Source organism: Chiloscyllium punctatum, chromosome 17, assembly GCF_047496795.1.
Source record: "Chiloscyllium punctatum isolate Juve2018m chromosome 17, sChiPun1.3, whole genome shotgun sequence".
NCBI lineage: Eukaryota > Metazoa > Chordata > Chondrichthyes > Orectolobiformes > Hemiscylliidae > Chiloscyllium > Chiloscyllium punctatum.
Genome location: NC_092755.1, coordinates 62269739 through 62499332, shown reverse-complemented (window position 1 = coordinate 62499332; position 229594 = coordinate 62269739). Strand labels below are relative to the sequence as shown.

The window sequence follows — 229594 nt, the reverse complement described above, 5'->3', positions numbered from 1 at the left end:
TTCCATACCCGTCCTATAATGTGGTGACCAGAACCATTCACAATAATCCAAATGCAGCCACACCAAAGTTTGGTACAGCTGCAGCATGACCTCATGGCTCCAAAACTCAATCTCTCTACCATTAAAAGCTAACACACCATATGTCTTCTTAACTACCTCATCTAGCTAGGTGACCATTTTCAGGGACACCGAAATCTCTCTACACATCTACATAACTAATACTTCAGCTAGCTAATTTCTGATCCAAACTCTAAATCACCCTCAATCCCATGCCTCCATATTTTGTGCAATAGCCTACTTATTAAACACCTTATTGAAATCCATATATACCACATCAACCACTTTACCCTCATCCACCTGTTTGGTCACCTTCTCAAAGAACTCAAGAAGGTTTGTGAGGCATGACCTATCCTTCACAAAACCATGTTGACTATCTCTAATCAACTTATTCTTCTCTAGATGATTATAAACCCTATCTCTTATAAATCTTTCCTACACTTTACCCACAATTGAAGTAAGGCCCACTGGTCTATAATTACCAGGGTTGAATCTTCTCCCCTTTTTGAACAAGGGAACAACATTTGCTATCCTCCCATATTCTGGCACTATTCTTGTAGACAATGACAACATAAAGATCAAAGCCAAAGGCTCGGCAATCTCCTCCCTGGCTTCCCAGAGAATCCTAGGATAAATTCTATCCAGCCCAGGGGACTTATCTATTTTTACACTTTCCTGAACTGCTATCACCTCCTCCTTGTGAACCTCAATCCCATCTAGACTAGTATCCTGTACCTTGGTATTCTCCTCGACAAATTCTAGTGTGAATACTGACGAAAGATATTCATTTAGCATTTTCCCTTATCTCCTCTGACTTCATGCACAACTTCCTACTACTATCTTTGATTGGCCCAAATCTTACTCTTGTCATTCTTTAATTCCTGATATACCTATAGAAAGCCTTAGGGCTTTCCTTGATCCTATCTGCTAACAACTTCTTATGTCTCCTTCTGGCTCTTCTTAGCTCTCTCTTTAGGTATTTCCTAGCTGAGTTATAACTCTTAAGCTCCTTACATGAGCCATCACATGTCATCCGAACGTAAGCCGTCTTCTTCCTCTTGACAAGAGAATTAGCATTTCATCTTTCCATTTGGCATCTTGGAATCCACCAAACTCAACAAGTGGAGCTTGAATAAATAAGTTTTTCTAATTCCCAAGACTTTCTAGTGTTATTAAAGGTTTCACAGCTTCTTTCCAAAATAAATATTGTGTACCTTGTCTTATTGGAAAGTGATGAAAATTAGGTGGCATGGATTCTGTTGATTTAAAAATCCAAAACAGGTTTATTGACAATTCAACATGCAACTTGCATTTTTTAAATTCACTCATGGGATGTGAGTGTCACTGGCTGGCCAACGTTGTTGCTTGTCCCTATGTACCCCAGAGGAGGTGGTGGCAAGCTGCCTTCTTGGACTGCTGCAGTCCATCTGCCCTTAGGTATAGTGACAGTGAAGGAATGATGATATATTTCCAAGTCAGATTGGTGAGTGGTTTGGAGGGGAACTTGCAGGTGGTGGTGTTCCAATGTATCTGCTGCACTTGTCTTTCTAGATGGAAGTGGTCTTGCGTTTGGAAGGTGCTGCATCTTTGATGAATTTCTGCAGTGCATCTTCTAGATAGTACACACTGCTGCAACTGAGCGTCGATGGTGGAGGGAGTAGATGCTTATGGATGTGATGCCAATCAAATGGACTGCTTTTTTCTGGATTGAGTCAAGCTCCTTGAGTGTTGTTGAAGCTGCACCTTTCCAGGGAAGTGGGGAGTTTCCCATCACAATCCTGACCTTGTCTTCAATCACAAAGTGTATCTAATATGTCCTTTGGATTTGGTTAAATGTAGTTAAGTGAAGACTTGACAACAGCCCAAATATGGACATTTATTAAGTAGCAATAAGAAAAATGGAAAAAAAAGGGAAAAAAAGCAATAAGTCTCACGCCCTTCTGCCTTTCAGGGACTCCTCAGTCAACAGCTGGTCTGGAGACTTAGGTTCGCTCCTGGCACCATTTATGATCCTGGTTCGATCCCGTTGAAGTCCAACAACTCGGAACAAAACAATCTCTCCTGTGCAGTGTAACAAATAACAAGTACAGAAAAACAAGTTGAATGTGAGTTGCCCAGTGCAGGAGTTAATCAAAGTCATGCAACAATTCTAAACAACTATATAACTTGTGTCTAGATTGTGGACAGGTTTTATGGCGTCAGGAGGTGAGTTACTTGCTGCAGTATTCCTAGTTAGGTTTATGGTCAATGGTAACCCCCAAGTTGTTGTGGGGATTCAGTGATGATAGCAATGTTGAATGTTAACAGAGATGGTCATTGACTAGCGTTTGTGTGGTGCAAATGTTGCTTGCCACTTGTCAGCTGAACACTGGATTTGGTCTAGATCTTGTTGCATTTGAATACGGACATATAACCATCTATGCATCCAGACTCTAGCATATTTCAGTTAAACTGCAAGGAAATAAGATAGATGGTTTCTTTCCGTTCATTGGCTCGTTAGCGCATCCAGCTCTTAAAACAATATCAAAGTGGATTCTGGGTGATTCAGTATGAAGAGGGGAGGAGGCATGAGAGATTTGAGAAGTTATGGAAAGTTCATGGTGCTATGGAGAAGGAATGCAGTAGCTTAATTCTGAGCAAATAAATTTAGGAAGGATGTGAAGACATAACATACACTACAGAAAAGATTTAAAAGAAGGTTTCCAGGGTTGAAGAACAGCAGTTATGAAGATCGAGAAGTTAACACTGTTTTCCTTGGAAACTCAGCAAGGTCAGGAAGGAGAGATCACATTCCTTAGTGTGAGGCACAACCTGAGCAAGTATATATCTTTGGGATTTTGGAGCAGTGTAGGAATTCATTGCACAGGGAAGAGGTACTTTTTGCTTGCTTTTGTGGTCCATAGTTTGTAAAGTCTTTTTACAGGCTAAATTAAAGCTGAGGAACAGGGACCCAGCACAAAGTGTGACATCACAGGAGAACTATGTGTTCATCAGTTTGTAATTGCTGCTAATTTTTAGATTATATATGTATATATATATTCCCTACAGTGTGGAAACAAGCCATTTGGCCCAACAAGTCCACGCTAACCTTCCAAAGAATAACCCACCCAGACCCATTCCCCTACATTTTCCCCTGACCAATGGATCCAACACTATGGGCAATTTAGCCTGGCCAATTCATCTGATCTGCACATCTTTGGATTGTGGGAGGAAACTGGAGCACCCAGATGAAACCCATGCAGACATGGGGAGAACATGCAAACTCCACACAGACAGTGGCCCAAGGCAGGAATCAAACCAGGGTCCCTAGTGTTGTGACGCAGCAGTGCTAACCACTGAGCCACCATGCTGCCCAATTGATTATTAGAAAGTTACTTTCAGAATAAAGGCAAATAAGATAAATATTTTATGGTTTAAAAACTAAAGGAACAGTATTTAAAAAAATAAAAATTAAGTAAATAAACTAGAGATAGAATGTATTGTGCCTGGCTGGTGGAGGGAGCAGGTGGACCCCATTATGGTTCATAAAGACCACATCTGTAGCAAGAGTTGGTTACGTGAAAAACTCTGGCTCAGAGTTGATGGGCTAGAGTCTGAGCTTCAAACACAGGGCTACATCATGGTGAGGGAAAGTTATCTGGATGCTGTGTTTTAGCAGGTTGTCACAACCCTTAGATTAACTATCTCTAATTCAGTCAGGGATAGGAGGGTGTGTCTATGAGTGAGGCATATAGAGGGCTCCAGGAGATGTGCTGTAGGAGCCTTAGCCCTTGAGCTTGGCATCAGGTTTGAGATTTTCACTCCATGTGGATGACAGCAGGACTGTAGGGAGGTGAGCAAACTTATAATAGCTCCGTGGTCCTGATACCATTCAAAACGGTGCAAAAAAGAAAAATGACGTTGTAATCAGGGATGGCATAGTCAGGGCAATAGAGACCAGAATCTGTGGCCAGGATCAAGAGTCTTGAAGGCTGTGCTGCCTGCCAGTTCAGGGCATCTCAACTGGGCTACAAAAGAACTTGGTGTGGGAGGGGAAAGGTCCAGTTATTGTGGCTAGGTAGGTACCAACAATATAGATAGAACAAGGAAAGAAATTCTGCTGAGGAAATATGAGGATCTAGAGGTTAAATTGAATTAAATCTCCGCATGGTGGCTCAGTGGTTAGTACTGCTGCCTCACAGCACTAGGGACCCGAGTTTAATTCTAGTCTTGGGCAATTGTCTGTGTGGAATTTGCACATCCACACGGTGTCTGCGTGGGTTTCCTCTGGATGCTCCAGTTTCCTCCCACAATCCAAAGATGTGCAGGTTAGGTGATTTGGTCAAGCTAAATTGCTTATAGTGTTCAGGGATGTATAGGTTAGGTGCATTAGTCATGGGTAAATAGTCAGGGAATGGGTCTGGGTGGGTTATTCTTCTGAGGGTTGGTGTGGACTTGTTGGGCCTAATGGCCTGTTTCCACACTGTAGGGATTCTATGATTAAAAAGCAGAACCAAAAAGGTAATAATCTAGATTACTACCCAAGCCATGAGCTAGTGGCATAGAGTCAATAAAGAGGTAAACATGTGATTCAAAGATTGGCGTGTAAGAAATAGGTTTGAATTCCTGGGACACTGGCACCAGTACTGGGGATGGAGGGAGCTGTTCCGATGGGACAGGCAACAACTGAATCATGCTGGGACCAGAGTGTTGCTGAATTGGACAACAAGGGCTGTAGACAGGGCTTTTAAACTAAGCAGCAGGGGCAAGGGTGAGTTCAGTTCAATGAAAAATTTGCAAATCAAAGGCCAAGAAGGAGGTAGGCTTACGGGTCAGTGATGGGGCTGATTGTTACCTGAAAATAAAAAAGGGATAGAAGTGCGAATGTCATATTGCACCAAGGAATTACACCAAGAAAAAAATCAAATACATAATTTCAGAATTGTATACCATCTGCCTATTTCTCACTTAGATTAGAGTGGTGCTGGAAAAGCACAGCAGGCCAGGCAACATCTGAGGAGCAGGAAAATCAATGTCTTGGGTAAAAGGCCTTCATCAGGAATTGGTGTCTTGGGCAAAAGTTCTTTCCCGATGAAGGGCTTTTGCCTGAGACGTCGATTTTCCTGCTCTTCGGATGCTGCCTGGCCTGCTGTGCTTTTCCAGCACCACTCTAATCTAGACTCTAGATTTCCAGCATCTGCAGTCCTCACTTTTGCCTATTTCTCACTTAGACAGACCAAATCCTGTTGAAGAGTCTGTTGATCCTTCTCACAGCTCACGGTTCCACCTTTTGTTAACCTGTCCACATCTCTGGAGGAGGATGGAAGTTGAAATCAGGTCCTGCTTTCATGCCCACATGTCTGTCCTTGGCATGCTGCAGTGTTCCAGTGATCACAGCGCAAACTGGACGACAACATCTCATCTTCAGACTAGGTGCGTTACTGGACCTGATATTGAGTTCAACACCTTTAAATTGTGAACCTAGTCTTCCTTTTCTTTTAGCTTTTTATCATGTCCGCCCCCCACCGCCCCCACCAATCCCAGTTACTGCCTACTCTTTCCAGTCTGGCAGTTAGCCATACATTGTCATTCTCTCAGTCTGATCACTTTTAGCTGAACTACCAACATCTTTTCTCCACCAGCACCCCACACCCACTACCTCTACCCTCCCCTCCAAGCTATAGCATAAAGGCTGTCCACTCCACACTTCACTTCAGCTTTGGTGAAGAGTCATCTCGGCTCGAAATGTTAGCTTGCTCTCTTTCCATGGATGCTGCCTGACCCACTGTGATCTCCAGCATTTATTGATTTCAGTTCCTCTGACTCAGAGATAGGGAATCTACCATTGGAGGCTAAAAAAAATGTGGAGCTAGAAAAGGAAAGTCGACCTGTCGGGGGGTCAAGACCATCACCTGGTATTTTTAACTTTATCAACCCCAATCCAATACACGCACCTGCGGGTTGACAGGAGGCGGGGCAGGAGGCGCCAGGGGGCGGGGCGGGGCGGCGCTCAGCCAATAGGAATGGCGGAACCCGTGGAAGCACGTGGTCTCCCGTGCCGTTGAGGTGGTGAACGAGGCGCGGGTGGAGTGTGCGCGCGCGCGTGTGCCGTTATTTGCCGCGAGATGTCTGTCGACCTGCACGAGTGGTCGGGCCCGCTGGCCCTGCACGAAGTGGAGGAGAAACCGGGCCAGCCGCTGCACGTCAGCTATGGCGCGGTGGAGATCGATGCGCTGGGCAAAGTGCTGACTCCGACGCAGGTAACCGGACGTGGTGGGAGTCCGGGCGGCGTTGGCGCAGAGCTCCGCTCGTTCGGGGTGGGAGCAGCTTCTGGAAGTTACTGTTGAGGGAGGGAGGGTCGGTCAGGGTGACTGCAGGCCTCACCGGGGGGATGGGGGGGGGGAAGGAGAGAGAGAGAGATCTGACCGCTATGTGCAGAGAGAGCTTCTCTCTCACACTCGGCTGCAGTTAAAACCGCATTTGTGTGTCTTTGTTAACAAAAGGCGGGTGTTTGACGGTCAGCTGGTTGAGTTTCCCAGCACAGTTGGCCGCAGTACAAACTGCGTATGTTTTGCTGCAGCTGTCTGCCATCTTGCAGCCTGTCCCCTTCCCCGCTGCGTGAGGGGGCGGCGGAGAGGAAAATCCATGCGTTATTTCTCGGCTCGTGGATCTGCCGCATGACTTTTATAAGCTTGCAATTATTGGTCATTCGTAAGAGTGGAAGTTGGGTCAGAATTCACTCTTAATTCTCCCTGACCCAGCACAAGTTCAGAGACTGTTACCCTGAACGAGAATGATTTGGGGATTCCGGTGTTGGGCTGTGGTGTACAAAGTTTTTTTTAAAAAAAAAATCTCTTGCAAGGATGCCTGCCTTGAAGAAGTTTTCCTCCTCTCTCTACAAGAATCTCAGGGAGTCCCTCTCCCACTGCAACTCCCAGGTCATTTCCTTTGCCCTGAAGCTCTTCAACCATGTCGTGAAACAAACTCGCTACCACAGCCTACCTGCCTATCTTCTTTTCCACCTATCCACCCCTCCCTGACCTATCACCTTCATCTCCTCTCCCACTCACCCATTGTACTCTATGCTACTTTCTCCCCACCCCCACCCCCACCCTCCTCTAGCTTATCTCTCCACGCTTCAGGCTCACTGCCTTTATTCCTGATGAAGGGCTTTTGCCCGAAACATCGATTTTTCGAAGCTACCTGGATGCTGCCTGAACTGCTGTGCTCTTCCAGCACCACCAATCCAGAACCAGGTTATGGTCCAACAGGTTTAATTGGAAGTGCTAGCTTTCAGAGTGCTGTTCCTTCAACATGTGGTTGTGCTGATGAAGGAGCAGTGCTTCGACAGCTAGTGCTTCCAGTTAAACCTGTTGGACTATAACCTGGTGCTGTGATTGTTTTTTTTTCAAAACCCTGAACGAGAATGGCGATGTAACATTTCCATTCAATAGTATCAAACCAGCTTTTTAAAAAAAAATTCTGACCACACTTATTTAGAGCTAAAACAATGTGCTTCCAAGGCCTTTACATTAGATCATGACAACTGCTAATGATTTAGGTTGTTTGGCCACCCATAACAAATCCTGTAACTGTACAATGTTCCCCATTTTTTTTGATTACTGAATTTTCTTGTCCATTATAAGGTCTTGCATTTTAATAAGGCAAACCACGGGAGGACTTTCTCAGTTAATAGTTGGGGCCCTAAGATGTGTTGCTGAACAAAAACCTAGGGGTGTAGGTGCATAGTTCCATAGTTCACTGAAAGTAGTGTCACAGACTGGATCGTGAAGGTGTCTGGCATGTTTGCCTTTGGCCAGACCATTGAATATAGCAGTGGAAAAGCACAGCTGGTCAGGCTGCATTGGAGGTGCAGGAGAGTTGACATTTTGAGCATAAGCTGTTCAGGACAATATAACAACTGGGATGCTGTTACAGTTGCACAGGACATTGGTGAGGTCACTTACAAAACTGTACATTTCTGGTTACCCTTCTAAAAGTAAGATATTAGATTTGAGATGGTGCAGAAAAGATTTACAAAGAAGTTGATGGGACTGGAGGATTTGAGTTACAGGGAGAGGCTGAATAGGCTGGAGCATTGGGAGGCTGAGGGGTGACCTTTAAAAGGTTTATAAAATCATAAGTGGCATAGATAGGGTGACTATCCAAGGGCTTTTTACCCAATGTGGGGAAGTCCACAACTAGAGGGCAGAGGGGGAAAATAAAAGGACCTGAGGAGTAACTTAGTCATGTAGGCAACTGTCTATGTATGGAACCAGCTGCCAGAGGAAGTAGTGGATGTGGGTGCTTTTGTAATATTTCAAAGGTATCCGGACAGTCTATTAACAGATGGGTTTAGAGGGATATGGGCAAAATGCTGGCAAATGGAACTAGGTCAGATTAGGATCTCTGGTTGGCGTGGACGAGTTGGACCAAAGGGTCTGTTTCCATGTTGTATGATGCTAAAATATGCATCCATTCAATGTGCTAATCTAATTTCTTGTGCAAATAATTCTACAACGAGTTCAAAGACTTCCTTTTAAATAACATGAGTCGAAGTCTAATGTAAGTTTACTTTTTCAGTACTTTTGTATGTCTGATCATAAGTGCATTTAAATTGTTCTTGGCAGGTACAGAACCGTCCAGTCAGCATTAACTGGTCTGGATGTGATCCAGCCAAGCTTTACACTCTGATTTTAACTGACCCAGATGCTCCGAGCAGGAAAGCACCAAAGTTTAGGTAGGTAGCAAAGGGACATTCTTGATCATTATTCTTTGCCTACAGTGAAAGGGTTGAGGGTGAAACATTTTCATAATTCATCTCTTTTTAGTGTGAAAAGTTTCACTCCTTATTTGTGTATTGAATTACTAAAATAGATTGAATTTAAGTGTGAGTCATTTGGTCACTTAAATAAAATAACGTTCCAGTGGACATATTGTTTGCAAGATGTTCAGAAGAATTAAGGACATCTGTCAGCGGATCAGTGTAAATAAGGTGATAACCTTTGTGGAATGTGTGGCAGTACTTCTTTCTCCAGCTGGGGGCTGGAGGCGTGTATATTTTGCAATTGGATGTCAGAAACAAATTATGGTTATATAGAAGACTCTTAAAACTCATTCAGTAGGAAAAGAACTTGAACTTAACAAGTTGAGTGGCATATGCATGTAATAGAACAATCCTGATACATTTTCATGTATACCAAACTGAGCAGATTAGAATTTGAAGCTCTGTTCCTCTCGTCTTGACTGTTCTGGAATATGAATGTCTCACTAACCTTACAGGCTAGGAGAAAACCAAGGCTAAAAGTGACATAGCAAGGAAGTTGAAAGATGCTCATGTGAGTGAGAGAAAACATTCTTTTGTAAATTACATTCACTAACTTGAAGGGTTCAAGGGATACAGACAGGAGGGAAGCTAGCAGAAAGATTAACTCTGGTCTGATTTGAATGAACACCAGCTTATCATGGATTGAATGTTTGTATGTTCCTGGAAGCTCAAAATCTGCGAATGTTATGAATTTACTTTCCATTCTAGGAATGAAAGATGATTTAAATCGGCATTTTGCAGGATAATGCTACTGGGCGTGTTGGCTGAGCAAGGTTACCTCATGACGTTTTCCACACCGTTTAGATGAATCTTGTTATGTATGAGCCAAAGCAATTGACCATCTGGCCTGCTTGATCTAGGGTTTCCACTTTGTGCATGCAGCTTAATTAGTCAAGTGTATCCAACCTGTTGATGAGTTTCTCTTCCTCTGCAAACTTTTTTGCCATTTTATTGCTGCTGATCTGATTAAGGACGTGGTTTTTTTTTTTTGCAATTTTAATCCCATATTCTGTATAAAGACAGCTTGTTTGCAGCAATAAGGGGAATAGTCTGAGAGCTATTGGGGGTAAGAGCTGGCACTGCTACTCTATCAATGGTTTTAGAACCTTAGCACAAGCCTGGCTTGTAGTGTAGTGTTGTAGTGTAACATTGATGCCATTGATAAATTAAATGTAATAACTTAAACTCTTCCAGACAGTTTAGCTTTACATTCCAAACTACCACAGAGTACGATATCTGGGATGAACAGAGGCGCTTACAGGTTGAGCCCATCAGGGATTCCCTGAGCTGTCTCCTATAGTATTAACTATATGTATTCCCTGAGCTGTCTCCTATAGTATTAACACTCCTATAGTATTAACTATATGTATTTGCTTATAAAGGAATGGGGTATTTTCACTTTTCTCCAGCTTGCTTCTCGCTATTGGCTCCAGAGCAGTTTATTTTATATAAATTACTACGTTAAGGCTTGGATTACATGTAACAGCTATCACTTATAAGGAGAACAAATTGAAGTGCTTATTAGAAATGCATTGTACAGTCTAACCTTGTGTTGTGTAAGGATTCACTTCACTTCTAATATTTGAAAGTAGCAGTGGAATATTTTAGGGAGCAGGTTGCCTACTGTATGTGTACTTTTTTGAATAGAAATGACCTGATCTTCTAACTTGTAGTTGTCAGACTGTAAACTTGCTGTCTGAGCTGGTAGATTTGTTCTCAGACATTTCGTCATCATGCTAGGTAACGTCATCAATGAGCCTCCAGTGAAGCTCTGTCCTGCTTGCTATTTTTCTCAGTTTGTTGTGATGATCTCTGTTTCTGAGAGTTTGGTAAATGGGGTCCAAACCTGTTTGTTAATGGAGTTCCAGTTTGAATGCCAGGCCCATACGTGCCTTTGTTTAGCCTGTCCCAGGATGGATGTATTGTCTCATTTGAACTGGTGTCCCTCTTCATCTGTACTAGTGATAGTTGGTCATGTCTTTTGGTAGCTAGTTGGTACTCACGTATCCTGGTGGCTAGCCTCCTGCCTATCTGTCCATTATAATGTTTGTTGCAGAGTATTTTGCATATGATGGTCATTCTGCTGGTTGTTCTTAGTGTTGTTTAAATGCATCAGTACCTATTTCAGTGTGGTGGTAGGTTTGGTTACCATAATGCTTAGGGGCTGGAGTAGTCCGGCTGTCATCTTGGATGTCTTTGTCTGGTAGTGTGGCGAGGGTCTCTGGGCATGTGGTGTTGTTTATGTCTGTTCTGCAGGACTATCTGAACTGCACTTATCAGTTGCCTGTTGTCCCTGAATACATTGTATTGGTGTTTTTCCTCTACTTGTAGTTCCTGGGTTGCTTGTTTTTAAATGTCCTGATGCATCTCAGTTTGTGATTGGATGATTGCTCCTGTAGTTGAGTATCTGGTCAGTGTGTTGCTTTCCTGTAAAAGCTGGTCTGCAGCTCTCCATTGGCTTTTCATTCTACTGTGACATCCAGGAAGGAGTCTGTTACTGTCTTCCTCTTTGGCAAACTTTATACCAGTAAGGATGTTGTTTGTGTTTCTTCTAACTTGTTGTGTTTCATGATGACAAAGGTGTCATCCACGTAGAGGACCCAAAGCTTGGACTGGATCATGGGGAGGACTGTTCGTTGTAACCTCTGCGTGACTGCTTCTGCCAGAAGTCCTGATATTAGTGAATACAGACGTCCTGTTGATTTTTATTTGTAGATCTTGTCACTTGAAGGTAAAGTGGGTTGTGAGGCACAAGTCTACTATTTGAGGATGCTGTCAGGTGTTTGTGTCCTTAGTTCGTCTAGCAGTGAGGCTAGTGTTCCTTTGGCTAGGGTGATGTTTATTGCTGTGAATAGGGCTGTCACATCAAAGGAAATCATGATCTCATCATCCTCTATCTTGGTGCCTTTGGTAAGGAATTCCTGGGTTGAGTGGCTTGAGTAGTCTTCTAGGTGTTTCAGTTTGTGTTGCAGTTTCTTTATTAATCTGTATGCAAGTATACTGGGAAGTGAGACTATGGGTCTGTGGGCAGGGTGGTGGGGGTACTTGTTTATGTACCTTTTGACAATCCGTAGAAACTGGATATGTTGGATCATTAAAGTTTCATTCTTTTGGAGGTCTGTTTTAATTTAGCCCGTCTTGTGTAGTTTCCTCAGGGGTACTGTAATGTGGCTTTTTTTAGCTGTGGATTTGGGTCTGTTGCCACCTGTTGATAGGTATCAGTATCTACACATGTTTGCTTTTGCAATGTATTGTGCTGGTCACGTGCTGTTTGTAAGCAGCTAGGATTATGATTTTTCTATCTTGACTCCTTCCAGGGCTTTCCTTTCCATTGTGTAGGTGTTCCCTCCTTTCTTTCTGCTTAATGTTTTTGCTACTGTCTGTCTGGCCTGCTGGATTTCTCCTGTACGTCCTGTCTTTCAGGGTGCATTCCAGTACTGCTAGGAAGTCCTTTTTTTTTAATCCATGTCCTTGTGGTTATGTGCTCTCCACACCCACTTATTGTTTGTTGTACTTTCTACAGTAGATCTTGAAATGTAAAGAAACTGACATGGTTCCCAAACAATTAAACTTGTTCTTTTGTTTTTAGGGAGTGGCACCATTTCATTTTAATCAACATGAAAGGAAATGACATGAAAAGTGGAGAGATTCAGTCTGACTATGTTGGCTCAGGTCCTCCTAAAGGAACTGGTGAGTCCATTCATTTGTCAATATAATTTAATGAGCTACGTTCATTGGTATTGACATCTTGTTGCAAATTTGTCTAAGTATTCCCAAACTTTCTGCAATGCACTGCACCCGACAACAAACTTTTTTTTGTCCTTCAAGTGGAAGAAAAATTAAATTTAGTGTGCTACTTCCCCAGACTCCAAATAATTTTAGTGAGTTTGGAAGAGATTTGTAGCTCGGGTTGAGGTTCTAGGAGTAGGTTTGCTCACTGAGCTGGCAGGTAGGTTTTCAGATGTTTTGTCACTGTACTAGTAACTTCATCAGTGGGACTCCAGATGGTGGTCTGGCCGGCTTTCTATTTGTTTAGGTTTCCTTGGCTTGGTGATATCACTTGCTGTGATGTCACTTCCTGTCCTTCCTCCGTAAAAGTGTTTGTTGATAGTTCTGGTTGCAATGCCATGCTTCTAGGAATTCTTGTGCATTTTTCTGTTTGCCTTGTTCTAGGATGGATGTGGTGCCCTTCCTCATCTGTATGTAAGGATACTGAGTAGGTAATGTCTTTTTGTGGCTAGTGGATGTTAATATGTCCTGGTTTTGTCTTTGTCCATGGGGAATTTCAAACCACTAGTATCCTCTCATACAGATGAGGAAGGGCACCACTTTGACTGGGACAACACATCCATCCTCGGACAAGCCAAACAGAGACACTCAAGAATTCTTTAGCATTCCAGTTAGATTGCCATGCTTCTATTAACAAACATAGTAAATGGGATCCAAGTCAATCACCCACACCCCCTGAAAATAAACAGGAGATGATGACAGCCCAAGGAAACCTCAACACCAGTAGAAAGCAGGCCATACCACCAGTGCTTCATCTGGATGCTCACTCATGTTACCTAGTATGGTGACAAAATGTCTGAAAAAGAACCTTCCACCTCAGTGAGCAAACTTGCATCCAAATTTTCTTGGAGCATGGATCTAAAGATAGCTCTAACAATTCACTGCATCTTGAACTGAAGTCTCTTTATTTGACTGGACATTCAATTAATAACTTGCAATTCTTTAAAACACTTAAGTTATCCACGGAAACTTGAAAGTAACATAGTACTGAGCTATGTATAGAGAGTGTAAAAACATGTTGGCAATCCTGAGGGAGGATAATGAGATGGAGAGCTGTAGGACAATATTCCAGCCTAGGCATGTAACATTGGGCTGCCAATAAAGATGGAGTAGTTAAAATGGGAGTGTCATAGTCAGACTTAGCATGATGACTAATTCAAAATTCAACTAGTCCCACCTGCCTGTGCTTGGCCATGGCTCTCCAAACACTACTTATTCATTTAAGTGTCTCTACTATTTTGGAAGTTCATTCAAAAGAAAAACACTTTTGGGAAAAAAAATACCCTTCACCTACTTAAATATTTTTTCTTTTCTTCATAATATACACCCTATTCTAGAAATCTCCCACCATTCCCCTTTATCTATACGTCTCATGACCTTACAGACATCTAAAAGTCACCTCAATCTTCTATGCTCCAGTGAGAGGGAAAAAAAAATCCCATTCTATCTAGCCTCCCTTTATAACTGGAATCTTTTTGCAAATAATATCCTGGTAAATCTGTCCTGAATCGTGGGTTAATAATGTCACTTGTATAACACCAGAACAGGATACTGTACTGCAGAAGAGGCCTCACCACCATTCTGTACAAGCATAACTTATCCATGCACCTGAGTAAAGGATTTTGATATCTCCTGGAGGAAATTTATAGACCTAGGGAAGGGCAAGGCCAAGGACTGATTTGGAAACCAAGGTTGTAAAGTTTTAAAATCAAAGGATGGAGGGGGTCTAATACAGATCAGTAAGCTTGGGTGATTGGTAAATTGGATTTGGTAGGGAGTTGAGACATGGATAGTGATTTGGATGATCTTGTATTTATAGAGGATAGATCAGTAAGAAGAACATTGGAATAATAAATGAGGCTTTTGGATTTCAGCATGTGAGAAACACCTGTTGCAACAAACTGGTTCTCAATTCATTTCATTTGTGTGCTTTTTTTTTCCCCTTGTAACCCTGAATGTTTATTCCTTGGTATATATCAAATTTTTAATTTCCTTTTGAAACCCTTGATTAAACCAGCCTCCAGTAAACTCTTGGGCAATATATTTTAGACAATAGCCACTCACCACATTAACTTTTTTTTATTGCTCAGTTTGTTAGCTTAAATCTGTGCCTCTTTTATTGTTGACCCTTGTGTTTGGGAATGTTTCTCTCCACATTAGAGTGGTGCTGGAAAAGTACAGCAGATCAGGCAGCATCAGAGAGCAGGAAAATCTGTTTGTGACAAAAGCCCTTCATCAGGATGCTGCCTGACCTGCTGTGCTTTTCCAGCACCACTCTAATTTTGACTCTGATCTGCAGTACACACTTTCCCCTAAACATTTTGTCTAGTCTGGAGAGGCACTTCATTATGTTCCATTACTTCTATCAGCTTTTTCCCCCTCGGCCTTCTGTAAAGAAAATTTCGACCTAACTTATCCAAGCTTGAAATTTTCTATCCCTGGAACCATTCTTGCAAATTTTTTCTGAAGTTAAAGTGGACAAAGCTGGTCTTAGAGCTTCTGACTTCACACCCTAGCTATCACTGTCATGACAAGTTTGTGAACTTAATCTTCCTTTTGGAAATAGGGATAAAGTTTGGAGTGGGTACTAAGTGAATAGCTTTTAAGCTTTAGTAGTTTCCTTTTAAATTAGCTAACTGGTTATGCCACAAGTGATTAATAATTTAGGTATCAATACAAGAGGTTCTCAAATATTATGCTTAAAGATGTTGAAGGGGCAGCAAATGCATGAGAAGTAGGATGGAGGGGCAGGGACAAATCTGAGGAACATCTGAGGAAAGAGTGCAGGTGAAGGAATTAGTGGGAGGCAGTTTTCATCCACATCATTATCTCTATCAACAATGTCAAAGTCTGTAGACAGAATGAGCAGGGCAATTTAATTTGGTCACAGCCATAAGAGCAGTTTCTGTACTCTGCCAAGGACAGAAATTGGATGGCATCATGGTCAAAGTGACTTGGGAAAACCGGTTAGTAAGATCAGCAATTTACAAAGGTGATAGGTTGTATTTTGGAATAAAGTGTGAATATAGATTTGGAGTGAGGTAGAAACTATGTAACAGGCATTAAAGTTTCATTCTTCTGTTTTTAGAAGGAATAGGAAGTGGGTGGCATGGACAAGTTTGTTTTTAAAATTCATTCACTGGCTGGTCAGCATTTTTTTCACTATCTCTAGTTGCCCTTTAAAGTGGTGGTGTTGAGCTGCTGCAGTCCACAAGCTGTGTTGACCTACATTTTTAAGGAGTGGATTCTCCTTTTTATTGACCAATTGGCAGTGAAGGAACAGCAATGTACTTTCAAATCAATGGTGAGTGGTTTGGAGAGAAGCTAAGCAGACCTGCCAGCACCTGGAGCCAAAGTTACAGTTTTGCAATTTAACACTAAAAGTCACATTGGACTTTTCAGGCTAGGTCAAGGGAAGTATTAGAAAGCTGGACGAAGTGGACTGTAGAAGGGAGAAATGCAGCTGATTGTAGTGAGTAAAATTAAGACCAAACTCAATATTCTTGTAGCTTTTGGGTGGGGTTTAGGGCAAGGTGAAGACTAGTTTTTTTTGTCACAAGTTATCTTTGTATTTTAGGATGATTCTGTATAGCAGGTTGTAGCAGATGATCTTTGAGTCAGGTAGTGTCTTATCTCAGCCAGATATTGGTCTTGGCCCAATAGATATTGAAGAGCACAAATTAAGCAACAGAATGAAGAAGAAAATATACTGAAAAATACAAAAATCATGGACCTGCCAGTCATACAAAACCTAATCATCCTGTAAATTTTGATTGCAAACCTCCACATGGATTAGTTTTAGGCAGTGTCCATGATGAGAATTTTCAAGTTTTGAAAATCAGGATATAGCTGTCCAGTTTATCTTTTAACATTGAATGTCCAAACCTTGGGCAATCGTAATTGTACTAGCAACTACCCCTTTCACTTCTAGCCTTCATCAACTTGAGACAGTAACTTGCACTCATATCTCAACCAAGCAATGACAGAAGCTATTAAATCCAAAGATAAATCTATGGAACAGATGCTTGAAAAACATATGAATCAATAGTGAGCTAGTTTCAGGTGTACTGAACCCATTTGAAGGGGCTATAACATCTAAGTAGCAAGTACTGTTGGTGTCAATGTTTTATTTACACAAATGATAGAGGACATTTTCTGGTCACACTGGTCTCAAGTCTAACTATTGCAGTATGCTATTCACATAGGCACTTACAGGTACAGGTTGTTTTGATATAATGTGACAGTTGCAACCTCACTAGAAAAGAGTGAGAAAATAACACACTTTCCATTGAGCAGAAAGTTTGCATTATCCAAACAATCCACAATTTTTCAGTAACATTAAACACCTACCAGGACAACCTGTAGTGGCACTAGAAACCCTTGTAGATAATAAATGGAAAAATTATGACAAGGTTAGACTACCTAATTTGGAGCTGGCTCTGCTGTTACCTATTGGTATTGACGTGTATATTGGCTTGTTGCTGCCATTGTGAATTAGTCAAACTTCATGGATCCATCCTGATTCTAGCCAATAAATTTCCTGTGGACCGTGGGAACAACAATCATTCTTGCATGGAATTAACTATACTGTTTACTTTTTTCTACTTTGATCTTTTGTTTTTGCAAGTTTCTTTAACAAAGTTTACTTTAGGTCTTCACCGCTATGTCTGGCTAGTCTACGAACAACCTGGGGTGCTGACATGTGATGAGCAGTGTTTGACCAACCGTTCAGGTGATAAGCGTGGAACATTCAAAACCGTAGCATTCCGCAAGAAGTACAGTATGGGTGCACCAGTTGCTGGGACGTGCTACCAGGCTGAATGGGATAACTATGTACCAAAACTATATGAACAACTGTCTGGAAAATAAGTATAAATTCTTGATACTTCTAGAAAAATGGATTGTCAAAAAAGTGACCAGATTGGGTGTACAGAGCCTGAAAACTAGTATTATTGATGCTCTATATTCCTTAATAAATATCCACTTTAAAGTTTGCATTTGTTTCTTCTTTAAGTTAAAGTCAAAGTACAGCTCCTAGTTTAATTTGTTGCAGACATAAAACCTAAGGCACAAACAATGTTCATCCTTGTTTAAGGATGCAAATTTAGAAAATGACTAAAGTATACATTATTTCCTTCAAGATATTATCCTGAAGTAGGTTTGAGACTTGCTACTTCAACTAAGTATCAAAGTTTAAATGATTTGAGCAAGAGATATTCACAGCTGTCACTAGTACAACAAACAAATCTGCAAAGTGTATTATTAACTGATTTATGGTCAACACATTGAACTTAGCAGTTTGTTTTTTTTTTGAAGTCCGCAGTAGATAATGACTGCACTAAATGCATTTTTGGCTGCATTTAAGATTGTAACTAGTTTGTGGCTTTTTTTTTTCTTCCCCCCCCCCCCCCCCTTGTAAATGATACTACCTATATTGAAATATTCTCTTCAATAAAGTCGTAGAAAGTCATTTTGTCTGTTCAGTATTAACCATGACCCAAACTGCAAGATGAGTTAAACTGAAAGCTCATGACAAAAGGCTAAATATACCAATTCTCATCAAACTCACTAAGTTGTTAATGATCTGCAGACTCTACACACCTTCAGGGGAAGATTTGAAAATCCAGTATATTTCATCTACACAATCTTTCCAGTAGTTCAAAATTAAAATCAGTATGACTACCATGAATTTTCAGTTAAAGGCTCAAGATTTGAGAGTGCAAACTTCTAATTTTGAAGAAATTAAAAAGAGTTAAGACAGAAATAATCTAGTTAGCCACTGAATTACTGCTCTTAAACCAAGTTCAGCATACATCTGCCCCTCCTTATCAAAATACATGTTTTTGATGGAGATGAACCAAGAAAAACTGCAGCCACATAATCCAGATTTACAGGAGCAGTGATTACAGGGTAGAAACAGTAATTTGATTCTTAATGTAAAATTGGGAATAAGTGGAAACTTTGAGGTGACAAAGATGACTTGGGGGAAGTTATATAAAACAATGGTTATCTTGGTGTAGTTGCTTTCGCATTCAAGCAAAGTGGTTTAGGAAAATAAAGTGCCTCAAGACTCAAACTCAAGGTTTGAGGTGTATAATATTAAGAAACTACCTTTCAGTAATTGAGTTTTCAGTGGCAACAGTGCAACTGCAGGCATAGGTAAAGTTCTTTTTGTTTGGAAGTGTAGTCTGCACATGTTATGTTGATTAATGGATTAAGAAAAAACAATTTCTGGTATCAGCTACAACAGCAATGGCTTGTACCCAACTGTTATTTTAAATTTCATTATTAGTGTTCAATTTATTAAATTGTGCTTTTTATTTGAAGACATTTAGTGACAAATGCATCATAAAAATTAAATAAACTTTTTGCATGGAAAAAAAAAGTTGTTGGGAATGTTTCAATATGTCCTGTTCTGGGATCCACAAATTATTAAAATGTGCACTTTGGGAAGAATTTAATTGATTTACTAATTGATTGGAGAGACTGCTGCAAAATTATTCTAATTTGAATAATTTTGCATAAGCAGCTGTTAAACTCAAATACTTGAAGGCCTTTTAGGCTGTAAAAGATTCTCATTCAGCATTTTTGAAACTACATCCAAAAGGAAAAATATGACTGCTGATTAAGATACAAACTGTGAAAATAACACTCAACACAGCATGGTGAGCATTTTTATTTACAAATATGATTAAAAGCTTATGTCTGCCTGGACAGTCATGCTATTTTACCTGAAAAAACTGGAGTGCATGCAATAATAAAGCAACGTACTGGTTTGTTTTGTAAGAAAATACACAGCTTGGAGTATGAGTAAGCAACATTTATGGTCTAGACAGAAAATTCTATTAGAAGATCCCACTTACAGCCAGGTTTACCTCAGACTGAACAAAAATTATTATAAAATTAATTTGAGGAACCATTAAAATACTTTATGAAAATAAGTAAAAGCTCTCCTGAATTCCATCTATACAATATATGTGATAGTGCCTTGGCCCTATTGTGCTACTTGGGTCCCAGGATTCACATACAGTATGCACATCTGCCACAGCAGAAAATGATTTTTTTTACATATATGATTAACACTGGACTAGGAAACCCTTGCCAGCATTGCTTTTTAAAACTCTATTTCCCAGAAGCACTTTGTATGATTGACATGTACATCAAATCTTTAGTATCAAATTATTCAATCTTAATAAAATTTCCTGATGAATAAATACCAAAAGAAAGCTAGCAGCGAGTTAAGATAAGGCTGCAGATATAACATTTGTCTTTCTGCACAGATTTACAAATTAGTTGTAATGCATGATCATAAGCGATGTACATCCTGCTTTCCAATTTCACAAAAAGGTATGATTGCACATATATCAATACTGTCTCATTTTAAAAGATGACCAACAAATGGTCAGCGTTCTTGTTAACATTAACAATGGGGCCCTGATAAGGAAATTAAGGACTGTACAGGCACTAGTCCAGAGGTGATGTCTGCCCTCAAGAAGTGAGCCCAGGATTAGAATCTGGGCAAGGTTATGGCAATGTTTTTCATCTATAGTCTTCCTTGGGATAGTCTAATGTAAGCAAATTTCCAAACCCAAGTCTGAGGCTTTCCATATCAAAGCTTTCAGCTTCCCGTCCTTGTCTTTCTAATAAATTTCGTATTCTCTCAGTGCGTTCTTTCTGAAGTGCGGCCAGTTCCTCTTCAATCTTAAACAAAAACAAAGAAACAATGGGGAATTAGCTCGGAAAATTGTCCAGCAACATTTTTCGTGCTGTGATATGCAGTACTGCTAGAAACATTGATTCAGCTTGGATTCTGAAAATGCAAAGTAACTGCACCTTTTCCTGTGGTATATCATTCAAATAGCATTTCCAGCCTGGTACTTTCTAGCAATAAAATTAACTATGCATTAATTCTTTTAACGTTGCTAAAAGGAAGCAAATAGAATCTTTTCATCTTGCATTCAGCAGAACTTGGAGTCCAGAAACAGACTTGAAAAAAAAAGTTATTTCATACTGTGAAAAAAAAAAGAGGGTGCTGATTGATTACATCTTCATGCCAGTGATGACCCAGTTGAAAAAGTTAACCTTAATTCTGATCTTAATTCTCAAACTAGACAAGTAGATTCTGATTGGTAAGATGTTGTCATAGGGATGTGGCAAGGATTGGCAGGTGCCATAACCCCCACATGAAAGTCCTGTGTATGCATATTCCGTTTTGCCTACATGAGATAAAGATCCTGTGCTTTCATATCTAGCTCTGAGCATATAGAAATGCATAAAACTGTTATGCAACTCGTGACACAGTCTGGATCATTTAATGAATGATTCCTAATAACAGAATCACACCTAAATGGTGAATAAAGCTCAGTCCTGCCAGTATGGGGGATAATTAAGCAGGATCAACATGCTACGCACTGCAAATGGGCAATAGGATGCGCCATTTAATATGGTTTGCCAGTTGTTGGGACATCCATCATACCTGGTGTCACACCTGCACTGAAACACATCACTTTACCTAGTTGTCTAGTGGGAAGAACATTTTTTTTTTGCCTCGATAGTAGTATCCTGTCCTGTTATTGGAAGATACCACTTTGGACTTACTGCATTGTAACAGTTCATGAAAGCTAGCTTCACCTGTCGAAACTTTTGAGACATCTCCCTCAATCAGGAGACCTGGGTTCAAATCGCACCTGCTTCATGAACTGCATCACAAGACTCCTAAAATAGGTTGATTAACATATTCTAGAATATTTCCTCTAGTTCTGCTTCTTTCTATCCCCCATTTTAATGTTTCAAAAACAAAACAGGCACTTTCTTTAAAGATTCCTACATTTTTAACTAATCAAGATAATGTGCAAATTCAGATTAGTAATCTGTAGGTGGGATTGTAATTCAATTAGCTAATCATTTGCCTAAATAATTGCATTGCAAAAGGTTCTTTGCACGAAGAGCTGATCTATTACAGATGTAGGTGTTTAACAAATTACACATTTTTAGCTTTGAGCATGAACTCAAAATTGACAAAATGCTTCAGTCTGCAACATAATAATTTGAAATGTACAAGATATCCCCATTTCAAAAGCCCTAAAAATATTTTCAACATATAGTCTACCCAAGTCAATTTTCCTTTCAACCACAACATGCTATATTTAAATTAGTAGTCTGCCTCAGATTTTCATCCGACAAATGGAGGATTCACTTTTACACTTAACATAGAAATCAACCCACTTCTGTGGGGATTGTTTTTAGCAGTTTAAAGATTGACTTATATAGGAGAAAGTGATGACTGTAGATGTTGGAGATCAGAGTCGAAGAGTGTAGCGCTGGATACTCAGGGCAATTTAGCATGGCCAATCCACCTAACCTGCACATCTTTGGACACAGGGTAGATGTGCAAACTCCAAAGATAGTTGCCCCAGGTAGAATTGACTACAGGTCCCTGGCACTGTGAGGCAGCATTGCTCACCCGAGTTCACTGTGCTGCCTTCATATATACTTCACATATTGTCATAATACTAGCCTCAATGGTCAAGTGAAGGTCCCATTGCCTTTCAATATTACATCTTTATGGTTCAGCCTCAACAAGGTGCGATTATTCCCAGTGCAAACTGGACTCAAGCTAAATTTTGCTGGATCCTTGTGGTCAACGCGCAATTTCATAAACATACATGGATTACGAACATTAAAACATCAAGATGGTTAATCATGGTTAACAGAAGATCCAAGCATGGCATTCAAAATGCTGTGCCAGATTTCTACACACAGTGGAAACTTGGATGATCTTGTGATGTTGAGTGTAAACAAAATTATTTCCTATTTTATGAGGTGAAATGATATCACAGGTTTCCACATTTTACAGAAGTTTTTGAGAAAATACACCAACTACTGCAGATGCAGTTTTAAATTGAACTGACCTTTTGTTCAAGACGTGCTCTACGCATTGACACCAACTGCTCAAGTTTTTGGAACTCTCTCTCATGCTGTGCTTCAGTCTGCATCTTAATTTTACTCTGGTAGGCATTGAGTAGCTCCATTTCTTGCTGAAGTTGATGTTTCAGACCTTGGCACTCTGCTTCCTGAGCCTCATCTAGCCGCAGCTAAAATTTAAAAAATATTATCAATTCAATTGCACTCATCCAGAAAATTTGATCACAATACCTCAAAAGAAAGAATAGATATCATCGGGGTGTAATCAATTCTTATTTTATTTTGGAGTAGTTTTCGACTGTGAAGGTAACTAAAGTTCATGAAATCACGGAGTTATGACTGAGGAAACCAAAACATGACAATTGCATCAACATTAAACAAACATTTTAAATAAATTAATAGATATTAAAGCACTTGACTTGGTTTTCTTCCCCATCTCTTATGATCTGCAAGAATGACTTGGATCACCCAATTCTTAACCATTTAAATAAACAACCTTGCTCCCAACTTCTGTTCTGCATTCCAATAAAGCTCAATGTAGGCTGAAGGAATAAGACATTATTTTCAGAGTGGACATTTTCCCCTTTTCAACCTATCACTTATACCTATTTTTCATCTTGGCCACCATTAGCACTTTTTGATCTTTTGCTGTAGACACCCTAAATCTGTCCCAATCACTCTTTGGCCCTTTGTATATTGCATAAAAAGCATTTTCCAATCCCTTTCGGTTCTGGAGAGTCGTATTGGACACAAACCTTTCACGCGTTTCTCTACAGATGCTGTAGACCTGCAGAGTTTTGATAGCACTTTGTTTTATTTCAGATTTCCAGCATTCAGTGTTTTGCTTCAAAGTATTTAATACATACTTTCTCCAAGTCAAAGTTGCAGCTAAAGATACTTGCATGGTTCCAGTTATGCCCATCTTGTGAGTTAAATGAAACAGTCCCTGTTCTACTTGGCCCCATAACACTTCCTTCAACACATTCATGGCGTTGTTGGTGCTGCTTCCTGCTTCGTTCCAGAATCAGAAAAAAATCAGTTTTCCTTCCAATTTATTTCCTTCTCTTTTCACCACATGGTGCATTTCAGATTCCTTTCTTCCCTTACTCAACTTTAGAGTTGCTACTTCTGGGTATAGGCAATACACCAATATCCACAGTTATCTTAACTACACATACTCACACCCTGCCTCCTGCAAGGATTCCATTCCATTCTGCCAGTTTATCTGTCACATTTGTTTCCACCAAGATGACTGATATGTTCTCCTTTTCCCTCTACTGAGGATTTCCCCCACTGGGGTTGACAAGGTCTTCAACTATCTCTGACCCATCTCCCACATGTCTGCTCTGACTCCTTCCCATCTCTCGAAGGATAATAGGTTTCATTATATTCTCTTCCCACCCTACTAGGCTCCACATTCAAAGGATATCACCAAAATCATCTCGCCCTTCATACTTCGCATTCTGTAGGGACTGTTGCCTAGAAAAGGTGGTGATGGCAGCCATTCGACCCCTCGAGTATTTCATGGCTGACCCTCAATCTCACTGCCGTTTTTCTGCTTTCTCTGCATATCCCTTGATGCCTAAAATCTAAACATTTCTCTCTTTCTTGAATATATCAGTGACATGGCGTCCATAGCCTTCTGTGGTAGAGAATTCCGCTGGTTCACTATTCTTTGAAAAGAGATTTTCTCATCTTAGTCCGAAAATGGTGTCCCCTGTATCCAAGTCTCCCTTGAGACTGTCTCTTCTGGTTCTAGATTCCTTGGTCAGGGAGAAGATCTTCCCTGCATCTAATTTGTTCAACCCATTTGGAATTTTATGTACGTTTCAATCAGATTCCCTCCCAACCTTCTAAACTCTAGCAAATACAGGCCCACCTGAACCAATCTCTCCTCTTAAGTCAGTCCTGTCATCCCAGCAATCAGCTTAGTATATCTTTGTTACACTCCCTCGAAGGCAAGTGCATCATTTTTTATGTTAGGGAGACCAAAACTGCACACCTACTCCAGGTGCAGACTCACCATGGCCCTGTATAACTGCAGTAAGAAATCCCTACATCTGAACTCAAATCCTCTTGCAATCCAACATACCATTTGTCACCTTAATTGTTTATGCCAGCTGCCTGTCTTACTTTCATTGTACATCCACACTTTCTAGTCTATTACCATTAGATAATATCCTTTGTTTTTCAAATTGAAGAGGGTAACTTCATATTTAGCCATATTGTTCTGAACTGGTCATCTGTTCCCTCTGCATTACTGCTAACTCTTGCTCTCACTCTTCATGTCCTCTTCCTAGGCAATTGCAGAACATGCAATACTTGCCCATTCACCCCTCTCTTCTCTGTGTAGGACCCCAAATATGTTCCAAATGAAGTTGTGTTTTACTTGCACCTCTTTCAATCTAGTCTATTGTATTTGCAACCAACATGGTCTTCTTTACAGACTTGGTGACCGTTTCATGGAACATTTGCACTCCATCTGAAGGAACAACTTGGACCTTACAGTTGCTTGTCATTTCAATAAACTGCCTTTTTCCTATGCTAACATTTCCAATGGATCTACCACAGCGTTCCAATCAAAATTGGAATATGTAGGAACAACACATTTTTGCTGAGGTACTTTATAGCCTCTAGGACTCAACATGGAGATCCACAACTTGAGCATGACCTGACCTGACCTCAGTTTATTTTACACCCCCCCTACCAAACCCCCAACTGCATCCTGTTGACTTTGCTTTCAGCAGAGTGGACTTGCATTCTCTTGCTCACATTTTCATTTATATCCATTTTACATTCTGATCTCTCCTTTATCACCAGTAGTATCCCTTTTAATCTGGGCACCCTCAATCGGTTTTCCTTTCTCTTCCTACCCCTCTGTCTGCAGCATAAACCATTTTCTAGCCATTTCCAGGTCTGAAAAGTCATATTAGACACAAAACATGAACAATTTTATTCTTCACAGATGCTGCCAGACCTGTTGAGTTTCCCCAAATTGTTTTTTTTTTATTTCTATTACCAACACCCCGAGTATTTTGCTTTTATTCTAAAACACACTGCCTCCTTTTATATAAAAGGAATAATAATAGAAAAGATCATACTTTATGTAACTTTACAAATGGTTTATGACCCTACTTAGAATTGAACCAAACAACATATTACTTCCCAATCTCTATGACTCGAAGTGCAAAATGCAATAGTCAGAGGATTTCAAAAGAAATCCTAAAATGAGTTGTTAGTACATTAGCAAAGGTCAGTATTCCCAAAATATGCACAGAAATTTTAGCTTAAGATATGATAAGTATTAATTTACAAATTACATGTGCAATATTAAGCAACACCACGAAACAGAATGATGTTACAAGAAATCTCTTCCATAAACACAATTCATATTAATTATGGTCTACATCTGTCCCTATCACAGCTGATTTAGAGAAAGGTCCTTTCTTTAAACAATAAAAGATATACAAAGAAAGTTTTAACTTGGATCACAAGCACAATCCAAATGTTCTTAATCCTAGTAACTTTGCTTTTAATGAGTTTCGACAGCTACAAATTTTGTGGAAAGATCTTTCTCGTGCCGTTCTGAAAAATTTCAAATCTACGTTCAGAATGTTAGGGTACCCAAGGTAGTTGTACAAATATAGGCATTTCAAGTAGAGAATCTAATATTTAATATTTAATAAATTAACTATCTTGGAATCTGGGGATTACAAGAACATAAGAATGTTAGAAATACAATAGGAGTGGAACTTTCCCCTCTCGAGTTTGCCCTGCTATTCTACAAGATCATTGCCAATGTGTCCTAGGGCTCAACTCACCTTTCATATCAGTTCCTCACTACCCTCTACTCCCTGATATTTCAATAAATCTATCCACCATTCTCTTGAAATACTTATAAAGATCTCACATTTCAAGTATGAAGATGCATGAACAATCATGGAAAAGTTGCTATGTTGTAATATTTCATGCTTTCCACTTTATGGTAAAAGCATAATCAAACTTCAGTTTTCCACAGGAAAAAAGAACATATGAAAATACCAATTTTCAATTCATCTTTAGTCTAAAACAATTCAAAGATTTCATTGCACATTTTGATACAAAAGTGCCATTTCTAGGAGATGGCAAAATGTAGTGAAATCAACATTAAATTGGCCACTCATTAGTTGCCATGGTATACTAGAATATTAACTATTGATTGCAGAGTTTCAACTGGACCAACTGGAACAGCATACACAAAGGCAAAGAACATTAAAAGGGTCATCTACCAATGTGCTCCACTGAAATTGACATTTTAAGATGGAGCCAGAAATCACTTGACTGCTACTGCTGAACCAAGGCAAACCTGAGAACAAGGTAGCATGTGGGAGATATTGAGGTGAAATGAATTGTTTGAAGTCTTCTTCAGATTCATTTAAGTGCAATAAATCAAACTAAAAGCATCAGACTAAGGGTAAAGATTCTAAACAATTCTTGAAATACAAAACAATCTTGCCTTAGGAAACATCAACGGTCTTTAAATAAAAAAAGATACACTTCAGTATCCAGAGTTAATATATTACATACCGCCTGTGAGGCCATCATCTCATTGATACTTTGTTCATACTGTTCTGCCAAAATGGCTAATTTCCTTGTCTGTTCCTCTTTAAGTGCTTTCAGGACCATTTTGTGGTCACTTTTTGGAGTTACCTCCAGCTGGTGGTTCCTCAGTGCTTTGTACTGTTTTGTTTGGACTTTACATGTGTCTTGGAACTGCTTCTTTATCTGTAGCTCCATGGCCTGCATAAAAGTGTAAGCAAAATCAGAGTCACAATGAGAAATAATTTGAACTTTGGCTGTTGAAAAATAACATGATACATCACTATATGTTCAAGTAAAATTGTGTATTACAAGCAGACAACTGTTTTGAATAGAAATTAGTTTTTCAAAATTTCACAAGTCTTTAAATAATTCAGAGCCAGAGCTTAATGATAAAAGATTATTTAGCCTCCAAGACAATAGCAGAAAAACAAAATTAAAGTTGCAAATCTAAAAGCAACAAAATAATTAATCTTAAAATCATATCTTAAAAACCTGACTATAAAATAGGCATTGTAACAAAAAATATGAATTAACAGCATGAAGAGATATAAACAAATATATATTTGGGGCATTTGAGTTTGGCAAGCAGAAGGAAAATTAGGAGATGGATCATAAATTATCCAGATTAAGTAATAAGAAAGGATCCAAGTTCAGTAAATCAGAAATGTAGAATCAGTCTATGTACAGAATGTAAAATGAGAATAACGCTAGTAAATTTAGCTTATAGGCAAGCCCCTCAACTAATGAAGGGTTTTTGCCCAAAAAGTTGATTCTCCTATTCCTTGAATGCTGCCTGATCTGCTGCGTTTTTCCAGCATCACACACTCAACTGTCTCAACTAAGCCCAAGACCTTCAAAATATTATACAATTTTTGGGCTGACTTTACTCTTCATATATGACTGGCCAAACCAAACTGTAACAATCACTTCGAGGACGAGTTCATAAAACCGCATGACTTTTTAAAAATTAAGTGGGGAACAGGTTATGTCACAGACACATTGTAGAATGAGACACGGTTAATCAGGACTCCTATGATAAAGAGTTTGAGGAAAGAAATGATAATGTAACAACATTTCATGTTTAGCTTGACAATGATGTAGCCCAAGGACATTATTTTTAAACAAAGCAAATTATAGATATGAGAAGTGAATGGCTAAAGTAGAATGGGAAATTAGATAAAAGCAAAGTAGATAAAGCAATGGAGATTATTTAAAGAAATAATTCTTATCACTCACTGAACATGTAGCCCCTTGAAGAATAAAGAACCCATTGGAATAACACGTGTGACAGACAAAGGAACAGTAATATACAAGCATGAAAACATTAATTCTTTTGTTGCTGAAGTTGTAAAATTACAGCCACTTAAACATTTTGGTTGTATAGTGGAGCGAGCACCATTAATTCATTCTATCTGAAGACTCAGATATTTCACGACATGCAGAGTTTGGAAAGTGACACTTCATACCTTTAGGCTCTTTGGCTGTTGTCGGAGTTCCAGGACATGTTTTCTGTGTAGTTCCCGCTCTCGGCGGGTATTATACTCTGTTTGATTCTCCAGTTCAGTCTGATGCTGTAAACGGATTAAATCAATCCTAAGTTTTTGCAACATATTAAGCTGTCGGAATTCCAGTTCTTGTGTGGACTCATCATGACGAATTAACATGGCATGTTCCATCTCCTTTTGAGTTTGCTTCTTATTCACTTCCTGTTAGACAGTCATTAAATACTTTTTATTGCAAACATATTTGATTAATTCAAAAAAGGTTCAGCGGCTAAACATTGTTCTTAAGTTAAATAATCTTTAGTCTTTAAAAAAATCAAACTCATTTGATAATGAATTTAATTTAATACTTGTCACCAGCACAAAAAATACATTTGCTTTAATCATTCGAGACATTAAAAATTGAGATTCTGAATAATGGGCTACGAAGTTAATTTCTGAGCATGCAACATAAATAGGGACAGCCATTGTGATACAGAAGGCCATTAAACCCAATGGACTACCTTACAGAGAGCCAACATGTACTCAGAGTCATAGAAGAGATATACAGCACGGAAACAGACCCTTCAGTCCAACTTGACCATGCTGACCAGATATTCAGATAATCTAGTCCCATTTGCCACTACCTGGCCAATATCCCTCAACCTTTCCTATTCATATACCCATCCAAATGCCTTGTAAATGCTATAATTGTACCAGTACCCACCAATTCCTCTGGCAGTTCATTCCATACACACGTCACCTTCTGCGTGAAAAAGTTGCCCCTTAGGTCCCTATTAAATCTTTCCCCCCTCACAATTGTCATTCTATTCCCAAGGTAAAAACAAGGACTGCAGTTGCTGGAAACCAGATTCTAGATTAGAGTGATGCTGGAAAAGCACAGCAGTTCAGGCAGCATCCGAGGAGCAGGAAAATCAACGTTTTGGGCAAAAGCCTTTCATCAGAAATAGAGCTTTACAGTTTTTGATGTTTGAGACAGTGTTGAAATACTGTTTGTTGAGTATGAGTTCTCCTGAGAATATAGTCAAGGAGGGGTCCTTTGCAATTCTGAGAGAGTGCAACCCTCAGCTGAGGCAGGGTTGACTGTAGAGAGGTTAGGTGCCGGCGCATTGCTGCGAGCGTAGAGCAGAGGATGTTGAAGGAGAACCATTGCTGGTGTTTTTGGATCTAGTCTGTACTGTTTGTCTTGTTCAGATCCGAACCCTGCTGTTTTAAAGATGGTCCGGAGTCCATGTGGGATGAGTTGGTTATGGAGGCAGATACTATGGAAGCAAATGTGGCTGTGGTAGTGAGTCTGTTTCAGAACATGGTTGAAGAGCTTCAGGGCAGAGGAAATAACCTGGGAGTTGCTGTGGGAGAGGGAGTCCCTGAGATTCTTGTAGAGAGGAGGAAAACTTCAAGGCAAGCATCCTTGCATGTATGGAATCTAATCTAAATCTGTGCACTTCTGTTCAACCTCCTTGCAAGAGGATTCACAGTAGGTTTAAAATCAACTAGGTAAAAACAAGGACGGCAGATGCTGGAAACCAGATTCTAGATTAGAATGGTGCTGGAAAAGCACAGCAGTTCAGCCAGCATCCGAGGAGCAGGAAAACCGACGTTTCGGGCAAAAGCCCTTCATCAGGAATAGAGGATAAAGGGCTTTTGCCCGAAACATCGATTTTCCTGCTCCTCTGATGATGCCTGAACTGCTGAGCTTTTCCAACACCACTCTAATCTAGAATCATTCTATTCCAAAGCCTTAAGTTTATTTTACTCAAGTATCTATTCAGTTTCCTTTTGAAATTATTCATCATCTGCATGCCCAACACTATCACAGCAGCAAGTTCCAGGTCATCACCACTTGATATATTTTAAAACCGTACATGCTCACATAAACTAGGCACCTCCTGACCAAAATATTATACATACTCCTTCATCCTTGTACCATCAGCCAACTTACTTTGTCTCAACACTGGGCGGCACAGTGGCTCAGTGGTTAGCATTGATGCCTCACAGTGTTCCAGGTTCAATTCCAGCCTCCAGCGACTGTCTGTGTGGTTTCCTCTGGGTGCTCCAGTTCCCTCCCACAGTCCAAAGATGTGCAAGTCAGGTGGATTGGCCATGGTAAATTGCCTGTAGTGTTAGGTGCATTAGTCAGAGGGAAATGGGTCTGGGTGGGTTACTCTTCGGAGGGTTGGTGTGGACTTGTTGGGCCGAAGGGCCTGTTTCAACATGTATGGAATCTAATCTAAATCTGTGCACTTCTGTTCAACCTCCTTTGCTCTAAAGAGAATTGCGCAATCTAATGTTGTATCGAAAATTTAACCACACAAATCATTCTGGTAAGCCCCCTTTGCATACAAGAAAACCTTCCTGATTGACCGCCTACAGAAATGGCTGACCTGCCTTAGTTGCGACCTTTGTTATAATCCCCACTGATGGTAACATTGCACAAATCATATTCCAGAGTAAAACCTAGCTTGATAGCTTCCATGTTTATTGTCGTACTTATAACATGAGGGTGTCAATGCTCTTTAACAAAACAGCACATGTAATTTTGTTTTATGTAACAAAAAAAGTTATGTATATATGCTGCTCCCATATTTAAATGGATGCTATTAAATGAAGTTTAGGATAAAGAAATCTTGCCTGCTGACAAACATTTACCTCACGTAGATGCTCTTGTTCCAAATTATGTCGTATAATCATCAATTTGCGCTTAAGCTCACGACAATTTCGATCGTACTGCAATCGTTGGCGGCCAAGAAGTTGAGATTCCTCTTCTGCCTGCGTGTGTTGAAGGTTTTCTTTATGTCTAGATAACCTTTCTTGCTTTTCCTTCTTCGGCGTACTGTGATCTTCATTCATCTCCTATACAGGCGATACAAATTGAGAGTCCTAATTCATTTCTGTGAATCACTTCATTAATATGTTGTTGTACTGAAGACCCAATGCCTCTACAAAAGTATTTCATTTGCAGCATTTTGACTCCGGGGGTGGGGTGGGTGGGGGGAATAAAATGCAAGAGGGGAGAGGAGGGAAAGGGAAAAAAAGAACTGGAGGAGATGGGAGGGGAAAAAAAGGAGCTGGAGGGGGTGGGAGAGAAAGAGCTAATGTTTCATGTCTATGACTTTTCATTAGTTTTGAGCAAAGGTCAGAGACATGTTTCTTGATGCTGGCAGACCTGAATATTTCTAGTATTTTCACAAAATACTAACAGCCAGCCAGTTCAGTTGTGCACAAGTGGTGATCAACATCCCATCTGTAATTGAAGACTGCCCCTCAGTTCTTCATTACCTCTTTAATCTTTTCTTTACAAAGTTTATACTGGCGCTTTTGGTTTTCTAGGAAGGTGGTCAGTTCCTTTTTCTGTTGTGCTGTAATTTGCTGTTGGATTTTCTTCTCATCTTGTGCTGCTACCTTCATCTGAAAAGAACCAAAACAAAACTATTTAGTTGCAGAGAAGAGACTTCAGCATTTAAACCAGTCATAGGTAGACTATGCTGAAGAATTTCTCATTGGTTTTCCAATGTGAATGAACAATTATTTGTGGCCCATATAAAATTAAGAAAAGAATTTAAGCTGCTGTCAGACTTTTCCATAATTGCGATGTGCTCAGTTAAACAGCACTATGGAATATGCAAAGAAACAAGGGCATACCATTTCTTCAGTATGTCTAACAGTCTCTTTAAAATCATAAATAATAACTGAGTATGGAGTATTGCTATTTTTGTATTTTAAATTAGCTTTTTAATTGGGTTTTCGAGCATAGAACTTTGGTATTGCTGATGGGAAAGTAAATTTTGTTAAAGCTTCTCACATTTTGACCCACTGAAGAGCATCCCATCCAGACCCAGAACAATCCTAAATTGGTTGCTAGCATAATTCTTCACACATTTAGATTACTCAACAAAGACTGTTGCATTGCAGACTCTCAGTTATGGTGGAGGAAACTCTGTTCCATGTTTTTCAGGAGTAAGCTGATTGGGTACAGTGAGCAAAGTTAACTGAAGGGATATTCTGTTTGATTTGATCTGCTAGTCTTTGGAAGACACAGCCTATATACTTGGCATCACACCAGCGTCAAAATTCAAAGCACGACTCGTGTGATAACAGTATCCTGCTTGTGGTGAACACCACTTGCGTTGCTACTGTATTACGGAAGCATGAGACACCTAGCTTCACCTATTCCTCAAACTTTTAAGATGAATTATCTTCAGGATAATCTGAGATAGGCTGGGCACTTTTCAGATCAAGAGTGATTATCTTTGTGCTTTTCTTGAGTTCATGTAATATACCACAAGAATTAATATAATGTGTATCCCAATAGATAACAAAATGGCATTGATGTGTTCTACAATAGCATCAAATTTACAGTTAACAAATGGCTTAGCCTCAACTTATGAGATTGGCAATAAGGCTGATTTTAATGCTCTTCAATCTGTAGGGATCCCAGTGTGTACCATGACTAGTGAAAGTATGTTTTTAATTTGATAAATGGATAAAGTACCAGAAAAGACAGTGTGCTCAGTTGACTGGCAAAATCTTGACCAAAAGTTGGAAATCCAAATGCAAGGCAATAAGTTTTACAATAGATACACTGTTATCACTCAGTGGAGGACCAAGGTGTACCAAACGAGAAAGTGTACCAAACTGAAGGAGGACTAACGATACTGAATAGTAATACGTTAACAGGTAACATAAGTGAATGTAAACGTCCTTCTTGCAAACATTAAAAGGCAGTCAAAAGGAAGGGTGTGCCGATTCACAAAAAAAAATGTAGTGAAAGAGGATCCTCTCCTTTCCTGAGGTGTTATAAAGTAGTAGAAAACTGTTCTGGATGTAGGTTTGCTCTCTGAGCTGGAAGGTTAGTTTTCAGACATTTTGTCACCATAATAGGTAACATCTTCAGTGAGCATCCAAATGAAGCCCTGGTGGTGGAGCCCGCTTTCATTTACATGTTTGAGTTTCCTAGGGTTGGTAGTGTCATTTCCTGTGGTGACATCATTTTCTATGGTGATTCATTTCCTGTTCTTTTTCTCAGGGGATGGTAAATGGGATCCAAGTCAATGTCTTTGTTGATATAGTGCTGGTTGCTTCTAGGAATTCTCGTGAGTGTCTGAACGCCTCGTCCTAGGACGGATGTGTTTTCCCAGTCAAAGTTGTGTCCGTCCTTGTCCATATATAAAGGATACTAGTGAGAATGGATCATGTCGTTTTGTGGCTAGTTGATGTTCATGTATCCTGGTGGCTAGTTTTCTGCCTTTTTGTCCAATGTAGAGTACGTACAGATGAGGAAGGACACCACTTCGACTGAGAGAACACATCAATCCTAGGACAAGCCAAACCGAGACGCGCACGAGAAATCCTAGAAGCATGGCATTCCAATCACAACTCTATCAACAAACACATTGACTTGGATCCCATTTACCATTCAGGAATTCTTGTTTTGGAAGCTTGGAAGTCGTCATTTTCGCATGAGGTGTGGTGTTTACTTGGAGTGTGACATCCTTTTAGAAAAAGATATTCAGGTGATGATTTAAGCTTGGTCCTCACACAGCAAGCCAGAGTTGCAAACAGAAGACTAAAGAAAGCATTAGGTTGTTTCCCTTACTTACAATGGCAAACTGTTTAAATCCTGGCCCACCTGGAGATAAAGAGCATCTTATTAGTGGTCTTCATCTAATGCAGCTGAAAGAATAGACCAACTCTGTACTGTCTTTTTAGGGCTTTAGAAGTTTGACTCATGGCTGTAAAAACAAAAAGACACTAAACCAGCCAATTTATTGCCCTGTATTTCATTTCTGAATGGTTATTAGGTAAAAATGTAATAAATTTCTCCTTCCACCTAGTTATTTTCCTCCATGTGTATCTTACTTTCTCGTTATAATTTGTCTTAGATGTGCTTCTGACTGAGAGACTTATTCCTCCTCCTCTAATACTGGAGTATCTGGCTGTGTTATAAATAACATATCAATTAAAGTCCTCCCTAACTAAACTTAACTGATAGCCAGAAAGTAAACTAATCCATTAGCCAGAAAATTAACTGCATCTTTCATTTTGACATTTGACTGCTCAACCCTACAGTTTGGAGGATGAATTAAATATGGTCTTCAACGTTGACAGATATAGTATAAACAACATTGAACCAGCAAGTGACTGTCATCTGTTTTGCAAAGTTGAAATAAACACGTGTATCTGCATTCACTTTGTTAGCAAATAACAGGACCAAATATAAATTTACGTATGTGCCAGTATTAAGTGTGCCATACTGAGCGCACAACTGACAATCAATTTGATTGTCCAACTAATTCTTAGTACGCACAGGATTATACAGCAAATCTAGTACAATTAGAGTCATATGCAACTTTGGACAGTGTTTTGAGTTTTGCAGTATGGACGAGTTGGGTGCAGTTAGTACATTGTTACAAACAGTACGTCCCTTTAACTTTTGGAAGTACCTTTGTACCATTTGCAGTAGGTGTGCTATTTAATTGAAAATCCACACAGCCCTTCAGTAATTTTCAATGAAAAGGTGCTAACCGCATTCATCCGGACCATGCTAACAAAACTCAACAGTACAGAAGAAATTACTTATGCGCCAGACATGCTGAGTTTCTTCAGCAATTTCGGTTTTTGTTTCAAGGTGAGCTATTATCTAGTTCATCCTTCAGTGCAATTCCTTGACAAAAGAAGCATCCTGCCCGATTTAAAACTCCGTCTGGAAATCTGATCAGTTATTATCCAACTGGTGCTTTTGCCAATTGCAACATGACGACCACAGTCTACTTGCCAATGAACATGCTCTTCTCAAATTAGAAATTTTGGTTCAGCTTCACAATGGTATCCTTGCAACTATCATGAAGAATGCAAATGAAAAACCTTGGTAAAAATTTCTTTTTCTAGCAATATTCAAGTTCTGCACTAGAAATTTAAATTCAAATGTTAGACAGTTGTACAAGTTAACCACAAGAAACTGTATTGTACATTAAATTTTTTGCTCTTTCAACATAACATACAAAAGCAATGGGGAAAGCATTGTTCTTCAGTTCTGTTAACAAGATTGACCATAGATTTATGGAACATAACAGATGGAGTTTGCAGTTGTCTCAATGTTTACATAGCTCTAATCACTTCCTCCTATTCCCTCCAAGCCTAAAATCAGCCACTCTGACATACCTCTTTTTCCATTGATATTTGATGTTTTTTCGCCAGCTTCTCCAGTTCAATAGATGCATTGTTACATTGAGTCTCTACTTCTTTCTCCAACTTTAGACGATGTTCATCCATCTCAGCCTTCAACTTATTCTCTAAAGCCATCAGCTGCTTCTGGTGCTGTCTTCGCATCCGCTTGTAGCCCGACATCTGTTCACGTAACTCGTTTTCCTGTTCATGCTCATGGATCTGTCTTGTAACCTAGTGCCAAAAATAAAGTGAGATGGCCAATTACCTTTAAGAATTGAAGAAATTAGTAAAAAGCATTTTCTTAGAATCTAAAAAAAACCTGTAAAAATAATTGCTAGCTTCTTCTGCAAACTTATCAAAATGCACATGGATGTTTCATCTCTGTCTATCTCTGGGAAAGCCACAGAAATCAGGATGTCCTTGATGTGCATGAAATGTACTTGGATATGTACTAATCTACCAGGTCACTCATCAAATTTGAATGAAGGGATCAAGGCCACCCACTCATTTCAACTATTCTGCATCACTGCAATCCACTAAGTTTGAGGAGAGATAAACTTTTTAAGTTCTTTTATATAGACATTAGAGTTTCACCTCGTGAACTAAAGTTCAGACTAAATCATTTTGACTGAAGAGGAGAGAGACTGTTTCAAGGATTACCTTGAAGGTCAGCACAGAAGAATCCTTACTTCCCTTAAATGTCAAACATTTAAAATTAGTGCAACTGTACAAACCAATGATATAGCTAAGATAAAAATGTCAAGTTTAGTGGCTGCCTCTTCAAGCTCAAACATTTGCACAATAATCTATTATTTAGTAAATCATTGTCAAGGCACCACTAATTTAAAATGAAAATCAGCATTATTAAACACATTATTCATTGACTATGCAAACAGATGATTTGACACTGATTTCCAACACAAGGCCAAAAACCTTGCTGTCACATTCGTTCTATATTCCAGATAGAACTCACATGACCTTTTGCTAAACAAGAAACAAAAATGCATCCTGTTGAAGAAATGATATTTGCTCCTTAAAAACAAGGCTGCATTTCCAATGGTAAGAGTTATATCTATTAAAAGAATTTAAAAATATTCATGGCTCAGAACAAACTAAAATTCCACACACATTTGCTCAATACAAATTCTAACTAATATTCTGCTAAGGACTGGTATCACATTTTGGTTCCCAAGCGAGTGGCGCTCATAACTCTATGATTTGACAAACACAATTTTCAGTTTGCTAACTCAGACATTAAAAAGTTTTCTGCCACAATAACTTGCGTACCTAGGTTAACATGTGCACAAGCAGAGGGTCACCCCCAATGTTAAACAGAAATTAAGGCGCAAACAAATATCTCCAGTATTGTTTAAATTGTATTTAACCTATCCTTCTAATCAATGTGCTCAGGAGATGTTATTGCACACCTCTGTATTGTTTATTCAGCCAGAGGATATTAATTGCCCAATTTGACTCATCAGCAGTTTTTGTGCTTGATTTGCCCTAAGAACACACTGACTGATTAAATAGAAATGCCAAAGTTTGTTTCAAACTATGAGAAAACAACCTGCCAATTTGGCACATATACACATCCATCCTCTCACATAGCTCTGGAGGAAACTGTCACAAGGATCGAAGCTTTCTGGTGTCATATTGCAATGTCAGATACATCAACCACTACAGCTATATCATTGGTGGGCGGCACGGTGGTTAGCACTGCTGCCTCACAGCGCCTGAGATCCGGGTTCAATTCCTGCCTCAGGCGACTGACTGTGTGGAGTTTGCACGTTCTCCCCGTGTCTGCGTGGGTTTCCTCCGGGTGCTCCGGTTTCCTCCCACAGTCCAAAGATGTGCAGGCCAGGTGAATTGGCCATGCTAAATTGCCCATAGTGTTAGGTAAGGGGTAAATGTAGATGTAGGGGTATGGGTGGGTTACGCTTCGGCGGGGCGGTGTGGACTTGTTGGGCCGAAGGGCCTGTTTCCACACTAAGTAATCTAATCTAATCACCCTAGATTAATTAGTAAATCAGCTCAATGCTGTTTTGTGGAAGATAGCTACAAAAAATTGTGGTCAAACTTGCTAAATTGCAAGTTAAACTACCTTAGGCCACAGGGTGGCACCAACCTCCAGCTTTATCACTAAACCCAACTTTATATATCTCTATATGCATTGTGTTTCCCATTCATTTACAACACAAGGTGAGCTCATGCATCTTGAATACTAATCTTATGCTACATTTTAAAATTACTGAGTGTTACCATTGATCAGAAACTGAACTGGATCAGCCATGTAAATACTGTGACTAGAGAGCAGGTCAGAGCCTGGATCCCTTAGCACTTCCGGACTCCACAAAATCTGTTCACTATCTGCAAATCAGTAGTATAACAAATGCAAAGGACAAATGCAGCTCCAACAATACAAGCAGCTTGACATCATCCAGAACAAGCAAATCAGTTGATTGGAACACCATGCCCCACTTTAAACATTCATTCCATCCTACACCATAGCACCGTGGCTGCAGTATGTACCATTGATGTGCTGTAGAAATTTATAAAGGATCCTTCAACAACAGTTTCCAAACCCCACAACATCTACCATCTAGAATGGTAAGGACAGCAGAAGCATTAGAACATTGTCACTGGCAAGTTCTTTCCAAGTTGTACTCCTCCTGACATTGGTACTGTATTACTATTCCTTCACTGTTACTGGACCAAAATCCTGAAACTCCCTACAAGAAATAATGTGGACATACCAATGTTGGACAGAGGTAGACAAGGTCAGAAGTCACACAACACCAGGTTATGGTTCAACAGGCTTATTTGAAATAACAAGCTTTCGGACCGCTGCTCCTTCGTCAGGTGGAGCCATTCCACTTAAAGTGGTAGTGCTCCAACAGCTTGCAATTTCAAATAAACCTGTTGATCTATAATCTTGTGTCGGGTGACTTGTGGACACAGTTCAAAGAAGGCAGCTCACCACTGCAATGAAGGGCAAATAGGGATGAATAAATGCTGTCCCCACCAGCAACACCCATAGCTCAACTTTTTTTCATGCAACAGGTAGGACATTAGTTTGGAAAATTAGGGGAAAAAAAACACGAGAGTTTTAAAAGTGCAGTCACCATTGCATAGGAAATGCTGTATTAGTTTAAAAATAAGTATATAAAACTTGCTCTGGCAGTTAAGCACTAGTTTTTTTGTAATCTTACTACTTATCCCTTATCACTAAAAGTTGCATGCAAATTGTGCACCTCGATATTCATTATGGTAAAATCAAGCCTAGTTAATTAAAAGCAAGCAAAGCAGGAGTTGAAAAGCAATCACATTTAAATAAAACAGAAAAGACTCCAAAGAGATTTTAACAAGGTGCATTTTGAAGAGGCAGTCCCATTTGAAACAGATTGGCATGAACTTTATTTTCTGTAGTATTAGACTTGACTGCTGCTCAGAATAAATGGAGTTCAAATCAGTCTGAATGGAGAACCAAATTGAATTTCCTTTCGTAGATGAATTTTAACTAGCTCAACTAGAGTGATGCTAAGGTGAACTTCCTATGACTATAAAAATATAAGTTTGTCCTCATGTTTCAAGAATAAATTGACATATTCTTCAAGGACAGCAATCTTGAAGAACTCAACTGACAGAATGTCGTCCTCAGCAAAATTCTACCCATCCTCAAACTTCAAATAAAATTTGTATGGAATTGCTTTGTAGTTCTGGTCTATAACTTTGGTAGATGAGCACCTGCAAAACTCCTGACCCAAGATTTGGAATTTAAACTATTTTGAGGAAGTGCACTATTCACTATACCTTTGTACTATAAAGAGGAAGTTAAAAGTGAAACTAAAAATGTATATCTAAGAGCAAAAGATTGTATTTATTTTCAGGTTATCACTATAATGTGCATCTTATATGGAAGTGTACTGTATAATGCAATGTCTGAAAATCTAACAGCACAGTTGAAAAAAATTGGGTCAATAGTTGTGGGAGCTAATTCTGTCCTCATACACACGTTCGCTAATAGGGTTAAGCCTACTGGATAAAAATTTTCCCATTATATGTCTGATAAAACAGTATCATTTATAAACTCTGCTAGTCAATCCAACCAGTAGACAAGCAAATAGAAAATAAATAGTGAGGTTGATAATATTAGAACAATGGGGAGACTCAGTACTTAAAGTCAACGATATGCAATCCCAAGAATATATGGATGAAGAACCAAAAAATTGTTTTAAAACCTGGTGAAGCCAAAAAGCTTCCTAGCACACAAAAGGGAAAGATTGATCTCTGTATCACACAACTTCTAAAAGCTTGCTGTGGTAAAATCCCTTATCATGAAATTGAAACATCAATTGGTCATTTTATTTCTTTGGTGGATTGTAGGCAGAATAATAATGCTCAGTCGCTAATTCTGCGATAATGGTCTCTGCAGGGCTTTAACATTTGGCAGTGTAAAAAGGAAAAATCCATCAATTCCAAAGTGCTGCCATCATGAAGAGTCTGGATTTCTAACAAAGTGGCAACATATTTCAATCTGCTGTGGAAGACTTCAACATTACAGGGACCGAGGTAGATCAAATGCTCAGTTCACACATTTTACAATGATCAGCTGAACTGCTTTAACATGATTAAATTGAAATTAACCTCTTCTAAAGCACCATTTCCTTAATTCAACAGCATATTTAAAAATCACAACCATTAAATGCTTCAACAGCAGTGAATAGAAGGTGCAATACCATTCCTGAAACAAACTAAGTTTTAAAACTTTTGCTTAATAAATAGTTCAAAAATCAGAATCAGATGCATCATGGTATATACAAACATTAGCATTAAAAACAATGAACAGATTGGATTACCCTTTTACTTCGTGTTGAATGGCTAAAATGTATTAATTTTAAAAAGATACACACTAACATGGCTTGCAAACATCATAGGAGCTCTGAAAAAGAGATCCTGTAAATTAAACTTCTTTTCAAAAATTCACAAGGTTGAGAGGATCACAGTGGTCTCCAAACTAAAATCCTGTTTATCAAGGTCCTGAAGTAAAATTTGTTTCAACTATTTATTTAAACAAATAAAATATGTTACTGCAATCTCAGAGTACAATAAACTACACATTGTTAAAGCTTACAACTATGACCTAGAATACCATTTTCTAAAAATTAGCACTGTAGGGCTTCACTTCGACATAGAATGGACATTGATACAAAACATGCCTACATTAAAATACTGTCTCTTTGCTGTCAGGCTCACATTAATTCCATTAGATACAGCCATCTCACTGCTTCCACAAATTATCCATTCGAGATTAAATTAAGTCTCTCTAACCATGAATTCACAAAACATTTTCAATGTCTAAAATGTTGAAAAGCTTCTACGTTTAAGCATTTTAAAATATTTCCATAAAGAAAAACCTCTTAGGACTTTGATTAAATATGTATTACAATTAGTGAATGAAGGAAAAATATGCTTTGACTTAAGTTAAATGTGATTAACAGCCTAAGCATTCACTGGAAGAAACTAAAAAAAAATTTGTTTTGTATGCTTACCAGAGATGCTGTTCTGATTGTAGCAAAATGCTCTCGGTTCTTAAGCAGAGAGGCCTGACTATGAAGAGATGCTGTAGGCCGCAGATCAGGCCTGATGTCTTTCTGGCCTGCTTCATCCCTTATGAATACATGGTCCTGCTGAAATGGGATATAACAATACAATGTCAAACTGTGTGCTTTCTCTACTGGATAGCTTTGTATTTCCTCGACTTTTCTGCAAGAACTATATGAAATGCATAGTTAGCTGTACCAGTCACTGCAGCTGAATAGTGAGATGAATAACCAACACATTGCAGGAGAGGAGTCAGCTGATCAGTAGTGGGATGCTTCTTGAATCACAGGCAGACCTTCAGCAGCACATTTTTTTTGCAACACTTACAAGCTGATTGTTGGGGGAAAATCTACTTGAACTAATATTTTTAATGTTTGATCAACTTTTTCACATCAAAAAACTGAAAATGTGTAATTTCTCAAATGTTGCTTTAGCTTTCTATTTAAATATGCAAAATAGCTGACTTTCAAACAACTAGCTTTTAATTTTAAATTGTATACCTACAATTATCTGCGTCCAAAATACTAAAGAACATATTATAGTGCTGCTGCACCTCGCTACATTTACTACAACACTCCTTGAAATATTTAATACAACCATAATAAAAGTAAATAAAACTATGAACATTTACTTCAGTAGGAAAGCCTTCTGGTACAAAGGAAATATTTCCCTAAACATACAAGAGGGCCTTAATATAAAAAGGTTTGCTGAAATTTTTAAAATTCTAACATGGTAAAAGCCACAATTAGGTTGAAATTAAATGACCCGACGCACAAATTTATGCTTTGTTTCTAAAACAGTGAATCCAGCCTGATTTCCAATTTGGGGTATAAAACGGCAGCAATTACATAAGCTTGTCAGAATGTCGACATAGTTCAGAATAGTTTTACATAATTGAATTTACAAATTTTAATTCCATAATTATAGCTATTGAATGTATTTGAAAGTAAAATGATACACTTCATATCTGAAGCGACTCCTGTAAAGCAAACTAATTCCGTTAAATTTGGCATTAATTATTAAGATATATATTTCCTTCAAAAAGGGAAGCAGTGACTTAAATGATGGTTATGTCACTGGATGAGTAATCCAGAACCTCAGGCTAATGGGATCATGGGTTCAAATCCCACCACGGCAGACAGTGAAATTTGAATACAGTAAAATCTGAAATTTAAAAAGCTGAATGGCAATTTAATCATTATTAATTGTCGTACAAACCATGGAAATCTGCTATCCTTGTTTGGCTACTGACAGGCAGCAGTGTAGTGGACACTTAACTGTCCTCTGGCCAAGAAATGCTGGTCTGACCAGCAATGCACGACGAACAACTGAACAAATAAAATGTATCACTGCTACTTGAAGATATGGGAATTCCAGAAATGAATATTATGGGAAAGCTAATAATCTTGAAAATGAACATTTTAATTAAAAATCAGCAGCTGGATTCATTTCTGATCATTTAATGTGATATCATGTCATTTAATGTGATGGCATTGAGGTGCTTCACTACGGTTTTGTGAAATTAAGAAAAAAGTCACCCCATGCTGCCTATTGTTACAGGTTGATTGGAAAAGATCTAAAAAAAAAGGTGCAAGAGTGGGACTTACGCCTACACCAGCTCCTATATAGATTTTAGAAGTTTCAGAATGTTTTGTCAAATGATAGTAACATTATACGTCCTTGTTTTTAATCAACGTTTGGAGTTCTGAAATTCTTGCTGTGAACTCTAAAACTCTTGGTATCAAAGTTTCTTTTTGTACATAGACAACTGAATATACTTTCCTGTATAACTATTGTGATGTCTGTGTTAAAAAAAAACTATTGATTTGAGAGTTTGGAAATGAATTAGTGGTATTTCGATTTTGGTCTGCGTGCATGAGGGGGTTTAACAATTAACCTCAATACTTCTGGACCCATGACTTTTCCCACCTTGAGTGGGAAGCTCTCAAGGTGATAATGGAAATTTGTATTGGGGAAGTTTTGCATGTGGATAGATTAAATACTGAGGAGCATGAACTTGTTTTCAGTTTAGAATAAACAGCTGATTTTTTTGCTTAAGGGAAAATCCTTAAGCTTGGGAATCTTATTTCAGTTTGCAGAGGTCTTGGTAGAAGTTGAATCTATGAAACAATTTCCCAAGAAAGAAGATAGTTTGGAACTGTGAGGAAATGACTTACCTCAGTGTATAGATTAATGTTTGAAAGTTCCAGACCAGAAGTAGTGCTTGGTTGGAACACCAAAGGAATTATTCAAAGTTGTAATCTGAGTTCAGTTGTGTGAATAATCAAGCAAAAAGCTAATAAATTCTCAAGACTGGGAATTCAAACAACAGTTAATTTAAACACATAGGATGCAATCAAGAAGGGCATTCGCTTTGGTGTGCTAGTACTTAATGTGATGCTGTTAGAATAGATCAGATGCTATTTTAGAGTGTTTAGAAAACCTTTCAAATTGTATTGTATGTAGATAGCTAACTTTATCTTTTTTCTTGTGCATAATAAACATCTGTTAAAACCAGTATTGCATTCTTGCATTTTAGCAAAAGAACACCTTGTTAAATGTAAAACAACTCTTATCAAGTTAGATTGCAATCCAGTAATGCTATCAGCTCAAACAATAACACTAAATACTTTTAAGTATCAGGTAATCAATTTTCATCTTAGAAAGGTATTTCAACAAAAGTGAAAGGCATTTCACAAACATCATTTAATTCTTCACCACAGCACATCATTCATCTCAATTTTTTTTAAGCTTTATTGCAATCTTCCTGTGGATTGAGAATGGACTTTGGACTAATTACAAGTCACTAACTTGAATGAAGGAACTGAAGAATAAAAAAAATAAGAAAAGCTCGTGAGTCCACTAAACCCTAATTCTAATTAATCATATGCACGTGAAATAAACAGTTCTTAAGAACAGATGCATAACACCATCCTTCTCAAATTAGTGGGCAGATTTTCCAGTCTGGGGGCAATAAACAAACTGGGTAAAATTTATGTCCACTTTGAAAAGCTCTTTCTTGGGATTTCCTGCTGGGTGCCAAACATAAACTTGCCAATCAGTGCAATTTTACCAGTTTTCAAAAAAAAAATTTATTGACATATTCCATGCTGGACTCTTACACCACTGTATCTGCTGAGTTTCTGAAGAGATCTTATACCAAAGAGTGCTTATACCAAAGCTTTAGTAAACAATTGTGCTCAGGGATTAAAATCCATATGAATTTAGAAAACTAGACAGTGGATGATGGTGTTTTGCTGATCTGAGGTTACTTCCAAACAATTAATTGTCTTCTAGATTTCCACGAAGTTTCACTTGTCTAAATGTTTCTGGTAATAATTTAACAATTTTATGCAGCGCAGAACACTTTAATGAGATAAATTTTTCAGACTATATTGAAAACTTACCTTCTTGTGGATGACGGAGACATTGGATTGCATGGTGTTATCACCATCATGCATCATTGCGATCTCTGAACTATCATCAAAGACTTCATGCAGACTGTTAACACTGCTATTCTGGCTGCCTGTGCTGATCGACATACTGGGAATGGATTGGTTACTTCCCAGGCTATCTACTTTACTACCTAATCCTGCACCATGCTCACTGTCCTGCAAGATAGAGGAAAGCAATGTTAGTACAGGTCAACATGCATTAGTGGTATCATGCATATGAAAATCACATGTAGTGAACAGTATTTCTCACATTGCACCGAAGTTAAAAAGACCACTAATTAGTAAACGAAATAGGGTTATACAGTTAGAGCACTAAGCAGAACCCTGATGCCCAAGATCCCAGCAGAGGCATGGGAAAGAGTATTCACAATAGTCACAGAACTTAAAATACTGCAAGAGACTGTAATCCAAGTTTTTAAATCAGACGCCTCGGTGACAAGTGACAGAAGACAGACTCAATATCTTGCAACATTATAAAAAACAAGATTGGGCATCATCAATAAGGGGAAGGCGACAAATAATTTTTAAACAATTTGCTGAATGGGTCCCACAGTTTATTTATCTTAAATGGTACTGTTCACCATTAGCAGAGCAGCAAATTTTGGAAAGTTACCTTTGTTTTATGCAATCCAAAATGCTCTACAGGTACAATTTAAGACTAAAAGTAGTCAAAGGTAACAAATAATACACATTACTGACAACTGTTCAACTGTTAACAAGCGGGTTAAAAAGTAAAATTCTCTCAAATATAGGAACAGGAATCCCATCTTAATACCAGATGAGTAGTTCTCAGCTAGGATGGTGGTAAATCTACTTTTGGCCTTAGCATTCAGAGTGAGGGAGCGTAAAACGTTTAAAAAAAGGCTAAGTGTACATTTCTGATCAAGTTACTGGAAAAGAGCTACGTGGATTTCAGATACAGATATTTTGAGCCAGGTTCAACAGAATTATTCCCACAGGAGAAACCAAGGATGGACAACCCAGGTAGAGCTACAGCTTAGAAGTGCCCCTTTGGGAGGTTGACAGAAGAAAGAAGTGGTAGCAAGACACTTCAAAATCACTGTTGTTAACTAGTTACGATCAGGTAAGCTGAAATGGCATTCATATAGCTAATTTTGAATTAGTGAACATTTATTGTAGAATCTTACAATATAAACCAGAAAATACAGTAAAACAATTAGAAAGTGTCCTGTCTTGTCAGTATTTGAAAAAAAAAATACACAGCAGAGACACTTGAGAGTTGTGTTCAATCAACATTTCCAAGATGCAAAGGAAATGTTCAAGCATTGGAGTTATTGTACAGAGGGCCACCAAGCTGAAATCTTTTATCAGTCTGTTAAGAAAGTTTTAAAACTCGAAACAATGCCCCTCAGAAACAAAGTTAACATCCTTAAGTCTGGGAAAGACAAATCTAAAATATTATTTGAAGATGAATTACAATTAGAACAACTGATTCAATTAGGAAACAAAGTTAGATTGCTACAACCAACTTGCTCACAAATGATAAATTAGAACTTACCCCTTGAAGCAAAGAACTCCAGAATCAGTTACTAATTAATGGATGTTGCAATAGGGAAGAAATGGGCCTGATGGCATTTTATTGGGTGGATGAATTAAAACGGACCAACTGGCTTTTCACATCCATAATTATCTTCTGATTACATAAGCAGATGTTTAGCTGTATAATTTCTATAAAACTATTTCAGATTGGTCTAAGTCATTGAGAAAGAAATAAGCAACTTTGAATTCAGGCACAAAAACTGCTTTGGAAATTATGTTTGAAGAGATGGTTCCAAAAAATTTGCAATGCATCAATAATTGTTCAATTTTGTTGAACTAAAGAAATCTGACCCCTCCCCTAACACTTGATGGTCTTTTGATACTGTAAATTTCACTTGAATAAAAGGTCTGATCCAATAGGTACCCATATTTGCCCAAGTAAATACTCTTCCTTTGTTCGTCTAAAGCTGATTTGATCAACTGTGAACAATGCAGTTGAGCCTGATAACATTTCTCAGGTATCCACAAACATGGATCTAGCTTGAAGTAGCTAAAAACACATCAGATGCTGAAATTATGCCTAGATTTCCTGCACTAAAAATGGTGTAAAATAATTCAACTACCTCTACTATCTTCTCAGCTAAAGTTCCAAATGAAACTGATTCATTCTTGACATATGTAGTTTGTTACTGCAACAAACAGTGAATTACTAACAAAGCTATCAGGAATATACAAACATGACACCCTTTGCTTCCATTATTAGGCTAATTCGCATTTTACAAAATTCTATGTTAAACATAAGATGCTACATTTTGGTGTGGCCAAATTAAGACAGGACTTATACACTTAATGGTAAGGTCTTGGGGAGTGTTGCTGAACGAAGGGACCTTGAACTGCAGATTAATAGCTCCTTGAAAGTGGAATCATAGATAGACAGGACAGTTGTGGTAGCAGCATTTGGTCACTTCCCTTTAATAGGAGTTAGGAGGTCTTGCTGCAGTTGGACAGGACACTGGTTAGGCCACTTTTGAAGTACTGCATTTAATTTTGATCTCCTTGCTAATAGGAAGGACGTTGTGAAAATTGAAAGGGTTCAGAAAAGATTTACAAGGACGTTGCCAGGGATGGAGGGTTTGAGCTATCAGGAGAAGCTGAATCGGCTGGGACTGTTTTCCCTGGAGTGTCGGAGGCTGAGGAGTGACCTTATAGATTTGTAAAATCATGAGGGGCTTGGATTGAGTAAATAGATACGGTCTTTTCCTTGGGTTTGGGGGGGGGGGGCGGAGGTGAAGAATCCAAAACCAGATGGCAGAAGTTTAGGATGAGACACAAAAGATTTAAAAGGGACCCAAGGGGGAGCTTTTTCCACACAGGATGGTCATGTGTGGAATGAGATGCCAGAGGAAGAAGTGGCAACGGCTTCTGAATGGGTCAATGAACAGGTAGGGGTTAGAGGCATATAGGCAAAATGCTGGCAAATGGGACAAGATTAATTTAGGGTATCTGGTTGCCACAGACGAGTTGTACTGAAGGGTCTATTTCCGAGCTGTACATCACTGACTCTATAACTTCATACACGCACCCAATACTTTAGACTGTTATAAATAAAGAGCTCAAGTTTAACAGTTCCTTTTATAATCAGTACCATGAACTTTGAAACATTGATAATGCTGTCAAAGAACCCCCAAGGTAATTTAGCGGACAAAATGCACTTGAAGAGTGCAGCGATAAACCATACAAGTCAGAAAGTCTCAACTCTTTTCGTGTATACAGATGTCAAAAATAGATAACCCCATCTGATGTCCTCCATAAATATTTCTTCAATTCAGTAGCTTGAGTTACATATGAGGAATTGCTATTTGAATTAGAAACCAGAAGGTGATGATAAAATTAAAGCAACAATAACTTCGGGGGGGGGGGGGGGGGGAGAAAACCTTTTCACACTCACTTAGGTTTTAATCTATTACTTAAACCACTTAATTCATCTTACCTCCTCTTCCTCTTGTGATTCAGTCGTTGGTCCATTACGAGTTTCTTGAAAAAGAATTTTTTTCATTTTTCTATACTGAAGATTATCCAGCTCTCGTACCGCATCTTTTGTTCTTGCAATAAGGTCACAAAGAACTCTTTGCGGATGCTCCCGGCGAACAAAATCATGCTAAGGTAAACATAGTAAATTATCAACATCCAAAAGGCTAACCAATAGCTTTGCATACAGTACTATCTACAATATATCCAGGATGTAAGTGAGCACAATAAAATAGCTTCTTTTTAATGTCATTTAGTAATAAAGATCAGTTTGAAGCAAACATCACTGCAGCATAAATAATAACACTATTGTCATTCTTACACCAAAGTAATCTTAGTGTAGCTAAGCAACTGAACACAACTTCAATGTTTGGAGCAGGATCTTTATTTGTTCTGCTTTCCTGAGATAATGGTCCTCAAAACTATATGATAATTTTTTAAAATATGTACTTTCCAGCCAGTGTTAAGTAAAAATTATCCAGTCAGACTGTTACTAGAATATTTGTAGACGCATGTGGGTTATTTGCAGGCATTGCTCAAGTGGATGACTGGAAACCAACCTATGCTACAAATGGACCAATCCATTCTCTCTCATTAATAACATAAGCCAGAATATTAACTTCAAATGGAAAATGTACATTCCTCGAATAGGAGACAAAACTTCATTGGCCCATTAGCATTGAAGGATATTCTTAACATTCACGACTTATATTCTTTCCAGCACCAAGTCAGATCAGCTTCTATATACTTAATTCCAAAGGAGCTACTTGTGGTTGGAGAGAGTAAATCAACTATTTTGGTAGTTGGTAGCATGTGAACAAAACGTATGGCAATACAGATTTTGAATCAAGTCAAATTCTGCTCACCAAAATGAGAATCAGAGTTAGCATAAAGAAACCAAATTTGCCTGTGAAAAGACAACTGTTGCAAATTAATTATAGATGACGACATTAGGACCACCAAATAGTACTTCCTCACAGCAAATGGAGTTGACTTCCAAGTTGGGTTATGGAGTGAAACTTTCAGCTATTTAAGAAAATTGAATTTTGTTGGATGAATTATGAATGGCCAACTGAGTTCCATTTATAGAACATAGAACAGTACAGCACAGTTTGACCCTCAATGTTGTGTGGGATGCAATTAAATGCTAAACCATGCAATCAAATGGTATGGGGTGCAAAAATGATACTATTGATTGCATAGTTAATTGTGTATTAAAAATAATGAATGGAAACATTCTAGTCTGGTTGCATCTATGGAGATGGAAACAGTTAACCCTATAAGTCAATAACTTTAAACGATCAACTCTTCCTGTATAGTTGCCATCAGACCCAAAGTTAGATTTTAGAACCCATTGCACTTTACTTTTATATGTATCCACTGGAATGCTTTAACTTCTCTAGTACACAATAAATGGGTGTGTATATATTACATACAATTATTTTGTATCAAACCTTTTTCTCATACATTCAGCATTTTACTGTCCATTTACCAGTTCCATTTTAGGATTTGGAATCAATTTTTCACAGGAAGGAACTTTAGAATAATTACCTTGAATTAGACCTTTCCAATCTGATGTTTCAGACCATAAAGTCATGAGTTCAAAAGGCAGGAATGGCTGCTGCAGGGCTCCAGCCAAATTATTAGAGTTATATTTTCTTTAATAGGACCCAATTCTCAGATTCATTCCCCTCACCCCCATCCTGCTTTCAGTTGTAAGGGCTCATGACTATTTTGAAGCCTCAAAATGGTGGCACGGAGAAAATAATTGAGAAGTATTGCTTTTAAACACTGCATTTTTATACTAAATCACAGAAGTCAATAAAACACACTGGATAAAGCATAATGAAAATACTTATGGCATCAAGGAAGATGATAATTTCAAAGACAACAATTTGATTATTAAAAAAAAAATCAAGCTGACAAACCCAATGTCACCCTGTGAATTGATTTCAGAATTTAGCTTTCATCCATGAGTCGGGATTGAGGCACTCAACAACAGGGCAAAAACAAGATGCTATGAAGTAACTTTTCACAGATTCAGAAACTTTGGAAGGTTAGTTGTGCATTTTGTTTTACTTAAAGATGAACTGGCAATATGGGAAAACTAACATTCATTTAATTTGCATTATACAAGTAGTGAGTTCGTTTAAGGGGATCAGTTAACTCAGTTGGCTGGACAGTTGATTTGCAATGTAAACAGTATAGGTTCAACCCCTGCATCAGCTGAGTTTGGCATGAAGGACACTCCTTCCCAACCTGTCCTTGCACCGGAGGTATGACGACCCTTGAGATTAACCATTAACTGTCACTTTCCAATGAGAACACAACCATATAGTCCATTAAGACTACGGCAACTTTATCTTTAGGGGTATTGATTAAAATCAGAATACTTTTTCTATTTTCTTATTTGCTGCCTGAGAAATGTAGTGGTGAAATCTCCACAATAGAATGGAAAGTCTGCAAAATGTTCAGTGGCACAAGAGAAATAACTCATTCGAACATTTTATTCCCTTATAATGCAAGCTTGCGTTTTATAAGTTTTTCATTGACTGGCATTGTATGGCATTTCAGCCAATATACGAACATAGAAACAGCTCAACTAGATCATGCCACAACAAAAGGTATCTACCTGATATGGAAAATTGCTCAGTTATGTCTTGTGTACAAGCAGCAGGCCAATTCCAATCCAGCCACTGATCACTATCAATCCATTACTGAAGTGCTGGTAGAGGTCGTCAGTGCTGTGAAGCAGTACGGGCCTATCCACAATCTGCTCACTGGTGTTGTTTGGGTTCTGCCAGGGCACTCAGCTCCTGACCTCATACAGCCTTCCTCAAAACATGGACAAAAAGAATTGAACTTCAGTGATGACAAAGCCACACTTGACTGAGCGTAACATCAAGGAACCCTAGCAAAACTTGAATCAATGGGTTTTATGGAAAAATGCTCCACTGGGTTCAACCTGGTGCTCAAAAGGAAGATGGTTGCGGCAGTACAAGGTCAGTTGTCATTTCAGCTCGAGGAATCTCTCAGCATAGAATCGGAGGCTGAACTTGGCCGTTTAGCTGCTTCACCAATGGTCTGCCTTCCAAAAGGCCAGACAATTGCAGATGATTGCACAATGTTGAGCAATGCCATTTGCGACAACTCAGATACAGAGACACAGTCCACATCCAAATGCAGACCTGAACAATACCTAGGCTTCAGCTGACAAATGGAAAATAACATTCAGGCCATACCCATCTCTAACAACAAAAAAAAATCTATCTATTGCCTCTCAACATTCAGCAGAATTATGGAATCTGCCATGAAAAACACCTCTGACGATTGACTAGAAACTGAATTGAACTAGCTATATAAATACCTTGGCAGCAACGGCAGATCAGTGCTTGGGAATCCTACAATAAGCAACTCATCTCCTGACTCTCAAAAGCCTGTCCAAAACTTACAAGGCACATGATGGATGACAGGAGCTCCAACAACACAAACACAGGATAAAGAAGCCCATCTGATTAGCACCATGTTCACAAACATTCACTCCCTCAGCCACCATATAGTAGCAGAAATATACTACAGAAATTCAGCAAAACTTCTTACAAAGTATCTTCCAAACTCACAACCCACAAAGACAAGGCAAGCAATTACATTAGAAACACTAGCACCTGCAAGTTTCTCTTAAACCACCACCAATCATTTGGAAATATGTTGTCGCTCTCTCACTGTCACAGGGTCAAAACCTTAGAACCTCAGCATTGTGGGTGCACTTACAGCAAACAGCAGCAATTCTGAGGTAGCTTACCACATTCTCTAGGTAAACTGGGGACGGGCAATAAATGCTAGCCCAGCTGGCAAAGCACACACCCCTGAAGAAAGAAAGAACATTTATGTTTAAAGGATGGTTTGAGACTCTGCTCATTGTTGACATAACTCTGCATGACCCTCAATTGCTCATCTGGTCTTCCCCTAATTCCATCTATACTGCTGAGATCAGCTGCTTCCTATAACCAAATAAATTCCCCCAGCCACACCACTCAAAAGTCAATGAATAGAACATAGAACATGTTGGAGGGGGACTTAACATCTTTGACAGGCCTCTTTGATATGAGCATCCTGCAATGAACAAAAATGGAGATTCTATCACTTACAAATCATCCAGAGGTGTGGACAAGAGTACTGCTAACATTGTGTGATTGCTTCCTAATGTGGGAGGTGAAAGGCTTTTTGAATAATGACAGGTCAGTCAGCCAAACACTCAGAATTTTCTAATTTCCCATAAGGTACAGTGTAAAGCATTTAAAGGTACAAATTAAATCAAGAACAATTAGCATGGACTTATTGTCAGATTTGCAATAATTTTTTGAAGAGTTAACCTTTGATGTCGTCTACATGCACTTTTGCAAGGCTTTTGACCAAGTCTGTAGTATCTACACCTAAGTTGAATTCAAAATTGGTAAGTGAAAGAAATCAGAGAGTAATGTTCAATAGAAGTTTCTGTGATTAGAAAGCTGTTTCCAGTTGCATCCACAGAGCTCAGCACTCAAGAGTGTATATAGTTCTATACAAAGCTTCAGTTTCCATATTAAAAGAATGACACAACTGGCATTGGAGGCAGTCCAGCTGAAGATTGTACCACGAGAGCAGGCTAAGAAATCAGGCTTCAACTCCCTGGTGTTTAAAAGAATTAGGAGCCATCTTGTCAAAACATACATGATTCCGAGAAAGCTTGACATGGTGTACACAGAGATTGTTTCCCCTAGCTGGGGAATCAAGAACACAGCACACAGCTTCAGATATGAACGCGTCCCCATACAGGGGTGTGTTAAAATTAATGTTAATGTTAAAGATCTGACATGTGAATTTTTCCTTGTACTTATAAACAAACAGTTATTTTATCTTGTCCAGTATTGTGTTCTGATTTGCGCACAAAACGACTTGCACACAAACTCAATGGAATCAATTTGTAATTGGGAGGCAGCCTACAAGGATAAGGAATTTATGGAAAAACATGAGTTGCACAACAGCTAGAGTACTGTGCACAATTCTGGTCACCTCATTACAGGAAAATTATTATATTGGAAAGGAAAAAACGTTTACAAGAATGGTGTCAGGAGTGAAGAATTTTAGCCAAGAGGAAAAATCAGGTAACCTGAGGTTCTCTGTGGGACAGCAACAGAATGTGTTTAAGCTGTATAAAATTATGTGGGGTTGAAAAAAGTAGATATCAAGATGTCAATAATCAGAGCACACAGATTTTAAAAAAAAAGGTGTCAAAAGGATTAGGGAGGTGTTAAGGAGAGTTATTTTTCTCCCAAAATGCTGTGCTGTTCACGATCTGAGAAAGGTGTTGGGAATAGTAACCCTCAGGGTTTTGAAGTAAAGGATCTCTGACTGCTAAATCTACAGAGCTACTGACCTCAGGCTGGAAAGTGGAATTAAATCAGCAGACACAGATGTGTTCGACTAAATGGTCTCCTTCCAAACAAGATTTCCATGTTTCAATGTTAACTCAGACATTGAAACATTGTAAAGTGAGGACAGCTTAAAATCTGTTAGCTGCCCTTTGAGGAACTAGTTTAATTAAATAGACGATAAGCTAATTGTAATATAAAAAGTACATCCTTCTTAAATAGATAAACTGATCTAGTCTTCAAAGCAACTAATCACAGCAAATGATCTGAAACCTTCCTTCCATTAACATTCACAGCATGCCACCACTATGCAGAAAAGGAGAAATTTTACAATTAGGTACGTTAAAAGTTGAAAATTTTAAATTTATCTTTGTGTAAAATGTCTTCAAACACTAATACTTTATGAAATACAATAATCAAAAGAAACTACCAATATGATTCAGAATTCAAGAGGTTACTTAGCACTACTTTGTTCACATGGTAACACCTCAATCTACAATTTTTGTTCAGCAGTTCACAAGGAACCAACTTTACTCTGAAACTCTAAATTTCCCAAAATGGAAGTACTTAAACTCAAGTCCAAATGCATTGTCAAGGTTGCAGTGCTGGAAAAAGACAGGAGGTCAGGCAGCATCTGTTGAGCAGCAGAATTAACTCTCTTGCCTGAAATGTCGATTCTCCCATTCCTCAGATGCTGCCTGACCCGCTGTGCTTTTCAAGCACCCCACTCTTGACTTTGATCAATCCAGCATCTGCAGTCCTCACTTTATCCAAATGCATTGTTTCTTATTAAAACCTCAACTCTCCCATTCTGCTTTCCTTGTACTAAAATAACATGAAATGCCTGTAAACTATTAAAATACAACATTTCTATTTAAGATTAACCTTTGGGAGATTACCAGTTTAAAAACTGATCACAAATTGACACAGGAAAAGGCTGACCAAGTCAAACTGTACAATGATTTCATTAGGTATTTCAAGAAATGAATGGGTGACACTGCAGCCAAGAATAGAATACTTTAGCCTTTAATGCTATTAGAGTATGGAGAGATTATACCAATTTCAAAAAAGATATAGCGTCAGCCAAAGTGCACCATAAATCTGAGAAATGGACTGCACTGGAGTACAAAAAGCACTGAAAGTAGAATATCTTTCGACAAGTGCAATGTAGTTGTCATTTTTCATGTAAAAAGAAATACATAATTTATTAGACAGTTACTTTGGTATCAGAAATAATGAACTTAATTGAATCACAAGTGCTTCAAAATGAGATGCTTTCAACTTTTCAAAGAACATCTACAGTATTTACCACATATTTTAGCTTAGTCTTGTAAGCCTTTAAATAATCCAGTTGAATAAACAGCAATAACTGCTGCTATGCTTAAGTTTATCTTGGAAAGCAATCTACATTATTGCATTGTTTTCAGAACATGAACGAACATCAAGTAGTAACCAGTCACTACATAGAATCCTAGTCTACAGAATTAACAAGTCAAAGGCAGAACCTAATTTTGTTTTTAAAATGGTGATTATATCGGTCCTTAACATAGCAAAAGTATCCTATACTCAAATAATCGATTGATAGATCTACATTAAGTTATTAAGCAAACTCAATATTTAAAAAAGTTTGATTGAACACTGGCACGACTCAAATACCACAACTGGTGAATCATCCAGATGCAGTGTACAATTGAGATTCAAATTCTTTATGCCAAAATTAATGATCAACTAATTGAATTTTTTTAAAACTAATTTTCAGTAATTGAAATCAAACAGAATTGAGAATAATTGATCAGCACGACAAAGTATTGAACTTCTTACCCGCAAAAGCTCTAATGATGTTGGTCGATCCTGTGGAATCTTCTGCAGGCAGTAATCCACAAAACTTCTAAAAAATTGAGACCTACCAAATAAAAATCCAAAAGATAGAAGCATTAACAGACATTTTCTGCAATGTCTTCCTGAAATCTTTGAAATGGACTACTGCTTTCAGGATTCATTCAACAGCACAATTATACTGACCTGTCAGATTCAAAATCACAATCATTTTCAAAATTTCTTTATCATGTAAAATATCAGCTAATCAAAACTGTAAAACTCTGAAGTGATAATCAGAGATGAACAAACATTATTTTGTAGCAGACACTGAAGAAAGATAGAAGATCTGAGCTCATCAGACAACTTATCTGAATTTCAGAAGTGAAATCTAAACCAATTGCAAACATTTAAATATTCCAATATCATGTTAATTGCTAGTTTTATGAATAAACAGGTGACTTGATAATTCCATCAATAAAAACTTACCACTCATTTGACTGAAGTGTTGGAGATTCATTCTGGGCAATGTGATATAAGGCACTCATTGCGTTCATGTTGAACAAAGGTGGCTTGCGTTCAGCTAAGAAAAAGACAATAGTAAGTGCATGTTCAGAAGTTGCTCTATATCCACACCAGCCAGTAATAAACCCATATGGATAAGAACTGTTGTCATAGAGAGTAATCCTATTCTAAGATCACCTGTTCAACCTCGTAAAGATCTTTTCAATGGTAAACATATAAAGGGGAAAAGGCTTATTAAGCGTATACAAATTTTCAAATACTGGTATCAAATTAAGCCACTAATTCGGTTCTGTAAACATGGCTAAATTTTACTTCAATGTATTGTGCAATCATGTTATCGAAAGAGAAAATAGCAAAATGCATTTTTCAAGATTTACAACAGTTTGTAAAAAGACATCTTAAGCCCCAAATTATTAAAAGTAACTGCTTGAGAAATTGCTGAAAGCAAATTAGAGCTTGGAGTACACTGACAAAAAGATGATAGGGGACAATTCTACTGAAGTATTTGGAGGAAAAAAAGTTGCTAATATCTGTCCAGCAATGAAGTGTCTAGTTACTGCTTCGAAAACAAGTAGTACTTTTCTTATCCATAGCAGGTAGATAGAAAGTTTTGTTCCTCTTATGTGCACTAAAAAATAGACTGCCTGCAATATGAACAAAATCAAATTTTAAATATTGGCCATCTCTACACAAAACTGCAATGGTTCAAGGTAGCCATCTCCTGCTAATTTCTCATGGAAAACTTCCTCCCTCCCCAACACTATAGCCAGAGTAAAATTCATTGAATCAGAGTAATCCAGGGAAGACGTACAAAATACCAAATGACACTAACTCCATACCTCAGCTGTACTACAAGTAGACAAACTACCCAATTTGCAAGGTTGAAATAGGCTTTTGCCAGAGGTAATGATATGTCTGGTTAGCAGCAATATTAAAAAAAAAGTCAGACACATGCATAAGTCTCTCCCTGTCAATTGGTATGTCTTCTGCTGCACATCGTTGGGATGGCACATAATTGGATTCCTTGTTGCTCCAGGATAAAGCTTCAGAGAAATTCTGAGGTGTTGGGCTTCTCGACATGCAATGGAGTGGCAACTAGTACTTGGAAATACCCAAATGATCATGAATCAAGCTGCAAACTCTGGACAACTAGTCCATTGCCAAGTCGGCATGAGTTTAAAGCTCATGGGAGAAAGCCTTAGCCAAATCAAAAATCAAGTGGATCTTAAATGACTAATGCTTAAAGAAGTCATCTTTCCAGACACACTTGCAGCCAAATTGGTAGCAAATCCAATGGAGGCTGAGAGGAGTACTATAATAATTGGCATGTTCAAGGCCTTCAGTGGACATTGCTCCTTGAAGTGGACATTGTGTTAGTTCTCTGCAGCAGAACAACCACAATGGAAGAGACAACAGTTAGAAATAATAAGTCCAACTTGATTGATTTTGAAAACCGGTGCTGGGGGCAGTCTCAAATTGACTTTCGCAGTCCACTAGTCAGTTACCATCCACCTCGAGTTAGCAGCCTGAATTAGCAAAGTGCTGGCAGACCAGAGTACTTGCTTCACTGATTAATTGGGACTGGAGTGGTCTGCTCAACCTCTGTCTATTGGTTATCTTATCTGGCAAGCTGAAAGATTCCAGCTCTCTGAAAGGGCAATTTGGAACATCAGTACCATGTGCAGAGGACAGTGACAGGATGGAGCTGGGCTAAAAAGCTCATAGGATAGCAATGATCGATGGGGTCCTTGATGGATTGATCTGTGAACACTGTTCTCCCATGAGATGTCACTCAGCCAATGTGGCAGGGGCTGAATTTAGAGGACATGTGCAAAATGTTCAGAATATGCTTCCTCTATTGCATCTAAACTTGAACAGGAGTAGAAGACAGTGATTGCTATCAATGATGCAACACTGTGCTCCACTGTGGAGCACGAAAGACCAGTTCTACAAGGAGCTTGACATCACATGCAGAATTCATGACAAAACATTTCAACGTACTCTGAAACCCAGAAATGGATGCGGACCACAAGATGTGGCCCCTTGCCTCAGACAACACAGGAAGATAAAGAGAACAAGGACAGAAGCTACTTAAGCTTTGCTGCTACTATGAGCTGGTGCAACTAATGCTTTTTACTCCAGAATAAACTATGCCATCATATATTCTGGAAACATCCATAGTCAGGACATTGGCACCAGCCAAATTTGCTCACCAGACCTAACTTGCATTTTTAATATTTACAGCCACACACTGATTGCATCACAATCTGTGTACCAGATTAGGACACTTCCAGTGAAGCTTTTCCAATCAAAACTAAGGCTCTCCATACATCAACATACAATCATATAAAAGCAAGACATGGATAATATCCAAGTTTTGGATGAAAAGTGGCAAATGGCATCTGCATCACACAAGTTCCAATCAAACACCAAGATCTCAAATGAGAGAGAACCTAACCATATTCTTGACGTTAACATTGTTAATGTCACACTACAATCATTCTGGGAGTTTATCATTGATCAAACAAAAAAAAGAACAAATCCAACCACAGATCACTGTGACGACAAAAGCAGTTGCAAGGCTAGGAATTCCGCAGCAAGTGACTCACCACATCTCTTCAATGTTTGCCTATCATTTATAAAGCACAAGAGGGTGAGGGAATATTCTCTGCTTGCCTGGATTAATACAACTCCAACAACACAAGAAGCTGGATCCAGGTCAAAGCAATCTGCCTGATTGGCACTCAATTAATGACCCTCAACATTCACTGTAACACCTGTGCCTGACAAGTGCAGCATTGTGCATCATCAACAAGATTAGTGTAAAACCACTTGCAGCAGCATAGTCAAAATCCAGGACCTCTACCATCTGAAAAGGACAAAACAAGCAGATATACAAGTATCCATCCAAGCAACACACTACTCGGATTCAGAACATCACAGTTCCTTCACTGTCACTGGGTCAAAATCTGGGGAGTGACTCTCCAACAGCACATACGCGAAATGGACTGGAATAGTTCAATCTGCCATTTCAAAACCACCTTCTCAAGGACAACTATGGATAGACAATAAATGCTGGCCAAGCCAACAAAGCCTATATCCCATAAATAAATAAAACAAGTCGGCAGTTTTTGCATATTCTTAGCCCAGTGCCATAATCTGCAATGTGAGGTACAGGCCATGACCCCCTGCACCGCGTGCAGCAGATCCTGACTTGCGAGAGTAAAGCATACTCTGATATTCAGCAGAGATAAGCATCAAGGTCTAATTGTCTATTGTCTCAAGAGAGAGAAAGCTGAGCTGGTCAAACAAGAATCAGAAAATAGGAACTATTCAGAGTTGAGGTGTGGAAGTGGAGTACCCCAGAGGATTTGGGCTTGAAACCGGCTGATAAACCAAAAACGTCATGGCTTGGCAAACATTGGCAAAATTGTAAAAGATTCTGGATAAGCATGATTAAGAACAGGTAATGTGCACGAGCATTACATAATACATTAAGGGGAAAACAAGAAATTGAAACAACAGTGAACAAATGCCAAATAATGGAAATGGAAGTTCAAAAACAAATTTCCTATAAGTGCAAATGTTGGCAATATAATACCTTAAAAGAAATGTGACAGCATTTTAGAAACAGCGTAAGACAATTAAAAGTGAAAGTAGTAATAACATTACAAAGATACAGTTAAGAAAACTGCAACAGTTCTGGGTTCACTATTATAGGAAGGGCACTAAAGCAAAGACAACATTCAGCATTGGTTCAACCTTGATGGATTTTGATTTCATGAAAAAAATAAGGAGGCCAAGTTCCCCAGTTGAAAGTCCACTGACAAATAAAAAATGCCTACCTAGATCAAGATTATACGGTTTTGATTTTTGGACCATAGAATATTTTCTGATACAGCAGCTGAAGCTTTTTGCTTCTTTTAAAAGACGACAATTAGGAAAACATCTGAACCACCTTAACGTTGTAGTTGATAAACTAAGTGGTTCCAGCTCTGGCAATTGTAAGTCTTATGATCACAAGAAGCCAGCAGGAAAAATATAGTAATGACTGCATATTAAGGTGATAGCATCAGCACCTTTCCAATTCATCTAATGATTCAACTAATACTTACTAAGAGTTTCAATTCATCAATTTGCTCCTTACAGTGATGTAATGCACAAACAGAAGCTTGGTGTCCCAAAATAAAAGAAAGATCATGTATTCAGGTAGAAATCTCAAGATGAAGCCATTATACAGATTGCAGCAAAGAATATACAGCAAGCAGGAGAGATACAATCATCTGACAATTACTTAGAAACATTACCAAAGGATGCCAAACAATTTAAATTACTTATTAGATTCTCATGTTTGAAAGAGATTTTTGAAATTGTTGAAGATGCTTCAACTCATTTTGAAAAAACACAGTCTGTCAATACAAACTGACAAGGCTACAGATAAGTTGAAAACAATGACTAAATAAACATTTCATGAAAAGTGTCATCAAATACAAACCAAGTTCGATGGATGTTATGCCAAGAGACCACACATCTACTTTTCCATCATATTGCCCCTCGTCCATCGCAAGGATCACCTCTGGGGCCATCCTGTTAAGCAGACACAATTAGTTGCTTTGAAGTAAAATTCTTTATTATTCAAATATATTCACTGATACAAAGAACAAAACTTTAGAACGAAACCGGGACTAAAAAGATTATGTTATTTCACAAATTCATGAGTTAAGTCAGACGTAGTTATGTTACTAAAAAACTCCCAACAGGATAAGTAAATCAAAATTGCGGTCAGTAACGTTTTTGTTGTTAATGGTAGCAAAAACAGCCAAAACATGAATAGGAAGGGCTTGGAGGGATATGGGCTGGATGTTGGCAGGTGGGACTAGGTTGGGTTTGGATATCTGGTCGGCATGGACGAGTTGGACCGAAAGGTCTGTTTCCATGCTGTACATCTCTATGACTCTATAATTGCATCTTTCAACTGTACCATCTCATAGCGTCACTTTAATAAAGGCCATCAATTCAAAGCACACATCTGATGTGACCTAGGACCTTTGTGGACTGCAGGTTTTGGCCACTGGACAGCCTGGATTTCCAATTTGTAATTAACTCCATTGAAGACCAATAGTTATGTTTTGCTGCAATTATAATACAATGGTGCGTACTATGACTGGGCTAAAAAAACTAAAACACTGATGTTTCTCTTACAGGAGTCAGATTCTAATTTAAGTGTTATTTGAATTCAACTTACCAGTAAGGCGTCCCAACAAATGAGTTGGCAGGGCATACTATAGAGGCAGATCCAAAATCAGCCAGTTTGACTTGTCCTGGTTCAGTTAGTAAAATATTTCCTGCCTTTATATCTCTGCAAAAAAAAAAAGAAAATTCAGACTTCACCAATTTGATCCAAGTTTAATTTTTAGATTTGCATCAGCTTGGGTTAATCAGAAAATTTTGGGAGTGAAGTTTAAGGCCCACTCCATAGGTTTGAGCACATAACTAAGAGTGACATTTTAGTCTAGTGCTAAGGGAATGCTTTTACAGCTCTAAAACAAAAACAGTATTTGCTGATGAGTCACTGGACTCTGCTTCCTCCCCACAGATGCTGCTGGACCTGCTGAGTTTCTCTAGCAATTTGTTTTTGCTTCAGATGAAAGCCAGTTGTTGTTTTACATTCATCCATGGGACATAGGCTTCACTGGCTGACATTTATTTCACATCCCAAGTTGCCTGAGAAGGTGGTGAGCTGCCTTCTTTACCACTGTGATCCATTGTGTGTACAGTGAAGTTAACAGTGAAGTAAAGGCAAAATCTTTCCAAGGTACGACAAGAGCAGTACAGATGGAAATTTGCGGGTGATGGTGTTTCCTTTACCAGCTGCCTTTGCCCCTCTAGACAGTAGTGTAATTGGTTTTGAAGGTGCTACCCAAGGAACTTTGGTGAATTTCTGTAGTGCATTTTGCAGATGGTACATGCTACTACTACGGTGTATTGGTGGTCATGAGTGCAAATGTTTACGAATGTGCTGCAGTATTTATGACTTCCTGCATCTCCTTCTGGTTCATGGTAACCAGGATGTTGATAGTGACTGATTTAATGAAGATAACGTCATTGATTGTCAAAGAGTGATAGCTAGGTTATGTAATGTTGGCTTTTGGCATTGTCGAGCACTTGTGTGGCCCAAATATTAGTTGTCAGCTCAAGCCTGAATACCATCCAAGTCTTTTTTTTTAAGATTACTTACAGTGTGGAAACAGGCCCTTCGGCCCAACAAGTCCACACCGCCCCGCCGAAGCGTAACCCACCCATACCCCTACATCTATATCTACCCCTTACTTAACACTACGGGCAATTTAACATGACCAATTCACCTGACCTGCACATCTTTGGACTGTGGGAGGAAACCGGAGCACCCGGAGGAAACCCAGGTCTCCAGCGCTGTGAGGCAGCAGTGCTAACCACTGTGCCACCATGCCGCCCACTAATGATGCATTTGAAGATGGACTGCTTCAACATGTCAAATAGAGAATGGCACAATCAGCATATATCCTCACTTATGACCTTATAATGGAGGAACGGTCATTGAAGAACCAGTTGAAAATGGTTGGGCCTCGTACATGAGCCTAAAGAATACCTGCAATTGGCATTCTAGGACCCCTTATCGATAGGATAGACACCTTTCCCTCCTGTCAGCAATTCAGTTTGTTTATCCACATTTATCCTAAGGCTGTAATGAGGTCAGGAGCCGAACGGGCCTGGCAGAACCCAAACTAATTGTAGTTGAGTTAGCTATTACTAAACAAGTACTGCTGACTAGGAGTGTTGTTAACTCAGTCCATCACATTGCTGATGATCAAGGGTAGACTGATGAGGTGATAACTGTGGGTTGGATTTGTTTTGCTTTGTACAATTTCTTTTTATTTATTTATTTTGTGGAAGTGGAGTCGCTGGCTGGCCAGCATTTATTGCCCATCCCCAGTTGCCCTCGAGAAGGTGATAGTAAGCTGCCTTCTTGAACCACAGCAATCCATCTACTAAGAGATGACCCACAATGCTAATGGGGAGGGAATTTCAGGATTTTTGACCCAGCAACAGTGATGGCAATATATGTCCAAGTCAGGATGGTGAGTGGCTGGAGGGGTACTTGAAGTTGGCATTCCCATATATTTGTTGCCCTTTTCTTTCCAGATGGAAATAACCATAGGTTTGCAAGTTACTGTCTGAGAATCTCTACCCAATTTGTGCAGCGCATCTTGTAGATAGTACACACTGCTGCTACTGAGCGTCAGTGGAGACAGCAATGGATACAGTGCCAACTGGCAGATTGCTTTGCCCAAGATGATGTCAAACTTCTTCAGTGTCATTAGAGTTGCACTCATCCAGTCATACTCCTGACTTGTGCCTCGGAGATGGTAGACAGGCATTTGTTTTGGGGGGGGGGGGGGGGGGGGGGGGGGGGGGGGGGGGGGGGGGGGGGGGGGGGGGGAAGAGAAGGAGTTGCTCGCAGTATTATTCCTAGCCTCTGACCTGCTCTTGTCGCCACTGTGTTTATGTGGTGAGTCCAATAGAATTTCTGATCAATAACTCTGAGGATGTTGGTTGTGGGGAGAGTCAGGAGATAGTAACACCATTGAACACCAAGGGGCAGTGATTTGATTGTCTTTTGGTGGTGGCCAGAGCCTGGCACTTGTGGCACCAAGGTTACTTGCCACTTGTCTAGCCCAAGCTGGATATTGACCTGATCTTATTGCATTGGAATATGAACTGCTCCAATACTTCAGTTGTGAATGATGCTGGTCATAGATTGCACTTCTGACCTTATGATGCAGAGAAGGTGATTGATGAAGCAGCTGAAGATAGTTGGGCCTAAGACACTACCCTGAGGAACTCAGATGCTCTGGAGCAGAGATGACTGACCTCCAATAACAAATGGCTATCTTGCCATGTGTTATGTCCAACTCTAACCACAGGAGAGTTTTCCCTAATACCTATCGATTCCCACTTTACTAGAGCTCCATGATACCACATTTAATTAAACGCAGCCTTGATGGCCAGGGCTGCGCACTCACCTGAACTCTAAAAATTCAGTTTTTGTCCATATTTGAAGGCTACAATTAGGTCAGGAGCTGAGTGGCCCTAGTGGAACCCAAAGCCAGTGTCACAGAGCAGGTGCTGCTTGATAGCACTATTGACAACACCTTCCATCACTTTACTGATGACTGTCAGGAGACTGATATGATGGCAATTGGCCAAATTGGATTTATCCTGCTTTTTATGCACAGCATTTACTTGTGCAATTTTCCACATTTTCAGTTGGATGCCAGTGTTGTAACTGTATACAAGAAACAGATAACAATTTGCCTCATAATAGATGACATGTTGTAGCTGTATTGAAATAGCTTAGCTAGGGCTACAGCAAGCTCTACAACACGAATCTTCTGTACTATTGTTGGAATGTTGTCAAACTCAGACTTTTTGCAACAGCCAACATCTTAAGTTGTTTCTTGATGTTATATAGAATAAAATACATTTTCTGGCACCAGTGACCTCGAGTTGCAATGTCTTATTAGACAAGGCTTCATACAATAATGTTCACGCTAATGAAATTACAGGAGCCCCTGATGACCAGCATAAAAGACAATGAAGGCCATTATCCAAGCATTCAATTTTCATCTAGTTCTGCAACCCATCCCAACCTGCATGGCCCATATTGACTTAAAATTGATCATCTTTCTGGACTGGAAACAATATAAGTGTTCCTTCACACACAAATCCCACCATAGGTCAAAAATCCATTAACCTTGTAATTCCGTGCTCAGCTTTCCACTAATTCTGGCATCACTTCAATGCAATTTTTGCCCCTCCATTTTTACAAAGAGCAGCAGCATATTCAGCCCCTTAAGTCAAATCTGTGTTCTTGCCTATTCCTAATAATCAACTTTTAACCCCTTGCTCAACAAGAATCTATCCACCTTGAATCTCACCAAGGATTCTGTTTCTGGAAAAAGTTGTGAATGTATTAGGTGCAAAGACTCATTTTTGGAAACCTCAAACTTTTCCTTCCTCCTTTTTGTTGCTCCTTAAAACCTAGCTGCTCACTATCCTAAAACTTCATTCATTACTAAAGTAAGTTTTATCTAACATGGCACTGCTCAAAAAAAGGTGTTGGTTAAACAAAATTAGCTGAATTCCAAATTCCTGCCCGATAAAACAGCAAACAAGCAAATAAAAACATGCAAGATTATGTATCACTATGTTTCTTTTATCCAAAAGGGATAAACTGCATGGTCTTAGGTATCGCACAAACAAAAGGCATTATTTGGGCAATTCCAATTTTTAAAGTAGTTTTAATTGCTGTTAAGCAAACACTGGTTTCAAACCATAGTTCTTCAAACTATAATTCATAAGTTTGGTTTTGTCTTTTTTTTAGAAAATTATGAATTGATCAGGTGGTTAGACAAAGTGCATTGCCTATGAACGTAATGCCTTTGTTCTTTTTATAGCATATTACATCATGTATTGCAACAAAACTCAAGTTTAATTAATTTTAGGAATATAATCCTAACCAGTCTGTAACCTTAGCTATGCTCCCACTATAGCAAGAGCACCCTTCCTCAGATAAGGAAACCAAGACTGTATACAGTATGTCATCAAGATAGTGGCAGAGTAGGGCTCCTGTGCCTGGGCTCATCTGCTCTGAATGCTTTTTATCCCCCCCATTTATCTATCTTGTCCCGAGCCTGACAGCATCTGCCAGCAGACTTGAGTGGCCCAAGCAAGGGCTTCACTGTAGTGTCAAGAGAGCTCCTGCTTTTCTTCCCCTGGGGCGAGCCCAGGACCTGGCATTGGAATCAGCGGGTTGCTACATTTATGGAGAGGTCAGCGAGGCAAGCGCAGTGGTGAAAGATGGCACCTGAGGATTGGCAACTTTGTCATTGGTTAGATCGGCACTGGCAGTGAAAGGGCATCACAGCAACACGGATGAGATAGGCCCAGCAGTGGAGAGATGTGACTGACATTGGCGGGTCCAGTGCAGGCCAGTGGCAAAAGATTGCAGGCTGTATTGATGAGCTGGCTCAGGACCAATGGACTAGGTTAGATTTTTTTTCTTAATTCTTAAAACTATTCACATCGCACTGGAATGTGGCAACAGCAGAAAAGCTTTCACTGTATTCTCATGTTTTTCTCACTAAAATACACATGACAACCAAAGCATTCAATATTTTAGATTTGGGCCCAAAAAGGTCCTGTACAATTACATCAAGATCATCTTGCTCCTGTATTCAAATCCTCCCACTATGAACAAACATTCTATTTGCCTTCTTTACTACCTATTGCAACTGTATGCTTACCTTCAGCGACTGGTGTAAGAGGACACCCAGAATAGTCGCATATTGACTCCTCAATTTATAGCTATTCAGGTGATAATCTGCCTTCCTGTATGTGCTACCATAGTATAAAAAGCAAAATACAGCAGACGGTGACAATTAGAAACAAACAGAATAGACGGTTAACAGAATCTACTCCGACTCCTCAAACTCTTAAATTCTTAAGAGTCATACTAGACTCAAAATGTGAACTGTTGCTCTGTCCACGGACGCTGCGTTCCTCAGGATTCTTTGTTTGTTTTATTTCAAATCTATCTGCCCAATTACAATGTACATCCTGAAATTGTTTGCAGGTTTTCTTAAAGTTAACCATTCTCTCAGGTCACCTGAAAAATGTGATATATATTGAGCAGGATCTCAAGAATGACCTCAGACAGCAGTTACACCTGTAGTATGGAAATATTTTTAAGCTTCTGCTTCGATTCTTGAAGCAACTTATCCATCCTGGAAAGTTTTCTTCAATATAACTTGCCTTGGTGTGAAGTAATAATCTGATACAAATTCAGGTTTGTCACCAATAGCTTCCTTGGTTCAATGTCATCCATTTAGCCAATTAACCATTTGAGCATTTCTCATTCAGATAAGCTGACATATTGCCTTTCATTTACTCTGCATATTTCCCTGCACCCATATATCCTGAAGTAAGGGTGTCCTCTAATGATTGTTCTTCAATCTTTCCATAGTCAGGCAATAAAGGCTGGTTGGGTTTCCAATCAATAGCTCCTTTATTGCACAACACAACAAACATATATGACAATTATTCTGATCAGATTAACTTATGCCCTTCGTTACAATATACTGCAAGAACATGAAGACAACGTACACTCTACACCACCTTATCTCACATTCACAATTTCTCTTCGTTTGGCTTTTCTTGGACTTCTGATTCAACTGCGACTCTGCCGACGACTTCTGTGCTGCTCCAGTAGAATACAAAGCCCTCCAATACATTACATGCAGATACTTATCAAATTAACACAAGCCAAATATTTATTACTTAAAAATGTATAAGACAACTTTTTTATTCACTCGTGGGATGTGGGAGTCGTTGGCTGGGCCAGCATTTTATTGCCCATTCTTCATGATTCTCAAAAAGTGTGATGAGCTACCTTCTTGGATTGCTACAATTTGATTTTGAAACTTGATAGAGTATTAAAATTCCTGGCTGTTTACAGTTCTAATACTAATAAATTGGGTATTGTGCCCAAATAGAGATTCATTATATCCAAGGTGTGATGCAGCTGCTATCTTTTTCAGCACAACTTCAAACCAAATCTCAAATTACCAACAATGTGCATATTTTTCAGGCTCACTGTTTTCTCCATTTCTGCAGCACAGTACTGATTGTAGCAACCCTACCACTGATCGAAATTAGATAAAGTAATTCAGCACAGTTGCAGGAATCAAACTAGTTCTTACATCTCAATAATAGTATGTTAGGAAGCATAACCAACATGCTTGTTGTATGAACAAGTCAGACTTAAAACAGCTAAATCGGAATACAATAAAATCGCGAAGCAAATACGGGACAGAATTACAATAGCCAGTGGTATCAATAACATTTTCTGAAATCGATTTTATTTTTGTGCAAACTGATGAAATATTTTAAAAGGTGAAACACTTCACTTTTAACGTTTGTCAATTAAGGGTGAATCTTCCAAAGAATGTTCTCTCCAGTTTTGTCATGTGACAAGAAACAGGTTCTTGCATTACAAGACAGAAAACTAATAATTGTGATGAATGCAAACATACAAGCAAAAAACCACCATTTGTGCCCATTGTTCTCAACAAGAACACTTTATTCAAGAATGTGCACTGAAAATACTGGCCCAGATTATCCAAAAGCTCAACAGTCCTTTCTGCAACACGAACTAGAGTTGCTTATGGTGAGCCTATGGAATCTCCAGTGTTGCAGATTCTGAAGAAATTATCTAGGTAATTGAAGACTCTGGGCAATGGAGCCCTCCAAAAGCATCATTTCAATCAAATAATTCAGAGGGTTCCACAGCAGTGAAGTAAATGATTACTCAGGAAGTATTAGTACATAAGATTTCATATATAGTATATATATTCTGACTCAAGTAACCATTAAATTGATCCTTTCCTCTCCCGAGTCAACAACACTTCTTCCAGACCATTTAAAACCAAAAACCCCACTGACCTGGCACACATCTGTCCCTTCCGTCAATAGAACCCAACATCTTTGGCCCACCCTAACATCACAGCAGTCCAACATCATGCTTACTTAGTACACTTAACCTTTTCAAGAAGCTATCAAAGTGGCTGCCTGTGATATGGCGCCTTTAAACCACAGTGCAACAACTAACTGGAGAATCAATATTTCAGGCAGAAGCCCTTCATCAGGAACCTCATTCTTGAAGGGCTTATGCCCAAACGTCAATTCTCCTGTTAGTCGGATGCTGCCTGACCTCCAGCACCACACTGCAGTAACTATCTGCTGTGGAAAGGGGCGTGGTTTGCATTCATGTTCTGTGCAAAGATGGACCTGTCAGAACAAAAATATGACTTGCACTTCTGAAGGAGCTTTGACTAAAATCTGTCAGACATGTGGAGTCCTTCCTTTACATGAAGAGCAAGGTGGCAGTCTGCATACGGTTGCCAATCCTTGGAAAATCTGGCCAATTACTGATAATGTAGATTAATTCAAAATAAACATATAAAGAAGGATTCAAGGATCTCAGTAGAAATTAGCAAAGCAAACAGATGTGAGAAAAAAAACCTACATTATAGATTACACAATCGTGTAATCTATAAACAAATGTATAGCGCTAAAAATAGCACTGCTGCCTCTCGGCGCCAGATTAATGTGCAGATTAAGTGGATTGGCCATGCTAAATTGTCCATGGTGTTCAGGGATGTGTAGGCTTGGTGCATTAGTCAGGGGTAAGTATAGGGTAGGAGAATGGGTCTGGGTAGGTTACTTGGAAGGTTGGTGTGGGCCAAAGGGATTCAATGATGAAACTGAGTACATTTAATTCAAACATTCCAAACAGTACATTAGCATTAATACACTAGTTAATGCCTTTAATATACTACATTTGGAAACAGGTCAAAAATGAATTATCAGTTTAACATGTCTCTTGCATGATATGGACAGGGAATTCAAGAATTTTCTGAAAGATATAATCAACATTCATTTATCTTACTGTTGTATAAGCTCACCTGTGTATCAAATTACGAGAATGCAGGTAGACCAGCCCCTGCAAGGCACCATGGGTAATGGCAGCAATCTCCACTTCCTGAAGTGGTTTCTTGTGAACTATTGGAGGAAATAAATTTTGGAAAAGAACATTTTCTGGGCAATTCCATTAAATCTGCATAATTCAAAAGCCTGGAAAGAAAGCCAGCCTTGAAATTCCAAACATGAACACTTGTGTATATTTAAATCATTTATAATATTGAAACATTGACACTAAACAAAAATGCAATAACAGTAGAAATTAAACAAAATATTTATAATTCTTTGATGAATTTTACTTAAAGCAAAAAGAAAAGGGATCACAAATATATACCTGCAGCATTATTTAATAACATTTAAATTAGACTGGATTGTGAATAAGTTAGTCTTTGCTTTCTGGTGAAGTTTTAAAGCAAATACTGAGAAATGGAAAATATTTCAAACAAAGTGAGTAAAAATTTTAACCAGATATACAGTGGCATGGAACTTAATTTTGTACATCTTAATGTTTGCACCAATATGCTACAGCATGTAGCAAAATAGCTTCAGTACCACAGGTCTATCTTAGCCATATTATAAGAGGCAGTCATTCATAAATTGGTGAGACAGAAGTTTGCAAACAGTAAACAATACAGGAATTAGTATTAGTTATGTGGTCTTTGAAAACTTCATATGCAGATAAGCTTTGTGCCACCCTCCATCTGGTTGCTGCCAAGGAACTCCAAAAGGAATGAGACATTAAAATGTTAATACAGAAGGCTGAAGGAAGCATTGTACAGAAACAAGAGAAGGCAATTTATTTGGATTGATGTAATGATTTGATAGCCGCAAATGCAATGAAGGAAATTTGAATTTCCTGTCATTTCTTTATATCCCAAGCAAGCATCTCTCTCTATCAAACATTTATAATCTTCTGCAGCAGTGTGTGTTTCCACTCATGCAGAGATACAAAATTACATGCAGGAGTACCCCATTCAGCTCTTCAAGCTTGCACAATCATTCAATATGATCCTGGCTCATCATGCAATCTTAGTATCCCACTCCTGCCCTCTCCCCATACCCCTTGATCCCTTTAGTCATAAGGGCAACATCCAGCTCCCTCTTGAATATATCTAATGAGCTGACCCCAACAGCTTCATGTAGGAGAGAATCCGACAGGTTCAGAATGGAGCGAAGAATATCTTCCTCATCTCAGTCATGAACAGCTTACCCCTTATTCTTAGACTATGACCTGTCTATATAGTCATAGATCTACAACACAAAAGGGTCCTCTAGTCCATTGAGTCTGCACTAGTTAAAAAGAAAGAAATCTAATAATTCCAAACCCATTTTGCAGCATTTGGTGCATAACCTTGAACATCCAAATATTTAAAATGTTGTAAGAGTTTCTCCTTCCAGCGCCCTTCAAGGTAGGGAGTTCCAGATACCCAGAATCTTCTGAAGCTTTTTCCCTATCGCCTTGAAACCCTCCTGCCCCAGGTGAGGGGAAAAGTTCCTCCTGCCTATTCTATTTAACATATTTTATATATGTCAAACATGTTCTCACAATCTCCTCTGCTCTAAAGAAAAACAACTCTAATTTGCCCTCTCTCGCAATAGAAAATACACCATCTCAAGTAACAACTTGGTAAACCTCCTCTACACCCTCTCCAGCACTATCACACCCCTCCTATAATGTAGATTCCCAAACTGCACACAATACTCTAGCAGTGGCCTAACATTTTACTGTTTCAGTTTAACTTCCCTGTTCTTAAAACTCTGTGCTTCTGCTAATAAGGGCAAGTACACCATGTCTTTTCAAACACTATCCACCTGAACCAAAGTGTTAAGGGACCAGTGCATGTGTTAGCAAGGTTCCTCTGATCCTCAGTGCTTCCCAGAGCCCATCATGTATTTGTTCATGTATTATTTTGCCTTATTTGTTCCAGCCAAGTGTATCGCCTCACTTGGCCAGATGGAATTCTAACCGCCACTGAACAGCTCATCTGGCCAGCCTGGCCATATGCTTCTGTAATCGAAGGCTATTCTCCTCAACTTTTTACCATCCCCAATTTTTGTATCATGTGTACTTACTGAACAGCCCTCCTACCTTCAAATCTAAATCAATCAATCATTCATATAAATCACAAAGAGCAAGGACCCTAACACTGTCTCCTGTCCTCCTCCCAAAACTAATTGTAGATTCAATTTGTCAAATTTCATTGGATTCCATGGACTCTTGACTTGGCTGCTAGTCTCCCATGCTGGACCTTATCAAAAGCTTTGCTGAAGTCCAAATAGACTGCATTAAAAGCACTGACCTCATGTACCTATCTGGTCACCTCTGAAAAATGTAATCAAGATGTTCAGACACCATCTCCCCTTAACAGCCATACTGACTGTGCTTCATTAATCCCTGCCTTGTCAAATACAGAATACTTTCTGTCCATCAGAATTACTTCCAATTGCTTTCTCAACAGAGCTTTACCTGGCTCTGGTAGTTTCCTGGTTTATCCCTTGCTCCCTTGATTAATGGTACCACGTTGTTGTCCTCCAGTCCTCTGGCACCTAATCTATGGCTGGAGACAAATACAAAAGTTTTCAAATGCCGCTGCTGTTTCCTCCCTTACCTCATGGAACAACCAAGGTATGTTACATCCATCCTGGAGATTTATCAACTTTTAAGCCTGCTGGACCATTCAGAACTTCCTTTCTGTCTGTGCTAATTTCTAGAATTGTATCACAGTTCTTCTCCCTGATTTCTATCAAAGATCAAGACAATGGACACTTTTAATAAAAGGAGGAAGAGAGACAAAAGCAGAGACTACGTGGCCAGTGTAACAAACAAGAAAAAATCCTAAACTGCCATCTGAAATAGAAAGTGTACACAGCTACTGTCTTCGCTGTTTGCGTCCAAGTAGCTCTGGACATCGGAGCTCTTACAAGAGAAATTAACAGTGGAATACACAGTTAACCTTGGAGGATTCGGTGTGGGAGAGCTCACAGCATGGGAACAGCTAAGTGCATAGTTAAGTGTAACCGGTCTCTTTTTCTTTGTAAATCTACAATAGTGAGAGTGGGCTCTTTTTTGACTGGTTTATTCAGAACTGTCTGGATTAAATTTTGAAAATGTAACAGTTACAAAGTTAGCCTGCAGTAGCCTTAGAGCAATAAGGCAATGTTATTTTCTGGGTTTGTAGAATATTAAGATGCAAAGATGGCCTTTAGTAGGGTGATGTGCCCTTCCAGTCAGATGTGGGAGATTAGGGAGGGTTTCCATGTTACTGATGATTATGTTGTTAGTTGCAAATCCTATCAGTGGATTGGTTGGAGTGGCAGCTACAGGCAATGAAGAATGTACAGGAGTTTGGGGGCATGATGGATGGCAGCTGTAGAAAGGGAGAACAACTTCAGATACAGTCAGGTAAATGTTTTGCCGCCAGGAAAAGTAAGAGAGAAAGGCAAGTAGCGCTCAAGTCGCTTGTGGTTATCCCCAACTGAAACAAGTATGCTGGTTTGAGAAACGCAGGGGGTGATGGACTCTTCGGGGAAGGTAGCATGGAAAGCCAAGTTTCTGGTACTGAGATTGACTCTAATGTAACAAGGAGTATATCAGGGTCCAAGTGATAGATTGTGATAGGGGACACTCTAGTCAGAGGCACAGACAGACATTTGTGTGGCCAACAGCGAAGAATCAGAATGGTGTGTTGCCTCCCTGATGCCCAGGATCAAGGATATCTCAGTGTGCAAAAGATTCTCAAGAAGAGGGACCAGCAGGAGTTCATGCACGTTGAAACTGATGTCATAGCAAGGGAAAAGGACGAGATTCTGAAGGGAGAATATAAGTAGTTCAGCAGGAATTTAAAAAGGAGGTCTTAGAGGGTAGTGAAATCTGGATTACTCCTGCAGTTATGAGCTAGTGAGGGTGGGAATAGGAGGAGATGGAGCTGATGATTGTGGAGGAGAGAGGGGTTATATTTTTGGATCATTGGAATCTCTTTTGGTGTAGAATTGACCTGAATAGGAAGGATGGATTACACTTGAATTGGAAGGGGACTAATACACTGGCAGGGAGATTTGCGAGAGCTGCTCATGGAGATTTAAAACTAGTCAGGTGGGATGGGGGGGGTTGGGTTGGGTTGGAGAAGAGAGAGGGGGGCATGGAACCAAGGAAATAGTGAGGACAAATCATTGACACTGATACAGTTGGGAAAAGGAGCAAGTCAAACAAACAGTTAGGGCAAGCAGAAACAAAGCAGGGAACAAGGTAGGACTGATAAATTAAACTGCATTTTACTTTAATGCAAGAGATCTAACAGGGAATGCTTGATTAGGAGCGTGGGACTGGGATATCATAGTAATTATAGATGTGGCTCAGGGATGGACAGGACTGGCAGATTAATGTTCCAAGATACAACTGCTATAGGAACAATACAGGGCAGGGATGGTGTTTTTACTAAGGTTTAACATTACAGCTGTACTTGGAGAGGATATGCCTGGGAATACATCCAGTGAAGTTATTTGGATAGAACTGAGAAATAAGGGACGATCACCAACATTGGGATTGTACTTTCGACAACTTGCAATAGTCAGCAGGAAATTGAAAAACAAAAAACTCTAAGGAGAATAGTGTGGTTATGGTAAGGGATTTTAACTTGCCAAACATTGCGATTCCCATAGTGTTATGGGTTTAGATGGAGAGGTGTATGTACGGGAAAATTTTCTGATTCAGTACATACTAGACAAAGTGCAAAACTTGACTACTTGTGGGAAATAAGGCGGGGCAAGGTGTCAGTGAGGGAGCACTTTGGGGCAAGTAACCATAATTCTACTCGTTTTAAAATAGCAATAGAAAAAGATAGACCGGATCGAAAAGTTAAACTTCAAAATTGGAGGAAGGCCAATTTTGGTGGCATGAGGCAAGAACTTTCAAAAGCTAATTGGAGGCAGATGTTTGCAGGTAAAAAGAAAGGCTGGAAAATGGGAAGCCTTCAAAAATGAGATAACGAGAGTCCAGAAACAGCATGTTCCTGTTCGGGTGAAAGCCAATGCTGGTACATGTAGAGAATGACTAGATGACTAGATGACTAGAGAAATGGAGGTGTCAGTCAAAAAAAAAGATGTCAGCTATAGACAACAGAGATCGAATGAATTCTTAGAAGAGTATAAGAACAATAGGAGTATACTGAAGGAGGAAATCAGGAGGACAAAAAGGGGACACCGGATAGCTTTGGCAAATAGGGTTAAGGACAAAAGGGTAACTAGGGAGAGAATAGGGTCCCTCAAAGATCAGCAAGGTGGCCTATGTGAGGAACCACAGGAGATGAGGGAGATACTAAGTAAGCATTTTGCAGCATTGCTTACTGTGGAGAAAGACATGGAAGATACATAACATGGGGAAATGGACGGTGACATCTTGAAAAATGCCCATTTTATAGGTGATGGTGCTGGGTGTCTTAAAACGCATAAAGATGGATAAATCCTGGACAAAGCAAAGTACATCCAAAAATCACAACAACTACTTGCAGATACCAACACCTACCAAAAGAGGGAGTTTGACCCCACCCCACAGCTCACCAATAGGATAAACACCACACTGAGGAATCTACAAAAAAAAACGGACAGATAACCAGGTCTGACCTACAAAGAACGAAACCTGAAAGCAACAACACCCCCAGATTCTATGGACTACCCAAAGTACACAAACCAGACATCCCACTCAGACCCATAGTATCACTACCAGGGACACCATCACACAAACTGGCTAAAGAACTACAGCAGAAACTGAAACACCTGATCAGCGGATCCAGACAATCTATACAATCGACACAGGAATTCTTGGACATCATCAGAAATATACACATAGACAAGGAAGGAGCTATGGTCTCATTCGATGTAACGGCACTGTTCACCTCTATCGACAAAGACCCCTAGCCAAAGAAACAATAGCCAACCTGCTGGACATACAGAACAGACAACAGGACGTTGAACCTATCAACAAAGACGGCATACTTAAACTACTAGACTCGTGCCTCACAACACACTTCATATTCAACAACCAAATATACGAACAAATCAACGGAAAACCATGGGCTCACCGATCTCTGGACTCATAGCAGAAGCAGTAATGCAAAGGTTAGAACAAACAGTCTTACCACAAATTCAACCCAAACTCTGGGTCAGATACGTGGATGACACCTTGGTAATAATTAAAAACACAGAAATAGAGAACAATGGCACTCATCCACAGACTAACAAATACATCGACCTGGACCCAATATACCGGCCACTACAGCGGACAGCTCGAACTGACAACCAGAAGCGGCAGAGACGGGCCACTATAAATGCCGGAGGAAACAGCACAGAAGCGCTTCACAGGAGGCTCCCAAGCACCGAGGATGTCACCTAGACAGGGGGCGAAACGTTTGCAAGACAAGTGCCCAGCTCGGCAAACAGAACCACAACAAACATGGTTAAATCCCCAGGATCAGGTGTACCCTAGAACTCTGTCAAGCGACAGAAGTGATCGCTGGCACCCCTTGCGTAGATATTTGGATCACTGCAGTTACAGTTGATGTGCCAGAAGATTCAAGGTTGGCTAACATGGTGACACTATTTAAGAAAGATGGTAAGGAAAAGCCAGGGAACTATAGACTGGTGAGATTGACATTAGTGGTGGGCAAGTTGTTGGAGGGAATCCTGAAGGACAGGATATACATGTATTTGGAAAGGCAAGGACTGATTTGGGATAGTCAAGATGGCTTCGTGCATGAAAAATCATGTCTCACTAACCTAACTGGTTTTTTGAAGTAGTAACGAAAGGAACAATGAGGGCAGAGTGGTGGACATTATCTACATGTACTTGATTCAGTCGTTCAACAAGGTTCCTCACAGTCGACTGGTTAGCACCGATAGAACATGTGGAATATAGGATGACCTAGCCATTTCGACACTTCTTCTACCTTCAAGCCAGTTCTGTATGTTGGGGAAGGGTTGTTTTTCAAACTGGAAGCCTGTGAACGATGGTGTGCCACAAGGATCAGTGCTGGGCCATTGCTTGTCTTCATTTATGTAAGTCATTTGGATAGGACCAGAGGAGGTATAGTTAATAAATTTGCAGATGACACCAAAATTAGAGATGTAGTAGATAACAAAGGTTACCTCAAGGGATTTTGATCAGTTGGGCCAATGGGCTGAGGAGTGGCAGATGGACTTTAATTTTAGACAAATTTGAGGTACTACATTTTGGAAAGGCAAATCAGAGCAGGACTTGTACACTTGATGGTAAGGTCCTAGGGAGTGTTGCTGAACAAGGACCTTGAACTGCAGGTTCATACTTCCTTGAAAGTAGATATGATAGTGAAGATGGCATTTAGTATGCCTTCCATAATTGGTCAGTGCATGGAGTATAGGAGTTGGGAGGTCATGTTGTGGCTGGACAGGACATTGGTTAGGCCACTGTTGGAATATCTTGGTCTCTCCTGCTACAGGAAGGGTGCGTGCAACTTGAAAGGGCTCAGAAAAGATTTTAGGATGTTGCCAGAATTGGAGGGTTTGAGTTATAGGGAGACACTGAATAGGCTGGGGCTGTTTTCCCTGGAGTGGGGGCTGAGGGGTGACCTTATATAGGTTTATAAAATCTTGAGGGATAGGGTAAATAACCAGATCTGTTCCCTGCGGTGGGCAAGTTAGAACGAGAAGGCATTGGTTTATGGTAAGAGGAAAAAAATTTAAAAGGGTCCTAAGGGGGAGCTTTTTCACACAGAAGGTGGTGCATGTATGGAATGAGCTGCTAGAGGAAATGGTGGAGGCTGGTACAATTACAGTTAAAAAGCATCTGGATGGGTAATGAATAGGAAGAATTTTACAGGGATATGGGACGAGTGCTGACAAGTGGGACTAGGTTAATTTAGGATATCTGGTTTCCATGCTGTACATCTCTATGACTCAATGGTTGGCATTGACAGGTTAGACTGAAGGGTCGATTTCTGTGCTGTATATCTGTATGCCTTAATATTGTCCCCCTCAGTGGTGAGCACCAAATCAAAAGTATTTCTTTAGAACCCTACCTGCATCTGCTATAGCTCTACGCACAAATATCACTGTGGCTCTTGATGGACCTTCACTGTTTTATAGGAACACAGGAACAGAAGTAGACCATTCAACACTGAGCCTGTTTCACCAACAACATCATAGCTCATCTGTGGTATAACTCCACATACTTTACTGGGCCCATATTCCTTAATAACTTTCATTTTAAAAATATCAAATTGCTCTTTAAAGTAATTGATCCAATAGTCACTACCACTCGTGGAAGTGTTTCATTGTATGTAACTATTTCCTGACATTTCTCCCGAATGGTCTGGCCCTGTTCCAGAATCCCCAACCAGTGGAGATAGTTCCTTTATCCACTGTTTTCCAGTTAACATCTTCAAGACTTGGATGACCCCACTTAACCTTCAAAATTCTTGAGAAAACAGGACTTGTTTGTATTATCTCTACTCATATCTTGACTTCAGGGGTTAAATTAATTATTCTTGCAAGCGTATGTTGCACCTCCTCCAAGATCAACATAGCTTTCCTAAGGTGCAGTGCCTAAATTTGCTCTTAGTCTAACCAGGGTTTTGTATAACTGCAGCATAACCTCTACATCCTTGTACTTCAGTCTTTTTGGTGTAAAGGCCAACTTTCTATTCGCTTTATTGATTTTCTGCACCTCGTGCTATTTTAAAGATTAATGGCCTGAACCCAAAGTCCCTTGAGTATCCACTATATCTTAAATTTCATACTGTCTAGAAAATGCCCTGGTCTATCCTTCATCCATCCAAAATGTATAATCACACACATTGAACTCCATCTGCCACAGTTTTATCTACTTAGTCTATCAGTATCAGTTTGCAATTTTATACTGTCTCCACCAGCATTGATTTGGAGACACTGGTGTTGGACTGTGGTGTACAAAGTTAAAAATCACAACACCAAGTTATAGTCCAATAGGATTATTTGGAAACACTAGCTTTCGAAGCACTGCTTCTTCATCAGGTGGTTGTGAAGCAGGACAATTCATAGCAAAAGATTAGTGATGCAATGATACATTAAACAAACCTGGATTGTTAAATCTTTCACCTTTTACCTTTTAGATTAGGTTGCAGGTTTTGGTTCATTAGTATGTAAATCCCAGAACTTCTGTTAAGCCACATTCTCAACATAATTTAAGGTTTTATAACCAAAGGTGACATCTTAGCTCAGACAATGCATTAAAGGTGTAAGGTTAACATCTGTCTGCATTCCCATCTTGAGTCAGACTAGTTCTATTCCCAAAGTAGAATTTACAAATATTATATGAATTGACTGCCTGCATTGATAATCACCAGGCAGGGGTGTTCCCTTCCAGTCGAGGAACACTTCAACAGTCAGGGACATTTGGCCTCAGACCTTTGGGTGACCATCCAAGGCAGACTTAGAGACAGGAAACAATCCAAAAGTGCCAAGCAGAGGCTGATAGCCATGTTCAGTGTTTTGGATTAGTGGTACTGGAAGAGCAGAGTTTTATCAAGCCAAGTTCAATACCCAGGAGGATGGCCTCAACTGGAAACTTGAGTTCATGTCAATTTACACATGACCCCACTGCACTACAGACACACGCATGCGCGCACACATTCACTCATGCAGACCCTCTCTCATATGCACACACATGCAACGCCCACACATACACCCTCTCACAAGCTTATGCCTTCTCATACTTGCACACTCGCAAGTGCACTCTCTCTCACACTGTCTCTCTCTCTTGCACACGTGCACACAGATTAAATGGGACAAATTTGTATTTGCAGAAGATTTGCAGATACATTCTATTTTGCTCAAAAAAAATGCAGAACCTGCAAGCAGTCAATTTGAATATTTGTAAATTCCACTTTGAAAATAAAACCAGTCTGACCCAAGATTGGTATACAGACAAACTTTAACCTCACACCTTTAATGCATTGCCTGAACGGAGATGTCACCTTTTGTTGTAAAACCTTAAATTACCTTGAGAATGGGACTTAAAAGTAGTTCTGGGATTTACGTATTAAAGAATTGAAACCTGCAATCCATTCTAAAAGATGAAAGACTTAATCTAGGTTTGTTTAATGGATCATTGCATCACTAATCTTTTGTCATAAATTGTGTCTTCATAAGACATCACAACCACTTGAAGCAGCAATGCTCTGAAAGCTCGTGCTTTCGAATAAACCTGTTGGACTATAACCTAGTGTTATGAGATTTTTAAAATTAGGCAAAAAAGTGAGGACTGCAGATGCTGGAAATCAGAGTCTAGATTAGAGTGGTGCTGGAAAAGCACAACGGGTCAGGCAGCATCCGAGGAGCAGGAAAATCGACGTTTCGGGCAAAAGCCCTTCATTGGAAATGCTCTTGCCCGAAACATCAATTTTCCAGCTCCTTGCCTGCTGCCTGACCCGCTGTGGTTTTCCAGCGCCACTCTAATCTAGACTCTGGTTTTTAACTTACACCAGTGTTGTCACATCAGCAGATTTGGAATGTATGACTTTCTATGCCGTTACCCAAGTCATTAACAAAGACTATTAAAAATGAAGCCCAAGGACAGAACCTATGGGACACCATGGGTCACATCCTGCCAATCTGGCTATCTGTCCATTATCCTTACTTTCTCTCACTTGCCATTTAATTTCCCAGCCATGTCAGTAATTTGCCCTCAACTTTGTGGGTTTCTACCTTAGTTAAGAGGCTATGTGGGACTTCAAATGCCTTCTGGATGTTCATATTAACAACATCCATGGACATTTCCTGTCCACTACCGAAGATGCCTCTTAAAAAAATTAAGTGAATTTTGTCGGGTATTATCTGTCATGAATTCATGACAACTCTCCTGATTAAGTCAAAAGTTAAGATGTTGATTTACTCAATCATTGATTACAGACTCCAACAATTTCTCCAGCACAGACGATAGGCTAATTTCCTGGCTTTCTTCTCTCACTCCTGTTAAGTGCAAGTTTCTAGTTGAAAGAAATGACTCCTATCTAGCGAGCACAAAAGATAATCAGGGTGTCTAAATGTGCTCCTTTAAAACCTGCACATATAAACTATCAAGTCCCAGAGATTTGTCACTCTACTTCCATTAATTTCCTATTTGGTGGTTATACTTTCGTTAATTTTAATCCTTGCTCCCAACCCAATAATTTCTTTGGGACTTCCAGCAAGCTATCCTCCTTTTCTACTTTACTGAGACACAAGTAACTATTCAACATGCTACCATTTCCCCACAGTCACTGAAAGTGGGGATACTGTCAGTCTTCAATATGATTCCTGACCACCTGCTTTCCCTTTTATCTGTCAAATTTCTTCTGGATTTTGATGTTTCTGGCTGGTTTCCTTTCATAACCCCTTCTATTAGTTCTTATGCTGCTTTTGGCCCTGAGGTGATCTTTGCATCTTGCCAATTCAGAAGGATCTGTGCTTACTTGGTAAGTTTTGTAAGCCTTCTGTTTAATTTTTTATGCTGTCGTCATCAGTTTATTAGGCCACGGCTGCTTCTTCAGTCGAGTTTCTTCCCACCGACCCCTTCCACCCCCAGGTATAAATTGATTTTTTATTAAGATGTTTCTTTAAATAGCCCCTACTAGTCAGTTGTTTACTCTAGCAAGTTTTTCACAATTCACTGTGGACAGATTTTGTCTTGCCCTGTTTAAAAAAAAAAATCAGCCTTACCTAAATCAAATTCTAATTGCTGATTCATTGAGTTCAGTGGAACATTTGAAAGCAACCACTTTTTGATAAATGTTCATTAAATCTAGCTCACAAAATCTCATGCACTTGTCCCTTTGTTGCATCTCAGACATGTTGTTGCTGTTAAACTATTCCAGACAATCTCTGACAAGTGGTTGACAGCCTCTCCCAACCTAAATTCAGGTTCCACTGAATGCATTCACCCATTATATCCTCCCTTACCATTGAAGTAGTTCTGTTCCTAATCAGTGAGGCCACTCTACCATTTCCCAGTCCACCCTGTGTAACTTATAATTTGGTGTATTTAGTTCCCAATCCTGACCATCCTGCATATGTCTCAATAATAACTACTATATCAAACTCCAATTTGAATTTGTGCCTGTAGCTTATTTACTTTATTCCTTACAGGCTGCACATTTGTATGTAGAACTAGACTTTGGGCCATACACTGTTGCTTGTCCCTCTGCACTCATGTTTCATTCACCTTTGGATTCTTTCACACTTCCCATTTAATCAATACGCTTCTTAGTTTTGGAATTGCCTGCTACACCTGCAGAAATCCTTTTTTTTTAAAAAAAACTCTGCCCTGTTACTTGACTGAGACTACTGACTGGCCCCAAGCCTTCTCCCCATTTACTAGTTTTAAGTCCTTATGACCACCCTATTGTAGCTTTTCCATTAGGACACTGGCCCCAAATCAGTTCAGCTGGAGCCCATCCCCACAATGCAGTTTCCTCCTGTCCCAATAATGATGCCAGGACCCACCAAATAGAAACCCCCTTTCCCAAACCACTCCTTTAGCCACACATTTACTTCCTCAACTTCCTTATCTCTATGCCAATTAGAAAGCAGCTTGACAAATAAACTGGATTATAAATGTTGAAGTCCTGTTCTTTAACATGTTTTCCCTTTTTGTTTTGTATTCCCCAAAAAGCCCTTTTATGTACTCTTGCCTATGTTGTTAGTCCTAATGTAGAACACAATAACTGAACCTTCTCCCTCTCCAATATCCTTTCAAGTTGTTTGAAATTATGCTTACCTTGACCCTAAGCAGGCAACATTGTAAGCAGGATCAAGAGTCCTGCGCAAAGGATATTACCTGTACTCTTTTTTAATTATAGATTATCCTAACCTTACTTTTTTTTGGTCCCCACATTTGAATGGCTTCTTGTACCATGGTGCATTCATCAGTTGGACCATTCTCATCACGGTCCTTGTCTTCTCTACACAAAGTAGTATCTCCTATCCATTGGATACTGTCCCTCCAATGTTAAATTCTGTATCCCTTTACCTACCTCACATGTAGTCTCACTCTCCTATCCCTGACCACTGGCTAAATTTGAAGTACTTATCCTCCAAATAGGATTACCTCCTGAAGCACAGTATCCAGGTAATTCACCCCCTCCCTGATGTGTTGCAGTGCTCTAGCTCATTAGATCTGAGCCAGAGTTCCTTGAGGATCAAAGGGTCTAGTTCTATGCCATACGACACTGACTTGCTACAGGCATTGTCGTTATGAAGCAAAGTACACACATGGCCTGGTTTGCATTTCTAACTTATTTAATATGTTTTTGATTTGTCTTAAGTTTTAAATTTCCTACTGACCTTTAGTTTTTGATCTATAAAGTATTACTCAAATTTACCTTTAATCTGAAAGCTATTTAGACTAGGTATTCAAATTAGCAGTTACTTACCACTTCTCCTGTGACATCACTGTTTCTAATCCAAGATCAGCACCCTACCCCTTGACCTGCCAGTATCCTTTCATATCCCCTTTGAACTCTCCTAATATTTAAGTTCCCGCTTGCACATTCTATACTCCTCTAGGGCTTCTGTTTTGAAATGTCAGTGTCTGCCGTAAACCACTTTTTTTCTTAATCCAACATTTAATATCCCTCTATATACAGCATTCACAGAATTTGATGTCCCAATATAATTAAAGGATGGGACCATGTTAGCCTTATACTCTCCATATTTCTTTCTTGAACGCATCCTAAAAATCTGTGACTCATGTATTTTCAAGTATCAAGGCTCCTCATCCACTCTGTTCAAATCATACCTGATCTCATTTTTAAAAAAAATCAGCCTTTTCCCTAGTTGCAAACTTGGATTTCAGGTTCATCCTTGTCCTTTCCCATAACAATTTCAATCTAACAGATCATTGTCTGCAAAATGCTCCCCGACTAGTACTTTAATTAAAGAAGCCAGGCAAGTGGTTCAAGTACTTAAACTAAGTACTTGACAAATTCCTGCCACATAGCATTTTAAGCCAGTATGTAAGAGGCCCTATCTGGATGCATTTAAAGAATTTTGCTTCCTCTAACCCTTTCACACAATGACTACCCAGTTAATGTTGGGAAGTTGAAACTCCCTATCACTACCCAATTACTTTTACACTTTCCTGAAATGTATCTGCCTTTGTCCTATTTGTCTGGGACCACTAGGGGGTTCTATATTATTCTTCAGCAATGTGACTGTTCCTTTTTGGTTAAGTTCTACCATATGGCTTTACTGGAGGAGCCTAAGAGGTCAATCTTCCTTACTGTTAAGATTCCCTGATCAAAATTGCCACACCCCCTCCTCTAACTTCCTTCCCGGTCTTGCCTGAAAACACTATAATCTTGGAATACTGAGCTACCAATCCTGTCCCTTTCTCCCATGCCATTGCTGAGTGAAACATCATATCTTTATATTTTGATTTGAACCCCTAACTCATCGAGTTTGTCTGTAAGACTCCTAGCGTTACTTTGGAATAAACTGGTATTTTGTTTGGATTGACAACTGATTTAGTTTGAATTACGAATCTGGAGTCCTAATGTTGTCCTCTAATTGTGTATCCTGTCAAATGCCTTTACAGATTTGAACAAAATCAGCTTGCTCATTTTCCAGAAATAAAATTAGAAGCAGAATTGTGGTTTAGTCTAATTCTCCAATATTAGTTTTGTCTATTGCTGGACTTTAATACCTGCATATTTCTCCCCATGGGTTGGGCAGTCAACATTTATTTTATAATTATGGTTAGCTCACATTCCAGGTGACAATAGTTTTTTTAAAAAATCTTAGTTAAAAAGTGGGTTTTAAAACGTTATATAGTCTCATCATTTTGCTTAATGTACTTTCCATCAGTCTGCAAGCACAAAACCATGGTGATAACAGCAATGCTCATTTATTCAGATGAAAATGGACAACAGCTTCCAGTGTCCACACCTTGCAAGTGAAGTGTGGAGATCCAAGTTGCCATTATCAATTTATTATGCTCCTCTACAAGGTCTACTACAACTGTAGTCTGCCAAGAAATTTAGCATTCACTCAACCGAACAGGGCAAAGTTTCAATACTGACTTAATAAATTTGGCTTGCTCAACAATCAGCCGCTGGCCTCAATCTGTTGTGCTATCAATGTTCCAAACACAGGACATACATAATTTTCCACTTGTGTAAGATTTTTTTTTCCCCCAGAGGTCAGGCTGCCTCCTTCCCATACTAGGTACCATCCCATTGAAGGAAGCAGTCGAGATGGTAGAGAAGGGCTCCAAAGTTGTGGGGGAGACAGGTGAAGTTTGCACCATGCCCCATTGGTGGAGGTGGTGATTTTGGGAGGTGGGGGCATTGAAGAGAAAAAAAAAAGTTGAGAAAGAAGAACACCCACGTGAATGGGAGAAGTAGTGAGCTGGTTACATAGTTTACCATCCTCTTTCCTCCCAAATTCCTGCTTACTAAGCAAACAGCATGGCTGTGAAGACAAGCCACTTCTGATCCCCAAATTCCTTTAATTCAGCTGAGGCCAGCAGGAATACACAAAGCTGAATTCAAGGTCAGTGTTCATTAAATTCAACTCCTTTGATCGGTCCCAATTTTCAAGTGGAAACAGGAAGTGGGGCTTGGTTTTCTCTCTATTTTACTTAATCAAAAAGGCAAAGGGTTTATTAGTTAGCTGGATAAATCGACACTTTTTAAGTGTAATTTTTTACCTACATATTTAAATTAATTATCAGCTTATCACAAGTTGTTTGCATCCCTAAAATTCCTTTTCTATTCTGCCACACCTTCTCTTTCCGCAGTGTGGCTCATTTCAGCAGGAAGGTTGGGTCACAGTGCACTAGCAAATGGGTCAAGAAACATTCCATATCAAGGCTAACATTTTTTTTTTAAGTGACAGGAGTCTTAAGTACTTTCCAACTTAGAAAATTATCAGTTGTGATTTGAAGTTTGGTTGGAGATTTAAGGCTAAAAAAAGTTAGCATTTTTAAAAAGCTTTTTAATTAGATTCTTTCGCAAACCCTCTTCTGTATATGATCTTACATTGCATTCAAATCTTGTCAGCTCTGACTTGCTTTTATCATGTCTTTCAGTCAGGTTCTCTAATCTCATCAGAAAAAGGGAACATATTATTCCTAATCCCATTAATAATGATTCCAGAGATCCTACAAAGGACCCCACACTCTTGTTTCTGACTGAGAAAAAATTTGCAGAAAGCTGCCTAGAAAATTTGGGCCACTAAACCTCTTGCGCAGGATAAATTTGAAAGAGCCATTTATATCGTTTCTCATGTTTGCCCATTATTTCTCTGTAGATCAAGTGCTATGAAAACTAATTGAACTGGGGAACTCTCCTGATATTCCTCAAAAAATCATGCCTCAGATCCCTTACGTACAGATGGAGGTCCAATCTGTTTTCAACATTCAAACTGATCTTCTGAATCAGAAGTAGTGCTGCCACTGAGCCACAATTCACATTCAAAGCAAAAAAAAAAGTCTACACAAAAAAACCCATTTGTAGAAACGGCATAAGAAACGTATGAAATACATTTCCTTCCTTCTGAGAGCACCTATTTATTAAACAAGGCATTGATTTTCTCAGCTTCTTCAAATAGTTGGTTTACTTGAGGGCTGGTATCAGTTTTGATGTGCTATATATTTTTGGAAGACATCAAAGCCAGGTTTATGGCTGCTCTTTGTCCAGAGAGCAATACTGCATTTCACAAAGTACATTTCAGATTAAATTTTGAGCTTAGTCTGAATGTATCATGGCCAAAATGCAAACCTGTCCTGCCATATTGCCAAGAATGGAGGTTTAAGTTATAAAGACAGTTGGATAGGCTAGGACATTTTTCCACTGGAGCACAAAAGGTTCAGGGGTGACCTTATCGATGTTTCTAAAGTCATGAAAGATAGATAAGGTGAATGGCATGTGTCTTTCCCCCCAAATGAGGGATTTCAAGACGAGGCAACATATTTTTAAGGTGAGAGAGAAACATTTAAAAAGAGACATGCGAAATAATTTATTTTTTAGTTCCAGTGTGTGGAATAAATTTCCAGAGGAAGAAGTGATGGATGCGGATCGAGTTACATGTAAGACATTTGAATAAGTATACAAATAAGAAATATTTGGAGGGATTTCGGCCCGCTACAGCCAGGTTGGATAAGTTTAGTTTGGGATTATGGTAGTCGTGAACTAGTTGGATTGAAGGGTCAGTTTCTGCACAAATAACATCTGCTAAGCTACTAAATCAGCATTATTTTGCACGTGCAGCTCTTGGGAAAATTAATTCAGGTTGTAAACAAGATGGCACATATGAACATAAAGTACAAACTTATTCTTTTGCACAAAAACTCAAACGTAACAAATTTGAATAATTGGGATTTCATTTGAATATGAAATCCAAGTTTTCAATGTTTAAAGATGGTTGAAGAAACTGTCAGTTTACCTTCCAGCAAATCAGAAGTTGATCCTAGGCAGTATTCCATGACCATCTGAAATTACATGACAACCTTAATTAAGCATATTTGAGCATGTAAAGTATTGCATGCATGAAGACAAAATCTAAATGTAAAAAAGTATGTAAACATTGAACAACTTTCAGTACTGCATACGATGTACAGTGCAGAAGACTGTCATTTGGATCATCTGATCTGTGTCAGTGTTTATCCTCCACATCCCATCTTAATGCATTTATCTTACCAGTGTACTGTGTTAGTTCTGCCTCCTTCAGTTTTATCTTGCTAAAATTTGACATTAAACGAACCTATGATTTTTGCCTCAATTATTTCTGGTTGTTATATTGTCACAATTGAAAAATTCTGGGACACTAAAGCAAATGGATCCACTTGAAGTCCAAATGGTCTCCTAGATTATAAATTCAGAAGCAAATTTTGAACTTGCATTCCTAAATGCAGCCACATGAACTAAATTTATACTTCAGTAGTGGACAATCTCCAACATAGGACCTGGGTAGACTAACATTGGGGTTCCAATCTGTACATCTCAAAATACACTTAAAACTAACCAAGTATTTTGCAACATGTGAAAGCAGCAACTAACTTCCTTGGATTTTATAAAAGGAATATTATATTTACAGTCACATTTTCAATAAACTATTTTATTCAGAATGAAGACCATCAGGATTATAAACATAGATAAGAAACATGTAGCTAAATCACTGGCAGCCTGCAAAATAGAAAGCCAGTTAGCTAGCCCAGTTAACATGCCCAAAAGATTCTTGAGAGAAAAGAGGATGCAAATTGCACAGACACTGAACATCCCTCCTGGAATACATAGTCAATGCCAGAAGGCTGGAGGATATTACATGTTAAATGCTACAGCCCCTCTTATAAAAAGCAAGCTAGGGACCAAGTAGTTAAATCTACCAGTCAGCAAACTAGCACTAGTGAGAAAAGTCGGCAATAATCTTGGTCAAAATAATTGGCATTAAGTATGGACTAACAAAACGAATGTCAGAAATTTGTTAATGGCAAATCAAGTTGACAAACTTGATCAAGTTCTTTGCTGAGGATAACGTGGTTGATTTTATGTCAAAGGGAACAAAAATTTGATAGTAGAAAATTATAGACTTTCAGAAAATTAAAGTCTGGGAGGTTAAGTGGACTTTGACAGCCCAGACAGAGAAACAAACAAAAAAGAACAAAGAACAGAGGCGGCTAAAGTTGGGGTGAATGGTAGCTTCACAAACTGGAAGAAAATAATAAGAGTATCAAGACAAACACCTGTAATCTATTCATAAATAACCCTGGGGAATACAAATCCAACTTCATTGATTCAATCGTCGAACTTTGAGATAATACAACTCAAATACGGATTCATGAAGCATTGTAATAAACTTCAGAGGACAGGTCACACCGGTAATATGGGCAGATAATAACTGAATGAAATTTAACCAAAACTTGAAGTAGTGATAATGAAGGGAAAATTAAGACAATCAAAATGGATTGAATTATACAATTCTACAGGGAGCGTCAGAATAGAAACCCAAGGGACACATATACAAACCTAATTACAGGAAAAAAAATTGCGTAAACACTGGAATAGAAAAATAGTACAGGAAAAGATTTATCCCAACAGATATCAAAGAATCATTCCCAGACCAGCACTTGCCTCATCAAGAAAATGAAAATAAAAAACAAGGATAGATAAAACAATGCTGTGGAGTTTTATTTGAAGGAACAAGTATTTACAATCAAAATTAACTACCAGGTAAGCACACAGATCTGTTCTGTTAGACTGAAAAGTCAGAGGAAGAATACAACACATCCTATCAAGCAGTGTTCACAGGAATTTAACAAATGCTCCATTAAACATACAAATACATAATTTTACAACATTTTTTTTCTAAATCAAAAGGTTTATTTTGAAAGAATCAAACCATTTACACAATAGCCAAAAGGCTGTCTCAATACATAAGCAATAAAACGTACAAGTCTCAAACATATTGGAGGAGGATTATTCATATCCTTGATCTTTGCTGGTCACTGCTGCACATTTTCAAAATGCTGGTTAGGATGCTTTATTTAATTCTTGAACAGCATTCAGGCAAACAGCTTGGTGGTTTTCTTGGATATTCACATATTTGTAATGGCTTGTGGAATTGGGGGTTGGATCATCAGTGAATTCCATCCAAGTGAATCGCAACAGTAACTTGGTCTGACTTTGCATGAAACTCATTTGATATTTTACCTTTCCTGGCTTGTTTGGAATGCTATTCCCACCTGATCTCTGGTCATCATTCAAGATAGTGAATCACTTATTCCTGCCTTCACTTTCTACATTAGTACATTCCAATGTCCTGATTCCACATGCCTTGCATACCATATTGAAAGCTGTGCCTTTTCCAAGTACATGTAAATATACACACTACCTGAAGTGCTGACTACATTGGCCAATTCTTCTTCATACAAACGCTGATTAAATTACTTACAGCTTATGGACTTTCTACGCAGTGGCATGGCTTCATGCTCACATCCACTTTGCAGTCATGCTTTCAAGATGCAACCTTACAGTTAGTACAATATGCATGTTTGGAATGCTTCTCTTGGGGTTGATGCTGTCATGATCTTGATCGATACCACAGTTAGCTGACAGAAAAGTCACAACCGCACCTGCTAACTCTGCATCTAATGAATTGATCCATGAGCTCTCAGTTGTCATCTGAAAGACAAATTCTGGATATGTAATTTCAAGTTGAGCTTCATACATGTTGGAGAAAGTGAGGACTGCAGATGCGGGAGATCAGAGTTGAGAGTGTGGTGCTGGAAAAGCACAGGTGGTCAGGCAGCATCTCAGGAGCAGGAGAGTCAATGTTCTGGGCATAAGCCCTTCATCCGTTGGACTATATTTTTTCCCATATTAAGATCATCAGAAGATATTCCTGGCATGTTAAACGGCTGCTCCTGCTCAATGTCAGGAACAGTAAAGTTATATGAATTATGGTCTCCCACATTCCAACAATCTTACTGACACATGGTGCTTGCTGCCTATAGCAAGGCACAAATCACAGCTAAGGCACAATCTAAAGCCCTCCAGAATCTCTTGCATATGGATAATAGTTTCATTTCAAAGTCTTTACCACTGCTGCATGTGCATGATTAAAGCATGTATATTTCTCAACCAACTCCAAAACGTGACAATCACAGAACAGAATTCCTCATGCTCTCACATCTTCCACTTTCTTCAGTCACAATACTTCAAAATTAGCTATGCCTTGGTGAAGCAGGGTTTGCCACGGTCATTGTCGTACACTTGTTTGCAGCTGTTAAGGCCAAAGCTGATCATCATCTTTTAGACTTTCAGGGAATCTTTGATGTGGTACTGTTGGTCACCCAGTGATGTTTGACTGGTGCAAGCTGGGGAGAACAAAGCATACTTGGCCAAACAAAAAAAATTAAAAAACAGGCTCTCTGTACATGGATGACTATTACCCTGGCAAACAGACAAGTTATAGGCCACATTGATCTGCTTGAAGAAACGTATTGTGACTAAGGCAGAAAATATCTATCGTCCTTCTCAAGCCAGAAGTAGGATTTGGATCAAATCCTTCTCCCACACCTGCCATTATCACAGCTGAGAGTTGTCACCTTCTGTTACCACGATAAGCACCTGCCCCAGTCACCAGCCAGAGACTCAAATTCAACACAGGATCCAGTGGCTACATTGTTCCCTTTTGAAACTGATCAAACGAATGGACAGAAAGGTTGCAGTCTACAAGGTTTCATCCTCCCAACGTTCTCTATCACTCTGAAGACTGGATAGTGTATTATCAACATACAAATCAGCTCAAGACATATCACAACATCCTCATACAACCTAGTTTATAGTGGACCAATTTCTGGTATAAGTGTACCAAGTCCCACGGCTATCTGGATAACTTTCTTCCATCTCATTTCCTGCAGTTTGTTCCATTCATAACATTTCTTCATCTGTCATAACTAGGGAAACAGTCCCACCTTCCACGCCAGTGCTTCCAATATTTATCTTACTCCTAAGAATTCTCATGTATTGCAGATGTCAAGACTTCTGACTGCATCCATTCCATTCGCCATGCCTGTACACACATTTTCCACCATGGCAGCTTCCATATAAAATGGATCATTCTCCATTTCTGCCATCACCAAGGCATTACTTTTAAACACATGTCCCCCAATACTTTCAGTATTCCCAACAAATTGATCCCTCAACACCATCTTGCTCCATTCTTATTCCAAAACCCATCTCTCGTTTCCCCGTTACGTATCTATTTCAAGTGCAGAGATACAGGTCATTCAGTCTCCTTCAGAATCACAGACATTTTCCAGGTCGAACACCAAATTTACCCCCAACTTGTTTCAAATTACTTTATTTTAGCATTATTACAATGCAATCTCATCTACAATGGTTGAGTCTGTATGCAGATTGGGTGAACACAATGTGTTCAGTCAATGATATGCTGGGATACTGGTCACACAGCATTTTTAATTCCACAATCTTCAGCCTTCTACATTGGTCCAGTGAAATTCACCACAAGAATAAGAGTCAGCACCTTATCTTTCCATCAGCCATTTTACAAACTTTGGAATACAACTGTGGTCAAGTGGCCAGTAGCAGAAATGGTGACAAGACTGATTAAGAGCTACAATCAAGCATGCTGTGAATTTTGGTCAAGCTAGTTTAAATCCCAATCTTAGTTCAAACTGCTGCTAGGAAATGTGGCCTGTCCTGTAAACTGCAATATACAGTGTTGACCAAATAAAGCTGGCATATCACCTTATAATCAAGGAAGGAATATGGCTGTTTACGACTTAGAGTAAACACTTGGGAGTTGTTTGAGAAAACTCTATTGCCTGGGATTGAACAAATATATCAAATATATATATTTGTTCAATTCGCCGTGAAGTACCAGAAAAAAGTTTCTGGGGGAATGAGCACATTCTGATAAAGGTTTGCAGAACAAAATTTTTCAGGAGTGAGCTTTTGAGGCCAACATTTAAGAAACATATGCCCTGATGTCATCTTCAAAGAACCATAGGGCAAGAGCTACGTCGAGCAAAGTTGGTCACTACACTTCAATTGGGTAGATTTGCTTCAACCCAAGTTTATAAAGTTAGAATTAGGGTTAAATGTGAATTAAGTCAAACTTAAGTAAAGTGAAGTTAAGTGGAGAGAGAGTGTTAATGCTGAAATTGAATTGGATGAAGAAAAAATTAAGGGTTATCATAAATATACACTTTATATTGAGTATTGGTATGTAAATAGTTAAATTAAAATTTGAGACAAAAGACAGGAAATCGACTGTCACAAAAGGCAAGAACACCTGGGTAAAAAGGTTGGAGTTCTTCTTTTGGACAACACAACGTTGATGTAAGCAACTTCATATCATAACCACTACTTTTTGTCCACAAATATTTGTCATTTTGCTTTTCAGACTTATACTTCCGAGACCAAAATTATTAGATTAGTTAGTCCCAGTTATTGCACCTAGTTGCTCCACACCACAATTGCTTTAGTCATCTAAATCACAAACACATTCCCTTCAATTTTTTCTTCATAAAATGCCTACAGTGTGGAAACAGGGCATTCAGCCCAAAAAGTCCAGTCTCTAAAGGACATCACACCTCGACACTTCCCTTAGCCTAACCCGCCTAACTTATACATCCCTGAACACGATGGACAATTTAGCATGGCCAAACCATCTAATCTGCACACATCTTTGGACTGTGTGGAGAAACCTGAGCACCTGGCAGAAATCCATGCAGACACAGGGAGAACATGTAAACCCCACAGACAGTTGCCAGAGGCTGGAATCGAACCTGGGTCCCTGGTGCCTGAGGCAGCAGTGCTAACCACTGTACCACCCATGTCTATTGCTTCTGCACTTAAAAGCAATCACATCTCCAAGTTCTTCCAGGTCTGATAATAACTTAGCTTTCTTTCTTTCTTTTCAAATCCTGCCTGGATGGAATATTTAATTTCAGATTTCCAGTATTTTTAAAAGTTTTTTTTTGCTTTTTAAAAGAAAACAGTGAAAACATGTTTCAACTTGTAAAGTTTACCTAAAGTTTGCTGCAACAAACAATGGTACATACTCGACATTTAATATGATTCACATGACACCTTTGAATGACTACAGGCACATGCAACCTTAAGTTACAAAAAATTACTTTCAGCTGGTTACAATAAAGCACTTCTGACACTGGTAATTTGCAACCAAATGACATGATCAGTTGCTGATAAATTGTTTAAACTTTTAGATAGCTTTTAATATCTATTTATTTTAAAAATTCATAGTAAAATAATGATCTTGATTGTATAAAGTTTGGAAACAATGAAAACTTACCCAGGCAGTGTGCTCCTTTAGATAGCAACCTTTGTATTCTATAGTATTTGGATGCTTGAGTTGGCGGAGAAATTTGACTTCTTTGATAATGTCCTGCCATTTCTGTGAATAATAATGTTTGATAATTTTTAAAAAGTGATGAGTTCCACATTTTAGAAGACATCAGAAATATTGAGCTATTTAAAGCTATTTACTACATAATATACTAATTCCTCCAAATGATAGTTCAAGACAACGATGTTCTTTTTAAGAACTCCTGGATTAAAATCTTTAAAATAATGGAAGCTAAAATTACCTTACCTCTGTTATTTGTTTACCACTATAGGACATTTTCTTGACTGCCACCACCTCTGACGTGCGAGCATTTCTGGCCTGAAGGTTTAAAAACACAATTTTTTCAACAGGCGCGCTTTGTTTTCCCCAAAAAACACTTCTGTGCAGAGAAAATTATTTCTTCAGTTAAAATGCAGGCAGTGAGAAGATTCACATTCTGGTTAGAGTTAGAACATTTCCAATAGATCCAGCATTAGACAAATCCAGCTCTAAATGCTCTTCAAAATTTAATTAAAACTTTTACTCACTTCAAAATACTTGTCTGTAAAAGGACTTCATGGTATTTGAGTATTGCATAGCATGATATGAATGGAAGGCTTGCTTGCCTTTCAGACAATGGGATCAATTTTCTCAATGCAACACAGTGTCAACTTTTGTTTGACAACATTGATAATGCTGTGAAATGTTTTATTAAGTACGTGATCTAACTACAAGCTATTGCTGATGAAATGAAAGAGTGAGATTGAAGTTGGGCATCCTCATTCCAAATGACACAGGCAAAGACATTTTCTGGTTTCCTAATGCAACCAAAATTGAATTTGACTCTACTTGCTTTCAAATGACATTAGATTGTCATCTCAATATTAGAAAAGTGATTTAACCCAAGCAGAACTATAAATTAATGGACTGTAGGAACTCCAATCAGAATACATTAAAAAAGTCAAAGCTGTACAGCTCAGAAACAGGCCCTTCAGTCCAACTCACCCAGGCCAACCAGATATCCTAAATTAATGTAACCCCATTTACCAGCACTTGGCCCATATCCCCCTAAACCTTTCCAATTCATATACCCATCTTAAATGCTCCAATTGTATCAGTCTCCATCACTTCCTCTGGAAGCTCATTCAATCCATGTACCAAATTGAGAAAAAGTTGCCCCTTAGGTCAGTTTTAAATTTTTCCACTCACCCTAAAACTATGTCCTCTAGTTCTAGACTCCTCCATCCCAGGGAAATGACCTGTGTAATTACCCTATCCATTTCCCTCATGATTGTATAAGCCTCTATAAGGTCACCCTTCAGCCTCCAATGGTCCAGGGAAAACAGCCCCAGCCTATTCAGCATCTCCCTATAGCTCAAACCCTCCAGTCCTTCAATAAAGTCTCAATTTCTATTTTTAAGTGGTAATCAGTGTTTCTCACAGGAGAGGAAGTCAATGAACCCAAAAGAAAGCTTTTGAGGAGTTAAGACAGGCATGTTGCAGACAAATTGCTGGATAAATGCTCTGCCACTAAATGAGGAGTGCTAGTAAGATAGCACAGAACATAAAATAATTACAATAACACCTGCCAAATCCTCAAAGTTTTTTGCATCACTTTACAAAGGACATATTTAAAACACATTGATATAGGAAAACATTGCAGCCAATCTGCACAAAAAATGGCCGTAACTGCAATGAGAAGTGATACTGAATCTGTTTTTAGTAATAATTTTGAAGGAAAATTGTAGACAGAGACTCAGAGCTCCTAATCACTTCAATGATTTGCACTGTACAATTTTTTAAATAAAAAAAAACTGAGGTCAAACAGCCTGAGCATAATAACCTGTCGAAAATGACAGCTTTGCTAAATCAATACTCCAAGTATAATAACTGAAGTTTCAGGCCAAATTGTGTAATCTCTGAATTTGCATTTGAATGAACATTCTAACTCAGATTAGAGTGCAACAAAAAAAGCAATAATTAATACAATTTAAGCAACATATTTGTTTGGAAAAATTTAGAGTTTGAGGGGGGGGTTGACCTAGATGGTAAATCACAAAAATTGGACACGAACAAAATGTTGGAAATACACTGTACTGAGCAGGTTAGGCAGCATGTGCAGAGAAACAGTTACTATCCGAAACCTGCGGGGAAAAGCACATGAAAACTAAAAAAATGTGGGAACCATGCAGGGGAGAGAGAAAAAAAAAATCACTGCTCATAACTTCTGTGAGTGGAACAAATAGAAGTCTGTAAAAGGTACACAATCAGGAGATTACACTCAATGGAGACAGAGCGAGGAACAAATTAGTCTCATGTGGAAATTTGTTGCATGGGGAAAAGAAGGTACTTTGATGAAAGAGGATTGCAATTAATAGTGCGACAAAACATGTTCTGATAATCTGACTAATAAGTTTATCAATTATTTTAAGCTTTATGAAGCAAAGGCCAAATACAATATAATACACCAAAGTAAAATAAATTTAACTCAAGTGAAGTAATTGGGCTGTTCAGTCATGAGGATAGCATGCAGCAAGTCATTGGTTCTAATGGTGACCTAGACAACCTTGCATGTACAGGAAGTGTTACCAGCTGCAGAAATAACTTTTGGTTTCAGTTGGAGTCAATGCGGCACAAGGCCAAGGCTAAGAAAAAAACTTAAATAGCAGAGAGGTGCATACACCACAGACTAGAACCAGAAAAGGCATCGGTAAATGCCAGGCAGTCCATCCGAATCATACCGAGTTCCGGCTCATGAATCGCTTTTGAATTATTTTGGAAAACCATTTTGGGTACTGGTGATGTTGGTTCCTCAAAAGTAACTGAGCCAAGAGTTCATATACTACAAGCACTTCTGCTGTGCAGGAGTGAAGGAAATGAGCAATTTTGACAGGGGATTCCTGAGTTCAGAAAACAGATGGGCGTTTGTGGCCCCAGTCACAACACTTAGATGGTTTAGTTTAAAGGCCACTTTCTGCTGTAACTTTTCTATGGCTTCCTGCACATCAGCCATAAGAAGAAATGGCAGTAAAGAATAAGCGTGTTAACCTTGCCAACTACAATGGAGGGGTCAACCACAGCTTGAAGGGAAAAGTCAACAATATTCAAGATGATCTCAGCACTAAAATAGGATAAAAATTAAATTCCAGAGACTCAGAATGAATGTTCTTTAAAAGATTAGCAGAGTGGGATAGAGACGATATGTTTCACTAGCTTAGAGAAAAGGGAAGTTATACGCTACAGTAACTAGGGAGAAAAAAAAACAACTTTTCAGTAATGCTAGCAGTTTTCACCTGCCCTGGGTTTGCTTCTATGAATAGCAGTGGCCTTTTGGTTCCTCAAAATGACCACTACTAATGAATGAGCTAGAATGGCTAAGAGACTTAACAACAGAGGGACTCTTGATAACCAACACCAAAAAGCAAAGAGTTGAAATGCAACATGAGGGGAAGAAAAACAAAAAGTAGTAATTTCGATAATTCGGAATCGATTGCTAGGATAGTGAAAGCAATCCATCAAATTTAAATTGGGTGAAATATTTGCGAGAGGAACATATGCTGGACAGTGGGGAAAGAACAGAGTGGGTGTAACTGTACAAGTCTTGCATAGGGCAGGAACAGAGTGGGTTGAGGAGCCTCTTGCTGTGTCACATTCTTCAATTCCATGCTGGTTAATTGGTCACCAGCATAATCTCATGAACTACATTACGTAGTAATAAAACATAAAAAACTAGATTAATTCAGAACAGATCTTGCAGCTTGTGGGCAATCTGCAGAATTGTATTTTAATACTACACAATACACCACTTTATTGCCCAGTAAATGGCTCGCTACCATTGATCTTTAAGCCAGCTGATCAACCCTGGTTTGGTCAGTACAGGAAAAGGAAATCACAAGTGTTAACAAGCTACCTGAAAAATGAGATGCCACACAGTGAAACTAAAACCAAATCCAAATTACATAATCCTACAGTATAAAAGACCACATAGAGAGTAACATTAGTTTGTTTAAAAAGCTACCCAGTTTATTTCACACCCCAGGTTTTTCCCCATTCACAGTTCTATAAATTTCATCTTCAAGAATGCATCCAATTGCTTTCTCAAAGATCCTATGGGATCTGATACCATTATCCTTTCAGGTAACAGGTTTCAAACCTTAACCCTTCACATTGAGGGATTTTTTATTTCAAAATGTGTTGGTTTACCAAATGTTTTATATTGATGAATTCTAATTAACATCTTATTTGCCAGAAAAAACCCTGGTCACCTGCTTTGCTCTATTAAACCCTCCCCTGGTTTACAAACCTCTATCGCTGCTCCAAGGACACCGATCTCAAACCTCTCCAATAGCTCATGCTTAGCACCAGCCATGGAAATCATTTTTTGAACCCTTTTCAAGACCTTAACATACTTAAAAGGTGTGATGGTCAAAAAGGACAAAAGATTTAGCATGATCATTTGTGTATTAAAAATGCCTGGCTTAAAGCCAAACAGCTATAAGCTTCTTTTAATTGCCTTATCAATTTGTCCTACTGGTTTTTAACATACTTGCAGTTTCAGTGATCCTCGCACCACACTGTCCTGCACTCTCCCAAATCCTACACTTCTAGATTACAATGCCTGTCCATGTTGTTTCTCCCGAAAAGCATCACTTCACATTTCTCGGCATTACAGTAAATTGTTCTGGCAGTTGCCTGCTTATTTTACCTGTCTATGACCACCTCAAATTTGATACAACTCTATTCAATTTGTCATTTAAGTTGGTATTGTCAACTGTATATTCTGCAAAGTATTTTAATGAAAGCAATGCTTTTATGCAATGTTTTTGGCACTTCCCTTTCAACATTCATATCTATGGCATCCCCAGCACTATTTTCCAAACATACAGCCTAAAATAACTCAATTACTGCATTGAATACAAATCCAACAACAAAAAAAGTCATACTAAATTTTTTGAACACGAATTGGAAAGGAACCTTCATTCAATAGTAGTGCTTATTTACCAAAACTTGCTCATCAGTACCTCCAGCAGTTGAAGCCTTCAGGAAAGAAGAACTGAATACCACCAAAAGAAAGTTGGATCAAATATTTCCTCTAACTTGCATTCAGATATTTTGGCATCATAATGCAACATTCAATTGGTCTGTTGACTGCTACTGTGCATCTTCAATTGTTCCTTAGCTAATTCAATTTGCATTCATGATGCTACATCGATGGTTTTCCTTCCACTTACTTATCTGCTGTTCATTTAATCTTTGTTTCATCATTGTTAAGACCTCTCATTTTGACTGGGATATTGCATAAAATCAAGTTTGCCCCCATCAATAACAGGATGGCATACAAGAATGGCAATTGCATAGAGTGTCAAGAAACTCAATCACTGCAAGACCAGAAGATTGTCAGAAGCTTATCAGCAGCTGTCCTCCCCTTTCATTCCACTGAAAATGTTCGTTACTTATCTGCCCATTATGTTCCTTTGCAAGTGGACCACAATCACAGAACATAACTCCTGGCGATCAAAGACTGGTCATGGGACATGCAAGAAGATAAGGATTCAGTTAAAGGGGAGCAGGGGTTCTAAATAGGGCAAATGCAAGATTGGATACCAACTAACATGGTTGAATTAAAGTCCAACATTCGGGACAATCCTGATTTCGACAAACTTACTCTATAATAGGGTCTATAAAACAGCAGTCCTTTTAGCCCAACTTTCATCTTTTTTCCTACAATCATAGCAACTTCACAGTTTAACATCTTAGTGTTCACATCTTAAGACCTTGCAAAAATTACTATTGAACCAGTTGCTAGTATCTTCTCAGACAGTGCATTCCCGATCATAACTCCTTGTATAAAAACAATTCTCATTTCTCTAGTTATTTTACAGATTACTTTAAAAATCATAAAATACTCAACACCAGTTTATAAGTCCAACAGATTTACTTGAAATCACAAACTCTCAGTCTTGGTGAAGGGGCTATGTGCTGAAAGCTTGAGATTTCAAAGAAGCCTGTTGAACTATAATCGGATTTCTGACTTTGTCCACCCTAGTCCAGCAGCAGCACCTCCACATCAATAAAAGTCATGCCCTGTATTCACTGATTCACTTGTTAGAGAAAACAAGAAACTGCTTCTGTTACCAAGGTTTGAATTCCACCAGCCTCCCTCCCTCTTGCCTTTGCTGGTCCAAAGTCTCTCCGCATGACCCAAGTCCATCATCCAGGTTCGCATTCTGGTCAATTTTTTTCTAACCCTCCCTTGGGAATACAAGCCATTTGTTATTTCATTCATAATGTTTTAACTCTTAATCTGCCTCTCAAAAACATTTGTCATTCCTATCAACAACAGGAGGCCCTTTTAATTATTCTTTTCCACACTTTCTAATCATTTCTGTAGAGTGTTGAGATTATTCTCAACATCAGTACATCCTCCTTCTTCTAGGACTATGAAAAAGATAATTCATATATAGTAATTAAGTGCCCAGAATTCTGAATTATTAGTGTTCCTCAAACTCACGCAGAAACCGCCAATTAGTTGATAGTGTCATATCGGTACTGTTCACCAATATTACAGTTTTAGAAAGTGGTGTAAACTAATTGTGTTTGGCAATTCAAAAGATACTAGTCCATAAATGAGTTTAAAAAAGGTTCTCACTTACAAAATAAACAGCTCCAAAGCTTCCATGCCCAATTTCATGCAGGTCAACAAACAGCTCCTCTGGGTCCTCTTTAAAGAAGAGTTCTGAAATCTCTGGATCTCTTGCTGCCCCTTTACGTGTTGAAGATGGCATTCTTGCCACTCAAAGCCTTGGAATGATCGGTACTGAGATCACAAATTTCACCCTTCATCGACAAATGGCCCTTTATAAGCAGCAACTGTGGGGGAAAACAAAAATGTCCTGAACAATAAAGGAGAAATAAAATAGACAATACCACATTTGGGTTTACTTCATTGCTTTTTGTAAAAAATGCATCACGTTTGATTTAGAGACTATGAGAACACACATTTCAGAAAGTCTAATAAAAATAAACATCTTGCCATGTGTTTTAAACAGTTATGTTGTCAGTCACCTGCTTCTAGCAGTAACACTAGCAGTTTCCATTCAAGAACAGAAGAGTAGTAGGCCATTCAGCCTCAGATCTGTCATTTAATACAATCATAACTAATCAAACAATAGGCCTTTTGACCCACAGTATTCCCACAACCTTTTGCACCATTGATACTCCAAAATACATCAATCTCTACTTTGAACATACTAAGAGTGAACTTCTCTTCTGGGGTAGAGAACTCCAAAAGATTCACCACCCTGAGTTAAAACATTGCTCATCTCAGTCTTAAACAGCATTCCCCTATTTTTAAATTGTCTCCCCAAGCAGGGGAAACATCTTACCTGTCTATCCCTTTAAGGATCTTGTGGATTTCAACAAGATCACCTCTCTCTTCAGAGCTCGAGGCTTGGTTTGCCCAACTTCTCTTCACAGGCCAAATCCACCGTCTTCAAACAAGTCTGGCAAATGTTTGTTCTGCTCCCTCTACAGCAATTTCTTTAAGAGGAGACCAGAGGTACACAACTACTCCAGGTACAGTATAAACAAGTTCCAATAAAACTACAGTAAAGTGTCACTACTCAAATCTTGCAATATATGCTAACACTTCATGATATTTCCCAAATAGCTTACTGCATCTGTATGTTCATCTTCACTGACTTATAAAGGACACCCAAATCCATTTGCACATCTCCACTTTTGAACCTCACGATTTAAAAAGTACTCTCCACCCAACGTGAATAATTTTTCATTTTTGAACATTATATTCAAATGCCATGTGATTACCAAATCCTTAAGCATGCCCAAATTCTCCTGAAAATATTTTACACCTTTATCCAACATTTGTTTGTCTGTGTTTTATCTGCAAATTTGAAGTTATAATATTTAGTCCCCATTTCTAAATGGCTGAGGCCCCCAAATACTTATTTTTATGGTACCCCATTAATCAGTTTGCTACTGTGAATGCAACCCATTAATTCTTACTGTTTTCTTTTTTAGCTAATCCTTAACCTAAGCCAGTACATTACCGACTGTTAAATGTGCCTTAATTCTGCTAACCAACCTCCTTGAGAGAGGATCAAAAGCCTTCTGAAAGTACAAATATGCCACATATACTAATACCCCTTGGTCAATTTTGTTACCATCAAGAGAGCTCAACAAGCTTGGCCATTTGCAAATCAGTGAATGTGCCCAATCAGATCATTTTTATCCAAGTTTCCATTTAACGCATTCTTTATGAAGGATGCTAGAATTTTGCATTCCAGCGTTGCAAGGCTGACCAATCAGTGGTTCCCCATTTTCATTCCTTTTCTCTTTTCTTAAATAGTCAGGTAACATTTTCAGGTTGACAAATTGTGGGACACATTACAGAATCTATGAAATGGTGGAAGTTGATCATCAACGCATAGATCTGAAACTACTTCCTTCAAAACTCTTGGTTGTAGACTATCAGGTCCAGCATTCTCTCCATACTCTGCAGCTAAACCTGTGCAACCACTCTGATCTTCTGCTCATTGTGATCAGGATGCCAATGTGGATCACAGCGTTGACTACCAGTTTCAGAAAATACTGCCACAAAGACCGGAGGTCCATGCAGAAGATAAGTTACAAACAAAGTTCATGTCCTGGTTCATCAACTTTCAGCCCCATTAATCTTTCTGGTACAATTAATTTCCTTCAATCACTTATTCTTCCTAGCCACTTGGTCTTCTTATTCCATCAAGTCTTTGATAGCTTGCTCAGAATAAACACTCCGCTTTTCTGCTATTTTGCTGCTCACCATTCTAAATTCTCCTGACTGCTTTCCATGTCCTGACATTCATTTTAGCTAAACATTTCTTTTAATGTACCTGTAGACACTTTTACAATCTACTTATGTTCTTTGCTAGATTGTATTTCTACTCTGTTCATTTCCTCATTAGATTCTAGGTCCTTCGAAAAAATTCTTAAACTTCACAATCCTAATGTTTACCACTATTTTTGACCACTAAAGTTGGCCATCACATGTTTTTGCTTACTCTTATTTGATCTTAACTTTTTGATCTATCAAGTGTTCTATTATTGACCCAAGGAGGCCACTTCAAACAGTACAAATTCATCTAGGGCAAGAGTGCTGGTACAAGGGAAATTCTTGTTCAGTGGATTAAGACCATTTGCAAAAATCTCAGTTTAGATCTTTTAATCTTCCTATCATCTGCAGAAAATCTCCAATTGGATTCTAGGATTTTTTTTAAAAATTATATTTTTTTTAAAACCTATTCAGCAAAATGTCTTGACATTGCTCATTTTAAACAAATCAGGAGAATAACTACTCCACAGAACTTAACTACCATGCAGGGTCATGCCAGAAAACTAGCAATCAACTTGTGACTAAGGTTTTCACTAATGCTATTGAGCAGACATGGAAGTTTCAGTACACTTTGTTTCTTTCCCCAGGAATAGGACATTGGTTAGGCCACTGTTGGGATATTGCATGCAATTCTGGTCTCCTTCCTATCAGAAAGATGTTGTGAAACTTGAATGGGTTCAGAAAAGATTTACAAGGATGTTGCCAGGATTGGAGGATTTGAGCTCTAGGGAGAGGCTGAACAGGCTGGGGCTGTTTTCCCTGGAGCGGAGGCCGAGGGGTGACCTTATAGAGGTTTACAAAATTATGAGGGGCATGGATAGGATAAATAGACAAAGTCTTTTCCCTGGGGAAGGGGAGTCCAGAACTAGAGGGCAGAGGTTTGGGGGAGTGGGGGGGAGCAGGGACAGAGATAGATGAGACTTAAGGGGCAACCTTTTCACAGGAGTGTGGTACATGTATGGAATGAGCTGTTAGAAGTAGTGGAGCTGGTACAACTGCAACATTTAAAAGCCATTTGGATGGATATATGAACAGGAAGGATTTGGAGTGATATGGGCTGGGTGCTGGCAGGTGGGACTAGATTAGGTTGGGACATCTGGTCAGCATGGTTGGGTTGGACTGAAGGGTCTGTTTCCATGCTGTACATCTCTAGACTATGAAGTAAAGCCACCAACTGCTGTCAATTTGCAGGTTTCAGAAGGCAGTAGCACACATTCTTAGTTTTAGCATGATATAAAAGAGTCACTGTTATCCAGCAATTCTGGTCTCCTTCAGACCCTTTGATCTAACTCGTCCAAGCCGACCAGATATCCTCAATTAATCTAGTCCCATTTGCCAGCATTTGGCCAATGTTCTTCCAAATTGCACCAGACAGCAAAATTCCCTCTTGCAGTTCATTCCATACATACATAACTCTGTGGGAAAATGTTGCCTCTTGGGGCCCCTTTAAATCTTTCACCTCTCATCTTAAACCTATGCCATCTAGCTTTGGACTCCCCTTCCCTAGGGAAGAGACCTTGGCTATTCACCCTAGTGTTACCCCTCACGATTTTATAAACCTCTATAAAAAGGTCATCCCCAGCCTCCAACACTCCATGGAAAATAGCCCCAGCCTATTCAGCCTCTCCCAACAGTTCTAACGCTCAAGCCTGGCAATATCCTTGTAAAGCTTTTCTGCATCCTTTCAGGTTTCACATCCTTCCTATAGCAGGGAAACCAGAATTCAACACAGCATTCCGAAAGTGGCTTGTACAGCCCATGACATCCCAACTCAGATCCTCCGTGCAATGACTAATAAAGGCAAACATACCAAATGCGACTCCACTTTCAAGGAACTATGAACCTGCATTCCAAAATCTTTGTTCAGCAACACTGCCCAGGACCTTACTATTAAGGAATATATGTCCTGCCCAGGATTGCCTTACCAAAATGCAACACCTCACTTTTATCTAAAGTAAACTCCATCTGCTACACCTCAACCCATCTGATCAAGGTCCCATTGTACTCTTCATTATCCACTACACCACCTATTTTGATGTCATCTGTAAACTTACAAATCATTCCTCTATGTTAACATCCAATACCAATGAGAATTAATATTGTTAAACTGTCTCTTATAACCCTAGCCTTTCATTCAATAGTGTAACGTATAGATGAACCGTGAAATTTTAGCATGTTAAGATGGAGAGATTTTAGTTTGTAATAAAATCTTACATTCCATTTACTTTCTACAGCTGCATATTAATAGTGGTTCTTGTATACAGGTCCCTCACATAGCAGCTTTTCCCAGACAGTTGATACTTAAGTGATTCTACTTTGCTGATGTTCATTCTGAAGTGGCCAACTTCACAATGTTCCAATGTATATTTAACTTACATGTTCTTGACCCTGACTTGGATTTGTTTATAATCCCTTTGTAGGCATTTTTGCCCTTCTTGCAGTGTATTTTGCACCTAATTTAACACCATGGTGCGGAGGACCCACTGGGGCACTGAATAGATTTGAGACAACAGATTTTTAAAAGTGACGGGTTCAAGGGTTAGGAGAGCAGGCAGCAAATGGGAGTTGGGCCAAGAAGAGATCAGTCACCATCTTTGAGTAAAGGAGCAGAATTGAGGGGCTGAATTACCTACAACTGTTTCTCATTCTTATGTCATTATTTTCAATCCACCTCAATTTTCTGTTAACCTCTCAGGTGATCGCTAACTGAAAATTTAGATATCCTTCAGTCAACCCATTCTCCCAACCTGTCTGCTTGCTGCATCCTCAAGATGACTCCAATTAATCATGGTAATTTCCAAGTGCCCTGCTAACAGGTTTTAACATTCGACTCTAGCATTTATCAATTGTTTTTTCACCTCTCTTTTCTTAACGGTGGTTTCATGTCCACATTGTCATCCTGGGACTGTTATAAAATTTAGATTCTACAAGATCAAAAAAAAAACAATGATCTGCCATCTTTGCAGCTACTTGTTACGAAATTCAAGAAAGTGGCTTACCTAGATAATGTGACAAATTTGAAGTCCTCTAACTTCTCTAATACTACTAATTTTCTATGACTGACGATATCTCAAGTTCTTCAATTATACTGGATAATTGGTCTGGCATAATTTCAGAAGGCAGAGGGTTCGTCTCTCTATGATGGAGAGACACACAAAATATCATGACCATTATTTCATGCCGACCCTTTTCTTACACGCCACTCTAACCTCTCTTGCCTCCAAGGAATCCACGATTTGTTTCTCCAATCTATTCCCTTTTAGATGCCTTTGATGCTCCAACAATCAGCCTTAAGCTTCATTAGCTTTCAAATTCTCTCGGTAAATTTCCTGGTACTTGCAGTCATAGAGACAGATGTATAAGCATGGAAACTGACCCTTTGGTCCAACGAATCCATCCCAACTAGATATCCTAGACTAATGTAGCCCCATTTGCCAGCACTTGGCCCATATCCCTATTAACCCTTCGCATTCATATATCCATCCATGTGCCTTTTAAAATGTTGTAATTGTACCAGCCTCCACCACTTTGGGTAGCTCTATACATGCACCACCCTCAGCATGGAAAAAATATCCCTTCAGGTCCCTTTTCAATCTTTCTCCCCCTAAACCCTCCAGTTCTGGACACCTCCAAAATCTAGAAAAAAAAAGGACATAGGATAAATAGACAATCTATACAACTCATGATTTTCTAAATCTCTAAGGTGACCCCTTAGCCTCCGACACTCGAGGGAAAAGAGCTCAAGCCTATTCAATGTCTCCCTGTAGGTCAAATCCTCCAATCCTGGCAACATCCTTGTAAATCATTTCTGAACCCTTTCAGGCTTCACAACATCTTCCCAATCAGAAGATCAGAATTACACACAATGTTCTAGAACTGGCCTAACCAATGTCCTGTATACCCGCAACATGGCCTCCCAACTCCTGTACTCAATACTCCGACCAATGAAGGAAAGTATACCAAACGCCTTCTTCACTGTACTATCTACCAACAACTCTACTTTCAAGGAACAATGAATCTACAGTTCAAGGTCTCTGTTCAGAAACACTCCCCAGGGACCTTAAATATAGAAGACCTGTTCTGACTGGTCTTTCCAAAATGCAGCGCCTCACATTTATCTAAATAAGACTCTATTTACCACTCCTCTGCTCACTGGCCCATCTGATCAAGATCCCGTTGTACTGATGTAACCTGCTTCACTGACCACCTCCAATTTTTCTTTGCCAAATTCCATAACCTTCTCAATCCTCAATTTGATTACTTTTTAGCTATATTAAGCATCTTCCTGTAATCAAATCTTGAGCACAGATGAAATCATTTTTTCCCAATGGTCTATTATTCAAATAGAAGAAGTATCCATTGTGATGATAACATTTATTAAATCAATTTGCCATTTCATCACACTATGATAATCTACTTTTTCAATCTACCTTAGCCAAATTGCCCCTCATACCTTGTTTCCTCCATTCAGACCCAAATTCAGAAGTTTTGAACTTTCGGAAATAATTCTCAAACTCAATACGAAGTTTATATTATAGTCACAATTTCCTGAAGGCACCATTATCAAGTTATTAACTTATTCTTGTTTGCACTGACTGGTTTCCACACTATATTCATCTGCAAATTAACTTTCACATATTCTACAATATCATCTTTGGCACAATTACTTCAAATTGGCTTTACCCAGTCCATAAGATAGGACAAATCAAATGATTACTGCATAAACTTATAAATGCCTCTAATTTCTTAATCTTTAGTTCTTTCTACTCAAATAGCTTTTAATGGGGTTATAAACTACTTCCACTTGTGTTTTCTGTCACTTGTTTTTTGTTTAAAATCCACTTGACCGATTTCTCAGATTGCGTTTCCAAGATACCATTCCATCCTGAGTTCACCTCACCTTTTACCATTTGCCTCCCTACTAAAGATCAAATATCCTGGACTTTCATTTCCATCTTGGTGATCATGTAACAAATCAGTAATGTCTACCAGTTCGTACCTACTATGATAGTAATTCATCTCTTTCGTTGAGAATGTTTTACATGTACAGGCAGTGGGTTTAGTTTCATTTAATTTTTTCCCCCCCCATCACTTTGAAAGCCTTTGAAACTGAAAGACAATGTGGTAGAAAGAATAGATCACGTATTAGAATAATGGACAGAGGTAGTACTAGAATAGGCAATAGTTAAGATATTAGGTGGGTTCAGCACAAAAGGACAAGTAATCAAAATGAGATTTACTGAACATATTTGTGAACACAATGCAGTGAAAAAATTGAAGTACAGACGTGGGTATTGTGCCAACAACAGTAACCTCGCTCAAAGGGAGAACTGTGTATTAAATATGAAGAGAGTGGTATTCAGGAACAATAAATTGCTGATTGACCAAATATGAAGAATGAGTAGTTATTTTTGGCACACAAAATGGTCAAACTAAACTGTGGCTTGTACATAAATCTACACTGAATCTTTTAAATGTAAGTAGAACCAGGAATAATGTAAATTTGAAACAATTAACTGATATTAACCTTGATAGGTCTGCTTCTCAGCTTTATGTCCTGACATGAAAGTTCACTGGTACATACAAGCCTCAACCTGCTTATCAGTAAAGGATAAATTTAATTACTAGTGCATTCTAGACTGATAAGATTTTTGTTGGCACCACATGATAGGGCAGCATAAACAATGTGGATGAGTTGAATATTTCCTATTGATTTGCTTTTTAAAAAATGTTCCTACTAAATGGCTTCTCTTTGGTTGGAGTAGATAGATTGCTTTTTTAAGCAAAAAGCAATAGCCAAATATATTTAAGTGGAATAAAATAGAGCAGAATGTGCATAACTATTTTAGGGCAGCGCAAGTTTTATTAGCACACATTCAACACACTAAAGGACCATAGTGTAGCCAGTGGGAAGTTCTAGGTTCAATTTCTGGTCTTGCAAACTGCAATAATTAAGAGTCCTGGATGTAGGTTTGCTTGCTGAGCTGGAAGGTTCATGTTCAGATGTTTCGTCACTGTACGAGGTAACATCTTCAGTGAGCCTCTGGATGAAGCATTGCTGATATAAACATATAAATAGAAAGCAGGAATCAGCAGCAATGCTTCATCCAGAGGTCCACTGAAGATGTTACCTAGTACAGTGATGAAACATCTGATCATGAACCTTCCAGCTCGGCAAGCAAATTTACAATCAGAACCTAATCTGAGATACAAATCTTGTCAAAACTCGCTAATTAGGCTTTTATCTCAAACTAGCATCACCCATCAATCCTTGGCTAGCAAGTGTAATACTACATCTCAAGCAAGATTTTGATCTTGCTGAGAGAATGAAAATAAAACTATGTAAAAATTCTGCTTTGACCTCCAACTTATTTTAATACACATGCGCAACAGGAATTTTAAAAAGTTTCCAGTCAGCAGCATTCTTCTCTCAAAATAAGATGGTCAAATTTCAACTCTACCAGTGTATTCGTTGCAATTTGCTTGGGCAATTATTGTATTTAAATAAATGTTTCCACCATATACTACATGAATACTGATGCTGCTGCCTGGATGGAATTTCCCATTGGCCCCAAGGAGCCATACGTCCTGTGGGAGCCTGTGCCCTACAACCTGAGCAGTCTCTGGAGTTTTAGTTTTGCCCCTTCTAGGGACATGAAAGAGTGGGCCCTGTACCAACTGCTGCTGCACACCATCCACCGCCCAGACACACCTTAGCATGCCCATTTGGCACCAGGTGGTGGGGATCAAGAGGAGGGCTCTCTACACAGGAGTCCTCTCCTTTTCACTTGGGGATCTGAGGTGGAGGGTGCTGCACACAGCAGTCCCCTGTAACCACAGATTGCAGTGGTTCACGGACTCCCAGTCCAACTAAATTTCCTGTGGTACTGTGGAGTCAGTGGACCATGTATATATTGGGGGTGGGCATTTGCATTCCCCTTTTGATTTTCTTAAAAACATTCTTCTCTTTTTGGTTGCACTTCAGACCAATGTTCCTAATCTTTGGGCACCTGGTGCAGGTGAGGGTAGGTCATAGGACCTCCTCTTGGGTCTACTTCTGGGTCTGGTCAAACTGGCCATAAACAGGTCCAGGCAACAGGACGTGGAGGGGGTTGTTCGGGCCGATTGCCTACCCCTCGTCCATGGTTACGTCAGAGCCCGGGTATACCTGGAGAAGGAGCACGCAATGTCGACCAACATGTGAGATTGTCAGGGAAAGGTGGGCACTGCAGGGAGTGTATTATTTCCCCCTCCAAATCTATTTTGATGTAATCCCTGCCCTCCCCTTCATTATTTGATCATGAGAAGGGCACTGCTGATCTCTGGCCATATGGGTGCTTCCTTTCTTCCTGGTGGTGGAATATAAATAAAGATTTACAGACTTATTTTATCACTGTGTCCAAACATCTGCGTGCACACACAACATGGGTGCTGGGGAACAATAAGTACTACTGCTGGTACTGTGGAGTAAAAGAGAAATCTAAAAAAATAGTGTCAGAGGTTATGTTCACTCAGAGCTGCCTCTGAGGGAGCTGGAAAAAACAAAAGCACTGATGCTGCTCGCCCATGGAAAGTTGCAGCATTAATGGAAGATGGTGGCCTAGTGGACTTGGGCAGCCACTGAACTCAAACTGGTATCACCCAGAGTCTTAAGTTAAGGCACTAAGGACATCAGTTCAAATCTCAACTGCAGCTATTGGAATGTAAATTCTGAAACTGAAAACTAGCATTAGTAATGATGCGAAAGTACCAACTGTCATTACAAATAAAAGGAAAAAAATCTGGTTCTTGAACATGCTTTAGGGAAGGGAATTTGCTATTCTCACTTGATCTGGCCTCCATGCTACTATGGACCTACAGCAATGTAGTTGACCCTTAATGGGCAGCACAGTGGCTCAGTGGTTAGCACTGCTGCCTCACAATGCCAGGGACCCAGGTTCAATTCCTGCCTTGGGTGACTGACTGTATGGAGTTTGCACATTCTTCCTGTGTCAGCATGGATTTCGTCCCACAATCACAAAGATGTGCAAGTTAGGTGAACTGGTCATGCTAATCTGCTCAGAGTGAGGGGTGAATATAGGGAATGGGTCTGGGTGGGTTACTCTTCAGAGGGTAGGTTGGGCCAAAGGGCCTGTTTCCATACTGTCGGGAATCTAATCTAAAATCGAAAGGCCCACTGAAATGGTCGAGTGACTAACTCAGATAAAAAGCGGTTACAATGAGCAACAAGCACTAGCCTTTATCAACACACTCCCTTCATGAAAAAGAAAAGCCCCATACCAAAAACTGAAAAATAATCCCACTGACATACTTTCTATTCTATTCTTAAATTAAGTTCAACTTTGTCTAAAAAGTAAAACTTTTAGCTTTACCTGAAGCTAATCATCTTTGCTAGATGGGAGGTTGAATTAGGTTTGTGTTTTTTTAAAAAAAGAACCAATTTTAAAACATTTGTGAAAATCTTGCTTGGGTCATTTCCAATGATTGCATCATTGTTACCATCAGCTTTAATACACAAATATATACTGGTTAGAAGACAAGTAGATGCCTGAACAAATAACTATATCTAGTTTTAAAACAAGAAATATACAAAAAAGTTCTACAATAGTCTGTTTTTTGTTGTGTACTTTAAATATGGTTTGAATATTTAGTACTGCAGTCTCAATTAGCTAGAATTTGTCTCCAATTGGTAGCATCTAATCAGTATGGGAATTAATTTGAAACCAAGGTTTGTATGATTTTCTTCTGTAAAGAAATGCCTGTGGGCATAAAATAATCACATCAACTGTGCAAAAATTGCACATAAAATTGGCCAGTACACTTCCAAATATTAGGGCTGAAACATTGGGGTCTAAGATGCAGACATTAAAGATCAACTTCAACAATGTGATGTCAAATTTTTTGAACTCATAAGGTTGCTCAACTTTCATTACCAGAAAAATACTCTTAAGCAGTCAAACATACCTTCAAAAATAATTCACTGAAGCGACTTGTTCCCTATCAGGACTTTATTGTGTATTTCTTGGATAGTTGCTGTTCTTGGATCTCGTAGTTCACACAATGGTACCTGAATTAATTTAAAAATGAATAAATTAATCTTAAAACTGTCTGTAGCTTCTGACATCCCTTTATATGCTTACATTTAATAATTGGAGAAGCAATGACTATAGACTGACTACAGACTACATAGAGATATCTAAACAATTTTAGTACATTACACACATAATTCCAATTCCAAGTGATAGGAAAGGAAGGTATGCAGAAACTCCGATTAAAACACTTTCAAAAATGTAAAATGGACAGAATGAAACACAACCAGTTCTTCCACATGCTAGTGGTATGGAATTTTCCCTCCTCCAATTACTTTTGGGCATTTTGCTAAACACTCCCCAATCTAAACAAAATCAGGCCCATTCTAGTCATGACCGAGTCTGGAATGCAGGCTTACTTGCTGTTAAAAATAAATGAATACAAAAGTACATGTTTTTATTAATTAGCCCAGTATTAAAACAATAAAAAAGGGGGTTCTGTGGATTCAGAGCATAGTTAACATTGTTTAAAATGTCAGAGGGAGAAAAGAACCTCAGTGGTGCTGTGGACTTTTGCTTGTGAAAACTTCTAACCATAAATAATTTTCAGAAGTTATCTGAAAATTAAATTCATAGCAACATTAAAGGAGGTTTAAGAATGTGCAAGAAATGTCAGTCTTGAGACAACACACAACCCACAATAATAAACAAAATTTGAGAAACTTGCTCATCTCAAAACAACACAGCTTATGGTTCTAGTTCATAGAGTCAGTTGTGACAACACACTTGTGTGCAATATTTTTAGACAACATGGTAAGCAATTTTAATGAGAGATTAAGCTGTCAGCTTTATTCAAAATACACTTGCAAAACTTGACTGACACAGGTCAAGTTATAACGATTTGTTAAATCTATTCTAGCAAATTGAGGCTCTCAATTGGCTTATTCTTAGAAAGCCAAGACAATGGCTTTCATTCACAATTCCTAATTCCCATCCCCAGTACAATTTGGATTTGAATTGAGTTTAGGAATGTGGATGGGGTGGAGGAAGTCTTCTGTGTTTGCATCAATTTAGTAAAGTAAAATAATCAGATTATGAGATTTTTAAAAAACTGAATACTGTGAAACAAGTTACAGGGTTTCAAAACATCAAATTCATTATCAGTTTCAGATTCCCTTTCCTAAAGCTCGAGTTAGAAAATTTGCAGTTATACAGCAACTTTTGCAACAACACACTTTGACCCACAAAATTGGCAACAAAACACCTTTCAAATATAGTCAATGCTGCTTTGTAGTATATTGGTCAGCAATTTTTTACATGACACAACCTAAATAGCAAAATTGACAAATTGAAAATCTACTTTGGTGACAATTCAAGGATTAAATGTTGACTAAAGAAGTGTAAAGAATTCTTCAAAAAAAAAAAGGAATGCCGTAAGATCTTGTACGTTTAACCGGAGGGCATACAAGATTTACAACTGTCATGCAACTGCACTCAGTACTACTTTGTGCTATATTTTTATCGTTAAAACTAGATTACGTACACAAATTAGCTAAAATTGGTTTAAACACTGCTAAAACGGTTACTAGTACTTAAACTTTTCAATTTCCACTTATTTTGGTCTAGGATTCTGACAAGTGCAAGACAAAAAGCTTCAACATCCATACCTACTCTTTTATCCAAGTTTTAAGTTCTGCATACCAGTTAGTTTTTATTTAAAATTGGCTTGCAGGAGGCAAGTCAAGAGTAAGACAAATAGTTGTTCTTCAGATTGGGAGAAACATATGGTGGCGTCCTTCATGTTTGGTATCAGGACCATTAGCTTACCTTGCATTCATTGACCTAGACTTGGATAGAGGGGACCAGACAATTTCAAAGCTGTGTAATACTTGGGAATGTAACAAACACATTATAAGTATAGTAGGAGACTTGATAATATGGAGAAAAGAAATAGCCCACCTCCATTTTAAAAAGGAGACACCACTTTTTTTTTTAAAAACTCTGCCACTTGTCCACAATAGGAAGCACTGTCTTAGCAACCGCTTAGTCAAGCTTCCTCAAAGGCTTAATGTTTCAATAAGATTACACATCATGCTTCTAAGTTAGTGATTTAAATCTAACACCTTCATCCCAGAAATTAAACTTGCAAATCTTTTCTCCACTAACTCAAGTGAAAATACATCCATGCTTAAGTAGGAGACCAAAACTGCAAGTGATACTCCAGACACTACCTCAAGTTCTTCTACAGACTTCCCTACTTTTAGCTATCTTCTAAATCAACCTGTTCAGAGATATTATGACACTTCTGGAACAGGTGGAATTTGACTTCACTTCAGAGGTAGGGACAATATCACTGGGTTACAGATTGAGCTTCAAAACGCATAGGAGAACAATCAGAAAGCTGATCCTGTAGAACTTCAACTTTGGCACTTATACAAATGACAACACTCTGGAATTCTGTTTTTCCAGCTCAACATCCTCAAAACTTCCCTCAAATTTATCGCTCTAATAACTCCTCAAAGATTCAGCTATTAATATAAAACCCCAACAGCAACATATAATTATATTATTAAACAGCTGTTGTGACACAGCTTACTGACTTAAATAGCAGTGGTTATATACATTTGCATTTTAAACACCAATTCTACAATTTCATGACATGCAAGAAGAAACTCCAGTACAATTATATTTTACAAGTTGGATCAAGCTTCAGTTGAAACTGCTATAACAGGCCAAACAGTAACCATGTTGTCAAATTCCATTTATTTCTAAATACTTGCTTACCCTCAGATCAAGATGTTTACTACAACCAAAATGATGTTTAACATGAACACATGAAAATATTTATGTTGTGTACTGTTGTTTTAAATAGTTATTGAACACAGCAATGACTGCCATTCTGAAATGCAACCCCACCACTTATTCCAGTGTAATAATGGTCATTAATGGAGTACTTCCTACAAATTTGATTTCTATCAATACCTTGCATGTGTAACATGGGTATTTGTGAAGCACCATCATCTATTTGCCACCTATCAACAAGTGATTAAGATTAAACTTTGCTCAATTAGGCCACTCAGTTCAAACAAAGTATGCTAACCCTTCCCCAAATAAGGTTCTCCCCACTTAAACTTTTGCCTTGCCGCCAAGATCTATTTCTCTTTCCCTCCTGTATTCATCAAACCTCCTGCTTAATATATTCATGCTAACTGTATCAATTATGCCTTTTAACAGCACACACTCACCGCACTGAGAGAATTCATTGCAAGTTTTTTCCCAAATTCAGTTCTGCAAAAACACAAGTAACTATAACACAACTTTTACGTAGCTGAAAATAGACTGCATTACATAGGCTGTATGCATGTCTATTCACAATGTGGTATTTCACTGCAGGTTAATGAAAATGCAAGAGTTTTCTAGTGGCTACTGCATAAACACATTCAAGCATATTTTAGCTTGGTTTGGGAAGATGAAACAGAAACACATGAAAGCACAATCACTAAGGCATGAATGCCATATAAACAGACTTCAGCACTTTAATACAAAGTGAGCCAGTTTCTGTGTCAAGTCTAGAAGCACTAGTGTTTCATTTGCAAATGCAATAGGAGCACATTAATCAAGATGTAGTATCAAAGTGCCATTGGCCAAAAAGAGATTTAAGCTCTTACTACATCCCTCAACAAATCTTTGAAGCCATCAAGGATGAACAGGAATAAACAAATTAAACCCCAAACAAAAACTTCCCATGCAAGTAAACTCAAAATTTCAACAGGAACTAACCACAAATTATACAAATAAGTGTTATGACCACAGCTGATGGCAACACTGGACAAGTCAGATGCGAGAATGACACTTGGCATAATAGATTATGTATTTAAATTTTTGTAATTTGTTAAAGTGATGGCTAGCTACTGAAAGTCACAGAATGCAAATATTCTTTACCAAACAAAAACATGCATTACAAAGTTAAAAAAACACTAGGATTACAAATATCTCAAGCAAAGAGCTTCAACCTGTTTTCCAACACTATGCAATTCTGCTTTTTAAGTCATTAACTAAAATGGATACTTTCCAGATTCTTCCCTTTTCTCATGCTTTCTTTAGAGTCCGTTGATATGAACCTTTCAATTATGATGGCCTGAAGTTTATTAGTTCTAAAAACTTGAAGACTTCTACACAAGCTCTCTTGGCTTGAAAACAATCTGGGGGGGGGGGGGGGGGGGGCGGGAAGAAATCACTTGTGCTGAGGTGACCACCCCTGTGAAATAAGAAAAACTCTTCTTTTAGGAAAAAGAAAAAAAAAAACTTTTCTTTGGAACTGAACTATGCTCTTGTTTAACCTGGGCTGTAAAACATTATTCTTCTGCTCTGAAGTCAAAATAAAAACTAACAGCTTTGATGTACTTAGCATGCCTGTCATAAGCTCAAAAGCATAAACAGCTTATCCATTAACACCAGTGGGTTGTGCAAGACAATTGGCTGAAGTCTACACCATCTAGCAATGACTTATTTAGGTCACTGTTCTAGAATTAGTTTGACTTTTCAACAAAACGGTCAAAAGGACTAATCCAAATCCCTCTGCCTCTATTTCATAATCCAATGCCCAAAAATGAAAATTCCACATGTCATACAACTCATTTCCCTCAAAAAAAAATTAGGATTTTTGTTTTTGATCAAGAAAGTTCAACACTTCTTTAGTACTACTTATATTTCCATCAAATACTGATTTTCATAACATATCCTACACAAACTCCTTTTGATCAAAGTATTTGGTTTCCAAAATAAAGTTTTAAATTCTCACCTAAAACTCAAGAGTTGCAATTTAAGTAAATAAGTCTCTTCAGAACTGTATTTATAAATAAAGTTTTGTATAATCAAGACTAAGCTGGCTGTCCTTCCCTACAGTCATTACTTCACCCTTGAAAAGTATTCAATTTCCTAGAAAAAAATAACTAACCGGCTGTTTGATTCCCACTTTGTCCCCTGTGAAATGGCTACAGTAACAGTTTTGACAGCTTGGTATTGCTAGAACAGGTGTAGTTGCCCATCATTGTTTTCAAGTTGTCAAAGATACTAAATATTGTTTTGTCTTTTTTGCTTTTCTTCACTACGTCAAGGAGTCACAATAACGAAGAAACTCTGAATAAATCCCTGATAAAATACACTTGCGCCAATGCAGAATTGCACATTTTGTTTGAGGCATGCTAAAATTTAAAACAGCACTTATTTTGACTTGAATGCATTTCTTTATCTTGTCCCATAGCATGGTACAAGTCACTTTTTGCTTTAACAAATTCAAACAGATTTGACCAAATTTGCCTTTTGAATATTCCATTCCAAATAGCATAACCTAACATTGATAAAATCCATCCATTGTTACAGAACTGATGTTTCTTTGACTGTATCAGTCAATGAAACTTGCCAGTACCTTTCCAATAAGAATTTGAGAGACAAATCACATTTGCCCAATTCTTTCAATATAAATCACTCAATCATAGAATAGGATATGCATCTGTCATCATCATAAAGTCAGAGGGTTAAAGAAAACTTGATTGTGGGGGAAAACTGACCCTCAATTTTCCATTTCAGTCTGTTTCTCTGGAAACAAATCAAAATCCCTTGAACCTACATGAAAATAGTAGAATGCAGGCTTAAACAATACCACCACAATCTAGAAACTAGGAGACAGCAAATATTGACGATAATATTGGTTGAGCTACATCAAGAGGAGTAGGAGGATTCTACAAACATTTGCATTTTTGCTGCAATATCATGCATTGTTGTCAGTTGAGAATCAAGCTAAATTCCAGATGAGAAACTGAAAGTCTGAGGGAAGAGAAAGCTTGGAGGAATTTTACGACCGAGGGATAAAACAAATCTTTATACAATGGACACCTGAACCATTCACAAGATGTTTTGTTTCTAGCACCCATTAAGGAATAAATTTTGAAATTATAATCAACTGTGATTTGTCTGTTAATTCATGCTCAACTTAGGTTGATTGAGGATTTCAGAGAATATTAGTAGTTACCAACATTTATTGCTTTCTTTTATGCTTTACAAAAAAATTTCCTCATGACTTCACCATGTAAACAACTGGGAATTTGAATTTTTATTTCAAAAAAGTTAGTCTCAAGAGATCATAACAGGGTTGACAAGGTCATTAAATAAAAATCAAACTAAACAACAAAATTTATTGCTGTCGTATAGAATTGGAAAATACATTCATGTAGAAGAAAGTGAAGACTGCAGATTCTGGAGATCACAGTCAAGAGTATAGCGCTGGAAAAGCACAGCATGTCAGACAGCATCTGTGGAGCAGGATAATCAACATTTTGGGCATAAGCCCTCAGGAATGAGGCTTGAAGGCCAGGTGGCTGAGAGATAAATGGGAGGGAAGTGGGGCTACAGGGAAGGTAGCTGAGAATGCAATCCTTGTATAGAGAGGAGGAGAACTTCTTCTTCAAGGTTGGCATCCTTGGAAGAGGCTTCACAGTAAGGTTAAAACCCAAGGATGCCTACCTTGAAGTTCTCCTCCTCTCTATACAAGGATTGCATTCTCAGCTACCTTCCCCCTAGCTCCACCTCCCTCCCATTTATCTCTCAGCCACCTGGCCCGCAAGCCTCATTCCTGATAAAGGGCATATGCGTAAAACATCGACTCTCCTAGTCCTTGGATGTTGCCTGACCTACTGTGCTTTTCCATGTCCCACTTTAAGCAAACGTTTATCAGGCAATATCTGCAGTGCTGCATCTAATTCTAATCAACATTTTGTTTTGAAAAAAGGTCATAAATTAGTGCAAAAATATAACCAGAACATTGGGCGGCATGGTGACACAGTGGTTAGCACTGCTGCCTCTCAGCGCTAGAGACCGGAGTTCAATTCCCGCCTCAGGCGACTGTGTGGAGTTTGCACATTCTCCCAGTGTCTGTGTGGGTTTCCTCCAGCTTTCTCCCACAATCCAAAAATGTGCAGGTTAGGTGAATTGGCTGTGCTAAATTGCCCGTAGTGTTAGGTGAAGAGGTAAATGTAGGGGAATGCGTCTGGGTGAGTTGTGCTTCAGCGGGTCGGTGTGGACTTGGTGGGCCGAAGGGCCTGTTTCCACACTGCAAGTAATCTAATCTACTCAGAATTACTGAAGAGTGTCGCAGTGCAGCCATTCTATTCATTACACCTAAACTGGCTTTAGGTGTAATGGGATTGATGTGAGGTATATACAAGTCCAAAATGTTGAAGTAGCACTTGTGGGGTGGTGGTCATGTCTCTGTCTCTGAGCCAGGAGGCCCATTCCATTCCCATCTCCCAACTCTAAATTCTCTCAGGAAATGAACTTTAGACTTCTTATCACTTGATTGTAAAAAATCTCAACTCATTCATTGCCCCTTTGCCATTCATCTTAAATTGCTTTGCCATAGTTCTTGACCATACCATTTCACTGTACACTGTCTAAGCAGGCCATGATTTTGAAAAATTTCTATTACATCTTGTCAAACTTCTCTTCAGGGATCCAACCTATTCACATAACTAAAGTTTCTCATGCATGGAACAATTTCTAAATTTTATTGCATTATCCTTCAAAAACCTCGATCATTCATAAAGTACAGTGCCCAGAATTTGACAATACTCCAGTTGAGACAAACTGATATTGCATCTGTATATAAAAAAATGTTCCTTGCTTTTGTACTGTCTACCATCTCCACATTTAAAATGAGGTTCTGTAGACTCAAGTCTAGGTCATGACTGTACCAAAAAAAGCATTAGTTTCCATACCAATCCCACAGAGCTCCACTATATATCTTCCTCCAATCCAGGAATAACCTTAGTCTCTAACAGTCATTAGACATGGTTCCACGATCCTTTAAATTTCACACAGCTCAGCTTATTAAACGGTTGGTAAGATTATATGATGCATAATTTAATACCTATAGGTCTGCTCCATGTTTTTAAATCAACCGAATCAGAAATATTTTTATGTGACAGGTGAGACTTGAAAATGGGCCTCCTGGCTCAGAGACAGAGACATGGCCACCACTCCACAAGAACCACTTCAACATTTTGGACTTGTATATACATCACATCAATCCCATTACTCTCAACCATTTATTTCCTCACCAAAAGGTTCCATCAATCCGATTTGCTGTCAAGAACTTTATATTGGCTTTCCTTAAATGACATTGCTCCAAGTGACTCAATTTTGGCTGGGATTCCATTACCTAAATGGATAGTGCGCTCCAACTTCCCTTAACATCCTTGGACACAACCAATCTATTGTTGGAATATAGCACTTTTTAGCCCATCTTCTATTTCAAATACCTCTTCTTTCCCCGCCTTTAACAACAGTCTAGCTTGATAAGTGGAAGTGCAAGGGTTCATTCATTACCTCTCCCTCCATGTGCACATCTCCTTTCAGGTTCCAGTTCAGCTCCACATATACACTTACTGATTGATTTACTCGTAATATGCACCTAAAAGGAAAATCCAAGAGTTTCCTAGTTTGCTCTCTGATTCCCTCATCTTTATGGTTCTCTTTTACTTTCCTTAAGTTTAATATTCAGCCCAATTCTCACGTGTTAGTCATCTCACTTCCATCGTAAGCATCTTTTTTCTACTACTTCTTCCTCAACCTCTCATCATTCATATTATCCAGTCAGTTTTGGCTTTCTTACCCCACCTTTCCCTCTCAATGTACCTTGACTGCGCCTGAACCATTTCTTTTCTTTAAAAGTCCATTCTTATTTTACAGGATATTTTCAACACAAATGTAGGAGCATACATATCAAGAGGGCACACTATGCCTTACTCACCTCTTAAAAAATGTATAACTTGTTTTAAAAACCTCTTGAATGAAGAGAATATTTCCTCATGGGGAATAGTGCAACTAGAAGCCATCAATTCAACAGTTTCAAAAATCAAACAGGAAATTCTGAAGAAACCTTGATCCAAAAGGTGGTGAGAATGTGGAACTCGCTACCACCCAGCATGGTTGAAGAAAATAACACCGATGCATTTAAAAGGAGGCTAGATAAGCATATCAAGCGAGAAGTGACCAGACAGGATTATACTCATGATATGTTAGACAAGGAAAGGCAGGAGGCAGCTTGAATGGAGCAACAGGTTCAGCATGGACTGGCTGAGCAGAATAGCCTGATTCTGTACTGTCTAAGCTAAACAACTCTCTACAAAACACCATCCTAAAAGAACTCACATGAAGCTGAAAAACGTTGAGCAGCAAGAAAGCCAACATCTTTGTATCTTGGCAAAAAAGGGTTATTCTATTATGTTCTTTTTTAAAATTCAGTTTTGGTGTATCTTCAGTTAAGTACAATGTCAATTGATTCAAGACTCTATCATTAGTTCAAACTCATGAAACAAAACCATACACAAAACCTCCTCCAATCCTGACGGGCCACTTCCCATTAGAATACAAGATCAGAAAAAAACAGATACTGTCGTATCACAAATAGTTGATCACACTGGTATTCTGAGATACTTATGAGAAGTTCATTCAATCTCACTGAACTTGACCACCTGCAATGCATATTAGCTGATACATACCCAAATTCTACCTTAGTTCCATAAGCTTTTAACAGCAATTTCAGCTTTCACTGAGAGAATAGATCCCTGGCAAAATTGGAGCTAGACCATTTGAGGGTTACACGTTATGAATCCTTATACTGGACTCCCAAAGAGGATATTTTCTCTCCATTGACCCTGTCAAATCATAGGAAGTTTCACAACAAAAAAAATCTGCATGTAGCAAAAACTGCAATGCTTTTTCCAGGACTTAAAAATCAGAAGCATGAAAAAAGAGCAAAAATTGAAGACCTTAGAAGCTTCAATTTCAAGTGACTCATTCATTGTTGCAAAATATTTTTAATATTTAACCAAACAGACAGTGCAAACATAAGGAAATAAACTCAAACATAATTCTTGGTAAAATCAAAAGAGGTTGTATGATATTCATCTCCTTCACAATTGTTTGTCTGGCATAAGCACAACATTGGACCCTGATACACATGCCCTACTTAAACAATTAAAATATTCCCACTGCTCTTTTTTCCCAGTTTACTGTTTCCCTAGTTTTCCACTTTCATTATTTACCTCCATATTTAGGTTAGAATTCTTAGCGTGGCTTTTCAGAATTAGTTTGATTACACAAATCTGCTAAAATTTCCTTGGATGCTTGTTGAAACACATTTGTGCTTAATAAAATGCCTACAGAAATTCGTCAGGAAAGGCTAACAAAAAGGAATGCTGGAAATATTAAACGTTAAGTCATCAAGAGCTAAATAAAAGCCTGAAGTACTTACAATCACAAGTTAGTTAAATTTCTAAGCTATTAAAGTTAATATAACTGAAAGTTAGACTTTTTTTGGAAACAGTAAATCAGGGCATAGTTATCATGACTGCCTTAAACAGGACATCAAATTCAGGATATGTGAACACTGAACAAATTGGAAGGGCATCTGCTGAATAACCCCTTGGTAAAACTGAGTTCGAAACAAGACTTTTTCAGCAACTAATATTACTGCACTTTATTTCAGCAAATAAAAATAATATATTTTAATGAGAACGATTTTAGTGTGCCAACAAGACAGATTCAAATAATTTGAGTCAGCTGTACAGCCATTGCAAAAACGTGATACACAACACCCATTATATAAACAAATCGGTGCTTAATATTTTTACTCAGTATTTCATCACCAGGAAATGAAATGAATCACTAATGTAGCAGGTACAGTTACCACTGGGATTTGAGGATGGAACAATGTGTGAGTTAAGAAGAAAACATGTTTGACAGAAAAGCACAACTAGTATAGATCAACTCAATAGCTCACTATCTAATCAATGAACGTCTTCAAAAAGATTATCTTCAGAATGTGAATCACTTGCTTGTGCTAGCATGTATTATAAACATTGTAATGTAACTTTTCAAAACATTTCACTAAACTTTTGGGCTTTCAGATTCAGTTACACAAGGAAGCTGGACTTAAAAGTAATTTGTTTTCGGTGAAGCAGTGATTGCCAGTGTGCATATCATATCCATTCTTAAAAGTCTGAGAAGCAGCAAATTCCATAAACAACATGTCTTTACAGTAGATCAGTGAATAGAATACGACATGTAAACTAAATCTGGGCAACGAAGATACCATTTACTTTGATTCTTTCTCCATGCCAAAAATGCAATATAAGTGGGATCTTCCTTGTCCAGATTTAGTCTACATCATGTTGTATTCTACTCACTGATCTACTGTAAAGACATGTTATTTATGGAATTTGCTGCCTCAGATTTTTAAGAATTTGGAAATGGGTATGATATGCACACTTGCAATCACAATTGTTGTGTTAGAGTCTCATCATTCTCTCATGAAATTCTATATTTTATATAGTCATACCAGCTAGAGATGCTCATTTGAATATCCTATGAACTTTTAACCCAAGTTGCATCACTGTTCCGTAACTCCAAACCTGCTTCCAATTAAAGTATGATTAATGTTATGGTTTATTAAATGCATCTACCTTGGACTGACATTTAAACTCGATTTGTGACTAGCTTCATTTGGTGGGTGCACTAATCGTGCAACGCCGTTGCTAAATTAACCTGCGAATAATTTGTAGTGAACACTGACATTTGGCTTCTCTTCCAGTTGTACTCAGTCATCTTAGAATAGAAATGTCACAAAAGGGTGTTCATCCTCAGGTCCACACATCTCTCTGCAGAAGCATGTCAGTTCATTCAGAGTGTCTACATTTTATCAATAGGTCTGCAAATTGTGTGTCCATCTAATGTTGAGTTCTTCTGAAAGCCCTACCTGATCTGCCTACACCACAGTCACAGAGTGCGCACTCTGGACCTCTGATAACTGTGTAGATGCGCAATTCCGCATATTTTCTCCAGTTCTTTTCCTGTTTGCCTTAAATCATTGGCCTCTGGTTCTGAATCCTTCTGCCAATGAGAACACTTTCTTCCTATTTAGTGGTTTTCTCAAGTCTCGGAACACATGCAACCAAGATTGAATTTGTTACGTACATGTCATCAAACTGTTTAAAGTGTTGATTTTCATCTAATTTTCTAATCTAAAATCAAAAACAAAGGACATGCTGGAATTTTGAAGCAAACAGAAAGAGCTGGAAAAAGTCTCTGGGTCTGGAAAGGGTCGCTGGACCTGAAATGTTGACTCTGCTTTCTCTTTACAGATGCTGCCAGACCTGCTGAGTTTCTCCAACTACTTCGGTTTTTGTTCCTCTCTTAAAATGGTGGAAGTCTATGAAAGAAGATGCAAAATTGGTAAAGCTTTTTGGGAGCTAGGGTAATTTAGGACGAGGAAACGTTTGCTTCCTGGTGTCTCGTGTTGCATGAGATTACAGTACTATATGCTTACTATTAACTGAAGCTCAGTTACTTTGATTCTTTTTCCATGCCCAAAAATGCAAAGTAACTGAGCTTCAGTTAAAAGTTAGGCTACAGAACTTAGCTCAAAAACAGCAAAAAGCTAGTTACAGATGTGTTAGAAACACAAATAAGATTTACTATCGAAAATTTAATGAAAAGAACAAAATAAAACATTTAAATTAAAAGAAGCATGAGATAAATTATTGGCAAGTGGAGTACTCCTCTTTGCTCAGGGATCACTATTAAAGGCAGAGACACAAGAAACTTCAAATTGTGGCACCTTGAAGTTTTCTTTCAAGATTGAGGTTCGAGGTAGGAACTATGTCAAGAGTGTGATGCTGGAAAAGCACAGCAGATCAGGCAGCATCTGAGGAGGAGAATCAACATTTTGGGCATAAGCCCTTCGTCAGCAAGAGGCTTGTGGATTGGGATGGGGCGGCGAAAGATAAATGGGAGGTGGGTGGAAAATGCAATAGGTAGATGAAGGTGGGGGAGATGGTAATAAGTCAGAGAGGAGGATGGAGTGGATAGATGGGAAAGGTGATGGACAGGTAAGGGTGGTGCCAAATTGGAGGCTTGGGACTGGGATAATGTGGGAGGGGAAATGAGAAAATTGGTGAAATTTGCTTCTGAGGAGCAAGAGGTAGGAACTATATCAAGAGTCAAGATTAGTTTTGCTAAGTTAATGAGAAAAAAGGGGGGAGGATCAGGGGTGACACAGAAGTTAGCAGTATTGTCTGTCAGTGCCAGAAGGCTTGGCCTGATTTGAGCAGTGGTTGATATGTGTGGAGTTTGCACATTTTTCCCCATCTCTGCATGGGCTTCCTCTGGGTGTTCCAGTTTCTTCCCACAGTCCAAAGATGTGCAGGTTACATGGATTAGTCATGCTAAATTACCCATAATGTCCAGGGTTCCACAGGCTAGGTGGCTTAGCCACAGTAAATGCGGGATTACATGGATAGGGTGGTGCCTGGATCTGGAGGGCTAGTGCAGATTTGATGGACTGAATGGCCTTTTTCAACACTAAGGAATCTGTGAAAGGATATGAGGAAGGCGGAGTTGATATGATCAGATTATTTGCTTATGTGGAAGAGGAAAGGTGACAAAACCTTGAATCAAGTGGCCTATTACTGCGTTTCATTTTTTGTCGTCAAAGACTGCATTTTTGTTTAAACAAAGTGTGGAAAAGAGTAAAGCAAAAACATCACGTAATAAATAAATCTGAAATACTGATACAATACTTCAGAGTCTGACTGCACATCTGTGACCTCATAATTGCCATCAAGATCATTTGGAATTCATGGTGCAGGTTAACAGAAGCCTAATTCTACATATTGTATTTGTAATAGTCATAAATTACATGTAGCTCCCATATGCTCTCTCAACAGGATACCATTCCCCAATGAGGGCTGTATTCTCTAAAGCAGGGGTACCAAGACTGTAGGTCATTACCTGTAATGGTATTGTAGAACTCATTTAGATTTGCTCCCAATCCTTGGAAGCAGCAGTCACAACTGTGGTGAGACTACCCACTCTGGAGTCTCTGGACTGATACTGTCCAACAAGCTATGGGTAGTAAGCCCAAAGTGTGTTTAACATTAGAAAGTATATTTGGCAGGGCATCCTAAATGGAGCCAGTGTACCATCTTCACACAAGCAGAGGGTGGCAAATGTAATTCAGTCTTTAAATAACAGAAAAAAAGGTGGTTGCAGTAGCAAAGTAAATGGTAACTTTAAAGATTGTGTTCTGCATCTGTATATTGCCCAGGCTCCTTACCTGGGTTGCCAATCAAGACAGATTAGGATGGAGTGGGGAAGAGAGAGACTTAGCAGGGCAGCGATGGGAGGTAGATGGTTGAAAAGGTGATGTCAATAGATAAGATGATTGAGTGAAGAGAGTGAAATCTTTGGAATGAGATGCTGGTTGGAAGAGGGATACGTGTTTGAAAGGGCTCAGTGATGAATTAGAAATCATGTCCATATAATGGAGAGATTGGGTCCAATTCTAATGAGCGTTCAGAGTGAGAAGTCAGGAAAAGTAGTCACCAGGGAGCGTGAAGAGTTTGGCAGAGACCATGAATGCCTAAAATAACATATTTACTAAGTACTTTAAAACTGATGGCGATCAATAACAAGAACTTTAATAGTTATACCCAGAATGTTGTGGTGCTTTATCATGGTTTCTCTTCTCTATCCAGGGTTAAATTTTGAAAGTCAGTCCAGGAAAAACTCCTTGAAAGGCACTCGTGACCACAGGACTATGCCCACAAGTATGTCCAGATAGAAGTATTTTAATTGCCAGTAGGGAAGTAAAAAAAAATTTCACATCAAAATGGCAAAAATTTTAATCTTGGGTCCCTGAACGCATTTTCAATGTGGCAGTTATGATATGGATAAAATGAATTGTCTCAACTTGACATAATAAACAGTTGGCAAATGATAACTGATTCAATGCGCTCTCAAAACAGAACAAATCACTCAATTCTAGATCTCTTGCAAATTATTGCAGAAAAGAGATCTATGTCTGGGGTTCATCGCGCATCAATTGTATACACATTCTTGCATTGCATTACTCCTTAAGACAGACAGTTAATCTAATGATCTGACCTTATGATCATAAGGAATATAGGGCAACTGAACTGGAGACCTCCTGATGGACGCAGTCCGTTAAACAGTGCCATGATTCCTGAAGCACTGAGAAAATGCTGACTTGCAGTCCTCGATTTCATTTCACACAAACCCAGGCAATCCGATGTATCTGGGCGCAGATCCAAGGAGGATCCAGCCACAGATGTCTTGGATAGAGGGTAACGCAACCGCATACTGCACACCTGGCCAGCAGACAGCAACATGCAGAAGGCTGGCTGTTTCTGAGAATTTAAAACGACGCGCCTGCCAACTCCGTGCGTCAATACAGAGAGGGAGAGAGACAGTAGTGGGGGGGGGGGGGGGGGGGGGGGGGGGAAGAGAAGAAGGGAGAAAGAGAGAGGGGGGGGGGGGAGAAGAAGGGAGAGAGAAGTGGGTGGATGGCGAGGCGCACACACAAATAATACTGTATTGCAAACAACAATAAAGCTTCTGCTCGAGCACTGGGAGGAACACATGGAGTTTATAACCTTCTCCTGATATGGTGCAGGGACCCCGCCCGACTCGGGCTAATCTGCTGATTAGAAGTGAAGTGAAAGGAGGGGAGAGGGAGACACACAGACAGACAGAAGTCAGCAGTGCGTGGTCCCACAACAGAGCGAGCAAAATGGGCCGGGAAGTTTGAGAGAAGGGAAAAGTGCATCAAGCCCACCGACGACATCTCTTCACGGACACCGAGCAGGGACAGCACTCTCCGACCGTCTGCTCGGGCTGTGGGGGTGGGGTTGGCTTGGAGTGGAGTGGGGGGGGGGGGGGGGGGGGGGTAAGAGAGACATGGAGAGAGCAGGAAGCGGCTACACACACCCCGGGAGAGGAAGAGAGGACGACAGGAATAGACCGGCACCCCGACCGCCGTGAGTTACCCAACACCGTCCCCAGCCTCACGGGTCTCACTCACGAAAATAAAACACTCTCCCCCCCAGCCCCCCCCCCCCTACAACCCCGAGGGTGGGGAGAGGGGGTGTGGGGAGAGAGAGGAGGGGAGGGGGTGTGGGAGCACTCTCTCGACCCCCGGGGGGGGGGGGGGGGGGGGGGTGACACCCTCCCCCCTCTCGGCCAACAACTCTACCCCACCCCCAGCTCCCCTCCCTCAATCCCTCCCGCACTTGCCTCCTCTCCGGGACACCCGCCGCAGCTCGACTTCCTGGTGAAGGCCAAACGGCGCAAGCGGAAACGCATCGGAGCCCCCTCCGCTGCTCCTCCCAGCAGCTCGCGGTGACAGACAGACTGACAGCTGATTCCACCTCCTCGGTCTCCTCCTCGGCCGGCTGCTGTTGACACCGGGAACTCCCACCTTCTTTCCCTCACTCGCTCACAGCTCCTCTGCTTCCTCCTACACCACAACCAGTCACTCCACTCACTAAACGCTCCCGGCCGCGAGCCCAACTGACGCTTTCTCGCCACAACCAATATGGCCGCATCGACGCGCCGCCTCCTGCCAAAGAAAACCCAGGCGGGCGGCAAGAGGGCAGCCCCTGTCACAGCCTGCCCCGCCAAGGTAGTCCTCCGGATGACCTGTCCTGCTGCGCACGACTCATCAGACGTGCAGTGAACCAACTGCAATGATGTGTTTGCTCACTTGCAACCCCAGTGTCGGCAAAGATGACAGAAAAAGTACAGTAAACTTTACTGGGCTGTTGATCCGTTATTTTTATTTGAATTGAGTATAGCTGCTCCTCGGATGCTGTCTGATCTGTTGTGCTTTTCCAGTTCCACATCAATTGACTCTGGCTTCCAGCATCTGCAGTCCTTACTCTCTCTTTTGAGTCTCACACACCCTGCTACTTTTGAATCAACTCGAATATTTTTATAAGATTATTTAGGAAGTGAACCAGGACCGAATTCAAATCGTCTTGGTCTTTTAAACGTTCACATTGAATTAGAATTCCGTCAGTGTGGAAGCAGACCATTCAGCCCAACAAGTCCACGCCGAACCTCCGAAGACTAACCTACCCAGACCATTCCCCTGCGTTTACCCCTGACTAATGCACCCAACCTACACATCCCTGAACACTCAATTTAACATGACCAACATACTTCGCTCTTTGGACTGTGGTAGGAAACCCGAGCACCCGGAGGGGACCCACGCAGACACAGGGTGAATGTGGAAACTCTACACAGTCACCCGAGGTTGGGATCAAACTCAGGTCCCTGGTACTGTGAAGCAGAAGCGCTAACCACTATGCCACATGGAATAAAACTAAAGGAAGCACATTTTACAGATAACTAAATAGACACTTTAGTTTGAGATTATCGGCAAGTTTTAAAAAGCAGAATACCTCTGATACTTTCAGATGAAATATTTGCATTCATAGAATCCATTCAGTGTGGAAGCAGGCAGATCAGCTCATCAAGCCTGCTTCCACACTGTATGGATTCTATGATTGCAAACATTTCATCTAGACGTATCAGAGGTATTCTGCTTTATAAAACTTGCTGATAATCTCAAACTAAAGCGTCTATTTAGTTATATGTAAAATGTGCTTCCTTTAGTTTAAGTCCATCTGAAGAGCATCCCATCCAGATGCACCAACTCAACTCTGTACTTCCCACCGCTAATCCACCCAGCCTGCAGCTTTTTTGATATTATGGGCAATTTAGCACGACCAATCCACCTGACCTGCACACCTTTGGACTGTGGGAGCAAACCTGAGCACCCAGAAGAAACCCATGCAGATATGGGGAAGAATGTGCAAATTCCACATGGAGAGTCCCCTGAGTGGGGATTTGAACCTGAGTCTCAAAGGCAACAGTCTAACCACTGAGCCACCATGAATAACATTTCCTCATTTTATTATTTTCAGAAATATTATGTTAATTTAACATGGAAAATGTTAAACCGAACAAGGAAGGGTAAATTGCACTGGCAAATATATGCTGCATTGCAGAAGTGGTGAATTAAATAATGATTTGACACTTCATTGTATTTTCAGTACTATTATTTTAAGGTTTAACATAAAATACACCTCAGTTGGTTGATGGCTGGTTTGCAATGTAGTGATGATAATAGTATGGGTTCATTCAGTTCCTGCACTTGCTGAGGTTACCAGAAGGATTCTCTTTCTCAACCCATCCCCTCACCTGAGGCATGGTTAGACTCAGGTTAACCTACACCAGTTGTCTCTCTCTTCAAGAGTGACTTTAATATCTAAAACATCAAATCCCCTTTTGGCTTTAAAGAACCCAGATGGATCTGTTATGTATCGCCAACATTATCTGGTTTTGATTGAAATGAATAAAATAGCACTTGAGAAGCCATGACTCTAATATATCATAAGTAATGATGATCTTAAAGTTAAGTAAAGTCCACATTTCTGACATGTTCAATGTTGTTCTAAAATGTCCTCCAAATAAATTTGCTCTTCCAGATTTAAATCACTGTGACCGTTAGAGTTTCTGAAAAGTAAACAAGATATTATTAATACTTAAAATACTTATGTTATAAATCACAAGCAAGAGAAGGAAACCTCGCTGGTGTAAATGCAGCAGCAATGGTTAGAAACTCAAATGAAACAACATAAGGAATAATTTTGTCTTATAAAAGATCAAAAGTTCCATCAAGCCACTGTTTTTGATAACAGGGCTTCTGGTTATATCTTCAACTGGAACCATACTTAACACTATTGTTCCACATTATTATAACCATAGAAGTTTACATTGCACATGGATTACATTTGACTCAGAATGTCCATACTAACTTGTGAATAATCAAGAAACAATCTCACTGTTCTACATCGATAGTCTCAGGTGAGGTGCTGGAAGACCGGAGTTTGGCTAATGTGGTGCCACTGTTTAAGAAGGGTGGTAAGGACAAGCCAGGGAACTATAGACCAGTGAGCCTGACGTTGGTGGTGGGTAAGTTGTTGGAGGCAGTCCTGAGAGACAGGATGCACATGTATTTGGAAAGGCAAGAACTGATTCGAGATAGTCAACATGGCTTTGTGTGTGGGAAATGATGTCTCACAAACTTGATTGAGTTTTTTGAAGAAGTAACAAAGAGGATTGATGAGGGCAGAGCGGTAGATGTGATCTATATGGACTTCAGTATGGTATGGCAGACTGGTTAGCATGATTAGATCTCATGGAATACAGGGAGAACTAGCCACTTGGATACAGAACTGGCTCAAAGGTAGAAGACAGAGGGTGGTGGAGGAGGGTTGTTTTTCAGACTGGAGGTCTGTGACCAGTGGAGTGCCACAAGGATCAATGCTGGGTCCACTACTTTTCGTTATTTATATAAATGATTTGGATGTGAGCATAACAGGTACAGTTAGTAAATTTGCAGAGGACACCAAAATTGGAGGTGTAGTGGACAGCAAAGAAGACTACCTCAGATTACAACAGGATCTATCGCCTCAGATGACTGTCTGTGTGGAGCTGGAACATTCTCCCCGTGTCTGCGTGGGTTTCCTCCGGGTGCTCCAGTTTCCTCCCACAGTCCAAAAATTGCAAGTTAGGTGAATTGGCCATGCTAAATTGCCCGTAGTGTTAGGTGAAGGGGTAAATGTAGGGGAATGGGTCAGGTTGGGTTGCGCTTTGGCAGTTCGGTGTGGACTTGTTGGGCTGAAGGGCCTGTTTCCACACTGTAAATAATCTAATCTAATCTTGATCAGATGGGCCAATGGGCTGAGAAATGGCAGATGGAGTTTAATTCAGATAAATGCGAGGTGTTGCATTTTGGGAAAGCAAATCTTAGCAGGACTTATACACTTAATGGTAAGTTCCTAAGGAGTGTTGCTGAACAACAGACCTTGGAGTGCAGTTTCATAGCTCCATGAAAGTGGAGTTGCAGGTAGATAGGATAGTGAAGAAGGCGTTTGGTATGCTTTCCTTTATCGGACAGAGTTGGGAGGTCATGTTGTAGCTGTACAGGACATTGGTTAGACCACTGTTGGAATATTGCATGCAATTCTGGTCTCCTTCCTATCGAAAAGATGTTATGAAAATTGAAAGGGTTCAGCAAAGACTTACAAGGATGTTGCCAGGGTTGGAGGATTTGGGCTATAGGGAGAGGTTAAACAGGCTAGGGCTGTTTTCCCTGGAGTGTCGGAAGCTGAGGGGTGACCTTATAGAGGTTCACAAAATTATGAAGGGCATGGATAGGATAAATAGACAAAGTATTTTCCCTGGGGTGGGGAAGTCCAGAACTGGCGGGCACAGGTTGAGGGTGAGCGGGGAAAGATATAAAAGAGACCTAAGGGGCAACTTTTTCACGGAGAGGTGGTGCATGTATGGAATGAGCTGCCAGAAGAAGTGGTGGAGGCTGGTACAATTGCAACATTTAAAAGGTATCTGGATGGGTGTATGAATAGGATGAGTTTGGAGGGATATGGGCAAGTGCTGGCAGGTGGGACTAGATTGGGTTGAGAAATCTGGTCAGCACGGATGGGGTGAACTGAAGGGTCTGTTTCTGTGCTGTACATCTCTATGACTATATTTCCCATTCAGGCCTTTGCTTTAGTAATGTGTCTAATTTCTCTTAAAAATAACAGTCAACTCGACCATTAAACACAGGTTGCATCGACAAGATTTATGTTCACTCCAGAATAGAAGATTAAGGAGTCATTTAACTGAAATGCTTACAACAATAAAATAATTGGGAAGGCAAGGAGAGAGAGAAATTATTTCCTTTATTGAGAATGTCCAAGAATGTTAGCATAATTGAAAGCTCTAAAGCGTTACCCCCAAAAAGCGATTAAGGCCATGTTGATTTGAAATTTCAATACTGAGATTACTATATATTTGTTAGGCAAATGTATTAAGAAATATGAAACCAAAGCAGACAAAAGGAATTAAGATACCGGTCAGGCATGAACTGAATGAATAGTAGAATAGCCTCATTAGTTGAATGGCCTACTCCTGTTCCAATGTTCCTTTGGCAAAGTCTTAATTTCATGTTCAAATAATACTCTAGTACTTAGTTTTGATGCTTCTTTTTTTAAGGCAACAGGCATTAATTGATTTTTTTAGATTCCCTACTGTGTGGAAACAGGCCCTTCAGCCCAACAAGTCCACACCGACCCTCTGAAGAGTAACCCACCCAGACCTATTTCCCTCTGACTAATGCACCTAACACTATGGGTAATTTAGCATGGCCAATCCACCTGACCTGCATATCTTTGTGATGAAGGAGGAAACCCATGTAGACACGGGGAGAATGTGCAAACTCCACACAGACAGACAGCCAGCCAAGGCTGGAATTGAACTTGGGACCCTGGTGCTGTGAAGCAGCAGCACTAACCACTGAGCCACTGTGCCACTCTAATTTTACATATGGAGATACCCATAACAAATGATGATAGAGAGATATAGTGCATGAGTGGTCTATGATATAATTTACTGTTGTACTAGAGTCATAGAGTCATAGAGATGTACAGCATGGAAACAGACCCTTCGGTCCAACCCATCCATGCTGACCAGATATCCCAACCCAATCTAGTCCCATTTGCCAGTACTTGGCCCATATCCCTCCAAACCCTTCCTATTCATATACCCATCCAAATGCCTTTTAAATGTTGCAATTGTACCAGCCTCCATCACATCCTCTGGCAACTCATTCCATACACTTACCACCCTCTGCGTGAAAAAGTTACCCCTTAGGTCCCTTTTATATCTTTCCCCTCTCATGCTAATAGATCACATCTCGGATTGAAATTGTGTTTTCTAAAATCTTAAGTTCTCATTTTGATATTGAGGTTAATCCAGAGAGTAAACATCTCACAAGCAGTGAAAAAAAAATCAATGAAGAGATTGTTCACGACTCAATCAAATGCAGGTCTCCTAAATATTGCTGAAAGAATTGCTGAAATTGGCTCAGATTCCAGCTCCTCAGCGAATCTCTGTGGACAATAACTGAGAAAATGATTCACTCAACTGTGATTTTTTTAATACTTTCAAGCCTCACTTTTAAATAGTCTGCCCAGCATTCATACAGATGAAAATGAGGACTGCAGATGCTGGAGATTAGAGTTGACACTGTGGTGCTGGAAAAGCACAGCAGATCAGGCAGCATCCAAGGAGCAGGAAAATTGATGTTTCAGGCAAAAGCCCTTCATCAGGAATCACTTCATGTTGCAGTGCAGAATAATTGACTCCGCCAAATAAAATATGTTCCAGAGTGGGTGGGGTAACAGTTTATATGAAGGAACTAATCATGTGGAACTAGGAATCCTGATGAAGGGCTTTTGCCCGAAACATCAATTCTCCTGCTCTTTCGATGCTACCTGACCTGCTGTGCTTTTCCAGCACCACTGTCTCGACAGCATTCATACAGCACTGGTACGCATCAAAGTACACACCAGAACATGCTGAGAAGGGAGAGAATAAAATTTTAAAAGAGACAAGTGCAAGAAAAAAATGAGGTTGATGACTGAGAGATTTGTGTTTTGCCAATTGTTACATTTTAGATGGGGGAATATTTTAGCATTGTGACATGCTTGGCAACTCCTGCTAATCCTTGCTCAAGATGACCTTAGATATAACTCATGTCTTGGATTCTATATCATGCCAATCTAATTGCATTTGTACTAAAAATATGTTCTTTCCCAAAGATTTTTCTTCAGGAGATAGTTAAACTTTAATTGCTATTTTCTCCACGTTCAGTATTTGCAGATTTTTCTTTGCCAGATGACTAGTTCCTTCATACAAACTGTTACCCCACCCACTCTGGAACATATTTTATTTGACTGAGTCAATTATTCTGCACTGCAACATGAAGTGATTCACAGCTCAGTGACATTGCTTGTCTGCAGAATGGGTATGACTCACTGAGAGATCAGGAAACAAGCTTTGGAAAATGTGTAGGTGGATTATGACCTGCAGTTGTGTATTGGTGTGCTTTATCTCACTATCCTCTTCCCTTTGTCAATTAAATTTTGAGTGATGTCCCCGACCCCCATCATTCATACGGACTTTGAGTCTCCAAGTTTTGTTTATTTAATTTTAAATAGTAATTGAATATCTAGAAGAATTAATAATCAATAGTTTATGGTGTATAAACAGTGCCTACCCTGTGTTAGTTTCTAAATATTATATGCACAGGAAGTGCAACCAGGAATACAAGTCTAAACAAGGAGTATAATGTAATTGGCTACAGTTTCTTTCATTACCTTCTGTTGTTTTGTTTCATTGCTTTCCTAACTTTAAAGATTTGATAATAATATCACTTCACTTGAAGCAGCCTACTTAGATCATCATTCAAAATCCTGGCATTGTTGGCAATAATCTGCTAAATACTGGGTTCAAAATCTCAAAATGTTTGCTTGCCTGACATTAGAGTTTTTGGTATTTGCAAATATATTATCACCATTTAAAATAATACCTTGTTAGATGAGCCAACAAGCAGAATAATAAAGAGTCAGTTTCTAACTATCTGATAGTTAGATAGGAATTGCTGACTGTGGTGTGGTGATTGGGATCATTTCTGATTTTACCGGACGAAGAGCTATGAAAGTTAATGTCAATGAAGGGCATGCTTTAAGCACTTTATGTTAAAGGGCAAATTTTACATGGCATTCCTAATCATGCTCACCTATCACCTCTCAGGTGCTTCAATGCAGCGCTCCTCAGGTCTTTTCTACATTTGAACAAATTGACATTTAACATTCTATAGGCTGGAATTTCCTTCCAAAAACTGAAATAATCACATCAAAACTGTGAACTGAGCATGGAATTAGTTTCACAAAAAGTAAATTATGCATTGTCGGAAGACAGTTAAAGCAGGTGTCATGTTATCTGTCATTTACAACTGTGACACATACAAAACTTGTTGGTACTGACATTGACCAACATCTATGAGGGTAGTGTCAACTGGAGTCACATAATTCCAAGGCTATGGAACAAAATGGTATTTTTTAAGTGGAACTTAAAAACTCAGTGAAGCTTTAATAACATGTTAACTTCATTGTGTGTGTGAAGCATGAATATAAAGCAACTAAGCAGCATTAATCCAAAAAAATGATGTAGTGGACACTTTCATGGGAGAAAAGGAAACTGATTTGACAAAAGATTTGGATATATGGGGGAAACAGAGCACAGTAATCATTGGGATATTAAGGTTGTCCTTTTCATATTTAGCTAGATTTGGTAGCTGGGGGGGTGAATGGGATCAAGGATAGAGGTATATTGGAGTTAAACAAAACCCAGGGAAGTGCTTGGTTTGTGCCCATTTTGTGCTAAGTTAGCTGATTCCAATTCCAGATGAAGGAAGTACCGCTAATACTTACCTCAGTGCCCTTTTGTTCAGGAGAATAAAATTGGCTAGAATTCTCCTCCTGATTACCATGTCATAATTACACATACAATTAATGGGCAATTGCTCCGAGCAGGATCAGGCTCAACTGTGATAATTTCCTTAAACAAACAGCCTGCCACTGCTATTAATCACAGTTCACTCATAAAGAAAGCTAACTGAGTGAGACGCTATGCTAAAGATGAGACATAAGTGACTAGTTCTTGTGGAATCAGATCTTTGAAGATTTAAGCAGAGGATTAGCTAGAGAGAAAATGAGACTAAAGTTTCAGCGGTAAAAAAGCATAGTATTTTTTCGGTGGAGATTAAAAATGAGGTTACAATTTATGGCAAATTAAATGAATTTATATCTTCAATAAATCCATTGTAAATTTAAAACCCATAATTTAATCTTACAGATTAATTACTCTAAATTACTCTTAATTACCCTTTTAAGCAATCACACTTTTCTGGAATCATACAAAGATTTGAAATCACTAAAATATTTATTAAAGTAACACATAAAGTAATGCAAGGAACACATAGTTTGAATGTCAATGTGTGCCAATTCTTCTATTTATATGACGAGGAAAGGGACAAATCATTAAACCATGATCACAAAAGTGTGTGAAAACGAGTACAGTCATATAAATTATACATTGCCTGTCATATAAATTATACATCTCAACTACAATTTTTCCTGTATATATCTTTCATTAAGATAATAACAAATTCTTCTAATGTTGTCAAAGTATTGAGCTAGTTGTAGAGCCGAAATACTTCCCTGTTTTAATCCACTTTTAACACATTCCATTTTCTTTTTGAAAGGAAACAGATCTGAAGTGACGATACTGGTTCTGATAAGCTTCCTGCCAATGGAAGGAAACCAAGATCAAGCAGGAGAAGGCCATTCAACTCCTTGAGCCCATTGAACCACTGAGCTGCTCTGTTTCTTAACTCTATCTTTTTCAGTTCCATAATCCCTAATAAAATTCGATTGATTGTAGTTTTAAAGCTTCGACTGACTGAACCTAAGTAACTTTCTGCATAGAGGGTTTCAGATTTCTCTTAATATCAACTAAGGAACAAGCTCCAGTTTTAAGGTTATGACCCCTTTTTCGAAATTACCCCATCAAAGGAAACTAAATCTCTATAATACCTCATGTGTTTTCCCCTTTAGCTCAAACATCTTAATCAGATCGCACCTCAATCTCCTGTACTCAATCCTTTGCAACTCATAATTATTTGTGCAAGATGGTGGCAGAGTAAGACACTCCAACTGGAGCTTCTCTGCCCCACCCATTCATTTTTCTTTCTTTATCTTTCTCTCTTCCTTTTCCTACTCCCCGCTTTTCTTTCAACTCATAACTTTGACTTACCTGGACGGGAACAGGTGAGCCTTGCAGGTGAATCCTGGAGTCAGGGGGAAGCAGTACCGAGTGGAGGCCAGCTGAGGGGAAGCAGTACCGAGTGGAGGCTGGCATGGTGAAGCAGTCCTGAAGGAAGGCCAGTGCGGATTAAGCAATCCCAGAGCAGAGGCTGACATGGCCCAGTTAAAACTTACCTTGAAGCAGCTGAGAGCTGGTATAGAGTGGACTGGAGGCCTGGAGCAGAGTGGAGATGGTTGTTGAACTGGAACCTGGCATGGGTGGTCAGACCACATGTGGAAGTCCCTGTGCCCAGCTACTGCAATGTAATGTTTATTTGTAATTTGTGATTATCCGTTTTACTATGTCTTATTTCTGTAAAGTAATGTAACTACTTTTCTTTTTTAATTCCACTCTTATGGACGGCACGGTGGCACAGTGGTTAGCACTGCTGCCTCACAGTGCCAGAGACTTGGGTTCTAATTCCCGCCTCAAGTAACTGTCTGTGTGGAGTTTGCACATTCTCCCTGTGTCTGCGTGGGTTTCCTCCGGGTGCTCTGGTTTCCTCCCACAGTCCAAAAATGTTCAGGTTTGGTGAATTGGCTATGCTAAATTGCCCGTAGTGTTAGGTGAAGGGGTAAATGTAGGGGAATGGATCTGGGTGGGTTGCTCTTTGGAGGGTCGGTGTGGGCTTGTTGGGCCGAAGGGCCTGTTCCAAACTGTAAGTAATCTAATTTTATATCTAACTTGGAGCCATAAGAGGGGACATTGTACAACTTTTCACTGTATTCCTGTATGTCTGTACTTGAGTACACATGACAATAGAGGATATTCTGATAAAGGATATTCTAATCCCTTTTAACCTCATTTTAGTTGGATGAATTGCAGTGCTGCCCTCCTGGACATATGGTGCCTAGAGGTTTATAAAATCATGAGGGATATAGATAAGGAGTATAGCAAAGGTCTTTTAATTTGGGTAGAGGAGTTCAAAATGAGAAGGTGTGAGATATTGTGTTATGAGATATTGTGCTACTGGTTATCTTTATTAACTGACTCACCAGCTCAACGACATTTTACTGAATTTTCACATCTTATCAACCCTTGCTACAAGCAGTGTTGACCTCTGAATAATTGTAGTACACAGAACAATACCATCCCCATTAAGTCTCCACGAAACATTGTAATATTAATCAGCCCTTACCAACCATATCTTAGACCTGAATAGATTAAGTACCAGTTAAATACCTTTTAACTGGGCCATTATCCCTTTAAGAAACTAACTGACAAAACAGTGCTTCCATGAAATTGTATGAATGAATGAAACTCATACTGGCAAATAGTATATAAATCTCACAATGTAGCTGTAGGAATCAGTTTAATATCCTTTCTTACTTATAGTATATATACTAGTATTTTTACTAACATTTACAAATTTAAAAGACAAAAGAACTAGCACCTCATGATTATGCAAGCAAACTGTAAAGATATCAGAAGTAACAGCCAGCACTTAACGCATGTTTTAACCCACCTCCTGCCTTCCAGGATGGAAGCCCTTCAAACCTTTGTGAAAAAGTGTAACATTATAGTAATGGAATTTTAATATATGCAAGAACTGTCTATAAAGGGGCTCTTGTAAGAACTGTATTTTGGGATTCTATTGCCACCTCAAACATGTGCTGTGGTTACTGAATAAAAGAGGCTATTTTCACTACTCACCGATTCTGGTCATTATTTGAACACGATCCCATGAAGGCATACATTTAAGGTGAGAGGAGAAAGATTTAAAGGGCTCTGAGGGACAGCTTTTTCACACAGAGAGTGGTTCATATGTGGAATGGACTGCCATTGGAAGTGGTGGATGAGGGACAATTACAATACTTGGACAGGTACATATATAGGAAAGTTTGAGAAGGATATGGGCCAAACACAGGCAATTAGGACTAGTTTAGTTGGAAAACCTGGTCAGCATGGATGAACTGGACTGGAGGGTCTGTTTCCATAATGTATAGAATCCCTACAGTGTGGAAACAGGCCATTTGGCCTAACAAGTCCACACCAAATCTCCAAAGAGCATCCCAGCCAGGCCTATCCCCCTACTCTAACCCTCTAACCCTGCATTTGTCATGGCTCACACACCTAACCCACACATCCCTGGATACTACTGGATAATTTAACACAGCCAATCCACCTAACTCGCATTTCTTTGGACTGTGGAAGGAAACCGGTGCGCCTGGAGGAAACCCATGCAGGCATGCGAAGAATGTGAAGACTCCACACAGTCATCTGAGGGTAGAGTCAAACCTGAGTCCCTGGCACTGTGGGGCAACAGTCCTAACCACTGAGCTACCCTTATGATGGTATGACTGACTTTATGAGAACAGTACGCAAAATGGGTTTTAACCAGAATCTTAACCATCCACAAGAGAGACGATTTCCATATTCTCTGCTGCAACTGTGGAGTTGAAGTGAGAGCCAGAAGAGAAAGATCAATATATCAAGGCCAAACACCACAACTGTGTAAATCAGGTTCTATAGAGAGAAGTAGCAGAAGCAGTTATTGTAATTTACATCAACGTAAGAATTATCACCTTAGAGGCTAATAATTTCACATTCACAACTGTGTCTTGAATACAGATTGTGACCGTTTTTGGCTCCTCTCTCTACTCAGCCTCCTATGTCATCCATCAACTTTTACCAGAGAGGGGATAAAAAAATAAGGTGACAAAAAGATCAAAGGGCTGCAGAATATGTGCTTGTGCATATGTTCATCTGTCTTTGGTTTAAAAGATAATAAATACAGCTGTTAATTGTTGCACATTTCCTATATTTTATTCTTTTGTATATATTATATAAATTACACAGCTTATGTAAACAACTTTTGGAATATTGCGTACAATTCTAGTCTTCTTCCTATCGGAAAGAGGTTGTGAGACTTGAAAGGGTTCAGAAAAGGTTTACAAGGATGTTGCCAGGGTTGCAGGATTTGACCTGTAGGCAAAAGTTGAATAGGCTATGGCTGCTTTCCCTGGAGTGTCGGAGGCTGAGGGGTGACCTTATAGAGATTTATAAAATTATGAGGGGCATGGATAGGATAAATAGACAAAGTCTTTTCCCTGGGGTGGGGCAGTCCAGAACTAGAGGGCATAGGTTTAGGGTGAGAGGGGAAAGATATAAAAGGGACCTAAGGGGCAACTTCTTCACACAGAGGTTGGTACATGTATGGAATGAGCTGCCAGAGAAAGTGGTGGAGGCTGGTACAATTGCAACATTTAAAAGGCATTTGGATTGGTATAAGAATAGGAAGGGTTTTGAGGGATATGGGCCGGGTGCTGGCAGGTGTGACTAGATTGGGTTGGGACATCTGGTCAACATGGATGGGTTGGACCAAAGGGTCTGTTTCCATGTTGTACATCTCTATGATGCTATGACTCTAAACCACAATATAATTACTTGTACCTATCAGTGGAGTATGACTGCCATCACTAATCAGAGAATGCAATAAGAGTGTTACAAGTTTATATGGGCACTTTCCATTCCACCATGATTTTGAATATGGGAACTCTAAAGTCAATATAAACTTAAGGTACACAAGGTTGGAAGGTTGAGGTTAATTAGGTTGTGCTACATAGCAGTCTTTTTACATACGTTTTAAAGTCATGTTTATTTTTTATATCTGTATTTTTTGAGATTCTATGTACCCATCGATGAGTAATGGACTAAAGTCGACACATTATGCATTTCCTGTCCAACACACTTTTTCATGCTTAAACTTCTCTACTACACTTTGAAGAATTATGAAGAAACAAAGGCAGTCCTTTGGAAAGTAGAAAAAAAGCCCTTGTTGAACAGAAAATATTACAGTCACCATGATAGATTTTCTGATTTAATGCCTGGATATAAGAATTTGGTGTGCAGAAACCTTTATCACAAGTCAGACAAACTACTCGGATTTCCCATTCATCAAAATGAACAGACTGCTAAATGTGAGCAGCTTGAACCATTTGTCTATCATAATCTTTTCCTGCTATGCTCTTGAGTCCTAGTTTGAAAGAAGAAAACCTGCCAATGATTGTTTGTAACAGCTGAAGTTATATTAAAAATCAAAAAGCTTAGCTTTTGGCACACTGCGTGACCAGAAATTAAACTTTGAACTTACTCAGTGTGTAGTTAAGTAAAGACATTGTGTCATTAAAAAAATACATATTATGTATTACACAGCCACAAGCTCCTCTTCTTATGAAATATTATTATTTTATTATGAGCAACAGCAAATCCAGAATGGCATATATGCAAAGGTATTATACTCCAGACTGAATTATATATTGTAATGTTAACTGACTCTTGGCAACGTGATGAAACATTTTAGTCTGTGAGTCTATTTGGTCTATTACCAGGTAACTAATCAATCTGATGAGGTAGTTGATTTAGCTCAGTTGGCTGGCCAGGTGGTTTAACATCCAGATTAACTCCAACAGTGTGGCTTCAATTCTGAGGTTACCATGGAGGATTCTCCTTCTCAATCTCTCTCATTGCCAGGAATGGTGACCCTCAGGTTAAATCTTTAATGAGGGAGGAGACCTGTGGTCTGGTAAGACTATGATGACTTTACCTTTAATTAATTTGAATAAACTCAGTGTGTATTTCTCTATAACAATTAATGGACTATCCTTGGATTTTCCCATTCAAAGTTTGAAGCAAATGATTTTCCCTGAGCTAGTTCTGCCAGGGTACAATTATGTGAATCTGCAGCTTGTAGATCTTTTGAAGCTCAAACTAGTGGTAAAAATGTGCAGCTGCAGGCTTCCCTCAAATTACAAAATGACTATCTATGCCTAAATAAGAAACCATATATGGAGCAAATTTGATGTGTAATTCAGACTGTCTGACCTTAAAGGAATTGTCCATCATAAATGTACACCAATTTATTATATTACATAATGGATTATTTGATAAAATATTTATTTCATTCAAAATAGAGTATCATCCAGGTATCCATAAGGATGATTTGAAATTATTACATGAAAAATAAGATCACAGTAAATGTGGATATCCAATTGGATATGTCATGGATTATGAAAGATGCAAAATAATTTGAGGTCTCTGCACTGTGAAATGACAACAAGCTCAAGGAATTTCAAGATGAAATCAATCTGAAACAACAGGAAAAATTGGTCACACTATTGAGCAATGTCCAAGATGCCTCACAATTGTTGAAATCCATTTCGAATCATACGTTCCAAGAAAACCTTGGACACACAAAGGCAAGAAGACTGGTTTAATGTGAGCAATACAGAAATACAGACATCATTCCAAATCTGATCATTGGACCTCAGAAGAAACACTTGCCCACCAGACAGTCAAAGTGCAGATCAAAGAAGAAACCATGATTTGAACAAATAGTGGACAGAGAAGGCTAAGGAAATTTAACTTGTCATGAACATGCATGACACATGCACCATTTACAAGGCATCAAAGAGGTCCATGAAGCCTCAATACACTGGTAAGATCCAAAATAATAATGCTGTTCTCAAAGACATGGACAGTTGACATTCACTAAGTGTTACTTTATAAAGCTACTCAATCATAACTGCACAGTGGACATGCAACTTTCCATAAGATACATTCATTATGAATTGGATGGTGATCTAATATCCAATTTAGTAATAACTCCTGTGAAATCAAATGAAAAATGACAAAACTTCTGGTCCTAACAAGTTCACTATGAAAACACTGAAATACAGCAAAGATATACTAATCTCTAGGGTACATGGGCTTCTTTGTGAAGCTCTGACAGAATTAAGAAATTTCAACTGACCTAGATGATTGTAATGATACAATTTTCAAGAAAGGAGTCATACTATACAAAACATAGAACAGCATAGAATTCCTCCAACTGGTAGAAAATCCAAGCTAGGATGCCTCTTAATTGTTTCCCACCAATTGCAAAGAAGATGCTTCCAGAGTCTGATTGAGGTTTCTGATCTGTCATTGGAATAATTCACGTTTCTTCACAGGAAGACATCTTCAGAAAAAGTATAGAAAGCAAATGTCCTTTTGTGTATGGCTTTCTTCAATCTCACTAAAGTTTTCAGCTTATTGAATTAAACTGTCTTTTAGAAGGTGCTAGAGTAACATTAATGCCCAGCTAAATTTACAAACATCATCTCCCTCCCATATGGCCATATGCAAATAACAATACAATTCAATGATTCCACCACAGTCCTACTCCCTTTCAAAACAGACATCATACAAGAGCATATCACCGCATAAATTCTATTTTTAATCTTTTTGCAGTAACGGTGCAGCTTGGTACTGACTGGCACCTCTAAAATGTGATAATAACATGTAATGACAGTAAGATCTTCAAACTCAGAGTGCTGCAGACCAAAATAAGGAGAAGAATCGTTTCTATGATAGAACCGCAAGGGCATTGAACATGCCACAAACACTACAAAGACCACCATTCTCTACCATCCCACAGCAAATGTTCCAAATCCAATCCAATTGAGGTACGTAGTGAAGTCTGAGGAAATATCCTTTACTTTCTATATTTGGGAAGCTATCTTGTCCAAAAAACTGACATTGATGAAGCAATACAGCACCAAATCCAACATACAAGCTCGGGCCATGCTGAATTACAAACTTGAATTTCCAGGAATTGTGATACCAGACTTGATTCTAATGTCAAAGTCTATCAGGCAGTGGTTCTTCCCATGTTTCTCTACACTGCTAAAATGTTTACATCTTATAGAGCCCAGATCACAACCCGCAGAGAGCATCATCAGATTTAACTTATGAGGATCTTGCAAATCAAGTGGGAGGACAAAAGGATAAATATCCTACAAGATACAGATATACCAAATATACAGGTTATGATAATCTGACATCATCTATGAGATGGTTAGGACATAGATCATGTCTGTTTCAAGACTGCACAAATACTACACAGACTGACGTCAGGGAACACATTCAGACATGTAGTGATGGGAGCAGCTATACATAGAAAATGTTTCAAAGACAATGTCAAACCTTCAATTAGGTCTGCTGTATTAACATTGACACATGGATAACTAATGACCAATCATGACTGAAATGATGATCCATCATTAAAAATGATGTCAAGACCTTTTAATCACCAAAACTGCCAGTCAGAGAGAAAGGGGAGGGAAGAGATCGAAAGAAGGAGCTGCTGATCAAACCAGAATTCCAACATTACTTCGACGGATCAGGGGGCAAAAACAATGACTGCAGATACTGGAAACCAGATTCTGGATTAGTGGTGCTGGACGAGTACAGCAGTTCAGGCAGCATCCGAGGAGCAGTAAAATCGATGTTTCGGCCAAAAGCCCTTCATCAGGAATAAAGGCAGAGAGCCTGAAGCGTGGAGAGATAAGCTAGAGGAGGGTGGGGATGTGGAGAAAGTACCATAGAGTACAATAGGTGAGGGCGGGAGAGGATGAAGGTGATAGGTTGGGGGGTAGGGTGGAGTGGATAGGTGGAAAAGAAGATAGGCGGAAAAGAAGATAGGTGGAAAAGAAGATAGGCAGGTAGAACAAGTCATGGGGACAGTGCTGAGCTGGAAGTTTGGAACCTGTGTGAGGTGGGGGAAGAGGAAATGAGGAAACTGTTGAAGTCCACATTGATGCCCTGGGGTTGAAGTGTTCCGAGGCGGAAGATGAGGCGTTCTTCCTCCAGGCGTCTGGTGGTGAGGGAGCGGTGGTGAAGGAAGCCCAGGACCTCCATGTCCTCGGCAGAGTGGGAGGGGGAGTTGAAATGTTGGGCCACAGGGCGGTGTGGTTGATTGGTGCGGGTGTCCCAGAGATGTTCCCTAAAGCGCTCTGCTAGGAGGCGTCCAGTCTCCCCAATGTAGAGGAGACCGCATTGGGAGCAACGGATACAATAAATGATATTAGTGGATGCGCAGATAAAACTTTGATGGATGTAGAAGGCTCCTTTAGGGTCTTGGATGGAGTTGAGGGAGGAGGTGTGGGCACAGGTTTTGCAGTTCCTGTGGTGGCCGGTGAAGGTGCCAGGATGGAAGGGTGGGTTGTAGGGGGGGGGGGGGGGTGGGCGTGGACCTGACCAGGTAGTCACAGAGGGAACGGTCTTTGCGGAAGACGGAAAGGGTTTGGGAGGGAAATATATCCCTGGTGGTGGGGTCTTTTTGGAGGTGGTGGAAATGTCGGCAGATGATTTGGTTTATGCAAAGGTTGGTAGGGTGGAAGGTGAGCACCAGGGGCATTCTGTCCTTGTTACGGTTGGAGGGGTGGGGTCTGAGGGCGGAGGTGTGGGATGTGGACGAGATGCATTGGAGGGCATCTTTAACCACATGGGAAGGGAAATTGCGGTCTCTAAAGAAGGAGGCCATCTGGTGTGTTCTGTGGTGGAATTGGTCCTCCTGGGAGCAGATACGGCAGATGCGGAGGAATTGGGAATACGGGATGGCGTTGCAAGAGGTAGGGTGGGAAGAGGTGTAATCCAGGTAGCTGTGGGAGTCAGTGGGCTTGTAAAAAATGTCAGTGTCAAGTCGGTCGTCATTAATGGAGATGGAGAGGTCCAGGAGATGGTCCAGGGTGGAATGTGTTGGTGGCGCCAATGCAATTATCAATGTAGCGGAGGAAGAGGTGGGGAGTGGTGCCGGTGTAATTACGGAAGATTGACAGTTCTACGTAGCCAACAAAGAGACAGGCAAAGCTGGGGCCCATACGTGTGGGTGTGAAGGTGGGGGGAATGGGGGTGGAGTCATGAGCAGGGGTGGTGTTCCTCTCAGTTGGAAATGAAGAGGTCGAGGGCAGGTAATAGGCCAGCGTGGGGTGTCCAGGTGGATGCAGTGTGTTGGAGGTGGGCGAAGGGGTTCTCGGAAGGTGGGCAGGTGTCCTGATTGTGAAAGTAAGCTCAGAGGCATCATACGTGACATCACGGCTGCCCCTCACATCATCGCTGATGTCACACGATCAGTGACATCCGCCATTCCTACTGCCGTGTTTGCCACCACTTCCGCCCCCACCAACACCATTCACCTGCATTCTGCTGACACCCCCCCCCCACAGATCCCACTGTAACCATTTCTGGCCCCCAGAACCCTGAGAGGAACACCACCCCTGCTCATGACTCCATCCCCATTCCCCCCACCTTCACACCCACTCCAGTTACTGGCTCCGCCCCCACTCCCAGCTCCACACCCACACCAGATCCCAGCTCCCAGCCCAGTCGAGTTTTCACCATCCCTCCAGACCTTCCCCTCACTGAGGACAATTGATCAGTCCTCAGCAAAGGACTCACCTTCATCCCCCTCCGTCCATGCATCAATGAATTTAATACACGTCGTGACGTCGAACAATTCTTCCGTCGCCTCTGCCTCCAAGCTTACTTTCACAATCAGGACTCCCGCCCACCTTCCGAGGACCCCTTCGCCCACCTCCAACACACTGCATCCACCTGGACACCCCACGCTGGCCTATTACCTACCCTCGACCTCTTCATTTCCAACTGCCACCAGGACATCAACCGCCTCAACCTGTCTACCCCCCTCCCCCATTCCAACCTCTCACCCTCACAAAGTGCAGCCCTCTGCTCCAATCCCAACCTCACCATCAAGCCAGCAGATAGAGGGGGCGCAGTGGTAGTCTGGCGCACTGACCTCTACACCGCTGAAGCCAAATACCAACTCGAGGACACCTCTTCCTACCGCCCTCTCGACCATGACCCCACCCCCCATCACCAAACCATCATCTCCCAGACCATACACAACCTCATCACCTCAGGAGATCTCCCACCCACAGCTTTTAACCTCATAGTCCGGGAACCCCGCACTTCCTGGTTCTACCTCCTTCCCAAGATCCACAAGCCTGACCACGCTGGCCGACCCATTGTCTCAGCATGCTCCTGCCCCACTGAACTCATCTCTACCTACCTCGACACTGTCCGATCCCCCCTAGTCCAGGAAGTCCTCACGTACGTTCGAGACACCACCCACGCCCTCCACCTCCTCCAAGACTTCTGTTTCCCCGGCCCCCAACGCCTCATCTTCACCATGGATATCCGATCCCTCTACACCTCCATCCACCACGACCAGGGCCTCCAAGCCCTCCGTTTTATCCTCTGCAGACGTCCCCAACAGTACCCTTCCACCGACACTCTCATTCGTTTGGCTGAACTGGTCCTCACCCTTAACAATTTCTCCTTCGAATCCTCCCACTTTCTCCAGACCAAAGGGGTAGCCATGGGCACACGTATGAGCCCCACTATGCCTGTCTCTTTGTTGGTTACGTAGAACAGTCGATCTTCCGTAATTACACCGGCACCACTCCCCACCTCTTCCTCCGCTACATTGATGATTGCATTGGCGCCACCTCGTGCTCCCGCGAGGAGGTTGAGCAATTCATCAATTTCACCAACACATTCCACCCTGACCTTAAATTTACCTGGACCATCTCTGACACCTCCCTCCCCTTCCTGGACCTCTCTATCTCCATTAATGACGACCAACTTGACACTGACATTTTTTACAAACCCACCGACTCCCACAGCTACCTGGATTACACCTCTTCCCACTCTACCTCTTGCAAAAATGCCATCCCGTATTCCCAATTCCTACGCCTCCGCCGTATCTGCTCCCAGGAGGACCAGTTCCACCACAGAACACACCAGATGGCCTCCTTCTTTAGAGACCGCAATTTCCATTCCCACGTGGTTAGAGATGGCCTCCAACGCATCTCGTCCACTTCCAGCACCTCTGCCCTCAGACCCCACCCCTCCAACTGTAACAAGGACAGAACGCCCCTGGTGCTCACCTTCCACCCTACCAACCTACGCATAAACCAAATCATCTGCCGACATTTCCGCCACCTCCAAAAAGACCCCACCACCAGGGATATATTTCCCACCCCACCCCTTTCCACCTTCCGCAAAGACCGTTCCCTCTGTGACTACCTGGTCAGGTCCACGCTCCCCCCCGCCCCCCCCCAACAACCCACCCTCCCATCCTGGCACCTTCCCCTGCCACCGCAGGAACTGCAACACCTGCGCCCTCACCTCCTCCCTCACCTCCATCCAAGACCCTAAAGGCGCCTTCTACATCCATCAAAGTTTTACCTGCACATCCACTAATATTATTTATTGTATCCGTTGTTCCCGATGCGGTCTCCTCTACATTGGGGAGACTGGACGCCTCCTAGCAGAGCACTTTAGGGAACATCTCAGGGACACCCGCACCAATCAACCACATCGCCCTGTGGCCCAACATTTCAACTCCCCCTCCCACTCTGCCGAGAACATGGAGGTCCTGGGCCTCCTTCACTGCCGCTCCCTCACCACCAGATGCCTGGAGAACGCCTCATCTTCCGCCTCGGAACACTTCAACCCCAGGGCATCAATGTGGACTTCAACAGTTTCCTCATTTCCTCTTCCCCCACCTCACACAGGTTCCAAACTTCCAGCTCAGCACTGGCCCCATGACTTGTTCTACCTGCCTATCTTCTTTTCCACCTATCCACTCCACCCTCCCCACCCCGTGACCTATCACCTTCATCCCCTCCCCCACTCTCCTAATGTACTCTATGCTACTTTCTCCCCACACCCACCCTCCTCTAGCTTATCTCCCCACGCTTCAGGCTCACTGCCTTTATTCCTGATGAAGGGCTTTTGCCAGAAACGTTGATTTCGAAGCTACTTGGATGCTGCCTGAACTGCTGTGCTCTTCCAGCACCACTTATACTGATCAACCAATGAACGTCAGCACTGAGAGAAAACCACCAAAGATAAGACACATAACCCACAGCCAAAACTAACAGCACAATTACACAAGGAAAAATCATCCTCAACAAAAGAGATTGTCAAGGATTCATTCTGGTCACCACCACCCCACCTATAGTGTAAAGTCCTATAACTATCAGAGTGTGAATCACCATTTATTTGACTTCTGTGAACATGGCCATTGAAAACTGCATATGAAACAGTGATAACTACTCCATTAATTCATGGATTTATGTATGTGTTAGGTATCAAAAATACCTGAAAATATGATGTAATGAAGCAAACTGTGTGGTTAATGTACAATCTTCATTACAGCAGCTCTGATACAATGGTGTTACTGTTAGGATTTTTCTGTCATAAAACTATCAATTTGCTTGACATAATTTTTCCATTCGAAATCAATACATGAAAATCTTTGTTATAAATTTTGACATAAATAAACGTTACAGTCCGTAAATGGTAATTCAAAGTCATCTTATCTTTCAAGAAAAGTTCAGAAAATTGAACCATGTCAATAGAAAAGTCAAGTGGAAAATTAACCACTAAAGTTGAATTGTCATGTTATATTAATTAAGTAGCACTGAATTCAGATAAATTGTACTCAAATTGTGACAACAGGAAGTAGGTCTTGTGAACAGGATTTGCATATTGTTGCACAACGTGACTGTCAAGCAACGTCAATACACTTTCAAATGTAAAGGCCAGGAGCTGGTGTATTTTAGTTAAACTGATAAAGATAACATTGGGTTCCTGCATGTAGTCATGAGGTAGTAAGACAAATGGCTCTCTTCAAGGGTGCAGCACTAAAAATATTTTGATGGAGTCAAATGGATTAAAGTGTATTAGATTGTTCACTATTTTATTTGATTATTCAATAAATGTCCTGCAGCACTCACTAGTTGCAGAAGGCCTGAAACATGTATGGATAAATATATGTATATTATTCATGGTCTCCTGATTAAAGACAAGACCTTGGATGATAGGTAAGCTTTTGGAGCAAGATGTGGTGAAGGACCAAGGATTTTCAAGCATTCTCTAATTTATTCAACAACAAACTGCATTTTTTTCACAACTTTCATGGAGTGAAACAATCCAAGGTACTTACAGGAGCATCAACAGACAAAATTTAACATCAAGCAACTGACTAAGGTATTTAAATAGTGACCAAAAGTTTGTAAAAGAGATAGAATCCATACAGTGTGGAAACAGGCCATTCAGCCCAACAAGTACACACCAACTTTCCAAAGAGTAACCCACACAGATCTATTCCCCTACACTATATTCCCCCCTGACAAATGCACCGAACCTTCACATCCTTGAACACTATGGGCAATTTAGCAAGGCCAATTCACCTAACTTGCACATCTTTGGATTGTGGGAGGAAACCCACACAGACACAGGGAGAATGTGCAAACTTCACACGTTCGTCGAGGCTGGAACCAAACCTGGGTCCCTGGCACTGGGTGGCAGCAGTGCTAACCACTGAGCCACTATGCCATCCTAAGATATCTTAAATAAATGTTTTAAAATAAGGCATGTGAGGAGGAAAGGCAGACAGTTAGAATGACACAATTAAGGTAAGGGCAGCAATAGTTTTGCAAATAAAATTGAAGATGCACAGAAAACTGGAAACGGACGAGCATCAAGAACTTTAAGGGCTGCTGAATGTTGTTCAGAGCTGTTAAACTGAATGACCTCTTTTGTACTGTAGTTTTTATTTGAACATAAACCATTGAGTATCCAAATAGCACAAAAAGGGAGAGGCTTCAGAATTAGTATTTGCTGAATCAGCTAAATGCATGTCCTGCTAGAACTCAACGGATAGCATGGGAGAAAATTTGCCTAATTGCCCAAACCTGACTGTGATGTAGTGATTGTTACGTGATTCAAGGACAAGGGTAGAATCAGTCATTACTAAAAGATATTGTTGACTAATGCATATTTGAGCAGGACATTGGACATTGCTCCTGGAAGGCAGAACTAAATGCCATTCAATAGCAGAAAAAAAGAATTTTTATTATCAAGCAACTTTCACAATCAGCAGGATTTCCAATGTATTTTATAGCTGAAGTGCTTTTGAAGTGTCGTCACTGTTGTACTGTAGGAACCATAACAATTTTTACAGTGACTTTGAAGAAGTCATTTATGAGTTATCTTGAGCCAATAGAAAGATAATACATTATAATAAAATGGGCACAGGAAATCACCCCAAACTATCTGAAATATTTCACTTGAAACTAAGTACTTAAAAAATAACTTTACAAAATACAGAAAACCCTCAGCAGACCACAAGATCTGAGAACAGAGGAACAAAGTTTAAGAACATTGTTAAGATTGACAATTTTTCACGAGAACATCCAATATGCCAGCGATATGCCCGAAAATCTATTTAAGAAATCGAAGTCAGAAAGTCTTGCAGCACATGTCAACGGAGCGGGTTAAAGCTTTGTACTGGCTCTGCTAATTCATAGATTCTACTAATTCACTCTCCTTGCCATGCCCTGCCCACACCTTATGCTACTGAACAGAAACTACAGTCCTTCATGAACTGTAGCTAATTATCTTGAATAGCAAACAAGTCAAGGAAAGTTATCTAATGTGGATTTTTAATATATTAATATTTAGAGATTATAATTTAGCTGCATCAGTTGGAGATGCTCATAAACTTTGTCGAAAATCTAGTAATTTTAATGAACACAAACATGAATGCATCAGATGCAATCCTGCCCAGCAGCTACGATTGACAGCGCTGCTCAGAGGCAACGATGATTGACAGTTCTGCCCGGGCTCCATTTCTTGTAGTCCCGCATGGTAACGCCCCCGTCCCCCGGTTAGGTGTCCCTCTCAATGCCTGACAGCCGGTGGTCAGGTTGGGCGGCGGGTACTCCTGTTTGTTATCGGTCTGTGAGTCGGTTGCGGTCGTGTTTTTGCGGGACCTCAGTTGGTGTGCGTCTGCGGCGGCTGCCGAGTTTAGTCGTGCGAGGCCCCGGCAGGCGGTGGTGGTGGTGCGCCCGTGGCTACGGTTGCTGGGGGGAGGGGAGGGCGGCTTGGCGGGGAAGATGTCTGCCACTCTCCTCTCGCCCATCGTCGATTATTACAACGATGAGGAGGAGCTGGACAGCGTGGACGACGAGGACGACCGCAGCATCCGGGGCCGTGAGTCGGACGAAGGTGAGTGGAGATGAGGCCGGGCTGTGTGATCAGAGGCGGGCGGTTGTCGCCGCCTGACGGTGGGCCTCCTGTCCAGAGGCTGAACTGGGGTAGGGGGAGGCTGCTAACTTGGGGAGCAGGTATCAAGGGAACATGTTTGACACTCCTTATAAAATGGATGACTAGTTTACATTTCTGGGGGGGGGGGGGTCATTCCTCCCGAAACGCTAACTCTGATTTCTCGCCAAGGATGTTGCCAGACCTGCTGAGCTTTTTCAGCAATTTCTGTTCTTGTTTTTGACTTGTTTCTAGTCTTGAGTTTGAAAGAAAACAGACGAATAGGATGGAAGGAGAGCAAGAGGCAAACTTTCCGAATTCCTAATGCCACACTCCTTTACCCTGTTGTACGTTTTGCCAAGCTCCACGTACAGAACATATTCCCCATAAATCCTTGCTCAAGGTTTTGGTCAGTTCAAGGATGCGTGACATTTGAGAGCTGGCTTGTTGTATCAAGGAAATGTCGTTGAGATATTGAAGATCCTTGGACATTTTGGTTTCTTTTTCTTTCTTCCTTCCCGCTCCCAACCCAACATTTAGATCGGAATAACAATTCAGTACTTGGTATCCTCCAGGTGAAGAATGTGTTTCACACACTTCATTCACTGTTCAGCCATTGAGTGTAGGAGTTGAGATGTCATGTATTGGCTTACAGAACATTGGTGATGTCACTTTGAGAATACTGTGTGCAATTCTAACCATGCTTCTGAGGAAGGATGTTGCTAAACTTTGAGAGCATATAGAAAAGATTTACAAGGATATTGCCCTCAAATGGAGGGTATGAGTTAGAGGGAGAGGCTGAATAGGCTGGGGCTGGACTGTTGGAAGTTGAGAGGTGACCTTTGTAGAGATTTATGAAATCCTGAGGGGCATAATTAGGGTGAATAGCCAAGGTTTCTTTCCTAGGGTGGGCAGTCCAAAACTGATGTACTGAACCGTGCATCAGTGTCACTTGATAGCACTGTTGACAACCACTTCCATCACTTTTGATGATCAAGACCATAGACACATAGAGATGTATGGCATGGAAACAGACCCTTTGGTCCAATTTGCCCATGCCAACCAGATATCCTAAATTAATCTAGTCCCATTTGCCAGCATTTGGCCCATATCCCTCTAAACTCATCCTATTCATGTACCCATTCAGATGCCTTTTAAATGTGGTAATTGTATCAATCTCCACCACTTCCTCTGGCAGCTCATTCCATACATGCACCACCTTCTGCATGAAAAAGTTGCCCCTTAAGCCCCTTTTAAATCTTTCCCTTCTCACCTTAAATCTATACCATCTTGTTCTGGACTCTTTTAGCCCAGGGAAAATACCTTGTCTATTTACCCTATCCATGCCCCTCATGATTTTATAAACCTCTGAGGTCACCTCTCAGCCTCTGACGCTCACTCATACACACATCACAAGTTGTTGATTAGGTCTCTTTTAAATCTTTCCCCTTTCATCTTCAACCTATGCCCTCTAATTTTGTACTCCCTCATGCCAGGGAAAAGACTTGGCTTAGTTTCCCAATCCATGACCCCATGATTTTATAAACCTCTATAAGGTCACTCCTCAGCCTCTGCCCATAGCTCAAACTCTCCCATCCTGGCAATATTCTTGTAGGTCTTTTCAGAACCGTTGAGCGGACTGATAGAGTGGTAATTGATCATGTTAGGTTTATCCTGCTTTACATGTGAAGGATTGGGCAGTTGTGACATAAAAATTGGGTGTTAAAAATTGATTTTACAGGATCTTAGCTTTTCTGTGTTAGAGCTTCCTTGTGCTTTGAAAATGTATTTAAATGTATATTTTGCTTTAATAATTGGTCATAGAGTCATAGAGATGTACAGCATGCAAACAGACCCTTTGGTCCAACTTGTCCATGCCAACTAGATATCCTAACCTAATCTAGTCCCATTTGCCAGCACTTGGCCCATGTCCCTCTAAACCCTTCCTATTCGTTTACACATCCAGATGCCTTTTAAATGTTGTCATTGTACCAGTCTCCACTACTTCCTCTGGCAGCTCATTCCATACATGCACCACCCTCTGCATGAAAAAGTTGCCCGTTAAGCCCCTTTTAAATCTTTCCCTTCTCACCTTAAATCTATACCATCTAGTTCTGGACTCTTTCAGCCCAGGGAAAAGACCTTGTCTATTTACCCTATCCATGCCCCTCATGATTTTATAAACCTCTGAGGTCACCGCTCAGCCTCTGACGCTCCAGGGAGAACAGCCTCGGCCTATTCAGTATCTTCCTATAGCTGAAACCCTCCAACCTTGGCAACATCTTCAAATCTTTTGTGAACCTCTTCAGGTTTCACAACATTCATCCTATAGCAGGGAGACCACAATATTCCAAAAATGGCCTCACCAATGTCCTGTACAGCTGCAACATGACATTCCAACTTGTGCACTCGGTGCTCTGACCAATAATAGATATCTACCTGTGACTCTACTTTCAATGAACTATGAATCTGCAGTTCAATGTCTTTGTTCAGCAACACTCCCCAGGACTTTACCATTTAGTGTAAAAGTCTGCTCTGATTTGCCTTTCCAAAATGCAGCATTTGACATTTATCTAAATTAAACTCCACCTGCCACTCCTCAGCCCATGGCCCATCTGACCAAGATCCCGTTCTAATCTGAGGTAACCTCCTTGGCTGTCCACTACAACTCCAATTTTAGTGTCATCTGCAAACTTACTTACTACACCTCCTATGTTCACATCCAAGTCTTTTATATAAATCCTGTGCAACCAGTGAGTGAATAGGTTCACCAGTTGCCAGACCACATGCATGTTCTGTGGCCTGATGGTCCTCTATTTGTAGATTGAATGCATATGTCTGTAGCCCCTTTTCAGTTTTTTGAAAGGGCTGTTGCTAAACGTTTGCACTTCAGCTTCACATTCTTGATCTGCAGGCAGCTGGTATGGGGAGGAGTGGACAAGTCTATGAGCCTTCTTGTGGCTTTGCTCCAGGGTCTGGCCAAAGTGGCCATTAATAGGTCCAGGCAGTACATCAAAGAGGAACTTGTCATTCCTGACTGCCTGTCCCTCTTTTGCAGTTACGATGGCACTCTGGTGTCCCTGGAGAGGGAGCACACAGTGATCTCTGGCATAGTTAAGACCTTTAAAGATTGCTGGGTGGCGCAAGGGCTGGAGTATATTATCAACCTGGAAAATGATATTCTGATTTATTGCTTCTGTAATATAAGTTCCCATTTTGCCTTTTGAGTTTGTATTTGTTTTCGGTTTGGTGCCTTGACAAGAGAGCTGTTTTATTTGCTGTTTGATCCAATTTTGGACTTTTTGGAAGAGCTGAGGGGGCTTTTGTTTAGCCTTGTAACGTGCTTGTTCAAGATGCACTTGATGGGAGTCTGTGAGAGAGGAATTTTATTTTTGGTTGAAATGTGCAGTGGAACATCCTCTGGATTTTAAACCATTGTTACCCCTGCCCCAGTAGTGTTTGACGGGGTCGGAGCAGAGGGGATTTCTGTAGCTTTATGTTTATTTGTGTATTTATTTGTTTTCTTTGATATTACTTGAGTTTATTTTTATTTTGGCCCGAAATAAGACCAGAAATTAGGCCATTTTACCCACCAAGTCTGCTTCGCCATTCTCAAGTTGAGAGTGTGGTGCTGGAAAAGCATAGCAGGTCAGGCAGCATCCAAGGAGCAGGAGAATCAACACTTCAGGCAGAAGCCCATCATCAGGAATGAGGCTTGTGGGCCGGTGTTTCAAGAAACCAAGACCTATAAATAGAGAGGTGGCAAACACCACCAGCACCTCACCAGAGTCTCTTACTGATGATGTTACCTGTTATGGTGATGAAATGTCTGAAAACAAACCTTCAGGTTCAGTGAGCTAACTTACATACTTATCATCAATCTGAACTACAAATCTTCTCAAAAATGGCTAAAGTCAAGGCAGCTTTATTTAATGTTTAAAAAGAGTAGAATAGGCTTTATTTTGTGTTTCACCTAGTGTTGTCCCTGTCCCTGGGAGTGTCTGATGGGTGTTGTGTCAGGGGAGATCTTAGTTTTTGTGTTCGCATCTTTTGTTTAAAAGAGTGGAGGGTTGCTTTTTAGAGCGAAGGCCTGTGACCAATGGTGCGCCACAAGGATTGATGCTGGGTCCACTGCTTTGTCATTTATCTCAATGATTTGGATGTGAATATAAGAGGTGTGGTTAGTAAATTTGCAGATGACACCAAAGTTAGTGATGTAGTGGACAGCTAAGAAGGTTACCTCAGAATACACTAAGACCTTGATCCGATGGGTCAAGCAGTGGCAGATGGAATTTAATTTAGATAAATGTAAGGTGCTGCATTTTGGAAAGGCAAATCAGAGCAAGAGTTATTCAATTAATGGTAAGGTCCTGGGGGATATTGTTGAACAAAGATGTTGGAGTGCAGGTTCATAGTTCCTTGAAAGCTGAAATGCAGGTAGACAGTAGTGAAGAAGGCAATTGTTACGCTTGTCTTTGATGGTCAGATCGTTCAACATAGGAGCTGGAAAGTCATGTTGTGGCTATGCAGGACATTGGAGGACTGCATTCAATTCTGGTCTCCCACCTGTAGGAAAAATGTTATGCATCCTGACCAGGTTCAGAAAAGATTTACATGGATGTGGCCAGGAGGGCTGGAGGATTTGAGCATTAGGGAGAGGTTGAATAGGCTGAGGCTATTTTCCTTGGAGTGTCGGAGGCTGAAGGGCGACGTTACAGAAGTTTATAAAATCATGGATAGGGTGAGTAGCCAAGATCCTTTCCCCAGAGTAGAGGATTCCAAAACTAGAGGGCATGGGTTTAAAGTGAGAGGAGAAAGTTTTAAAAGGGACCGAAGGGACAACATTTTCACACTGAGGATGGTGTGTGTATGGAATGAGCTGCCAGAGGAAGTGGTGGAAGCTGGTATAATTACAACATTGAAATGACATCTGGACAGGTACATGAATAGGAAGAATGGGCCAAATGCTGTCAAATGAAACTAGATTAATTAAGAATATCTGGTCGGCATGGATGAGTTTGACTGAAGGATTTGTTTCCATGCTGTATATCTGACTCTGAATTCTGTGAAAGGACATTGATCTAACTGTTTCTCTCTACGTTAATTCTGTCTATGATATTTACATAATTGTCTGTCTTTAATTCATATTTTCAGAACGTACAGTATTTTACTTTTACCTTTATAATCCATTTAAAGTTAGTGAAGCAGAATTTTTCAGTCAATATTTTTATCTTGAATATAGAAATGTCATTACAGTAATAGAAATGTATAGCACAGAATCAGACCCTTTGGTACAATTCGTCTATGCCGACCAGATATCTGAAATTAATCTAGTCCCATTTACCAGCGTTTGGCCCTTGTCCCTCTTAAAACTTTCCTATTGATATATCGATCCAGATATCTTTTAAATGTTACAATTGTATGTACTAGCCTCCACCACTTCCTCTGGCAGCTCATTTCATACATGCACCACCCTCTGTGTGCAAAAGTTGCCCCTTGGGTCCCTTTTAAATCTTTCCCCAGGGTGCTGCTGAGCCACTCCCTCTGAGGCAGGACTTCCTCTCTGATAGAAGTGAAAGTTTCACCTCAAGCCAATGAATGGACCAAACAAGCAAATTCATTGCCAACTTCTATGCCCCATAAACGTAATAGTTGAAGAGATGAAATTGAAAGTAGGAGGTATCAATCTTAGGTTTCTGCTTAAACCTATCAACAAAATTCTCAGCAGTGCCTCTCCCTCTCCCCTCAACTTCCAAAAGTTGCTCATTTGCTGAGTGGCAAAAAGCACTATCTGGTAAGCTGCCCACGTGGTATTATTCGCACACACAAGGCAAACAGGCATAAATACATCCTAGCCAGCAATCAATGCAAATTTTCTCTCTTTCAGAGATACAATCAACCTCAATTGTCTTTTGCTGAAATTAGAGTCAGAACTGACCAAGTATCACCAAAAGGAGGTCTGTTTCTCATCGACTCATTGGTTAAACTCAGTAAATCATTGATTCTCATCAGCAAATTTGCCTTTGTATATAAGCAGGAAGATGCACTTAACCATTAAGCTGATTGTTTTGTGTGGTGAATACACTCCCTCCATGGCTTCATTGGTGAGTTCTAAGATTTTTGTCAAAGACATTGCAGCAATATTTCTCTCCTTTTCAGAATATGTTGGCATATGGGAAATCAGGGATAATGGTCTTCTCCTGTATTTAAAACAAAATACTTCATGGGACTAGGACTTCACTGACTGGCTAGCATTTAATGCCTGTCCCAAGTTGTCCTTGAGAAGGTGACAGCACACTGCCACCTTGAAACACCATGTCCTCTAAGTAGGTCCTCAATGCTGTTAGGGAGGGAATTGTGGAATTTTGATCCAGTCACAGTGAAGGACTGGTAACACATTTCCAAGTCAGGATGGTGAGTGGCTTGGAGGGGAGCTTGCTTGTGGTGGTGTCACCATGTATCTGCTGTCCTTGTATTTATGTATGGAAGTGTTTTTGGGTTTGGAAGATGTTGTCCAAGGATCTTAGGTAAATTTCTGCAGTGCGTCTTATGGCTGATAAACGCTACTGCTGCTGAGCTTTGGTAGTGGAAGTTAATGCATGTGGTGCCAGTCAAGCAGGCTGCTTTGTCCTGATTGGTGTCAAACTTTTTGAATGTTGTTGAACTTTCATTCATTCAGATAAGTGCGGAATATTCCATCGCTCTCTTTACTTGTTCCTTGGAAATGGTGGACAGGCTCTGGGGAGTTGGCAAATGAGTTACTTGCTGCAGTATTTTGAGCCTATGATCTACCTTTGTAGCCACTCTATTTATATGGTGAGTCCAGTTGAGTTTCTGGTCAAAGGGAACCACTGGTATGTTGTCAGTGGTATCTTGTGCTGGTAGTACCATTGAATGTCATGGGGTGGTGATTAGATTGCTTCTTATTAGAAATGGTAATTGCTTGGCATTTGTGTGGTTCACATGTTAACTTGCCACTTCTCAGCCCAGACCTGGATATTGTCCAGGTCTTTTTACGTTTGAACTTGGATTGTGTCAATATCTGATGAGTCGTGAATGGTGCTGAACATCATGCCGTCATCGGTGAACATTCCCCCTTCTGATCTTATGATGGAGAGAAGATAATTGAAGAAACAGCTGAAGATGGTTCTGCATCGGACGCTACCCTGAGGAGATTGTGTGGAGATGTCCTGGAGCTGAAATCACTGAGCTCCAACAATTGCAACTGTTGTGCCAGACATGATTCCAGGGCAGAGAGTTTGCCCCTGATTCCTATTGCTTCCAGGTTTGCTCGGACCTTTTGATGTCACCTTTGGTTGAATGTAGTGTTGATGTCAAGGGCTGTCACACTCATCTCACCTCTGGATTTCAGCTGTTTTGTCAACATTGAAACAAGGCTGTAATGAGGTTAGGAGCTGAGTGGCCCTGACAGAATCCAAACTGGGCATCACTGAACTGGCTATTTCTGAGCAAGTCCTGCTTAATAGCATTGTTGATGATACCTTCTGTCACACTGGGTATTCAGGTGTGGGATGATAGGATGGTAGTTGGCTTGGATGGATTTGTCCTGCTTTTTGTGCACCGAGTACACCAGGGTAATTTTGCGGATTATGTCATTATTGTACCTCTGTTGAATTACCTTGGCTAGGAATGGGGCATGTTCTGGAGCACTAGTCTTTGGTAATATTGCAGAAATGTTATAGTGCTCATAGCCTTTGCAATATCTGGCGTTTCCAACCATTTCTTGATGTCCCGTGGAGTGAATCAAATTCTTTGAAGACTTTTATCTGTGGTGCCAGGGAACTCTGGAGGAGACCTGATCAGATCATCCACTATGCTGAAGTTTGCAAATGCGTCAGCCTTATCTTTGCACTGATGTGCTAGGTTCTTCTATCATTGAGGATGGGGAGATTTGGGGAGCAGCCTCCTCGTCTAGCAGAGATGACAGGTTACCTGCATTTGACCCATATCCGTAAAAACCTGTTCTGTTCATGTATCCATCCAAATATCTTTTAAATGTTGTAACTGTATCGGCACCTACCACTTGCTCTGGCAGTTCAGTCACATATGAATCACACTCTTGTATGAAAAGTTGCACTCCTGGTCCCCTTCAAATCTCCCTCCTCTCCCCTCAAAAATATGCCCTTTAATATTGAACTTCCCCCACCTTAGAGAAAAGACCTTTTCAATTCACCCTATTCATACTCTTTTTTTTGGTATAAACCTCTATAAGGCCAGCCCTCAACTCCTTACTCCCCAGTGAGAAAAGTTCCAGCCCCTCTCTACAACTCTAACCCTCCGGTCCCAGCAAATCCCCTCTGACTCCCCAACAATTCAATAATATCCTCCGTAACAGGGTGGGCAGAGCTGAACATGCTATACCAAACATGGCCTCACCAACGTCCTGTACAACCTCAACTGATGTCTCAATCTCTATACTCAATGGTCTGAGTAATGAAGGCAAGCGTGCTAAAATGCCTTCTTAAGCGCACTGTCTGTCTGTGATGCAACTTTCTAAGGACTTGTACTTAAGCCCCTAGGTCTCTCTCTTCTACAACACCACTATCCAGGGCATGCCATTAACTATAAATTATTCCCCTGTTTGTCATTGTACTCTGGTATACCTCATATTTATCCCAAATTAAACTCCATCTGCCACTCCTCACCCCATGGGCCCAAGATCCCTTTGTTCTGAATATACAGTGAAGAAGGTTATGTAAGATTACAAAGGTTAATAGATTTTTGGGTGGTGTAGGGTTGGTGCAAGCAAGTAGAATTTGAGGCAGAATGTCAGCTGTGATCTCATTGAATGACAGCACAGGTCAAAGGGGTTGCAGACTCTACTCCTGCTCCTATCTTATGGTATGAGATCAGTGGGACTGCAGAACACATGGTAACATGAAGTCTCTGAGGGAAATAGCAAGAAATATCTAGCAAACTAGATAAGTCATTAAGCAAGCAAGGAGTTGAACTTTGTTAATTAGATAAAATGAAGCAAGCTGGGAGGAGGCTTGGATGGATCCTAAACACTGATGTGGGATGTTGGGCATTTTAGCTTATTTATGGGCTGTATGTTTTATGCAATTCTGCCTTTATGATTTTAAGAATTTTCTTCATTCACAGCTACAGTGAAAATTTAAGTCTGTTGGATTAATAAAGGTGCAATAATGAAGACATCACAAGCTTAACTTGCAAATAACAGCCAGGCAGTTTCCCAGGTTGAAAATCATCAGTTCTGCATTCTTTACTATGCCATGGCTGTTCCATCGTTTATCCTTTAACTTGTCTGAACATTTCATTCTCCTTTTCCTCGAGGCTTGTGCTCTTTGGGCTCTGATCCTTAGGTATTGCTCACTTTAGCCACTTGCCCACCTTACCAGCCCTCTATGACACCTGGACACCAGAATTAACCACAATCTTCCCTTCAACTTGTGGGCGATATACTGGTAACATTTTAAGTCCTCTTTTATCTTAAGAAAAAGAAGGAAGCATATGTAAGGTATAGACAGGATAGATTGAGTGAATCCTTAGAAGAGTATAAAGGCAGTAGGAGTATACTTAAGAGGGAAATCAGGAGGGCAAAAAGGGGACATGAGGTAGCTTTATTTTTGAGGTGTTGGAGGTGATTTCCTCGAATTCCAGGAGCAGCAATTACTGTTTTACGTGCTGTTGCATTGTTCTGGAACTTTTGGGGGGAAAAAAGTCAAAACAACAGCAGGTTAAAAGGGAGAAGAGCAGACAAAGGAAGCACATGGTGAGGACAGTGCAGGAGAGAGAAAACTTGCACAGTTACAGCCTTTGCTGTTTGAATTTGTGTATCGCTGGACATCAGAGTGCATCTGAGAAAATTAACAAATAGTGAAATTCACAACTAACCTTGGAGGAACTGTTGGGCGAAGTTCACAGTACAGAATCAGATAAGTTCATTGTTTGTTTTAAGTCTGTCCAAGAGAAAGGCTGCAGTAGTGAGTACAGTGGATTCTTTCTTGATATGTTTTTGGAGATAAGTCTCTTGATTAAACTTAAAATATAAGCCATAGCTATTAATTTATCCTGGGGCAGTGTTTGTTGAGGAATAAGACGGTGTTATTTTCTGGGTCTGTAGATTGTGAAGAAGCAAAAATGGCCTTTGCAGTGATATGTACCTCTTGTCAGATGTGGGAGTTTAAAGAGGGTTTAAGAGTTACTGTGGATTATATCTGCTATAAATGCTGTTGGATGCGATTCTTATCAGATCGAGTGGATCGGTTGGAGAGTCAGATAGAAGCGATGAGGAATTTGCAACAGCAACAGTATGTGATGGATAGCAGTTATAGGAAGGGGGGAAATGTCTCAGATACAGTCACATAGATGGGTTAACTCCAGGAAGGGTAAGAGAGGTAGGCAGCTAGTGCAGGAGTCTTTTGTGGATATACCCATTTCAAACAGGTATGCTGTTTTGGAAAAGGTAGGGGGTGATGGATTCTCAGGGGAACATAGCACAAACAGCCAAGCTTCTGGTGAGACTGGCACTAATGCAACAAGGGGTACGTCAGCTTCCAAGAGATCAATTGTGTTAGAGGATTCTGTAGTCAGAGGTACAGACAGATGTTTCTGTGGTCAGCAGAGAAAAAGCAGAATGGTGTGTTGTTTCCCTGGTGCCAGGATCAAGGATGCCTCAGAGAGGGTGCAGAATGTTCTCACGGGGGAGAGGGGCCAGCAGGAGGTCATTGTCCACATTGGAACCAATGACATTGGACGAGAAAAGGTTGAGACTCTGAAGGGAGATTACAGAAAGTTAGGCAGAAATTTAAAAATGAGGTCCTCAAGGGTAGTAATATCTGGATTACTCCCAGTGCTATGAGCTAGTGAGGGCAGGAATAGGAGGATAGAGCAGACGAATACATGGCTGAGGAGCTGGTGTATGGGAGAAGGATTCACATTTTTGGATCATTGGAATGTCGTTTGGGGTAGAAGTGGCCTGTACAAGAAGGACGGATTGCACTTAAATTGGAAGGGGACTAATATACTGGCAGGGAAATTTGCTAGAACTGCTTGGGAGGATTTAAACTCGTAAGGTGGGGGGGTGGGACCCAGGGAGACAGTGAGGAAGGAGATCGATCTGAGACAGGTACAGCTGAGAACAGAAGTGAGTCAAACAGTCAGGGCAGGCAGGGGCAAGGTAGGACTAATAAATGAAACTGCATTTATTTCAATGCAAGGGGCCGAACAGGGAAGGCAGATGAACTCAGGGCATGGTTAGGAACATGGGACTGGGATATCATAGCAATTATGTAAACATGGCTCAGGGATGGGCAGGACTGACAGCTTAATGTTCCAGGATACAAATGCTACAGGAAGGATAGAAAGGGAGGCAAGAGAGGAGGGGGAGTGGCATTTTTGATGAGGGATAGCATTACAGCTGTACTGAGGGAGGATATTCCTGGAAATACATCCAGGGAAGTTATTTGTGTGGAACTGAGAAATAAGAAAGGGATGATCACCTTATTGGGATTGTATTATAGACCCCCCCCCCCCCCCCCCGAATAGTCAGCGGGAAATTGAAAAACAAACTTGTAAGGAGATCTTAGCTATCTGTAAGAATAATAGGGTAGTTATGGTTGGAGATTTTAACTTTCCAAACATTGACCGGGACTGCCATAGTGTTAAAGGTTTAGATGGAGAGAAATTTCTTAATTGTGTACAAGACAATTTTCTGATTCAGTATGTGGATGTACCTGCTAGAGAAGGTGTAAAACTTGACCTACTCTTGGGAAATAAGGCAGGGCAGGTGACTGAAGTGTCAGTGGGGGTGCACTTTGGGGCCAGCGACCATAATTCTATTTGTTTTAAAATGATGATGGAAAAGGATAGACCAGATCTAAAAGTTGAAGTTCTAAATTGGAGAAAGGCCAATTTTGATGGTATTAGGCAAGAACTTTCGAAAGCTGATTGGAGGCAGATGTTCACAGGTAAAGGGATGGCTGGAAAATGGGAAGCCTTCAGAAATGAAATAACAAGAATCCAGAGAAAGTATATTCCTGTCAGGGCAAAAGGGAAGGCTGGTAGGTATAGGGAATGCTGGATGACTAAAGAAATTGAGGGTTTGGTTAAGAAAAAGAAGGAAGCATACGTAAGAGATAGACAGGATAGATCGAGTGAATCCTTAGAAGAGTATATTTAAGAGGGAAATCAGGAGGGCAAAACAGGGACATGAGATAGCTTTGGCAAGTAGAATTAAGGAGAATGCAAAGGGTTTTTACAAATATATTAAGGACAAAGGGGTAACTAGGGAGAGAATAGGGCCCCTCAAAGATCAGCAAGGCGGCCTGTGTGTGGAGCCACAGAAAATGGGGGAGATACTCGATGAATATTTTGCATCAGTATTTACTGTGGAAAAAGATATGAAAGATATAGACTGTAGGGAAATAGATGGTGACATCTTGCAAGATGTCCAGATTACAGAGGAGGAAGTGCTGGATGTCTTGAAATGGTTCAAGGTGGATAAATCCCCAGGATCTGATCAGGTGTACCTGAGAACTCTGTGGGAAGCTAGAGAAGTGATTGCTGGCCCTCTTGCTGAGATATTTGTATCATCGGTAATCACAGGTGAGGTGCTTGAAGACTGGAAGTTGGCAAACGTGGTGACGCTGTTTAAGAAGGGTGGTAAGGATAAGCCAGGGAACTATAGACCGGTGAGCCTGACCTCGGTGGTGGGCAAATTATTGGAGGGAATCCTGAGCGACAGGATGTACGTGTATTTGGAAAGGCAAGGACTGATTCAAGATAGTCAACATGGCTTTGTGTGTGGGAAATCATGTCTCACAAACTTGATTGAGTTTTTTGAAGAAGTAACAAAAAAGATTGATGAGGGCAGAGCAGTAGATGAGATCTATATGGACTTCAGTAAGGCGTTCAGCAAGGTTAGATCTCATGGAATATAGGGAGAACTAGCCATTTGGATACAGAACTGGCTCAAAGGTAGAAGACAAAGGGTGGTGGTGGAGATTTGTTTTTCAGACTGGAGGCCTGTGACCAGTGGAGTGCCACAAGGATCGATGCTGGGCCTTCTATGTTTTGTCATTTACATAAATGATTTGGATGGGAGCATAAGAGGTACAGTTAGTAAGTTTGCAGATGACATTAAAATTGGAGGTGTAGTGGACAGTGAAGAGGGTTACCTCAGCTTACAACAGGATCTGGACCATATGGGCCAATGGGCTGAGAAGTGGAAGATGGAGTTTAATTCAGATAAACGCGAGGTGCTGCATTTTGGGAAAGCAAATCTTAGCAGGACTTATACACTTAATGGTAAGGTCCTAGGGAGTATTGCTGAACAGAGAGACCTTGGAGTGCAGGTTCATAGCTCCTTAAAAGTGGAGTCGCAGGTAGATAGGATAGTGAAGGTGGCGTTTGGTATGCTTTCCTTTATTGGTCAGAGTATCGAGTACAGGAGTTGGGAGATCATGTTTTGGCTGTACAGGACTTTGGTTAGGCCACTGTTGGAATATTGCATGCAATTCTGGTCTCCTTCCTATCGGGAAAGATGTTGTGAAACTTGAAAGGGTTCAGAAAAGATTTACAAGGATGCTGCCCGGGTTGGAGGGTTTGGTGCTGGCAGGTAGGACTAGATTGGGTTGGGATATCTGGTTGGCATGGACAGGTTGGACCGAAGGGTCTGTTTCCATGCTGTACATCTCTATGACTCTATAAATGCAGGTCATTCTGCATAAACGTGTGTTTCATTAATGCAAATTCACTAAAGGGAGTGACGAATTGGGGACACTGTTTCTAAAGCGGGAACTTTGAAAATGTATGTTGGCTGGAATGCAGTTACATTAAAAACAGTGTTTAAAGTATTGGCCAAGTGTGATTTTTCCATAACGTGGGGTTGCGCAAAAACACAACCATCGTTGTATAGGACTACCTGCCTTAAAGATTTGTTAAAATCTCTACATACTGTATAGCACTTTAAGATTTGAAACATAATTTGTGACACACCTAAGTTAAGAATAACTTTGAGAATGCATTTGGACATTGAACATGATGACCGTCTACATGATCCCTCAACAAAGAGAAAATCAACATGCAATAGACATCAAAGAAAGCTGGATGTACAGAAACTGGCACCTGCAGTGAACTGCGAACAATTTAGACTCCGACTTGATGAACAGCCATCTTGCCAAGAAAACCCAAGTAATGTTGAAGTGGCATGGTCAACAGTTCAGTAAGCTACTGATATTGTCCTAAGACTACAAAATAAACCAGTGAGCTTGGTTAGTTGTAATTAGTGAATAAATTAATATCTGTTTCAAGAGAAAAATGGAGCATAGAAGATAAAATTTTCTGCTAAGAAATTACTCCAGTAGAGCAGAAGGAACCTGCAACAGATGCTCTGTCGGATGCAAGACACATGGTGAACTAACTAAGCTAGAACTCTTAAGTCCATGCTGACCAGTATGATGGAAGCATTTGTACCATACTGTTCTGTATTTGCAGAATCTTCCTCACTGTCCTGTTTGGACACCATCACCTTGATAACTTATGATCTCTCTATTTTAGTTTGTTCATACAGTTTTGGGTTACTTTTTACTTTGGCCAGACCCTCAATATGTGACGCAATACCTTGTGTCTTATTCCAGCCATTTGGCTTGTCTCCAGCACCATCTTGTTTTGATTTATTTATAATTATCTCTCGGCCTCGATTACTCAGACTGTAAGTCATCCCTTCACCTGCTGTTCAGCTGTTGACATTTTACTCATGCCGTATGACGCTTTTGATCACCTGCAGAGACTTGCTCTTCAGTCTGTCAACACTCCAATCTCTCCATTTGTATGATCTTTTGATCTCTGTGCCTGTAAACTCTGTGCCTGTATACTTTTCTTCACTTCACCTGACAAAGGACCGTTGCTCCAAAAGCTTGTGATTTCAAATAATGTAAACCTGTTGGACTATAACCTGGTGTCAGTGCAGGCATTCAATTCCATACCACAAATGCCATTTTTCAGAAAATCGCCTTGTGCTGATCTCACTGCCGAGTGATTTTAACTTATAAAAGAGCTTGATGCTTTAAGCATTATCGACAGTTCATAACTTACAAGTATCCAATTGTATAGATTTCACAAAATTAACAGAACCTTCCAGATTTTATGTAGATGTGAATGCATCCAAGCTCTTTGAAAGATACTCTCTCTCACATCTACAAGAATCTGCTATGATTATGGGAGGAAAGCATTGGTCATCAAGCCCCTATCCCACTATTTGCATCATTAGTACGAATGTGTTAATTTAATCATAAAAATTACCAATAGATTTGCTATTTATCCTGGGAATCAGTTCAAGAGACATTCTCCAGGGTCCTTTTAATTGAATGAAAAAGGAAGAAATGAGGACTGCAGATTCTGGAGAGACAGTCAAAGTGTGGCGCTGGAAAAGCACAGCCAGTAGGGTAGCATCCAAGGAGCAGGAGAGTGTTTTGGGCATAAGACCTTCATCTGGAATGTAATGGGCAAGGGGGCTGAGAGATAAATATGAGGCTGGGGGGTGGGGGGGGGGGGAGGTAGCTTGGAAAGTGATGGATGCAGGTGGAGGGGTGAAAGGTTGGTGAGGAGGGACAAGCAGAGAAGTGGGAAGGAAGATTGACAGGTGAAGAGGGCGGTGCTGAGTTAGTGTTGGATCTGGGATGAGGTGGAGGGAGAGGAGAATTGGAAACTAGTGAAGTTGATGCTTTGTGGTTGAAGGGTTACAAGGCGGAAGATGAGGTGTTCCTTCTCCAGTTGTCCAAATCTCCCCTCCCACCTCATCGCAGATCTAACCCTCCAACTACTACTTGATATGTCTGTCTTCCTTCCCATCTATTCACTCCACTCTCACCAGCAACCTATCATAATCCCCTCTTCCTCTGCATCCACCTAAAGCCTTCCCCACCCCAACCTCACCTGCACCCTGCCATTAAATGAAAACAGTTTATGAGAAACAAAAGTTATTTTTAAAACATCTGTGGCAAATACATCTAGGTTATCATCCAGAATTAGAATTAATCCCAAACACAAGACAAACTCCCACAATCCTAGAAGTCAGCAGTCTCTGCAGAGATGCTGCTTTTTTTTTTGAAAAGGACAAAAGGGAGCAAAAAGCACTTCTGTGGAACAAAGGTCTGAAAACAATGAATAGAATATAATGTTAACTTGTGCTCCTTCAGATTTTCTGTTGATGAAAGTGACTTGCTGACATCCTTAGGTGGTTGTTCCGATTGAAATCAAGGTAGAGCTGAGTCTTTGGAAAGTAACCACAGTTAAGCTTCTCAGGACTTGCTTCTACTTCCAGAAGGAGAAAGACTTAGACCTTCTCGTGAGTTTTCTTCCTTACTGATGCTTAGGGCATTTGATGTTGTGCAGTTCAATTGCAAGTGGCCTGAGAATTGGTGATGGTGGTGTATCCATGTCCCTCTTTGGCTTGGTACTGTATTCCCACTGGCCACTCCAGTAGTGAAAGGACTGTAGGCGGAAAAGCCTTGTCAGGTGCTGGTTTCCACATCACTAGAAGCGTCCAGTCAGAGGAAGTTGCCAATGATGAGCATGGCACCATGTGGAAATTCTTTGCCAATCTGAGAGTGAGTCTTATTCTCAAAAGCTTCTGCCAGAAGGGTTAACACATGCTGGCATATGTGTGGTGAGTTGGATACAGGCATTCAAAATCATGAGGATGAAGACTTTGGAGGGCAGTTGAGACAAACATCAGTTGTTTCTGCTGGTGCAAGTTGGAAGAACAAGCAGGCACATATTAATGGAAATTGGCAAAGAAGCATTGATGACATGAAGAAAAACTTTTCCATGCAGTGATTATGATCTGGAATACATTGCCTGGGAGTGTGGTACTGCATGTTTAATTGAGATATTCAAGAGGAAGTTAGATTATTATCTGAAAAATAAGAATGTGCACCACTGCATGGTGAAAATGGTTTGTGACCTGAGTGGAGTTACTCCTTCAGAGAGACAACTGTCAAATTCCCTCCTCCTGTTCTGTAACCATTCTGTGATATGATTCTATGATTCCAAGTGTTGGTATTGTGTGAGATACTTATTTTTCTTCCAGGTAATTTAATGGCATTCTGTTTCCTTAATATTTGATAGATACAGAGGATGCAAGTGAGACAGATATTGCTAACAAGCAAGATGATGAAGACTACCTAGAAGTGAAAGAACAGTGAGTATTCTTGTGATGCAGCTGCCTTGTGATGTATAGGCCACAGCATAAGAAATTAGACAATAGACAATAGGTGCAGGAGTAGGCCATTCTGCACCTCGAGCCTGCACCACTATTCAATATGATCATGGATGATCATCCTTAATCAGTATCCTGTTCCTGCCTTATCTCCATAACCCTTGATTCCACAATCCTTGAGAGCTCTATCCAACTCTTTCTTAAATTAATCCAGAGACTGGGCCTCCACTGCCCTCTGAGGCAGAGCATTCCACACAGCCACCACTCTCTGGGTGAAGTAGTTTCTCGTCATCTCTGTCCTAAATGGTCTACCCCGTATTTTTAAGCTGTGTCCTCTGTTTTGGCACTCACCCATCAGCGGAAACATGTTTCCTGTCTCCAGAGTGTCCAATTCTTTAATAATCTAATGTCTCAATCAGATCCCCTCTCAGTCTTCTAAACTCAAGGGTATACAAGCCCAGTCGCTCCAGTCTTTCAGTGTAAGGTAATCCCGCCATTCCAGGAATTGACCTTGTGAACCTACGCTGCACTCCCTCAATAGCCAGAATGTCTTTCCTCAAATTTGGAGATCAGAACTGCACACAGTACTCCAGGTGTGGTCTCACCAGGGCCCTGTCCAGCTGCAGAAGAACCTCTTTGCTTCTGTACTCAATCCCTCTTGTTATGAAGGCCAGCATGCTATTAGCCTCCTTCACTACCTGCTGTACCTGCACGCTTACCTTCATTGACTGGTGTACAAGAGCACCCAGATCTCTCTGTACTGCCCCTTTACCTAAATTGATTCCATTTAGGTAGTAATCTGCCTTCCTGATCTTGCCATCAAAGTGGATAACCATACATTTATCCACATTAAAATTCCGATTGTAGCAAATAATTGTATTTTAGGAGTTACTTCAAGTAACTTGGGCAGATTGAGATTTTCTTTCTTTATCACTTGCTGTAACCAGTATGATAAATAATATAACTTGTACAAAGAGCATTTTTTTTTCCCCGAGGAGAGGCGATGGCCTAATTAATCTAGAGACCCAGGCAATGTTCTGGGTACCCAAGTTCAGATCCTGCCATGGCCAGTAGTGGAATTTGAGTTCAGTAAAAACTTGGAATTGAGAGTCCAGTGATGGCCATAAATGGTGGTCTAGCATTATTGTCTCAAAGTTTTGATGCAGTTTCACGTTTTATATTTAGATTATAAAAAGCAATCTGTACTGTAGTGCTGTTGATTATTGCCATCAATGTGCTGTTTCTCTGACAACTAATCAACTGAACAAATAACTAACAAAATAATCAGCATTTAAAAAAACAAGGTTCCCAGTCAAGCCATTTCCATTTGCCTCCAGCAAATCTGTGAGTTTTGGATATTTTGTGACTAGTCACTCACTACTTAATCACTGACCTTTGCCCCTTTATTTTCTATATCTTTGCCAATTCAATTTTTAAAAAAATTTCTCATTGAATAGTGAGGTAATGAGCATGAGGTTAGAGTTTAAATGATCAATGAGATGGTTACAGCACAGATTTCTTGTATAGGTGGCTGTTCGGTTGAAAGGCAAGGCTGATAGGTGTAGGGAAAGCTGAATGACTGACTAAAGAAATTTAGGTTTAGGTTAGGGAAAAGGAGGAAGCATATGTCAGGTATTGACAGGATAGATTGTGATTCCTTAGAGTATAAAGGCAGTAGGAGTATACTTAAGAGGGAAACTAGAAAGGCAAAAAGGGGACATGAGATAGCTTTGGCAAATAGGGTTAAGGAGAATCCAGAGGGATTCCATAAATACCTCAAGGACAAAAGAGTAACTAGGGAGAGAAAAGAGCCCCTCAAAAATCAGCAAGGCAGCTATGTGTGGAACCACAGGAGATGAGGGAGATACCAAATGAGCATTAGTGTTTACTATGGAGAAGGACATGGAACATATAGAATGTGGGGAAATAAATGGTGACAACTTGAAAAATATCCATAATACAGAGATGGTGGTGCTGGATGTCTTAAAATGCATGAAAGTGGATACATTTCCCAGGACCTGAGCAGGTGTACCCTAAAACTCTGTGGAAAGCTAGGGAAGTGATTGCTGGGTCTCTTTGTTGAGATATTTGGATTATTGGTAGTGATAGGTGAGGTGCCAGAGGACTGGAGATTGGCTAATGTGGTGCCACTGTTTAAGAAAGGTGGTATAACTATAAACCGGTGAGCCTGACATCAGTGGTGGGCAAGTTGTTGGAGGGAATCATGAGGGGCAGGATTTCCATGTATTTGGAAAGGCAAGGACTGATTAGGGATAGTCAACATGGCTTTATATGTGGGAAGTCATGTCTCACGAGCTTGATTGAGTGTTTTTGAAGAAAAGAGGATTGATAAGGGTAGAGCGGTAGACATGATCTATATGGACTTCAGTAAGATGTTCAACAAGGTTCCTCATGATAGACTGATTAGCAAGTTTAGATCTCATGGAATCCAGGGAGAACTAGCCACTTGGATACAGAACAAACTTGAAGATAGAAGGCAGAGGGTGGTAGTAGAGGTTGCTTTTCAGACTGGAGGACTGTGACCTATGGTGTGCCACAAGGATCAGAGCTGGGTCCACTGCTTTTTCTCATTTATATAAATGATTTGGATGTGAATATAGGAGGCATAGTTAGTAAGTTTGTAAATGACACCAAAATTGGAGATGTAGTGGACAGCAAAGCAGGTTACCTCTGATTTCAACAGGATATTGATCAATTGGGCCAATGGGCTGAGAAGTGACAAGTGGAGTTTAATTTAGATAAATATGAGGTGCTGCATTTTGGAAAGGCAAATCAGAGCAGGATTTGCACACTTAATGGTAAGGCCGTGGGGAGTGTTGCTGAACAAAGAGACCTTGGAGTGTAGGTTTGTAGCTCCTTGAAAGTGGGGTCGCAGGTAGATAGGATAGTGAAGAAGGCGTTTGGTATGCTTTCCTTTATTGGTCAGAGCACTGAGTATAGGAGTTGAGGGATCATGTTACAGTTGTACAGGATGTTGGTTAGGCCACTTTTGGAATATTGCGTGTAATTCTGGTCTCCCTCTTATTGGAAGGATGTTGTGAAGCTTGAAAGGTTTCAGAAAAAATTTACAAGGGTGTTGCCAGGGTAGGAGGGTTTGAGCTATAGGGAGAGGTTGAATAGGCTGGATCTGTTTTCTCTGGAGTGTTGGAGGCTGGGTGGGGGGACCTTTTTATAGAGGTTTATAAAATCATGAGGGACGTGGACAGGGTAAGTAAACAAGGTCTTTTCTCTGGGATGGGAGGAGTCCAGAACTAGAGGGCGTAAGTTTAGGGTGAGAGGAGAAACATTTAAAAGGGACCTAAAGGGGACCTTTTTTCACATAGAGGGTAGTGGGTGTTTGGGATGAGCTGCTAGAGAAAATGGTGGAATCTGGTACAATTAAAAGGCATCTGGATGGGTAAATGAATAGAAAAGGTTTAGAGGAATATGGGCCAACTTGCTAGCAAATGGGACTAGATTAATTTAGGATATCTAGTTGATATGAATGAATGAATGAATTGAATTGAAGGGTCTGTTTCCATGCTCTACATTCCTATGATTGCCTATTCATTAGGATGTGGGGATTGAATAGTATTTAGGTGATGAGGAAGACCATATCTGCAGTATGGAATGCAACATTCATGATGCTGATCACTAGATTTTAATTATTTTTTGCCACTGATTTGAAGCAATGTATGTACTTTTGAAATGTACTATTGACAAGGACACTGCTGAAGGGTTGTTAGAACTAATTATCATAGGATCATTAGAAATTTGCAGCAGAGAAGATGGCTATTCAGCCCATTGTGTCCATATCTACTGACAGTGCCTTCTGAACTAATCCCTCTTTGCAGTTTGAACACTGCATTGGGATTGCAATAGGACATAGGTGAATGAAGTGAAATTGTACACTGAAGTCATATGAGGAAGTTGCCTGCACTGGAAAACTTTCATAATGTGGAAGGATTGGACAGGCTGAGGTCGTTTTCTTTGAAACAGATCAAGTTTAATTGAAGCAAATTAAAATTATGAGGAGACTATACAAGTGGAAAGGAAGTCTTTATTTCCTTTGGATGAGCAGAGGTGTCCAGAACAAAGGAGCATAGATTTTATGATGAGAGGGGGAAAGTCTTTGCACCAGGAGGATGACCCACATGTGGAACTCACTGGCTGAAAGAGTGGCAGAAGCTGTGACCCTCATAATATTTTTAAAAATACTTGGTTTCAGCACTTCATGGATTAAGGACCAAGAGTTGGAAAATGATAGTCTGTTTGGCTCCTTGTATGCTAAAGTGGATGAGATGGGCCAAATGGGCCTCCTTATGTGCTGTATTTTATTTTTGACAGCTACTTTGAGCAACCTTTCACCACAGTGACCTTTTTAGTGCAGCAAAACAAGTGATCTTGATTTAATACTTACAGATCAGAAATAATGTACATAACACTGCATAGCGTGGTTCTGAGTTTCCTCATTCTCTAAATACATTCTGAATTCCTGCATACCAGTGATTCGATAGTCACCTATAGAAATCTCTCCATCTGGCAATTTGTACAGTGGATGTCTAATTGGGCATGCTTTCTCCAACATCTTGCTCTCCAATATTTCTAGCCCTGTTATTGATTTCAACTGTTGTTTCCAATTATTCCTGAATGTGTCTGGTCTTGGCATTCAATTCTAGCTAAGCTGCTGGTGTGACTTTTAAAAATTTATTTCTAGGATGTGACCACAATTATTGCGTATCTGTTATGGCCCTTGAGAAGGTGATAGTGAACTGTTTTCATCTATGACATGATATATGATATGATATGACACTGCTGTGGTGTAGATACACCCACAGTACTGTTGGAGAGGGAGTGCCAAGAGTTCGAATCAGTGCAAATGAAGGAATGTTGATGTAGTTCCAAGTCAGGATCATGTGTGACTAAGACAGTAACTTGCATGTGGTCCCACACAACTGTTGCTTTTGCTCATTTAGGTAATAGAAGTTGCAGATTTGGAAGGTTCTGTCAAAGGAGGCTTTGCTGAAGGAGTTGCTCCAATGCAGATTGTACACACTGCCACTGTATGTTGATTTGAGGACAGATTGAATGGTGTGCTCATTGAGTAGGCTACTTTACCCTGCATGACGTTAAGCTTCTTGAGTGCTGTTATGGCTGCACCCTTAAAGACAAGTGGAGCAACTTCCATAATGTTCCTGATTTGTGCTTTCTAAATTGTTGTCACGTTTTGGGGAGATTTGGAAGCGACTATTTGCCATAGAATTCAATGTCTGACCTGCTTCTCAGTCTCAACATTTATTTGACTGATCTAGCTAGGTTTCTTGGCAATGATAACTCAAGGTTTTGGTTAGGATTTGCTAATGGGGCACTGTTGAATGCAAGAAAAGGTGATTTCATTCTCTCTTGTTTGAATTAGTCATTGTCTGGCATTTTTATGATGTAAATGTTACTTGTTTGGCCATTGTTTAATGTTGTCCAGCTCTTTCTGCATGCAGTTCCAGATTATTTTGATGTATACAAGTTACAAGTGGTAGTGAATACTGCAATCACGATGAACATCTTTACTTCAGATCTTACAATGAAGGGAAGCAACTGAAGATGTTTAGGCCAACAACACTGCAATGTAGATGTCCTGGGGCTGAAATAATTGGCCTTCAATAACCAAAATCAATTTTCTTTTTGTGTTCAGTATGACTCCAACCAGTGGAGAGTTTTCCTGTCTCATTTCCCATTGACATTAGTCTTGCAAGGCTCCTTTCTATTCATTCACAGGAAGTTGGTGGCGCAGGCTGCACCAGCATTTAATACCTGTCCCTACTTGTTAAGTGTCAACCACTGCTGTGGGTGTGGAGTCACATGTAGGTCAGATCAGGCAATTTCTTTCCCTAAAGGATATTGCTGAACAGTTTTTCCTCTGGCAATCGACAATGGTTCATGGTCGCCATTAGGCTCTTAATTCCACATTTTTAGAAAATGTAATTCAGGTTCCACCATCTGCCCTGGCATAATGGTGACACAAGCCACCAGATGTTAGCAAAGAAGATTTTGCAGGGTATGGAACACAGGAGTATGCTATTCATTATATCAAGACCACTCCACCATTCAGTTCGGTCACTTACCTCCGTACCACTTTGTCATGCTCTCTCCATATCTGTTATTAGCATCAGAGATCTGATATTTGTCTTAAACATTCTCATCGACTGAGGTTTTGCAGTCCTCTGGGATAGAGGCTTTGGTGTGCTTTTGCTATTCCTGATGCCTGCATGTCAATGTAAGTGATGCTGTTTGGTTTTATTCTTGTATGACGCTTCTAAAGTAGTTTTTGGTACATCAGAGTGATTTCATCAGCTATTTCAGAGGCCAGTTAAAATTCAAGCTTAACACATTACTGAACCTCTGGAGTCAGACCTGATCGGACAGCATATTTCGTTCTATGAACTATTGGGCCAGTGGTTTCTTAATCCAGTAAATTTGTCATCACCAATGCTGGGACTAGATTTTCTTAAATTCCAGATCTATTTAATTTTATTGAATTTAAATTCTTCCAGCTGCACTTGTGATATTTGACCTTGCATCTCCAGATCATTGGTCCAAGCATTTGTATTTGGCCAGTAACTCTGTGATTATGCTTTTATAAGGATACAGTAGTACAATGATTATTGTGCTGGGCAAGTAATCTAGTGTCAAAGTGTGGAGCTGGTAATCTCATGGCATAGAATAATCCAATGATTGCAATTTCAGGTGTGACCATAGCATTCGGCGAATTTTAATTCTGTCTTAAAAACCGGGAAATAAAGGGGCTATGAATATGTTGGACTATCAGGAAAATAACAACAATCCAACACCAGTATCGTTGGTTGAATTGTCTTCCAAAGTGTCCTAGCCAGATACTTGTTTGTGTTCTTCCAAAATTATAACTCGTAAAGGCTAGCATTTCTCACACCTCAAAAGGAAATGGGAAAATAAATATTCTCAAAGTGTCTTTGGTGTTTAAATATTAGTTGTATGGGTTCGTAAATGAAACTAGTTATCAAATACCCAGCCATAAAGCTATAATATGGTAATATTAGATTTTAAATTAGAAAAGAGCTGTTGCAGTGTACTTTTTATATCCTTTTCAATTTGGCTGAACCAGTGAATACAGGTTTTCCACTATAATGCAGCAGTTGTGTTCCTCTGCAACCTCGCACTGGTTAGCGTCAGAGATCTGATATTTGTCTTAAACATTCTCATCGACTGAGGTTTTGCAGTCCTCTAGGATAGAGGCTTTGGTGTGCTTTTGCTATTCCTGATGCTTACATGTCAATGTAAGTGATCCCATTTGGATCACACTGTAGAAGATCGGTAGTAGAAAATCAGTGCACCCGTTCAGTAGAAAGTTAATCTTATTCAAATAATGCCCACAATTAGTCAATCATGTTATAGCCAATTCACACTAATGAGACGCTTGTTAAAACAGAGCAACCTGTTTTGGAACTTTAATTATATTTATATTGCATCTTTTTCTTGTTCATAGAATGTACCAGGAAAAATTAACATCTTTAAAGAGGCAGCTACAACAGTTACAGGAAGGTGAGAACTTTTTTTTTATACTTTGGAAAATGGAGTGAACATATTGTGTGTAGTCGTGAAAAGTAATGCTTGAAGCTTTAGTTGTGGTTTTTTTCATAATGCCCCATAGGAGTCCAAATTGGCTTAGTGGTAACTTGCTCAACCAGTAAGTTGTGTTCAGTTTAACTTAAGGCACGTTAATGCAGTATTAATAAGAGTGCCTCCCTGTTGAAATGTGACATTTAAACCAAGCTGAAATACCATTACGGTTAGTTACTTTGAGTTTTAAGCCTTTTTTTTTAGATGTGACATTTTGAATTCATCTGCATTGCCAATTTGATGTAAAAAAAAACCCATTGCATGATTTGAAGAAAAACAGTGAAGATTTTACTAGGGCATATTAACTCTGTAACTACCGTCACGTTAGATTATTTCGCCATTGACTCATTGTTGTGATGATTTCTGTGTACAGCTTCATTGCTGCATTACGCTGCATCACAATACTGATTACATCTCATAATGTACTCTGACTGCAAAGCACTTTGGGATATCCTGATGCTAGAAAGGGTGTTATATAAATGCATGTCCTTTATATTATTATATCTCATTGCCTGTCAAAAATTAAAAAGATGAAATCAGCATGGATATTAGGGTAAAGAGAAATTGGAAAGAGTAACAGGAGGCAATAATGTGAATGAATACAACAGGAGAAAATAAATGGACTCAGGAAAGGAGGCAGAGACTGACTGACAATAGTTGCAGCAAGTATGGAGTAAATTGGATTTTTTCTCTCTGTGTAGTTAAAATTTTCATTGAAAGTAATCCCTTCACCTTATTCTACATGATTTAGGTTTTTATTAACTCTGATAATGTGGGGAAACTGCTGGTTCCTCCAATTAATCTGACTGATAATGAGATGTATGACAAAGTAGTACTTGTTACCAAGAATGAGATCATTCTGCTGCCTCTGTTGATTTTTCCCTTTCCCAGCAAATGAAACTTGTTCGCACCCTGATGCCTGAACCTTGTTTGCTCCAGTTATTTACCTGCGTACTATGAGATCTCTGTTCATCTTGTTAATTAAGTCCACCTCCTGCCTCCTTGACCCCATTCCCACTGAATTAACTGAGTCAACTCTTGACCTATGCTGGCTGACATTGTAGTTGCTTCCTTTTGGATATAAACTTCTCCATTCTAAATTTATTTAAACACCCACCTGCTCCTTTTTTTAAAAAAAGGTACAGTTTTTTTTGAGTTACTGCTGTCTCCAAACGTGTATGTTCTCCAGTGCTTATATATGTTGCTTTCCCAATCAATGTTTATTTCCATGAGACCATAAGACATTGGAGCAGGAGTAGTCAATTCAGCCCATCGAATCTGTTCCACCATTCAGTGAGATCATGGCAGATCTGATAATCCTCAACTGCACTTTCCTGCTGTGTCCCCATAAACCCTTGATTCCCTTAACGATTAGAGATGTGTCTATCTCAGCCTTGAATATACTTGATGATCCAGCCTTAAAAAAATCCATAGATTAAAATCCTTGAGGACAGGTATTACTCCTTGTCTTTGTCCCAAACTGGTGACTCCTTTCTCGAAGATCATGTCCTCTGATGCTGGACTTGACCATGAAGGGAAACGACCTCTTCATCTCTGCCCTGTCAGTTTCCCTGATAATCTTGCATGTTTTGATAAAGTTGCCTCTCAGTTTTTCTAACTCCAGTGAGTACTCAAAACTTTCATAGAATTATAGAGATGTACAGCACAGAAACAGACCCTTTGTTCAGCATGGATGAGTTGGACCAGATATGCCTACCCAATCTCGTGTCTCACCTGTCAGCATCCGGCCGATATCCTTCCAAACCCTTCCTATTCATATACTCATCCAGATGCCTTTTTAAATGTAGCAATTGTAAGGTCTAACAAATGAGGAACGGTTGAAGATCCTGGGGTTGTATTCATTGGAGTTTAGAAGATTAAGGGGAGACTTAATAGAGACGTACAAGATAATACGTGGCTTGGAAAGGGTGGACGCTAGGAAATTGTTTCCGTTAGGTGAGGAGACTAGGACCCGTGGACACAGCCTTAGAATTAGAGGGGCTAAATTCAGTACAGAAATGCGGAGACATTTCTTCAGCCAGAGAGTGGTGGGCCTGTGGAATTCATTGCCGCAGAGTGCAGTGGAGGCCGGGACGCTAAATGTCTTCAAGGCAGAGATTGATAGATTCTTGTTGTCTCGAGGAATTAAGGGCTACGGGGAGAATGCGGGTAAGTGGAGTTGAAATGCCCATCAGCCATGATTGAATGGCGGAGTGGACTTGATGGGCCGAATGGCCTTACTTCCATTCCTATGTCTTATGGTCTCTTATGGAGCCTCCACCACTACCTCTGGCAGCTCATTCCATTCACGTACCACCTTCTGCGTGAAAAAGTTGCCCCTTAGGTCTCTTTTATATCTTTCCCCTCTCACCCTAAACGTAGGCCCTCTGGTTCTGGACTCCTCCACCCCACGGGAAAAAACTGTCTATTTACCCTATCCATGCCCCTCATGATTTTATAAACCTCTATAAGGTCACCCCTCAACCTCCGACGCTCCAGGGACAACAGTCCCAGCCTATTCAGTGTCTCCCTATAGCTCAAATCCTCTACCCTGGCAACATCCTCGTAAATCTTTTCTGAACACTTTCAAGTTTCACAACATCCTTCCAATAGGGAGGAGACCAGAATTGCATGCAATATTCCAAAAGTGGCCTAACCAATATCCTGTATAGCCACAACATGACCTTCCAACTTCTATAGTCAATACTCTGACCAATAAAGGAAAGCATACTAAACGCCGCCTTCATTGTACTATGTACCTGCAACCCCACTTTCAAGGAGCTATGAATCTGCACTCCAAGGTCTCTTTGTTCAGCAACACTCCCTAGGACCTTACCATTAAGTGTATAAGTCCTGCTAAGATTTGCTTTCCCAAAATGCAGCACCTCAGATTTATTTAAACTTCATCAGCTGCTCCTCACTCCTTGGCCCAATTGATCAAGATCCAGTTATAATCTGAGCTAACCACCTTCGCTGTCTACTACACCTCCAATTTTTGTATCATCTGCAAACTTAATAACTATACCTTCTGTGTTCACATCCAAAGCATTTATATAAATGATGACAAACAGTGGACCAGCACCGATCCTTGTGGCACTCCACTGGTCACAGGCCTCCAGTCTGAAAAACAACTCTCCACCACCACCCTCTGTCTTCAACCTTTGAGCCAGTTCTGTATCCAAATGGCTAGCTCTCTCTGTATTCCATGAGATGTAACCTCGCTAACGGGTATCCCATGGGGGAGCTTGTCGAAAGCCTTACTGAAGTCCATAAAGATCACATCTACCACTCTGCCCTTATCAATCCTCTGAGTTTTTTGAAGTAGAAATGAAGTTTTTGGGACATGATTTCTCACGCTCAAAACCATGTTGACTATCCCTAATCAGTCCTTGCCTTTCCAAATACACACACATCCTGTCCCTCAGGATTCCCTTCAACAACTTGCCCACCACCGACATCAGGCTGACCAGTCTATTGTTCCCTGGCTTGTCCTTTCGATCTTTCTTAAATAATGGCACGACGTTACCCAACCTTCAGTCTTCCAGTACCTCACCTGTGACTATTGATGATACAAAGATCTCAGCAAGGGGCCCAGCAATAACTTCCCTAGCTTCCCACAGAGTTCTAGGGTACAGTTGATCGGGTCCTGAGGATTTATCCACTTTTACGTGTTTCAAGACATCCACCACTTGCGTCTCTGTAATATGGACATTTTTCAAGATGTCACCATCTATTTCCCCACATTCTGTATCTTCCATGTCCTTTTCCCCAGTAAACAGTGATGCAAAATACTCATTTAGTATCTCCCCCATTTCCTGCGGCTCCAGACATATCCAGTGTTGCTAATCTTGGAGGGACCCTATTCTCTCCCTAGTTACCCTTTTGTCCTTAATGTATTTGTAAAATCTCTTTAAATTCTCCTTAACTCTATTTGCCAAAGCTCTCTCATGTCCCTTTTTTGCCCTCCTGATTTATGTCTTAAGTATACTCCTGCTGCCTTTGTACTCTTCTAAGGATTTACTCGATCTATCCCTGTCTATACCTGACAAATGCTTCCTTCTTTTTCTTAACCAAACACTCAATTTCTTTAGTCATCCAGCATTTTCTACACCTACCAGCATTTCGTTTCACCCTAACAGGGATATACTGTCTCTGGACGTTCGTTATCTCATTTCAGAAGGCTCCCCATTTTCCAGCCATCCTTTTCCCTTCGTACATCCGTCCCCAATCAGCTTTTGAAAGTTCTTGCCTAATATCATCTAATTTAGCCTTTCTCAAATTTGGAACTCCAACTTTTAGATCTGATCTATCCTTTTCCATCACTATTGTAAAACTAATAGAATTATCCTCAGAAGACAATCCACTATACTGGAATAACCTTGAGTAAAGTCACAAATGTCCAAATGTTCCACTCTCTCTCTACATATCCTTTGGCAGTAAGCATGAGTACTTCAGAAATAGATGCTGAAGAATGATAAGGTATTTATTTCTCACTACTGAACAATCAATTTTTCAGAATTCCAAAGTATCCATCCTTTGTTCTCCTTTTCCTTTTTCTGATTTACCTCATTTTTGCCTGCTGCTGGATCCCAGCTCTTCGGGCTCTCTTAACTTCTGTGCTTTCAAACTGTGGATTCAACATCAGTTCTTAGATGAACTGAAATAACCTGTGCCAGAACATTTTAATATTTAAAACCATTGTCTTTGAGCTTTGCTACAAACTCTACCATTGCTGTTCACTGTCTTGCATTTTGTATTGAGCCAAACTGCTTGCAGTTTGGTGACTTTCTTTATTTTGAGAAAGCATTCTGACCCCAAGTCCTCTCCATTTACAAAAATTGACTTCTGTGTTATGGCACACTGGAATGCTGAAAATCAGGCGCCACTATTCCTGGAGTTCTCACAAAAGTTAAAGATTTTATCAAGTATGCAAAATTCTCCAATTTACCTGACTTCAGATCTGGGTTATATGAAGCACAGACCAGGTTTCTTTACTGAACAAGGATCACTATTTCTTGCAACTAATTAGACTCTAGGTACAGGTAGACAATTACAAACTGTTAATTAAAATTCTTAATCCTCTTCTTAAAAAAAAAAATCACACAAGCACAAATATACATGTGCACCCAAGAGGGTAAAATAGGTTATTGGCAGACAGGAAAACTGGAAAGATAGTTCAGTAATCTATTGATTCAAACTTCTTTTGCTGAGATGATGCTTATCAGCTCCTGGCCAGTGAATTGCTTTGCAGCTAGTTTTTTATGGGAGCTTCTACTGGTTGGGTAGAACGTCTCTGACTTTGTCCATTAAAAGTCACAACTTACAAACAGCTACAGGAAAGATTCACTGCTGTTCTTCTGGTTTGAAGTTCTCTTTAACTGCAGAGAACACAGACTGCTCCCAAGCTGGGAAGAGCTAAACACTTTTCCTTATCTCTTTAACTTGTTCCCAATTCTCTTAGCTGAGTCATAGAGCACAGAAGAGGCCCTTTGGGATTAGTGTAGATAAGTCAATGGGCCACTTTCTAGCACTTAGCCCTATGACTTTCAAGTGTTTCTCCAAATATTTTATAAAGGTTTTAAGGTTGCCTGTTTGCACTACCATATAAACACTTTTCTTTTCCCCTCAAATTCCCTCAAGACCTCATACCCTTCACCTTTAAAGTATGCCCCCACATTATTGATTGTTCAGCTAAGGGGAACAGCTATTTCCTATTCACCCTGTTCAAGCCCCTCAATCTTATACATCTCAGTCAGGTGCCCTGTCACTCTGCTCTAAAGAAAACAGATTGAACCAGTCCAACCTGTCTTCATAGCTGAAATGCTCTAACCCAGGCAACATTGTGGTGAACTTCCTCCGCACCCGCTTCAGTGCACTCACACCCTTTTTATAGTGTGGCAACCAGAACTGCACAGAGTACTCCAGCTGTGGCTGAACCAAACTACTGTACAGTTCCAACATCATCTCTCTGCTCATATAATCTGTGCTGCAACTATATCAACTGTACTGCCCTCATCTATACACCTGATCACCATCTCAAAAAAGATCAATCATATTTGTTAGGCTTGATCTCCCTCTGACAAAGCCATACTGCTTATCTCTGAACAAATCTTGCCTCTCCAAGTGAAAGACGACTCCTCTTAATTCTCTCCTCCTCCCAGAATTTTCTGCAAATATTTCCCTACCACTGAAGTGAGACTTCAGGTCTGTATTTCTCTGGTTTATCCTTATTAATCTGCTTGAGAAGTGGAATCATATTAACTGTCCTCTAGTCCTCTGACACCTTCCTTATAACCCAAGAGGAATTAAAAGTTTGGGTAAAAGCTCCTGTAATTTTCTTCCTCACCTTCCATAGTAGCCTGAGATACAACTCATCCAGAACTGGGGATTTGTCCATTTTTAAGCCTGCCACAACCTGCAATAGCTGCCTCATTCCTGATATCAATCTGCTAAAGAAACTCTTAATCCTGATCCCCAAATTCTGAACCTATGCCTGTCCTCACTTGGGAGGAAGAGGAAGTAATGTCCTCATTTAACACCCTATTAGTGTCCCCTGGCTCCATGCACAGATTGGCCTTACTCGTTATCTGGTTTTCTCTTCCCCATAATGTACTTGTGGAATATCTTTGAATTCTCTCTAATTTTACCTACTAGTTTATTTTTCATGCCCCCTCTTTGCTATCCTAATTGCTTTCTTAAATCCCACCCCACCACTTTCCGTACTCCAATAGGGCTTCCAATGATTTGCTCCCTTTGCATCCACGAAAAGCCTTTCTTTCCTCCTTATTGAGTAGTGTCATTTGTTGTGAGAGTGGATTCCATCCCTTCTCTGTAGGTGTACTGCACGTGTGCACAGATTATAAGGAAAGGTTATAATCTGTGCACAATGAAAGAAACTTAGAAGAACATTCTACACAAGAACCTGAAGGCGATGGACAGAAAAATACGATCTCATCTACTGAATATGTCCAATATTGCCATTGTCCAATGAGCATCATTATTGCTGATAAGGTCCACCAGCAGCAGTAGGAGGCTGGGGTAAACAAAAAATCCAAGAAAAACTCAAAAACAAATTGGAAAAAAGACTGGGGAAATTCCACTGACTTTGTGAACTTGCTGTATGCAAAGTACCTACACAACAGTCACTGAACTCAATGAATGATTCAATGTGTATGAAATGCTTTGAGGTAGTCTGAGAAATGTAAGGCATTATATAAATGTGAACTCAGTTATGTTTGTGAGAAATGTGATTTGCAACATCCGACGTCTGAAATGTTTCATATCTGATGAGCTTTTGAAAAGAATCAGAGCATAACCGTCCAGTGTTTATGCTACAGAACAATGTTGTTAAACAGAAGTTGTATAACTAGTTATATTTGCATAGTGGGATTTCAAAGTCCTGTTCAAAATTCACGTAGTTTGGTGACTGCTAGCGTCGAAATGAATTACGTTAAAATTGAAACCTACTGTTATTCCAAGTAAGTTGCATTTTAATACAAGCTGTACAAATCAAGACCACAGGCGCTTGCTTATTATAATTGGATCAACCTTCAATGCACCAAGTCTGGTGACACCTTAAAACATGGAACATGCAGAATAATGAGAAGCAGCATCAAGTGGAATTAAGACCTATTTACCAAACCTATATTGTGGCAGAGAAATCTCTTTAATTGTACATTTTAATGTCTCTATAGCAAAAATAATTCCATCATGCAAAGCAGGAAGTAGCTTGTGAGGAGGGAAGTGGTTGGAAGTTGGGGCTTTAAAATGTTGGTGGGTTGCAGAATTATGGTGCATAAGGTTTTGAGTTGGAGTGGGGATGGTGAGAGAAGTAAACTGGACTTGGGTCTGGAAGTAAGGAAGGAGTGAATGAATACTCTGCACCTTGGTTTCCCTTCTTTACCTGTAATGGGTGATGACCTGGTTCTTGAAGCTGATTGCAACATACTGTTATGGAATGAATCTACTTTATATTTGTAAAATTCACATGATCAGGTATCACTTTGTTATGGGTAAAACCTCACTACATCAGCTATTGAGCATCTACTAACAGCCTCCTACTCTTAGCTTTCAAATATTAGTAGCTACGGCACATTGAGGAATAAGTTCTGGACTGGAGCCTTCAGGGCAATAATGACCACTCGACTTAATTTGACTGGGATTTGCCAGTCTAACTCTAAAGCCACCACCTCCATCTGGAGGCTGGAAGCATGCAGCAAGCCAGGCAGCATCAGGAGGTGAAGATGTTGATGTTTCGGGTGTAACCCTACTTCAAGACTGGGGATGGGTGTAAGGGGAGCTGCAGATAAAGTGGGTGGAATTAAACATGCTTCCAGCTGAGGGTAAAAATCAGAAAGGATGCTACAGGATTAGTTGACTCAACAGGTTCACTATCCGAACAACACCTATTTTTCAAAATTGAGTTCCTAATTTATAGCTTTCATTTAGAAAACTGTACACATTTTTATTTAGCAAGGCAGCGAAGGTTTGTTATCCACAGTATATAAAATGGGTCGAATTTGATTTCAGTGAAGTGGTGTATTTAGCTTTTCACCAGAATGATTTGTTCATTTAGAGAGGAACTTCAATTATCCGAACAAGATGGACAGGCACTGTTCGTTCGGATAATTAATTATTCTGTTGATTTGATTCAATGCCTTTCCTGTGGGGCTCTGAGTTTTCTTCTGTTAGGTCTGCTCCCTGTTCAGCAGATGAGGCAGCAGCACATCACATGCAAGCCACCAACCCCCGCCCACAGCCCCCCCCCCCCCCCCCCCCCCCCCAACCCTGTCCAACATAGCCCCCCCCATCCACTCAACCCCCAACTCAGGCCACCTCTCCACCCCTACCCACCTGCCCCTCCACCCCCACACCCCAACCCTATCCAACACCATCACACACCACACACCTCCCCACCCCCCACCCCCCCAACCAATCGTCTGCGCCCCTGGCCCCCAGTCCAACCTGGCTGCCCTGCCACAACCCCCCCCCACCATCCCCCCCCCACCCCCGCCACACCACTCCCCTTTTTGGGGCAGCCAGACTGGACACCAGCAGTAAGCCTCACTCACTCACTCTTTAACTGCAACGTTTTGATCGGGCAAAGGTGGAACCTGCACAGGGCAATATTGGAGAGATTATCTGGGGAAGGGGGGGGGGGTTTAGGTTACAACCCTGTGAGGACCTCCAGGGTATGTTTTGGGAGAGAGAGAGGGCGGGAAGTCAGTCATTTGGAGACGGTGCCTGGGCTCCCCATCAATCTTCAGGACCGTTCTCAGCAGCATTTCATTAAGCAGAGTTCACTTTTAATCACTGTAAACAAAAGACACGATCAGTGATGGAAACGTGTCTTTGATGTAATGTTTCCATCGGCACCTTGAGATCTTTGGATAATTGACATTAGGATAATCGAGGTTCCTCTGTATGTGAACAGCATTATTTTAATAGTATGTTGCCCTTCTTGGATTCATATTGCGCTTTTGTTTAAATTATATTGCAAAATTTGACTGATCAGATTAGCATATGGCAGCATGACAGATTTTCAGGTGATGAATTACAAAGGTATTCTATGTATTAAAACATAAATTAATTCTTGATTGTAGCTGTTTCTATCATGTGGTAATGTAGGTACATTGCAAGAATATCAGAAAAGGATGAAAAAACTGGATCAGCAATACAAAGAAAGAATAAGAAATGCAGGTTAGTTCATGTGTTTTACCTTAATGTTACATTTTTGTGTCTGTTTCAACAATCCGCTCTTCTGCAGTCCCTTGTTGCTGTGGCTTCACAGTAACAAAAGCTTTTAATCAAGCGGTCATCAGCATATCACAGCAGAACGTGAAAGCAGTGTGAATGTGACAAATATTTTCCTCTGTCCTGAGGTTTAAATGTGTGTCGTATGTTGCCAGAAGCCATTTATAAAAGGCTATCAATCCATTCCTAAAAGAAAAGGTTAGCTCAAGGCCATTATTTTAGTAAAATCTCATCAAAAAAGAAACTATAATATGCAATAATTTGCTGTGGCACGAGATTGAACTGCTGTTGGTTGTACATTTGAAATCTTTGGGAATTTGCTGAGAGTGTAAGGTGATAATAACAAACTGCAGGAACCAAAATGAATAGAGAAAACGACTATGTATTCCCTTAATCAAATTGAAGATTAGGAACTGGGTAAGGGCTGAGAAAGTAGTACAAATGAGGTGGGTGAGTTCCATGTCTATTCAGATATGGAAAGAGGGTTGACTAAAAAGAGACTGAAAAGAAAAGTAATATATCATGCATCTTTTTAAATCTCCAACAATAATTAAACTAACGGACTGAGACTCTGCTTGTGTAATCATTAATTTTCCACGCCAGAGGTGTTGATTGGAAGTTATTGTCACCAAAATGGACATGATTTTACTTTCTGTGGCTGATTTAGTTTCCATCCACTGCATAAATACAGCAACTACAAGTCATTCAGGCTTTTGGTCTTGGGCAGATATTGCGATTCCTTTTGCATGAAACTGATAGTGGAACAGCAGTGCGTCTGCTTCTCCCCTGAAATTGCTGAAGCATTTAGGTAAGCATCATTAGTCTGGTATTTTGACAGTAAATCGTGCTCCAATTTATTTTGGAGATTCCTTCTGAAGTGAGCAAACACCAGAATTTCACATGTGCTCTCAAATAAATGCTGTCAACTAAATATAGTGCCGATGACCATCTTTTCCATTTTTTTCCCCTAGAGCTATTTCTCCAACTGGAGGTGAGTGTTGTTCCATTTTATTTTTGCCAACTGAATTCACTAAAAACATTTGAATAAAATATGACAGTATTAAGATTACCCTTTTCATTGGTGCCATATGTTGTTTTGGAAATGTCCAAGTGTAGTGCAATTTGAAGATGGAATGTAAGTTTGATTTTTGCTAAGGCTTCTCAGTTCCTGACCTAAGTTGTTCTGGATAAAGACTTGAGACTTGACTATGTTATGAGGAAAGGAACATTTATTAATTTTTCATTTGTTTATTTCCTGATGGTAGAGGTGGCAGAGGTCTGACAACAGACTACAGCAATTTTAGTGGCATGGGACTTGACCTGGGATGACTTGAAAATACTGAAAATGGCATAAAGATATTGGTTCTTTATGTTTGTGAAGGTTTGTAGCTCAGGTTGAGGTTTAGGGTGTAGGTTTGCTTGTTGGCCTGTAGGTTTGATATCCAGACATTTCATTACCTGGCTAGGTAACATCATCAGTGGCGACCTCCAAGTGAAGCGAAGCTGTTGTCTCCTGCTTTCTATTTATATGTTTGTCCTGGATGGGGTTCCTGGGGTTTGTGGCGATGTCATTTCCTGTTCGTTTTCTGAGGGGTTGATAGATGGTATCTTGATCTGTGTGTTTGTTTATGGCGTTGTGGTTGGAGTGCCAGGCTTCGAGGAGTTCTCTGGCATGTCTTTCCTTAGCCTGTCCCAGGATGAAAAAAAAACACTCTTTCGACTGGGACAACACATCTATCCTGGGACAGGCTAAGCACAGACATTCAGATAAATGCGAGGTGCTGCATTTTGGGACTTATACATTTAATGGTAAGGTCCTAGGGAGTGTTGCTGAACAAAGGTACCTTGGAGTGCAGGTTCATAGCTCCTTGAAAGTGGAGTCGCAGGTAGACAGGATAGTGAAGAAGGCGTTTGGTATGCTTTCCTTTATTGATCAGAGTATTGAGTACAGGAGTTGGGAGGTCATGTTGCAGCTGTACAGGACATTGGTTAGGCCACTGTTGGAATATTGCGTGCAATTCTGGTCTCCTTCCTATCGGAAATATGTTGTGAAACCTGAAAGGGTTCAGAAAAGATCTACACGGATGTTGCCAGGGTTGGAGAATCTGAGCTACAGGGAGAGGCTGAACAGGCTGGGGCTGATTTCCCTGGAGCGTCAGAGGCTGAGGGGTGATCTTATAGAGGTTTACAAAATTATGAGGGGCATGGATATGATAAATGGACAAAGTCTTTTCCCTGGGGTCGGGGAGTCCAGAACTAGAGGGCATAGGTTTAGGATGAGAGGGGAAAGATATAAAACAGACCTAAGGGGCAACTTTTTCACGCAGAGGGTGGTACGTGTATGGAATGAGCTGCCAGAGGAAGTGGTGAAGGCTGGTACAATTGCAACATTTAAAAGGCATTTGGATGGGTATATGAATAGGAAGGATATGGAGGGATATGGGCCGGGTGCTGGCAGGTGGGACTAGATTTGGTTGGGATATCTGGTCGGCATGGACGGGTTGGACCGAAGGGTCTGTTTCCATGCTGTATATTTCTATGAATCTATGACATGCCAGAGAATTCCTAGAGGCCTGGCACTCCAACCACAACGCCATAAACAAACGCACAGATCTCGATACCATCTATCAACCCCTCAAAAAACGAACAGGAAATGACATCACCACAAACCCCAGGAACCCCACCCAGGACAAACCTATAAATAGAAAGCAGGAGACAACAGCTTCGCTTCACTTGGAGGTCGCCACTGATGTTTCCTAGCCAGGTAATGAAACGTCTGGATATCAAACCTACAGCTCAGCGAGCAAACCTCACCCTAAATATTGGGTCAATGTCCTATAACTATAGCAATGTAACAGATGGGGCATATCTTTACAACTTCGCAAAGGGTAGTTCTCCATTTTCTACAATTTCAGACATGTTCAGTATAGAAGATGGGAATTCCTCAGCAGAATTCCTGCCTTGTGGATCCAGAAGTGGATTGGGAAGTGTGGTGGAAAATAGCACAAACGTCATTCAACTAAGAAGGATAAAGATGAAATGCTTTTAAGGAATGGAATTTCACTCTCTGTCAGCTGGCTTAACTGAAATGTTTAGGACCTGTAGCATAAATGAGGAGAGGTGATTTGCTTCCACATCTCTGCTGGTGCTGGGGAGAAGTTAGCTATTGTCACACTCTTGAATTTAAACCTGCAGATATTGATGAAATGTAACATCAGTGTTTTCAAGCTTAAGATCTTTACAGGATTTACTTCCTGCCAGTTCAGTAAATACTTAAAGATAAAAAAAGCACAAATTAGTGTAATCCTAGACAAAGGCATGGTTTGTAGATTTGGGAAATAAATGAAGGTGTGGACTACATGATCAAATCCATCTCTCAAAGATCTTTATCTGTTTCAGAAACTAGCTTTGCAAGATAGTGATTAAGTGGCTGACATTAATGTTGCAACTCCTAATCCTTATAGTTCAAATTGCTTCCGGTTTTTGAATTTAAGAAAGGAAATGCAAGAGAGGCAATTAATATTCAATGAAGGACTGAAACACAATTGCACAAAAAATGAAAACAAAGCTCTGGAGAAACTCCACATTTCTGGCAGTATCTGTGGAGAGGGAAATAGTCAATGTTTCAAATCCAATTCTGGCTCGTTGAACTCGAAATGTTAACTCTTTCTTTCCTCTTCACAGATGCTGCCAGATCTACTGAGTTTCACAAGAGCTCTCTGTTTTTGTGCAATTGTTTTATTCCTTCACTGAGTTGTGTTTTAGATTCCCATGATTGAAGTGTTTGAGTAATATCTGTAGGTGAGTTTCATTTTCCAGTTTCAAATTGCTTAGTTGCAACTTTTAGTGTTGAATTAATTTGAAGTATTGCAATGCTCACGGTTATGTTGTAGTGTTTTAGCACAAGTGTACTTTATTGATACAAGATAAATGTATAAATCTCTTCAAGAATAATGTGGAGTTAATTCAACAAAACAAGCTTTTTTTTTTGTGCGACTGTGCCAATTTTATGGTGCATTTTATTTTTATGCTTTCAATTAAACTTCAAGCATCTATTGCCTAAACATTTTGTGACTTTCTCATGATTTATGTACAGTCTGTAGGAGGGCTGCTAACCGTTTTGATTGACTGACTGATTCTTAAATTAGATTACTTACAGTGTGGAAACAGGCCCTTCAGCCCAACAAGTCCACGCCGACCCACCTAAGCGTAACCCACCCATTCCTGTACATTTATCCCTTTACCTAACACTACGGGCAATTTAGCATGGCCAATTCACCTGAGGTGCACATCTTTGGACTGTGGGAGGAAACCGGAGCACCCGGTGGAAACCCATGCAGACACGGGGAGAATGTGCAAACTTCACACAGTCAGTCGCCTGAGTCGGGAATTGAACCCGGGTCTCTGGTGCTGTGAGGCAGCAGTGCTAACCACTGTGCCACCATGCCGCCCACATTCTGGACATAGAGGTGTTTTTCCTTTAATTACAAATGAGGTGTCAAAAAGTTTTTTATTGTTCCAGACAGAGCAAGTGGAAAGGAATTATATTAAAGAGAAAAAGGCAGCAGTGAAAGAATTTGAAGATAAAAAGATTGAGTTGAAAGAAAATCTGATTGCTGAATTAGAAGAGAAGAAAAAGCTGATTGAGAATGAAAGACTAACAATGGAACTCACTGGAGGTATGTTGCAGGAATATTTATCATCTTCTGCATCTGGGTTGTTAGCAATTTGTTTCAAATTTTGACCAGATTGAATTGTTCTTTCGGTGCATTTAACTTTTAAAAAGTATATACAGTTATTAGCTGAAAAATTGCCTTAATCATAGAATTAACCTGTAGCCTTTTGAGGTTCTTCATTGATTATTTAGTTTTCCTGTTCCGTAGATGTGTAACAATGTCTGTCTCTGAACGGGTTGATTAGGACAAATATAGTTAGCCCTTGACATTACAGAGTATAATGTATCAGTTTATTATTGCAGATTCTATGGAGGTTAAGCCGATTATGACCAGAAAGTTGAGGAGAAGACCCAATGATCCTGTACCAATTCCAGACAAAAGACGAAAACCTGCACCTGATATCCTTTTATTAAGTGAAATATCTACTGTTTGGAATGTTCCAGTTATATTGTTCTGTTGTAAAATCAAGGATTATTTAGTGTGTTTTAACTATCACAAATGTTTGTTGCACTGCTATAATTTTAAAATTAAATGTTTCAGATTTTGAAATTTGTTTATTTAAATTCATGTATTCCAAAGTAAGCAAATCTGAATGGTGGTAAATGCCTTAGCTCATGTTTACTTCATTTTTCTACAACATGGCTTTTACATTTTTCTACAACATTGCTTTTGAAAACTATTTTATATCAAGAACTGGATACTAATACCTCTTATTGTTTGACAAATATCTGCTGGGTCTGTTGAATTTTCTTTTAGTTCAAAGGTAAATAAAAGAATTTGAACTACACCTGGTTTCTATCGCTTTCCCCCCACCCCCAAAAAACATCTCTCATCCCCCTTCTCCCTCCATATTCCTGATTGAAGGGCTTATGCCCGAAATATTGACTCTCCTGCTCAACAGATGCTGCCTGACCTGCTGTGCTTTTCCAGCACCACCCTTTTTGACTCGGATTCTCCAGCATCTGCTTTCTCGTAGATTGTGGAATGGTCAACCCACTGCAAAATTTAGGTTTGAAAAGTTTTTGGAGATGTTTTCTAGAAGAATTTTTCAAAGCATGATTTATGAAGTGGTGCAGAATGGAAATGCTCTAGATTTAATGCGTTAATTTTAGGATTAATGCATCTGGATGTATATCCTAACTACAGAACATCCTTTTTGTGATCTTCCATTGGAATAAATAAACTAGCGTGCACCTAAACAGAATGAAACTATGAGCAGATACTCGCCCAGAACAGATTCCAATTGCCCAATTATTTAAAGTTCTCCTGGCTGCATCACTGCTCAGACCATACATTCATCCTCCCAGTTCTATACTTAGTTCTGTATGCTACCAAGAATAACCTGGGCATGAGGTCATGACTGCTTATTTCCTATTTAGGAGCAATAAAACCAGTCGTTATAATTCTGATTACATTCCCCTCTCCTTATTTTGTTGACAATAACACGGACCCTATCTGCTGGTTGTTCGTCTTCCTCCCTGAAGGTGCTCTCCAGCTGCTGAGTGATAGCTGGCACCAGGAAGACAACATACAATCCTAGTTTCATCTCTGCAGCCACAAAAGTGCATGGAATTCACTTTGGTTGTACTCCCCCCATGATCCCTTACTTTCATCCATGTTCAGATTAAGTATTGGTTGGAGAGTGAGATACACTCAGGGCCCTACAGTACTGTGAACCTATGTCCTTGGCACCTGTGAGAAGCAAACGAGGAGGAGATGTTGGCACAGTCACCATGACTGAGAAGAGAATTGCAATGGCTTGGTGTTCAAAAGGAGGAAGAACATCTAATAGAGGGCACCAGTGAGAACTAACCAAAATGGAGATTTCCGTGCAATCACCATGAGTGAGAAGTGGATTCCAGAGGACTTGATCTTCAACAGGCAGAAGAGCATCTAACAAAGAGTGCTATTGAGAAGCGACTGAGGTTTCTGACAGAAGTTGGCGCAGTCACCATGACTGCTAGTTTTGAGTAGCAGCCTTACCTTGATCAGCAGCGAGGATCTGGAATGAGATAGACTGAGGAAGGAAGCAACAACTGGCGCAGATAAAAACGTGAGACTGGGCATTAACCTTGATCAATGACGTAGGTTGTCTCATTTAAGCTGCACTTCATGACATCACAAGTTCAGAAGTAACATTTTGGATAAAAAGATTCCTGATCGGTAAGTAGTAGTCAGGTGTTTTTTTTTTATTTTCCTTCAATTTCCATTCAAGTTTTCACACCCATAAGATTTCAGAGTAGTCGGTTAGGTTGCTGGTTGAGTCAAACAGTACTGGAATTTAGTGGTACCTAGACTGTTGTTTACAGAACAGTGCATTTAATCTTAAAAACAGAACTGTGAGTGCTATAAATCCGAAAGAAAAACAAATTGTGGAAAAGCTCAGCAGGTCTGGCAGCTTCTATGGAAAGACGTCAGAGTTAATGTTTTGGGTCGTGTGACTTGGGTTGAAATCCTTCAGGGACTGATGGTTAAATTTAAGCAGCTGTGCGTAGTGAGGAGGATTGCCAGAGGATACAGCAAGATAGATACGTTGAAGACTTGGGTGGAGAAATAGCAGATGGTATTTAATCCGAACAAATGTGAGATGATCCATTTTGGAAGATGTAATGCAGGAGGAAAATCTGCAGTAAATGACACAACACTTAGAAGCATTAACTTGGAGAGATCGAGGTGTGTCGGTCCACAATTCGTGGAAGTGGCAATGCAAATGGATAAGGTGGTCATGAAGGTATATGGCATGATTGCCTTTATCGTTTGGGGCATAGAGTATAAAAATTGGCAAATCATGTTCCAGCTGAATTTTAGTTGTCCCAATTGGAATATTGTGTATAGTTCTGCTCACCACACTACCAGAAAGATGTGGAAGCTTTGGAGAGAGTACAGAAAAGGATTATCAGGATAATGCCTAGTTTGAAGGGTATTAGCTGTGAAGGGAGACTGGACAAAAGTAGTTTGTTTTCACTTGAACATTGAAGGATGAAGGGCTACTTGATAAAAGTTTACAAAATTGAGAGGCATGGATAGGATGGATTGTCTGAATCTTTTTCCCAGGGTAAAAATGTCAATTACTAGATGACATATGTTGAAGATAAAAGGAGAAAGTTTTAAGGAGCTGCATGGAATGCAGCGGCAGAGGTGGTGGTACAAGCAAATCATTAACAATGTTTAAGAGGCATCAGATCAATGAATGGACAGGGAATAGAAGGATACGATTACGTAGAGCCAAAAGAGTTTTATTTTAGTACGGGCTGGTGGGCTGAAGCTTGTTTCTGTTCTGTTCTTTATTCTTAGCTTGATGTTCACCCAATCTTTGTCTCTCCTTATATGCGCTTAAGGTATGGGGTGATCACAAACAATAAAAGTATCCACAAAACCTGGAATATCGGAAGTTCAGCCAATTCACATGCAGCAAACTTTCTGAAAAGTAGTGTGATACTCAAACCGTTTTTGTGATGTTGATTGAGGACAGAATACTGGGATTAACACCTTTGCTCTTCAGATTAATAGTGGGGAACTGTTTAGATCCACTGGAGAGGATGAATGGGGCCTAAGTTTAACATAAAAACTGAAAGAACTGCGGCTGCTGTAAATCCAACAAAAACAAATTGCTAGAAAAGCTCAGCAAATCTGGCAGCATCTGTGAACAGAAATCGGAGTTAATGTTTCAGGTGAGCTTTGCCAGCAATTTCTGTTTTTGTTCCCAAGTTTAATATCTTAGCCAACATCAGGAGGTCAAAATCAGTGCTACATTGGAGTGTCAAGTACTTGAGTGGGACCTGAATCCATGACTTATTTGGCGATTTTGTTACCAGTTGAGTCACTGCTGACACATGAAAGAACTCCTTCAAGGATCAGAGTACCTTTAAACTTTGATGCTTTGATATTCATAAAAGGTGTCGGAAGTGTTTTTCTCTTTTCCTTAACCAAAACTACCGCAGTTAAATTATTTGTTAACAGATGAACAGATTATGGAAGATCTACGAACACTTAATAAGGTGATTTGCATTGGCCATTTGGCAATAATGGGCAAAGTTACTATGTTTAACCTTTTTGTTTGCACAAGATTACATGTGTATGACAGATGTCATCTTGCACAGACATGCAACTTGGGATTTGTAAGATCCATATTGTGCCTATCATCAAAGTAATCGCTCTCAGCAAACTTTGCATATTACATTTATGTGTAATGCTGTTCAAGGTAGAAAATATGTAGGAAAGAACTGTCTGTACACTATAATAACTTTACTACGAGCCTTGTTCTGTTCTTCCATGAATGTCTGTATTTGGTCCTTTTACCTTCCAGCTGATGAGCATTCTCTATAGAAGACACGGGCTACTGTAACTCAGTATCTGTAACTTGTTAAATATGCACACTTTTTTTTAATTGGAGACCGATCATGATCTTATTTCTAAACTGCTTTTCAATGCATGGAAACAGGTCCTACCCAGACCCTGAGTTTGGGCAAGATTCCATTCAACACTCCAGTGTGATCCAGGCCCACTAATGACTTGTTTAGTCTCAGCTATTGCCTCTGTGTTACAGGGATAAGCTGTAGTTGGCAAGCTGGGGTGGGAGGAACAGTTGTTTTTTTTTTGGTGGCATTTTAGCCTGTAACATCCATTGGGCACAGTTTTAAGTGAATACAGGGCTTAATCAACATGATATTTTAACAAATTAACAGCTTTGTTTAAGCAATTGCAAACTATTACAGATCAATAAGATGCACAACCCTGAAGCAGTGACTTAAATTTGATGAGCCTGTACTCACTTAATTGCTGAAGGTAACATTCTAAAAATGTTTGATTCTCAATTTTTCTTCTCTTTTCATTCCCTACAGCTCAAATCTCCAAAAAGACCAGGTAGTTGCACTTCTATAACTATTTCCCCACATAGTTACCAGACATTTCTTTCTAAAACAATTTGTCTCAAAGGAAACAAAAGATAGTGAAACAGTCTGACTTTGCAGTCTTTACCTTTTAATCTTGTGCTTTTGTTTTGGCAGCATCTCCATCTTCTCCTGAGCACCTTCCCAGCACTCCGGCAGAATCACCAGCACAGAGGTATGAAGCGCGAATAGAAGATGGAAAGTTGTATTATGATAAGAGATGGTGAGTTGGGCAGACTTATTTTTCCTATTTACCATTGCTGCTATGGTTATCATTAACAAATATTCTAAATTCTCATTGTTTGTCACTGAAATGAACTGTAATAATATTGTATTTCTAAGGATGTGAAATAATGCCTGTTATCGTGTTGTCTTTAAGTTTGTATAAAACAAACTAGTCTTTTAAATCCTTGGCTCCTTCCTTAAAATGTGATTTCTGCATACAAAGTAAAAGGCCACTAGGTGGTGGTACAAGCCCACTATTTCTAAATTTTCACCTTGGCCTTTCTGTCCATGGTTAAAATGCAGTGAAACAGTTGTGTGAGTACTTTAATTGTTTTCTCAGGATTATTAATGCATGCAAATTCATGTTTCAGTGATCAAATGTTTAAATTATCTTGACCACTATGATGGGGTGGGGGGGCGGAGGGAAGCCACTAAGAATTGATTAATGCATCAGCATAATAAGAAAGTAACTATTTTAAGGGTGAAATTCTGGTCATGATGGTTATTTAATTGCTTGTCTGAAGTGGAAGTTCCCTTAGAGATATGTCGATGGGATTGAGAGAAAACATGAACAGTCACCTTCATACCTAAACAAAAAATAAATGCTCTCTGATCCATTTTTTTCCCGATAGTTGCACTGTAAGGCAATATTCTATTTTATTTTGCATTCCAGTCTTTTCTAAATGTGTCTGTATCAATGTTACCATTTGTCAAGTATTCCAGGTGTTTTCTTTTTAAATTTAATATGAAAAGATGTCACTTGTCTACTTTGTTTTCCTTAAGCACCTTACTTATTTCATGCAAGTTAAACATAAGATTTGGAAGTAGGACATTCACCCATTTGAGCCTGCTCTGTCTTAAATAAGATCATGGCTGATTTTGACATGTTGTCAACTCTGCTTTCCTGACTGTGCCCCCATAATAACCCTTGACTCCTTCGTCTATCAAAACTCTACCTAACTGAATCTTTAATATTTTCAGTGATCTTTGAGCCACTGCTGCATTTTGAGGGAAGTAATTCTACATACTAATGAGAAAAAAATCTTTTAATCTCTGTCAGGGAGTGGGTCTGGCCTTGACCAAACTGCTCCATACCTGTTCCAACTGGGATCGCAAGTAAATAATGTTAAAGTGCAAAATCATTCGTGATGACTGCAATGCTGGAACAATTCTGTGATTTTTCTCCCAGTGTTTTTTTTTTGACAATTATCTTCAATCAGAATCCTCTGGTTACTGGCCATTAGTGTCTTTTAGAAGCAGTTTCTCCCTATTGACTCTTTCATTTATAATTTTGAACCTTATCTGATCTTTATTGCCCCCTTTTCTTCATTCAACTTATTACATGAAAGAACTCTAGCTGAAATCATATAGTTTAGTGTAGTGCGGTGATTAATTTTATGTCCGATAGTGCAGGTTCATAGTTCCTTGACAGTGGAGTTGCAGGTAGATAGGATAGTGAAGAAGGCGTTTGGTATGCTTTCCTTTATTGGTCAGTGCATTGAGTATACGAGTTGGCAAGTCATGTCGTGGCCATACAGGGCATTGATTAGGCCACTTTTGGAGTATTGCGTGTAGTTCTTGTCTCCCTGCTGGAGGAACAATGTTGTGAAACTTGAGAGGGTTCAGAAACGATTGACAAGGATGTTGCCAGCGTTGGAGGATTTGAGCTGGAGAGGCTGAATAGGCAGGGGCTATTTTCCCTGGAGTGTCGGAGGCTGAGGAATGACCTTACAAAATCATGAGGGGCATGGATATGGTAAATAAACAAGGTATTTCCCCTGGGCTGGGGAGTCTAGAACTAGAGGGCACAGATTTAGGATGAGAGGGGAAAGATTTAAAAGGAACCGAAGGGGCAACCTTTTCACACACACGGTAGTGCGTGTATGGAATGAGGTTCTAGAGGAAATGGAGGAGGCTGATACAATTACAACATTTTAAAAGGCATCTGGATGGGTATATGAATAGGAAGGGTTGAGATGGATAAAGGCCAAATGCTGGCAAATTGGACTAGATTAGGTTAGGATATCTGGTCGACATGGACAAGTTGGACCGAAGGGTCTGAACATCTCAGTGAACAGACCTTATATCTTATTTTTGTCTCCTCTAGTTCAAGTCTCTCCCACATAAGAAAACATTTTCCGGTATCTTTATGTTTGCTTCCTATGTCCTCAAGGTTTATTCCAATAATTTGAATTTAATAAGATCACCTGTCATACTTATGAACTCTGGTGGGTATAGGCCCGACCTGTTCAACCTTCCTTCATAAGGTAAGTCCAGGAATGAATTGACTGAGTTTTCTCTAAACCTTTTCTTTATTCTTTCATGAAATGTGGTGACGGCGAGATATCACTGAGAAGACCATTTGTTTCCTGTTCTTCATTGCTGTTGAATGGCATGGCTTGCTAGGCATTGTGAGATCAATTAAGCGTTAACTACTGTGGATCTGGACTCACCTGTATGTCAGACTTCCTTCCCAAAAGGCCATTAGTGAACCAGATGGCTCTTTGTGGCAGTCACTGTCATGGTACCATTTACTGATACCAGCTTAAAAATCCATATTTTTTTAATTGACTTTAAATTCCACCAACTGCTATAGTGGGATTTGAACACAGCATTAGTGTGGGCCTCTGGATTGCTAGTCCAACGACATTATGACTATACTATCACTTCTAATGTAATTATATCCCTTTTCAAATAAGGAGACCAAACTCCTAACCAGTACTCCAGATGAGCTCTCACCAATTCTCTATACAGCTAGAGTAAACCTGACATATCTATGCTCTATTACATTGTCCTTTTGGGCTTTGACTGAATAACATCGGGGATATCGTGATGGAGGTTTTAGTTGAAGGCTGAACTGATTCTCATAATGAGTTGAAAATTGTGGTGTTGGAAAAGCACAGCAGGTGAGACAGCATCCAAGGAGCAGCAGAATAGATGTTTCAGGCATAAGCTCTTCTTCATTCTCCTGCTTCTCAAATGCTGCCTGATGTACTGTGCTTTTTCAGCGCCACAATTCTTTGACCCTGATCTCCAATATCTGCAGTCCTCACTTTCTCCAGATTCTCATAATGGATGATCATCTTTATCTTTAAATTGCTAACCTTAAATATTTCTCCCATTACCTAATTGACTGGTGCACTTCCATAAAATAAGGTTGTTTTGTGTAACATTCAAACGCTAATTTAGACTTGGATATTATCAGAAATTAATATGTTCACATTGTAGATAATTGTTAGCAATGTTTCAGAATGCAGAACATTGAGTTGTGCTGCAGTTACAGGGAAGAGCAGCCATGCTCAAGAATTGAACGATAACTCTTTTGTTAGGCAAATTCCTCAATTAATGTGTATTGTGATTAACTTATAAAGACTGGGCTGTCATACACATTCTTTTAATGTATAACAGTAATGTTTACATAATTAGACCTAAACCTTTAAATGCACTAAAGTAATGCTATTAGCACTGACTTAGTTCATGAGTATACAAAGTAAAAGTATACTATGTATTACTGAGCTGTCCTTGATTGGAAAACTTCTATTCTAGATCACATTTTACACACTTTTTATTCCTTTTTTTGTTAATCTCCATTTGGTAACTCCACTTTATCCAGTTGGGGGCAGCAAACTACTTTTTACTTTCTCCATCCATGCATTAAATTTAAGCCTTTTAAGTTTCAGATTTGTTCCTATAATTTTTCTTATTTCATCAATGGTAATTTACATGAACAGCCCTTCAATAAAATGTAAGATACTGATTTACTTCAATATGGGCCTCCATGTCAAAAACAACTTACAGGTTAGTCCACTGTGAGATAACCTGTTTCCTGCCCTTGCTTATAACAATGCTATCTCAGCAGCCATCACCTCTACATCTTTCACTTTCTTCCATCACTAATTTTGTTCTCCTCTCCAGTTTCTCTCTATGGCATTCTGAATTCCAGTTCACGCCTCGTTGAAACACTTGAATAGATTCCTGGTAATGTGGCTGGATACCTAAGTCTAACTTCTGTGATGTCACGGACTGGTCATCTCCTGATGCTGTGCATCATTGTGACATTTTTTATTCGTTCTCTCATCTTCTTTTATTCTTACTCAGGATAAAATTGGATGGGAGGTGATGGACTTGTGTTTTAGTGGTGATGTCTCTATTTCTGGGCCTGGAGGTCAAAGTTCAAGTCCTACATGCTGCAGGAGTGCGCCATAACCTGTCTGAACAAGTTGATTCAAAATATCTAAAATTGAATCCAGTGCTCAGTCGTCTTCTATTTGGTGCTCACCATGGCCAATTAATGTAGAAATGCGTTTTTAAAAAAAATTGAATATTGGACTGTTTAACTAAAGTCGAATTCAAATGAAATGATGCAATAAGATTAATACTGCAGTATGAAATTGCTTTGCTGAGTAGCTTTATTACTGAATTTTTTTTATCATTAATGAGCAAGTGAAAAATTTAAAATGGCTGGCCTAAGGAGATTATAATTTTCTTGTAAAACCAAGCAGTACAAATGTTAATTATTGAAGTCTCATCAGCTCGTGGCTCGGAGTAAAATAGGAACAGGAGCTGACCATTGAACTTTCAAGCCTGTTCATTCGTTGACTGGATTATGACTGACCTGTATCTCCATTTCATTTGTCTGCATTTGATTTGCATCTCTTGATGCCATGACCAAATAAACACTCACTGTTCTCAGTCTTTAACATTTCTGTTGATGTGTTATCCACAGCTATTTGGGTGAGCGAATTCTATATTTCTATGACTGTCTGTGAAAACTACTTTTTTATTTCAGTCTAGAATTATCAAGTTCTAATTTTAAGATTGGTTCTGATTGCCACATTGTAACAAATATCACCTCTATCAGCTCTGTATATCATGTTAAACAACTCCAATATGTTGTCCCTGAACCATAAAGGTGTGCAACAATTTAACCCTTTAATTTCTGGCACACTTCTGGTAACTGGTCCAACGTTAAGAATCTCCATCCTGAGGTGAAGCATGCAAAACTGAACGCAATAACTCGAACCCTGTCAGAAATGGGGGCTTGCCAAGGTATAGGACAAATGAAGTGTAACATCATCTCTTTTATTTGTATTAATTCCCTTTAGAACCCTCCTCAGATCACAGAAGAACAGTGTAATAAACCATGCTAAATCATTCTAGAGTTTCAAATGGGAATCTTATAGTTAAATAGTTCAAACTATTTCCTTAAAAATGTCAATACTGTATAGTTTTGATTTAAGTTTGACTTCAACAGTGGTCTTTTTTTAAATAACTGAAGTTCAACAGGTCCTCTGATTTCAGATGTTGGTCAGGAGATGGAGATTCCAAATATTAAGAGCAAGAAACTAATGGATTTTTTTTAATGTTAGCTGAGTCAGACTTGTATTATAGCCCATTTTGTTACTGTGATATTGTTAGCAACAAGATATTGCGCAAAGTGAAAAGAATACCCAAAGTTTTGAGTATTTAATAAAGTTCAAGGCTAAAGTTAATCACTTTACATTGAACTTTATATTGCACTTTGAATTGCCACTGGTAAAACTTGTAAGTGAACTGTAAGACAATTGTGAGCCCTTGGTGTTCTTGTATCACTACGTGGGATTAAATGACATTTAAGCCTCAGGTTAGAAGTATTTGTTGCAGATTCACAACAAATAAATCAGAGTGGGGATAGAAGGCAGATTCAGATCCAAACCTCCTTTGTGGAGAAAGGGAAGTCCCTCCAATTTATATGTAACCCAAAGCTGGCACTGGCTTAAATCAGAGTTTATTCATCTACCTGCTTTTGACACCTGTGATGGAGTTTGACAAATTTGAAGGATCTGAATAGTCAGCAATTCTCATTAATTCAATTGACTCAAAACGAGATGCACTGTTTCTAATTGACAAAATTTGGTTCTTCCACTCCATCCCGAATTACTTCCTTGTAAAACGGCTGGATATTGATTTCACTCTTCTATAATGTTTTCGACTGATTTATTCTCACCTTGTGACATTTTGTCAGGATGCCTCAATCTTTTTTTTCTTGAACGTAGAATGTGAAAACTAATCTTCTTTCTTATGTAACATATTTAGGCTGAAATAGCAAAGGATGAAATCGAAAGAGACTTAAAATTCAGGAGTCTAAGATTATTAATATTTTCAGAAATGCAGCATTGGTTATTTAAAACCTACATCAATGATGGAGGCTGGGGGAGGTAGTACCATATTTGGGTTTACTTTTGAATATGTAAATAAATGGTGCAAATTATTTTAAGGATTTAATTTTGGTTATTTATTTCATTAAACTGGAAAATGTAGCATACTAATATGGATGGTGTTTCTGTAACCAAACTTAAGACGAAGGAAAGGTGACTTGTGATTTGATATCCTCTCATCAGGTCTTCAGAGAAGTTGATTGTTTTATAGTGTAGTAACTGTTGTCATGTAGGTACGTAAACAACAATGAGTTGAGTAATTAGTTTTTCTAGATTTTCTTTTACGGTAGCTGAGGGGAACTGTTGGCAGGAGACTGTATATCTGCGTTGGTCGTCTTTGAATAAGTTGCGAAGGGCTATGAGGGATGGACAATAAATGCTGGCCAGCCAGCAAATCTTATGTCCCGTGAGAGAAAATATAAGCACAAACTCTGCAACTGTTCAATACTCGCAGAACAGACCATATCTTTGATTTCATCTCATTCAAAGGGACAGAGTCCATGACATTGTAGTACTTGCTTGGTATCGCACTGATGTGCTTGTAATGGGTTCAGGCACAGGAATTGGATATGGAAAAGAATACAGTAGTTCATCTCCACCGTTCCTGCAGAGGATATGTTCCAAGACCTACTGCGGAAGTCCGAAACCCCGTTTAGGAGCAAACCCATCCATTTAAATGGAAAAATTTACCTTGCCAGCAGCCTCCTGGTCCCTGGTTCTGGAATGTTCCCTTTCATATGTTCAGGCTGCGGTAAACTGCGGGTAACTGAAATCGTGGAAAATTATTCCGCGGATACGGGAGGGTCGCCCTGTATTACACTTAAAAGCGATAATTTTGAAATGTGCTTACAAATGTTTTCATTCCTTCTATAGGTATCACAAAAGTCAGGCTATCTATCTGGAATCCAAGGATAATACGAAGATCAGCTGTGTAATTAGCTCAGTTGGAACAAATGAGGTATTATTATTTCTTCTGAATAGTGTGCCTTGATGCTTTAGCTTTCTGACAGATATTTTAATTTGGGTACCTTCTCTTTAAAGCCTGATCTGGTAACTTCATTTAAACAGCTGTTATGGGGAAAGCCAACATGGAACAACTGCAGGCCCATGGCTTAAGGACTGTAATGTTTGACTTTTAAATTTATTTCTTTATTTTTCTACTTTATATTAAGAATTATTGTAATTTTGAACTTTTTAACTTATTTATTTTTCTATCTTTTATTCCTAAGATTTTGTACCTAGCTACCTTTGTACTTTAAGATGGTGCCAGGAATGGCAACTTAGAACATTTTTCACTGTGCTCTTGTACTCCTGTGCTTGGGTACACATGGCAATAAAACTTAATTTTAATTCTTAAACACTCACTTCCAGTGAACAGTAGCAGCCATGTGTAGATTGACTGCAACAACTCAACAATACTCCTTTTGACAACTCCTTCAAAGTCTGTCTCCTCCAATATGTCAAAGGAAAAGGATGAGAGCTCCAAGTTCCCCTCCAAGCCACACCTCATCCTGACTTGAACTATGTCACCATTCTATCATTGTTTTTGGTCAAAATCCAGGAAGTCCCTCCTTGACAGGTCTGGAAGAAGAATCCACACCGACTGGATTCCAATAGTTGAAGAAAGTATCTTGCCATTACTACCACAAGGGCAATTTGTGATGGGCAACAAATGCTGATGGGAAGAATAAGCAAAAGATTGAACTGATTTAAAATGGAAAACAATTTATCTTTAATCTCATTATGCATCTTTAATCCATTAAGGGAAATAAATATTTGTATCGATTTAAATGTCAAGATTCAATAATATTGGACATTTTATATGAGAAATTCAATATAGTAATCTGGTGTCACATTTTTCAAGTCCTCATTTTTGTCAATTGTTCTTACTTATCTCTTGACATTTTTAATTGAGTATTTCCATCTAAAATGTTTCAACCTTTTGTCATTTCACACTTCTTTTTTTCCATTATTCACAATAGCAGGTTTGGAATTAGCTTATAATTGCAATTTGAAGAGACATAAATTTGTTTTACTGTTAAGTCTTCCGCAGTATACAGGGGGACCTTGATTATCCGAACGTGATGGGTGGGCACACTTTCGTTTGGATAATCGATTATTCGGTTAGTTGATTAAATGCCTTTCTTCTGGGGCTCGGAGTTTTAAAGTCTGCTCCTCGTTCAGAAGCCTGCAGCAGCACACAGCGTGAGAGGCTCCGCCCCCCCCCAACCCCATACACACCCGCCCCCTCTCCGGGGCAGCTGGACTGTACATCAACAACAAGACTGCTGCTGCTACTGCCTTTGTGGGATAAGTCTCCAAATTACGTGCGCGCACACAACTTTTTACTGCAACTTTTTGACAGGTTCCAACTCTGCCCTGTACAGGGCAATGTTGGAGAGACTATCTGGGAAAGGGGGTTTATGGTACACCCCTGTGTAGAACTCCAGGGAAAGTGTGGGGAGAGAGAGAGGGTGGGCAGTCAGTCATGTGGAGACGGTGCCTGTTTGATCACTATTTGAAACACTTCATTGATGTAATGTTTCTATCGGGACGTTGAGATCTCCTTTGGATAATCCAATTTTCGGATAATTGGTAATAGAGTTTCCCCTGCATTCTAGTTCATATTTGCTTGTATTTGCTGTTCAGTTTCATTGCTATTTAGTTATTCAGAAATATATCTTAATGCAGTGATATGCAGAGCAGGTTTTAACAGTGAAGTTCTTGTTTGCTGGAACAAAACTGATGTAATCAGCTGAAATTACTATTGTTGATTACTTCTAAGAAAGCATCATATTCAGGTGCTGGTATAATATATTTCTGAACTTGATTGCTGTCGTATGTTTGTGGGGAGATTTTAGTTGTAATAATCAGACTTTAATGTTTCTCTGCTCACTAACCCAATAAAGTGAATGGGATAAAACTGTGGACCAGTGAGCACCAATATGAAAATTCCTGCTTAATATTTGTTATATAAATCCTGTTAATAGCTCATGGGTGAATCAATCTTGTCTCTAAGTCAGACATTTGTGGGTTCAAATCTCATTCCCAAAGACTTGAAATACCTAGGAAGACCGCTTTTAGTGCAGGACCAAGGCAGTTTTGGTTGAGGTATTAAGCTATTAGTTATATGGCTACAGTAGTAGATTGATATATTACTGGATTAGTAATCTAGAGTTCTGTACTACTAATTCAGAGTCATGAATTCAAAAGCCATTGTGGCATTTCGTGGATTGAATAACAACATATTTGGCACCTCTAACATGATGAAATGTTTCAAGTATCTTCTCAGGAGCATTACAAAAACAAAGTGTGATATGCAGTGACTGAAATGGCTGAAAACTTAGTCATGGAGAAGAGTTAACAAGCATAGCAACATGAAAGCTAGGTGCAGAAGTAGGCCATTTGTTCCTTTGAGCCTGCTCTGCTATTCACTACCATCATGGAGATAGACCTTATGGAATGTCTTAAAGGATAAAGCAAGGAATTCAGAGAATTTCAGAGCTTGAGGTTGAGGAACTGAAAGCATGGCTACTAGTGATGGAGGATTTAAAATTGGGAGTGCACAAGAGGGCAGATTAGAGAAACATTAATATCTTTAAAGGCTAATGCTAAAGTGCTTCGGAGTGGCAAGGCCATGGAAGCATTTGACACATGAACGAGAATTTGCAATCACTGTTGTTTGCCCGGGAGCCAGTGTGATCATAGAGATGATAGCGGAATGGAACTTGCTGCAAGCTAAGACAAAGGAGGTAGAATTCTGGATGACATCAAATGTATGAGAGTAGACTTTTTTTGTATTCAGTCCATTCCAGGTATGTGGACTTTTCCTTTATTCCTGATGAAGGGCTTTTGCCCGAAACGTCGATTTCGAAGCTACTTGGATGCTGCCTGAACTGCTGTGCTCTTCCAGCACCACTAATCCAGAATGTGGACTTTTCTGCCTGGCCAGTGTTTGTTGCTCATCCCTCGTACCGCTTAGTAACTTAGTTACAGAGGAGCAGTGAAGATTTACCATCCCTTGGCAACATTTCCTCTCAGTTATTGTTTTAAAAAAAACAAGATAAACCATTTATTCAACTCATTGCTACATACTGCACGATAACATTAAGGCCAATCAGGAGCGCATTTGAATAATTGAATCAGGAGGTTAATGAAGACTTCAGTAATAGACAAGGAGTGAGTGCCATGTTCAAAGTCTTGTGATGTTATGGAGGTGGGAATACATAGGCTATCTCAGTAATGGCAAGAAGATGTGTTTGGATTTTTAATTTGAAATTAAATTTAGAACAAAGGTTGTCTACATATTGGATGAATTTAAGACTGCTAGGGAGTTGGCAGGTCGAGTGTAAAGCATGGAGAGGGCACTGAAAACTGACAGTAGTTCTCAATATTTAACTGGCTAGAATATCTGCACATCCAGTACTTGTTGTTGAGTAAGCAGTTTGATGTAGCAAGAGCGGAAGAGTCAAGAGAAGAGTTAACAAGCATAGCAACATGAAAGCTAGGTGCAGAGGTAGGCCATTTGTTCCTTTGAGCCTGCTCTGCTATTCACTACCGATCATGGTTGATCCTCTGTCTCAATGCTATAATCCTGCTTTCTTTCCCCTCCTCTTGATGCCTTTAATATCTAAAAATATATTGATCTCTTTCTTAAATATATTATTTGAGGCCTCCACTGTTGCCCATGATACAGAGTTCCACAGATTGACCATCCTCTGAGTGAAGTAATGTTACTGTATTTCAGTCCTAAATGGTTGGTTCAATCTGTATCCTGAAACTGTGACCCTCGTCCCAGACTCCCCATCTAGGGGAACTGTTCACCCTGCCTGGCTGTCTAGCCCTGTTAATATTGTATGTTTCAATCTGATACTCCCACCTCATTCTTCTGACCTCTAATGAATACAGGCCCAGTTGAACCAATTTTTCCTCGTGATCAAGAGTGTGAATGAGGGAAGTTGATGTAGTTTATATGGATTACAGCAAAGCTTTTAACAAACTTCTACACGGGAGACTGACTGAGAAAGTTAAAGCACATGGAATTGAGGGAAACTTGGTGTGATGATTCAGAAACTGGCTTAATACTAGTATACAAAGGGTAGTGACAGAAGGTGATTGGAGGCTGGTGTCCAGCGGTGTACTACAAGGATCAGTACTTGTGACCCATATTGTTTGTTATATACGTAAATAACTTAGATGAACATGTGGAGGGAATGTTAAGCAAATTTGCAGACAACATCAAGAATGGTAAAGTGGTTAATAGCAAAGATGTTACAGAAAAAGAAGATGGGTTGGTCAGGTGAGCACACCAGATGGCAGATGATATTTAACCTTGGCAAGTGTGAGGTCATGAACTTCACAACAAGAAACAAGATAAGGGAGTATTTAACGAATGGCAGGACGCAGCAGTTTAGAGGAACAGCGTGATCTCGAGGTAAGTATTTACAGATCTCTGAAGTCGTAACAGCGCATGAATAGGGTAGTTAAGACATACGGGACACTTACTGTATGCCACAACGGATGAAAGCATGAGAGCAAGGAGATAATATTGGAGTTATACAGAACATTGGTCAGGCCACAACTGGAGTGCTGTGTGCAGTTCAGGTCACCTTACTGCAGGAAGGATATGATCTCACTAAAAGGGACACAGGAGGTTCACTAGGATGTTTCCTGGAATGGAGAAATTGAGCCACAAGGACAGACGAGATTGGCTTGGATTGTTTTCCTTAGAGCAGAGAAGACTGAGTAGGGACATGGTTGAGGTGTATAAGATTATGAGGGGTATGAACAGGGTGAACAGATAGTAGCTGTTCCCCTTGGTTTGAGGGGTCAGTCATGAGAGGTCATAGTTTTAGGGTAAGGGGCAGTACATTCAGAGGAGATTTGGGGGAAAAACGTTTTCACTCAGCAGGTGGTGGGAATCTGAAATGCACTGCCTGGGAAGGTAGTGGAGGCTGGATACTTTACAACCTTTAAAAAATATTTGAATGTGTACTTCAAATATCATAGCGTCCAAGGATATGGGGCAAGTGTAAAAAAGTTAGATTAGCACACTTCGTGATAGTTATGTTGGGGCAGACTTGATTGGGCTAAAGAGCCTTTTCTGCACTGTATGAATCTATGCATCGCAGTATCAGCTGAGTGAACCATCTGTGTTCTCCATCTATGGCAAGTGTATCCTCTCTTTGGTAGGGAGACAAATCTGCAAGTTCCTATACAGGAAACACACAAGCTCTGGTCAACCAGTGATGAAGTAATCAATAAATCAGTGATTCTGTAAAACAAAAAATGGGCAGCATGGTGACTCAGTGGTTAGCATTGCTGCCTCACAGTGCCAGGGACCCGGGTTTGATTCCAGCCTCTGGCGACTGTCTGTGTGGAGTTTGCACATTCTCCCTGTGTCTGTGTGATTTTCCTCTGGGTGCTCCAGTTTCCTCCCACAATCCAAAGATGTGCAGGTTAGGTGAATTGGCCATGCTCAATTGCCCATAGTATTCAGTGATTTGTAAGTTAGGTTCATTAGTCATGGGTAAATGTAAAGTAACCAGGTAGGAGAATGGGTCTGGGAGGGTTACTCTTCAGAAGGTTGATGTGGACCTGTTGGGCTAAATGGCCTGATTCCATACTGTAGGAATTCTGAGATTCTATGAAAATACTCCAAGATCTTTATAACTACAATAAGACATCCCTTGTTCTGAACTTATGTTACTTTTACTGCATGACAACTTACCATTTGCCTTTCTAATTACTTGCTGTTCCTACCTGTTTACTTTCATTGGCTGGTGTCCAAGGACATCATCCCTTTGTGCATTCACATTTCCCAGTATATCACCATTTAAACAATGCACCGCATTTCTGTTTTTCCATATCAATGTATAACTTCACATTTTTCTACATTTTATTGTATCTGCCATGTGTAGGCTGGCACACAATCGCACACGAAGCAGCCCACTTGATTGCTATCCATCCACCATATGAAATGTTCACTGCCTCTACCATCAACACACACAAGCAGCGTTGCACATGATCTATAAGATGCATGTCACCTCACCCTTTCATCGCCACTTTTCAAACCCACAAATTCTACCCCTTAAAAGAGTGACGTGTGGGAGCACCACAGCCTGCAAGTTCCCATACAAGTTGCACGTCACCTTTGTTTGGAGCTTTCGCTTTGCTTTGTTATCACTGGTCAGAATCCTAGAACATGCTTCCTAATAGTGGTTTTGACCTACTTCCCATGGAGTGAATTTAAGAAGGTATCTCATGACCACCTTCTCAAGAACAATAAATTGGGATTGACAATAAATGTTGAATTGTCAGTGATGCCATGAATAAGTTTAAAAGTAGTGTTCTGTTTCGTACTTTGTGATAACAGCTGATAAAACTATATTAGTAAAAGATTTAAATTCTTTGTTTCCTCATCTGATTTTTGGTTTTTCATCTAATTGTATTTTTGCTTTTCAATTTTTCACAGATATGGGTGAGAAAGACAAGTGACAGCACCAAGATGCGTATATATCTGGGACAGTTACATAGAGGAGTATTCATTATACGTAGGCGATCTGCTGCTTAGCACCAAACCATGTTTGTGACTGAGATCTTCCAATTTTCTCTCTGCTCAGAGAGTGACTCCTTCCTGGTTTTTTTGTATGGAAATCTGTATTAATACAACCAAACTTAATGACAGACTGAAGAACACATAATTTGAAGACATTCTTTCTAATGCCAGTTCTGATGATTGTGTATATTTTTAAGAATAAAATTCGCCTTTTCAAGGATTTTTCTTTCCTTTCACCTTCCTCCAAGATGAAGTTGAGCATTCTTTATGGTTGAAAACTGCCATTTTGTGGATCGTTTCACTTATTCCAGACGACAAAATGAAACCAGTTTTGCTTCATTGCTGGACAGTCTGGTACCTCCTGAACGTGAACAATTCAGTTGCCTTTTTTTTTGGGGAAAAAGAATTATTTTGTACATGTTGTTTATTTTGTAATAGAACGCTTTACCATTGTCACTATTAAACACAGGCCAAAATGTGTTTTTTTTTGTTTTTAAATGTGTATGAAATAACCTTGTTTCTTTGAATAAATCAACTTGAGTTTATGTTTTGTGGTATTCCCTGTAAGCATTAAAAAACCTGAAAATGGTGGCAGCCTGGGTTATGGCTGGTACTGGAAGCTCTACTGTTATTCCTTTAAAGTGTTTTACAACCTCTAAGCTTGGAGCAGAATCAAGTCAAACAAATCTACTCCAAATCATGTTACTAACTTCATTTGCCAGTGTACAGCTCTACTTTGAAGTTGTCATCTAAAAATGCTCATGGATGATTCAGAAAGCTTTTAAGCCTTCTCCCTTTGGTTTGGCTCTCAGGAAACATTCAAATATTTGAAAGACTTGTTCTTACTGAAGTGACATTTAAATGATTTGATTAAATGAAGAATATACTGCTAATGTAATTTATCATGTGACATCTAGTAATTGATGCATTACCACCGCTTGACGTTTAAAGAACTGTGTCACAAAGGATCTAGGAGAGGTTCTGTTGCGTGTGCGCACTCTAGCACGCTCTCGCTGTCTCCTTTGTGCGCTGTCTTGCTCCCTCAAATTTCTTTTTCAAAATGGATTTGACATTTGGTGCAAGGATCTTATTTTGGGAAGAAAATCATAGTAAACTTAGTTTTTATTTTGGTTCATTGATGAACTCGCTGTCTTTCTTAGGTGGTATTGCTGCTAAATGTTGTTTATTAATGGCACAATCGTGTCAAGTTGGAAATTATTTGAATTCTTCATGCAACAAGGTGTGGAAATTCAATTGATTTCATGTCCAGCAAAACTTGTTTTAGTTTGTTGTGTCAGTATCCTAAAAAGCCACAATTTACTAGTGAGCGAATTAAATTTGTTTTTTTTTGTCAGTGATATCATCTTTCTAAATGTCCATTTTGACTTTTGTTTTTAAACAATGTTGGAGAATAGTGTTACTGTACACATCCATGCTGACACTTGAGCACAGACACAATTCCTACACATGATAATTGAATATATCATGACACATAATGAATAATACAATCAAGATTGCACCTGCGTTTTATTCACCTTTATAATTTAAATAAAAGTTTTTTGCACTGCTCGTGTTATTCTTTGTAAGTTATCTTTGACTATTATGATAAAGAAATATTGACTTCATTTTTATAATGGACTAATAAATAAAATCCTCTAGCTTTGCTGATAATTTTCCAGCAAAGTCCTCGCATTGACAGTTAATTGATGAGTTAAGGGATTGGTATATTGCTTATGAATCCCAAATAATCCTACTAAAATATAGTTAATTCTTACAAGGCCCTCCTATAGCTGAGTTTAAAACTAAAAATATTGCAAATTATCTGTGTAGCAAAAGTTTAAAGATAATTGCTTTGCATTTGTTCAACAGTATTGCCAATTTCTATGAACAGTTGCTGTTTATTTTTACCTCTGTGCATCTAATTCATATATACATTGTTGAACTCCAGCTGGATTCTTTATATGATGCAGTATTCTCCATCGTAGATGGTGTAATGAAATGACCACACTAAGAAGGAAGCAAAAGCTTGCATTATGTAACAAATTTCATATTCTCACTGCATTTCAAAGTGTTTCACAGCCAAATATGTTGACCTGAAACATTAACTTTCTCTCCACAGATGTTGCCTGACTAGAACAATCCCAGATGATTTCTGGGATCTTCTGTTTTGTGATTGTTTTTGATGCGTAATAATAATGTAGGTAAATGCCACAGTGAATTTATGCGTAGCAAAGTTCCATGGATATAAATAAGATAAATGATCAATTTAATCTGTTTGGTGATTATTTAGGGATAACTTGTAAGCCAGTGTGCTGAGGCTTCCTAAAGCAAAACATTTCAGACATCTTGTGATGTCAGAGGCATTGTGACTTTTCATTGGAAAGAATGTCTTTGCATAGTACTGCCTCAACAAGATGGGTAAGGCTCAATTTTGTCTGTCCGAAAAATACACCTCAGACATTGCAACATTTCCTCTGCACAGTTCAGAAATGTTGGTCTGGATTATGCTGGAGCAAAGTTTGAACTTTACCTGAGGTTAAAATGCTAGAAAAATACCTAGCTCTCTTTTGTCATGATTGTGAACCATATCTTCTGTTACTTGTAGATAAGTGGAAAGGGGATATCTTATTTCTTGATATCTACACTTGAAATAAGATATCAAGATATCTTATTGTGGGCGGCACGATGGCGCAGTGGTTAGCACTGCTGCCTCACAGCGCCAGAGACCCGGGTTCAATTCCCGCCTCAGGCGACTGACTGTGTGGAGTTTGCACGTTCTCCCCGTGTCTGCGTGGGTTTCCTCCGGGTGCTCCGGTTTCCTCCCACAGTCCAAAGATGTGCGGGTCAGGCGGATTGGCCATGCTAAATTGCCCATAGTGTTAGGTAAGGGGTAGATGTATGGGTATGGGTGGGTTGCGCTTCGGCGGGGCGGTGTGGACTTGTTGGGCCGAAGGGCCTGTTTCCACACTGTAAGTAATCTAATCTAATCTAATCTAATATAAACCCTCGTGTACTACTGTACATACATTTAACAATTCTTGACTATGATCTGTTAGCGCATTTTGTTCAGGTCTGCAGCTTGGGAAGTACAGAAAAATCTCATATATATGATGGTAAGTGTCCCAATTATTGACTTGTTGGGTGCTAGTCTATATTTGGTGACAAACTTGAGCTGCTAGGTGGTGTGTGGATGTCTCCAATACTAGTAGTTAGTATCTAGGGATACTGCAGTTTTTCTCTATCTAGGAATGCTGAAATTAAAGGAAACTGTAATTTCAGGTAGCCTGTGACGCATGTAAATGCCAGATGAACTGTAGCACTTCAAGGTGGTGGTTTAACACCAACATAAGGGAAATTGGCAATGGGGAACAAATGCTGGTCATGCCAGCAACGCTCCTATGCCATGAAAGAATGTCAAAATTACAAGATGGGAGAGATGTATTCAAAATTTTTAACTTTAATCCCTTTCATTTGTACTTTGCTCAATTTAAAATTGCCTTTAAAAACTGTTCTGAGGAAGGGTCACCGGATCTGAACCATTAACTCTTATTTACCTCTACACATGCTGCCAGACCTGCTGCGGTTTTCCAGCAACTTCTGGTTTGGTTTCTGATTCACAGCATCCACAGTTCTTTCATTTAAAAAAAAATTTACAATTGTCTTCCATGTGTTCAAATTTCTTTATGGCATCTACCATCCAGCTGTTCAACCCTCCAAGAAATCTGTATTCTAATTCAGACCTTGTGCAATCACCACCACTGGTGACAATGATTTCCTAAGCTTTGGTTTCCCTCCGAACTACTTGTTCCCTCTTTACTTGAAAGTCCTGATTGCAGTTATTCTCTTTTGACCAAGCTTTTAGGCAACAGTACTAAATACACTCATAGTCATAGAGATGTACAGCATGGAAACAGACCCTTCGGTCCAACCCGCCCATGCCTACCAGATATCCCAACCCAATCTAGTCCCACCTGCCAGCATTTGGCCCACATCCCTCCAAACCCTTCCTATTCATATGCCCATCCAAATGCCTCTTAAATGTTGCAATTGTACCAGCCTCCACCACATCCTCTGGCAGCTCATTCCATACACGTACCATCCTCTGTGTGAAAACGTTGCCCCTTAGGTCTGTTTTATATCTTTCTCCTCTCACCCTAAACCTATGCCCTCTAGCTCTGGACTCCCCCATCCCAGGGAAAAGACTTTGTCTATTTATCCTATCCATGCCCCTCATAATTTTATAAAACTCTATAAGGTCACCCCTTAGCCTCCGACGCTCCAGGGAAAACAGCCCCAGCCTCTTCAGCCTCTCCCTGTCGCTAAGATCCTCCAACCCTGGCAACATCCTTGTAAATCTTTTCTGAAACCATTCAAGTTTCGCAACATCTTTCCGATAGGAAGGAGATCAGAATTGCACGCAATATTCCAACAGTGGCCTAACCAATGTCCTGTACAGCAACAACATGACCTCCCAACTCCTGTACTCAATACTCTGACCAATAAAGGAAAGCATACCAAACGCCTTCTTCACTATCCTATCTACCTGCGACTCCACTTTCAAGGAGCTATGAACCTGCACTCCAAGGTCTCTTTGTTCAGCAACACTCCCTAAGACCTTACCATTAAGTGTATAAGTCCTGTTAAGATTTGCTTTCCCAAAATGCAGCACTTCGCATTTATCTGAATTAAACTCCATCTGCCACTTCTCAGCCCATTGGCCCATCTGGTCCAGATCCCATTGTAATCTGAGGTAACCCTCTTTGCTGTCCACTACACCTCCAATTTTGGTGTCATCTGCAAACTTACTAACTGTACCTCTTATGCTCACATCCTGGAATCAGTGTCAGTATTTGTGTAGTTCTGTTAACAATGGTATATAAAATTAGGCTGGCATTTTATGTATTTTTAAATCTAGAAAGGTGATTGCTGTCTTCCATTATATTAATAGATAGATGCAGACTACAATAATGAGTTGTATTTCTTGTTAACTCCTCCCACAGCAGACCAAATAAATGGAGCGCACGGGTGGGCACGGTAATTCTGTAAACTAGGGCTGGAGTCCAGAATTAGAAGGCATAGGTTTATGGTGAGGGAAAAAATTTAAAAGGGACCTAAGGGGCAACTTTTTCACACATGTATGATGTTGGTGCATGTATGGAATGAGCTGCCACAGGAAGTGGTGGAGGCTGATATAGTTACAACATTTAAAAGGCATCTGGATGGCTATATGAATAGTAACGGTTGAGAGGGATATGGGCCAAGTGCTGGCAAATGGGGCTAAATTAGGCTAGGATATCTGGTCGGCATGGACAAGTTGGACCTAAGGGTCTGTTTCCATGCTGTACATCTCTATGACTCTTCACTAGAACAGAATAGGTTATGAAAGAGCTGATCCATGTCCAAAGTTCTAACAAAAAAAATGGAAGAGAGACTAACATTCACAGAATGCTTGTCATGATCAAAGGATGCCCAAAAGCACTTCATAGTCAGTAGAGTTTTTGAAATGTAGTTGATATTTAATGTTGGAAGTGGAAAAGTTTATTTCCTTTTAGTTGGTGAAACCTTAATTAGATGCCATAATTTGAAAATCATCCAAAGGGAAAAAAAAAGGAAGATTTTTATGAATAAGAGTTCATGGGATATGTGATATTCTATTGGAAAAAAAAGGTGATGGGACAGGATTTAATAATGGCCTTTTAAGTAGAGTAAATATTTAAGAAATAAGGTATTAAGAGGAAGGTCAACTGAACAATGCTTTAAGAGGATTAGTGTAGGTGTGATGGATCAAACATTACCATCTCCTCACTCTGTGCCACCACCCCGCCCCTTCACACCCACACAGATTTGAAATGTCTAGATGCAATGGAGTGCCATTCAGTATTTGATAATCAGCAATGATTTTGTTGAAAATTATCCTCAAATGAGGTTGACCATAACATTTCTGCTGCATGATTATTCTAATTGAATGACAACTTATTTGTAATTTTTAAAAATTGGAGAAAATAGAAGTAGACATTTTTAATCAGGCAGAAGTGAGTTCTGCAGGTGCTGGAGATTAGAGTTGAGAGTGTGGTGCTGGAAAAGCACAGCAGATTAGGCAGCATCCAAGGAGCAGGAGAATCAATGTTTTGGGCAAAAGTCCTTCATCAGGAATGAATAGAATTGAATTATATTTATTGTCACGTATGCCAAGACAGCTTTTCACTGCCTTGCAAGCAATACAGGTAGATCACATGGTTAAGTAGCATAGATAAGTAAACAGTGGCAAAAACAAAAACATTGGTACAGGCAAATGTTAAGAGTTTGAGAGTTCATTCAGTATTCTAACAACAGTAGAGTAGAAACTTATGAAACCAACTGATGCATGTGCTCAGGCTTCTGTATCTTCTCTCCGATGGTAGAGTTTGTAGAAAAACATTGCCGGGGGATGGATCTTTGAGAATGCTGGTGGCCTTTCCTTGACAGTGGGCATGGTAGATGGGTTCTATAGATGGGAGGTTGGCCTTTGCCTGGGCTGAGTTCACTACTCTGTAACCATCTCTGATCTTGCATGGTGCAGTTGCCATACCAGGTAGTGGTACATCCAAACAAAATGCTCTTGATGGTGCACCTGTAAAAGTTGGCAAGGGTATTTGCTGTCATGCCACATTTCCTCAGCTGCCTGAGGAAGAAGAGACATTGTTGGGCCTTTGTAACCAGTGCATCCACATGAAGAGTCCAAGAAAGCTTGTTGTGCATGTTCACCTCTGTGCTGTTAATGTGTAGGGGGGCATGAGTAACATCCCATCGAAAGTCTATAAGGAGTTTCTTGGTTTTGCTGGCATTGAGAGCTAAGTTGTTCTCAGTGCATCATTTTTTCCAGGTCTTCCAACTCCCGTCTGTAGTCTGTTTCATTGCCATCTGAGATTTAACCGATTGTGGTGGTGTCATCAGTGAACTTGTAAATGGCTTTAGTCTGGTATTTGGTGACACAGTCTTGGGTATATAGTGAGTACAGTAGGGGGCTGAGAACACATCTCTGAGGGGGCTCCAGTGTTGAGTGTTAGTGAGGATGAAATATTGTCCCCAATCTTCACTAATTGTGGCCTGTGGGTCAGGAAACCGAGGATCCAGTTGTAGAGCGTGGGGCTTAGTCAGAGATCACTAAGTTTAGTAATCAGTCTCGAAGGGATAATAGTGTTGACTACAGCTCAGCCTTCAATGAGCAGGATTCTTACGTAGCTGTTCTTGGTGTCAAGATGTTCCGGGGCGGAGTGAAGGGCAAGTGACATGGCATCTGACATGGATCTGTTGGTCCGATTAGGAGTGGATTGGAGTGGATCAAGAGTAGTGGGGAGGCTGGAGTTGCCATGACCAGCCGTTCAAAGCACTTCGTGACCACCAAAGTTAGGGCCACTGGGCAGTAGTCATTGGGACATACTCCATGAGCCGCCTTAGGCACAGGGATGATGTTGGCCCTCTTGAAACAGGCAGGGACAGTGGCCTGTTGCAGGGAAAGGTTGAAGATGGCCGAGAAGTTGATGTGTGCATGCTCTGTGTGCACAGCCCAGTACTCCGTCTGGTACGTCGCTTTCCTTGGATTCACACGAAGGAAAACTGATCTGACCTCTGAAGTAGTGACTTGTCAGAATAGGTGTTACCTCTCCGCCGAAATTCTCAAAGCGAGCATAGAAGGCGTTGACACGATTTGGGAGGGCTATGTTGTCGTCATCTGCTATCTTGCACTCTCTCTTCTTAGAATCTGTGATGTCATTCAGTCCTTGCCATAGTCACCGGACGTCTGTCTGGGCTCTAGTTTGGATCGGTATTGGTCCTTGGCTATCTTAATGGCTCCGTGAAGGTCATACTTGGATTCCTGACATTTGAGTGGGTCTCCTGATCTAAAGGCCTCACGCCTGGTTTTTAGTAGTGGAGGGGGAGGTGTGGTGCGGGTTTTGCAATTTTTAATCTGTTGGAATTTGACCAGAAATGTTTGCCTTTAATAGTTTTCTTTCTTCTGGCTTTTAGTTTCAAAACACACTGCCACGAGGAAAAACTGGATTAATTTAAAATCATTGGAGGAGGAAAAAGGTGAAAAATAAACCTTCTGAAGGAACAAAAATATTCTTAATATGCAATTACTTTAATTGACAATGATACCCCCCCCCCCCCCCCCCCCAAATCAAAGAGATTGTTTTTATCTTAATTTGGAATGAGTAATTAGAATTAGTAGTGCTTTGAACTAGGCATCACTGGTTGACTGGTTAAACAGACCAAGTAGACCAGATCATAATTGTCTTTCCTTTGTGTTTATAGGTTATCAATGTACATGCAGCATATCTGCCTGTACACTTATGGGATATTTAGACTTATATAATATATTGTACATGTTCAAACTATGTTCCTTGGTAGTGTTCAGCTATGGATACAGAGGCAAAATGCAATTCTAAGAATGCACTTATAAATCTGTCAAAGACAGTATGTTAATGGCTCATCAGTAAATGTAGACTCATGAATCTACAAAGCATTTCTTGTATCTCAATTATATGAAACCACTACAAAGGCAAAAAAAAAAAGCTGGTGTCAGCCTAGGCAAAGGAAATGGCTACTGTAAGTCCAACCCTGGTAACTTCTTAATGACATAGTCACAGAGATGTACAGCACGGAAACAGACCCTTCAGTCCAACTCGTCGAGGCCAACCAGATATCCTAACCTAATCTCGTCCCACTTGCTAGCATTTGGCCCATATACCTCTAAACCCTTCCTATTCATATACCGATCCACATGCCCTTTAAATGCTGCAATTGATCCAGCCACCACCTCTTTCTCTGGCAGCTTATTCCATACACACCACCATTGGGTCCCTTTTATATCTTTCCCCTCTCACCCTAAACCTATGACTCTACCCCAGGGAAAAGACTTTATCTATTTATCCTATCCATGCCACACATGATGTTATTAACCTCTACAAGGTCACCCCTCAGCCTCCAATGTTCCAGCAAAAACAACCCCAGCCTTTTCAACTTCCTTATAGCTCAAATCCTCCAACTTTGGCAACATCCTTGTAAATCTTTTCTGATCCCTTTCAAGTTTCACAATATCGTTCTGGTAGGACCACAATTGCCCGCAATATTCCAAAAGTGGTCTAACCAACATCTTGTACAGCCGCAGCATGACCCCCAACTCCTATACTTAATACTCTGACCAATAGAGGAAAGCATACCAAACACCTTCACTATCCTATATATGTGCGACTCTACTTTCAAGGAACTCTGAACTCTCACTCCAAGGTCTCTTTGTAATGCACCATGAGGCTTGTGCCAAAATTGAGAGGGTTGTTGCACAGACTGGTCAAGCAATAGGTCATACTCATGTAATCATATCATGTAATGTCCTACGCACCACAAATACAATAATTTGGTATGCCCTATCCCGTGGTAGATAATCAGTCCTCAACTTCAGAGCCCTTTAAGATTCTTGGTATCATGGCAAAGATGAGCAAGAAATCTGAACATTATCAGCTATTGCCTGCCTTATGAATCAGGGCTATAGAATACCTCTTTGAAGCACTGACATTGGCAAAGGCAGTGAATGTCCACTGGCTGCACAGCTCAACGTCTATCACCAGCGGCTCAATAGCAACAGCACCAATTGGATCTGGCCAAGTCCTAAAGGACATAACTGTTGAACTGGGTCTGAGGCAGGTGGTGAAAGAAGCAATACAAAGGAAAGACCTATTTGACCTTAACTGCATCAATCTACCTTTTGCTGATCTGTCTGTCCATGATGGTACTGTAGGGATAGTATTACTAAATGGAGAATGACTGCAGAATTCTGAAGTGCAGAGTGATCTATGTGTTCTAGTGAATTAGTCACAAAATAGAGTGGGTTGTTAGGCCACAACTAGAGAATTCTGTGCAGGTGTAGACTTCATATTATCGGAGGGATATAATTATATTAGACAGAATGCAAAAGAGATTTGCCTGGATGTTGCCTGGACTGGACAGTTTTATTTATGAAGAGAGATTAGATAGAATGGGGTTATTTTCCTTGGAGCAGAGGAGGTAGAAGGAAGAAATGATTGAGATATATAAAATTGAGGGGCAGAGATAGGGTTGACATGAAGAAATGTTACTTCTTGGTGGAGGGATAAATGACGAGGGGCAAAGATATTACGTCAGGGCAGGAGGTTTAGAGGGGATATGAGGAAAAATATTTTCACCTAGAGGGTGGTGGGATTCTGGGACTCTCTGGCTCTAAGGGTGTTAGAGGCAGAATGCCTCAGAACCTTTAAGAAATATTTAGATGACCACTTGTGATGCCAAGGCATACAGAGTTATGGGTTAAGCTTTGAAAAATTGAATTAAAGTAGTTAGGTTACTTTTTTATGACTGCCACAGACTTGCTGGGCTGATGGGCTTTTTTTCTGTGCTGTAGACCTCTATGACTCTATAAGTGACTACTGCACGATTCTTGTGGAAACAAAATTCCATCTTCGCATTGAGGATAGTCTCTACTGTGTTGCCTGCCATCATCAGTGCAAAACTGAACAGACTTTGAACAGATTTAACAACTTATAACTGGCTATCCATGACATGTTCTGGACCATCAGCAGCAGCAGAATTGATTCAACCATATGGACTGCCATAATTCACCACTCTAGCATAGCCATCAATCCTGGTTCAACAAAGAGTACAGCAGGGCACACCAAAAGCAGCAAGACGTACTTAAACATAACATGCCGATCTGCTTCAACACAAGACTAGTGTGTTAAACAGCGGAACAGGCATGTAATTGACAGGCGTATGTGATCCTACAACTTGAGGATAAGATCTAAGCTCTGCAGTGCTGTTGAATTCGATTGTGAAAAGTGGTGGACAACTAAACAAAAAAAAAACAAGCAGAGGAGACTCCACAAATACCCTGATCCTCCAGGATGGGGGAGCCCAACATGGCAGTGCAAGAGAAAAGAATGAAGCATTTGTATCCACTCCCACCAGACGTGCAGAGTGATGATCCATCTTGGCCTCCTAATAAGGTGCTTAGTATTCATTCCATGTGATATTAAGAAATGATTGAAGGCACTGGATCTTGTAAATGCTATGGCATCTGATAACATTTTAGCAATTGGGGTGAAGATTCATACTTCACGACTAGCTGTGCCACTTGCCAAGCTATGACAGTACAGTTAAAACACTGACATTTATCTGCAAATGTAGACAATTACCCAGTTATGTTCTGTTTAGCAAATTCAACTTGGCAAATGATCACCCTTTTGGTCTACTCTTGATCATCAGTAAAGTAAAGGGGCATGACAAAGCTATCAGGTAGCACCTATTCACGAATAACTTGTTTACTGACATTTGGCTTAAGTTCTGCCAGGGCTGTACATCTTCTGTCTTCATTACAACCTGTGTTTAAACAGGAACAAAGGACCTGAAACAAAAGGTGGAGTAGGATTGACATCCAGGCTTGGGTTTGCAAATAGCAAGTAACATTTGTGTCATTCAAGTTCCAGGTAATGGCATTCTCCAAGAAGAGGAGAGAATCTAGCCTTTTGATATTCAATGGCATTACCATCACTGAGTTCCCCCCCCCCCCCCACTATCAACAGCCTGGGGAGTTACCATTGAGCAGAAACTGAACTGGATCAGCCATATGAATATTGCCTACAAGAGCAGGTGATAGGCAAAGAATTATGAATAACACAGCAGCAAGAAAAAATTACAGGGAACATCGGTTAGGAGTATGTAATGGAAACTCTCCACTTTCCTAGGTGAGTGTAGTTGTAACAATACTCAAGAAGCCTGACACCATCCACAACAAAGCACATCTCAACTGCCATCTTCATGAATGACTTTCTTCACCACTGACACAGAGTGGCACCTACAAGATGCAGTGCGGCTTTTCACCAAGACTCCTTCAACAGCACCTTCCAAACTCTCAGCCTCCATCAACTTGAAGGACAAGAGCTGCAGATGCATGGGAAAACAACCCTCAGAACTTTCTGCTTCGAGCCATACGTCATTTCTATTCAGAATTATATCTTCACTGTCCTTGGATCAAAAACCTATAAGAACTGTAGGTATTCCTACACCCAAAGATCATCACGATTCAAGAAGGCTACCACTATTTTCTTAAGGTCAGTTGGGAATGGGTAATAAATGCTGACCTAACCAGCCTCACCCACAACACATGAACAATTTTAAAAAATAAAAATTTGTTATATAACAATGTTGGCTTTCAGCGAGTATAGTTTATACTGTGAAGAAGCATGATTGGGATAAGTGTTTGAAATTATGTAAAGTGCCTAGCAAATGGAGATTTACCAAATGTGAGTTGAATTATTCGCTGTATTATTTCAATCTCCACCTTCTTTTACACCTGACCTCCACAGCTCACTGCCAACACACAGACACCACCAACACAAGCAGATAGCTTTAATATTTTTCCAAGATCTTGCTGCCTTCAAGGTGAGACATGATAATGGAATGTCATTGACAAAGTACAGTAGGATAATTTTACAGTAGGATAATTTTCCAGGCAGTGCAAGCCAAAAGCTAAATTTTGGCTAAGGTGTTAGACAAATGTTGATGATGTTACACACGAAGAATCCAAATGAAGGTATGTAATTGAAGTGAAACAAGTTAGGTGGTGTGAATAATTTGAATAGATGTAATGTGATATGCACTTTAATACCATACATGCTGGCCTTATTTTTACAGACTGTTTTGATTTAGTATGATTTCACAGAGCAAATCAAGGTAATTTGGGAAGCAATGCTTGTTTGGAATTTTAGGAGTTCCTGCAGTACAGGGAGAGCTGGAAGATACAAATCGTTGGAGGTATACTAACAGCTTGATAAATTTGCATGGGCAGATACAAATCTTTTATCATGGACTTACCATAAACTTTTATCATATCTTTTATAAAAATGCATATGAATCTGACCAGCTGTAGACAATGCTATCTCCTAATTATGTTAAATCTACAGCAGCACAATGTGTGGAATGAAATTAGAGCTACCAGTATTTTGAAAATATTTTGGGCTAACATCTCAAGTTGGATTTGTCCCCATCTTGTGTTGTATTCTCATTTACTTATATCACAAGATTTATTGTTTCCTCTTTTTACCCAAAATACATGCATCCATCACTCCTCTACCAGAGAATGTAAGCGAGATGATCTATTTCAGAGCCTTGCTCTTCTTGGCTAGCTTCATGAAGGAGGGATAGCAACGATGCAGTTGAATGAAGATGAATTGAATCATTCTGCACTTTTTTGTTTGAAATATTTTGAACTAAATATCTTCACACAAACTTAAAGAGAACAAGCTATCACTGTTCCATAATACTGCCCAATTTTGTATTCAAATTGGTTCTGGTTGTTAATAGGATTCATTGTTTTTAAGAGTGTATGAAATGATGCTGCTTTATTGATTGAGCTAATCATTATAAGGAAATAATCACATGTTGAAATTTCTTTGCATTACAGATCATGGAAGAATTTAAATATGTGGTTATGAAAATTGTTTTCATATTCAAATTACTTGTGATCATTAAATTGTTCTGCATGGTTTCAATTCTTATAATCGCAGGATTAAAGCCCCATAAAATGTTATTTTTAATGATTGGGACCCGTTTGATTATGAAATTATACTGCAGTCTTAGACTTATAATTACTTGCAAGAAATCAGATTTTTTTCGTAGAGTCATAGAATCCCTACAGTGTGGAAGTAGGCAATTCGGCCTCTTGAGTCTGCACCGACACTTTGAAAAGCATTCCACACAGACCCAATCTCTATCTTATCCCTGTAACCATATACTTCCCATGGCTACTCCACCTAGCCCACACCCCCTTAGACACTATATGGCAGTTTAGCATGGCTAATCCACCTAACCTGCAAATCTTTGGATTTGGGAGGAAACCGGAACACCCAGAGGAAACCCATGTAGACACTTTGTGCAAACTCCACACACAGTTGATCCAAGGTGGAATCAAACCTCTGGCACCATGAGGCAACAGTGCTAACCACTGAACCACTGCGCTGCCCAACAATGTTGGAGGAGGGAAAGTGATGGGTTTCAATATCATTTGTCTTTCTTTTAATCACGACAAATAAGCTAACTTTTAGACAGAATGTGCACATGAAAACAAATAATTTTATCCAAACAAAAACAGAAATGGCTGGAGAAACTCAGCAGGTCTAGCAGCATTTGTGGAGAGAAACATTTCAGGTCCAGGGACTCTTCTTTAGAACTCACAATATTGACGCTGCTTTCTCTCCACAGATGCTATCAGACCTGCTGAGGTTTTCCAACTATTTCTGTTTTTGCTTTAGATTTCCAGCATCCACAGTTCTTTGCTTTTTGTTTTGGTTTCGTCCAAAGTCTGCAGTATACAAAATCAATTACTTCAGTGGAAGTCTATTCTGCTGGGGTTTTGTATCTAAAATCTTGGTAATTTACTTAAGAACACATGAACATTGGAATTAGAAACAGGAGTAGGCAATGCAACCCTTAAAGCCCTCTCCACCATTTAACATGATCAGGGCTGATCTTATCCTGGTCTCAACTCTACTTTTTTGCCTACTCCCCACAGTTCTTTAGCCCACTTTTCATCCCAAAGATATCCATTTCTTTCTTGAATTTGCACCCTGGGCCAGTGAGTTCGACAGATTCAGGGTCCTCTGAGCGAAGTAGTTTCTCCTGCTCTCAGTTTTGAACCTACCTCCTCTCACTCGATATCTATGACCTCTTGTTTGAGATTGTCCCACAGGGGGAAATCATCTGTTCCATGTCCACCTTATCAATCCCCTTTGGCATTTTACATACCTCATTCAGATTGCCCTTCATTCTCCTGAACTTCAATGAGTCCAAACCAAAACTATTCAACCATTCCTCATACAACCGCCCTTTCATTTCTGGAATCAAACTGGTGAACCTGCTTTGAAATGTCTCCAGTGCCACCACATCCTTCCTCAAGTCAGGAGACCAAAACTAGACACAATACCCCAGGTATGGTCTCACCAGTGCCTTATATAATTGTAACAACACTTCTTTTATAATCCTGTCCTTCTGCAATAAATGCCAAGCTTCCATTTACCTTTTTAAATATATGCTGTACCTGTATACCCACTTTCTGCGATTTATGCACAAAGGACATCCAGATCCCTCTGAACTGACACACTTTGAATCTGCTTCTCATTGGAACAATAATTTGCCCTTTTACTTTTCCAGCCAAGATCGACAACTTCATACTTATCCACATTCAACTCCATCTGCCAGATTCAGGCCCATTCTTCTGGCCTATCAATATCCATCTGTAAACTCTTTATCTCTTCATCACAGTCTATTTTCTCACCTATTTTAGTATCGTCCCTGAATTTTGCTATGTTATACTCTGTCCCTGCTTGCAGATCATTTGTATAGATTGTAAACGGTTGAGATCTGAGAACTGAACCCTGTGGCACCCCACTAATTATAGTTCGCCAACCAGAGAAAGACCTTTTTCGCAACATCCCTCATGGAGGTCAAGTTAACTGGTCTATAGTTTTCCACTTTTTGTCTATCTCCTTTCTTGAATAAGGGTATCACATTAGCATATTTACAATCCAAAATGTTGAATCAGTCCACGTGGAAATGAAAAGCAAGGGAAAAATTCCTTGGTAGGAATAAACTGTAGGCCCATGAACAATGTTTCCATGTAGGGCATGGTATAAACTAGGAGATAACAGTACCTTTCCAGATTCCAGGGAATTTTGGAAAATCATAACAAATCCTTCAATTATCTCTGCTGCCACTGCCTTTAATATGCTGTGGTCCAGGCCATCAGGCAGCAGGGACTTATCTGCCTTTTATCCTGTCAGATTAATTAATACCTTCTCCCATGTTATAGTAATTTCACCAGTTTCCTCTGTTGTATTTGCAGTTTTTGGAAAGAAATTATTATCTTCCACTGTGAAAACACAGACAAAATATTGGTTTTGTACTGCTACCATTTCGAAGTTTCCCATTATTACCTCACCATTTTCGTCTTCTAAAGGGCCAATATTTACTTTCCCTATTCTCTTCCTTTTTTATATGCTTGTAGAAGCTTTCGATATCAATGTTTTTGTTTTCTAGTTTCCTTTTGTACTATGCTTTTAATAACCCTTTGCTATTGTTTAAAGTTCTCCATCGTACAGACTGCCACTAAACTTTGCAGGATGAAGTGCCCTAGTTTTTGCCTTTATGTTATCCTTGATTTCCTTGTTAAGATGTGTTTGATTTTTTTAATCCTTTTTACAATTCCTCTTTCTCTCAGGAAAATACTTTAATTGAGAGGTATATAGTATCTCCCTAAACTTTTGCCACTGTTCTTCAACCGTCCTAGCCTTTAATATTTTTGCCCAGTCCACTTAGGCCAATTCCTTCCTCTGACCTTTGCCCAAAACTAAAATTCTCCAAGTGACACTGTCTTTTCTCTTTTAATCTGAATTTGAAATGTTGTGGTCACTCATTCTGAGAGAATCCTTAACCATAAGACCATTTATCAATCCTTCCTTGTCACATAATGCCAAATCTAAAATAACCAGTTCTCAGGTTGGCTCATGACATGTGTCTCTAAGAAACAATCCCTCATACACTCTCTGAATCTGTCTGAATCTTTCTTTGAGGCTACCTTGCCAAATTCATTAGTCCAGCCAATGTATATCTTCAAATCAGCCATATTTGCTGTTTTGGCCTTCTCATGAGCCCTCATTATTTCCTAGTTTATCCCATGCCCTACTAGGAATCATTTTTAGGGGCTTGTAGTTTACTCCTACCAAGGATTTCTTCCCTTGCTTTTTATTTTCACCCAGCCTGATCCAACATTTTGGTCCTGAGTGCCAAAATTATGCCTTAATACAGCATGGATGTCATCCATAACCAATAAAGCATCTCCACCTCCTGCTCCTTCTTGCCTATCCTTTTGGAATATTAAGTCCCCTTGGAAATTTAACTCCAATCCTGATCTTCCTGTCACCACATTTCAGTAATCCCCACCTATTTGTCTCTATTTGTGCCATCAGATCATCAACTTTATTCCGAATACTGCATGCATTTGTGTACAAGGTTTTTAACTTAGTTCTACTGATTTGTCTTTCTCTTTAAATATTTTCTTGTGCACTACGCTTTCCGCACAGTCCACTCTTACTTATTAATTCCTTGTTCTCAGTTGATCCAAACAATTGCTCATATTTTTAGAATTGCTAGTATCAGCGACTTTAACTAACAATGGTGAAATGCTGAACAAGAATATATTGAAAGATGCAAGTAAACAATCAGTAATCTCACTTTTGTAGCAAACAAGCCAGCATTTAAACTTAAAAAAAGTATTTTATCTTCAAAAAAAGACCTATACATGTTATGCATAAAATAGGTGAAAATGGGTACTGCAGATGCTGTAGATGAAGCCTCTTTCCTGATGAAGGGCTTTTGCCTGAAACGTTGATTTTCCTGTTCCTCTGAAGCTGCCTGACCTCCTGTGCTTTTCCAGCACTACTCTAATCATCACTTATGCATAAAATAGTCTATGCTTATCTGTCAAATAGAGTAAAATATATTAACATGTGAAATGTTTTAAATAGAATATTGTCTCCATTTGGAAGTACAGTTATGCATTAGATAGTGAATTAACTTGCCTAGCATAGGATTTGAGTCAGTATCCATATATCAGCCATTTCTGTGTGAATAATTTTAAAAGCCAAAGCTGTCGTAATTGTAGTGAGGTCAGCCAGGTAGACCTCACAGAATATGAGTTCCCTGATCGAGGCTGTTAATATGGTCCAATCAAGGAGCCCTGGCTAACAGATAAGAATCGGAGTGTCAGACATCCTGCTCACTCTGAGAACTAGCTCTGAGGGATCTGGATCAGTGTCATGCACCCTCCATGGTGACTTGGTGACAGAATACCGGTCACTGAGGAGTTATTTCAAAAGCTTTATTGACCTCATTCAAGTACTGTGTGGAAAGAAAAATATTGTCATTCATATTGAGAGTAAGGAATCTTTAGAAGTGACTGCATTCAAAAAGATTTAAGGTCTGTATCTAAACCAGTTGGAGACTTCACAACATGACACAACAGTATTTAATAGCAACTTATCACTTAGCTTTATTCTTCAAATTTATAACCAAAGTCTCCTCTTTGACAGGATTAAATGTTTTGAACTTGTAATAGACTGCACTACACTTGGAATTTTATTTGAGTTTCTGCCACATTTCAGACAAATGTTATATCGCAAGTGGGGGCAACTCAAAGGCCTTTAGAGCACAGAACTAGATTTGATATTTGAAGTTGCTTGTAAAGTAGTCAACTTGTCAGCGATATAATTTATTTCAGTACCTTACCAAACTTCTGTATTAGGACCGTCAGTAATATTATCATAATTATTTTTAAAAGGTTGGTTTCTCATTTCATTGTCTAGCTTCTTCATTAATTGAATATAAAATGTTTAGAACATTCATTCAATGGTGTATTTAGACATACAAAAAGAGGTTTGGTTTGCATAATTTGAAGTTCCAGCAGATAGTTCAGGTAATATTCCCTAGGTTTGTGCAGTAAACCTCAAGACATCCCTCCAACAAAACATCATGTGGTGTCTTTAACAAAAGCTCTTTGTTTCTATTTTCTTCTTTGAGAGGCAATGAGAAATCGAGCCTTCACCTGCGTATACAAGTGGGCACAAAGGATTCCATGGCACGTGGTGAAGAATATCGAGTCTTTCTGGGCTCCTGACCAAAGATCCTCCCTCAGCCCGTACCCCTGAAATAGACTAATTGTTACTCTTGTTACTAATTGTTTCTTGTTTGCTGCAGTTTGTTGTGTGTAAAGATTGTTGCTGTGTTTGGCTACAATGAGTGCAATTCAAAAGTGAAGTCATTTTGGACACCTGACGAAGTGATAAGGATGTATGAATATATGTATTTTCTTTATTCCTGATTGCTTTGATGTAAATTGACCTTACACGATAGAACTGCCAAAACCTTCATGATTTTACTCAATTTTTCTAAACTGCATGTTTCTAGTTGGCAGCTTGAGTTCCTTTCCCGAGGGTGGTCATAAATATTCATTAAATGTACATTTATAAAACTCTCAAGTTTTAAACATTTTTGTTTCTTGGTAACTAAGTAACATTAATACATATGCTCTGCTGTTTCTAACTAGATTCACTTCTAAAGTCACCACCAGACTGAGTTCTCTTTATGACAGCAGCTGGCTACAGATATCCTGGTATACAATAATAAAAACATCTGTTCAAATGCAGAGCCTTCATGTTCATGTGATAAGCCAGTTTTCATCACACTTTGGATACTTCACAGC

At 39.8% G+C, this 229594-nt stretch overlaps 3 protein-coding genes across 6 annotated transcripts; 2 read left to right on the top strand and 1 right to left on the bottom strand.

The window, feature by feature from the left end:
- The first annotated feature begins 6121 nt into the window (after positions 1-6121).
- pebp1 (phosphatidylethanolamine binding protein 1) lies at positions 6122-17645 on the top strand. Its single transcript, XM_072587301.1, has 4 exons — positions 6122-6296; positions 8667-8776; positions 12453-12553; positions 17304-17645. The coding sequence occupies exons 1-4, from the start codon at positions 6162-6164 to the stop codon at positions 17519-17521; spliced, it is 564 nt and encodes a 187-aa protein (XP_072443402.1). The 5' UTR covers positions 6122-6161; the 3' UTR covers positions 17522-17645.
- Positions 17646-19290: 1645 nt separating this feature from the next.
- On the bottom strand, positions 19291-127998 carry taok3a (TAO kinase 3a). 4 transcript variants are annotated; one of them, XM_072587298.1, is made up of 22 exons: positions 127673-127998; positions 111456-111558; positions 100987-101140; positions 100255-100471; positions 93869-93940; positions 93569-93670; positions 87173-87218; positions 69727-69823; positions 61407-61520; positions 60657-60748; positions 56126-56219; positions 55643-55724; positions 48373-48540; positions 44835-45038; positions 41376-41513; positions 35821-36057; positions 31939-32067; positions 31309-31512; positions 28624-28863; positions 27143-27355; positions 22564-22746; positions 19291-20353 (listed from the first exon to the last, which is right to left on the bottom strand). In XM_072587298.1, exons 4-22 carry the CDS (start codon positions 100384-100386, stop codon positions 20192-20194), a joined length of 2709 nt encoding a protein of 902 aa, XP_072443399.1. In that variant the 5' UTR covers positions 100387-100471; positions 100987-101140; positions 111456-111558; positions 127673-127998; the 3' UTR covers positions 19291-20191. The 4 variants fall into 4 exon arrangements, with proteins under 4 accessions (XP_072443399.1, XP_072443397.1, XP_072443398.1 ...); XM_072587296.1 differs by lacking the exon at positions 100987-101140; XM_072587297.1 differs by lacking the exons at positions 100987-101140; positions 127673-127998 and adding an exon at positions 126524-126542.
- A 23745-nt stretch (positions 127999-151743) lies between these two features.
- suds3 (SDS3 homolog, SIN3A corepressor complex component) lies at positions 151744-210815 on the top strand. Its single transcript, XM_072587295.1, has 12 exons — positions 151744-152083; positions 169232-169304; positions 176839-176894; positions 186600-186671; positions 187697-187716; positions 191248-191404; positions 191704-191799; positions 195338-195399; positions 196243-196264; positions 196408-196513; positions 203586-203670; positions 210187-210815. Exons 1-12 carry the CDS (start codon positions 151972-151974, stop codon positions 210283-210285), a joined length of 960 nt encoding a protein of 319 aa, XP_072443396.1. The 5' UTR covers positions 151744-151971; the 3' UTR covers positions 210286-210815.
- Positions 210816-229594: the final 18779 nt, after the last annotated feature.

Bases quoted from the DNA above. Each gene is read 5' to 3' on its own strand.
- pebp1 (XM_072587301.1), top strand. From the start codon at position 6,162: ATGTCTGTCGACCTGCACGAGTGGTCGGGCCCGCTGGCCCTGCACGAA. The intron at 8,777-12,452 runs GTAGGTAGCAAA...TTTTGTTTTTAG, and splicing joins AGGAAAGCACCAAAGTTTAG to GGAGTGGCACCATTTCATTT. The intron at 12,554-17,303 runs GTGAGTCCATTC...AGTTTACTTTAG, and splicing joins AGGTCCTCCTAAAGGAACTG to GTCTTCACCGCTATGTCTGG.
- taok3a (XM_072587298.1), bottom strand. From the start codon at position 100,386: ATGCCATCTTCAACACGTAAAGGGGCAGCAAGAGATCCAGAGATTTCA. The intron at 45,039-48,372 runs GTAAGATGAATT...TCTATCTTGCAG, and splicing joins AATCACAAGAGGAAGAGGAG to GACAGTGAGCATGGTGCAGG. The intron at 27,356-28,623 runs GTATGAAGTGTC...ACTTTTATGCAG, and splicing joins AACAGCCAAAGAGCCTAAAG to GCCATGGAGCTACAGATAAA.
- suds3 (XM_072587295.1), top strand. From the start codon at position 151,972: ATGTCTGCCACTCTCCTCTCGCCCATCGTCGATTATTACAACGATGAG. The intron at 152,084-169,231 runs GTGAGTGGAGAT...AATATTTGATAG, and splicing joins GGGCCGTGAGTCGGACGAAG to ATACAGAGGATGCAAGTGAG. The intron at 169,305-176,838 runs GTGAGTATTCTT...TCTTGTTCATAG, and splicing joins TACCTAGAAGTGAAAGAACA to AATGTACCAGGAAAAATTAA.